At 42.8% G+C, this 276,681-nt stretch overlaps 2 protein-coding genes and 2 non-coding genes across 6 annotated transcripts; 3 read left to right on the plus strand and 1 right to left on the minus strand.

Annotated features, from left to right (window-relative positions):
* The first annotated feature begins 10,663 nt into the window (after positions 1-10,663).
* Positions 10,664-10,738, plus strand: Trnat-ugu (transfer RNA threonine (anticodon UGU)). The gene has a single exon. It is a non-coding gene; the product is annotated as a tRNA-Thr (tRNA).
* A 41,084-nt stretch (positions 10,739-51,822) lies between these two features.
* Positions 51,823-214,572, plus strand: LOC126473781 (solute carrier family 22 member 7-like). Its single transcript, XM_050101048.1, has 8 exons — positions 51,823-52,075; positions 64,806-65,036; positions 77,076-77,233; positions 110,688-110,856; positions 123,878-124,099; positions 151,693-151,907; positions 160,051-160,238; positions 210,851-214,572. The coding sequence occupies exons 1-8, from the start codon at positions 51,852-51,854 to the stop codon at positions 211,046-211,048; spliced, it is 1,605 nt and encodes a 534-aa protein (XP_049957005.1). The 5' UTR covers positions 51,823-51,851; the 3' UTR covers positions 211,049-214,572.
* Trnat-ugu (transfer RNA threonine (anticodon UGU)) lies at positions 70,490-70,566 on the minus strand. Its single transcript has one exon. It is a non-coding gene; the product is annotated as a tRNA-Thr (tRNA).
* Positions 214,573-217,877: 3,305 nt separating the features above from the next.
* Positions 217,878-218,929, plus strand: LOC126475153 (uncharacterized). Of its 3 annotated transcripts, XM_050102772.1 has the most exons (3): positions 217,878-218,276; positions 218,349-218,420; positions 218,493-218,929. In XM_050102772.1, exons 1-3 carry the CDS (start codon positions 218,157-218,159, stop codon positions 218,631-218,633), a joined length of 333 nt encoding a protein of 110 aa, XP_049958729.1. In that variant the 5' UTR covers positions 217,878-218,156; the 3' UTR covers positions 218,634-218,929. The 3 variants fall into 3 exon arrangements, with proteins under 3 accessions (XP_049958729.1, XP_049958728.1, XP_049958727.1); XM_050102771.1 differs by having other exon boundaries at positions 217,878-218,420; XM_050102770.1 differs by having other exon boundaries at positions 218,349-218,929.
* Positions 218,930-276,681: the final 57,752 nt, after the last annotated feature.

Here is a 276,681-nt window from a genome sequence, read left to right on the forward strand (position 1 = left end):
TGTAATTTTGAGTTCTTAGTCGCTGAAATAACATCACATGCTATCTCAACATCTGAAACTTTATTTAGTTACCTCCCCCCCTTTGTTTCAATTCACTTCTTTTCTCATCCAATGCAATATACGTCATCAAAATAATATGAGTAATAACAAGCAAATATTAATCGTGATAGAAGCCACGCCACAATGTTTTCAAAAGAAAACACTTAAAAGACTTTGACTATATGTTTCAACCATGGTGGGTTTACACATTTTACCTAAATGAGATATTGAGCAACAGCACAGAAAAGTACCTTCCTCAGGAGAACTGCTATCGTTAAGTGATAAGAACGTATTTACCTTAATTCAAGGCAAACTGTTTCCTCGAAGTTTTTTTCAGCATTGGTGTAGTCACTAGTATCCTCAAAGTTGAGCAACTAATCAGAACGATAAGGCGTGATAAGCGGCAGAAGTACTTTTGTACAGTTGTTAGTGCTGAGAAGTATTCACAGTTTACGATACAACGTGTAATAGCACTGACACGAGTAATACTGCAGCAATGCGGAACAGTGCTCACGATGGAAGTCCACCTGCGTTTCAGGTATGCGCAATTCGCTTCACTCATTTCTGATTTGTTATACAATGAGCGAAAAGTGAGAAACTCAGTATGTTATAGAATTGGTCGAATTCTGAAGTTTTAGCTTGATCATTGTCCTCTTTGGTCTCTTTCTTATCTCGTTCCATGTAAATGTATGTCTTTTGTAATGTAATATGTAAATTTGTGACGTTTTCGAAAGTTCTCGAGCGTTTCTCAAGACATAATTCATATTAAATCACTACTTCGATGGCCACTCTTGTATTTTGCAGAAACTGTTGTATTAGTTTACGAGTAATCGATCCTAAAAAACTCTGCTCTATAGTCCCAGACAGATACTACTCCAGTTATTGGTAAACCGAACGAGGTGGCGCTGTGGCAAGACACTGGAATCGTATTCAGTCTTCACGTATTCATCGAGATTCGGGCATTCGGCAATCAGCCCTAAATGGCTTAAAGCAAATTCCAGGATACTCCTTTGAAAAGGACAGGCCGATTTCCTCTCCCTCTCCTTCCGAGCTTCTGCTGACTCATCGTCCGCGTGACAATAAATATTAATCCTCGATCTTTCTTTTCTTTAAGTGCACTCCCATTTCATTGTGGGTGGCATACTACTTTATTGTCCACAAAGGGATCAAGTATGGAGCTGAAGACACCACTATACCCGTCCCCATTGCAATTAAAAACTGCTGCCTTAAACTGACATTGCCGGCCGCGGTGGTCTAGCGGTTCTGGCGCTGCAGTCCGGAAACGCGGGACTGCTACGGTCGCAGGTTCGAATCCTGCCTCGGGCATGGGTGTGTGTGATGTCCTTAGGTTAGTTAGGTTTAAGTAGTTCTAAGTTCTAGGGGACTTATGACCTAAGATGTTGAGTCCCATAGTGCTCAGAGCCATTTGAACCACCCTTAAACTGACATTGATCCTGTACCTATACCACGTATTCCTCTCAGTCGATTCTTTCTGATAAGCTGTTACGCAAACGTGCAAGTCTGTCACGTACCTTCACGAGGTCACCAAGCATGTGGGAGGAGGGGGTGTAATTATTACATGTACACATCATTTAACGTTTCAGCCATTATGTAAAAGTGCAGCGCCTCTACTTCCCTGTAATACGTAAGATGTTTCAGTATGGCCGATTTTGTAGTACACGGAAGCGGGAGCTAAATATAAATATTAGGTCTCAATATAAAGCGAAAGCTTCACATTCCTCCTAAATCGTATCACTAGATGAACAAATAGTGTAGCAAATATATCGAAAAGAGATCCATAGTCATGTAATAGAATAAGTGGTCGTGGAAGAAATTGCTGCTCGTTACTCGTCTCCCTCCCTTCCACTCCCTCCTCCCCCCCCCCCCAACAAATCAAACACACATTTACCAAGGACCACACATACGGTGCTTATTTATTCTATCTACAGCCCTCCATATCAGCCTTATATTCATGTTCTCTTCTGTTCTTTATGCTTGACTGCAATGTTTCGAGATGTATGCTGTAAGTACTCTGTATGTTATTTACCCCAGAATCTCTCCGAGTTCATCTTCTCTAGCTCAACACGCTTTCCTTGTATTTATGACTAATTTTACGCATCTCTGCATTTATACTAAAAAATTTAGAGCACCAATTGAATATTAGTGTTAACTGGAATCTGGAAGAGGGTTCCGCTGCGGTTAGTCATTTCCATCATTGATTATTTGGTTATTTATTAGGAGTTTTTAATTAACCTACAGTTTATTGGTCGCAAAACATTATTTCATTACCATTCTTTCCTACTTCTTAATATACTACCATACTACCACTGGCGAACTTCTATCAGGACAAGACTGTCACGGAGAGGATGGCATCTGCACTTCACACTAACTCTAAAAGCACTCTCAGAGACATTGTCAAATTCTTATTTTCCTGAGCCCATCATAAACTTCATATTATTTTAGACCATCAGTTTCAACCAGAAAAGAGCACGACATATGTTTGTAGTTCGTTGACGGATGATAGAAGTTGATTCCTTCTGGCCTAAGGTTTAATGACTGACTTGCAATCGGCCTTGGTCAGCATTTGATTTGGTTTACATGGATGATCCAAACAATCTCTTTCTATTTTGGCATCCTTACCCTTATTATTCGCTATTTGAAACCTGTAACTTGGTTTGGTTCCTTGTGTCTCCAATGAATCTTCCTTTGCCGATGCTGCTATAGGTCACCCGTGACTTTCAAACATGTTCAAATGTGTGTAAATTCTTATGGGACTTAACTGCTAAAGTTATCAGTCCCTAAGCTTACACACTACTTAAAGTATCCTGAGGACGAACACATACACCCATGCCCTAGGAAGAACTCGAACCTTCACCGGGATCAGCAGCACACCGTGACTTTCAGACACCATAATATATACTACTGAAATAGAGTAGCATATGAGGTCTATGCTGTGCTTTCCAGTATTCTCATATTACCTTTTCAAATTCTCTTCTTTACACCAAATTTGGAAATTTGTGCTAAGGTCTCATGGGACCACACTGCTGACGTCATCGGTCCCTAAGCCTACACATCACTTACTCTAACTTAAACTAACTTACGTTATGGACAACACACACACCCATGTCCGAAGGAGGACTCGAATCTCCGACGTCTTTACACCATCTTCTCGTTGTCTTATCTACATCAGAGAACAATTTACTTCATCATTTAAACAGTAGCAGGATACTAGGTCGTTTCACTGTGCTTAATTGCAGTTAAATCTATGAAATAATCCACTGGTGTTGACATGGTGCTTAGCCAATCTTATGACAAAAGCAGAGAGAGAATTTTAAGTACTTTCTTGGCATTGTAATTCTCTCCATATCAAGCTTTACTTACTCCGTATACATTCTGATCTATTGAATTAGCATTTCCAGTTTAATAAATGTAGTATATAATTTACATAGTCTGTGCAATAGAATGCACGGACAGTAGGTTAATGTACTGTTCTCCTGGCACGTACTATGCGCTACATTTCACGCCATTGAAACATCCTTCGGAAGTTCACAACTGGTTTATGGAGAGACGAATGCTTGGACCTGTGTCGTTTTTTATTTACTCGCTCCTTGTTGTCGGCATGTTCGCATGTATCCACAGGTAACCCACGTGATCTTCAGTGCCTCGAACGTCCAATGGCAGGGTTTCTACACCCATGCTAATGTCTTAGACCCAGTCACGCATATATGTAGAGGCGCAAGCATCGCACGGTTGCGTCTACACTCCATACGTAGAATGTACTCCTTGGTGATATAGCTGGTCTCTTCTTCTTGTAGTGACGCCCTTAATAGGCGAATGATTTACTGCTTGTTGCTCTTCTCCCTGCTGTTATGATCCGAAATAGTCTACGTCAGTTCCCGCTATCATGAAGTTGTTGCCATGGCCATGACCGTACCGAGGGCATGGCGAGTTAAGTCCACACGGCAAGGACGTAGGCACAGAGTGGCCCAAAAACTGACCGGAAAAGAACCGAGAAAGAAAGACAGTTTAAGAACTAACTGGAAGAAGCGCATGATTTCTTTTAATCCATGTGCCCACTCGCAAGTAAACCTTTTCCGCTAGCTTGCAGAGTCTTCATGCACAAGTTCTTGGACTTAGCAAAGATCCGTAGCAAGTCGACTTGCGCAAGTTTTGTCAACTTTCGAAAGTAGCTTTGGTAAGGTAGTGGAGACACTTTCTTGCACCTTGTAGCAAGCACTTGATGAACTTGCCAGTTTCTCGAAGTTTTTCTACAACTTACAGAAATTTTTCTCCAATTCACAGAAATTTTGCGTGTTCTAGAGGGGCGGGAGGGGAGGGGGGGGGGGGAGCAAACCGGATAATCTGCCCCAGGCGGCAATTTCAGGGGGCGCCCAATTCATTTTCTTGAAGCAAAAAATCTTGTTTCACAAAGCGCCTAGCATTCAACACATCTTGGTTTATCGATTATTCATGTGATTTTGAAACGCATCCTTGTTGGTTTTTGAACATTTTTGAATACATTCTAAGTTGACATCTGAATGAATCATAAGTTGATTGTTGAATGCATGCTTAGTGTACGTGATGTCTCTGCTAGGAGAATCCCCGTCGCTTCTATAAATAAAAACTTTCCCGGAGACAAAAGGGCACGAGGCTATGCGAGCTGTGTCGAATAAACCCGGACGGGTGATTTCCAATCGGTGTTCCTTTTTTTGTGGTTGATTGGGTGTGGGAATAATCAGCGTTGTTTTAGTTATTAGGGAAATCAGTAGATTCAGACTACCAGAGTGGAAATAAACGACTAATAGGAATAACACACCGCCAGGTGGCTTATGGAGTATGGATATAGATGTAGATGTAGAAAGGTTACATTTTCTCTTCTCGCTGTATCCAAGAAAATGAAATTTTGACAAAATTTTTGGAAGGTCGCTACATTACTAGGGACCGCTTGTGCAGTCCCCTGTCAACAGGCGCTTAGATTCCATTATCGGAATAGCGCGGAAAACGCTCGATAATTGAACCGGTGATTCTCACAGATTTAGTGATGATGACTGGAGAATAATTTTGACAATTGCAGGAGTAGTTACAGAATTAGAGATGACAAATTTTTTGTTGGAACGAGGAAGGAATAAACGACTAATAGGAATAACACACCGTCAGGTGGCTTGCGGAATATGGATGTAGATGTAGATGTAGAAAGGTTACATTTTCTCTTATCGCTGTATCCAAGAAAATGAAATTTTGACAAAATTTTTGGGAGGTCGCTACATTACTAGGGACCGCTTGTGCAGTCCCCTGTCAGCAGGCGCTTATATTCCATTATCGGAAAAGCGCGGAAAAATGGTTCAAATGGCTCTGAGCACTATGGGACTTAACATCTATGCTCATCAGTCCCGTAGAACTTAGAACTACTTAAACCTAACTAACCTAAGGACAGCACACAACACCCAGCCATCACGAGGCAGAGAAAATCCCTGACCCCGCCGGGAATCGAACCCGGGAACCCGGGCGTGGGAAGCGAGAACGCTACCGCACGACCACGAGATGCGGGCAGCGCAGAAAACGCTTGATAATTGAACCGGTGATTCTCACAGATTTAGTGATGTTGACTGGAGAATAATTTTGACAATTGCAGGAGTAGTTACAGAATTAGAGATAACAAAATTTTTTGTTGGAACGAGGAAGGAATAAACGACTAATAGGAATAACACACCGTCAGGTGGCTTGCGGAATATGGATGTAGATGAAGATGTAGAAAGGTTACATTTTCTCTTCTCGCTGTATCCAAGAAAATGAAATTTTGACAAAATTTTTGGAAGGTCGCTACATTACTAGGGACCGCTTGTGCAGTCCCCTGTCAGCAGGCGCTTAGATTCCATTATCGGAATAGCGCGGAAAACGCTCGATAATTGAACCGGTGATTCTCACAGATTTAGTGATGTTGACTGGAGAATAATTTTGACAATTGCAGGAGTAGTTACAGAATTAGAGATGACAAAATTTTTTGTTGGAACGAGGAAGGAATAAACGACTAATAGGAATAACACACCGTCAGGTGGCTTGCGGAATATGGATGGAGATGTAGATGTAGAAAGGTTACATTTTCTCTTCTCGCTGTATCCAAGAAAATGAAATTTTGACAAAATATTTGGAAGGTCGCTACATTACTAGGGACCGCTTGTGCAGTCCCCTGTCAGCAGGCGCTTGGATTCTATTATCGGAATAGCGCGGAAAACGCTCGATAATTGAACCGGTGATTCTCACAGATTTAGTGATGTTGACTGGAGAATAATTTTGACAATTGCAGGAGTAGTTACAGAATTAGAGATGACAAAATTTTTTGTTGGAACGAGGAAGGAATAAACGACTAATAGGAATAATACACCGTCAGGTGGCTTGCGGAATATGGATGTAGATGTAGATGTAGAAAGGTTACATTTTCTCTTCTCGCTGTATCCAAGAAAATAAAATTTTGACAAAATATTTGGAAGGTCGCTACATTACTAGGGACCGCTTGTGCAGTCCCCTGTCAGCAGGCGCTTAGATTCCATTATCGGAATAGCGCGGAAAACGCTCGATAATTGAACCGGTGATTCTCACAGATTTAGTGATGTTGACTGGAGAATAATTTTGACAATTGCAGGAGTAGTTACAGAATTAGAGATGACAAAATTTTTTGTTGGAACGAGGAAGGAATAAACGAGTAATAGGAATAACACACCGTCAGGTGGCTTGCGGAATATGGATGTAGATGTAGATGTAGAAAGGTTACATTTTCCCTTCTCGCTGTATCCAAGAAAGTGAAATTTTGACAAAATATTTGGAAGGTCGCTACATTACTAGGGACCGCTTGTGCAGTCCCCTGTCAGCAGGCGCTTAGATTCCATTATCGGAATAGCGCGGAAAACGCTCGATAATTGAACCGGTGGTTCTCACAGATTTAGTGATGTTGACTGGAGAATAATTTTGACAATTGCAGGAGTAGTTACAGAATTATAGATGACAAAATTTTTTGTTGGAACGAGGAAGGAGAAGAAACCGGGACATCACGCAAATTGTATGGACGAATATGACGATTCCAAATGTACGAGGGTCGTTTAATAAGTAATACTCCTCATTTTTTTCTCAGAATATATTTATTGTTAAGAGTCGGTATTTGGTGACAATATACACCAATCTTGCCCTTGTCCTATTTTGCTGCGTAGTCTCCATCACATTCTATGGCCGTACGCCAGCGTTGTGGAAGCGCAGGTATTCCCTGCTGGTAAAAGTTCTTGTCCCGTAGGCGTAGTCATGTTTTCAGTGCGTGACTGGCACTCTCGATCATTGCAGACGCACTACCAATGCTGACCGACTACTGTTGAGCCAATTCTGGACTTGTGTTGCGCCGATCGGCACGAATAATGGCATCCGCACGAGTCAGCATGGCTGGAGCAGTGGCTGTCACAGGACGTCGCGAGTGTGGCTGATCATGGAGCTCTGTTTTTGCATTTCCTGAAGCTGTAACTTTCTTTACCCATCGCTCAGCTGTACTCCTATCAACTGCAGCATCGCCATACAAGGCACACAAACGTTCATGGATCTTCACCACGGCGACAGAGCCATACCACGAATACGATAGGTTTTCGCCGCCAATAGTGCCACGGGCCGCCCAGAGTCAGTTTTCTTGTAACCGTACATTTCGTGACCACCGGTACGACCAATCACGTACAGTGCATCCATTCCTACCAAATCTTTCTGCAATATCGCAGAACAGACATCCAGTTTCTAGTAACCCCATTACACGACCTCTTTCAAACTCCGTGAGGTGCTGATAATAGCGTCTTTGGCGCCTTAAAGGCATTCTGCACTAACATCAACTCACCATGTGCAATCTTAACGGTGATTAACGATCATGACCATCAAAGAGTGTATTTATAGCAAACCTGATTTGCATGCTCATAGTGGCGCTACACGCGCCACTCTTACGGGACTGGCACAAAGCTTGGATAGACATCATCTATCAGATGTAGAAACGCGCCTACCAAGCTCCGTTTATGTCACAAAACTCCTTCTTACTGCTGTAATTTCTTCCGTCAGTGTAAATAAACAGCAGTTAATTATCACAAAACAATCGAACTCTTCAGAATTAGCCAAACGAAATATTTTATAGTGGGAGCACTGACGACTGCTAAATAAGGCAGTCAACCCCACGGCTCACCACATCACAAAGATCGCAGCACATTGGCTGACCAAAAATAAAACCGCCTTTCTTTTATCAAAATAATATTAAGTACGAAGCATTTCAAGCAATAAGTATTAATTGCCATTGGGCGTTGATCATTAACACAAATATAAGTCAAGAACTTGAGCCGATGAAACGAGTAACTACACACAGTACCTGTACAAATGGCATAAGCTCCAATGATGAATACTTATTACATCGAATATGCGAACATCTTTAGGCCCAATGATGAATACCTATTACAGAGAGCCCTTTCATGTAATTAAATATTACATAGAGCTCTCATTAAAGAACATGATGCTTCGCCCCTAAATGCCAATTGTAAGTGATCAAAATTTTACTATTCGAAATTTTATAACATTTAAGACAGATACAGCATAATAAGTCAGTGGCCAGCGGCTATGCAAAGAACTTTCACAGTGTGTATAGGTCCTTTAAGATTTACATGAAATTTGGGTAAGAATAGAAGATGCTCATTAGTGATTACTTTAAGCACAAAATATGATCTGTAGTGAATCGACAACTGAGAAGCATGAATTTTCAAACGGCCAGATGTTTCGCAGAGCGTCTCGCACACCCACTGCCACCCCTCTATGTCTGCTGGTCGCACAAGGCTTTCCGCTACCTTCCGCAGTCGCTCGTAACACGTAGCCTGCCTTGAGGTGGCGCCCCTTAACACAAAAGGGAAATTTACCAGCAAAACCCCGCCCCTCCGGAGAACGCTCCAGATGGCTTTTTGAAAAGTCGGCTGCTTGTGAAACAGGAAGACTCATCCGCCTAAAGTCAGCACAACCTCACAACTAGTGCCTTCAGTATAAAGCGCAACACCGGCAACCCTCATAACGAAACCATAATAACTGAGTACGGACTGTTTGTCTCAAGGGCCAGCCGTGACGTTTCATGGAACTCCCACCACGCCATTGCGAGCACTGGACTATTTAACATCAACGAAACTCCTATAATAAAGCAACTATTAAAAAAGTAAGACATAATCCCAACGATAATCAATGCCCTCTTTCCACGAAAACAGGCAAATTCCATTGTCTTTTACTTTTATGAGCAAAATCGGAATAGTTTTTACGTTCGATTGCTGGATACAATTTGCCACTCATTATTTTGTGACGTCTAACGATGTACCCCACCACCAACCACAAATGATCAGCAGACACAAGCCCACCATGTGTAAAATCAGGAAAAAACTTCGACTATTTTGCTGCGAAAATTGCCTATCACCGCAAAATGTCCTCATTATCTCGAAATCGTCATAGGAGTAAAGAAAAAGTGAGGATTTTAACTCCAAACAGAAAAAATCTATATTAAGCAATTTCTTTCAGTTTGTTGAACAAATTACACGACCAGAGGGCGTCTCACACATAGAGTGACTGTAAATAAACTGTCACACACGCGTATATTACAAACATTTCAGAAAATCTTTCACTCCATTGATTAAAATGTCGTAAAAAAACACATTCATTTTACATTCGAAAACAACAATCTATAATTCAGTAGAATGTAGGTGTTTTGTACACTATGACAGTTCCCATTCAACCAATTCCATGCTATATTATACTAGAATTTACGAATCAAATCGTGAGAGCCTGTCTCGTCCTGTGTAGGTGGGAGATTGAAATTTCTTTAAAAGATATCGACGCAACGAAAAGATAAAGGAACGCCTGTCAAGAATCATTCCGGGATGCCCTAGCCTTCTCCTCCACCCACCAGCTGACGCATCATTGATATCAATTTGATAGGCTAAGTAATTAAATTAATCATGAGAGTCAGTTTGAATGTCGAGTATTTTTTTTTTTTCAGTAGTCGGATTACACTCACCAAGTAGGTCTAATGGGAATCCGTGGATGGATGAAGATGTTCTTTTCGAGGGACACTGTTGAGAACTGACATTTGAAATTGACCGCAGAGGGAGCGTGCAAGGGATAAGTCCCTGCAGACGCACTCTTCTCTGTGCCCGCGGTGGCTAAGATGGGTAGAGTGTCTGCCATGTAATCAGGAGATCCCGGGTTCGACTACCGGTCGGGGCACACATTTTCAACATGTCCCCAATGAAGTACATCAACGCCTATTTGCAGCTAGGGTGTCCATTTAATTATCATTTCATTTCTGGCAAAGCTGCATGGTCATCCACGGTAACTGTTCTTTCGGGAACAGATACTGCCGTCATTTATAGTTAAAATATGGCTTCCCGGCCACTGACCTTCTTGTGCGGAAGCACACGCTATGCCTGAACTCGTACGGGACTTGGTAGATTAATCTGCCACGAGTAATGAGTATGATGGGCAAACATCTATTAGGCGCTCTACGAATGTAGTGGTGTGGATATGTTGGGAATGTGGATCTCACGGGGAGCGTGCAAGGGTAAGTCCCTGCAGACGCACTATCCTCTGTGCCCGCGGTGGCTCAGATGGATAGAGCGTCTGCCATGTAAGCAGGAGATCCCGGGTTCGAGTCCCGGTCGGGGCACACATTTTCAACATGTCCCCAATAAAGTACATCAAAGACTATTTGCAGCTAGGGTGTCCATTTAATTATCATTTCACGCAGAGGGATTCAACAGCCCACACCATATATTTCTCGTAAGAACTGAGCTATTAAAAACACGATCGTAATGACTATGTTACCGTCATCCTGCATAAAAAGCAATATTGAGTCTACAAGCACACACGCGAGTCGCTGATACTGTTACGCTTTTGGGTAGAAATGCCGCCTGTGATTTGGAATCAAGTCTATCCATTCGGCCACGTTCTTGCGTTGTGTCCTGTAGAGACGTCTTTTAATGATTACAGCCACTGGTGAATCATATTCATGCCACTCTCGTATCTCGAAATGAGTCACCGTTGTTGAACATATCTGCTAAGGATCCTACAGAGCAAAAACTCCAACGCTGTTTCTTAGAAAGTCCTTCTGCATCTTGGTTGTGATCGAGGTTACTTCCACAGACCGGTCTCAAGTTTCATCACCTGTACTGTGGGATGACCATGTCCAACAGACTACCAATCACATGAGAGGGTTCCTGTATTTTTCCTTGATAAGCAGTTTAATACATTGTTTTTTAGGCTGTAACATACCCAGACAGTGTACACAGCCATACGCTTTGGTTTTTCTACCATGACTTAGAGATCCATGTTAGCTGCTGCTAAATAGACATTAACACGTTTCGGTCCTCTCGCTCCCACAGAAAGCTGAACATCATGTGGCATAAACTGTACAGCTACCATGACGCAGGCTGACAGAAATAAAACACAGAGGTGATGGTTTACATTGACAAAAATGTAGAAGACATCGCTACATATGGAAACTGGAAGATATTGCGGTATTGTACAGCGCTTCCAACAGCTATTCGAAGGTGATGACATGTACAGTTAATCTCATCTGCCTCATCGACAGGGTAGCGGATGACTCGGTGGTCTATTTCGAAAAGCATTGTTCCTTTATTTTGCAGTCATGTACATGATTACTGTTCCGGTGTTGTCCATTGCCAGAAGGTGCTGTTCACAACACGTGTGTGGTACTAGAAATAAAAAAAATGTATTGTGACCTTCTTGGTAAAAAAAATAAAATAATATGGAGGGCATCGCAGCATATGGAAATAGGAGCAGTCTCTAGCATTGAGGAATGCTGAAAAAAAAACTGTTTGGAGTTGTGACCTCTACATTTAATCCTATGTTCCAAAGCGAAAGTAGCAGATGTCTGGTGTTCCACCGAGGTTCCCTCCATCCTAACTGAGTGGTGTCTATCAATCATTATGCTGTAATCATCAGCATACCCAATGGATGGTCGGATGGGTAAGACACTGTTGATATAAAGCACACGACAGTTGATAGGGAGATCAATTTTTCGCAGATGTCGGAGAGACCCATAACCACCACATTCAGCAACTCATGTAGAAACTGAGTGAGCTGAGTTAATGCTATAATACGATGTTTTGACCAATCGATGGAAATGGGTACATGTTGTCATAGCTCCGCTACCTGTGTATGATGTGTACGGTCAGCGCCAAAAAATGGTTCAAATGGCTCTGAGCACTATGGGACTTAACATCTATGGTCATCAGTCCCCTAGAACTACTTAAACCTAACTAACCCAAGGACAGTATAAAACACCCAGTCATCACGAGGCAGAGAAAATCCCTGACCCCGCCGGGAATCGAACCCGGGAACCCGGGCGCGGGAAGCGAGAACGCTACCGCATGACCACGAGCTGCGGATGGTCAGCGCCAAACGAAGCTCAAATTCAAATGGCTCTAAGCACTACGGAACTTAACATCAGAGGTCATCACTCCCCTAGACTTAGAACTAAGTAAACCTAACTAACCGAAGGACATCACACACATCCATGTCCAAGGCAGGATTCGAACCTACTACCGTAGCACCAAACGAAGCCTGCTCCTGCAACACGACATAGTATAAAAGATAGTACTAACAGTAACAGTGATGTTTCTTATCGGAAAATTTAGGAAGACTCGGCGTCATACAGGTACTGCAGTCCAAAGCTGATCTCTGTCCCTCAGGACCCATTCACATCTATCATCTTAACGTTTTATCATACTTATTTTCTACCATTTAACAGGGAAAAATTACGAATTATAAACGCTCCACTATCTTCATCTGATAGATTTTTACTGTGTCTCTCTCTTCTGATACATCGAAAACAAATAACGTCTACATGCCGAAATGTAGCACATGTGGCTATCCTATTAAATATTCAGGTATTGGTACATTGGAGCAGGCGGCCAATGATCGACGTCGTTTGTACAGACTGGCATAAAGTTTCATCGCCTTTATTGTATGAGAACCATTTCCCACAGATTATCCGTTGCAGGACAGGATCCCTATATCGTTGTTTGATATAATGCTTTTTCTGCTGTAACACTCTTTGTACACTACTATACATTTTGCTTTTTCCTCCACGATTTGGACGTCTGTATCACGTTCTAAACTGATATTAACATGTTGTGGTCCATGGCTCCCCCAGAAAACAAGACATCGCATGCTGTAAATAATTTTGTTGCTGCTGATCCCACGACACACTCACACACCGGGTGATTGAAATAAAAGACAGTCACAACATTAGCGAACTGGAAGAGTTTTGAGGCTTTGTGGAGCACCCTGGAATGATTCTTAATAGACGTTTCTTTTTTTTTTCGTTGCAAAGATATCTTTTAACGAAATTTCAATCTCCCACCTACACAGTGCGAGACATGTGAATCAATGGCGTGAAAACTTGTCTGAAATGTTTGTAGTATACACGTGCGTGACAGTTTACTTACAGACATTGTACGTGTGGAACGCCCACAGGTCGTGGAATTTGTTCAACGAGCTGAAAGAAATTTCTTAATATAGATTTTTTTCTGTTTGGAGTCGAAATTCTCGCTTTTTCTTTAATCCTATGACGATTTCGAGATAATGAGGACATTCTGCGGTGAACAGTAACTTTCGCAGCAAAATAGTCGACGACTTTTTCCTGATTTTCGACATGGTGGACATGTGTCTGCTGATCATTTGTGTTTATTGGTGGTGCACTTCATTGGATATCACAAAATCATGAGATGCATATTGTATCCTGCAGTCGAATGTAAAAACCATACCAATTTTGCTCATAAAACTAAAAGAAAATGACTTGGCCTATTGTCATGAAAATAGGACATTTAATATCGTTGGCATTGTGTTTTTCTTTTTTAATATGTGCTTTATTGTAGGAGTCTTGTTGATGTTAAAAAGTCCAGTGCTCGCAACGGAGTGGTGGGAGTTCCATAAAGCGTCACAGCTGGTCCTTTTGGCAAACAAACTCATTTATTGTGGTTTCCTTCTGAGGGTTGCCGGCGTTGCGCTTTGTACTGAAGGCACTATGGTTTGAGGCTGTGCTCGCTTTAGGCAGAAGAGGATTCCTGTTTCGCAAGTAGCCGACTTTTGGAAGAGCCATCTGAAGCATTCTCCGGAGGGGCGGAGTTTTGTTGGTAAAATTCCCTTTTGTGCACCTCAAGGCAGGCTGCTTGTCGCGAGTGACCAGGGAGGGTAGCGGAATGCCTGGTGCGGTCAGCGGCCATCCAGGGGCGGCAGTGAGGGCGCGAGACACTTGACAGGTCTGGCCACCTGAAGAAGCATGTGTCCTCCTCATAGGTGGATGCAGGGATGCCAGGGGGTAGGGGCATGCATGAGAAGAGGTGAGATGGCCTCGGTTTTCAGCACTTTGTGATAGTTCATTGAGGAGAATGCACATTCAACTACTGCCCCCTTTGCGCTCCTTTAGGATGATGATTTTCCCCAGTACATGTGATGCATTATGACCCATTCATTATGGGTGCTGGTTTTTTTTCACGATATTTTCGAAGTTTAATTAGAACTTCCAACTGTGATGTATTTTTTCCATCAGTTCTGATAGTGTGTTTTGGCTTCGTTAAGTTGGGCTGTAGGGTGGTTTTTGAGTAGGTGTCTGTAGCAAACTCTGACGTCAAACAATGATAGATACTGTATGCCTACAGGTAATAATACACTGTGTAAACTCCTCTCTGTCAAACATCAGCATCTTGTCAGTTGAACGTATTTCCCACCAAAAAGAATAAAGATCGTACCTTACATCCCTGTCTTTTTCCCACCAGACTGTAGGCGTAGGGTAAAAGTTGAGTGTGTCCGTCACTAGTTCCGAGTAGTATTGGGAAACACCACTTGTATGGTATTGTCAGTTTTTGAGCTGTATTGCGATTTTAGGCTATCCTTGTGTAGCCCCATGAATCTGGTTGTGTAATTAGGCCAATCTTTTTGATTTATTATGTAATTAAGACTGATCTATGTATCAGTTTCCCAACAAAAATAAATAAAGTACATTAACCTAAGATTCCTCTCCTGCATCTGGATAGTTTCCATTGGTTGGGGGATGCACTTTGGCTTTCCATGCAGTAGGATCAGGGTTCAAATCCCAGAGAGGGGCCCACCATTTTTAATTTTCAGTCAGTTCCAAGCGCCTCTGGCGGCATAATTGCGTTAGGGGTGCACTTTTGCTAGCCATCCAGGAGGACCAGGCCATGAGTCCCAGAAGCCATACCACCAATTTCAATTTCTTGCCAATTCTTGGGTCAGAGGTGGGATGGAACATCCGCACAGCACTGGGACAAAGAAATTCGCGCCAAAATTCGAAATTCTCGCCAAAATTCGATATTCCTACCAACAGGGAAGGCTGGGGTAGGGGGAGCGTGGGGAGGGGCTCATGTGCAGGCTGCAAAACACATGGCGTCATCAGGGGGTGGGGGTAGACATGGTCGGAAGTGGAGGTGGGCGTTTTCAGGAGGTGATTCATTGATCAACTAATTAATTTGTATATCAATTTGATATCGAAAGTGTCCTTGAAATCCCAATCCCTAGTACTGCAGTTCCCCTACCCACGCTCGCTTCCTGTATGCAATAATTTTGGTTTCCTCTAAAGTCGAGGAACTGATTGTTGAACTTCAGCTTCCAGGTACATTCAGCCCAATGGAACGCTCCAAGGTAAAACCAGATCTCCAGCTCTCCACACTACTGCCAGTTAGTCACCTCCACTTATGCTGGCTGCACGTGGCCTATTACACCACCACCTACTGTTCATGCAGCCTGTTGCGGGCTGGCATACTGCAGTTTCCCAACAACGGATGAGAGACAAAGACAAGGCAGGTACTACTGGTAACTGATCACCATGCCGGTCGCACATGCTTGGCAAAATCCCCCCCCCCCCCCTTCCTCTCGAAAGTTAGAATCGACAGTTGCGGGAACAGCAAGGTATGAGAGGATTCCACAGCATGCTGGTTCCCAGTGGCAGCCTTCAGTTGGCTGATATGAGCCCTGGTTTATTTACCAATGGAAGGATCCAGTCTTAGGAAGTTTGTCGGGGAAGTGATCTGGTCAATTTTGTTTGGTCTCACGATATGTGGCATCTTAGAATTCACCTCCCATCTCCTCTTGCTCTGGGACCAAACATTCTTCAATAGAGCAGATGCATACCCTTTTTGTACCAGGCAGCCTCTCTATGGTGCGCTAGCCTGATTACCTTAGAATCACTACCCTCAGGCAGAAGGTCATTAATCGACCACAGGTTGGAAAGTGGCAAGTCAATAGGGAATAAGGAAATAGGTTTAGAGGGAGAGGTCCATTGATTTTCATGCACAACCAAGCTGGAGGTAAAATTAAGCCACGAAATGTATTCATGCCACTTTGTCTGCGAGTTATGGTTAACGGCAATGCATCAGCTTTTGTACCCCATGAATTTAAAAGGATTTGCCTTAGCAGCACTATTTCTCATGTAATCACCACCACAATCTAGTGTCAGCCTTGATCATCTATCATTGGAAGTTGGAGACGAATTGTGGGACCATACAAAGTGGTCCAAATCACTTCACCAATGAGCTTCCTTATCTAGGACTTTTCCACTGGCAAATTAACCAGGGTTCAATCAGCCATGTGAAGGTTGCCACTAGGAATTAGGATGCTTGGAAATACTCTCATTCCTAGTTTCATGTGGGGAGGGGGGGGGACAGGTTGTGCCATGCATTCTCGACATACGTGACGATCAGTTATTGCTAGTACCTGCCCCATGTATGTCTCTGCTCCATTATTGGGAAACTGGGAAAGACCGTATTGTTTCTCTCATAGCAGGTATGGAAGGAACGCTTCATAAGCAAATACCCTGGCACCTCTTCCCCCTCTTTAAGGTGTTGTTTTACTTTCCATAATCGAGGATCAGCGTCCTGTTTTTCGGCCAACCCTCTGAACACACACAGAACCATTCCAGTGGCTGTCCATGCACAAGTCACTTCTCCCTCACATTGTGGGAGATCCACTGCCTCAGTTAATTGTCGAAACATCCGGCTGAGAGCGTCAGCCACACGATTCTCCATACCCATTATATGGTGAACGTTAAAAATGAAGACAGATATCTGCACAGCCCAATTGGCCATACTCCCCATCTTCTGTGGCCTAGGTAGCATCCACATTAAGGCCTGGCTATCGGTCTCCAAGCACAATGGCTTACGCTCAAGATAAGACTTGAATCGTTCCAATCCAGATGACACAGGCAGTCTCCTAGTTTGTATACCAAGCACTTGTTTTGCTCTGATGATAATGATCTGGAGACTTCCGCTCTCTCTCTTTCTCTCAGAGGAGGACAGCCATGAATCCTGAAATGGAACCATGTGTCTGCAAGACCAATTCTGCAGTGACATCTGGTACACTTGGGATAGGTAACACCTTTAATGCATCGAAAGGTGCCTGTCGAATATGACTATACTGAAAATGCTCATCCTCCACAGCTGGTTAAAGGATGCAGCCAGATGTGTAATGTTGGGAATGAAAAATTCACTTTCCTTTGAAATTAGCTATATCTTTTTTATCCTTAGGCCTGGGGAACAGATAAATAGTTAGATCATGGTCCACACTTGCACTTTCACCGAGCACAAGATGACCATGGATGAGATCTCTTTTTGGACCAAGTTGAGTTTAGAAGGTTTTGCGGTCACCTGTGTTTTTCCCAAGCACGGTGAAGGACTTGGCCTATAGGAATGAAGTGCTCTCTGAAAATTTTACTGTAAATAACCACATCACTAAGATAGTTGCAGACACACTTAAATTATGTCGTCCAACGCAGAACCTAGTTGGCGGTTCCCGAATGGTACTCTGCTATATTCAAAAAGGTGCAAAAAGCTGTAAGAGGCTTAGACTCCACCGTGAGAGGCACCTAGCGATAGGCTTGAGTCAGGTAAAGAACGGTAAAATATCGTGCACTGGGAAACCAAGTAAAACAATTACGCATACCGGGCAATGGTAGAGATTCCTAAATCACCTTTTTGTTCAGTGCCCATAGTCCACATCTGGCCAGTACCCCGCCCAACTGAGTACAGGATCCAGAAGATTCGTGATTGGTAGAGTGAGTCTGATTGTTGAATTACTCCATCTGCCCAAAGCCGACCAACAATTTTCCTTAATTTTCTTATCTTCAGTGGTGATAACAGTTGGGCAACTGATGAACTGGTACATGATCCGTAGGCAATATCTTATACTCGATTTGTTGGTGACCCTTAGCCTATCAGTGAGTGCTTCTGGATACTATCCAAAAACCTCCAGCAAAACACGTCCCTGCTCTTTACTAAAATGGGATATATCAAATCGTGACTACTCTGTTTCTGTAAAACATGTCCATTGCTTGTACCAGTTCCTGCAAAAAAAAATACTTCTCCCCTAACCTTATCTAAATCCCGCACATGATGACCTTTCCGACATAATTTCATAAGCACACAGTGTGCTCTAGAAAAATGCACCCCATTTGCATGCCAGTGCTCAATCTTTCACTAATTCTAGATTCAATAGGCCAAGAGAGCCTCTGAAGCCAAGATGCGGTCCCACCTTGCCCACTGCTGGTAATGGCCTCCCATTTACAGTGCGGCAGACTACATCCGATTTTATATATCAGGGAACTTACACAATGAGAAAATTTACTGTATCATTGACAATTCGTCAGTGACACATTATTACCAGAATCCAACAGTGGGCAAACCGATTCATGATTCATGGAAGCGCACACGAACAGTAATTCGGCCTGTGTGAGAGTCCCCTGACCTTATATTAATGTTTTATCAACATGTGCAGACCTGTACAATGACCTGTGCCCTCATGGCGTCAACTTTTAGCTCCCCACCCTTCTTTTTGCGGTACTAGGTAGTACCATAGCAAGTGCCCTAATTGGTTGCACCGGAAACACGCCTTTGGTGTATTAGCCTTGACATCAAGTTGGTTAAACCAGACAATTGATCTTTGCTTTCACGTTCTAGAAACAGATGGTGCCAAACAACGCTTCTCATCAATGAAGCAGACATTTTTGATGCTGGACACCAATATACACTAATGGCCATTAAAATTGCTACGCCACGAAGATGACGTGCTACAGACGCGAAATTTAACCGACGGGAAGAAGATGCTGTATTATGTGAATGATTAGCTTTTCGGAGCATTCACACAAGGTTTGCGCCTGTGGCGACACCAACAACATGCTGACATGAGGAAACTTTCCAACTGATTTCTCATTCAGAAACAGCAGTTGACCCGCGTTGCCTGGTGAAACGTTGTTGTGATGCCTCGTGTAAGGAGACGAAATGCGTACCATCAGATTTCCGACTTTGATAAAGGTCGGGTTGTAGCCTATCGCGATTGCGGTTTATCGTATGGCGACATTGCTGCTCGCGTTGGTCGAGATCCAGTGACTGTTTGCAGAATATGGAATCGGTGGGTTCTGGAGGGTAATACGGAACGCCGTGCTGGATACCAACGGCCTCGTATCACTTGCAATCGAGATAACAGGCATCTTATGCGCATGGATGTAACGGATCGTGCAGCCACGTCTCGATCCCTGAGTCAACAGATGGGGACGTCTGCAAGACAACAACCATCTGCACGATCAGTTCGACGACGTTTGCAGCAGTATGGACAACCAGCTCGGAGACCATGGCTGCGGTTACCCTTGCGCAGCATCATAGACAGGAGCGCCTGCGATGGTGTACTCAACGACGAATCTGGGTGCACGAATGGCAAAATGTCATTTTGTTGTATGAATCCAGGTTCTGCTTACAGCATCATGACGGTCGCATCCGTGTTTGGCGACATCGCGGTGAACGCACATTGGAAGCGTGTATTCGTCATCGCCATACTGGCGTATCACCCGGCTTGAAGGTATGGAGTGCCATCGCTTACACGTCTCGGTCACCTCTTGTTCGCATTGACGGCACGTTGAACAGTGGACGTTACATTTCAGATGTGTTACGACCCGAGGTTCTACCCTTCATTCGGTCCCTGCGAAACCCTACATTTCAGCAGGTTAATATACGACCGCATTTTGTAGATCCTGTACGGGCCTTTCTGGATACAGAAAATGTTCGACTGCTGCCCTGGCCAGCGCATTCTCCAGATCTCTCACCAACTGAAAACGTCTGTCAATGGTGGCCTAGCAACTGGCTCGTCACAATACGCCAGTCACTACTCTTGATGAACTGTGGCATCGTGTTGAAGCTGCATGGGCGGCTGTACCCGTACACGCCATCCAAGCTCTGTTTGAGTCAATGCCCGAGCGTATCAAGGCCGTTATTACGGTCAGAGGTAGTTGTTCTGGGTATTGATTTCTCGGGATCTATACACCCAAATTGCATGAAAATGTAATCACATGTCAGTTCTAGTATAATATATTTGTCTAACGAATACCCGTTTATCATCTGCATTTCTTCTTGGTGTAACAATTTTAATGGCCAGTAGTGTATCTAACTCGAAGAAGGTTTCAGGCTTACTATAAAATAAAATCCGTGACCAATCCTCCAGATGTATCCCTTCCAATACGTTATTAACAGCTTCTGATTCAGAAACATCAAGACACAAAGGCTCCTAGTAATGCAGGCATCTTCGGTATACTGCACGAAAATTTCGTGATGTCCATGAACCCAGCAAAATATTGACTCGCTAGGACATTGCGATACCGATTACTTCAGTCTTCCTGCAACAACGTCCGTCGGAATGCACTCAGTGTTTCACCCACACCAAGAGGTTCCGAAACAGTTATCTGTCCTCTGACTCGTGGGAAGCTTGAAAAATTAGTAAATCGGCAACGCACAAGATGGCCGCTTCGTCTTGCAAGGGCACAGTTAGCCATAGCACATTTGCTATTTGTTCATTTGTGTCAACAGATAGGCTCTTGATCCATTATACCTTCGACCAAAGAGAGTTGGATAATTTGTTGAATAGTTTCCACACTTCCATCTGGCCTCGTCCAGTGCACTCTGACATTTGCTACTGATGGGTCTGCCCAGGAACAAAGCCCTCCTCCCGACCCGGATTCCCTGCCAGTTGAACAAGTTACTATCGAGCTGCAACCGGACGACCTTATTGTGTTATTCCATTGTAACTTCCTGTTTAGGATCTACACTTATTAGGGAGAGGTCTTGCACTCGGTTACCTAAATGACTGAGTTGAAACTGGATTCAGAACACCCGAGAGTGATGGAGAAACTATCCTGCAACAGTTCAGTGCCAGCTTGTAGACCAGCAAGGAGGCTGCCACAAACTGAACAGACCTCACTTACCTCTCCCACGGTTTTAGGTGTAACGATAAGACCATGACCCAGTTTGCCCCGCAAGAACTGTCCCAGCTCCACAGTGCTGCCTTCTGTTCCCTCACCGCATATAGCCAGTTAATACCGTAGTTGCACTTTCGAAAGATTAGATATCCCCAAAATAGCTCTCTGATCCATGGCGTATAGTGAAACATCAAAGCGAAACAGACAACACACAGTAAAATTATTCTGTTGCACCAATACATAACTTCGGGACCCTGGCACTAAAAACATAAGCGTGCTGTCCTATGACGGAAGCAGTAGGAAGGTTGTTGGGAAATGGTAGGATGCTGGGTCAACAAATTTATACATAGTTGTTTTTAATCAAAAAACTATGCTTTACAATTAGTAAAATACAGTTTAATAGTGGGAACAGTTAGACCCAACGTTCACCACATCAGTTAATAAAATTTGTAAAGTGCACGGGTGCCGCGTGATAACGAAAACAAGCTCGCCCCCTCTATTAGTGGACCCATAGTAACATTAATTCCTTAACAAAATAATTTAAATTCCTAAGCAAGAATTATTACTTGCAATACGGTGTTGCTCGCTAACAAAATTGCAGGTCAAGAAGTTCAATTGATCAAAGTAATAACTAGATTTAGCAACTGCACAAATTCAGAATTTTTGGTAACTTTTTCGGAGGAAAGCTATCTTGTAAGTTGCATAAAATTGGTGAAAAACAGTCTATATCGGAATGGTTGTTTTATTTAAATGGTCGATTTCGGCCTAGTCTTAGGCCATCTTAAGAATATCCCTGTGAAGAATTGAAAGAGTGCCAGTTACATAAAGAAGTCAGTGACTGAAAATAAAGTAATTTATAACCATTAAAATCGAAAAGTCGTTTCCTGTCAGCTGCTGCTGATGATGTCCGGAACAGTCAGATCCCAATCGCTGAAACTGCTGCTGTTCGGTACGCAGCATTGCGTTACATAGATCTGGCGAGGGCGTGTTTGTGCTATATAGCACATCATTTGAAGATACAGTTTATCTAAAAGTGAATAAATACAAAAAAGTAGTACCTACGTGCCAGAATCAATCATTAAAAATAATGAGTAACTGTAATAAGATTATTTAAAAATTATTTATCTTACTTCTTAAAGTACTATCTGGCGGAAATTATTTCAAGCAGTACAGATCTTTTATCAACCGAGCAAATAAGAGCATCTAGGTATTACAGTCTGCACAGCGATAATACATAAAGCAGAATGATCACAAAGAAGACGATAGTCGCTACATTACAAAAGAGACTTGTAAATACATTTTCAAACGCCGATAAAATTTCTGCCTCCCGTGTCTCTGTTTTTTACGTCATTTTGATATAATTCACTTGTATTTTGCACTAAGTTTCTCCGGTAGATTTTAAATCAAGAACAGCACGTACAATGCGTGACTTTCAGGAAACATTCATGGAAAATTGTTTAGAACATTAAGGGTGATGCATCAGCTGAATAAAACTTATACCAGAAGCCACCTCTTGAAGCAGTTGTTCAGATTTTCTTAAGCGGAATTCAGAAGGAATCGGCTGCAGTAAATCATAAGGGAGTCTAATTATAAATATAAAAGTTCCCTGGCTGGTATCAGGTACAATTGAAATATAGAACACCAGCGTAAGGAAAACACTTTATGTCAAGCAGTTACAGACAAGCAAACAATGCCGGTGACCATACAGAAAGAATTAGTTAAGTCGCTCGACAAAACCGGCAAACAAACAAATCACAGTATAATTATTACACGGCAGGTAATAGTTCGGCAAATAGTAATAACAAGTAAGTCGGATTTACTATAATATGCTGGCTAACTATCTTACTAAAAGTGATACCTTTTCCGCAGATGTTCGAGAAATTTATGTTACCAAAAATTATCTGATGGAAGCCATAAGGCAAATTAAAGCATACAGTGAGACCACTTTACGGATTTGCCCTTGAATTCAACAAACAAAATACTAAATAAGGGTTGATCTGTCTTATAACACACACATATAAGCAGAATTCAAATGGTTCAAATGGCTTTGAGCACTAAGAAACTTAACATCTGAGGTCATCAGTCCCCTAGAACTCAGAACTACTTAAATCTAAGTAAGTCGTTCTAAGTTCTAGGGGACTGATGACCTTAGAAGTTAAGTCCCATAGTGCTCAGAGCCATTTTTTTTGTATAGGACTGACGATATACCATCAGACTTTCGGAAAAACATCATCCACACAATTCCGGAGGCAGCAAGAGCCGACAAGTACGAGAATTATCGCATAATCAGCTCATGCATCCAAGTTACTGTCATGAACAATATACAGAAAAATTGATAAGCAAATGAGAGTCTGTTAGATGGCGTCCAGTTCGGTTTTAGGGACGGTAAAGGTGCCAGAGAAGCAGTTGTGACATTGCGATTAATAATGGAAACAAGAGTGAAGAAATATCAAGACACGTTGATAGGATCTCTCGATCTGAAAAAAGCGTTCCACAGTGTCAAATGGTGCAAGGTATTCGAAATACTGAGAAAAATAGGGATAATCCACAGGGGAAGACGGCTAATACACAATCTGTGCAAGAAACAAGAGTGGATGATCGAGGACGCAGTACTTGGATTAAAAAGGGTGTAAGACAGGTATCTGGTCTTTCGCCACTACTGTTCAACCTACGCATCGAAGAGGCCATGACGGAAATAAAAGAAAGGCTCAAGAATAGAATTAAATTTTAAGGTGAGAGGATATCAGTAATAAGACTCGTTGACTACATTTCTATCCTCAGTGAAAGTGACGAAGAAATACTGGATATGTTGAAAGGAAAGAGCAGTCTAATGAGTACAGAATATGGAGTGAGAGTAAATCGAAGGAAAGCAAAAGTAATGAGAAGTAACAGAGATGAGAACAGAGCCGCGCGGGATTAGCCGAGCGGTCTAAGTCGCTGCAGTCATGGACTGTGCGGCTGGTCCCGGCGGAGGTCCTCCTCGGGCATGGGTGTGTGTGTTTGTCCTTAGGATAATTTAGGTTAAGTAGTGTGTAAGCTTAGGGACTGATGCCCTTGGCAGTTAAGTCCCATAAGATTTCGCACACATTTTACTTAAAAAAAAAAAAAAAACAGTGGGAAACTTAAATCATGGCTGGTAATCACGAAGTAGACGAACTTATGGAATTCTGCTGCCAAGGCAGTAAAGTAATCCATGACGGATGTAATAAGGAGGGCATAAAAAGCAGATCAGCACAGTCGAATATGGAATTCCTCGTCAAGAGAAGTCTACTAGTATCAAACATAGGCCTTGATTTGAGGAAGAAATTTTTGAGAATGTACGTTTGGAGCACAGCATTCTATGGTAGTGAAACATGGATTCTGGGAAAATCAGAACAGAATCGAAGCATTTGAAATACGGTGCTACATAATGATATTGAAAATAAGGTGGACTGACATGGCGTGCAATGAAGAAGTACCTCGCAGAATCGGCGAGGAAAGGAATATATGAAAAACACTGACAACTAAATGGGACACGGTAATAGGACATCTATTACGGCTTCAGGGTATAACTTCCATGGTACTGGAGGGAGCTGCAGAGGCTGGTAACAGTAGAGGAAGACAGAGATTTGAATGCATCCAGCAAGTGATTTAGGACGTAGATGGGAACGAACTACTTGTCTTAAGAAACAAAGTTACGCATTTCACGAAACGCAGCAGTGAAGCATGCTATAACTACGAGTTAACCAGTTATAAACAGAGTCAATTATGTCATACAAATGTTCATGCCAGTAAGTGACACTGGATAGAGGTACAAAGTGCAACGACCACATAGTTTCAGTTACGGATAAACCAATGGAAGACTGCGACTAATTGGTCGGATACTGCGGAACCCGGAGTTTGTTTACGAAAGAAAAATCAGACAAAACGCTTGCACAGCCTGCACTTGATTACCCGTGAAGTGTATGAGATCCATGGCAGGCCAGACTAACAGTGTAGATCTAGAATGTACAAAGAAGAGCCGTAACAGTCAGGGTTTTTAGACTGGAGACTGTTTGTCTGTGTAACAGATATGTAAAAAGCTTTTGTCTGGTAGACACTCGAAGAAAGGAGCAGTACATCTCTCGAGAAGAAGTTTAGAAAACTTGATGAACCATCTTTCAAGGGAGCAACAGTTGAAATTCTTCAGCTCCCTGTGCATCCATCCCTTAAGAACCGTGTTCATAAAGTCAGAAAATTAACATCACACACTAAGGTGTACAATCATTGATTCTTCTATTCTGTACAATTTCAACATCTTTTGAATGAACTGTGTCAGCCACAACTCAGCATGCTTCAGGATAAATTAGCGCTAACTGCACGTTTAATTTATCAGAAATTAGTAGGAAAACTGCCCCAACAGTTCAAAAGTTGCAACAGCAATAAAAGTCCTACACGATAATAGTTACGTGGTTGAGGTCTTTGGAACGAACAGCACTGAACACCTAATGCAATGGGCTGCAAGAGTACTGGAGAGCAACACTGAAAGGATGCAAAACGTGAAGTTCGCACACAGAATCAGTCACTCAACTTTCACCCGTGCTCCAACTTCATCCTAGCTATGGACGAACACTTCCTCTCACAAAATTTGCAAAATTCTAAAATATATTTCATAGGTAAGTGTCTCATGTGGAAGATTCAATACCTTTTTATGCGCTCTAAACACAACAATGTGTAACAGCAGCGAGAGACATGTTACGTTCACCTTTTTCCTGTATATAATAAACTTTCATCCATGGTGTCGAAAATCGACAAGGTTAGAAAACAGAATCAATACCTAGATATTTAATATTATATTATGTTCGAGGTGTGCTAGAAAACACTAACACTACTGTTTGTTAAACTTGCTTTTAGATTTTCCTATAACTTCGACTTTTTGCAGATAGGCAGTAGAAGTAGAGATAGCTACGTAATTAATGCATTTCTAGCATCAGTACCTGGCTGACACCAAAAGAAGAACCCGTTAGCAGGCGCTATATTAAAACGCAAATGGAAACGCAGATTAGAATTTCTCGTCCCGTCGGTAACGAGGTTGTTCAGCGAGTTTATAAGCTCAGACAGAAGTGCAGAAGGAAACAAGCCACTTACTTAGCAAAGGAACTTTTCTGTTGGTGCTAAGCCGATTCCATTTCTTCGTAAATATTTATACAGTTTATGGCAAGAAAATGTCTACGCGTTACAGATTTATTTTGTGACAGATGATGAGACCAGCTAACTAGGTACTGAAGAGAGAGAGAGAATGTGTGAGTGTTTGTGTGTGTGTGTGTGTGTGTGTGTGTGTGTGTGTGTGTGTGTGTGCATTTGTGATTTAGGGCGCCCAACAGAAAGGTTATGAACACCCTTGTTAAAATGTGTCTCATCTTCGATCACAACGACCTACCCAGTGATGAAGAATGTGAAAATTTGACACTCTGTCTGCGATAAAATACGTTAGTAAAATTCTAACTGAACTACGGGACAGTGGCTCAAACAATAACTCAGAAAAGTGTGACTGGTTAACCACTTACCAAAAAAGTAAGATGAGTCAATCACTCTGCTAAGTCATTAAAATCTTCTCCCTAAATAGGAATGAAATTAGACTATCCTGAAAATCTTAAAGGTCTTACTACATTCGCCTTATTGTCATATAAGATAGCTTTTCCTGGTAGCCGAGCACGGTAGCTCAGCGTATTGTAACATATCACGAAAAAAAAAAATAGCGTGTTCCGTCAGAGGATTAGCTGCCCTCTGTAATAAAGAAACTGAGTTAGTAGATCAACAACGAACTTAAAAGGGTTTCTTACGACGTCCCGATCAGATGCAACGAACAAAATGAATTTTTTTTTTATTATTATTTTTAAGAAAGCGGTCTAGGCGCCATGTCACGGTTCGCGCGGCTCCCCGCGTCGGAGGTTCGATCCCTCAGCCATGGGCGTGTGTGTTGTCCTTAGCGTAAATTAAAGTTGAATTAAGTAGTGTGTAAGCTTAGGGACCGATGACCTCAGCAGTTTGGTCCCATAAGACCTTACCACAAATTTCCATTTTTTTTTCAGATAAGATAGAGGACAGATCAGTTGCTAAACTAATTTCTGCTCACTTTTCTGCCTAGGAAATAAATTTAATTAGATTTTTCGTACATAAGACTGTGAGCTACAATCACACATTTGAGGTTCTTGCATCCTGAACCGGAAGCCTTGCATCACCGGTCTGAGAACTGTCCAAGGACGAGTAATAAGTATTTCATATCGTCTCAGTGACTGGAAGAAGGTATCCACAACCAAGCAGTTATTTCATCAACCGCAACTTACTGTCCATCGCTTTCAAGAGTTTTTCTTCCCACCAACACATGACCCTGCACCTCAGTAACGACGAATTAGGATATAGGGGAACAGCACATTAAGGCACTTGACTTAGAAAACACACTTTCTTGGCTGCTTCACCCGCTAATTAATTTCCCTGACTTCTCTTTTACCTCGTACACAGCAGGACGACACCTCCCTGACCAGCATTCACAAACAGATGATGAAATTCAGAATGTTCTGGATACATTTGCCTACTGAGTATATTCATTGAACAGATTTAAGGGACTTCCTTGCATGTCTGTACGAACACACACTGTCGATCCACAGCTGTACGAAACAGTTCTAAATTAATTCGCTGACTGCGACTTGCAAGACGTCAGCTGCTTTCTGTATAAATCTACTACTCAATAATGACATACGAAATTTTGTACCGGACTAGGATTCGAAGTCGAATATCGGGCTATCGTGAGCGGTCGCCTTAACCATTTCGGCTAGGCATCCACGCTCCATGGACCAACCCAAACTTCGATATGTCACACTGTATACATCCCTACACCACAGTCCACTAAATCCATCACCTAATATGACGGGCGTTCAGTAAGTAACGCAACACATTTTTTAAATTTTTTTCTGGAAGTAGGTTTGTCTTATTCAGGATTGTAGTCCACCATATTACCCCAATTGCGCCGGCCGGTGCGGCCGAGCGGTTCTAGGCGCTACAGTCTGGAACCGCGCGGCTGCTACGGTCACAGGTTCGAATCGTGCCTAGGGCATTGATGTGTGTGATGTCCTTAGGTTAGTTAGGTTTAAGTAGTTCGAAGTTCTAGAGGACTGATGACCACAGATTTTAAGTCCCGTAGTCCTCAGAGCCATTTGACACCATTTGAAAAAAATGGCTCTGAGCACTATGGGACTTAACTTCTGAGGCCATCAGTCGCCTAGAACTTATAACTACTTAAACCTAACTAACCTAAGGACATCACACACATCCATGCCCGAGGCAGGATTCGAACCTACGACCGTAGCGGTCTCGCGGTTCCAGACTGTATCGCCTAGAACCGCACGGAAACTCCGGCCGGCGACATTGAGTCATATGGAGGTTATTGTCGGTCTAGTAACACTGCGCGAATAGCCGAAGCTTTCAGTCGCCTTATTCCGGCTGTGGTTAGCAGACTTTCGGCGTGTGCTGTGCGCTGCGTTCTGATGCTGCTCCGCCCACATTAAGTCAAAGCGGCTGTTGCAGTAGCTAGCTGCGGTATTTGAGGCTCTTAAAGGATTCATATTAGAAGCAGAGGTGAGTCAGCCTAATACGAGAGACTGAAATATTTATTTGACCAGAGCGTTCAGATAACGAATTTGTTTGCCATTGAGACATGGGTAGAGAAAACTCTTGTTAGTAGGCTGTTTAGGTTTTTATGTTGGTAACGCCATGTAGCGCTCTATATGAAAATCACTGACTATGCTGTGTACAGCCTGTGGCTGGTTTGCATTGTTGGAATTTGCTATTGTAGTGTTTGGCAGTTGTCTGTTAACAGCGCATGGCGTTGCGCAGTTGGAGATAAGCCGCCATCTCTCTCCCCACATCCACCACTGCTGAAAAGAAATGTTCAGAGTGTAAGTAGGCTGTTTAAGGTTTTTATGTTGGTAACGCCATGTAGCGCTCTATATGAAAATCACTGACTGTGCTGTGTACAGTCTGTGGCTGGTTCGCATTGTTGGAATTTACTATTGTAGTGTTGGGCAGTTGGCTGTTAACAGCGCATGGCGTTGCGCAGTTGGAGGTAAGCCGCCATCTCTCCCCCCACATCCATTACTGCTGGCGGCTCACCTCCAACTGCGCAAAGCCACGCGCTGTTAACAGCCAACTTCCCAACACTACAATAGCAAATTCCAACAATGCAAACCAGCCACAGACTGTACACAGCACAGTCAGTGATTTTCATATAGAGCGCTACATGGCGTTACCAACATAAAAACCTTTAACAGCCTACTTACACTCTGAACATTTCTTTTGAAGCTGTATATATGTAGACTGAACAGATGAATGAAAATTTATACCAAAAGGGGGATTCGAAACCGGCTATTCTGCTTGTTGAACAGATGAGCTAACTATAAGCCACCCTGGCACAGTGGCTTTGAACAACAGCGTGGACTATATTGGCATGCCTCCCACGTCAGTCCAAAATCCTATTCACTCTTCGCCCACTTGGTATTCCCCAAAAATTCTAACAGACTGCAGAGGCCTTCAAACTGTATGAGAGTCTCAGCATCGAACTAAATGGGGAATCCTGCCTGAAACCCAGCCTTAGTAAAAATTTTCATTCATCACTTCAGACTTAAAAAGGTCTCTGACATAGGATGGTTTCATTTGATTAACGCACCTATGTCTGGTTTCAGGCAGGATTAATTTGGAAATTTGTGGTAAGGTCTTATGGGACCAAACTGCTGAGGTCATCGGTCCCTAAGCTTACGCACTTCTTAATAAAACTTTAACTTACGCTAAGGACAACACATACACACCCATGCCCGAGGGAGGGCTCGATCCTCCGACGGGGTGAGCCGCACGGCCCGTGACAAGGTGCCTCAAATCGCTCGGCTATCCAGCGCGGCTCAGACAGGATTCATCATTTCGCTTGACGCTGAGGTGCTACTCCAATACAGTTGGAGAGCCTCTGCAGTCTGTTAGAATTTATGGGGAATACCAAATGGGTGTGGAGTGAATGGGAATTTGGATTGACGATGGAAGCCTACTGGGATAGTCCGTGTTGCATAATGATTAGCGCATTTGCCTAGAAACGCTGGCACGGTAGCTCAGCGTGTTTGGCCAGAGGGTTAGCTGCTCTGCGTAACAAAACGTAAGTGAATGGATCAACGATGTCACGGGACGTCCGCCCCAAACAAACGCAACAAATAATAACAAACACAATGAGATAAAAAAAGTGAGCAAGAGATTTGATTTCGAATCCTGTCCTTTGTAAAAATTTTACTTCATCGCTTCAATCGCTGTATATACATCAAAGATGTTTAATACTTGTAAAATTCTCTGAAACCAGATGGTTTCGTTGGGTCTTTTGCAGATGTTATTGGTATCCACCTAACAATTACGAGTGGCATAGTGCACATAGTGCTTAAAACAAGCAACTGGGTGAGAACATTTTACAATACGTTACTGGAACATTTAAGTACACACATCAAGATGACAATATTATTGAAGTTCCTGTCACACGTGCAGCATTTGGAATTAGGCCTGGTTGTATATTTGACATACATTTTGAAGTCACTGCTGAGCATATCACTTCAGTGACAGCTCCTTATGGAGTAATAATAAGTCTTCTTCTTCTTCTTTTACTGACGCCTTTGTCCCTCAGTTTTCGCAGGGCCGGCGTGGTTACAACGGATTTGGCAAGGTTAATTTGAAGGGGTGGCCAGATGCCCTTTCTGCCGCCACCCCATACCTCCCGGGACAGAATCAGTGTACCCCAGCTGTCTCCATCTACTGTAAATCATGAAATAGTGAGAACGTGTTTAAAATGTCTCTGAGTCGTGGAACTGAGGTGGAACGTGGGGACCAGCCCCGTATTCACCTAGTGGGATGTGGAAGAGCGCCTAAGAAAAACATCCAGGCCGGACAGCGCACTGGCCTCGTCGGGGCTGGCGAGCCTACCCCAGTCCAGGAAGCAGCGCATTAGCGCTCTTGACTAATCTGGCAGGTATGGAGTGGTAATGAGTAATTTTGCAGAAAAGTGGTCTTCTGCTCACAAGGTCCCCGCCTTACTTCAATTAGGCAAATGTCAGTAGATTTACAGAAGCACATCCACTTCTACATCAATGTTTGTAGTTATCGTGCTGTCGCAATGTATGATGGGCAACCAAGAACTGCGCCTTTTGCGGCGGCACAAAGCACAAAGGCCATGTTCGCTCGGCATGTATGCAACACCGAATGGCGCAGCTGCCGGCCGTCGAAGCTGTGAGGCTGCCGACGTGTCAGCGCTGCCTTCAACCCACGCAGTGGCGACCGCCGGACAGACCACGTAAGTGTCACGCTCCTGACGCTACCTGGCATGACACTGCTCGGGACAATGAATTAACAGTCGGCGTTAGCGACTCAACATTGGAAACACAAATGAACAGACAAGAACAAGAAACTAACGTAATTGTTCAGACGAAGCAAATCCCAGAACCGATTACAGTTGAGGCAGTCCAACAAGAAACCATAAAAATTGAAGGCTCACAAGGGCTCTGAACAATTAGCATCCCTTTACGAGAAAAAGCAAAGCAAATCATCCACGCACTACACTGTCGGAAGAAAGCTGCAATACCAAGATATAATTAACGTAGAGTAACGAAATTTCGGGAATACATTTTCCTAGGTAACATATTTAAGCTATTAACATTTCAAGATCACAGGTGAATGTAAGAGCGAGGCAAAGAACCGCAAATGAGGAATTATGGTACTGTAATAATCGATGTAACTGCCAGAAAGTTGAATGCAAGCATGCGAATCTGTGTGAATTGTGTTGCACAGGTGCCGGATGTCAGTTTGTGAGATGGAGTTGCACGCCTTTTGCACTTCGTTAGTCGATATAGGGACAATTAATGCTGGTTATCGATTATCCTAGAGTTGTCTTCTGATGATGCGTCTTATGTGCTTGACTGAAGACAGATCTGGTGTCAAAGGCAACCAGTCGACACTCTGTTGGGTTGCAACAGCAGTATGTGGACGACCATTACCCTGTTGGAAAACACTCCCTGGAATGCTGCTCATGAACAGCAGCACAACAGGTCGAACCACCCAACTGAGGAACAAATTTGCGGTCAGTGTGCTTGGGATAACCAGTAGAGCTATCCTGCTGTCATATGAAATTGCACCCCAGACCATAACACCAGGTGTAGTTCCAATGTACACTATTGGCCATTAAAGTTGCTACACCACGAAGATGACGTGCTACAGACGCGAAATTTAACCAACAGGAAGAAGATGCTGTGATATGCAAACGATTAACTTTTCAGAGCATTCACACAAGGTTGGCGGGCGGTGACACAAACAGCAGTTGACCGGCGTTGCCTGGTGAGACGTTGTTGTGATGCCTCATGGAAGGAGGACAAATGCGTACCATCACGTTTGCGACTTTGATAAAGCTCGGATTGTAGCCTATCGCGATTGTGGTTTATCGTATCGCGACACTGCTGCTCGGGTTAGTCGAGATCCAATGACTGTTAGCAGGATATGGAATCGGTGGGTTCAGGAGGGTGATACGGAACGCCGTGCTGGATCCCAACGGCCTCGCATCACTAGCAGTCGAGATGACAGGCATCTTATCCGCATGACTGTAACGGATCGTGCAGCCACGTCTCGATCCCTGAGTCAACAGATGGGGACGTTTGCAATACAACAACCATCTGCGCGAACAGTTCGACGACGTTTGCCGCAGCATGGACTATCAGCTCGGAGACCATGGCTGCGATTACCCTTGACGCTGCATCACAGACAGGAGCGCCTACGATGGTGTACTCAATGACGAACCTGGGTGCACTAATGGCAAAACGTCATTTTTAAGGATGAATCCAGGTTCTGTTTACAGCATCATGATGGTCGCATCCGTGTTTGGTGACATCGTGGTGAACGCACATAGGAAGCGTGTATTCGTCATCGCCATATTGGCGTATCACTCGGTGTACCAGTATGGGGTGCCATTGCTTACACGTCTCGGTCACCTCTTGTTCCCATTGACGGCACTTTGAACAGTGGACGTTACATTTCAGATGTGTTACGACCCGTGGCTCTACCCTTCATTCAATCCCTGCGAAACCCTGCATTTCAGCAGGATAATTTACGACCGCATGTTGTAGGTCCTGCACAGGCCTTTCTGGATACAGATCTCTCACCAATTGAAAACGTCTGGTCAATGGTGGCCGAGCAACTGGCTCGTCACAATACGCCAGTCACTACTCTTGATGAACTGTGGTATCGTGTTGAAGCTGCATGGACAGCTGTACCTGTACACGCCATCCAAGCTCTGTTTGACTCAATGCCCAGGCGTTTCAAGGCCGTTATTACGGTCAGAGGTGGTTGTTCTGGGCACTTATTTCTCAGGTTCTGTGCACCCAAATTGCGTGAAAATGTAATCACATGTCAGTTCTAGTATAATATATTTGTCCAATGAATACCCGTTTATCAGCCGCGCGGAGTGGCCATGCAGTTAGAGACGTCATGTCACTGACTGTGCGGCCCCTCCCCCCGGAGGTTCGAGCCCTCCCTCGGGCATGGGTGTGTGTGTTGTTCTTAGCATAGGTTAGTTTAAGTTAGTTTAAGTAGTGTGTAAGTCTAGGGACCGATGACCTCTGCAGTTTGGTCCCTTAAGAACTCACACCCATTTGAACCCGTTTATCATCTGCATTTCTTCTTGGTGTAGCAATTTTAATGGCCAGTAGTGTATCTAGCATCGAGACAGGCTGGTTGCAGGCCTCCGCTAGCCTCTTTCTAACCAAAAAACGACCGTCGCTGGCACCGAGGCGGAACGAGCTTTCATCAGAAAACACAACAGACCTTCACCTTGCCCTCCAATGAGCCAAGCTTGCTACCACTGAAAATGAAAATTGCGGTGTTTTGGAGTCAGTGAAATGCACACTACAGTGTGTCTTGTTCGGAGCTGTCCTTGAAATAAATGATTCGTTACAGTTCGTTGAGTCGCTGTGCTATCAACTGCTGCTCAAATTCCTGCTGCACATTGAGACGGTAAGGAGCTATGTTGTAGGGGTAAGGTGCTAGTGCCCAAATGAAACAGTGTAGTGCACAATACGAATTTATCAAACAAATTACAGAGACCCGTGATTAAGCACTCTTGAATGATACACGACTTGCAGCCGATCAAAGCTGAATATAATTTAACTGTACTTATTACTCTAAGGTCATCAGGCAACCTTCATAGATCAATAGTAGCGGCTGCTTTAATCTTTACACGAAGACATACATTCAACTAAATTTAAACAGGATAAAATAATTTGTCAAATAAATGAAAGACCCATTAAGTGAAATTAAACCAACCTTAGAAAAATTAAAAGGATTTAGAAAATCCCACTTGACAGCTGTTCCGAAATTTACATTCGGCTTGTAGTCACAGAAACTGGTTACATGATAACCAGTAGGAAAGGACTTACTAGTTGAATGAACAATAAAATCAAAGTGTCTTAATGAAGAGTATGGAGACGCTCTGTTCTAGTAAGTTCTGGCAGCAATAGCTGCTTGAAGTCTAACAGCTCACAACAAGGACTTATACTCATTAGGTTTTTCATATAACTTAACCAAGACAAATGTTCGAAGAACCTGAAAACGCTTAAACTTTATAGTGATTGGCTCATGTGACAATTTGAAATTACAGTTCGGAACCCAAAATCATGACAAGCCCCTCAACTCTAATTGCTGAGTTAATGCCTCAATTTATTATTTTACACAAATACGTGTTTAACCGGTGGAAGGATCCAACAAAATATATGAAATGGGCATCCGAGGAAGCGCCAAGTCTCAACAGTAATTAATCTTGCGCTCTGAACACAACGAAACTCTTTGTTGATAAAGTAATTAAAACAGTGGATCAACAAATATACCTTTTGTCACACAGGCTAGCAGGCCATGGAACCAGTTTTTACGCTCTCCCGGATTCACGCCAGTTAGATAATCAAACATCGACCGCAAGGCAGTGGTCTATCCTAGTGCATCTCAAACAACTTTGCTGTAACTGAAGCATCCGAATCATCCGAATACAATGCTACACTTTGTAAAATGAGAAGGAACAATTTAACACCAAATTGTCTAACACCTAGAGCTTTGTATATCTTGAAGTTTTCCCGGCGTATTGATTGGTCCATCATATTTCGGGCTTGCAGCCGGTTCACGTTGACATCTTGGCACGATATTTCGGCTAACAAACATGCAGCCATCTTCAGGTGAGTACGAGACTAAAGATTACTGGTGCGCGTCGTTCTGTATATACCGAAAATTGGCGCGGCGGCGCCTGCGCAGTGGAGAAGGCTAATACCGCGCCCCCTATCTAATTTGGCGCGCTCTGCAGCAGAAGCGGGCCGCGCATGCGTAGTGGTGTACCTACATTTTCGCTATCTGTCGTAAAGCGCCTTCGCGCAGCTGAGGCGCGGTAGTCGAAAGTATAAAATCAATTTTCGTCAGCCGTCGCACTAGATGCAGACCAATGTCTCTGTGAAGCGATTAAAGAAATTACAGGATCCCATGCTTTATCCATCTGAAAGCCGCCGTCTCGATTAATAAGATCTTCTGCCAATCGTATCTCCACGGACTCCTTGATAATGGATTCCCAAAAAGATCTAGTTGTCGATAAAATTTTTGTTCCACAATAATCCATGGAGTGTCCCATCGAAATACAGTGTTCTGCTATGGGTGATTTGTTGGGCTCTAGTAGACGTCTGTGGCGCTCATGCTCCACGCATCTTTCCCGTACTGTGCGAGTAGTTTGGCCAATGTAGGATTTGCCACATTGACAAGGGATGTTATAAATACCCGCCTTCCTCATACCCAGATCGTCCTTCACAGAGCCAAGCAAAGCCGATATTTTCGTAAGTGGTCGGAAGATCACTTTAACACAATGCTTCTTTAAAATACTTCCTATTTTAGAGGAGAGGTTACCCACATACGGAAGGAACGCCCTGGACCTGACCACCTCTTTGTCTTCTTCTTCTTGTTTCTCTTTACATTTCTTCTTTGTTACACCTGTGCGGATTTGGCGTGTAGAATATCCATTCTCCCTGAAGACGGATTGCAAATGTTCTAATTCTTTAGGAAGGCTGTCCTTATCAGATACCACATGTGCCCGGTGCACCAGAGTACGCAGCAAACCCATGGTTTGTGCAGGGTGGTGGCAGCTTGTCGCCTGCAAATATAGATCTGTGTGTGTGGGCTTCCGGTAGACGGAGTGCCCCAAAGATTCATCGATTCCAGGGTAGCAAACCTTTTTATGGAGGACTTTGAAGAGAAGGCACTCGAGTCGGCTGAATTTCAACCGAAAGTCTTCTGGCGTTACGTGGATGACACATTTGTAGTTTGGCCCCATGGAGAAGAAAAACTGGCAGGATTCTTAAAACATCTGAATTCCATTCACAGAAATATTCAGTTTACCATGGAGGCCGAAAAAGATAGATGTCTGCCGTTTCTGGATGTCCTTGTCAATCGTAGAATCGATGGATCTTCTGCTGCAGAGCGCACCAAATTAGATAGGGGGCGCGGTATTAGCCTTCTCCACTGCGCAGGCGCCGCCGCGCCAATTTTCGGTATATATACACTCCTGGAAATGGAAAAAAGAACACATTGACACCGGTGTGTCAGACCCACCATACTTGCTCCGGACACTGCGAGAGGGCTGTACAAGCAATGATCACACGCACGGCACAGCGGACACACCAGGAACCGCGGTGTTGGCCGTCGAATGGCGCTAGCTGCGCAGCATTTGTGCACCGCCGCCGTCAGTGTCAGCCAGTTTGCCGTGGCATACGGAACTCCATCGCAGTCTTTAACACTGGTAGCATGCCGCGACATCGTGGACGTGAACCGTATGTGCAGTTGACGGACTTTGAGCGAGGGCGTATAGTGGGCATGCGGGAGGCCGGGTGGACGTACAGCCGAATTGCTCAACACGTGGGGCGTGATGTCTCCACAGTACATCGATGTTGTCGCCAGTGGTCGGCGGAAGGTGCACGTGCCCGTCGACCTGGGACCGGACCGCAGCGACGCACGGATGCACGCCAAGACCGTAGGATCCTACGCAGTGCCGTAGGGGACCGCACCGCCACTTCCCAGCAAATTAGGGACACTGTTGCTCCTGGGGTATCGGCGAGGACCATTCGCAACCGTCTGCATGAAGCTGGGCTACGGTCCCGCACACCGTTAGGCCGTCTTCCGCTCACGCCCCAACATCGTGCAGCCCGCCTCCAGTGGTGTCGCGGCAGGCGTGAATGGAGGGACGAATGGAGACGTGTCGTCTTCAGCGATGAGAGTCGCTTCTGCCTTGGTGCCAATGATGGTCGTATGCGTGTTTGGCGCCGTGCAGGTGAGCGCCACAATCAGGACTGCATACGACCGAGGCACACAGGGCCAACACCCGGCATCATGGTGTGGGGAGCGATCTCCTACACTGGCCGTACACCACTGGTGATCGTCGAGGGGACACTGAATAGTGCACGGTACATCCAAACCGTCATCGAACCCATCGTTCTACCATTCCTAGACCGGCAAGGAAACTTGCTGTTCCAACAGGACAATGCACGTCCGCATGTATCCCGTGCCACCCAACGTGCTCTAGAAGGTGTAAGTCAACTACCCTGGCCAGCAAGATCTCCGGATCTGTCCCCCATTGAGCATGTTTGGGACTGGATGAAGCGTCGTCTCACGCGGTCTGCACGTCCAGCACGAACGCTGGTCCAACTGAGGCGCCAGGTGGAAATGGCATGGCAAGCCGTTCCACAGGACTACATCCAGCATCTCTACGATCGACTCCATGGGAGAATAGCAGCCTGCATTGCTGCGAAAGGTGGATACACTGTACTAGTGCCGACATTGTGCATGCTCTGTTGCCTGTGTCTATGTGCCTGTGGTTCTGTCAGTGTGATCATGTGATGTATCTGACCCCAGGAATGTGTCAATAAAGTTTCCCCTTCCTGGGACAATGAATTCACGGTGTTCTTATTTCAATTTCCAGGAGTGTAGAACGACGCGCACCAGTAATCTTTTCCGCTGCCCAGTTACGGCGGTGGCATCGGTTCCTCTCCTCCCTTCAAGGCGACCTCATCCCCATTCCCCAGCACACCTGTCCCGAATCCAACTCCACTCCCGATGTTATCCTCTCCTCCCCAACCTCCTTGGCCACATAACGGTGGATGTCCTGGAGCCTATTGTTAGCGGATATCTCCCTGTCCTACTCACCGTTTCAGACTGTCGTCGCTCTCGTAATGACCCTCCCCCTAAGTATGTCCATGACTATTCCCGTGCCAACTGGAATGCCTACCGGGATACCCTCTCCACCCAGGTCGATAGCCACCCTTTCACCTACCACCACCCCAATGCCAATGATGTCACCCATGCCGCCTCCTTTCTCCAGCAGACCTTGTCTGAGGCCGTGGCGGCCCATGTCCCTACTGTCGCCATCCACCCCCACCGTCCTACCTTACCCCTACAGGCCGTCCTCCTCCTCTGTGAATCCCGCCGTCTCTCGTGCCTTCCTGCGCACACATGACCCGGACACACTACGACGCCACCAGCAACCACAGCGACATATTCGTAATTTGCTCGCGGCTAAGAAACGCTGGGACTGGCGACAGACATGCACCCGTTTAAATGCTACCCTACCTATCAACTCGTCCAAGTTCTGGTCAGCCTTCCGTCGCCTTACCGGAACTAAACCCTCCCCCTACTATCCTCTTCTCCATGATGATCACCCTTTCCCTGACACCCTTAGTAAGGCCAATCACTTTGCCTCCTACCTCTCCGATGTATTTTCCCTACCCGATGATCCCCAATTCGATTACTCCCTCTTCCCGGATATCCGCGATTGAACTGACACCTCTGTCCCTCCCCTCGCTCCTGGTTTCCAGTACTTGGGCAACATTGCACACACGTTACTCAATGCCCCTATCACTACACAGGATCTCATTGCTACACTCCGCACAAAACGCAACACCGCTCCTGATCACGATCGTGTCACCTACCATCACCTTCATGAAGCTCCTGTCTCTTTCCTCTCCATCCTGGCCAGGCTCTACAATGTAGTCCTGTCCACCAGTTACTACCCCGAACTGTGGAAAACCTCCCATATCCTCATGTTCCTTAAACCTGACAAACCGCCGTCCGCCGTCTCCTCCTACCGTCCCATCAGTCTTACCTCGGTCTTCAGCAAGGTCCTGGAGTCTATCCTCACCCGACGCATCAACCAGCATCTCCGCCAACACCGCCTCCTTCCCGTTACCCAGTGTGGCTTTCGGCCGTCCTTCTCTTCCGACGACCTTCTCCTTCACCTCACTCATCTCCTTTCTGACCAGCTTAATTCCCGTCACTCCGCAATCTTCCTCTCCCTGGACCTCGAACGTGCTTATGACCGTGTATGGCATTCCGATCTCCTCTTCAAGCTCCAAACCTTCGCCCTTCCCATTAACTACGTCCGTCTGATCAGCTCCTTTCTCTCCCGCCGTCCTTCCTATGTCACCATCCATAACACAGATTCCTACACCTTTTTCCCCTCCGCTGGTGTGCCCCAAGGCTCCGTCCTCTCCCCCCTTCTGTACCTTTTGTACACGGTAGACATGCCGCCGCTGTCACCCCACCGTCCACCTTCTCCAGTTTGCGATGACACCTCCTTCCTTGCCCTTGCCCCCACCCTTCAGCGCTCCCAACACCTTCTCCAATCCCATATTGAGCGGTTCACTGCTTGGTGCAACCAGTGGTTGCTCAAGGTCAATCCCTCCAAAATCCAGGCGATCATTGTAGGCAAAACCACCCCTTCCTTCCGCCTCCTTGATTTCTATCTCACCATCTATGGCCGTCCTATCGCCCTCACTCCCACCCTTAAGTACCTTGGCGTCACCCTCGACCGTTGCCTCTCCTGGACCCCCATCTCTGGACCATCCAAGCCAAGGCACGCTCCCGACTCAGTCTCCTCAAGCTCTTCTCCGGCCGTACGTGGGGTCTGGACCCCTCCACCATCCTCCACACCTATAAATCCCTCATCCGCCCTATCCTTTGTTATGCCCATCTGGCTTGGATCTCTGCCCCCCCCTACCTTTTACAAATCCCTCCAAATCCTTGAACGCCATGCTCTCTGCCTCGCCTATCGCATCCGTCTCCCCTCCCCCACGTGGATCCTGTACGATCTCATCCCCTTCCCCCACCTCCTCCTTTTCCTTGAAAGAATACGGATCCTGTACACCTCCCGTAAACTCAATCCTCCTCACCTGCTAATCTCCCCGATCCTCTCCCACCCCCACTTGCTGCCGCACCTGTACTCCCACGTCCCACCCGGTCTCCATCTCTCAACCCTCCTTACCCTCTCCCAAGGTGGCTTCCACCAGCTCCCCATCCCTGATGATGTCCTCCTCCCCTCCATCTACCCCTCCTATCAACTTTGACCCTGCCCCACCCCCCACTTCCGATGTCCTTTCCTTTAGGCACCCTCCCTCCCTTCTCTTTCCTTCTCTTCTCTTTCCTTTTCCCCCGTCTCCTCCCTCCACCCCTCTTCCCCCAGGATTCCCCTCCCCCTTCCTCCCTTCCCCTATATCCCCTGCCCGTGGCATCTCTGCTCTCCCCTCTCGCTCTCCCACTCCCCTTCCTCCTCCTCCTCTCTTGGCAGGTCCCCGGACTCGCACACGCACAGTGAACATTTGCACGCCGAAGGTCATCGCCATCAGTGTCTCGTGTGTGTGCCTTCGTTTGTGTTTAGTGTTTGTTCGCCGTCACACCACCACTGTTCACGTGTACCGTCGCCATCATCCATGTTTTGTGCGCTGTGTCAACTAGTGTCAGTGATGTTTTCTCGTCCAGCGTGAACGGCTCCATGTTTTTTGTTTTTTAGTGTCTACATTGTTTTGCCCGCCGTTTTGATTGTATTCTCTGTGCCCCCTCTATGTATTACTTACTGTAAACCTCAAGGCTGAAGAGCGGCGTACTCAGCTGCTGACAGCCCGCCTTGTGTAAGGTGATAAAAATCACAGTAAAGAGAAAAAAACAGTAATCTTTAGTCTCGTACTCACCTGAAGATGGCTGCATGTTTGTTAGCCGAAATATCGTGCCAAGATGTTAACGTGATCCGGCTGCAAGCCCGAAATATGATGGACCTAGGGCTTTGTTTCAAATACAGGAACTCTTTAACCTGTTACCTTGTCTGATCACGATCCATACAAAAACCTTTGACTGGCAGACATAATACAGGTCGTGAAATTCAATAGCGCGACCCATATAGAAACCATTACCAGGCACACTGTATGCCTACAGCAGAAATAGAGAACGTTAAATTTCAGTAGTACAACATACAAATCCGAACGCACACAGCGGAAAGTTATGTGTGAAATGTCACTGACATATCAGCCCACAAGGTTTTGAAGTAACATCACTACAAGCCAACAAGACCATTTTAAGCGTTAACTAATTTCTCCAGTTAACAGTAAATTTATGTATCTCAGTAGTTACAAAATACAAATCTGACTGCACACAGTAAAAGGAATCATGTGTAACTGCCACTGGCATAAATCAGCCCACACGTAAGGACAATTTTAAATGTTAACTAATCTCTCCAGTTTACAGGAAATTTATGTATCACAACAATTACAAAATACAAACCCCAATACACACAGTAAAAAAGAATTGTGTGAACTGGCACTGTTATGAATCAGCCCATACGGTAAAGCCAATTTTAAGCGCCAAGTAATCTCTCCAGATAACAAAAAAAATATGTATACAATAATTACAAAAAAAAAAAAAAAACAAATCCGACCGCTCACCGGATAAAAAAATGGTTCAAATGGCTCTGAGCACTATGGGACTTAACATCTATGGTCATCAGTCCCCTAGAACTTAGAACTATTTAAACCTAACTAACCTAAGGACATCACACAAAACCCGGTCATCACGAGGCAGAGAAAATCCCTGACCCCGCCGGGAATCGAACCCGGGAACCCGAGCGTGGGAAGCGAGAACGTTACCTCACGACCACGAGCTGCGGACGCAATACACTACAACGGGCATTCACACTGTCTCCAGATGTGAGCTCCACTGTGCTCACGCTGCACGGGACAGTACATCAGCATTTATGGCAGCTCACGGCCTTCTCAACTGGACAGATGCCCAGGTCAAAATCAGGAAACAGCATTCGATCGACTAATCGTCGGCACCTTGGCGGAAAACTTGCGTACAAGGCGTACAGATGCAGTTCGATGCGACAGAGCCATACTCCGAAAACAACGGACTTTCCTCTCGGTAGCCATGGTGGCGCAATTCGCGTCTGCCCCAAAAACTAAAAGGTTTCTTCCAGCAGCTATTTTTGCCTTTTGCTCATTGACAAGCAGGATTTGGGTTCGGTGTGTTAATACCATCGAATCGATTGTCATTCCTTTGCATTACATACTGTACATTTTGATAGGCAAATCTGCCCATTATCACCAAAGTATGTCAGGTGACATATCCTTCTACTTGTTACGATGTATAAAATCTCATGTAAAGTGCGAAACTGATATTCATTCAAGCTACCATCTTACATATCCTCCTCCTTCCATGTTCAATTTTGCGCTGGATCAATCGACAACTGAGAAATTGATTGAAGTCAGTTCAAAATTGTTCTCAACTGCTGAGTGTAGCAATTGTTGTATATTTATATTGACCCACTCTCCATTTTAATATGGCATAATGAAATAGTTTTTCTTTCAGCCTCTTTTTTGTTATCTTTCCACCGCAATTGATATAGCATATATTACTGATTTGAGCACTAAAGAAATGTTTTTCCAAAATTTTACGTGGTTTTCCTAGTTTTCTGATTTAATACCATTATTTAAGTACTATGAAGCCTTTTCTTTCTATTCTATGATTGTCTATATTTTAATATAAAATTTAAACAAGTTAGAGATTCTGAGTCTGATTTTTTTTTGACGTCAAGACTTACGTTAAATGATGATAGAGATGTCCTGAAGTTCAGGAACACTTCATTTAAAATTATCCTCCCCTTTTCAATACTTGTGTTTTATTCTCGTACTTAATTTTTTTATGCAATGTGGCTCACTGAAGTCGTCATTCTCATCTTCATGTGCCTCGATGTGTCTCCTCTGAGCATGAAATGGAAGTCGGCAGAGAGAAAGATTGCAGAAGGTTTGAGTGTATTGTGAATGCTTGATTGCCTTTGTTCCATTCTACATGTACCCATGACAAAATTATATTATAGATCTATAATTAGCAGCATAAAAACTTGTATTCTTCGTCAATCCTCGAATCTTTATGCCAATCCATCGTTAGTTAATCTGCCTCCTGTTTTATATACGAATAGTCATTTCCCATCTCTCGGTGTGTTCATTTGAAAGTGTTGCAATTTGCCATAAGGAATATCGGACATTCGTATTGCTGGAACAATTAAAATTCGATCCTTTGTAGTTAGGTAGATGCAATAATGGTCTTATATGGAATGGTATTTAGAAAGGTTTCTTCCTAATCTTCTGCACTGAATCTTCTTTTCTTGTTGCATATTGCTGTCTTCTCACTTGTGCCTTCGTTCTTCTCTGGACCGGGAATTGGGATTTAAGACCTGCTTAACCTCGTTGTTGTATAATCCATTCTTATGTTATTTTCTTTCAAATCGTTGTGTAGCCTATATTGTATCAGGTTGTTCATCTGGATAGATTGGACAGTCTTCCATCGTTCTCTTGCTTACTCCCATGGGTGTTCGGGGAATGTTTCGCAGTCACTGGCTTCCGTATGGTATGACGATAATTTCAGCCGTTCTGTATCTTGGGTTACAGATATGCACCTCTTCTTTTTCCGGTGAATTCAAATATTTGTTCGTCCTTTATGTAACATGTCTGCCTCCATTCCGGTTTGGTGGACGTCCCTCATATCTCCTTATGCTAAGGATCTAGCACTATAGCAAAACTGTTGTTCTGAAGATCGCATGTGACTTTCACATGAATAAAGATCACGTCATGGTACATGTTGACTGCATCCAGGATTCGTCGTAGATCCCCATACATTTTCCGAGAGGTGTTATCCTCTGAAACTTTTGCTTCCACCAAGACATTTCCTTTCGTCGTCTCGAAAGTTGACATACCAGGCACCCACACTCAATGGTCGTTCCTCTCATGCCAAACCGCTCTACTAGTTCTGCTGTCGATCTGACCGCAATGATGATGTATCGTGCTTGATGACGTCATGTATAATAGAACATTGTGCACACATTTGTCCATCTTACATCCCTAATTTACATGGTATTACTACCTATCTTTTCACAACTATTTCTCCCTTAAGATACATTACAAGCTTTACAAACACTAAACTACTAAGATACTTCACAGAACTTCCATATTTAAACTATACATAAAATTCTCCTTATTATACTCTTCATAACTTACCGCTTTTATCTCCATTCTATATGAACATTTTCTTTCCCCCATTTTTAAATTAGTATAAAGGTAGTGGTTTCCTCATCTTCACCACGATGGATAGTAAGAGGCAATTTGACGGTGATGAAGGTTAGTGTATTAGTAGGTCTGGTTTTTCTTTTAACTACAGGTACATCATATTATAAAAACTCCGCACCTTGACTCCGACTCCATCGTATTTTTCTCGGCAGTCTCTTCTTTTCGGCATAAGCTGTAACAGAACTTTAAAATACAATATATCTCTTTTTTTCTTTCCAAATCTGTCTCCGCTGTCCTACTGGTGGCGCGCGGCGTAACCGAGCGGTCTGAGGCATCTTACCACGGACCGCGCGGCTTCCCGCGTCGGAGGTTTCAGTCCTCCCTCGGGCATGGATATGTGTGACGTTCTTAGCGTAAGTTAGTTCAAGTTAAATTAAGTAGTGTGTAAGCTTAGGGACTGATGACCTCAGCGGTTTGGTCCCATAAGACCTTACCATAAATTTCCATTTTTGTCCTACTGAATTGTTCTAGAGCTTGTACTTTTCTTAATTACAATTACCTCTTTCTCCTTCTTCTAAACAGTAGACTTTCATGTTACTTTCTCCCCCTGTCTTACTCTTTCTTATTGAAATCATCCCTGTGTTCAACTCCCTTCCCTCCCTCTACATCCTTCCAAGAAATAACATGTTTCACACTTTCCTTAGTACTCTCTTAATTTTTATCTCCTATCATTCTTTTATATCTATTTCCCACACATCTCCGTTTAATATCAACTTGTGGTAACTTCCACAAATCATAAATGCTTCTCATTTCCCTCCACAATATCTCCTCAACTAAATGTGTCCACCGTCTGCGACGGAACAAGCCACAAATGAAAATTTCCTTCTTACCTAAGTCTTTACACACTCATTTTCTTGGCTTCCTTTCATCTACAAAAAATCAACTTCTTTCTATTTTACACCACATTTTAAGAGAGAATCTACTACTATTTCGTCAAATTATCCACATGGTAATCTTTTTGTTCCTCCTTTCTTTCTGCTTATCCTCCATAACATATTTCTTCTCCAGAAGAGTTACATTAGTTCTTACTTTATCGTTCTTCCTTCACAACTATCTTCTTGAAATATTGAGAAATTTAACTAATATATTTTAGTAAGTACAAATTAATTTTTTTTTATTTGTATGCATTTTCTTAGCTTCCCTACTCTTTGACTTCTAGATTTTGCTCATATTGGAATCTGGATATTTGATACATGTAATTTTTCTAATGGAGTTAATATTTACTGTTTTACCCTTTATACACCTTCAAGTGATTCACATAGTGCAAGCCCAAAGCCTTCAAATTGTTCAGTGCCAATTGTACTAGATGTTGATGTTGTACTCTGGGTACTGGTGGGAATTTAACTATTTTCCGGATGAGTCCCTGTCCTATGAACATTATCTGACTTGTGTATCAATATTGGTATTGCCAATGGTGCATTATCCTCTTGGTATACCATTCCTCTCTCGGTTTCGTATAAATTAACTACATCAAAAAAACTCAAATGGCTCTGAGCACTATGGGACTTAACATCTGAGGTCATCAGTCCCCTAGAATTTAGAACTATTTAAACCTAACTAACCTAAGGACATCACACACATCCATGCCCGAGGCAGGATTGGAACCTGCAACCGTAGCGGTCGCGCGGTTCCAGACTGTAGAGCCTAGAACCGCACGGCCACACCGGCCGGCTAAGTCTATTTACATATTTAATTATAAAAACAACTTCATTTGGCGACTGAATCTCTTGTGACTGGTATGCGTACCTCTCATCTCGACAATTCTGTTTCTTACCAGGGTTTGGTGGCCTCATCTCGACCCCCTGTACCGGTTCATCCCGCCTGTATTGTCCTGCTGAAGTCTGATTCTCCCAACCTTTCTGCGTTCTAGGCATTGTAGTTCCACCCGAATAATTTGGGTTTTGTAGTGGAAAACCTCTAAACCTTCTTGCTTCGTTTGCATGGTGATCATATGGCGAATTATTGTTACTACCATAATTTCTGGAATCAAAGCCATTATTGTAATTCCGCGGCTCATCAAAACCACAGTTATTGTTTGACCTCTATGAGTTGCCGAAACCATAGGCATTATTATCCCATGGACGATTACTATTCTTCCCAAAACGATTACCATCCCCAATGTCACTATTGCCATTGTAAGCATTATTAAAGCCAATCGTTTGCTATTATTCCCCCTACCATTGGTTCCTCTCAGTGCACGTTGTTTCTTCCCGTCATCTTCACTGAAGATGAATTTAGGTTCTCTTAACATCCCTTTAAATGCATATATATTATCTCCAGCTCTGCTAACCAACGATTGCTGATAACGCAAGGGTAACTTCATTGTGAACACATATATCAGTTCCCAATCACTGTATGGATTGTCTAAAGACTGATTCTTTTTCGTCATTTCTTCAAAAATCTAACTGGCTTCTTTTCTCCCGAATTTTCAAATGACGCCTTCTGTAACAGTTCATATTTAATCCTATTTTGGGTTTCCACGGACCAGTATCGCTCCAAGAATGCAGACTTAAATTGTTCATACGACTGACAGTTTGCATCGTTTCCGCTGTTGCGCCTTCCATATGACCACAAATGAAATCAAGTTTATGGCTAAGTGACCAGTGTTCTGGTAAACCGTTTTGGAACTGATGTATAAACCTGCGGGGGTGCAAGACGTTCCCGTTTTCTTTGTAATGTTGAAAATTTCTGACTGTCAAAATATGATCATTGTCAAATTTTTCTATTGCACCATATGGCGTTTGTGTTTTCGCAACATTTTCCGTTCCCTCCAATTGTGTCATGTTTTCCTTTATTCTTACTATCGCATTTGGATCCTGAGACGACATGTTTGAGTGCCATCTAGCATCGCATCTACGTAGGGAGGTGCAATTATCTAAACCATACCTTTCTTCGTGTATCGGACTGGAAGATATGTTTAAATTTCACGTTACTGGATCAGTGTTTTGTCTTTGTACTTGCTTCATATTGACCAGCGGTATATGAACTGTTGTACCGTAACTCGAAAATTGAGAATTTGGTATGTGTGGCGCAGTAAACTGCTCTGTTATCGCGTCGTTCTAACTGGCTTCTTTTCTCCCGAATTTTCAAATGACGCCTTCTGTAACAGTTCATATTTAATCCTATTTTGGGTTTCCACGGACCAGTATCGCTCCAAGAATGCAGACTTAAATTGTTCATACGACTGACAGTTTGCATCGTTTCCGCTGTTGCGCCTTCCATATGACCACAAAGGGTCGGCTGCCGGTCTGTTGATATGCGCGCAGTTACCGCTTCACGCATCTTTCTCTGCTGTGAACGCACATTACCTGCTTCGCTCACCTCTCTCAGCTGTACTTCTACCATTTGCTTATGTTTATGATCGGAAAATACTGCCTCAACATCTTGTGGACATACAGGTGGAATCTCATGACCTTTCTGGGTCTCCGCAACTGACACGAAAGACTGCATAACGGACTTGGTTACCTCTGGATTTTTTTCCACCACTATGTCATATGATACTGTCGATTCCGTCGCCTCACCATTTTTTCTGCATGGTTCTCAATACAATGCTTCAGTTCTGTACGTATCTTTCCATAATGCTGCTTATTTTTCGAGACGATGTTTACAATGCATCTATTGAATCTTTTTAACGCCGCTCGCGTGACACGTTTTCTGACATTGAGTTCTTCCTCGATTTGTTGCGCCTTACCAGACGCCTTACGTGCTAAATTATCAACTCTTTGGTTGATATTAGACACTGCATCCTGCACCTGGCCAATGTCAGTACTAATCTTTTTCTGATCGGCCATAAGCGATTGAATTAGTTCGCGCTAGTCTCTCGCATCTTTCCGGATTTTTAATAAACTGTTCATTAACTTTTTTGTGAACTTTTCCATTGGTTTCAAATTTGAGATCATTTATAGAAACATTTGTTTCTGTTTTTAGTCTTCTAACCCTGCATTTGTTTCTGTTTTTAAGTCTTCTAACTATGCGTTAGTTTGCTTGACAACTACAGTAAGTTGCTTCAACATTGCGAATACACTATCAGACTCCTCGCCATCGTCCTTTGCCACCATTTCGTGTAAACTTTGCCTTTCGCGTCTTTCGTGTGACTTCGCACCGACTTCTGTGCATAGTGCTAACGCACTTAAACACATTCTTTCCGTAGGAAACTATCCCGTTTGATTCAGAATTACAACATTTGGCTCAACGTACCGAAGTTGCACGTCCTCTGATTCTGTTTCTGAACCACTAGATCCGTCATCTGTTCGGTTTTATGCGGTCGCAACCTGAGATTCCAATCGCGAAATTGCCACCATTCCCTCTGCATTGTCACTTCGTTCGGTTTCGTGATTTGCATTCGATACGTTTTGTTGTACGTCATTTTCTATCCTATGAAGTTCAAGTTGCCCTGTATGCGATGATCTACGCCCGTCTAACTAACCTCTGCCTCTCACGATCTGCGCGATCCTGGGATCTAGTCAGCATGAAGTTGTATGACCTGACACGTATCCGAATTATCATAGAAAGCCTTTTATGCCATTAAGACACCATTAGCAACGCCGTTCACCGTTTGTGGAGTAGTCAAACCAACTCGACAAAGCCGTGAATAAATTCGCGCGCGCCAGAAAGGTCATGCTCAAACTACTTTTACTCAAAACACAAAAAAAAATTTTCCTTACTTGTATCACTTCTGTCTCTAAGCTGGTCGTAGATTGTGTTCCAAAAGTGAACAGCATAGAGTCAGAAGTGATGACTCTTTTTGCAGAACCTGACCATCATTTTGCACGTACAGTGCAAGCTGTTACTGATTTGTTTGACTGATGGGGCTGCTAAATGCTATACCACCTACTGCACTCCCTGACTTAAGCCCTCGTGAGTTCAACTCGATTTCTAAACTGAAGGAAACACTTCATGGCATTCGCTTCAGAACTGCTACGAATTCGTCGGGCAATAGACCGCGCCGCTCGAACTGTCGACACAACTGGCACTACTAAGAGTATCCTAGGACTTCCACATCGCTGGCAACGGGCTATACACAATACTGGCGACTACTTTGAACGTCAGTAAAATTTTGAAACACGTATTTATTTTGTACGAGCTGTAAATAAGTAGTTGCCACTATTAAAGTTACACCCCCGTATGTTCAAAGCATTTGCTTCCTCAGTTCTCCGACACATCTCAATTTCTTCTTACAACACCTGCAACATAACTTCTAGTGTATGTTACTGTAATATCAGTAGTTTGTTTTTCTTCTAATTACTAAGAACTCCACCAAATTAAAAAGTAATAGAGAGCTGCATGCCTTATACAATATGTCTACTTAAGTATTAAGACTTAAACTATTTGGAAAATATTTCAATCTTAAAATCAAGAACTCTCCAAAATTGTTCCACTACAAGTCCCTGCAAGATAAGTACATGATTAAATAGTATCATCTTCGCTTCTGTTGAAACAGTGTTGCCCACATATGTTTAACATTACAAAATCAGTACATGGCCTCGCTCTGTTAATTGCGTGTTTACTTCATTCCGGGATTTCTCGTTTCGTCTCCAGCTGAGCGAATAACTACTCGCAGCCGGCCGCGGTGGTCTCGCGGTTCTAGGCGCGCAGTCCGGAACCGTGCGACTGCTACGGTGGCAGGTTCGAATCCTGCCTCGGGCATGGATGTGTGTGATGTCCTTAGGTTAGTTATGTTTAAGTAGTTCTAAGTTCTAGGGGACTGATGACCACAGCTGTTAAGTCCCATAGTGCTCAGAGCCATTTGAACCATTTGAACCAACTACTCGCAGCTCAGAAACAATACTGGAGAGAAAAGTGATCATTACATGTACATAAACTTGCTCAGCTTAGAAGCGTAGCTTGATCGCAAATAGAAGTAAACGAAATATTGAAAAGTTACAAAAATGAAAAAGAACACAGTAATGTTGTCAAACCCAAATGAATAACACGTTACATCAGATGCATCGACAAAGGGTCCAAGCGAATAGAGCAGACTCAGAAGAATTGAACATTCTCAAGACCACGTCTAAGAAGGGGGTGAGAAAGTTGCAACAACGTCGTAAACGTGAGACATTGGAGATGGCGAACTGAGAGACGTGTCTGCTGGTACAGCGGTGATGACGACGGATACAGACATGGATCTCGAACTGCCTGCCTAGAGCCAAAGAGAAAGAGTACTCAAGACGTTCCGAGAAAGTGGGGTAATAATATGGGTAGCGAATTGTAACAACCGGCGAATGTGTCTGATCGTTCTATGCACTTGGTGCACCTAGAAAACCACTGTACGCCATGCAAATGAGCGACAGGCTACTTCAGACACCGAATACGCCAATAAAATTATTTGTGTGATCTCTAGTAGTTTCTACGTGATTTGACGGTGGAAACTGCGACAACAGTGGAATAATTAGGTGAGTTATTTGCCGGATCAAATGTGGGTCAATTCACCATCAGTAATAAGTGTTACCGGGAATTCAAGATGATTACCATACCATTTGTTGAGCAGTCTTGCGATTCTGCCGAAGTCAAAACACAAATAATTATATAACATGAAGTCAGAAAGCGAAATTAGCTTACAGATGATCCACTTGGGTGTTTTCGGAATCTTCGGAGAAGATCGAATCAAAGTGAAAGAATATTGCGTTAAATTTCACTTCTAATTCAAGAACGATGTAGTTGAAATATCCACTCCGAGTGGCATTTGTTTTAGTTCAATATTCTCAAAAAGTGTACACCTGATTTATAATTCTTTTCATATCATTACGCAGTATTCAACGAAATCAATTTAAAACTCACGTAATTCAAATTTTGTAATTCAATATCATCTTTATCATAAATGTATGGTGATGCAGGGCATTTTACTTCTTTTCACATTTTGATAAATACTTCTAGATGGTGTCAAGTAAAGTTAGTGTCACCGATATTACCTACCCACAATTTTTCAGTCAATAGGTAGGTTTGTTACTGAGATGTGCAGTTGAAAATACCTTCTTCGATTACAGGCTGTCCAGCAGACTGCCGAACACCATCAAGATCTAATGGTTGTACCAGCTTTTGAGGACATCCTGGACGCTATCGGCTCTAGAGGAAAATTCCAGAAGAGATTAAACATTGTTTTCAATTGCTTTGGTCCAATCATCAACTTACTGAGTGTCCACACGTACAATTTTGCTATGCAGACTCCCGACCACTGGTGTCACGTTCCAGGCAGAGAGCACACCAACTTTACACTTTATGAGTGGAAGAGCGTCACTATCCCCAAGTAAGACTCGTATTTAATGAATTACAAACTGACAGCATCCTGTCTTTGCTGTAGCTGAGACAATATTCTCTTTTAAAAATATCAGAGTTACATCAAATTTTGTCGATCTTTTTGAGAGAAATAATATGAAAAACTGTAAGCATTTCCTACACTAACATTGTGACATTAGGAAGAACAACTGGCAAATGTCAGTAAGACATCTGAATTGACTAAAGGGAAGCATCTGAGAATGTAACTTTCTCCGTAGGTCAAATAGAAGAGAACGAAAAATTTTTTTATTGTTTTCGTCCACACACTAATTTCACCTATGGTGAGTTGGTAAGAACTCACTTTGCTCTCAACAACCATTTCTCTCTCTCTCTCTTTCTCTCTCTCTCTCTCTCTCTCTCTCTCTCTCTCCCTCTCTCTGGCTCTCTTTTTCTCTACCTCTCTTTTGCGTATTCATTTGCGGTTTCTCCCTACCCTTCGCCCGATATTTTCGCACTATCAGGATGCATCACATCTTTCTCTTAATTTAGGGTTTGGATGAAATTTCCTTATAAGTTCTACTAACAGAAGAACAGCTAGGTACTTTCTCACTCCAACAATGAATTCTGATGCTTCAAATATGTTTCGAAATATTTCTACATTTCTTTGTATGGAAATTAACAAATCACATAAATTTCACAAACTGAAATACGTATCAGCAGTAGTATCATGAGATAAAAGCGAACACTGTCTAAACGTCTCCATAAGTCCATCTTTGTACAAGACGGTTGAGGGAGGTCGTCTGTTCAGTATAACATGTGAAATTAAAAACACCTTCAGCCTCCTATATTTTAAAAGTAATTTATTTATTCGACCAGTTTCGACGTTTCTCTACGCCATCTTGAAGATCCCTGTAGTAAAGACAACAACAACAATGACTGATCGCTGTTTTTGTCTTCGATCACTTGAGCTTAGGTACATTTCACGAGGTGAAGCATAATAGAAGATAGCCATGGATTTACTAAGAAAGAAAGTTAAATAGTGGAAATTGGTAAGGCTCTTACAATAAAACGTGATATACAAATCTCATATTGTGTCCTCTAATCTTAGCAACGAATCTACTGGACTGTCCCATTACCTGGTATGGTGTATCAACTACCTAAATGAAATGACAGGGCAAAGATAATGATTGAAATTTGAAGTGAAATACGTAGTATAAGTTACTATGAAAGACAGGAAGAGGGTAAAAATAAATTAACCGACAGAATAAGTAAAATATGTAAGGTAAAATGCTCTAGTAATTAATCGTGGAGCAAGAGAAACAATTAAAAGTACAGTACATGAAGGTGATTACGTAATTATGTGTTATGGATTAGCGATTAATTATGAAGCCAAATAAAAAAATAAAAAGCAAAATACATGTAGTTGATTACATAATCATGTATTATGGACTGGAAGGAAGGAAAAAAGATGTTGCGTCCCGTCGACAACAAAGTTATTACAGGCAGAGCAAAAGCTCAGATTAGGAAAGGATAGGGAAGGAAATAGGCTCTGCCCTTTCGAAGGAACAGTCCCGGCATTTGCCTCAAGCGATTTAGAGAAATCACGAAAAACCTAAATCTGGATGGCTGCATGGATATTCGAACCGTCGTCCTTCCGAAAGCAAGGCCAATGTGTTGAGCACTGCCACCTTGCTCGGTACTCTAAGGAATGAATAAAATCACACGTCCACGAAGAGATTAATAATTTCGAACACGAAGTAGCGATCACTGAACCCGTACTTCGTTTGCTAAGCGTACCGTATACCAGAAGAGTGAAAAACAACGTAATACAATACTTTTAAAACGGGGAAAGGAGCAAGACGCATAACTATCGCGAGGAACGAGCAGCTGAAGACAGATGGATGCTACGTTCGATACGGAGAGCTCCTCCCCCGCAAATGGGAAGTGCAACAAATCGGCCTTTGCGCTAGGGCAAGCGTCTAAGGTCTCGTTCTGCAGCTGTCACACGACAAAAAATGTGAGAGGTACAATACGTAGCCTAACTGCAAGTATTTAGTCGTTTCCTGTGTATTCTGCCGTATCAGGACAGGCCGCACAGTCACCGAGAGGGAGGGGAATACGACAACAAATAAGTTCAAGGGACAAAATTGAGTAACCAGTTACAGTAACTCACTGCTCGCTTCGGAGGGCAGTAGATGGTGCAGAACTGGCCCCAGCGGGCCATGTGAGTCTCCACCGATCACGTAAGTCATGATAGTGAAGTAATGTAAATATGGTCGTCGTTTTAGTGAAAGAAACGTAGTAAGATGGGACGCTACAGAGGTCTGACAGTATGGCAGAAAAAAAAGCTACTGTGCTTGATCCTTCCCTAGACATCATCGTGAAACAATTTTAAACGTTTGTTTTTTATCAGTTAGACTGTCCAATGTGTCTACACGAATTGGTGTGCCCCTCCCAGCTAAATAACATAGCATAACAACAGTGTAGTTGAAGATATCCTAAATGAAAGGGGCAGAAGATCAGTGTTACACCTTGTCTGTGACAACGGACATTTGGAATCGGGTGCCTCAAAAATAGCTATTTCTCACAGCTATACATGAAGTTTTGCGTCTTCAATGATCCAAACAACAAAGAAGCTGGATTTTGGTTGACTGTGGGCGTGTTGTGTGGTCCGACAAGTAGCGGTACTGCCTCCTTTCAAATGATGCAATGCGTCCAATGTACCAACGGCCCAAAAAGGCATTTAACCCACACTCTGTGGAAGGCGTAGTTGATGATAGAGACGATTCTGTGATGTTTCGGGTATGTTTCTCGTACTGTGACTCGAGCCCACTCATTTACATTTCCGTGAATACGAACCAAGAGGTTTATATGAACATTATTGCTGATCAAGCGTTGGCCTTTCTTCTAGGTCTTTATGATGAGTAACGAGTGGGCACTCGTGCCTTCCAAGATGACAACACCCATGTTCAGATGGCCGCATACATATGTTCCTGGTTTAACGAGCACAACGATTGCTCCGCTAAGTTAATCTTGATCCCGTAGAAAATGTCTGGGACTGTGTGGAGCAGCAGATGAGACGCAGCAGTGAATTTCCCGATAATTTAGTAGCTCTGTGGGACTCAGTGAGTGGTTTCAGCCAGATATGGTATCCCTGGAGAATCGTTCTTCTGTGCCTCTTCATCGTCGAGTTGAAGCCATGATCACTGCTAGAGGTGGTGTTTCAGGGAACTAACGTGATGTCTCGTGGCTACTTTTTTGTCCAATGTGCCTAGTATCTTTCCACTGGCGATAGATACAGTTATCATCGTTTTCAGTGTTATAGTACACGGTTCAGTCACATTAATGTGACCGACGCCTATGTTCGACGTCGAAGTACGTAATCGCTCACAGACGCCAGATGCCATCGCGAGCAGTGGAGGGTATGTAAAGCGAGTCCGAGGAACTCAGAAAATAGTGCAGTCATCGTCGTAATACGGAAACGGAGCGATTTGTCTGACGTCAAGGGCATGATCGTTACCTTCCGGGTCAACGGTGGAAGAATTTCCGAAATGGCTAAGTTTGTAAACTGTCTGCGTGCCGCCGAGATTTAAGTACATCCCGCATGGTAAAGAGGCGCGATCCAGTAGCGACTAAGAGGTAACTGTGGTGCACCATGGGCCATAGATGACAGGGAAGAAGGACAGCTGCAGAGATGAGTAGAGGCAAATAGACGTGCAACTGTAGAGCACCTGACTGTCCAGATGAACCAAGAGGTAGCCAATAGTGCCTTCCGTTCACCGAACACTGGTGCTCATGCACCCGCCGTGACTGCTGCTCATCAGTGATGAATGCTGGAATTTGAACGCTACTACCGCTACCGGCCCTCCAGTGAGTGGTGAGAGATGGCCTTCTCAGATCTCATGTTTTATGCTCCGCCAGACAGGTGGCCATTGTCGTGTACAGCGTGAAACGTCTCAAGGCAAATAAACACCTTCAACAACTGTTGGAAGGGTCCAGGCAGGAGGAGCGAGCGTTATGGTATGGGGAATGTTATCATCAGTCGGGAAGGCATAATGGATCAACACAAGTATGCATCTATTCTTGGGTTATTTCATCCCGGAATGTGCAGTTTGTTTATCCCCAGCATATGGCATCTGCCAGCAGGACAATGCAACGTGTCACACACTTGATAGTGTACGTGCCTTGTTCGAAGAGCACGATGGTAGGTTTCCGTACTCCCCTGGCCACCAAATTCTCCGAATTAAACTCAATCTAGAATCTGTGCCACCGCCTCGAATACATTATTTTTTATTTATATATAGAGTGATATTAGTGCAAAGCAAAGAACGAAATATAAAATGCAGACTCCGATTCAACGTTCAAACGAAATGGCATTACATCAATACAATTAAGAGAGGTGTTCGATAAATAATGCAACACATTTTTTTCTGAAAGCAGACTGATTTTATTCAGGATTCCAATACACCAAATTATTCCCCTCTCTTTTGTCTACAGTACCCTATTTTTGAACATAATCTCCATTCAATGAGACGGCCTTGCGCCACCTTGCTGGGAGGGCCTATATGCTCGCATGGTGCCACTCTACTGGTCGTCGCCGCAGCCAACGTCTTGCTGCATCAGTAACCTTCCCATCATCCACGTTATGCTTCCTGCAGACCACTGGGTCAAACAGATGGAAGTGCGAGACCCGGACAAACAGGAAGGTGGATGAGGAAGCGGAATCGAATTCAATTCGTTTGCCATTTTTGTGGCAAGGAACAAGCTGAAAACGTTTCTTCAGTTTCCTGCAGGTAGCACAAAACGCTTCAGCGTTGATCGCGACACCATGAAGGAGGGCATCAAACAGAACAACCGTTTCAGAGTCTCAAGAGTTCGTCGCCATGACTTTACCGGCTGAAGATGCGGCTTTGGACTTCTTTTCGGAGAAGGGATGGTGTACCGCCGCTCCATGAATTGGCGTCTCGTTTACGGTTCGAAGTGGTGACGTCATGTTTCATCACCTGTGAGGCTGTTCGAGGAAAAATTGTTACGATCAGCCTGGTAACGAGCATGCAGTTTCTCACAGATGGTCCTTCATAATGTAAGTTTTGATGTGGTCTCACTTTTTACAAAAGTTCCTCTTGCAGGTTCTTTGACACTGATTGGTAACATGTTTCCTGTTGATATCACTACTTTGTTCAGGCACGCTCTTTCCTCAACTTATTTTATGTTTGATCAAGAATATTTTGAACAGACTGACGGTGTCGCCATGGGTAGTCCCCTGTCTCCTTTGGTGGCCAACCTTTTTATGGAGGATTTTGAAGAGAGAGCGCTTGAATCAGCTGCCCTGAAGCCAACAGTTTTTTGGCGGTATGTGGATGACATTTTCATAGTGTGTGGCCTCATGGAGAAGATAAATTAATGGAGTTTCTACATCACCTCAACTCCATTCATAGCAACATCCTGTTCACCATGGAAATAGAGGAAGATGGTTGTTTGCCTTTCTTGGATGTCCTGGTTCGAAGGAAGAATGATGGTTCTCTAGGGCATTCGGTTTACCGGAAACCCACTCATACTGATTTGTACCTGCAAGCATCGAGTTGCCATCACCCATCGCAAACCATGAGTTTGTTTAAAACAATTGTTCATAGAGCTCATACTGTCTCAGATCTAGATAGTTTACCTCAAGAACTCGCCCATCTAAAGACTGTATTCAGCGGAAATGGGTATTCCATCCGGCAGATTAACAGGTCACTAACAGTTAAAACTAGGAAGCAGGAAGTGAATAAAGAAGAGAACATGCCGGAACAATCTTTAGCTTTTCTTCCTTTCGTTGGTAACACTTCGTTTAAAATAGCAAGAATCCTCCGAAAATTTCAGGTAAAAGTGGTTTTCCGCCCACCATCGAAGATTGCGGACCTTGTGGGATCAGTTAAGGACAATCTGTTACTACGAAAGGCCGGAATTTACAAGATACCGTGCCAATGTGGTATGGCTTACATAGGTCAAACCACACGCACCGTGAAAGAACGCTGCACTGAACATCAACGTTACACCCGCCTTTTGCAGCCAAGCAAGTCCGCTATTGCTGAACATTGTTTTTCTATTGGACATTCAATGGAGTTTGAGAAAACAATGATTTTGTCCACAGCAACGTCTTTCTGGGACTCCATTATTAAAGAATCCGTAGAAATACGACTGGCGGAAAATCTGTTAAACCGTGACAGCGGCTACCAGCTGGACAGTGCATGGAATCCCATCATCTCCACGATTTGCTCAAATCGAAGACGACAGATTGCGTCGACCGCCGTGGCAAACAGCAACGCAGATGGCGACTGAGTTCCGCTATTCCACCAGCGAGGGCGCTACCGGCGGTCAATGTAGTTCAACTATTAAGTTTTCGACGCATGCGCAGAATAGTTACAGTACGCTATATATTGCGGAACGGACGACGTTTTCGCCCATCTAGAGGGTTGGATCCCCTCCTTCGAAAGCGTCAGATTGCAAAGCCTGGGCTACTCTCAGGGTGGAATCTCCGTCTTCGAAGATTGTGTGTGTTTGTCTGTCTGTGTGTCTGTCTGCCCGCCGCTTGCTGCTGTCGCTGTTCGTCCGTCCGTCTGTCCATCGCCGTCGTCGTAACCACTGCCGCCGCCGCCGCCTGCTGTTCGTCCGTCTGTTCGCCGCCGACCATCGCCGACGCCGACGCCGCCTGCTGTTCGTCCGTCTGTTCGCCGCTGCCCATCGCCGACGCCGCCTGCTGCACGTCCGTCTGTCCGTCGGCGTTCGTCTGCAATGAGTACTCCCACCTCCACCGTCATCTACACCTCCCCCTCCCCCTCTCCCACAGTCACTTCCTGGAGTGCCGCCTCCTTCCACCTCCCCTTCCCTTCCCCCACTTAGCCATCCCCCTATCTCCTCCCCTGCTGTATACCCACACCTTTACACCCTTCCTCCAGCCTCCACACCCTCAACAGCTCCCACTACTACCCCCGCCCTCACGAACGCCTCTGTTGCCGCCTCTGCTGCCGCCCCGCAGGTGGTTGGCTTCCCCTCTCTCACCGACCCCGTCGCTTCGTCTTCTGCATCTCCCGCACGCATCACGTCGCGCCGAGCCACCATCGCCACCACTGAACCAGCTGCTTCTCCCGGTGCCTCCACTACGCCACTGGGATCTGCCACCCGCCACCTCCCTCTCCTCCCCGTCCCTCTCCCCTCCTCCCAGCCTCCAGTCTCCAAAAAACCCCAAAAGCGCGTCCTTACCGACTCTGCTCCCGCCACTTCCCACAAAAAATCAACACCACCTCCCCCTCCCCCTGCCGTCACCATGGACACCACCCCTCCTCCTGCCACCCCTACCTTGGCCCCCACCCTCCACACCTTTGTCCTGTCCACTCCCGATCCTAAGTTCCTCGACGCTCGTACCCTCACCAAGGAAATACGAAAGTACTTACCTGGTGCTCCCATCTCCCAACTCATTACCCGCAGGAACTCAGTCCTTATCAAGTCCCCGTCCCCATCCTTTCATGCAGACCTCCTGCGAATTCTCCCACAAGTTATGTTTGGCACCCACGCCTCTCTGACACCCTTCCTTTCCGCTTCCACTCCTCGTCAGCTCCAGCCTCCCCGTCGCCCCCCCCCCCCCACCTACACCGCTGTGATCACCAAGTTCAGCCCGGTGATCACAGAGGATGAAGTGTTGGTAGAACTGAACTCCCACCCGGACTTGGAAATCCGCTCTGCCCGCCGTATCCACAATGCCTCTGGCCCCACCTACCTCATGCGGGTATTCTCAGAGTCCGCCCCATCCATAGACCATCTCCTCACCCAGGGTGCCCTGATATACCACTGTTGCCACCCTGTTGAATCCTCCAAATCCCCTCCCCAATCCTACCATTGCCAGCGGTGCCTGATGTACAATGACCACCTGACTCCCAACTGCAAAAACCCCCCCACCTGTCCCCATTGCAAGGCCTCCCACTTTCTCAAGAACTGCCCCAACCTCGCTGCTCCTCCTTCCTGTAATACCTGCAATGGCCCCCATCCCACATACTCCCACAAGTGTAAAGCTAAACCCCCTCCAGCCACCCCTGAACTTACAGTCCCAGTTCGTCCCGTCGATCCTCCTGTCCATCCTAACAATTCCCTCCGTCCACCCCCCACGGCCGAGGACATCATCCGGTTCATTACCGTTGTACTCCAAAACATTCACCCTTTTCAGCGCCCGCACACCTTCCAACAAATATCCCTTGCTGCTCGCTCTGTTTTCCACCTGAACACCTTCGCCACTTACTCCCACAACCAAGCCCACTTCACCTTCACCCGCCTCGACACCCTAGTTTAAGTCTCTTCCCTTCCCTCTCTTCCCCCCCCTCCTTCCCGTCATGGCGCGGCACGAGTCTCGCATCCTCTTCCAGAACATTCGCTCCTTCCGCTCTAACAAATACCTCCTCATGCACACCCTCTCCCACCACCAGGTCGACACCTTCCTCTTGAACGAAACCTTTCTCCAGCCCCACCATTCTATCCGCACCTCCCCCTATATCCTCCACCGCACTGATGCTCCTGGTCCTCGTGCACAGGGTGGAGTCGCGATTGGCCACCTTAAGCATATCCCCGTCCGGCCACAACCTCTCCTCAATGACCCCACTGAACACCTTATCCTTAGCGTCTTCTTCCCCTCCCTCACCATTACCTGTGCCACCATCTATGTCCACTCCACTGCTCCTCTTCCTTATGACTTCATCTCACACATTGACCACACCTTCTCCACCTATGTGATTGCCACCGACCTCAACATCCATAGCCGCACTCCTGCTGCCCTTCGGCGGTGGCATCAGTTCCTCTCCACAATCCAGGGTGACCTTGTTCCCATTCCCCAGCACACCCGACCCGAAAGTAACACCACCCCCGATGTTGTCATTGCCTCCGCCAACCTCCTTGGGCGTATCACTGTCGCTGTCCTTGACCCCACAGGTAGCGATCACCTCCCTGTCCTTCTCACCATAACGTCTGCAAACCGCCCCCCTCCGGCTCCGCAACCTGCACCCCCTCCCAAGGTCGTCCATGACTATCGCCGTGCCAACTGGGATGCCTACCGGGACTCCATCTCCACCCAGGTCGAAAGCCACCCTCTTACCTATCGCCATCCTGACGACATCATCCGCGCCTCATCCTTCCTTCAGACGGTCATTACTGACGCCGTGGAGGCCCATGTTCCTACTAAAACCATCCACCCACACCGTCCCACTCTCCCTCCGCGGGCTGTCCTCCTCCTCCGTGAATTCCGCCGCCTCTATCGCTCCTTCCTGCGCACTCGTGACAGGGATACCCTCCAACGCCACAGGCAAATACAGCGACACGTACGGAACCTTATTACAGCAACGAAACGCCGGGACTGGCGCCAGACCTGCACATGACTCAATGCCACCCTCCCTATCAACTCCTCCAAGTACTGGTCCGCCTTCCATCGTCTTACTGGTTCCCTTTCCACTCCCCACTACCCCCTTCTCCATAACGATCGCCCCCTTCCAGACAACCTCAGTAAGGCCAACCACTTCGCTTCCCACCTTTCCGAGGTCTTCTCCATCCCCGATGATCCCCACTTTGATTATTCTCTTTTCCCCACCGTTATGGAACGTGCTGATACCTCAGTCGCTCCACTTGCTCCTAGTCTCCAGTACTTGGGGCAGTTGCCCCCCTCCGACGTCAACACTCCCATCACAGCACAAGACATTAAACTTCTCCTCCAGTCCAAACGCAACACGGCCCCTGGTCACGACTGTGTCACCTACTGTCACCTTCGAGAAAGCCCTATTCCTTCCTAACTGTCCTCGCCCATCTCTATAATGTCATCCTCTCTACTGGCTTCTACCCTGACCTGTGGAAGACCTCCCGCGTCCTCCTATTCCTCAAACCCAACAAACCCCCTTCTGCCGCCTCTTCCTATCGTCTCATCTGCCTCACCTCCGTCGTCAGTAAGGTCTTTGAATCCATCCTCTCCCACTGTATCCATCGGCACCTTGCTCAATACCACCTCCTCCCCCTTACCCAGTGTGGCTTCCGACCCTCCTTCTCTGCTGACAACCAACTCCTCAACCTTGTTCACCTTCTGTCCCTCCAGCTCAACTCCCGTCGCTCCGCCATTTTTGTTTCCCTTGACCTCCAAAATGCCTATGACCGTGTATGGCATCCCGGTCTCCTCTTTAAACTCCAAACCTACGCCCTGCCTATCAATTTTCTCCGTCTGGTCGCTTCCTTCCTCTCGCACCATCCTTCCTATGTCACCCTCCACAACACCAACTCCCGTATCTTTTATCCCACGGCTGGCGTCCCCCAGGGTTCTGTCCTCTCCCCTCTCCTTTATCTCTTGTATACAGCTGATATGCCCAAGCCAGCCCCACCAGTCCACCTTCTCCAATATGCTGATGACACTGCCTTCCTGGCTCTCTATCCTACCCTTCAACGGTCTCAACGTACCCTCCAAACCCACCTTAACCAGTTCACCACTTGGTGTAACCAGTGGTTCCTCCGTCTCAACCCCTCCAAAACCCAGGCAATCATCATAGGCCGCACCACTCGCTCCTTTCGCCTCCATGATTTCTACCTCACCCTTTATGGTCGTCCTATCCAACTCACCCCCACCCTGAAATACCTTGGCCTCACCCTTGACCGACACCTCACCTGGACCCCTCATCTCCTGACCATCCAGCAGAAAGCCCATTCCCGCCTCCGCCTGCTGAAACTCCTGTCCGGCCGGACATGGGGATTGCATCCTTCTACCATCCTCCACACCTACAAATCCCTCATCCGTCCTATCCTCTGTTATGCCAGCGTCGCCTGGATCTCCGCCCCCACCCGCTTTTACAAGGCCCTCCAAATCCTTGAACGCCATGCGCTCCGCCTTGCCTTCCGTATCCGCCTTCCTTCCCCCACACGGCTCCTATATGAACTGATCCCCTTCCCCCACCTCCTCTTGTTCCTCCAACATCTCCGCATCCTTTACACTGTTCGCAGGGTTGATCCCCCCCACCCTCTGGTTTCCTTCTTCCTCTCCACCCCCCGCCCGTTACCGCGCCTCTATCGCTGTATCCCTCCCTCTCTCCACCTCCACACCCTCCATCTCCTTCATCAGGGCAATTTCCAACTCCTCCCCCTCCCGGATGACGAACTTCACTGTGACATCTACCCTTCCTTCCAACTATAACCTGGCCTTGTTCCCCCCCCCCCCCTCCCCAGGGCCCCCTTCTCCTCTTTCCTCCTTCTCCCAGAGCGGATTTTCCTCCATCCCCCCTCCCCTGAGACCCTGCACCCCATACTTGCCTCTCTCCTTCCCACATCCCTCCCTACCTGGCCCACTTCCGTGCGCCCCCCATTCCCCTCCCCCATCTCTTCCCCTCCCTCCCTTCTTCAGGTCTCCCTCCTCTCCTAGAACGTGGCAGATCCTCTGTATTGATCATCATCAGTGTGCCACATCAGTGTTGTGTTTAGTGCTGTTTCTCGTGTGCGTCAAGAGGTGTGATTTTAATTGTGTACTGCCTTGAGGTTCGCCGTCAGTGTTACGTTATGTGCTATGCCATCCGTCAACACCTTTATGCTCCAGTCATACTGTGCCTTGTGTTCTTTTAATCGTCGCAGTGTGAGGCTTTTTGTGTGTGCTACTTTTAAACAGTTTTTTATCTCCATTTTACAGTCACCCCGTTTTTTTTGTCTATTGCCTTCCATGATGTTCTCCCTTTTTTATATCTATGTTCGCCTTCTTCTCTCCTTTGCTGTTTTTAAATGTCTTCTATTGTTTTGTTCTATGTCTCTCGGCTGAAGAGCAGCGCATATGCCGCTGCCAGCCCGCCCCGATGGGGAATTGAAATACAATAAAGAAAAAAAAAAAAAAAAAAACGTTTTCGCCAGTCTGCGACGGCTCACCTGCAGAAGACTGGCAGGTGCCCAGTTGAAATATCGTGCGAAGTATTGAACGACGACCGGCTGCAAGCCCGAAATTTGTTTGAACGGTCCTTCATTACTCTGTATGGTCTTCTGTTAGGCGGAGAGGACTCCAGGGAGCATATACCTCTGAGTACCCCAACTCGCGGACGAGTTTGTCAGCACTACCTACAGAGACGTCCTGTCGAGCAGCTAGGCGTTTCATTTTGATCCGTCGATCAGCTCGAATCAGACTGTCCGCACGTTCCAAGAGTCACACCTGTATGCGACCTGCCGGTACGCGGGAGTTCGGGCAGATTCGCGTGACCTTGTTGCCATGATGACAGACGCTTCGCCCAACGACTGACCGTGCTTTTATTCATTATAGGGTCTCCGTAGACCTTCTGCAAACGCCTCTAACTATCTGCAATGCTCTGGCTTTCCACGAAAAAAAAAACTCAATGACAGCTCCCTGCTTGGTGCTCACCTCCGTTACTGGCGCCATTTTGAAACATACGTACGGCCTTGCCACCTATCGGAACTTGATGAAACTAAAGGGGCTGAAGTGGTAATAAACCAATACGTCCACAACAAATTCTGCATTTTTTCAACCAACACTGGCAAAAAAAATATATTGCATTATTTATTGAAAGCCCCTAGTGCAAATAGCACTTACCTGCGATAAGGCAGACCACGTGTTCAGTTCTTTTTGTAGTGTGCATACCAAATTTCTCTAAATGTTTATGGATTTTACTCTAGAGTTGCTTCTCTTGTTTAATATCATAGTCCTCAACGCATTAATATTGTGCAGTACATCTGCGACGAGGAACGTCGCAGTCGCCAACATTACGTCTGTAACGCAGGGAACGAGGAACATTCAGCAAGTGCCGGATGTACAACGGGAGCGCCCTGGACGCTGCTCCTACGGTACCCTGCCAGCACGGCTGGGAGTACGACGACACGTGGTACTCTTTGACGGTGCCGTCACAGATGAACTGGGTCTGCGACGACAAGCACATCGTTAGTGACGTCATGTTCTACGCGCAGAACATCGGTGTGCTCCAGGGACTCCTGTTCGGCTACCTGGGTGACATGTAATAAAACAAATCTTTCTATTCTAACTACCTCTAGGACTTTCTTTCACTATGATAGACAGTTTTCCAACATCTCTCTATGAATGGTTACTGTTAGAAACAAATAATATCTGTCTTTCGCCGCAAGACTGGGAAGTTATGATACAATCATCAATACAGTGGGAGTGTTACGTCTGATTCAGGGGAGCGATAAATTTCCATTATTTCTATATGGACTATTTTTCCTTATTATACCTAACATTCTACCAAAACACTTCAGTGGTGTGTATGCGGTCGTTAAGATAAATTCGCCTTCTACATGGAGGAGCTAATGTATCACTCAGTTTTCATTATGTTATTTTGTGTGCTTAACATACATCAATGTGGCAACATCAGTGTGATTCATAGCACCGTATTAATGATCACCAAACATCCTCCTTTCGTAGTGCGTGATCTCGGAAGTTCTCCGTTGAGATCCACCAAACATCTTTTGTCCATCATCTTATCTCAGTTGTTCTCGGGTGAGATTATATGCCAGGAGAGGTGGTGGAAATTTATTTTGTGCAGCGCGCATAGTCCATTACTGCGTAAATATGTGTTCGAGATGCTCATTATTCATGGCATACCATGACCAGAATCTCTTTAACGCTACGTTACAGGGATCCGCTAAAATTCTTGCATTCAATCATTGAAGATTCCTAGATACATAACCAGCCCATACATTTTTAAGTCTTTCACACGATTAAGCTAAGAACAACCTAACAGTAAGTCCCAGTCGAAACTATTATCTTTGTTTCTTTTTACTTTATTTATGAGTGAAATATTTTACACACACAAACATAACAATTTGTTTATATGTTGATCAACAGCCTCCAAAAATGTTGTGTAAGCAAATATTATTCAAAGTATGCCGTACAATAGTATCCTTTATTCGTTGTGCGACTTACCAGTTTCGACGAAGAGTCATTTTTTAAGCACGTACAAAAGAATACATCAACTTCGACCAGTATTCCATTGAATACACACGTCGTCAAAAACCATTAAACATAACCAGAATTGTGTTTGAATTCAATAGAACCCATCTTACTTACTTATATGTACGTATTTTGCAATATGTCGTATCTGATATGACATACAATCGAAAAGTCATCCAGCGTATGAAACCATGTGTGCAATAATCTATCCTAATTACAGTCTAAAAGCGAAAACAGCGTCCTAGAATCGTATTAAAATGTCATATCATTCCTGAAAGAAAACAGTTTCACACGCAAACCGAGGCTGACATCAGTTGTGCTAATTCCTAGCAAAGATACATTCAAAGATAACACAGATCATTATACATAACGTACGTCTTTGTATATTACATGTTTTGCTGGCGTGCCAAAAAGTGTAAGTTAATCTTGTACATAATAACGGATGATATGACACATATACACTCCTGGAAATGGAAAAAAGAACACATTGACACCGGTGTGTCAGACCCACCATACTTGCTCCGGACACTGCGAGAGGGCTGTACAAGCAATGATCACACGCACGGCACAGCGGACACACCAGGAACCGCGGTGTTGGCCGTCGAATGGCGCTAGCTGCGCAGCATTTGTGCACCGCCGCCGTCAGTGTCAGCCAGTTTGCCGTGGCATACGGAGCTCCATCGCAGTCTTTAACACTGGTAGCATGCCGCGACAGCGTGGACGTGAACCGTATGTGCAGTTGACGGACTTTGAGCGAGGGCGTACAGTGGGCATGCGGGAGGCCGGGTGGACGTACCGCCGAATTGCTCAACACGTGGGGCGTGAGGTCTCCACAGTACATCGATGTTGTCGCCAGTGGTCGGCGGAAGGTGCACGTGCCCGTCGACCTGGGACCGGACCGCAGCGACGCACGGATGCACGCCAAGACCGTAGGATCCTACGCAGTGCCGTAGGGGACCGCACCGCCACTTCCCAGCAAATTAGGGACACTGTTGCTCCTGGGGTATCGGCGAGGACCATTCGCAACCGTCTCCATGAAGCTGGGCTACGGTCCCGCACACCGTTAGGCCGTCTTCCGCTCACGCCCCAACATCGTGGAGCCCGCCTCCAGTGGTGTCGCGACAGGCGTGAATGGAGGGACGAATGGAGACGTGTCGTCTTCAGCGATGAGAGTCGCTTCTGCCTTGGTGCCAATGATGGTCGTATGCGTGTTTGGCGCCGTGCAGGTGAGCGCCACAATCAGGACTGCATACGACCGAGGCACACAGGGCCAACACCCGGCATCATGGTGAGGGGAGCGATCTCCTACACTGGCCGTACACCACTGGTGATCGTCGAGGGGACACTGAATAGTGCACGGTACATCCAAACCGTCATCGAACCCATCGTTCTACCATTCCTAGACCGGCAAGGGAACTTGCTGTTCCAACAGGACAATGCACGTCCGCATGTATCCCGTGCCACCCAACGTGCTCTAGAAGGTGTAAGTCAACTACCCTGGCCAGCAAGATCTCCGGATCTGTCCCCCATTGAGCATGTTTGGGACTGGATGAAGCGTCGTCTCACGCGGTCTGCACGTCCAGCACGAACGCTGGTCCAACTGAAGCGCCAGGTGGAAATGGCATGGCAAGCCTTTCCACAGGACTACATCCAGCATCTCTACGATCGTCTCCATGGGAGAATAGCAGCCTACATTGCTGCGAAAGGTGGATATACACTGTACTAGTGCCGACATTGTGCATGCTCTGTTGCCTGTGTCTATGTGCCTGTGATTCTGTCAGTGTGATCATGTGATGTATGTGACCCCAGGAATGTGTCAATAAAGTCTCCCCTTCCTGGGACAATGAATTCACGGTGTTCTTATTTCAATTTCCAGGAGTGTATTATAACGTCACATTAGTTAATGAAATAAATAATGCATCGCAAATTGGTGTACACCTAAATACACTTTATGTGGCAGTACTTAAACATGTTGAAGGTAAGAATTCAAGTACGTATTTGTTAAGTGACTGTAAGTGCGAACTATTACAAGAATTACGTAGCATAACGATGATGTGTTGTGCATATGTTAGTTCTTGCCAAGATAGTGGCTGGAGAGGGGTGGCTACAGTCACATTGCTTATCTGAAATGCAATACATATACCACTGGTACAGAGATACATCAGCAGAGTCAAATAAGCTAAGCCGTGTGGGGTAGCAACTCGGTTTCAGGCGTCTTGTCACGGTCCACGCGGCTTCCCCCGTAGGAGGTTTGAGTCCTCCCCTCGGGCATGGGTGTGTGTGTCGTCCTTAGCGTAAGTTAGTTTAACTTAGATTAAGTAGTGTGTAAGTTTAGGGACCGATGACCTAGCAGTTTGGTCCCATAAGACCTTACCACAAATTTCCAAATAAGCTAAATGCATGCACTTATACTCATTTCTGTTATTTCTCAGTACAGTATAATTGTAAAAGGAGAACTGAAGCAGAAGTAACATACATCTCATTATTTACAGAGAGTGGCTCTGAGCACTATGGGACTTAACTGCTGTGGTCATCAGTCCCCTAGAACTTAGAACTACTTAAACCTAACTAACCTAAGGACATCACACACATCCATGCCCGAGGCAGGATTCGAACCTGCGACCGTAGCGGTCCCGCGGTTCCAGACTGAAGCGCCTAGAACCGCTCGGCCACACCGGCCGGCATTTACAGGGAGTGTCAGGGACATAACTAGGGAAGAAAATTTGGATATAATGACAAGTAAACATATCGTACACAGATTCACAAAATATGACAATGCAAGGCATTCAGTAATTTTACATTAAATAATGTTTACAAAACACATCTTTCCACTCATCGGTATACAATCCCAGCCGATATTGTTCTCACCACGACGTGTAAAAATGGACACCACAGGGACTGGGTGTTGTGTTGTCCTATTCATCATTATTTCATGCCCATCGACGAGCAGGTCGCCGAAGTGGCGTCAAATCGAAAGACCTGCACCAGGCGAACGGTCTACCCGACGGGGGGCCTTAGTCACACGACGTTTCATTTCAGTGGAAACCCGATGAAGCTTTGCATAGATGTGTTGAGTAGTGTCTCTTGTATGACCGTCGATCGCATCAGGACGCTCTTTTCAGTTGTGAAAGCACTGTGAGCGAGTAAAGGTGCCTAGAATGACGAGATTTCCCACCAACTAGGAGGGCCAACTGAGAGGCTTCGCCTTGATAAATGAAGCCCACCTAACACAACTGTCACGCACTTCCTTCTTCATGGTAATTCTCAGCTGCCCTCTGCAGGGGCAGTGAAGACGCTCCTGCAGCCTTTTTGATGGAAAGTGTTCGATCGCCAACAACACAGCCCTAATTGGCTCGTCTGAGATTCATCTCTGTTCACATGAAACGCTGGATATGGCGACAACACTTGGGTGCAGGCTACGCGCTATAGACCAGCGTGGAGAATTATCGGAAAGCACAGGTGGCTGCCTTCTATGACGATGGTGTTGGAAATTTCGTATAAAGCTCTTCAAATGGTTCAAATGGCTCTGAGCACTATGGGACTTAACATCTATGGTCATCAGTTCCCTAGAACTTAGAACTACTTAAACCTAACTAACCTAAAGACAGCACACAACACCCAGTCATCTATAACGCTCTGACAACTGTCTAACGGAGCGGCGACTATGTAGATAAGTGTCTGGAAAGTGTAGCTAACTCTTGCAAATAAAATGTTTCTGATTTTCGATGTGGTTTCCATCTAGCGACCGATCGGAACTTACTTTCTGGACAACCCTCGTATTACTAGACAGCACGGCACTGTGGCGTTCATGCATAAAACACGGCTTATTACTCTGAAATTGCGTAGAACTGCGAAAGCTTGTATTTATAGTAGATTTACAAGACGTTTTCGGAATCAGCATGGAAGAAATCACATTTTTTTAAGGGAATACCAAATAGTTTCTTGGGAGTTAAGCTGGCCAGTACACCGTCCTACATGTGAAGTGAGTTGATGCCTCGTTCGTGTCGTAACATGGAGCTGCTCGGGAGAACATTACATGCAGCAGCATGACACAAAAAACAAGCCGATAACATAACAAGTTTGAATTTATACATGCTAGGGACAAATGGCGTCAAAACGAAAGATGAAAAAGTAGGAACTACTGAAATTGTAAGAATAACGAATATTAGGAATGGCGTAGTATCAGGTTTACAGACGCCCGATTTCTTTTATTTTTATGCGTCTCAGCCCTTAAATGAAGCGAACACCGAACACCACGACATGCCAACTTGTCCTCATGACAAGATATATGATAGCTGAAGAAGTTGAGGAGCTGATAAAATAATGTGGAGCAGGATTGCAATTACAATAGAGTGTATATATGACGGTAGTATCTGTTCCCGAAAGAACAGTTACCGTGGATGACCATGCAGCTTTGCTAGAAATGAAATGATAATTAAATGGACACCCTAGCTGCAAACAGGCGTTGATGTACTTCATTGGGGACATGCTGAAAATGTGTGCCCCGACCGGGACTCGAACCCGGGATCTCCTGCTTACATGGCAGACGCTCTATCCATCTGAGCCACCGTGGGGACAGAGGACAGTGCGACTGCAGGGACTTATCCCTTGCACGTTCCCCGTGATTAATCTGCCACGAGTAACGAGTATGATGGGCAAACATCTATTAGGCGTACTACGAATGTAGTGGTGTGGACATGTTGGGAATGTGGATCTCACGGGGAGCGTGCAAGCGATAAGTCCCTGCAGTCGCACTATCCTCTGTGCCAACGGTGGCTCAGATGGATAGAGCGTCTGCCATGTAAGCAGGAGATCCCGGGTTCGAGTCCCGGTCGGGGCACACATTTTCAACATGTCCCCAATGAAGTACATCAACGCCTGTTTGCAGCTAGGGTGTCCATTTAATTATCATTTCACAATAGAGTGTTATGAAAGAGTGTTAAAATTATTCTTGAATGTCGATATGAGAGGAGGGAGGGGAGGAGGATGAACGAAAATGTCCTGCGTTTGGTTTCACTTGGTTGTATAGAACACTCTTCTCTAACAACCGAAGCAAAATCTGTATTTATACAGAGACTAGAGAAGCAAACGTTAGACTAATTTACGAGCAGACGTATATAGAAACGAGTATATGGAAAGCAGATACTCAACTGCAAAGCATACCGAGGTGTGGATATGGAAACCGGATACAACATAACGGTGATAAAATCGGCTCGAAATTCAAGATGATAAACAAAAAGGAACATACAATTAAATAGGATATTATCACATTTTGTAAGATTTCGGTGAAGTAGAAAATCTCTGAAACTGTTAACACTAGTATAACTGAACTCATTGTGGATGATTCGGAAAAGGTAAGTAAATAATTGTTTTGAAGAATAAATACCGAAGAAGTGACCATAAAAGGAACTCATGAAATATCTCAGCATTTTAGTGAAGGAATGAAACAGAAGAGACGAAATTACACTAACGGCCATTAAAGTTGCTACACCAAAAACAAATGCATATAATAACGGGTATCAATTGGACAAATATATTATACTAGAACATGTGATTACATTTTCACGCAATTTGGGTGCATAGATCCTGAGAAATCAGTGCCCAGAACAACCACCTCTGGCCGTAATAACGGCCTTGATACGCCTGGGCATGGAGTCAAACAGCGCTTGGATGGCGTGTACAGGTACAGCTGCCCATGCAGCTTCAACACGATACCACAGTTCATGAAGAGTAGTGACTGGCGAAATTGTGACGAGCCAGTTGCTCGACCACCATTGACCAGGCGTTTTCAATTGGTGAGAGATCTGGAGAATGTGCTGGCCAGGGCAGCAGTCGAACATTTTCTGTATTCAGAAGGGCCCGTACAGGACCTGCAACATGCGGTCGTGCATTATCCTGCTGAAATGCAGGGTTTCGCAGGGATCGAATGAAGGGTAGAGCCACGGGTCGTAACACATCTGAAATGTAACGTCCACTGTTTAAAGTGACGTCAATGCGAACAAGAGGTGACCGAGAAGTGTAACCAATGGCACCCCATACCGTCACGCCGGGTGATACGCCAGTATGGCGATGACGAATACACGCTTCCAATGTGCGTTCACCGCGATGTAGCCAAACACGGATGCGACCATCATAATGCTGTAAACAGAATCTGGATTCATCCGAAAAAATGGCGTTTAGCCATTCGTGCACCCAGGATCGTCGTTAAGTACACCATCGCAGCCGCTCCTGTCTGTGAAGCAGCGTCGAGAGTAACCGCAGTCACGGTCTCGTGATAGTCCATGCTGCTGTAAACGTCGTCGAACTGTTCGCGCAGATGGTTGTTGTCTTGCAAACGTCCCCATCTGTTGACTCGGGTATCGAGACGTGGCTGCACGATCCGTTGCAGCCATGCGGATAAGATGCCAGTCATCCCGACTGCTAGCGATACGAGGCCGTTGAGATCCAGTACGGCGTTCCGTGTTACCCTCCTGACCCATCGATTCCATATTCTGCTAACAGTCATTGCATCTCGACCAATGCGAGCAGCAATGTCGCGAGACGATAAACCGCAATCGCGATAGGCTACAATCCGACCTTTATCAAAGTCAGAAACGTGATGGTACGGATTTTTCCTCCTTACACGTGGCATCACGGCAACGTTTCACCAGGCAACGCCGGTCAACTGCTGTTTGTGTATGAGAAATAGCTTGGAAACTCTCCTCATGTCAGCACGTTGTATGTGTCGCCACCGGCGCCAAGCTTGTGTGAATGCCCTGAAAAGCTAATCATTTGCATATTACAGCATCTTCTTCCTGTCGGTTAAATTTCGCGTCTGTTGCACGTCATCTTTGTGGTGTAGCAATTTTAATGGTCAGTAGTGTATTACATGGAAGACTAATAATTGGTCTTAAAGGGTTATGTAAGGGAAGAAGAAAGCATTTTTTTTAGACAAATTCAGTATGTGAGCACTTGTGATACTAATAATCTTCATCTTGATTTAATTTTTCCAAGCAACAATTTTTACTCTGATTTCGGAAGAGTGTGGTAAAGATATTCTTTGAGATGAAAAAAGAGAAGAAATCCAAGTGTGTGAGTATTATAACATCTGGAAGGCGAGGTAATGGAACGACTATTACATATCAAACACACGAATGAGGTATCGTTCTGAAAATGTGAAACGTCCAGTGACCTGTGATAGTAAACTACTCTGATTGGAAAAGATCGGTAATTGATAGCCAAATCACAAAGGAATTAAATACAGAACTAGCACAAGATAATCTGCTTCATTAACTGCGTTGTCAGCACAAAATAGGAACAGAACAATGCAGTCTATATACTACCTTTTGAGATACCATGCACCAGTTCTAGTGCAGCATGTCGGATTGTTGAGTTCCGGACAGAGATAAAATGTAGGTGAAGGACTCAACTATTTACCTACAGCTTCTTATTAAAAAGCTGTACTCCACTCTAGTTAGCCGTCTCATTTCCTCATAGTATGCTTCACTGTCTTCTAAGACTTACTCACTTTAATAGAGGATAGTAATATCGTCAACATATCTAATCACTGAATCCTTTCACCCTTAATTTTAATGCTACTTCTAACTTTTCGCCGGCCGAAGTGGCCGTGCGGTTAAAGGCGCTGCAGTCTGGAACCGCAAGACCGCTACGGTCGCAGGTTCGAATCCTGCCTCGGGCATGGATGTTTGTGATGTCCTTAGGTTAATTAGGTTTAACTAGTTCTAAGTTCTAGGGGACTAATGACCTCAGCAGTTGAGTCCCATAGTGCTCAGAGCCATTTTTCTAACTTTTCTTTAATGTTCTTCATTACTATAGCGATGTAAGTATTGAAACCTAGAAGAATATTACTTGGTTTTCGTGTCTTATTCTCTGCCCTTAAATTCTTGTACCTACTACACAAACTGATTCCGTGATGATGTCACGAACTTTCACGTCAGGAAACGACTGAGCCCAAAGCCGTATGCGAAAAACGTTCTAATACTGCTGACAGTGGACGTCTTCTACTGCAGTCCCCCTGCTTTCGATATTTTGGGAGGATGTATTATGGGTCAAAACAAGAGAGAAAAGTCTTGTAAGTCTGAGCTCTAATGTGCAAACCTTAAGAGTTACGAGCGCTTGTTCGTCTTTGCTACTGTGAAACACATCTCTTTTACTGAACAAGTGTTCATAGCTCGTAAGATATGCATTTTAGAGTCCACGTTTACTGGACTTCTTTCCTATTTCGATCCACACTACTTTCTCCCAATAGCTTGCAGTAGAAGAGATCGACTATCAGAAGAATCAGAAGATATTCGCTTACAAACAATTTTCCCTAACAACTTTCGACTCAATCTTTTCCAAGCGAGGTGCCTTACTTCTAACTGGTACATTTACCCCTCCCCTCCCCTCCCCCCCCCCCACCATCACGCCTAAAAGTTTGGAGCACATCATGGGATCTATAACATCATCACGGAATTTATCTGTATATTCCTCGTGTTTCCCTATATTGTCTTGGAAGCACCATCACTGAAGACATGAGATGCTATCAGGAGGTGAAAACACGCACTGCTGGAGCGAAGGAGGCATTCAATAGAAAGAGGAGACTGTTATTTGGAAAACTAGATAAAGGTGTGAGGAAAATACTTTGTCTGGCGTGTGGCACTCTATCGGGCAGAAACGTGGAACTGAGACAAGAGTATGAAAAAAGTTAGAAGCATTTGAGACGTCTATGAGGAGGAGAATGTTGACGATAAGCTATAGAAAAGGAGTGAGTAACGGAAGAGCGTTGGAAAGGGATGATGAGAGGAGAAGACTGCTGCAGACTATAAGAGAAAGGAAAAAAGAGCTGGTTGGAACATCCGCTCAGAGAGAAATGCTTGTTAAGAGACGCTGTGGACGGTCTAGTTTGTGTAAGGAGATTGAGGGAATGGAAGAGATACAAGATGATTGACTACATCAACGGAAGTGGAATTTATGTGGACTTGAAGACGATGACAGACGACAGGAGAGCACAGACAGAGAAATGCTTGCTAACAGACGCTGTGGTAGTCTAGATAGTGTGAAGAGATTGAGAGGAAGGAAGACTGACCACACAAGGGAAGCGGAAATTACGTGGACTTGAAAAGGATCACAGAAGACAGGAGAGCACGGTGAGATACCATGTGAAAACCTGGCTAGGGGAGAACACTGATCACGATGATGATGCTTACCTACCAGGAACCTCATTGGGGACACGTATAAAAAAGGCTTGAGTCAGTACTGTCGGACTCCATCACTTTCATGGGTAATAACTACAACATTTCTGCATGTAGAAGACAGGTTGTTACGTTAACACTGTTCATAAATGTCGTGCCTTATGATCTGGATGACAAGAAGACAAAGTTCTTCTCTAAGAGTCAGAATAACATAAACATACATATTTACAGTGATTAAGTATCTTTTTGACAAACATAATTACGCTCATACTTATGCGTGCTACTCTGGCTAAAAAAAGGTCAAAACAATTACCTGCTCACAAGTCACAGATTTATACGGAACTCGCTGTCACGGAGAAGTGAGTTCCTTAGTAAAAGAGCGGATATTTAACTCAAGTGGTTAAAGGCGCTGCAGTCTGGAACCGCAAGACCGCTACGGTCGCAGGTTCGAATCCTGCCTCGGGCATGGATGTTTGTGATGTCCTTAGGTTAGTTAGGTTTAACTAGTTCTAAGTTCTAGGGGACTAATGACCTCAGCAGTTGAGTCCCATAGTGCTCAGAGCCATTTGAACCATTTCCCAGCAAAAGCTATCGTGAAACGCCCTTATAAGCTTTTGACGCTATGTGTAAGTGGTTGTAATGTTTTAACTTACATTTGCTGTACTGACAATGACCACACAGTGTTCGAAATCCGATTTGCAATAAATATTATTTGCCACTGACTGCCGTACTCTTTACTTGAAATGAGTACAGTCATTGGTTACATCTGTTTCATCATAGAATCAAATCGCATACTTAACTGTTCCAGTGCCTGCGGCTAAGCTCGGCTTGATACAGATGAGTCGTTTTTATTCATACGTTTACAGCTTTTAGCATAATTAATCATACAACAAAAAAAATGGTTCAAATGACTCTGAGCACTATGGGACTTAACTTCTGAGGTCATTGGTCCCCTAGAACTTAGAACTACTTAAACCTAACTAACCTAAGGACATCACACACATCCATGCCCGAGGCAGGATTCGAACCTGCGACCGTAGCGGTCACGAGGTTCCAGACTGTAGCGCCTAGAACCGCACGGCCACACCGGCCGGCAATCATACAACAGTTAGGAAATTGTAATCACAATATTTCTGAGACTTTCTCCTAATTCCCAGTTAGTTGTCGTCTTCGACTGGCAACAAAATTACGTTCTGAGCAAAAGCATGTCTGCGCCTTATATGAGATCACTACTTTAGATAAGCAACCGTGCAAGTAAACTTTAATACCTGTCGCAGTTCCCCGATCTCCTGTCAGAAAGTAACACCGGCAAATAGTCAGTTATCGGCACGGTCTTATTACTTGTTCCAACCTGCTCATTATATGATACACAGGATGGTTGTAATTAACGTGCAGTCAGAGGTCCTTCGAAACTTGGTAGATAATGTAACGCGTTAATGCGAAACCGATTTACGCAGGAAGACTCTGGAACAGTTTTTGCCAATAGGTGCAAATCTGACGCTGTTACTGCAAGAAAAACGTGTAGTAAACATCGCACATGTATTGGATTAGCATCGGGGTGTGGGCAGAAAAGGTCAGATAAATGAGAAATGCACAATGCTAATTTTACTGTAAATCGCTGCTTACGCAATTTGTTCAGTGTGAGCACCGGACACATCAACGAGATACTGTACAGCGTCATATTTGCACATGTGGCCAAACTTGGAACTAATTTTCTTCCAGCGTAAATCGAGTTCGCATTAATGCCTTGGCATATCGATCAATTTTCGCTGCCACACGACATCTTCAGCCGGAATTGGGCCTCCGTGAGTAACTGAACTTTAATTATAACCAGTCCGTATTTTACAGATGAGAAAATAAATCAGGAAATGTAATTTTCGAGGAGCAAGAAAGACATTACATTCTTGTTGCAGGTATGGACGTCGGCCACAGCAGTTTGCCTGCTTGGTGGGACACATCGTGAGCAGGGTAGCGCTTCTGTTCACCCCATCACAAATCGCGCTGTTTGTCATGGCGGAGTCGCTGGTGTCGGGTGCTGCAGGACTCATGATAGAATCGGCCATTTCTGTAGGTGAGTTGCGGAACAAGATATTTCAGCAGTACGTGCCCCTCGTCTAAAGAACCTTAGGACCAAGTTTTACTGAAAAAAAAAATCTTCGCTGTCTTCTTTGACTTTCTTCTCTCATGCTTCTTACGTTCATTTGTATGTAGATCTTTAATACACCTTGTATGAATCACCAACATTTCTACATCATATCTCACGTATTGATCTTTACACGGTGAGATAACTTTTGATTATTAATTTCAGCATTCTACTGTTACTCTTTCCTGTGACATCGTGTTTTCATTGGTTAGAATAATCTTCATTCCGTTCGTTAAAATGTTTGCCTCTTAATTGCTAGCTACTTTCGGTGTTTCTTTTCCATTCTGATATTAAATGACGACCCACACCCTGTTGAAAACCCTGCAGTTGGGATTCTTCTCTTGTTCTTTAATGTGGTACCAGTTTTTCTTGCATACAGTGAGACCCTAAAAGTACCTAAAAACATTCAGAGATTGGTCATGGCTTTTGATGAGTGGTTTAATGTACATTATATACCATAGTAATACAATCAATGCTTTGTGGCAGTACGACCCTCCATTACTAGATGAACAGGTCTAGTATGCAAGGATTGCTTTGTGGAGAGCGAGCCGGGTGGCCACGTGGACTACAGCGTGAGGCATTGTTTGGTTTTTCGCGCATTACGCGAAAACCATATAACTTAAGGTGAAGAGCGATGCGGCCGTGGATTGTGGTCAGTAATATGCATCTTCTGAGAGAGAGTTCTTCATTTTAAGTCACGAGATCCAAAAGTTATAGTAACTTGAAAATTGTTTAATATCACGAATACTGAAAAATTAATAAAAATAGTAAATAAGAGCTTACAGATGTGAGCGAGCGCTCATTAAAAACGTCTCGTCATAGCAGATCGAGTGCCGTAGTCATTCATAAATAATTGAGCTCGTAAAAAGCAATAAACAAAGTTTGATGGGAAATTGTTTATAAAATTCTATAGAAAATTCATGCCGTAAGGAACGGCACTATATAATATTTTGTGTGACATCACACGTATTTTAAACTAGTTAAGCCATACCATACATTTAACTCGCAATAGTTTTCATTGTTTGCAAATTATTATTAACATTTATCGCCTATAATTAATTAATTGTTATAGATATGAAGATTCTGAGCAGTGGATTGTGTAGATCGCTATATATTACGTCTAAAAACGGTGCTATATGCAGTTCTATGTTAAAACTTTGCAGCACAGATGTAAACAAACAAATCTGCGATAAGTGGCGAGATTTTCCAAAAAACTAAAACTTTATTTACGGGCGATAGAATAATCCTAGAAATTAATGTAACATAGTAAATAGGATGTACTTTTTAGCATAGTTCTGATGGTGTACTTATTTCTGTTGAGGGATTTATGTGTCAAAAATTGTAACCTTGACTGGTGAGATTGGTACCTGCATAGCCAAAGGGCTAGACATCCGAGCCAATATAAGCGAGCGGCCTTCTTGGCCTGGGGCTAGTCGTTCGGCAGCCGGTGAGCGTGTGGGTGGCGGAGTTGGCCGGTGGGTGGTGAGCGAGCCCTACTTGTGGGTGGCTCATGTGGTCGTTTGAGTTGTTTTGCGCAGACTTATTTTGACAAAGAGTATTGTGGAAGTGTGCAATCATATATTTGGCGAACTGGAAGTGCTACGATTATTTGTGTGAGTACGAATTACGTGGTATTCATCGGCGTAAGTGAACATGTGTCGATCTGTGATTTCGCGCCAAAACTGCTAGAACAAAGAGGACAGTGCGACTTGTGGTTCTGTTCGAGTTTATTGAGTAACTTGCGATTATAGCAGCCTACATTACTGCTACTGGGGGCTCGGAGTAAAATTATTATTAAAGTAAAACTGTAAACCGTCTCACCAGTACTAATTTCACTGTGTGAAAGAAAAGGGCGACGCCAATAAATAGTAATGATAAAAACTTAATTGAACTGTGTCATGAAATAGGATTTTGCTATAATAATCGCCAAATTTTTAGTTCCCTAGCATAAATTGTACTCGTGCCTGAGTGAATAATAATTCAAAAACTATAACTAATGCGCGCGTGTGGAACAGTGTACTAATGTAACATGTGTGGAAGTCATCCCCTGAGACTTACCTGAGAGCCAAAATTTGCACTAACATTTTTAACGAACATTTGTATATGCATATTCGTGTGAACTCTTCAGCCGCACGTATTTTCTGCCCCGTCGCAGTTTACAACTGCATTTCTACCTTCATTGCAAGGAGCATACCTGCAAACCAGCACAAGTACTTGTGTTAAGAAACGTGTAGTCAGTGGTACGTGCTGTAGACGAAACCGTTAAATGCCCACTTGACTCAAACTACAACTGTGCATTGTTAATTACTGTCTCCATTTCTGTCGCTTACAGCGATATTTACGTAAGCTATTAAGTATACTTCACCCGTCTTGACGATCAAAGTTTTAAGGCTATATTCTGTTTCTCTGGTGACCTGTTAAAGGTCAAAATAGACACACATTTTGTAATAATTTTGTTAATCTGTCAAAAAGCATGAAGGGTTCGACTCACAGCAGTTCATCAAAAAGGCATCCACCAGCATCTATACAGATTTGGTACAGGACGAAGTTGGGTCTCACTCAAACAATCCCGATGTGACGTGTTCTGAATATTTCTGAATATTTCAACAACACCTCCAAATACGAGATACTGAGCCACAAAATGATACCTTAATCCAGTCCAATCCAAAAACCGAGTGTCCTGAGTAACACGAAAACAAAGCGGAGCGCACTGTCATTGCGAAGTCGCCTTGGTAATATGAGTAATTACAGGTAGTTCACAGCTGCACGTGTAGGGCGCGCACGCACTGCATCCTGTCGTTGTTATACCTCGTGATGTGTGTTTGGCAACCAGGAATGTGTCTGTCTCTTGCAGCGCATCTTCAGTGAGATGTTTCACACTTGGTGACCTGCTAGCGGTATCAATAGGTGGATAGTATCTGACTCTCGCCCGTTCCACCGTCGTTTACATCATCATTTCGGTTTGTAGATCACATATTTAGTGGTTGCCTCCTTTTCTTTCGGATGCGTCCTGCAGCCGTGACGTAACTGCTGGAAGAAGAAACCACTGACGGATACGTGTCGTAGTCCCTGGGGATTTGGACCACCAGCTGCTGGTTCGACAGAGATATTGATGCCCCGGAAACGAATGCATGTTGTAACCTTCCCGCAGAATATGAGGAATAAAAATGCAAAATGTAGCCAAGCTTAAACTCCGCACACAAAAATTAATGAATGAAAATTTACCATAAACCAACAACAATATTAATTAAATAGCCAACCATGACCCAAATGGAACCTCTCAGCAGAAATAATAATATCTGGTAAATTTTATAAGGACAGCAGCGCTGACCTTCGGCCCTGTGAAATAATTAAACCTGATAAATTTATAAGGACAGCAGCGCTGACCTTCGGCCCTGTGAAATAATAATATCTGGTAAATTTTATAACGGCAGCAGCGCTGACCTTCGGCCCTGTATTCTGAATAACAAAAGCAAAAAATTCTTACCTTAATAAAAACTGCATCTACACTCCTGGAAATGGAAAAAAGAACACATTGACACCGGTGTGTCAGACCCACCATACTTGCTCCAGACACTGCGAGAGGGCTGTACAAGCAATGATCACACACACAGCACAGCGGACACACCAGGAACCGCGGTGCTGGCCGTCGAATGGCGCTAGCTGTGCAGCATTTGTGCACCGCCACCGTCAGTGTCAGCCAGTTTGCCGTGGCATACGGAGCTCCATCGCAGTCTTTAACACTGGTAGCATGCCGCGACAGCATGGACGTGAACCGTATGTGCAGTTGACGGACTTTGAGCGAGGGCGTATAGTGGGCATGCGGGAGGCCAGATGGAAGTACCGCCGAATTGCTCAACACGTGGGGCGTGAGGTCTCCACAGTACATCGATGTTGTCGCCAGTGGTCGGCGGAAGGGGCGCGTGCCCGTCGACCTGGGACCGGACCGCAGCGACGCACGGATGCACGCCAAGACCGTAGGATCCTACGCAGTGCCGTAGGGGACCGCACCGCCACTTCCCAGCAAATTACGGACACTGTTGCTCCTGGGGTATCGGCGAGGACCATTCGCAACCGTCTCCATGAAGCTGGGCTACGGTCCCGCACACCGTTAGGCCGTCTTCCGCTCACGCCCCAACATCGTGCAGCCCGCCTCCAGTGGTGTCGCGACAGGCGTGAATGGAGGGACGAATGGAGACGTGTCGTCTTCAGCGATGAGAGTCGCTTCTGCCTTGGTGCCAATGATGGTCATATGCGTGTTTGGCGCCGTGCAGGTGAGCGCCACAATCAGGACTGCATACGACTGAGGCACACAGGGCCAACACCCGGCATCATGGTGTGGGGAGCGATCTCCTACACTGGCCGTACACCACTGGTGATCGTCGAGGGGACACTGAATAGTGCACGGTACATCCAAACCGTCATCGAACCCATCGTTCTACCATTCCTAGACCGGCAAGGGAACTTGCTGTTCCAACAGGACAATGCACGTCCGCATGTATCCCGTGCCACCCGACGTGCTCTAGAAGGTGTAAGTCAACTACTCTGACCAGCAAGATCTCCGGATCTGTCCCCCATTCAGCATGTTTGGGACTGGATGAAGCGTCGTCTCATGCGGTCTGCACGTCCAGCACGAACGCTGGTCCAACTGAGGCGCCAGGTGGAAATGGCATGGCAAGCCGTTCCACAGGACTACATCCAGCATCTCTACGATCGTCTCCATGGGAGAATAGCAGCCTGCATTGCTGCGAAAGGTGGATATACACTGTACTAGTGCCGACATTGTGCATGCTCTGTTGCCTGTGTCTATGTGCCTGTGGTTCTGTCAGTGTGATCATGTGATGTATCTGACCCCAGGAATGTGTCAATAAAGTTTCCCCTTCCTGGGACAATGAATTCACGGTGTTCTTATTTCAATTTCCAGGAGTGTATATCTGCTCTTATCTATTGACACAGCTTCGTGCAATGCTGGCCTTTATTTAATTTTGATTCTTGGAGGAAATGCATAGGAAATATTCTCTAAATTGAAATGAATGTTTTTCTTTAAAAGAGTTACTTTATAAAAAAATTATTATTGTGGCATTTTTTGAACAAATGTATTACAATTAACATACTTTACTAGATGTGCGCAATGCTGCTTCATTACCTTCTATAACAATACTTATCGTCCCGAATCGTGACCAGAGTCGCGAGAAGAGCACACCGCCGACGCATGCCGACTTTTGCTCGGTACAACCGTCCACTCGCTACTACTGTCGACTGACTACTATCCCAGCCGACTCGCTACACACTAACTGTTCCTGTCGACTCGCTACATGCTACTGACAGAGTAGAACTGAACACTCGCGCAGTCAAGGGCAGACTAGCAACGATAAATAACTCTCTGGTCAGAGATTCCGTCATGCCTCGCCATCGCTGGTAATGAATACCTACGTGTTTCATAACCCTCCACTAGGGGGCAAAAATTTGGCAGCGATGGTGAGTCATTTGGACTTGCCATGAGCAACAAATTTTTGTTAACTAACTAACTTTACAATCACAGAATATACAGATATATAGGTGTAGAACATGAAGTAAACATAGTGCACACGCACTGATTACAGACATATCAGATAATGACAAGATATATATAATGAGTACAAAACATATTAACAAATGACATAAGTGCACATGCGCTGTAGTTTAGAACATATCAGCAAATCAAAAAATGCATAGATCATGAATACAAATCATGTTAGCAAAAATTATTTTCACTATGTTACAAGAATTAGGATAAGAAAGGGAAGGATTGCATCATGGTTGTAGCACTTTAGGTTGCACACAGCTGCACTGAAAGTCCGTATCTTTCTACAGAAGCACAACACCAAGTGAGACAATCTGAAGTTCTTTTCCCAGAAGTATTAATCAGCGTAGCCAAGACACTGAAATGTCGTAGTAATATTCCATGTTATCCTTTTGGTAGTACATTAGGTACACCAAACAGTGGGACCATAATAGCATCTCCATCGCTTACGGTAGTGGACAGCATGTTGTGTCAACACCACGCTCTTGCAAGGTACACCAACGTAGAATTAGTGCAAAAACCAAATATTGTGCTCCATGATCATGAGGATATACAGGACAAACGGATATTGCAGTAATTTCAGGTAATTAGGTCAGAAGGTGAAGGACATTAAGTCACATACTAGTCTTCATTGAGAATTACACTAATAGTTGGTGGCACTCATTGCCCAGTTATTGAACATTTCTGTACCATGTATGTAGTATTACAGAATATTGTTCATGAGTCGTTTTACAGAGAACATTGGCACTCATTGCCTAATTATAAACCATCAGAAGTCATCATGAAAAACAGGAGCTAATAAATGACATAGTATTACAGAATAATGTACATAAATCGTTTTACAGAGAACATTGGCACTCATTGCCTGATTACAAACCATCAGAAGTCATCATTGAAAACATGAGCTAATAAGTGGCATAGTATTACAGAATAATGTTCATAAATCGTTTTACAGAGAACATTGGCACTCATTGCCTAATTATAAACCATCAGAAGTCATCATTGAAAACAGGAGCTCATAAATGACATAGTATTACAGAGTAATGTACATAAATCGTTTTACAGAGAACATTGGCACTCATTGCCTAGTTATAAACCATCAGAAGTCATCATTGAAAACAGGAGCTAATAAGTGACATAGTATTACAGAATAATGTACATAAATCGTTTTACAGAGAACATTGGCACCCATTGCCTAATTACAAAGCATTTTATATATATATATATATATATATATATATATATATATATATATATATATATATATACGAGGCCTGTTCAGAAAGTAAGCTCCGATTGATTGCCAAATTGAAACCACAGTGAACATCAGAAATGTTTTACTTGTAACAATTAGCTACACCTTTCAGCTACTTCTCTACGTAGTCGCCGTTCTGACTTTGACTTTTGTCATAGCGTTGTACCAACTTTTCAATAGCCTCATCATAGAAGGCAGCCGCCAGTGCTTTCCGCCAATTCTCCACGCTGACCTACACCTCGTTGTCTGTGTCAAAATGTTGTCTTCAAAGACAGCGGTTCATGTGACCAGAGATGAAACTCAGGGGGAGACAATTGCGGACTGTATTGTGGGTAATCTAACATTTCCATTTGAAAACGATGCAGGAGCATCTTCATTGCCCCTGCAGAATGCGGCTGAGAATTGTCGTGAAGACGAAACAGCACGACAGTTATGTAATGTTAGCTGCATAGCTTCAGGCGAAATTTCTCACCAGGCCCTCGTACTTGGCGGCAGACACTATTTTCTAGACATCTTTACGCACTCACTGCGAGCTCAGAAATGAGAAGAGCGACGTGATGCTAACTGGGGTTATACTAGAGACACTACCCAACACATCTGTGCAAAGCTTTATCGGATTTTCATAGTCGTTTCCATTTCGCGACCGATCGGAGCTTACTTTCTGAACGCCCCTCGTATATATATATATATAAGCAAAGCATTGCGTTGGGTAATTACTGAAGAATGAAAATATTTGCATTTGAGTTGTTGCTGCAAATGAAGATGTGTAACGTCATTCGTCATGAGTCAGCTGTAGCAAGATTATGAAACAAGTAGAGTATATGTAATCACATTCATAAATGACATAGGTTTAATGAACAACTGCTTATAGCACATTAATTTCATAAATAATTTCTCCTGCAAAATACAAAAATGGATTATTAAACTGAAAGAAGAAACGCATTTTATGCTGAAAAGTAGTGGACTTCGAATTAACAGGTAGTGAAATGTGTATAAAAAAAATGTGTTCCCTAGCCGTCCTTTCCAAAACCTTCAGTCACTATACTATGCAATATAACACATACTGTCAAAACGAACTGCAACAAACACTAAAATAACTACATAGCATAAATACATAACTTCAACATTATCCTCATCTGTAAAGAAAAAAAAACTTCATTATCCATCACTTCATTATCTATATTATCATAACTCCATTATTATCATCACCTGTAAAGAAAAACTTCATTATCCATAGTAGCATATTCTTCATCATTATTCATCACCATTCATTATCATCTGCAAAAAAGTCACTTCATTATTCATTATACAACTATACCTTATTTCTAGCACATTTCATCACTAAAACTAAGATGTGTGGTTCTGTCTGACAGCCTGCATCAATCGCCTTGTATTCTGAAAGAAAAAATTACCCAAGACTGCTATTCTACGATGTGTATAGTATATTCTCGTTAATGCTTGTTTATCCTGATCCATTTACTCTTCATCACGAAGTATTGCATCCTCTTTCGTTCATTCCGAAGGTGAAATTCTCATTTCTGTTTAATTTATTTCTTTTACACATAATTTCTTTCTGAAAATGATGAACAAAGATTAATGTCTTGCATTTAAATCATATACTCATTAGATAAAAACTGGTTTATAGTAGCATAATTGAGCATACAGCATAGCATGACAGAAAACGTAATATGTCAAAAACATAGATAGTGTTCAGAGACAAAAATGTACCCAGTGTATCACAATGTAGCAGCAAAAAAAAAAAAAAAAAAAAAAAATTGTGAAAATAGTCACGATGTTGAGATATCATAAGGCAAAATTTCAAAGTCAACTGGTGTTTGCTATATCTTAACTATTTCATAGTGCTTACAAACAAAACAGGAAAACAATCATACATACATAAAAAATAGAAAATATGCACGGTCTGATGTGTAATGACAAGAAGAGCGACCTGCGAACTTTACCTTGCCGGGCACTTGTCAAGAAAAAATACGACAATCATCAGTAAGTATTCATGTGAATATAATTGCATAAGTGGTCATAAAAACTAGCAAATGGCATTACAGCATGTTAAATCATAAAGTATCTACATTCAATAAAAGGTTTGATATTCGATATGTGGTGGTTTCCTTTGGTTTTTCTGGTTCTCAAAGTTTCGACGTGTACAACATTGGGGTGAGGAATGCTGCGAATCCGATATGGACCTGCGTATAGAAGCTCAAATTTACTGCACCTACCTTTTATTTTATTGGATGAATAGTGTGTACGTACTAATATCTTCTGTCCAATGTGAAAGTCACGGCATGTACAAACCTGTTTTTGCTGTTTTCTCCGGTGCTCTGCGGCACGTTTGATGTTGTTCAGCGGAATGTCAATTATTTCATGGTGTCGTAGTCGACGAGATGTAGGAAATGTTACTAACTCTTTAATTTTGTTAGATGCTTCAACATTTTTCAGTATAACAGACGGAGATAGCATAGTAGATTCATTCGGTATGGAATTAATTACATCTTGGAATGAGAGTATGTGTGTGTCCCAATCAATATGTCTTTTATGTCAGTATGTTCTACACAGTTTACCAATTTCTTTCATTAATCGTTCACAATGGTTCGAAGAAGCATGGTACCTGGATATATAGATTGGAGAAATGTTTCTAGCTCCTAACATACGTGTCCATATAGCAGATCGAAACTGTGATCCATTGTCGGAAATTGCTTTCAACACATGCCCTAGATGAAATAGAAAATGTTTTACAAATGCTTTAAAAACAGTTTTAGCAGTAGCTTTGCGTAACGAAGTGAAGGTAACAAATTTTGAAGTGAGTTCAACAGCGACAAAGATGTAGCAAAAACCTCTATTAGTTCTGGGAATCGGACCAAAAATGTCTACAGCGGCCATATGTCTCAATTTAACAGGTACAATGGGATGTAATGGAGAAATATGTGAAGTTGTGTCTGACTTAGCTTTCTGGCAGATTTTACATGACGCTAAAACTCATCGAATACGTTTCTCCATGTTGGTAAAATAACAGTTCTGTCTCAGTATAAGAAAACATTTTCTGGCTCCGTAATGTGCGTAACTTAAATGAGTATACCAGATTAATTTGTTAACAAGTTCGTCAGGAATGCATAATAACCAATTGTTGCTGTCAGGATGAGAGCGGCGAAACAATGTCATTGCGTACAGTGTAATGGTTTCTAAGGGTAACATTATTCCTATCTTGCCAAAGGTGTTTAATCTCTTTCCACACGTTGTCTTTACTCTGCTCTTGTGCTATGTCTTGTAATGACGACGAAATGAAATTTTCAAATGCAACTTGTTGAATGTACATGACGCTGAAATTTGCTTTGCAGAAGTTGGTTGCGATGTCTTGCTGATTGTTGCTGAGAGAACGGGATAGTGCATCTGCTACAATATTTTGTGTGCCGGGAATGTGAACAATTGTAAAATTAAATTCCTGAAGATAATGTTTCCATCTGCTTATCCTGTAGTGTGTAAATTTACCGGAAAGTAAAAACTGTATAGCTCTATGATCTGTGTAAACGGTGGTATGTCTTCCACAAAGGAAATGCCGAAATCTCGTAAAAGCCCATACAACACATAATGTTTCAAGTTCAGTAACGGAATAATTTCGTTCAGCAGCTGACAGAATGCGACTCGCAAATGTGATGTCTTTAATTACTTTACAACCATCTTCTTCAATTTCCTGAAAAATATGTACGCCTAAAGCGGTGTTAGAACTGTCGGTGGCAATAGAAAAATTTCTGGTAAGATCTGGGTGCGATAAAAGTGGTGCATTCAACAAAGCATGTTTCAGGTTCATAAATTCAGAATGTGCTTGCTTATCCTAGGACCAAATAATGTTTTTACCTGTCAATTGACATAATCTAGGGGTGTCTAAAGCAGAGTAATGAATAAATTTACGAAAAAAGTTAATTAAAGCCAAAAAGCTGCGTAGTTGTTTCTTCGTCGTAGGAACAGTAATGTCACATAGAGCTTGAAGTTTTTCCGGGTCAGGCGTAATGCCCTCTGCCGAAATTACATGTCCAAGAAATTTTATAGAAGTTTTGCCAAAGTGCGATTTACTGAGATTAACTGTGAGTCCTTGTGCACGGAAAGTTTGCAACAGTCGTTCAAGAATCAGATTGTGTTCAGTCCAGTTAGCTTCTGCAATAAGAATGTCGTCTACGTACGTTGTGATTCTGTCTTTAAGTTCTGTCGGAATTATTGTATTCAATCCGCGAATAAAAGCTGCAGAAGAAATAGTTAAACCGAATGGTAATTTACAAAATTGATAACAGTCACCAAAACAGAGAAATGCTGTGTACTTTCTGCAGTTCGGATGGAGCTGAATTTGCCAAAATCACGATTTCAAATCTAATGTAGAATAAATAGCAGTACCGTGAAATTTCTGTAGAAGTTCTTCTAGTGTCTGTGGGCGGTCTGTTTCATTAATAATAATATCATTGATGTGACGCGAATCAAGTACAAGGCGAAGTGAACCATCCTTTTTCTTAACAATATGGAGCGGGTTTATGTACGGACTAACTGCCTGTTCAATAATTCCTTGGTCGAGCATAGCTTGCAACTCTTTCTTAACTTGTTCTCTATGGATACATGGAATGGGATAATGCTTGGCTTTAAATGTGTCGTGCTGTTTAACCTGAAATTCATACATAAAACCGGACATAGTACCAGGAAGGTTGTCAAAAACTGGAGCTTGCTGTAAAAGAATTTTGTGTAGTTGAGTGCGTTCGTCGTCTGTATTTGCACTGCTTTGTTTAACTTTATCAGAAATCATCTGTATTACGTCATAGTCAGCTTCGTCTGGAGTATTATAGTTATGAACGTGCGTATCTGTGAACAATGTGGAATTACAGTCTATGCTACGTGATACGGAAATGACCTCTGTGCGATTAATTGTTTGTTCTTCCGCAGATAAAGAATGCTGAAATTCTAAAGCCAATTGTACATTTTCATCCTTTAACATTAAATAGGAATTTTGAAAATCAATAACTACGTCGTGTTGTACCAGAAAATTCGTACCTAGAATAACGTCTGTTGTCAATAAGGGAACAATCCAAAAATTTGAGTGAAATGTGTGACCTGCATTACAAAATGATAAATGTGTCTGTAATTTTACATCTACTCCTTTACTCGATACTGCTCCTTTTACTTTCGTTTTGCCTAATGGTAGCGTAGGATAGGTATTGTCTTTGTTACACTCGTTGAAAGTTTCTTCATTTATTACTGACATAGGTGATCCGGAATCGATTACTGCTGAAAATTTCGATGAAACTGGTCCTTCTTGCAAAAGAGTGTCTCGTATATCGTCAAAAGTAATAACATTTTCGTGAACAACATTCTGCGTGTCAAAAGTAGTGCTTGCGTTGCTGGAAGATGCAACCTGTACTGTATCTAGTCAAATTCTATGTGACGTGTTATTATTTTCGGGAGGATGCTGTGGCATTTCGACTATTTGAACTGTTCTGTTATTTCTTCCAGACGTATTACGTTCTGGATGATACCTACTGTCTGGTTCATTCGTGAGAATATGTTGTTGCAGATCATTTTGCTGCTGGTAAGACCGACTGTTATTAAACGTATGTTGATAATTGTGCTCATTGTTTTTACGTCTGTCGTGATAGTCATTTCTATACAGTGCATTGCGATAGGAATTAAAATACTGTGTTTTCTGTACGTAATTATTTCCTTGCTGCCGTGCATTACTATTTGTTGGAGCTGAGACTATACGTGCACGCGGCAAAACATTAAAGCTTGGCTGACCTTGCACACTGCATTGTTGGTTAGGTATGCTAACCAGCTGGCTTTCATGCTGTTGCGGAGAAAAACCTCTATTGTTACCAAAATGTGTTTGCTGTTGCTGATAACTTTGACGATACTGATAATTAAAACTTTTCCTGTTATTAAAGTTCTGGTGGTTTTCGTTCCTAAAGCGTCTATTACCTTTGTTATTGAAATTGCATGGCTGATCGTAATTACTGTAAGTTTGTTGGTCTTGGTTATTATATGAAAATTTTTGTTTACAGATCTCTGAATGCTGAAATGTTTTCCTTCTGCTGACCCGTTAACAGTGACACTCTTAATGACTGTGGTAATTCAGAAATGCATAATTGTATAAGTGCAGATTCACTGTATGGTTCACTTAAGTACTGATTTTGTTGGACAATGTGCTCAAAAAATTGCGTGACACTGGGAAAATTTGAGTTCTCATAATTCGGTAAACTAATTAGTTGATCCTTAATTCCGCGCTGTGTTGTCTTCGACCAATACGCTGACAGAAAAGCATTCTGAAACTCTTCTACCGAATAGCATTGCCTCGCGATCGGTCTCATACGAGTTGCCGGTTCGCCTTCCAAAAAACTGCAAATAAATTCAAGTTTATGTGTTACGGGCCAAGTCGGTGGAAAAGCAAAGCTAAATTGTTGTATCCAATCCAGTGGATGAATCTGTATTCTGTCATTTTTAAATACTTTAAATTTTCTCACTGATAGAAAATGTTTGTAATCAAAATTATCGTCTCTGTATGATGGAACAGGTTCAGGATTGTATGGAAATCTGTTTGTCTGTGACTCACGTACTCTCTGTAGATTACCTAAATTATACTTGCTGTGTGAGTGTGAGAAATGTTCGGAATTCGCCGTATGCTGTGACGTGTTATTAACTGAAATATTTTTTATCTCTGTTACCTCTTGCTGTAAACTTGACAATTTTCTACATAATGTATTATTAGACAAATCTATCTCATTGATTGTCTGCTGTAGATTTTGGAATTCAGGTGTTTGGTTAAACGAAATCGGTGAAGTATCGTCTGATTTGCTGTCATTATTACTTTCGATAACATCAATACGACTGGCCAGTTCATCATATTTTTCAGTCAGTATTTTTACCTGATCACCGTTTTTAGTGTCAGCAGCATTAATTTGTTTTTGTATTTTACGTGTTGTTTCGTTCAGTTTTTTAACGTCGGCTTTGATGACATCGGAATCCTGTGTTAGTTCTAATTGTTCGAGTCTGTCGGTCACTGTTTGAAAATCTACTGTGTGTGTATCTGTTTTTGATTTAAGATCGGAAATTTCATCACGCAATTTGGTGTTCAACTGTTCGATGGTATTAATTTTGTCCGATACTGTAGCAATATTGTTGTCTACGTATGTTTTTGCTTTCGCAAACAATTTACGTTTGTCTTCCTGTCTCTGTGCAGTAATTGTTTCCATGACTTGTCGTTTTACTTTATCTGATCCTGTATAAATTTACGGAAACGCGTATCACTGTTTTGTTGGTGATGATTAAAACGTTCGTCAATTTGACTGTTCTGATGGTCGAATTTCGCGTCTATTTTTGTATCCAATGTGCGCGAAAGTTCTGCTGTCATCAATTTAAACTCGTCGCGTAACTGTGTTGCTTTTTCAGAGCATTGTTTACCGACTGCACTAATTTCGCCTCTAAGTGCTTCTGTTGTAGTTGTTTGCATATCCCTTAATTCTTGAGCAACAGATATAATTTCTTCACTACTTTTCCTAGCACAAGCCTCAATTTCCTCACGTAATTGTTCTTTAGTATCATGACATTGCGCGGCAACGGCTGTAATCTGTTCACTAAGCTGTCTGGCATTGTTGTCTAATTTTTCATTCAACTGTTTGGAAGTGTTGTCTAGTTTTTCATTAATTTGTTTGACATTTTCATTAGTTTCTTTCTGTTGTTTGAAATTTTCATTAAGTTGCAGCAATATTGCCATAATTTGATCCAAAGTAACATTACCTACTCTATTCTCTGTGCTGCGTGTTGGTGTATCTGCATTTGTCACGTTTTCTGTAACCATTTGGTAATTCTGTAATTTTTGAAAAGGTTTGCCAATCGGATGTGCACTGTTAGTCAGTACACCGGAATCAAATAAATCTGTCCCACTCTGATTACTCTGTTCATTTTCATTAGAAAAATTTATCTGTTTGTCACGTAAATCCTGCAAACCGGGTGTGTCAAGCTGGGCAGCGCTCATTGCAAAAGACCGCCCCGCATCATCAATTGTCATTAAATTAACAGAGGACACAATTGAACTCATCTGTTTATCACTAGGATCAAAATCAACATTAGTGGTCGGTATACAGTGATTGTCTGTAAATGGAGGATTGTCATCATTACACTGCGTGTCGCAAGTACTATCGGTCAAGTTGTTTAAGTCGGTTATTTCACTCATTATACATAGCGATGTACTGTTAACAGTTTTTCGCGGCATTTTTACACAAATCACAATTATTCACAAATGAAACAAAGACAATGCAAAATCCAGCAAATACAAATACAACAAAGAGCAACAAATTGCCGATGATCTGTGGAAGAAAGATTGACAAATTAGAAAAAGTGTTGCGCCAAATGCTAATTATTTTTAAGTAAATAAGAGCAGATATCTGACTACCTCTCAGAAGATTCCCAAAGAAATACGATCCTGGTCCGGATGTCGCCAAGTGTAACCTCCCCGCAGAATATGAGGAATAAAAATGCAAAATGTAGCCAATCTTAAACCCCGCACACAAAAATTAATGAATGAAAATTTACCATAAACCAACAACAATATTAATTAAATAGCCAACCATGACCCATATGGAACCTCTCAGCAGAAATAATAATACCTAGTAAATTTTATAAGGACAGCAGCGCTGACCTTCGGCCCTGTGAAATAATTAAACCTGATAAGTTTATAAGGACAGCAGCGCTGACCTTCGGCCCTGTGAAATAATAATATCTGGTAAATTTTATAACTGCAGCAGCACTGACCTTCGGCCCTGTATTCTGAATAACAAAAGCAAAAAATTCTTACCTCAATAAAAACTGCATCTATATCTGCTCTTATCTATCGACACAGCTTCGTGCAATGCTGGTCTATATTTAATTTAGATTCTTGGAGGAAATGCATAGGAAATATTCTCTAAATTGAGATGAATGTTTTTCTTTAAAAGAGTTACTTTATAAAAAAATTATTATTGTGGCATTTTTTGAACAAATGTATTACAATTAACATACTTTACTAGATGTGCGCAGTGCTGCTTCATTACCTTCTATAACATTACTTATCGTCCCGAATCGTGACCAGAGTCGCGAGAAGAGCACGCCGCCGACGCATGCCGACTTCTGCTCGGTACAACCGTCCACTCGCTACTACTGTCGACTGACTACTATCCCAGCCGACTCGCTACACACTAACTGTTCCTGTCGACTCGCTACATGCTACTGACAGAGTACAACTGAACACTCGTGCGGTCAAGCACAGACTAGCAACGATAAATAACTCTCTGGTCAGAGATTCTGTCATGCCTCGCCATCGCTGGTAATGAATACATACCTGTTTCAATGTAGAGAGCCTGCCGGATGCCGATAAGGTTCAAAAGTTGCACAAACGTGGTTTTTGGAGTCTTTCATAGACTCCCTACATCATGAGCTCTCCCTACATCATGAGCTATCATAGAAGAACGCTACAGAGAGAACTTGCAGAATTTGTGAATAAGTTTCCTGATCACGCTATCGTAATAGGGGGAGACCAATTTGTTAGCTATAGATTGAGGCAGTCACGCTATCAAAACTGGTACGAGAGGAAATGACGTTTTTTCCGAATGTCATGCCAGAAAATTACTTCTAGCAGACAGAGATCCTACTCGTAAGTCTCAAACGTTCTAGCAACCGGTAAGCCTCTTTATTAGATCGAATATCGCCAGTTTCCTCTTCTTTGTCATTTTCCGAGATGTATGTGGGAGGAAGTACTATGTTGTCGATTCTTTCCTGAAATTGATCTCTCCAAATTGTACAACACCTCGCTTGTAACGCCTACCATTGGAGTTTGTTCTGCATCTCGCTCTCAAGTCTATTAAACGATTCTGTAACGAAACGTGCCGCTCTTCCTCCGATGTTCCCCCTCTCCTATACCAGCCTGCGAAGGCTCCCAGACTGATGAACAGTTGAAGCATCCCCTTAGAAAAATTAAGAAAGACTGTGCTGGTAAACCTCTTACGTTATTTGATTTTCAAACAGCTGAGCTTTTCCGAACGTACTTAGACATTTCTCTCTTTACTTATTCTGATCATCACTAAACTGACACACAATTTATTTTTTAGCGCAACGCAATCTGACTTTCAATAATCCCTACAAAAGAATGGCCCTGACTAACAATGACCTATACCTTTCATGAATCACTTACCTCACAAAAATCATCGTTACTCGAACTACTGCAATGCAGCGAGCACCAATACTGCTAGCTAAATAAAGCATTCTAACTACTGAAAGCACTAACTACTGATAGGCATAGTTAGCAAATGAAAGATTTTGATGGAGAACGAACAATGTATTTACCTCAATAATGTTCAAAAGTCATCATATATATATATCAGTTCATGATATCCAGTATTACAAATTTACTTTTTCTAATGGACACAAGTTCAGATCTTCCGCTCTCAAAATTCTGCCATCTCTCTCCCCACATCCACCACTGCTGGCGGCTCATCTCCAACTGCGCAACGCTACGTGGCGTTATCAACATAAAAACCTAAACATCCTACTTACACAGTACTCAAGAATTGGTCGAACAAGCGCTTTGCAAGCCACTTCCTTTGTGGATGAGTTTACATTTTCTTAAGATTCTTGTACGAATCTCAGTTTGATATCTGCTTTGCCTAGTATTTTTCTTGTGTGATCTTTGCACTTACGGTCCCTCTGAATAGTTGCTCCTGGATATTTTACGGCAGTTGCTGTTTCCAGCAATTTGTCATCAACAGTTTAGTTGTATAGTATCAGATTTTATTTCTTATGTATGCGCAATACTTTACACTTATTTACATTCAGGGTCAACTGCCAGATCCTGCACCATTCATCAATCCTCTGTAAATAGATAGTCTCTTATGGCGTTGCTCCTTTCTCATAGACAATCGCATCGTCTGCAAACAGTCTTAACGAGCTTCCAACACTTTCCACGAGATCGTTTATGTACACTGGAAACAGTGACGCTTCTATCACACTTACTTTGAGTACTCTGGAAATTACATCTGTTAATTTTGTTTTGAACAGCGACGTGTTGAGTTCTGTCTGCAAAAAGTCTTGAACCTAGTCGCAAATCTGGTCCGATACTCGGTACGCGCGTGTTATTTTCACTAAACGGCAGTGGAAGACGGTGTCAAATGCCTTTCTGAAGTCAAGGAGTGCGTGATAACCTGAGCGCCGTTGTCTACAGCACTATGGATCTTATGCAAGACAGAGAAAGCTGAGTTTCGCGAGATCTCCGTTTGCAGAATCCATGTTGATTTTTATAGAAGAGAGTTTCGTTCTCCAAAAATGTCACAATTTCCTCGGTTACCGTAGAGGAGGGCTTCAGTAAACATAAGGCTCTGACAGCCTCAAAGAGCACCGCGTTACAAGGAATGTCAACAAAGATAGGGAAATATTTTTACTTTACAAGTATGAAAACGACCTGGTAGTGCTCGCCAAAAATCAGAGACAGCTGCAACACGTGATGAACAATTTGGTAGAAACTGGAAGAAAATACGGCATGGAAATCAACATCGAAAAATCAAAAGTGATGCGCTTATAAAAACGTGAGAAACACTTGAAGATAACTGTTGACATTCGGCAACTGGAAAATGTGAATCAGTTCAAGTACCTAGGAAGTTTTATCACAAAGGATGCCCACTGCACCAACGAAATCCGAGCAAGAATTGCCATGGCCAAAGCTGCTTTCAACAAGAAGAGGACTCTGCTGACCAGCAAGTTGAGTTTGGCATTGAGGAAAAAACTGATAAAGAGCTACATTTGGAACATTGCACTGTATGGAGCAGAGACATAGACCATGAGAAAGAAGGAGAAAAAATACTTAGAGAGCTTTGAAATGTGGTGTTGGAGGAGAATGGAAAAGATCAAGTGGACAGATCGCATAAAAAATGACGATATACTGCGAAAAGTAGGAGAGAGGAGAAGTATTCTGAGTACAATTCTTCAGACAAAGACCAACTGGATTGGACATGTACTTAGACACGAGGGACTCACATGTGATGTCATCGAATGGAAACGCAGAGGAAACGCAGGCCGAGGAAGACGAAGAATTCAACATCTGGACGATATGAAAGATGGAAGGAGATACAACAGACTGAAGGAACAAGCTGAAGACAGGGAACAGTGGAATCAGAAATTCTCCGTACGAAGACATGGACCTACCACTAGGCAGAATACTACTACATAATAATCATAAGGGAGACAGGATGCAAACTGCAGTAGAGTATCTGAGTAGTTAACACCAAATATTCCGTTCAGTGGACGAACTTGTGCAGCGGAAATGGATGGAATTCAAAACCATCTTTCAGTACGCCTGAAACAAGTAAGTGTCCTCACAAGGCTTTAAGGGGCAGGAGAGACCCACCGTGGTTCGATAGCCGTGTTAGGAAGTTGCTACGGAAGCAAATAAAACTTCATCCATTGACAAAAGCGTCAATAATTCTGGAACTAAAATATTTGCAGTCGATTTGACTCGATTTGACTAAGAACCCCAAGAGGTTTGGCCTTACATGAAATCAGTAAGCAGATAGAAATATCCTATTCGGCTGCTTAGTGACCGTGGTGACATGGAAACTAAAGATGGCAGAGAGAAGCTCGAAATATTGAGTTCGATAGTCAGAAACGGTTTTACCGCGACGGATTGTAATAACGATGTTGCAGTGTCTGTGTTGTTCCGATTTAAGCTGCAATGTTCCTTCTGACATGAATGCATATATTGTGCATCATTACGAGAAGAAATCCACCACCATAACAGAGCAAGGAAGCGCTGTAGCAAATACACGGCCCAGTCACATTAATATGACCACTACGATCGAAGTCAGCTTGCAATAAGCACTCACAAACGGCAGATGGTAACACTAGCATGGGTGGGTGTCTAAAGCTCATCGGGAGACGAGGAAAACGGCGCAGCTGTTATAATGCAGAAACGGACGTCCAAAAGGGCATGATCATTGGCTTTCGGGTCTATGGTGGAAGCATTTCCGAAACGGCTAAGTTTGTAAACTGTTCAAGTACACGGTACATGGATTAATGGCGCTATCCAAAAACCGGCGCCGAGGCAACCGTGGAGCACCACGGGCCCTAGATGACAGGTATGAAAGACGGATGAGGCCATGTGTTGGGTCGAACAGGCGTGCAGCTGTTGAACAACCACTCAGTGAAAGTTGCTGCATCTGGACCTCCACAGCAGGTGCCAGGTTCGTGCACCAGTGCTGACTGCTCTTCATCGGCGACCAAGGCTGAAATTTTCACAACGACGAAAATGGTTCAAATGGCTCTGGCACTATGGGACTAAACTTCTAAGGTCATCAGTCCAAAAATGGTTCAAATGGCTCTGAGCACTATGGGACTTAACATCTATGGTCATCAGTCCCCTAGAACTTAGAACTACTTAAACCTAACTAACCTAAGGACATCACACAACACCCAGTCATCACGAGGCAGGGAAAATCCCTGACACCACCGGGAATCGAACCCGGGCGCGGGAAGTGAGAACGCTACCGCACGACCACGAGCTGCGGTCATCAGTCCCCTGGAACTTAGAACTACTTAAAGCTAACCAACCTAAGGACATCACACACATCCATGCCCGAGGCAGGATTCGAACGTGCGACCGTATCGGTCGTGCGGTTCCAGACTGTAGCGCCTAGAACTGCTCGGCCACTCCGGCCGGCGCACGACGACGACAAGTGGCCATTTCAGATGAATCACTTTTCATGATCCATTGGACAGACGGCCGTTGACGTGTGTAAGTAGGCTGTTTAGGTTTTTTATTGGTAACGCCACCTCTGTATGAAAATCACTGGCTGTGCTGTGTGCAGTCTGTGGCTGCTCTGCATTGTTGTAATACTCGCCATTGTAGTGTTAGGCAGCTGGCTGTGAACAGCGCGTAGCATTGCGCATTTGGAGGTGAGCCGCCAGCAGTGGTGGATGTGGGGAGAGAGATGGCGGAGTTTTGTAATTTGTGATGAACTGCTATATATATTATGACTTTTGATGATATTAAGGTAAATACATTGTTTGTTCTCTATTAATATCTTTCATTAGCTAACTATCCCTATCAGTAGTTAGTGCCTTCGGTAGTTTAAATCTTTTATTTAGCTGGCAGTAGTGGCGCTCGCTGTATTGCAGTATCTTGAGTAGCGAAGATTTTTGTGAGGTAAGTGACTTGTGAAATGTATAGTTTAATGTTACTCAGGGCCATTCTTTTGCAGGGATTTTTGAAAGTCAGATTGCGTTGCGCTAAAAATATTGTATGTCAGTTTAAGGACAGTCATGTATAATTGTTCAAAGGGGACGTTTCACGTGTAAGGTGTGAAATGCCTGAAAGCTAAGGGTCAAATCCGGAGCAGGGAACGTTGTGAAGTGGGGAATGTTTTCGTAGTATTCATTGGTGGTCTTGTCATTCTGAAGGCATAATGGATAAAAATAACTATTATCTATGCTGGGGACCATCCCTTCACATAGTTTGTTTTTCTTCGACACGATGGCATTTACCAGTAGGACAATGCAACGTCTCACAAAGCTTGCAACGAGCGTACAAATTTCGAAGAGCACGAAGATGAGTTTACGCACCACTCTTGCCACCGAACTCTCCTGATTTAAGGCCAGTCGAGAACATGTGCGACCAGTTCTATCGGACTGTTCGCATCATAGATCCTCAACCGAGAAACCTGGCGAAGATGCGCACGGCACTGTAGTGGGCATGGCTCCACATCCCTGTCGGTGCCTTACAGGACATCATTGACTCTCTAACAGCACGTTCCGCAGCAGTCGAAGCTGCACAACAGGTGGATGTGATTGTGCAGTCTATGTATGAAAAGGCAGCGCATAGAAATACGGTTTCGATCGAGGCCTACGAAAAAGACGCCGCGTCGCGCTAAGTCACGAAGGTAGTCCTGCGCTCGCTCGCTCGCTCAAATCAGCTGACGAACTACGTTTCTACACGTGTTAACTCGTAACAAGGCGTGTCCGTACAAACGAAAACTGAACCATCTACTGGAATCCGCTATTATGGAATCTTACTGTTATTAGTCCTATAATGATGGGAAGTCCATGGGCCTACTTATAATCTGCTACAGCTGTACTGGAGTACAATAAAATAAAATCATGCTAAAATTGTTATCAGCTGCATAAGGCACCACTTCCAGCATGTAATAAGTACTGTTAGGCAGAAGAGACTAAATGCTATAAGCAAGCCGTTATACCATTTATATCGAGTATTGATCTCAAATTAAATTTTGCTCTAGTACTGTTAATCAGTAAGATTTCATAATAGCAGATTCCAGTGGAAGATGCAATTCTCGTTAGTACTTACACGCCCAGCTGCGTGTTGACAGGTTTAGAAACGCATTTTTTTCTGCTGAGTTGAGCGGACTACCTTCGTGACGTACGAGCCACGGCCTGTCTTTCTCGTGGGCCTCGGTTTCGATGGGTCTTGGTGCTCGGTTCTTGTTTGAGCTAGGAACTTGGTGTGAAATGTTTTTGGTTTAGCCCGAACCAGCGGCAATTTGTACAGCCAGTCAAACATGTTTCACTGTAGCTATGTTATTGTATGTAAAGCAACGTTTGAACGACGGCCCGGAACTGGCGCCCACGCAGATTGTGCGAATCGATTAATTCCTTCTGTAAAAGATTTAACTATCTGAAATTAATACTCAAATAATAGCACCATTTCTATGTCCACCGTTCGGATTTTACGCAAAAAACAGTCACTCTTAATTGACTCCGGACTAGAGTGCAATTGACAGTTCAAATATGGTCCACCGGTGTATCGGATTTTTGTCTAAGATAAGTCTTAAGCGTTGGAAAATATTTTGATTCATTTGGGTTTTACGTGCAAAAGCCCTTTTTTCGTGGAGATTTTTGAAGCGTCCTATTTCTTGTACGAATCGCTTCAGACTTTCCACAAAGGTATATAAATGGATAAAGTCAAAACAGGTTTTCTTGAGCCACTGTCGAAATGCGATGGTTTAAAGTCGAGCTAAGAGTAGCATGTGAAATTAGTGTACTGAACGCGTGCGAACAGTTAAAATGAATCAGATATATAAAAAAAATGGCCTAACGATACACCTGAAAACTCGCTCTCAAAAATCTAGCTTCATTCGGATTTTACATGCCAAAAAAACACGTTTTTCGCGAGTTCTTGTGCGAACCAGTTAAAATTTATAAAAAGGTAGACAAATGTATATAATTAATGGTCGTCTTGTTCTTTTGTGGAAGCTTTATGCGTTGCCGCGATATAGCGAACTAAATTTACACGTAAAATGCACGCAAAGTTCCGCTTACGCGTGTCGCACTTGTTGAGGCGGTTCAATTTGATACAATTGATAATAAAAAATACATTTTTACGGTAGCTATAAGAAGCATTTGCAAAAATCTTTCATCGTTCGGGTTTTACGTGAGACAAATCACATGTCTACAAACGAAACTGCGTTTCGTAGAAATGCTTGGCATTTTAAGCGCAGCATTTGGATATAACTAAAAAACTGGTTATTACAGTTGATTATGGTCTCGTTGTTTATATGTTAAAAATTTTATTCACCAGTCGCTTAAAATCAATGAAAAATCATTGGACATGCAAAACAATGAATGTGTCAAATCACAATTATGCCCAGCCCTGCACAGAATGACATGCTGTTTGATCAAGCATTTAGATCTTTATCGATGATCATGCAGAAATGTTCTAAAAATAATTTTCAGGAAAAATGCTGCCTTATTTTTAAGCAATAGAAAATGTTTTACTGCGTTTTCTTGAAAAACTACTATGCTATGTTTCAATTTTCGTGCGGAATTGAAAAGTTGATACTCGTATTTTGTCGCATACATTGTTTCGCAGATCTACGTTATTTCCCCCACATCGTAATCATACTTAATTCGGATTGCTTGTTGCAAAATATCGCGTCAAAATTATTCACATAGTGGCAGTTCTTAAGTTTCAATTTTTATTATTCCAGGCCTTAAATAAACAATGACAACAGTTTTAAGATAAGAGATGATAATAAGATTTATGCTTTTCAGTATTTTATTAATAGCTCCGCAAATCGTTCAGCATGGGATAAAATAAGCTTTTAAGTAAATATAATGAAATACTCTTACTATTTCGTTGCATGGCTGATCACTTGATTCTTGAGGGTTACTTTGTAACTACTTTTAAGAAGTACGGTAATGCTGCTGCTAAATTAGACGGAAGCCTTCTGCCGTCCAGAAGCCATATGACATATAATCTTTTTTAACAAGGAGAGATTTGCACAATTTTCTGAGTTTCAAAGCTGCTTCTTCACGTGAACCGCGTGTCCACGTCTTTTTTGTATAATCATTGCAAATTTTGATTCGTATCATAAGTTTATCTATGTCATACGGTCTTATCGTAAGTTTATTTACGTAATATAAACTATGTATAGAAATTATTGTCATAACTTCGCACAGTATTTAATTTTTTGTTCTATGTAGTATTTACGTTTGCCATTATTTTCTGCATTGCATGACGTACACTACTGGCCATTAAAATTGCTACACAAAGAAGAAATGCAGATGATAAACGGGTATTAATTGGACAAATATATTATACTAGAACTGACATGTGATTACATTTTCACGCAATTTGGGTGCATCGATCCTGAGAAATCAGTACCCAGAACAACCACCCCTGGCCGTAATAACGGCCTTGATACGCATGGGCATTGAGTCAAACAGAGCTTGGATGGCGTGTACAGGTACAGCTGCCCATGCAGCTTCAACACGATACCACAGTTCATCAAGAGTAGTGACTGTCGTATTGTGACGAGCCAGTTGCTCTGCCACCATTGACCAGACGTTTTCATTTGGTGAGAGATCTGGCGAATGTGCTGGTCAGGGCAGCAGTCGAACATTTTCTGTATCCAGAAAGGTCCATACAGGACCTTCAACATGCGGTTGTGCATTATCCTGCTGAAATGTAGGGTTTCGCAGGGATCGAATGAAAGGTAGAGCCGCGGTTCGTAACACATCGGAAATGTAACGTCCACCGTTCAAAGTGCCGTCAATGCGAACAAGAGGTGACCGAGACGTGTAACCGATGGCATCCCATACCATCACGCCGGGTGATACGCCAGTATGGCGATGACGAATACGCGCTTCCAATGTGCGTTCACCGCGATGTCGCCAAACACGGATGCGACCGTCATGATGCTGTAAGCAGAACCTGGATTCATACAACAAAATGACGTTTTGCCAGTCGTGCACCCAGGTTCGTCGTTGAGTACACCATAGCAGGCGCTCCTGTCTGTGATAACAGCGTCAAGGGTAACCGCAGCCATGGTCTCCGAGCTTATAGTCCACGCTGCTGCAAACCTCGTCGAACTGTTCGTCCAGATGGTTGTTGTCTTGCAAACGTCCCCATCTGTTGACTCAGGGATCGAGACGTGGCTGCACTATCCGTTACAGCCATTCGGATAAGATGCCTGTCATCTCGACTGCTAGTGATACGAGGCCGTGGGGATCCAGCACGACGTTCCGTATTACCCTCCTGAACCCACCGATTCCATATTCTGCTAAGAGTCATTGGATCTCGATCAACGCGAGCAGCAATGCCGCGATACGATAAACCGCAATCGCGATAGGCTACAATCCGACCTTTATCAAAGTTGGAAACGTGATGGTACGCATTTATCCTCCTTACACGAGGCATCATAACAACGTTTCACCAGGCAACGCCGGTCAACTGCTGTTTGTGTATGAGAAATTGGTTGGAAACTTTCCTCATGTCAGCACGTTGTATGTGTCGCCACCGGCGCCAACCTTGTGTGAATGCTCTGAAAAGCTAATCATTTGCATATCACTGCATCTTCTTCTTGTCGGTTAAATTTCGCGTCTGTAGCACGTCATCTTCGTGGTGTTGCAATTTTAATGGCATGGCATTTTTCAAATGACCTCGTATAAAATCTCTTGCGTATATGAATGAAATATGTGTAGATATAAATAAAAAGTTAAAACAACAATAATAAATCCAATAAACTTAGAAACAATGGAATAATATAAAATGGAACAAAAAACAATCAAAATAATCAAAATTAAACAATAAGGACAATATTTTTAAAAAATTAAACAAAAAACTTCCTGCAGGCATGTGACCTTGGTATGGTGACGAGGCTTGTGTGCCCCGAGAACACAGCAGGCTGTACTGGAAAGGTTCAACAATCTGGGCGGGTAGCCAGAGAGGAGCCATCCAGCGATGTCCAACGCACGCAGAATGGTTGAAAAGACACTAAAAAGAGCTCTACCGGATCATTCGTCGCCCGAGTCAACAAAAATCTACATCAGTTGGCAAGCAATGGCGTCTGATATCAAAATTATGGAAGAGTAAAAGTTGGTAACGTGAATGAAAAACGCTTCCATCATAGCACAAAAAAGGTGAACATGTTCTGGGCAGAGTTAGGGATGTAAGAGAAGGGAACTAGCTTTTCGACATATTTTGCAGCTTCAAAGACGTTTAAATCACTTTTTTACGAGTGAACCATACTTCCCCAGCACAGTGAGCTGTCTTAGCTGTTAGGTTTTGGCACGCCTGCATCTTGCAATTTATAAAGTCCCTATCTCTGTGCCTAACATCCGAAAGAACCATAGTGAACAATATACAGGGTGATTCTCACTAACGTTTCAAAAACCCCGAAGCGACGTAGATGACTCTCAAACAATGTTTCTTAATGTAAGACTCATACCGCCGAAAATATAGGGAGATATCGAAAAGTGGGCCACAAATGTAGAACATATGACGTCACCAGATGACGTAACTCGCTGCACGAGCAGCGATCTTACCCTCGGAGGTAGGGAGCAGTGCTACACACCGCTCCGATAGGCTGCTCTGTTTTCGAACACCTTTCGTAAATGTGATGTATTGTAAAGGTAGAAGTTACCAAATTATTGTTCTCCATGTAATCAAGCAAAAGGTGTTCTTACTTTGTGGTTCTTTCCTTTTGTCGCTCCTCTTTATTGGTCACAGACTTCATTTAGTAAAGAACAAGAAAATCGTTTACTGGTAGCGATGCAATTCGAAAACGTGCTCGTATTTTTTTAGTTGTGACGCATTATGGTAGATTTTTGCTGCAGTGTTCTTTACAATTAACCAGCGGAGGCCGCGAGGCAGGTAAATACCGTAATGAACATTACGTCAATGGAAACACATGACTGTCTAACGCAATGCAAAAGACTTGAACCGTGAGCCCTACTTACGCACGTACGCCCAGAGTCGCACCGACGTGAATACTTGATTTCGGTTGGAATGATCAGGTAAGAAAGACCGATAGATTCAGTCGCAGCATCTGGTGAAATCACACCTTCAACATTTGTCATCCACTTTTGGAGGAGTATTTACTGACATTTGCGGCCCCATTTGTTTTGCATTAAATGACTCGACTCAGTACAATCTACGTCGCTTCGGGGGCATACCGTTAATAAGAACTAGCCTGTATAATATACAGATTGCCACAAAAGAACAATGTCAACGTTTGGTATGTTGTGCAGGACGGCAAACTGATCAGTTTTCAAGGAGGAATCTCTATCCGGAAACGTACGGGTTTGGCGCTGGAATACGGCGAGGTCTGAGAACGAAATGTTGTGACAGTTTGTTCTGATTCGCTTTGGTGTCTGAATACGGAATGTATGCAACCTTGTAGCCATCTGTGTACTGCGGATATCCGGTATGAACCTAATAACATCCTTGCACAAGCACTACACTCCCCCACACAGCCCTCGTCCGCATCGTACTGCGGACGTTGCGTGGTCTGCCACTGCAGTAACATTGTTGACAGCATTGCGACATGTACCAATATACAGCTGCTGAAATAGACTACATACTGCTCACATACGCCAAAGAGGATTGCAGTGGGAAAGCTGTTGCTATATTGTATGCGGAACGTTTTCCACACAGACGTAATCCATATTGTTCCATTTCGGCTGCCAACGAGAGACGCCTTTGAGAAACCACAAAGCAGCACGAGGTATTTTCCACCTGAGGCTTGTCCATTGTAAAGCAGTAGTCCTTTGTGCTTCGTACTTGCGAATACTTTCCCGTGATACCACGTACTTACACGTTTGTGACTATTACAGCGCCATCTATCACAAAACGAAAAAAGTGATCCAACTAAAACATTCACATTTCTTTACGTACTACTCGAGCATGTAATAAAAAATGGGGGTTCCTATTTTAAAAAAACGTAGTTGATATCCGTTTGACCTATGGCAGCGCCATCTAGCGGGCCAACCATAGCGCCATTTGGTTTCCCCCTTCAAGCTAGACAAGATTCGTTCTTCGTAGTTTTTTCGTTTGACGCTTATTTAGTGAGGTATTTGGCCCGGTCACAATGAATGAACCACCCTCTATTGGTCAGTGTAAGGACCACGGAGGACCAGTGTACTGAGCGTAAGCCGCGCGAGGTAGCCGTGCGGTCTCGGGCGCCTTGCCACGGTTCCCCGCGCGGTTCTCCCCGTCGCAGGTTCGAGTCCTCTCTTTGGCATGGGTGTGTGTGTTGTCCTTAGCGTAAGTTACTTTAAGATTAAGTAGTCTGTAAGCCTAGGGACCGATGACCTCAGCAGTTTGGTCCCATAGAACTTACCACAAATTTCCAATTTACTGAGCGTAAGCGCCACACACAACAGTTGAGGAAATCTGCAAGTGCAGAGCATTGTCTTGGCACCAGTCATCCTATGGAATAAAACAACACGAATATTTTGAAATGAACTTTCCGCTATTGGGATGGTGTTATTACAGAAGTTGTTTAAACTAAATTAGCAAGTAACCTTATAAATAGAGATGGAGGTTTTGCTTGAATCCTGAGTGGAATCGGGCTCTTTCGCTGTCAAAAACAGAGGGACAGAATTAATGCTAACTCACTTGATGACTATTAGTTTTCACCATCCATAACTTTTGATGCCGGTCAGGTATAGTTATGTGGTGGCGCTATATCTTTCTGGAATCTCCCTGCAATCAGAACTGGAAATTCATTTGCATAGCGCTTACTTGCTGCAGTTTTGCTTTGAAAATGACAGGTTGTACACCTGTCGAAATATCGGCGCTTGTCGACGACGTCATCTGGCTGCATATCCGTAGGTTATCTGAACATTGTATACGCTCAGAGAAACTCAGTTCTAGATAACTATTTATTTCTAACTCACTTCAGGGAGACACATTCATCAAGATCTATTGCATGCATTCCAGGTATCGATTTTAAAAATTTTCGATTTGCTGTATAGCTAATTCGCCTTAGCACATCATTACTGCTTTTTTTATATTAAATGTTAAGCACATATTTTATTAGTATATGATTCGTAGCTCATAACTCGTTTTCAGGGGCCACTAAAGATGCTTTATGCACCGTCACACAACGGGTGCGATATGACTATTTTTCAGTTACAAAGAAAAGGCAAGCTACGTATGTCGCCGATTAGTTACACTGTGACAGTCCACTGCGTGGAGTAAACGGAAACTTTTTTTTTTTTTTTTTTTTTTTTTTTTTTGGCACTCGTTGAGGGTGGTCTTCCTCACAGTGAATAACTGCACCTATCGGTCACCAGCTCACGTCGTAGTTCTCGACCACCCGCGAGTATACATTCTGAATGCCCTATTTGGTATTGCAAACGGCAGCCACTTTCTTCGAGCAACGAAACGATTATTCAACAATTACCCTGCTTGTTTGCTGTCTGCCAATCTCCGTCTATCAAAACAGGTAGGTCTGAACCCCAAAGGCATGGCCATATACTATATCATTAATAGCCACCTGTCTTTAAATGAACTTAATGCAAATAGTCATAGGGGGCCCTTCAGCTCCGAACCACAGTAAAACGTGGAATTTTTCACAAATACGAATAGTTGCACAGACATGAAAGATACGATAAGTGAAAAAAGTGATAGTGACTGAGAACTGAATGTGGAAACTTTCGACGTACAGCCAAACACTCACTTACTTAGTTACACCAACAAAAATTTGTCCCAAAACATATTCCTTGACACCTCATAAATAGTTTGATCCGTCAGCGGACTGCTTTCGAACTAAGGGGCACCGGCTGTCATCACTCTGAAAACAGGTTGAGCATCTGAGACGAGTGGGTAAAAATTTGGGTGCAGATTCTTGACAGTTGTTTCAGATTTCCCCAAGCTACTTTTATGCTCTGCGCTAGTGTTACGGAAACAACGAGTCATAAATGAAATTCCTTCTGGGCCATTTCAATTACTTCTTCATGCGATTTTTTAAATTAGGCAAGCTGTAGTTTTGGTGATGTAATATTCTGCTCTAGAGATTTAATGATCTAATTATGTAACCATAAATTATACAGGGTGTGTCAAACCTTTTGAGTCAATCTGAAACAGATGATAATTATCAATAGCCGATCGTATTGAGATAGGGAGGCGGTGGGCGGAAATGTACGAGGGCAGTTCAATAAGTAATGCAACACATTTCTTTTCTCGACCAATTTTGGTTGAAAAAACCGGAAATTTCTTGTGAAATATTTTCAAACATTCCCGCTTCGTCTCGTATAGTTTCATTGACTTCCGACAGGTGGCAGCGCAGTACGGAGCTGTTAAAATGGCGTCTGTAACGGATGTGTGTTGCAAACAACGGGCAGTGATCGAGTTTCTTTTGGCAGAAAACCAGGGCATCTCAGATATTCATAGGCGCTTGCAGAATGTCTACGGTGATTTGGCAGTGGACAAAAGCACGGTGAGTTGTTGGGAAAAGCGTGTGTCATCATCGCCGCAAGGTCAAGCAAGACTGTCTGATCTCCCGCGTGCGGGCCGGCCGCGCACAGCTGTGACTCCTGCAATGGCGGAGCGTGCGAACACACTCGTTCGAGATGATCGACGGATCACCATCAAACAACTCAGTGCTCAACTTGACATCTCTGTTGGTAGTGCTGTCACGATTGTTCACCAGTTGGGATATTCAAAGGTTTGTTCCCGCTGGGTCCCTCGTTGTCTAACCGAACACCATAAAGAGCAAAGTAGAACCATCTGTGGGGAATCGCTTGCTCGTCATGTGGCTGAGGGAGACAATGTCTTGTCAAAGATTGTTACAGGCGATGAAACATGGATTCATCACTTCGAACCTGAAACAAAACGGCAATCAATGGAGTGGCGCCACGCCCACTCCCCTACCAAGAAAAAGTTTAAAGCCATACCTTCAGCCGGTTACAGTCTTCTGGGACGCTGAAGCGGTTATTCTGTTCGATGTCCTTCCCCATGGTCAAACGATCAACTGTGAAGTGTGTTGTGCTACTCTTCAGAAATTGAAGAAACAACTTCAGCGTGTTCGTAGGCACAAAAATCTGAACGAACTTCTCCTTCTTCATGACAACGCAAGACCTCACACAATTCTTCGCACCCGAGAGGAGCTCACAAAACTTCAGTGGACTGTTCTTCCTCATGCACCCTACAGCCCCGATCTCGCACCGTCGGATTTCCATATGTTTGGCCCAATGAAGGACGCAATCCGTGGGAGGCACTACGCGGATGAGGAAGAAGTTATTGATGCAGTACGACGTTGGCTCCGACATCGACCAGTGGAATGGTGCAGTGCAGGCAAACAGGCCCTCATTTCAAGATGGCGTAAGGCCGTAGCATTGAATGGAGATTACGTTGAAAAATAGTGCTGTGTAGCTAAAAGATTGGGGAATAACCTGGTGTATTTCAATGCTGAATAGAACAACCCCCATTTCAGAAAAAAAATGTGTTGCATTACTTATTGAACTGCCTTCGTATATTTATTGTGTTATGGACACACCCGGCGTACACTGCATAACAACAATGTGGCTCATAGTATTGCTCAAAGCAACCACTGCCAGTCTCAATGCATGGATTGTAATGGCGCATGTAGTTCTGCTGCACTCCCGCAAAGATCCCAGGTGTCGTCATACACTGGAACAGTCAGCGGACAATAAAGATTGTCCACACCTGACCACCAATCAGATATATTGCACACAACTCAGCCACAGTATATGTGTCAAGTGAGACTGCTTGCATCCCACCGCTGCATTGACCTATGACCCACACACACACACCACTATCTCTGGTGTCAGTTGTCCATTGCATCAGACAGCTTGTGATGTGTCCATGGTGTGGAGTGTTACTGTGCAGTGCATGACGTATGGTCAAAGATGGGACGTTGCACGTCACTAGAGTTGGTAGAGACAATTGCATTTATCGTATGGGGCGGCAGGATGTAGTGCCCTTAAAGTAGTACGAATGTGTAGAGAACGCTTTCCCAACAGGCACCATTGTAATTGGAAGAAGTTTATCTCCGTGGATATCGCCTTACGAGAGATGGGGTCATTCGCGCCACGGAGAGCCAGCCAAGGTTCCTGACAAAGACATGTCCGAACACAAGAGTTCCAGGAGATGTTGTTAGATCGTATGGCCTACCACCCAGCAACAGCACGCATCAACTTGCCTGTGAAATAGACTCTTCGAAGAATACAGTGTGAACTGTTGGAACAGGTATTTTACCCCTATCATAAAGAATACGTGCAACCAGTGGAATCAACGTATTTTGAGTCCCCAATTCACTTTTGACGATGGATTATCCACCGCCGTGTCGTAGTGCTGAACTTCTCATAGTTTGTATTGTTCACGCATGATGATTCATTCACCTGTGATGAAGTTTTCAATAGCTGCAACAGCCACATCTGGAGTGAGGACAACCCCCGTGGCATCCACGTAGATGACCACCAGTAACGATTATCTGTCAAAGTATGGGTGGACATTGTCAAAGATCACTTAACAGGACCGTATTAGTTGCGTCCTTGTTTGAGTGGTCCATGTCACCTGGTGTTCCTGTGAGATGTGCTGCCATAGTTTATGGTGACTGAACCCCTTCTTGTCTCGAAAGGGTGAGGTTTCAGTTCGACATTGCACCAGCCCAATTCGATGTTAATGAACACGAGCACCTAAACATCATATACCTTCATAGCTGGATTGCAGGGGGAGATGCTGTGCCATGGTCAGAACGATCGCCTTATCTCACACCTCTAGATATGTTCCTCTTGTGTTATGTCAAGACATTTGTGTATGAGACCCCATAAAAGCAGATGACGTCCTGCTTGCTGGGGTCTCAAGTGCCTTTCTGCTGGCACAACATACACCAGGAATCTTTGAGGGAGTGTAGCAGAATTTCACGGGTCGTTTCTATGCATGCATTGATTACTCGAGGTCGTCACTTTGAACAATTACTATGAGCTACATTGTTTACATACAGTGCATGCTGTGTATGTCCACAACACAACAAATATGCATTTCCAACCATTGGTTCGCTATCTCAATATAATCGGTTGTGGACCCACTACACATGTTTTAATTTGACCCAAAAGGTTTGAGACACCCTGTATGTGGACTCAGTGTCATATTTTGGTGATTATACATAGTGTTTAGCCTTTTAGGAATGTTTTTGTAAAGGGCAATATCGTACTGCATCATCGAAAATGACTTAAACTCGAAACATATGACACTGTAAATTCAGTGGTTAAATATGAAACGGATTTTGATATTTCAGGTCTGGAGCTGACGGATATCAGAAACCGATCCAGCATAAATTGCATGGCAAACGTTGCTCTGGCTGTCGGATTGGCTTTTGCCAGCTTGTCTGTTCAGATGTTTCCCAGCTGGAAGTATTCCATACTTTTTGCGGCACTGTGCTGCCTTGTGTTACTACTCTTCTACAGGTAAGATGGCCGGAGCATATGAAAGGATTACTAGTGGGTGATGATAATTCTTGTAAGCTTTATTATTATAAGTATGTTGAAAAATTAGGTAATGTTAAAAGTTCTTGTTGTGACAGAAGAATCAAGTGGTATACGTACAATATCGATGCTGTTTCCTATGCGCGTGTAATTCATGGCACTTACTCTTCCATAAACTTATTTTTCAATTTTTTTCACACGAGATACAGAGGAATATCTATTACACTACCTGATCGAAAGTATCTGGGCGCTGATAAGTAATGCGAAACTGACCACTAGATGTCCCGAGAGGCGGACCCGCGGGGTGTGTTGTGTTGCCATCAGACGAGTAGTAACAACAGAATGGGTCAGTTAGGAGAGCTCGTTGAGTTCGAACGAGGACTAGTCATTGAATGTCACCTGAGTAAAAAATCTATCATGGACATTTCAGTCGATCTAAAGTGTTGTTGTAAGAAGTCGCATGGTATCAGCCGAGTAATCACTCGTTCTAATGTGCTACCTGCAGGCTAGCTAACAGAATGACTGTGCGTAAGGAATTAAAAAAGATGGTGCTCAGTGGTTGAACAGGTCCTCGTAATTCTCATATTTTTATAGGCAGTGCAAAGTGGCGCTTGTGGTGCTATAAGCGGCGACGCCACTGGACAGTGGATGACGGAAAAAAGACTGATTGGAGTGATAAATAACGCCATATCCTGTGCCAACCCGTTGGAACTGTTTTGGTTTGTGAAATTTCCGAAAAAAGTTACCTGCCATCATGTGTAGTGCCAACAGCAAAGTACGAAGGAGATTGTGTTACAGTATGAGGTTGTTTTTCGTGGTTAGGCTGCGGTTCTCTAAATGCGTTTATGAAAAGGCTCAATGCGGAAGCTTATTAACATATTTTACACTATCGTTTACTGTATACAGTGTGGAAGAACAGTTGAGAGACGATAAGTGTTTGTATCAGCATGACAAAGCACCATGTTGTGAAACACTTTCTGTGGGGCAATGGTTTGTGGAGAGTAACATTTCTAAAATGGACTTCGCTGACGGCCGGAGTGGCCGTGCGGTTCTAGGCGCTACAGTCTGGAGCCAGGTGACCGCTACGGTTGCAGGTTCGAATCCTGCCTCGGGCATGGATGTGTGTGATGTCCTTAGGTTGGTTAGGTAATTAGTTCTAAGTTCTAGGCGACTGATGACCTCAGAAGTTAAGTCGCGTACTGCTCAGAGCCATTTTGACTTTGCTGCTCAGGCTCTAGACGTTAACCCACTGAGACATCTTTGGAATGAGTTAGGACGTCGACTTTATTCCAAACTGCAGCATCCAACATCAATAGCGTCTTTCGTTTCGGATCTTGAGGAAGAATGGGCTGTCGTTCCTCCTCATACATTCAGACACCTCTTTGAAAGTGTCTCCAGCAGAGTTAAAGCCATCGTAAATGCGAAGGGTGGATACACGCCATATTCATGTCCACTAATAGGTGTCCGGATACTTTTGAACAAGTAGTGTAGTGTAGTGTAGTCTTTTGTACTGATGGCGATAGCCAAGTGTTGTGGCGTGTCACTGAAATCGTTGAAGAGATATCACGATTCATGACCGCTCAAACGTCATCCACAAGTACGTGGTTCTCTACGGTGTCTCATATATAAGGACTGCGATCAGGAGACCTGGCCAGCCGAAGAAGCAGCCTTATAGCCGCGGAGTGTTCCTAAAACGTTTTTGACAATTGCAAGAGTTGCGCATTGTGCATTCGTCTTGGTGTAGGTGCAGATGTCATGCCAAACTCTGTTGGCAAATACACTTACCTACACGTCCAAACAGTAGGTTTATGCATCGCTCGCCGCTGAGAGACGACCACCGAGTTTTACGCCACGTAAACAACCATAAGTCGAGAACAATACCGCTTCCTAACAGAAAAGAGCTTTACTGACTAACATGGTTTGTCGGCTCTTGCGACTTGCACTGTATATGTACCCTGCCACCGGCCTGTTCAGAGGAACTTCTGGTGTGCATAGAGCTGCCCAATAATATTCACTGCGCCTCGTGACGACCGATGCGCAGAGGTGTGCTTGTGGACTATGGCTTGTGCGCCCTAGAGCGTGGAAATTCTTCTCGATGATAGGTGCTTTCATTTCTGGTTTTCTGCTAATCACTGGCCCGCCCATCCGCTGTTATAGTGTGCTACAGTCAATGAAAACCCTGCTGTCAACACGATATCCCCCAAAACGAGTTTCTCTGGGTATAGTAGCAAGAGGAAAAACTCCACTGCACACTCGACCTCAGATCTAGAGGATGACAATGCGGTAGGTATCCATGACACTGCCTCAGAGAGTTGCATTGGTACCGCACTTCTTTTCCGTCTTGCTTTTGACTGTCGCGTGGAGGATCTGTACAAGATGTCATGACTTCAAATCGCGTGGAAAACCAAATTATTCTTTTTTCTTTGGCAGCAGGAGCCCTGACCTTCACACACATCTGAAATCTCCAAAGAAATATATCATTAATGAAAATCATGCGTAGAATATCGAAAACAATTTTTTTGATCGTCCTTGAAGTTATATGAATAAACGTCATCTGGAAGCAGTTACTAAAGTCAACATTATCCCTGCAAGGTATTTTGTAAGATTAATCCACAAATACCTAGGGCTGGGAAATACAAAGTAATGTAATTTTAGTGAAACTCGAAAGTGTACATTTCCTCTTAGCTTAGCTGGCATCGTGAGGATATACTGAGTGAGGGCCACAGCTGCCAGCCACACCCCCACGCCCTCCACATAACGAGCAAAGGCTAAAACTTAAGTCTTTTCAAAGTTCCACAAATCAATAAATATCTGTCACACAGTGAGGATGTAGTATTGAATATCAAACACAGTTCAATTTTTCCCTTTCTCTAAACTTCACTTACACCTCACATTTCTCCAATTCTCCCCACACTGTTTCATTATATTTCTCCAATTTTTCTTGTATTTATGCATTTTATTGTAACTGTCTATGAACATATATTATGCTGTTTCATTAGTCATCTTCCGTATAGTAAGAGAAATTTATCATACCAGCGATATATAATTTAGTTTTTGTCTCTCCTGATATAATCTTTTACTCATATTTTATAAGTAAAACCCCTTCAAGTTATTCTTCAGTACTCTTATCTTGTATAACTTTAATTTTATTGTGATTGTTAATTTAATTTAATTTTTATACAGTCTTTTAGGTTGTTTTACCGTATGTACATCGTTTCTTCTGTTGAGTATTAGTCTTTGCAGATGTTATCCTACTCCATTTTACTTCACCTTCGAGCTTTCGGCGGTTAATGTTAATGTTTCTTGGTTTGTCCTATTTACAAAGAATGTTCGAAAATTCCAATTACAAAGTTGTAGGACTTGTAGAGGGAAGAAAATAGATATTTTGAAATGGAATCTTGTCCGGAAAAGTACCGTTTCAGGTTACAACCATTTGAAAACACGTTAGTAGCGCGACCGCTTTTAAAAGTAATTGATTTGGCGTGTTCCAGTACATCGCTTGTTTTAAATTCCCCTCATTAATAGCCATAGAAATTGCTGGTGTACTCATTGACAGGTTCCCTACAAAGTCATGCAGGAAGGCCTCCTCTGATTCGGATGTGCGGCGTCTCCTCGGAGCACTACAGTCAAGCCTGCTGACGGTGAAGGCAAACATTCTCGAAGCCGCTGCGTAATTATGGCGAAAAGGGAATGCGATGGAATCGGACGATGTGGAGAAGGACCTAAGTATGGCGACCAGCAGCTCTTCCATTACCGCGAGCTTCGCCGTTCAGAAGGATTGTGTCGGAGTATTCTGCAAACGTATACTCATCCTTGTTGCTCTAACACTCACTCACAGACACGTGAATGACACTACAACCACGTCAAAGAGGTGGGAAAGACGTCATGTAACATCAGCTGATCCTACGTAACCAACCGCCCCCCCCCCCCCTCTTACCATAACTACTCTGTTACATGCCTAACTAGCAAATATGTTTTAAAACGGCTATAGCAAGGAAACTGTACGTTTCCGAACATAGGTTCCCATTTAAAATATTATGTACTGTCACCCCTCTACAAGTCCTAGAAGTTTGTAAAGGGAATTTCCAAACACCTCGTATTTATTTACCGTTTAACTTTTCCAAAGACGTTACCACCGCACTGTTACAGATGACATTTACTATGTGTTTTCATGTGTCCCCCGATGTGTAACATCCTTTTCAACGATGTTCACCAGCATTTCATCCTCGTTGACGATGTTTGTCAGTTAAAATATAATGAAGGCATTGTACACCAAACATAACAGATTTATAAATCGGTACTTCTGTGGAAAAGCAGGGAATATATTGCAAGTCCCTGGCAAATTAAAATGTTCTCTGACCCAGAACATATCGCTAGTACCATTTATCAGCAGGGTACAGAAATATTTTAAAACTGGGCATGGTCTCGATCGCAAAAACATTTATTTCCATGGTAACCGGTTTCGGTCAGTCTTTTATCGTCTTCAGGTCCTCATACCATGATCGTAGGCGGTGGCGGTGAATAGAGCGGATGTTAACGAACATCGATTTCAGTAAGCATTTGACTTTCGTGGAGTTACAATGCCCTCTCCATTCATCGCCACCACCTACCATCACAGTATGAGGGTCTGAGGATAGTCAAAAACTGACCGAAACCGATTACAATCGAAATAAATGTTTTTGCGGTAGACGCTGTCTGTGTCCAGTTTTAAAGTACTTTTAGCCAGACCGCTATTTATTTACGAGATATGTTCTCAAAAGTTAGCATACAGAAAACGAACTATTCTGGTTGTCCAGTAAACACAAGTTCACACCAAGTCATGAAGTATGAAGTAACAGACAGATCTAATAAACGTTCCATGCACCAAATTCACTTCATATTACACGCATGATTCAGACGTAGTTTCTACTGGTTCTGATCAGCAGACTTTCGAAGACTCTGAAAATTCAATTGCTCACCTTTCTGAAAACTTCAACTAAAGAGCTTGGTTCAATTCTGTGAAGTTGCAAGACTTCATAATGGTCTGACTTAAAGGTGAACGCTTCAGAAAATTCATTGGGAAAAACAAAGACTAACTTAATTTACGAAGGATACGCTCGCAAAAATGCATAACACTTGAGACCAAAACTTTTAGAGTATTTAAATCACTAAATTATTTAGTGTGTCATAGAAAGACTTTATTTAAATTATTTTTGTACATTTTTTATTGAATTCATTATTCTATGGCGAAATCTTCTATCATCTTTGTGTTTTAATCTGTTGAACTTTGTTTGTTGCAAATAACTTATACTTAGTATTTTATGTCCATCCTCAGTAGAACTAAATTGCAACAGAATGAGATTTTCACTCTACAGCGGAATGTGCGCTGATATGAAACTTCTGGGCAGATTAAAACTGTGTGCCGGACAGAGACTCGAACTCGGGACCTTTACCTTTCGCAGGCAAGTGCTCTACCAACTGAGCTACCCAAGCACGACTCACGCCCCGTCCTCTGCCAGTACCTCGTTTCCTACCTTCCAAACTTCCCGAGTTCGAGTTCGAGTCTCGGTCCGACACACAGTTTTAATCTGCCAGGAAGTTTCATATCTTCGCACACTCCGCTGTAGAGTGAAAACCTCATTCTAGAAACATCCCCTAGACTGTGGCTAAGCCATGTCTCCGCAATATCCTTTCTTTCTGGAGTGCTAGTTCTGCAAGGTTCGCAGGAAAGCTTCTGTAAAGTTTGGAAGGTAGGAGACGAGGTACTAGCAGAAGTAAAGCTGTGAGGACGGGGCGTAAGTCGTACTTGGGTAGCTCAGTTGGTAGGGCACTTGCCCGCGAAAGGGTCCCGAGTTCGAGTCTCGGTCCGGCACACGGTTTTAATCTGCCAGGAATTTTCAAATTGTAACAGGTTTCACTGTTAGGTTTGAGTTTCTGTCAAGACTGTAGAGTTGATTGCCCCCGAAAATTGACAGTACAGTGATAGCTAAATCCACAGACACAGAACAAAAGCAGAATTCACCAAACATTCTGAGTAAAATCAAATAATGGAAAATCCAGGATGGAATAACAACAATATTATGAAAAGTATAGATTGCTACTCACAATATAGATAATATGTTGAGCTGAAGACAGACACAACAATAAGACTGCTGCACTCATGCTCATAAATTAAGGATGATTTCAGAATGTGGCGCCAACACAACGTGGCACTACACAAAACTGGCGCTAATAGCATACGCACATAGGGAACACACACGACATAGATCTGTAAGTCCACAGTATTGGTGATAAGTTGAGAAAACCGTCCCAAAACACATTTGCTACAAAATGCCACTGTTTCCTGCGCATGTACCCCGACATCAATATGGGATGTGATCACCATGCACACGTACACAGGCCGCACAACGGGTTGGCATACTCTGGATCAGGTGGTCGAGCAATTGCTGGGGTATAGCTTCCCATTCTTGCACCAGTGCCTGTCGGAGCTACTGAAGTGTCGTACGGGTTTGAAGATGTGCAGCGATACGTCGACCGAGAGCATCCCAAACGTGCTCGATGGGGTTTAGGTCTCGAGAACAGGCAGGCCACTCCATTCGCCTGATATCTTCTGTTTTAAGGTACTCCTCCACGATGGCAGCTCGGTGGAGTCGTGCGTTATCATCCATCAGGAGGAAGGTGGAACCCACTGCACCCCTGAAACGGCGGACATACTGGTGCAAAATGACGTCCCGATACACCTAGCCTGTTACTGTTCCTCTGTCAAAGACATGCACCAATCATAATCCCATCCCTCACCACCAAACCACGACCTCCATACAGTTCCCATTCAAGGACATTAAGGGGTTGGTATCTGGTTCCTGGTTCACGCCAGATGAAAACCTGGCTAGAATCACTTTTCAGACTATACCTGGACCCCTGTGAACATAACCTGGGACCACTGTTCCAATGACCATGTACTTTTTTCTTGACACCAGGCTTTATGGGTTCTCCTGTGACCAGGGGTCAGTGGAATGCACCTTGCAGGTCTCTGGGCGAATAAACCATGTCTGTTTAGTCGTCTGTAGACTGTGTGTCTGGAGACAACTGTTCCAGTGGCTGCGGTAAGGTCCAGAGCGAGGGTACCTGCAGTACTCCGTGGCCGTCTGTGGGCACTGATGGTGAGATATCGGTCTTCTTGTGGTGTTGTACACTGTGGACGTCCCGTACTGTAGCGCCTGGACGCGTTTCCTGTCTGCTGGAATCGTTGCCATAATCTTGAGATCACACTTTGTGGCACACAGAGGGCCTGTGCTACAATCGGCTGTGTTTGAGCAGCCTCCAATCTCCCTAGTATTCTACCTCTCATAACGTCATCAATATGAGTTCTTTCAACCATTTTCAAGACATAGTCACTATTAGCACGTCTGAAAACGTCTGCACAGTTACTCGCTGCACCATACTCTGACATGCACCAACACACTTCTTAGTATCTGGACTTCTTCCAGCACCACTGTGCGACGACCATAGGTCAAATGCACCGCATGGTCAAACCTCGAGGTGATTTAAACCCGCAAATCGCTCACCAGAGCGTTGTTTCATCATGTATCAGCATTATACTTAATTTATGAGCCTCAGTGTGTAAATGTGAGCTTTTGGCCAAAAGGCCTTTTTCTGACGTAGAAAACACACAGACATTCATGCAAGCACAACTCACACTTACTTGACCACTCTATCTGGCTACCAATTCCAGATTGCTACCAACAGCTTCTGATGAGAGGAGCAATCTGAGTGGTAGGGGGTGGGGGGAGGGGGTAAGGGGGAGGCTGGAGTGGGGATGGTGGTGGGTAGCAGGGTAGGAATTGGAGAGGGTGTAATGCTGCTTGTGGTGGCATGTGTGGACCGGGTAGGAAGAGAGTGGGGCTGCTATTTGCTGTTGGGAGGTTTGGGAGGGGTAGGAAGAGGAATAGGAAAGGAGAAAAGCAGAGGAGGAAAAAAAGAGAGAGAGACTAATGGGTGCTTTGGTGCAATAGAAGGCTGTGTAGTCCTGGAATTGGAGGAAGGAAAGGGATAGGTAGATAAAGGAAGTGGACTGGCCAGGGGGGGAGGGCGTTACAGGATTGCAGAATATATTGCAGTACAGTTCATAAAACTGGGATTGGAAAGAAGGATCCAGATCACACAGGCTTTGATGCAGTAATTCAAGTGAAGCACATTGTGCTACTTAGAATGTTCATTAAACAGATAGTCCAGCTGTCTCTCGGCCACAGTTTGTTGGTGACCATTCATGCCAACACAGCTTGTTGGCAATGCCAGTGTGGAATGCGGCGCAATGGTTGCAGTTAAGTTTATAGACACATGACTATTTTCTCAGGTAGCCCTGCCTTTGATGGGATGGATGATGCTTGTGACTGGATTGGAGTTGGTACCGGTGGGAGAACTTGTAGGACTGGTCTTTAATATAAGCCTATTACAGGGATATGAGCCATGAGGCAAGGGGTTGGGTGCAAGGGTGGAGTAAGCATAGGTTTGTTAGGTAGTGGAATACTACTGTGGGTGCGGTAGAGAAGATAGTAGGTAGGACATTCCTCGTTTCACAGCACAATGGGGGGTAGTCAAAATCTAGGTGGAGAGCATGATTCAGTTCCTCCAGTCCTGGGTGGTACTGAGTCAGGAATGTTGTGTCCCTTCGTGGCTGGACAGTGAGAATGTGGGAGGTAGTAGGTGACTGGAGAGACAAAGCAGGGGAGATTTCTTTCTGTACAAGGTTGGGAGAGCGAGAGCCCTAGTGATTCCCTTGCTGTATTGTCACTAAAGATGCAACAGCCATATGTGTCTAGGATGTATGGAAGGGACTTGGTATGAAATGGGTGGCAGCAGTCGAAGTGGAAGTATAGCTGCTGGTTGTTAGATTTGATATGGACAGAAATATTGATCTAACCATGTTTGAGGTGCAGGTAAACATATAGGAAGGTGACTTATAGGTTTGAGGAGCACCCGATAAAGCAAATAGGAGAGAGGGATTTGAGATTCTGAAGGAATGTGGATAGGGTGTCCTCAGCCTCAGTTCAGGTCACAAAGATATCATCAGTGAATGTTAACCAGGTGCAAGGTTCAGGATTCTGGGCGGTTATGAAGGTTTTCTGTAGATAGCCCATGAACAGGTTAGCAGAGGATAGTGGCATATAGGTGCCCATTGCTGTACCACAAATTTGGTTACAGATGATGCCTTCAAACGTGAAGAAATTCTAAGTGAGTATATAGTTGGCCATGGAGATCAGGAAGGGGGTTGTAAATGTGGAATCAGTCAGGCACTGGGTAAGGTAGTGTTCAGTATAGGCTAGGCCATGGATATTAGGCATTTTACTGTACAGGAAGGTGGCAACAATAGTGACGAGCAGGTACCATGTGGTAAAGGAACAGGAACTGTGGAGAGTTAACGGAGGAAATTTTTTATGTCTTTGATATAGGAGGGTAGGTTATGATTGGTTGAAAGTGTTGGTCAACATGAGCAGCGATTCTTTCAGTGGGGACGCTGTAACAGCCGCAATGGGGCATCCTGAGTGATATGGTTTATGAGCTTTAGCAAACATGTAGAAGGTAGGAGCATGGGGAGTGGTAGGGGTGAGGAGAGAGACGTTCTGGGATGAGTCTAAGGAGCTGAGGAGAGACTGGAGATGTTGTATTTATGTAATGAAGTCAATGTGCCATGGTTTGTTGGTGGATGAATATGAAAGATGGCGGAGTCCTTCTGCCAGGTAAACCCTGCAGTTCAAAAACACTGTGATGGAGAATCTGCCAGGTAGTCATGGGTGACAACCGACAACGTAGTTGTGATAACGTTATCGCAAATAACGTATTTTGTTTTGTAATCTGATAATAATTTTGGATAACTATGTCTGTACCGCTCACCGAAGACAAAACCAGAATATGCAACATTTTTCGTTTTTTGAATTCTGTGGGGTAAGAGTATGAATAAATTTTCTGAGTTACCAGCTCGCGATAGGGCAACATACAAGTGACCATGCGGAAAACACTCTAATTGTAAATCAGTTCCTAACACAGGTACTAAAGTATTCGAATGTCTGACCTTTAGCTTTCTTTATTGTTTTTGCAAATGAAACCTTGATTAGGAAGTGAAGTCGCCTAAAATGGATAGATAAATCGGTTGGGAACATTGGTGTATGTTGTACGAGAGCGACCTCTCCAGCTGTTGAACCAGTGAGGATAGTAGCTTCGAGACAAGTTCTCATCGGGTATCAATACAAATTTTAAGAGGCTTGATATTGAGTGGTGGTATTACAGGAACATAAACTTTAAGCTTCAAACTGTCTGGCGCGAAGCCAGCCGGATTCAATGGATTTAGAAATTATTGTGGATATTGAACTGTATCTTCCATGATAACTACAGTATCGATTGATTGGTATTCTTTATGTTGTCTTCTTATTTTTTCCAAATCTATCTGATGGTTGGTTTTAATAGACAACCTTGACAGTTTTGTTTCAAAGCAATGTACAGCCCATCTTTATTAGAGTATCATGTAAAACATTAAAATAAATCGGTCAAAAATATTTCGAAATTTTGGCTAACAATGTTTGTCCTTTATATTTTGGTACAGGATAAAGGTATTTGGTTTATTCTTTCCCAAATTGTGAAAAACTGTACCAAAGGATTTAATATTTAGGAAGAATATTACCATAGCTGCTAAAAAAGGAGCAATTCAGTGTAAGACTTTTTTTTAATTTATGCTTAAAACACAAGTGGGACTTCTGAGCTCCATGAGGGTATAATTATAGTATCGGATAGAATTATCATTTATTGCAATACTAATATTATTTTACATTTACCAAAACCACACGATACCATATTAAAAACGACAAAACAATCACGATGTCCTTTCAGGTCTGCAGGGTATGTAAACTCTTACTACTTTCCTTAAGAAATGAGGCGATTGCTGATTACTTGTGACTGATTTTTATGATATTCATATCTTTTGTGTTTGTCCTATGATACTCCTCTTAAGGTGTTCTGCAAATGCTGATTAGTTTCGTACGACATTTCAGTCCGCCGGTTTGTTCTTTACGCGTCGTGTCAAACATGCTCCAGTCACTTTGATGTAGATTTCATCACAACCCGTGCAATTATGCTGGTAGTTCTATACTGCTGGTATCTGTTGGAAGTTAGTTCTAGATTTGAGATTTCTTACTCTAGAGAATTATTCGTTTTTAGGCAAAATCTACACAGTTTCTTTTCTTTTGTTCCTGTTTCTTTGTATCTTTTATTAATGCTATTAGTTTTATACTAGCTGCCGCCTCTTAGTAATCAAATTTTTTGAGAGGAGTGTCATTGAGTCTGTATGAGACGTATCTGACGGCAGATTGTGATTCTGTAGGTAGCTTGGGGCTGCATTTTTTATGTGCTGTTGTTGGGGTTTTTTGTAGATCTCGTAGGTGTGTATATGATTTTTTTTTCTGTGGTTATACCCTGAAAGTTCAGTTTGGTTTCCTCTTCTTCTTCTACTGTAAACTTTATGTTTTTGGGTATAGTACTTGTGTAATTGTATTTTATACAGACGTTCATCTACCGTGCATATTAGATCATCCATGGACCTGTATTTTGTAGCTTTTATTTCGTAGGACATCTTCAAATGTTAGTTTTTCGTTATGATTCATGAGGATGTTGGCTAGTGTTCCTCGAATAGGTGAACACATATGTAAACCTCCTTCTTGTACGTAGTATACCTGACTGAATTCGGAATTCTTTTGATTGTGTTATTAACTGTATTTATTTTATAGTTTGATCTGCATGATTCTGAGGTGGTTGGCTGCGTGTTTTTAGGTTTTCTTCAGTTAGTTTAATGGTCCTATTACCGCGGATACAGCTGCACATGCTTTCTTCGTCAGTTGAAAAGTATGTTATTGTGCATGGTAATGTTATAGATCTTATTTGTTGTATTAGTTGAGTGGTATTTTTCCTATCATTTCCTATTAGTCTCGTAGTATTAGGGTGAGCAGTTGCTAGTGGGTACATGGGGGCTGCATTATATTTAGACATTTGCCCAGTGGGAATGTCTGCCATGGATTTTTGGCTGGCCTCTAATGTTAGGTGCCTTAGGGGCTTATTGCAGATGCCTCTGTTTATCACTGTCTGAAAAGATTTCGAACACATAAAAAAAGAGCTCCACAACATAGAACATGCAGTGTTATTGAGTGTGTTTTTAACATGCCTTTCCGATCTGTGTGTTGGGACGAATTGTAATGTTTATACGTTGTTTTTGGTGATAGAGTAAAATAAATTGATGTAATTAATTTTTCGTTCATTCGCTGTTACATGTATTCAGTGCTGTTACAAGTTGAAAATAACATACCACTCTCTCGCAGCACGCCGCTGGGAAGACAAAACTAAATAGTGTAGCCCATTAACATAAGTGTAGAATAGGAAAGCAATTAGTTTTCTGCATATGAGGGAGAAAAACTATTAATAATGCATTCTGAGATTGTGGGAGTATAGGACAACAATGCACTATCGTATGACGCTGTGGTTAGGGACACAGACGCATTCTGTGCAGTCCAACAAGTCTGAATGACGAAAATCGTGGTGGCCGAGCAACTCTTTGTGAAGAACTGCGAATCGCAAGAGAAAGACAGATACTGGTGCTCGAAGGGGACAAACAGTTACAGCCAGGCAATGACTTCGTCGGATGCAGGAACCATTTCGTAACTGTCATTTTTAGAATGACGATGTGGTGCTATTCGAGGTGCAACATTTCCTAGACAGCAAAAATGCAGTTATCCATGGCCAAGGTCTCCACCAGGTCATTCATCGTTGGGAAAAAATGTATCGTCTTAAAGGGTGGACACGTAGAGAAGAACCAAGTTCCGTTGTCAGAGCTTAATATTTTCGCGATGATGAATAGAACTTCATGACTACATCTTCTGCCCTAACTAGAATGAGAAATGCAGCGACAAAGCGTGAAGATTACTCTCAACATTCTTTCTGCTCTCTTTGTGGTGGACGACTTTGAGAGACCGTTGACCTTCCGCAGGTGGTTCCCCGAGTCGCCGCGCTGGCTGACGTGCAGAGGGCGCGAGGAGGAGGCGCTGAGCGTGCTGCGGCGAATCGCGGCCACCAACGGCGCCAGCTTGCCGGCTTTCACCCAGCAGGTGCTGCACAGCGTGGCCAAGACCAAGCGGGACCGCATGGGCTACCTAAGCATCTTCTCCAGCTGGAACCTCTTCAAGAACACACTTCTGCTCGTCGTTGCCAGGTGACCACGAGTTATGGGGAAACTAAAATGTTTTCGTAAATAGAAGAAAATGAAATCTATGATATTTATATCAATTGCTATACATTGACAAAGATGCCTTATGCTGTTGTGATCCTTCCTCAGCTCTTCAACTGAAGCGTATCGTAAGAAACGTCTTACAATCTACAGAGTAAAATCTCTGAAGGGATCAGATTGTCAGCATCCCTTTCTTTGTAACTGCCTCTTCCCTAAGCACAGGAAGACTGGATTTCTGCAATTCTGAACTACGCTGCTACAGTAGAGTCGGCGTAAGTTGATCCCCGACCGTTACAATGGGTTGGGAAAGACAGCTTCGCACCCCTGCCTCAACCAATCATGTAATGCACGTCTGTAAACGTCTACATGACAATACCTCAGCGTTGCCACAACTCTACAGACGGACGATGTTGCCTGCAGCCGTTCCGGGTTTGCAACTGAAAGCTGATAACTGAGCTACTGACTGTCAGGGATCTTCTTACGCTAAATGGACTCTAGTCCATCTTCTGCTGCCACACGTACACACTCTGAGAGGATATGAAAACAACTACTCCAGGACAATTAGTTACAATGATGGAACCAAGCAGCTTACAACTACTCTTGGATCTCTCACAACAAATGGAAGCATTTCATTATGTGTGGGAATATTGTTTCGATAGGACAGAAACCCTGGAAGATAGGATAGAAGACATATACTGACGAACCGAATCATGCTTAATACCGTACTGGTCCACCTGTGGAAAGCAGTACAACAGCGATTCCGCACGCCATGGATTCGACAAGCCTAGGCTGGTTTGTGAAGGCACGTATTCCACATATTTATGCACAAGTTTTGCAGCCCTAGTAAATTACTGGCAATTGGTTTGTCCACAGACATGTTCCATTCCCGTTCAGATCAGATGAATTTGATGCCCTAGACATTAACGTTCACTACCATTCTCATTAAACCTCTGTAACACGCTTCTGGCATTGTGACATGGCCAATTATCGTGTTGAAAGATGCCATCGCCATAGGGGACAACGTCGACCATGAAGGGGTGCTGGTTGACCTACCTCCACCGATCCGCCTCGCTTCTGTAGTGCAAGTTTTGAGTAGCTGTTAGCCTAAATGACGGCGTATCCCGCCGTGACCATTAACCTTATATAAGAAGGAATGTGAGCACCCATTGCAATCGTAATTGATGATGTTGTTGCTTCACCACTGGACCCTTATTTTATATTTTGCAAGCCCCTTATTTATTACGCAGCCTCTTATTTAAATTTATGCAAGGAATGGTGTGTTCCGGAAACTTTGTGTTTGCACCAGCATTGCACACTGTTGACAGATCTGCCACAAATCGTCTTCTATCCTGCCTTGTAGAGCGGACAAGCCTCTGTACTCCACATTCTGTGATTAAACGTCTACTCCTGGTTTCAGCATTCTTCAATCACTTTCCATAGATGCTCACCCCAGTACCACGTAAACAGTCGAATATGTTCGCCGCTTCCGTTATGTTGCTCCCAGTAGCCATATCACAACAATCCGCCCTTGATCGAAGTCTGATTTTTAGAGTGGGTTTCCCCACTTGCAGCCCCCTTCGCTGATAAAATCATTCCCATTTATCTCTGTTCCACTTTTCCTATCGCGTTACGTGCCTACAACGCCATTAGGTGGCATTCATTATCACTGCGAGCAGTGGCCATACAGTTGAATGTCAAGAAATGACAACTGCTTCGCCATTACAATAAAACAACCATAACAGGTTTGTGAAACAACCTGGACGAATTTTCACACGGACACCGTCTTCCAAATACATTTAGTGACTGACGAATTCTGGTTACTGTCTCCATAATCTCTAGTAAAAAGCCTTTCCAGGTACACTTGGCCATGTTGCCTTAGTGTTACTCATACCCGATAATTGATTCAATTACATACTTCCTCACTTGCAGAAATCAAAACTGCACAGAAGGTTGGACTCGGACAAAATCAGCCATGTAACCAACTTAGCTGCCAACTATATTGCCATGGAGAACATGTTGATTCTGGGTTGATCGAACTGGCTCAGTGTACGCCTAGAGATATTCACGTTCAGAGATATCGTTGATAAGTGAAAGGCTACAGTACCTACGACAAATAACTTTGCATCATAGAAAATAAACTCGATAAGAAGTACCAATCAAATTTACATAATTTTCTCCCTATACTACTATGGACACACTATTCGTAACAGTATTTTGTTTCTTAGAGGAGTTTTATTGTTTGTGTAGGACAGGGTGTACATAAAGTCTAGTAACATTTTGAATTATTTATTGCACAAGAACTAAACATTGTACAGATGTCATACATATTGCATTTTGAAGAGAAACTCTGAAAGGTTTTTTTACCAACATTCGATATGGGAACCATGAGTGACCCGGCAGACGTCAATACGGTAATCGAATTCTTGCCATACCCGTTCCAGCATGGTGTCGTCGACTGTGGCAGTCGCTTCCCGTATTCTCTCCCGGAGCTCTGCTACATCACGTGGTAGAGGCGGTACATACACCAGATCTTTAAAGTGTCCCCACAGAAAAAAGTCACACGGAGTGAGATCTGATGATTGGGGAGGCCATTTCATGAAACAGCCGTTCCCTTCTGTAGCATGACCAATCCATCGATGTGGCGGCTTCGTGTTTAAGTACCCACGAACTCCACAATGAAAATGGGATGGAGCCACATCCTGCTGAAAGATGAACGGAGAGTCCGATTGCATTTGATGCATCAGCCATTGCTGCAACATGTCCAAGTAGAAATATCCAGTGACAGTGCTCTCGGCGAAGAAGAATGGCCCGTACAGTTTTAGACGTGACAAGGCACTAAAAACATTTACCTTTGAGAAATCAGGCTCAAATTCAATGCATTAGAGTAGATGCTTTGTACCCCAGAGTCGACAATTATGCCTGTTTACTTTCCCATTAGCGTGAAAAGCGGCTTCGTCGCTAAAAATTGAGCGATCAACAATGCCATTGCCATCCTCATTCACTTGCAACTGCGAACAAAACTCAGAATTCTTGTCTTTGTCGTCGTCATTGAGCTTCTGCACTAGCTACAATTTGAATCGTTTCATAGACAACTGCTGTCGCAGGACTTTCCATACTGTCGTTAGAACCATTTCAAGTTCACAGGATGGAAGAAGCACCGATTTCTTTGGACTCGTTATGAATTTCTCTCGTACGCGCTCCACTTTCATTTCACTCACACTGGGACGTCCGCTTCTCTTTGACGGGAACAGGCAACCCGTCGTAACGAATTTGTTGTGCGAGTGGTAAATGGCCTTCCTTGTTGGTGGATTTTTACCGTACTTGGTTCTAAATATCCGTTGAACAGCTGCAGCACACTTGTTTTTCTCGAACTCCAACACACACAAAACTCGCTCTGCACCTGAACTCGCCATGTTTGCGACTAGCGCTGACTATGGGCAAATTATCAAACTACGCTGTGGCGGTATACATGAAAAAAATTTTCAGGGTTTCTCTTCAAAATAACGTATGTGCCATACCTGTTCAACGTTTCGTTCTTGTGCAATAAGTAACTGAAAGTGTTTCCTAACTTTCTGTATACCCTGTACTTTGTTTTGTTCGAGATGAGTTCTGTTGTCTTCTAGGAAGTGATTTACTCAGTTTTCGAGAAGTGTTTGTTTACTGTGTACTGAGAATATTAATCGTTTTTGAAAAAGCATTGTTGTTTTTTTAACAAAGAATCTTAACATTTTTCCAAGTATAGTGCTATTATTTCTCAAAGAAGAGATTTATGTTTTCCACATGATTATTGTCATAGTGTCTTGAAGAAGTTATTCATCATTACTAATTTAATTCTTCTGTTTCAAGAAGATGTTTGATAGCAGAATGTATAGTTTAAACAAGAAAAACGTGCCTATGTTAGTACATGATGTAACACACATGAGCTAGACGAAATAATATATATATATATATATATATATATATATATATATATATATATATATATATATATATATATGTGTGTGTGTGTGTGTGTGTGTGTGTGTGTGTGTGTGTGTGTGTGTGCATGTGTGTGTGTGTGTGTGTGTGTGTGTGTGTGTGTGTGTGTGTGTTTGTGTGTGCGTGACAGAGACAGATAGAGAGAAAGAGAGAGAGAGATAGAGACTGAACCGTTAAAATTGTACTTAAATTCAGTTTCTACTTTGTCTGACGACAAATTGCGTACAATTTCATCACGTTTCTTACGTATCAGTTATAAAAAAAGTGATATTTTATGAATAGTTTGTCTTATTATTGTTTGTTTCATTTATGAATATTGTTTACATACGCTATGTGCGGGAAAAACTTTTATACTGAGCTACGAAAGGCGCTGTTCCGCGCCGAAGTCGGCCGCTATACCTGCCGTCTGTATGCTCTTGGCGCACTACTTTGACTGTGAAGCAGAGCATAACTTTTGCTTTCATAACGGTTTTCCGTAAATGTCAGCCAGTGGAGTGTTTAAACTGTTCTTACTTGGAAAAATAACAATATTAACTTCATTTTTCCTCATTTGAACTCTGTGCTCTCTAATTGATTGAACTAGCAATTGACTGCTGATTCCAAAGTAAATGGTGGATGTAGGGGCTCGATCGTAAAATTCTCCCGCTATTACCAAAGCATTGCTTTCTGTGACTCACCTCATTAAATCCCCAGAAATAAATTTTATGACTATGTTCTTATGGTCGATAACCTCTGAGGGAGCTAATTTGCTTTATTGATTTTGATATTTTCTCTGAATTAATAATCAATTCTGTTAACCTTTCCGCTGCTGTGGGCGAGTAATAAACCTTCCGGCTACGCCGTTCCCCAGCTGTTGTGGACACGTATGAGCGCCACTTGTATTTTCCTACAGTGCTACGGACGTCTTAATGCGTCCTGAGCCGTCGACCTCTCACTACTACGGACGAGGTACTGCCATATCTCGGTGAATCGAAAAGTTTCATGTATTTATCATACAACATACGTGCTTCATTGCGTGCAATAATTTGCAGATCGTCTCGTAACAATGTCTTGAATCGTTTATGAGATACGATGGTTTTTATGACCACATGATCCGCAATGCGCACGGATGTGAATGGGCTCTTCGAGCGCCATCGTCTTACGGGTATAAAACCCAATAACTCGAGAACAGAACGGGATATTCTTTTGCTCCCAATTTTAAATGAAACTTAGATGGCTTATCTACATTTCATTTACTGCAATGTACGAGGTAAAATCAACAATACACAGAATTTACGCAATCCGTTTTTACCTCTGAAAAATCCTTAAAATTTCGCTGAATGTTTTACTTCGTCTGATGCAGCACAGTAACTTTGGCATACAACGAAAAGAAATTCAATCCTTTGGGAGGAAAAGATATCAAACTGATGTGAAAAAATCAAATTTCTTCGCCCAATACTTTTCCTAAAAACGGACGATAAATATTTCAAAGCAGCCACCAAGTCCGAATGGATGGAACGCAGCCGACCGTCCATCGCATATAAAACCCAGTAGATCGTCGACGAAATGAGATATCGTTCTGCACTCAATTTTAAATAAAATTTCGATAATTCACCTACATTTTATTCCATGCACTGTATGAGCTAAAATCAACCGTTCGCAAAGTTTACGCAATTAGTTTTTACCTCTGAGAACTCTTTAAAATTTCGTACAGTGTTTTTTTTAGTTTGATGAAGTGCAGTAGTGTGCTGGTAACGAAAAGAAATTGAGTTCTTTAGCGAGTGAAGATTTCAAACTGTAAGACGCGCAAAATCAATTTTTTTGCAGAACACCATCTCTGTGCACAGGTACCAACATTTGGCGAGCAGTGTAGCCATAACAAAAGCCGCCGCAGCATGGAATACAAACATCACGTCTGTAGCAGCGAAATTCAAGATGGAAGCAAGCAATACTGTTTCTAACGCCACGTTTAGGTAGCCATCTTTAAAATTTATACATAAGTAACTATTGAAAATTATTAACTGGATTGAGCTTCCTTTCAGTAACATTTACGCCAGCAAATAGAAGAACAAAGGCGAGCAATATATAAAGCTTAGCTTTTAATCAGTTTAAGTTTCAGAAAATTCAAATACGATTATTTATATCTTTATGTTAAACCAAGTTGCTATTTGCAATATATGATGTAGGATTAAGGGTAGAACACTGTCAGTATGTTAAATTAAAGTCAAATCACCGTTAAGAACGAACTGTAACATGCAAGTTATTTGCAGATTCAGACTTGCGCTAATTTGTCTGCTACTCCTACACATGTCTACAAAACAAATTGAAAGTCTTGCCTTGTCGTGATTGCGTTGTCAATATTGTGATGAACAATGATCTCACACAGCTTCTTTACCGAGCGAGGTGGCGCAGTGGTTATCACACTGGACTCGCATTCGGGAGGACGACGGTTCAATCCCGGGTCCGGCCATCCTGATTTAGGTTTTCCGTGATTTCCCTAAATCGCTTCAGGCAAATGCCGGGATGGTTCCTTAGAAAGGGCACGGCCGATTTCCTTCCCCATCCTTCCCTAATCCGAGCTTGTGCTCCGTCTCTAATGACCGCGTTGTCGACGGGACGTTAAACAGTAATCTCCTCCTCCTCCACAGCTTCTTTATATCTCTGACAAATTTCTAATGCTGACCAACAAGATGCTTTCCATAGCCATTGTTCCAGTGGCAGTCATGGTTTTCAAAACTTCAGAGCACCACAGATCCAGAAATTCTTGCATCTGCGACTTGAGAATTTGAGATTTGACTTAATATCATGCATATAAATGCCACATCACTTTGAGAATATTTCGACGTTCTGTTTAGCACAATATAACTTTACATTTGCGGCCAATAGCAAAACATCCATACACTTCAAAGCCTAGCTGTGTTACCTTTCCTGTTACTGTTGAACACATCACCATACAGCACACCAAGCCAATTGTCCAACAAAACGCTTGACGTTCGCGGAAATATACTTATTTACTTTTAATTTAATTGTTATTTATACTCTTGGAATAACGTAGTAAATTACACTTATAGATGTAACTCTTACCCCTTGCTGATTTTTCAAGCTACTACATATGTAAAAGAAATCTCCATTTCCAGCGTAAGCATTTCGAGATACAGTAATAAATCGACAGTTGTGTCAAAAACAGCTTTGCAAAATTTATTATTTAACGGGTTTGGGTGTAGCTGTTCTTTATATGCGCCCTACATACTCTTGAGCTATCTCCAAAAGGATAATTGCAAGATAATGTATACTCCCAACACTATACTTCTGTGTGTAAGTGAGAGTATCAGCTGTCTTATAAACTAAACAAGATAACAAAAAACAACATTCAATAAACATTTACAGTGTACAAGTAACCTAACAAGCTTCCTGTTAGTCGATTTTTATCTGAAATATTTGCTAGCATTTGCACTCTTCATAGAAGTATGTAAACTCAATGTATATAACTATCCAGATCGTTTACTTATTTTACATACTCTGCATATTTCTGTCATTCATTTCAGGTGTTACACTTTTTAAATTGGTATAATTCCTTTCGCTTGTAAATTAAAAATTCTTCACGTATTTCTACATTTTTTCGTCCTTATTTCCTACAGACAAATACATAAATTTATCAGTTCTATTTGCAAAAATTATTCAAAATTTACGACTTGTCTGGGTAATATTTTTGACTAGTACAATGCACCCTAGAGCCTTCTTCGTTCCTACATATTTCTTTCACTTTTTTCAAATTTTGCATTTTATGACGAGTCCTTTTCTGACAATTTTAAACATTATTAATTATATAGCAACACATTTGTGCAGTAAATCTGTCAAAAAATACATTTTTTGTAATCACAATGTTATATTTCGTACTTGGCTTACAGCATATCTGAAACGTACAAGACATGGTTTAGATACTTGACAAATACAATAATTTTATACATACACTGAAACATAACGAACTATAAAAATATTGTATCATATTTACTACATTAATACTACATGTTAATTTAGATTTCATTCAGACTATTCTTTTCAGTCTGGTTACTATTATTCACAATTCTTGATTCATATTTTCTTAGATCTGTGATATTCTTTACTCCTAATGGTAAACTCTGCCTAATGTGCATTGGCATTGAGACTGTTTACAGGTTATCGCACATGTTTATACACAATTCTTGTGGTTATCTCGTTTGATTTTCCATGTGCCTAAACAAAACTAAGTCACCAATTTTAAATTTGATATTCTTTAACGTTTCATTATGTTTGTGAACCCTAGCTACTGCTCCCTTACTCGCCTTGCGTTTACAGAGCTTTTTCTTTTCATCAACGGTACTTTCTTAACATGGAGGCAACCCGATCAACTCTTCAACAAAACTTCTGGATTTTATTTCTAGCAGAAGATCTTCATGAGAGAATATCGTGATGTCATGATTCAAAGATTCATATTTTTTTCTCAAATTCTGATACATATTTGTTCCAGTATCTGTTGTTACCACGGCAATATATATGACACTGTCTATATGAATAAAAAATTCTCGGTTTTCCAGCCGGGTCAATTCGAATAAAATCCTCGAGCTTTCGATGGCCATCTCCGCCATCGTCGTCAGGAGTTCACTGATTGCTGGGACTGCTTTTTTCTTTTTCTTTTTTTTTAATTGTTATTTCATTCCCCTGAATGAATGGTGTCCATACAAACATTAAATTTACTGTCGAGATGGAGCAGCACGGCAAGCTACCGTTCTTGGATGTTTTGGTTTAGAGGAAGGCAGGAGGCCAGCTTGGTGATTCAGTGTGCCAGACACCAACACACGCTGATCGGTACTTGAACGCCAATAGTTTCCACCACCCTGTACACAAAAAAGCTGTCCTGAACACGTTGGTTCATAGAGCCAAGACGGTCTACAGTCTGAATTGCAGAACTTAAAACGTGTTTTCGGGGAAAATGGATACAGCAAAAGAGACATCGCAAACGCTTCCAAGGGCCGCCGACGAAGGACACCTAATGAAACTGCATAAGAGGCCAAACGGACTGTATTCCTGCCATACTGTGGAGCAACTAGCAGTAAGTTAGGACGTCTGCTGCAAGAACGTGGGCTAAGACCAGTGTTCCAGCCCACCCCCCAGATACGGGATATGTTGCGACCTGTTAAAGATGACATTACTCTTCGAGTGTCCGGTGTTTATGGTGTACCCTGTGAATGTGGCAGTATGTATATTGGACAAACAATTCACACGGTTGCGGATTGTTGTACTGAGCACAAGTGCCATATAAAACGAAGGGAGCTTGACAAGTCGGCCATAGCGGAGCACTGCCTAGAAAACGGACATAAAATACAGTTCCAAAATACAAAAGTGTTTGCTCATGCCTCTACATATTGGGACTCCGTTATAAAGGAAGCGTCCGAGATTCGTTTAAACAACAACAATTTCAACGGAGACCAGGGATACACACTCAGCAGGACACGGGAAAGGCGTTGGACCTCGAAAGAAAGCAAAGACAGATGTGCGACGCGGGAGCGGCAGTTTCAAACCTGGCACCTGCCCCTGGCGCCACCTGACGTACCGGTGCTGCCACGGGCAATAGCTGCGCTAGCTGCCTGGGTGGGCTTACGCGCGCGCGCCACGTTGAATCGATCTGAATGGCTGCTGATGACGTCATCATGCGACAAACCGTAGCAGCCCCGGCAGTCAGTGAATTCCTGACGACGATGGCGGAGTTGGTCATCGAAAGCTCGAGGATTTTGTTCGAATTGACGCGGCTAGAAAGCCGAGAACGTTTTATTCATGTGTGCCGTCGCGAAAGACTCCAAGGACACACTGTCTATCTGTTTCAAGCATATGCCTTCCTGTCAGATTGTTGGCTAGGTAATAGGCAGACATATGGACTAATGGTATCCGATTTTCACACATCCCTTATCTCCATAATTTTGAGCAAAATCGGGATGCAGTGTCGGATGTTATTCTTTGAGGTTTCCTCATATTTACAAAATACTACTTAGTCATATTGTTATAAACTACTTTGGCTGCAAAGCTACAATTTGGTAAATTTCGAGAACAGGTCCACTACTCCTAAAATATGGGCAAAATTGCTAACTATATTTGATAAGGATTGAATAAATCAGAATCAACTATTTTCATCACATCAATTGATCTGATAGTCTGCATCGGTTCTCTGCTAGTAGCGCTGTTAACTTTGGCTTTTTGGCATAATTTATTTCTCTGCTATTCTCCTTACCAAACTGTCAAATTTTATATATTCTCATGACTTTTCAGCGCACTTTCTGTCACAACAGTGACCTTAGGCCAGATGTAAATGATCAATGACTTCTCCTATGCACTGGGAAGTACAACACGTTCTCCAAAGTTCAGAATTTTTTTCCTTCCTCACATTTAACACACTTTTACATATTTTATAAAAAATCCTTATTTTATAATCACCAGCGGCATCAATCTTGTCTGCATTTTATATCACCTCGAGTTCTTACAGATATCACTAATAGCCGGCCGGAGTGGCCGAGCGGTTCTGGGCGCTACGGTCTGGAACCGCGCCATCGCTGCGGTCGCAGGTTAGAATCCTGCCTCGGGCATGGATGTGTGTGATGTCCTTAGGTTAGTTAGGTTTAAGTAGTTATGAGTTCTAGGGGACTGATGACCTCAGAAGTTAAGTCCCATAGTTCTCAGAGCCATATCCCTAACATTAACCTTCCCTTCCAATGCTGTGAAACAATTAGATCTGAATATGTCTTCATCTTTCTCTTTTCTCTTCATATTGTCATCCTTTTCAGATAGTCTATATAAGGCATCAGGTACACAATTCTCTATTCCTTTTACGTATCTTATTCCCACATAAAACTGCTGGAGAAATACTTCCCATCTAGACAGGCTGTTACGTAATAGTCGGAAGTCCTTTATGAACGTCTGTCCTCTGTGCTCACAATTTACAATAGCTTTGTGACCCCACAAACGATATTTGAATTTTCTACATCCACAGACTCTAGCCAATGTCTCTTTTTTGGATTTCATATAGTTTTTTTCGAATTTACTCAGAATATAAGTAGCAAAACCAATATTGGATCGAAGTGATTTGATTTTGTCCTGTTTTCCTTGGAAAATTTGAACCTTCAAAGTCCAAAATTGTAATGACCCATTCACATCTGGACGATGCAATTAAGTACTTTTCAATAGAATCTCTTTCAGCTTATTGAAAGCTAAATCACTGTCCTCGAACAAACAACATTGTCTGAATTTGGGTAGTTGAAAGCCTGTTCCTCAATGTATTTTCGATAAAATGAACATATACCTACTTTCAACTATTCTCCTGTCTTGGGTACCATACAATTCATTATAGCTTGCTCTTTCTTTAGATCACGTACAGTAGTTCCTGTAGTTATTATATCTGTTAAGAACCTAATTTCTTTCTTCAATGTCATCCTTCCTATCGTCAGGTATTAATTAATCATGTAGAATGTACAAAATATTATGCTTTTCCTGTATTTCTACCAAGAAATGATGAAAGCATCAGTTAACAGAATAATAATAAACCAGGATTATTCGAAGTGCTTGCCATTTATAAAGCTACAAAATATCACCTCAGACATATGTATGAATTCCCACTGCTAAATAAAAGACTATGAGGTAAGTATATCTCCAGAGGTTGTGGATTGGATTATTTATGTTATTAATGGGGGCTCGAATTAATGCCAGTTAAGATAAACAGTAAATAGTTGTCAGTATTATTTCTGTGAAGTGTCATTTTACATTACTGTTGGACAGTAATGCAGCCATCACTGCTGATTTCACAGAATACATACAGAGATGTTCCAAAGCGAGGGAAAAAGAAACGATAACGTCCTAGGCAATCAAAACTAAACGAGATATAGAGTTAAGGTATCGATGTTCAGGAATGACGAACGTAGCAGAAAAACGCGTTAAATGTCCTCTACAAAGTTTGATAAATATAGTGGAAATCGGAGGGTACCTCAAGAAAGAAATGAAAGATGACATTTTAAAGGTAGTGAGTACCTCGATAGAATGTTTCAGTCTAATAAAATTGGACATGAGCCTGGAAGAAGCTAAAAATAAAGACAGTGTGATCTTGAAAAGTGAAGTTAACAATCCCCAGATAGTGGGAGGCGACCATAGCGTTGTGGGACAAGTGGCGCCATTTATTGAACTAATACGAGAAACGGAGAGAGGCAACCATCACATACAGATACCTATCACGACTATCTGTGTAACTACGGCAACCAGTCCCTTGACCACGACACAACATTAGAGGCAAACATTACAGCAAAAGTTACGAAAAATATAAGCCTCATGATGGAGGATTTCAAAAATAGTGAAACGATTTTGATAAAGGAAGAAATTGAAAGTATAAGACAAAAAGACCCACAGCAAAGACCCAACACTACGGACAGGGAAACAGAAAATGTGCTTCAGACGAATGAAGACCAAACACCCACAACACGAGATATGAGCCAAGATCAAGAAACGGAAACGAATGTAATCGAAGAACACTGGATTAAAGTTACCAGTAGAACAGAGAGGAGACCAGCTAAGTAACATGGAACATAGGACTTGGAATATTAACAGGGCTGGATCGCAAGACGCAGATCTACAAGCTGCAGATAAGACGGCCTGGCTCTATGTAGGAGGTTCGAAGCTGAGACAACAGTAGATTCAATTAAACAATTTCTAAGTAAGAACGGAATCAAAGAAAACGTGAAATGTGAAGAACTGGCAAAGAACAATAACACGAACTCCCTCAAAGTAGGCATTCCCCTTTCACAATTGCCGGCCGCGGTGGCCGTGCGGTTCTAGGCGCTTCAGTCCGGAAGCGCGAGACTGCTACTGTCGCAGATTCGAATCCTGCCTCGGGCATGGATGTGTGTGATGTCCTTAGGTTAGTTAGGTTTAAGTAGTTCTAAGTTCTAGGGGACTGATGATCTCAGATGTTAAGTCCCATAGTGCTCAGTGCCATTTGAACCCTTTCACAATTTACAGTTGGTGAATAAAGCTGAATTCTGGCTAGCAGTAATCACGGTCCGACGCTTTCGCTTTCGAGTTTTTCTAGAGAAAATGGAGGGTTGCCTCTTCCACAAGACACAACACCACCCAAAAAAACGCAAAGAAATAGGATTATTAGAAATTTTGAAGATCCTCCTATGGAATTACGTGGTCCAAAAAGTGCAATAAATATCGCTCCAAGAGACTTTCTAAAGGAATATGACATACACTATGTGATCAAAGGTATCCAGACACCTGGCTGAAAATGACTTACAAGTTCGTGGCGCCCACCTTCGGTAATGCTGGAATTCAATATGATTTTGGCCTACCGCTAGCCTTGACGACAGCTTCCACTCTCGCAGGCATACGTTCAATCAGGTGCTGGAAGGTTTCTTGGGGAATGGCAGCCCATTCTTCGCAGAGTGCTGCACTGAGCAGAGGTATCGATGTCGGTCGGTGAGGCCTGGCACGACGTCGGCGTTCAAAAACTCCCCAAAGGTGTTCTATAGGATTCAGGTCAGGATTTTGTGCAGACTAGTGCATTAAAGGGATGTTATTGTCGTGTAACCACTACGCCACATTCCGTGCATTTATGAACATGTGCTCGATCGTGTTGAAAGATGCCGTCGCCATCCCCGAATTGCTATTCAACAGCGGGAAGCAAGAAAGTGCTTAAAAAATAAATTTAAGCCTGTGCTGTGATAGTGACAAGCAAAAAAACATCGATTGCAAGCCCCCTTCATGAAAAACACGACCACACCATAACACCACCTCCTCCGAATTTTACTGCTGACACTTCACACGCTGGCAGGCGACGTTCACCGGGAATTCGCCATACCTACACCCTACCATCGGATCGCCACATTGTGTACCGTGATTCTCACACCACACAACGTTTTTCCACTGTTCAATCGTCTAATGTTTACGCTACTTGCACCAAGCGAGGCGTCGTTTGGCATTTACCGGCGTGATGTGCGGCTCATGAGCAGCCCCTCGACCATGAAATCCGAGTTTTCTCACCTCCCGCATAACTGACATAGTGCTTGCAGTGGATCCTGATCCAGTTTGGAATTCCTGTGTAATGGTCTGGATAAATGTCTGCCTATTATACATTACGATCCTTCTGAACTGTCGGCGGTCTCTGTCAGTCAACAGACGAGTCCGCCCTGTACCCTTATGTGCTGTACGCGTCCCTTCACGTTTCCACTTCACTATCACATCAGAAACAGTGGACCTAGGGTTTATTAGCGGAGCGTCCCATTCTGCTCCCTCACGATGTATAATGACTACTGGGTCGCTGATAGGGAGTACCTGGCAGTAGGGGACAGCACAATGCACCTAATATGAAAAACGTATGTTTCTGGCGGCGTCATACTTTTAATCGCATAGTGTAGCAAACGTAACAGAAACATTTCCAACCGAAAACTGCCACGTGGAATTTCACCGCACCCATCTCCAAGCAAAACAGATGAGAAGCGAAGACCCCTGGGAGGAATAAATGTATTCGTAAAACTGGAATTAACGCTAATAACTAAAACTACCAAACAGGAAGATACACTCCAGACAGAAACGTTACACATTACAATAATATCTGCAAACTTCCAACCGAACAACATAGTCATTGATATAAGAGGTGAAATAGGAATAGGCCAGTGATAACGCAGACAAAACATGATAAACCACTCATTATTGCCGGTGACTTGAACTGCAGAATGGATATGAAAAAAATAGTAAAAAAGTTGCAGGAAGAAGATATACAGTGTGTCCAAAAAGACTTTCGCTGATTACATAAATTGATAACTCAGGCTAGAAGTAAGATACAAATATGAAACTTGTGTCGAATTGTTTACAACTACCAAAGTTTTTTTTCTGTTTTAGGTTCGCAGTACGTAAGTAGTGGATGAGGTGCAGTGCCCAAGAAGCCCTGTTAACCAATCAGGAGAAGGCACAGTGTGTCCTGTGGTACCATGAGTCACGGTCGCCAACCACAGTGCAGAGACACTTCCAGACAACATGTGGAAGGAATGTCAAGAGCATTAAGGCTTGGTACGAAGAGTTCAAGAACACAGGATAGGTTGCTGACCTTCCGAGGTCTAGTCGACCAAGAACCTCAGCAGACAGAGTGGAAGCTGTAAGGCAGTCTTTTCTGCGAAGTCCGAAGAAATCGTTGCGCAGAGCCTCACGTGAATTACAGTTGCCAAAAAGTTCTCTCCATGAGATTTTACACAAACGTTTATTGTTTCGTGCATACAAAGTGCAAATCGTTCAGGCCTTGTTGCCTAATGACAGCACACGTCGAAATGACTTGCGGTCGCAGTGCTATAGGTATTGAGGACGATTATGGTTCTCTCAGATGAATTGCCTTTTCCGACTAAGCGACCTTTTTTGTCAGTGGAGTAGTGAATCGCCATAATGTGCGCATTTGGGGTTCACAACCCCCTGGCGAGGTCATGGAGTGCACCAGAGCAGTCCAAATGTGAATGTTTGGTGCGCGCTAATTGCACAATCGAATTATCGGGCCATTCTTCTTCGCTGAGGCTACCGTCACATCTGCAGTTTATCTGGACATGTTTCAACTGTATGCTGTTCCTCAGCTGCTTCCGTATCACCCTAGTGTCTTGTTTCAGCAAGACGGTGCACCGCCTCATTGGGGTTTGGACGCCTGTGCCTATCTCGATATGACCTTTCCTGGGCGATGGATTGGTCGTGATAGGCCAACGGTTTGGCCTCCACGCTCTCCTGACATAACCCCATTAGACTTATTTTTATGGGATTATGTCAAGGACGAGGTCTATCGAACACGTGTACCAGATCTTGAAACCCTGCGGCAACGGATAACCACAGTCGTTGAATCGATCCCTCCAGTGATGTTGGCTAATGTGGGGACGGAAATTGAATATCGCCTAGATGTGCTACGTGCTACCAAGGGTGCCCATGTGGAAGTTTACTGATGTGTGAAAAAACTTTGATAGTTTGTAAACAATTAGACACCAGTTTCATAATTTATCTTACTTCTAGCCGGAGTTATCAATTTATGTAATCAGGGAAAGACTTTTCGGACACCCTGTATTTCCCACAACGGCAAAAGCACAATTGACATTGAATTCATAAGGTGACCAACCACGGAAATAAATACCACTCTGGACTGAAAACCACAGACCAATTCGGAAATGAACTTGTTCTGGAAATAAAAATCCAATGAAAATGGCGAAAAACACAAGAAAAAGAGGAACAGGTATTTTCGAGAACAATAGACATCAGGAAATTGAAAGCAAAGTCAGATGATATAAAACAAATTGAAGTGCTAATAGACAATTCACAACCAGAGGAAGCAACAGTAGCGATAGAAGAACTAGTAAGGCAAGCCTCCAATCTCAGGTGCAAAAGGACGAAAACTCGCTGCGCAGAGAACCCTACGCTCCTCAGGACTTACGTTGAAAAACGAAATATCTATAACAAAACTCTAAAAGAAAAGAAGAAAGAATTCTGGGAAGAGAAGGAAAGTAACTAGGGGAAGAAGCCACAAGAGGCCTATATATTACACTGCGCCCCAGAATACGAGCCGAAACATACTACATCGATATGAAAAAAGTGGGAAAATCATTTCGACAAAATAATGAACAAGGTAGGATTAAAAGGCAGAGAGAGGGCAGACAGGAGACAATTCACAAACAATTACGGAATGGGTCCCACTGGCTACAGAAGAGCTTATGTGTGCCATTAACAGTACCAAGTGGGCCGGCCGGAGTGGCCGAGCGGTTCTAGGCGCTACAGTCTGGAACCGCGCGACCGCTACGGTCACAGGTTCGAATCCTGCCTCGAGCATGTATGTGTGTGATGTCCTTAGGTTAGTTAGGTTTAAGTAGTTCTAAGTTCTAGGGGACTGATGATCTTAGTAGTTAAGTCCCATAGTGCTCAGAGCCAACAGTACCAAGAACAAAATATCTGCAGGAACTGACAGTCTCTACAGCAAATAATGCCAAAATACTAACGCCAGTATAGACAAAACTCTAAAGTAAGTGCATAGAAACAGCTTCCCTTCAAAAACCATTCAATAACGAAAGTGTTATATCAAGGGAAAGGAGACCCCAAGGACGCTAGCAAATACAGGGCGATTTTTTCCACCGAGTACAAACTCTCGGGACTGATCGATGAAGGTATACGGAATAAAAAAGGTCTAATGTACTTACGTCCGGAAATGCGTGGTTTCCATGCTAGAGACCATTTATTCTGTTAAAAATGCCGCGGTATAATAGGCACTGTACCATGCAGCCAGAGTTACAGCATGTGTTGAAAATGTTTTCCATATGCCTCAATTGTTGTTACCATACCATGGGGGTTCTGCATACTATCCCACAGTTGACTGTTATGAAAGATGAAGATACTACTCCACGAAAAGGTGACCTCATCTGTGAATGCAATGGATGACACAAATCCTGGAATTGTGGCTGCCTTGTGAAGAAAACAGTGACAAAACTGCTACCGACCCGATAAATCTGTAGCTAGTAAGCCCTGCGCTCGATGTAAGTGATAATGGTAGTAACAGTTGTCATGGAGAATGTTTCACAAGGTCGTCTGGCTTACTCTGAACTGGCGGGCCAACTGCCTGGTACTGACACGGCGGTCGCATTCCGCTGTGTTAATCACATTTTCCTCCAAGTCTGGTGTCCGAACATTTCGGGCACGTCCTTCATGGTTTCCTGCTTGCTGAAACGACCCAGTCTCAGACAAATGACGAAACACTGTTGCAAACACTGAATGCTGCGGTTTCTGTGGTTGTTGTCGGCGTGTATAGGTCTCCTAATACAACCTTGCTCCCCGTTACCTTTTGCCATTCCCCTTTCCGTAAGTAAACACCATGTCAACAAGCTCCCGATTAGAATGCGAAATCATTGCGATAACACTTTATCACAACCATTACAAGGTGAGTCAGAAAGAGGCGTAAATCGGACACAGTACCAATTACTATGGCAGGAGGGGGCTCTAGGGCATGACGTATGAGGAACAGTACCACACTGTAGGAGTAAATTATGCATACTGTAATTCTGGCTACCTGGTACAGCGAGTATTAGACCGCTGTCTCTGTAACAAAGTATGACTGAATAAATGCTCTCTAGCATGGAAACCAAGCATTTCCGGACATAAGTTTGTTAGACTGGTTTTGTTCCTTATCCTCTCATCGATCAATCCCTAGAGTTTGTACACGGTGGAACAAATCGCCCTCTGCAGACGCATAACACGAGAAGACTTATCTTTCAAGGTATTCAGAAAAATAATAACGGAAATAATAAAAGAAACAATCGGCGAACACCTCCCCGAATACAAATGGCATTCAAGAAAGGAAGATCAATTCAAACCGGAACAGAACTCCAGAACTCCTGCTAAGAGCATATGGGAAGCTCTTGAAGACAGAGAGGATTTTTTGTAGTATTCATAGACTTCAAAAAAGCCCTTTACTTTACAATAAAAAAGTTAGTGACAAAAAACGAGAGAAAATCTTAAATGAAATAAACGTATGGCCATGAATCATAAGCGCGATACAGCGATGGAAAGAAATAAGGATCTCACACAGCCTCTCTCTATCAGAGCCGTTATTCCAATCAAACAGGTTACTTCAGGGAGACCCACTGGGTCTTTTGTTATTTATCGTTGCAGCGGAAGAAATTTTAGAATACCTCCCTCCAATGGAAGGCGTTATCTCAAACGAATTTGCAGACTATATTGTAATAGGCTTCATACCAGAGAGAAAATTGAAACTCGCACCAGACTTCAAGTACTTAGGGATCACGATACAAGCTAGTGCAAAATGTTTCACAAAACATGTAAAAGAGAAAGCAGCGCAAACAATAATGGCTATCAGTGAAATAGATCACATTAGATCCCTCTGCCAACAAACAACAATGGCACTATTCAGAGCCAAAATCTCCCCAATACTGACATACAACATAGAAATCATCGGACCACATCTCACAGTGAAAAACCTAACGACACTATAAGCAGTAAAGGTGACCTATACGAAGAAAGCAATTGGTGTCTCCAAAACAACACGATTCAGACTTGTATACCTGTTGGCAACGGAATCCTTCCTCATTGAAGACCTGCGAACAAACCCGATGCTACTCAACACCAGCGCTTCGGAAAGTCTATTAAAAACATGGAAGGAAGTAAGGGAAGACGTACCTCCAGAATTTTACAGCACAGGCGCCATGATTGAGAAAACGTGGGCTAAGGAAAACTTCGAGATGAGATATGTGATTACCAGAATGGCAGTTCGTGGTTTCCACCACCTTATTTGCAACGAGCCGTCATATCATGAGCCAAACTGCAATGTGTAAATGTCAATTATGTCATAGAATATGCAGATGTTACCATATAGAACTCTGTACCAAAAGGAAACGGTCGATGAGTGACTATACAAACCACAATACGTAAAATTTCTAGTTTCATGTTTTATTATAATGGTACTCTGAACTTGTATTGCTATTTACCTGCAATAAACTTATTATTATTAGAATTAAGGTGTCCATGTCCTTTTTGTGATACTGAAATGCGTAGCTCATGTATTATGGAACATACTCACGTGTTCCTTTTTTGTTATCTAAACCATGTGTTCTTTAAAAAAAGGCACTTGTCTCCTAGAAACAATTACAATAATTGTTTTGGGAACACATAAATCTGCTCTTTGACTTATAATCATACTCTTCTAGGAAAGACAGTACAGCTCGTCATTAAAAGACAATAAACAAAAAAGCCTTTAAAATAATTATCTGGTTATCAGAATATAATAAGGCTTCGATAAACAAATACTTTCTGAAAACGGAGCTAATCCCTTCTTAGAAGATAGTTAAATTCATTTTGAACAACAATGAAATGCTATGAAAATACTGAAAGTCATTTTGATAATTATAAAGTGTAAAGTGTTGCCGCTATTACGTGTTGCTGCACTGCTGGGAAAAAGTTTTGGAAATTCAATTGGTTCCAACTGTCAAATTTATCTTGTATGCTGCATTACTGGTGGTGAAGATAGTCTCGCCAACCTATAAACTCTGACTTTGAACGAAAGTAACTAATGTCCAGTGAACAGGTAGGAAGGTTATTTTTTGATGCCAGGTAGAAAGACCAGCATGGAGTGAACGTATTTTCCACAGAAGCCGTCCTGGTGGTACCCCAATTTTCTCCGAGTCCAACCCAGTATCTGGTTCTGATTTCTGCAAGTGAAGATGTTGGTCATGGAGGCTGTTACTTGACATGAGTCGCAATAAGGCAAGTCAGCCAAGAGCAATCGGAAAGGCTTTCCTTTAATTGTGGAGTTGCTAGTTAGTGTGTACCAGTCGCTACGCGCATTGGACGGAAGTGTTCCATAGCGAATATTCTTCCAGATTGTTTCCTAAACTTGTGATGGTTGTTCTATTGTGGTGCAGGAGCAGTTTTCAGTGCCTGCAGTAGTATCTCCAGGGTTTCATGCCATAAATAAGTCCTTTAGAAACAATATTCCCAGCGTGTTGGTTCAAATGGCTCTGAGCACTATGGGACTTAACTTCTGAGGTGATCAGTCCCCTAGAACTTAGAACTACTTAAACCTAACTAACCTAAGGACATCACACACATCCATACCCGAGGCAGGATTCGAACCTGCGACCGTAGCGGTCGCACGGTTCCAGACTGTAGCGCCTAGAACCGCTCCCCAGCGTGTTCCCCTTTAATTGTTGTGACATGTCCAAGTGTGCCTGTTGGCGGATTAGTTCCGAATCCTGTCTCGGGCATGGACGTGTGGTGTCTTTAGGTTAGTTAGGTTTAAATAGTTCTAGGTTCTAGGGGACTGATGACCTCATAAGTTAAGTCCCATATTCCTCAGAGCCATTTGAACCATTTTTTTTATTAGTTCCGACATTGTAAGTAATTGTTCTGGAATGGATAATGTCTCCGTTCTGAGTGCGTATGCATGATGCAGGTAAATGGACTGCCTATTTTGTTTATGACTGCCAAGATCTAAACTTCCACTGTTCGAGCGAGAGGCAGTTACAATGAAGGGTACTTTGAAAATGTGGTCCCCACATATATTTCAGCCCCAAGATGCTAGTAAGCTTACGATATGCTCCAGTTGAGAATGAATCATATGCAAGTAATGTAGTTTTGGCAATTCACAGCAATTGGCGTGAAGTCTATAGATGAGATACAAAAAAATGCAAAGACCTGTATCACATATTTTATTGTTTTTAAAGATTTCCTTGTGTTTGAAGATTTAAAACTTCTATAATAGCCTTTTACATGTACGAGGGTCGTTCATTAAGTAATGTCCCACACTTTTTTTAAAAAAAAAGCCATTAACATACATTCACAAACGTCCTTCTTGGTGTTTCACGTTTCATGTTTGTTCTGTGCGCCGGCGAAGGTTCGAACCGTTGTGACAGGTGGCAGAACCGTAGTACAGCGTCAAAATGGCGTCTGCATACGACTCACGTTACAAACAACATGCTATTATTGAATTCTTGTGAGCAGAAAAAGAAACCGTGGTAAATATCCATAAACGTTTATGTGCAGTGTACGGCGATGTTGCAGTTGATAGGAGTACAGTGGGGCGAATGATAAAAAAAGTCACAGCCTCAGGAAATGTAGAAACAGACCTCCATGATCAGCCCGCTCGGGACGTCCTGTCACAGCCACTGCTCCAGACATGCTGAAGCGTGCGGATGCCATTATTCGTGCCGGCCGACGCATCATAACTCGACAATTGGCTCTACAGTTGTCGATCAGCATTGGAAGTGAGTCTGCAATGATCGAGGCTCTCGGATATTCAAAGAGGTGCTCACGATGGGTTCCACGAATGCTCACAGCGAACCACAAGATTCAAAGAAAAGTCGTTTCATATGAATTTTTGGAGCGTTTTGAGACCGATGGAGAGTCCTTTCTCTCACGGATCGCTAGGGAGGACGAAATCTGGGTGCTCCACTTTGCACCGTAAACGAAAAGACTCCAGTGGAGTGAGTCCTCACCCAAAACAAAAGAAGAAATTAAAGACAACCCCCTCGGCCGGAAAAGTCATGGTGACAGTCCTCTGGGATTGTGATGGCGTCATTCTCGTGGATGTGATGCTAAGAGGGTCAACCATCAATTCAGAGGCGTACGTGAATTAATAAACTCAAGAACCGTTTCCGACGTTTCCGATCGGACAAGAATCCAGCAGAAATCTTGTTCCATCGCAATAATGCACGTCCACACCTAAGTCTGAGAACCCGCGAACACATCACCAAATTGTATTGGACATCATTGCCTCATCCACCCTACAGTCCAGACCTGGCTCCCTCGGACTTCCATCTCTTTGGCCCGCTTAAAAATTCTCTACGGGGAACACACTTTGAAGATGATGAGTGTGTCAGTCATGCACTGAAAACATGGCTACGCCCACACGGCAAGAGCTTTTACCTGCATGGAATACATGCTCTTCCACAACGTTGGCGTACGACCATAGAACGTGACGGAGACTACATAGAAAAATAGGATATGGACAATACATGTTGATGTATATTTTCACCAAATTCTGACTCTTAACAATAAATATGTGTTGAGCAAAAAAATTTGGGGCATTACTTATTGAACGTTCCTCGTAATTACATCGACGAGGTGACTTCAGATAATATTTTACTCATTATTACAGCAGGCTAAGTAATTTTTATTGAATGTTACAGTACACAATGACACAGATACATGACACTGTATAGTAAATCTCTGTTTAGAACGATCGGAACAGTCTACCAGTCGTTCAATTCTCCAATGATAAAATCCGTTCCTTGATCACGGACGCCGGCCAATGTAGTCGACCGGTTCTAGGCGCTTTAGTCCGGAACCACGCTGCTGCTACTGTCGCAGGTTCGAATCCTGCTTCGTGCATGGATGTTTGTGATGTCCTTAGGTTAGGTAGGTTTAAGTAGTTCTAGGTCTAGGGGCTGATGACTTCAGACGTTAAGTCCCATAGTGCTTAGAGCCATTTCAACCATTTGATCACGGAGCCATTTGAGAACACATCTGTGAACGTCCTCATCATTGGCAAAGCTCTTTCCCCCAGATGTTCTTTCAGCTTATCAAAAAGATGGAAATCACATGGTGCAAGATCTGGACTGTACGGCGAATCAGCTTCACCCACTTCCGTGCAGCCCTGGTCAACATCCTGATAGCATTTCAATATGGATGGAAGCGACTGGACCATATACTAACAGAATCGCACTGTGAATCTGTGCAATTTAGGTGTTCTGTCGGCAAGAATCGTACTCTCCAGCGTACTTCAACTCTGGAGTACGTTTCCAGTTGCCGCACCTTTTGAATCGTACTTCCGTAATACAGCAGAACAGTCACTGCAACAAACCTGGAACAGACGAGACTCTCTTCTGACAGTGTGCCACTCTTATAGAGTAATAGTCTTAGTGAGATACGACGTGTGTAACTTACTTTCTGAAGTCCCTACATATTGCATGTAGAAGATTCTGGTGGAAATAAAAAATTGTAATACTAACTCGAGTCCTCGCACTGTGAGATTCATCTGCATATCTCCAATTTGTTCTTGATTTCTCCTCCTACCCCCTTACCTAAGACTTTACCTGCCTCATCAGGCTAATTTACATACAATCCTACCTCACTTCAACAGTTTCTCTAACTTCCGTTTAGTCACTTGTTACCCTCAATATACTGTGACATTTATTCTCACCTCCCACACAGCTCCAGAATTTACAGCCTTTGTTTCAATTAGTCTCGCCTTACAGAAACGACCTTCACTACACTAGACTCATTAGCAGATTATTGCCTTTCTCTTTTGTTGTATTGGTTCAGTGCTTCATAAATTTGATTCAGAATCTTCACTGTAAAATCTTTTACGATTATCTAAGAGTTTAAAAATTCCTTTTACGAATTCTTTTTCCTTTCTCAGTATTTTGTTTATGGTGCTGAGTGTTTTTATTTATTTTCAAATATTCCCAGTGTCAAGTTTACAATTTATAGACCTCATTATGATTTTAAAAAGTTAATTTGTATATCAGTTTTGGAATCTAAAGTTTGCAAATATTTAATGCGACGTTACAGCAATAACATGTTTTCTAGTTGCTTGGTTTTGTAGCGTGCTGTATCTTTGGTTATCATACGCTCGCCACTATTTATTAAATCATCAAAATTTCTTTACGTCACTGTCCATTTTTACCTGATGCAATCGTTTCCTTCTATACAAATTCTTTCATCTCTCAAATGTGATTTGTAATTCTGTCTTCTATTCCATGCTGAATGCTAATTCCATCTGGTTTCCCTTCTCTGCTGTCTAGTATTCTTCCACTTCCTTCTCTGTAATGATTCAAAAACGTATCGGTCCCTTTAAAGAATGTTCGATCTTTCACTTTGTTTTTATTTTCTAAATGTCTGTGCAACTCTGACATTGGAAATTAACTAGAAAGCTAAGTTGAAAGTTTTTTTTTTTTTCTGGATAGTTTCGCTAAGAAATGTCGAACAATCGCTAATGAAAGTCCTGTCGGTATGATTACCATGTATAGCAGTTTAGTGAAAAGGCGTCATTTGCTTCAGTTGCAACTCACTAATTAATAATCGCTCTTTTTATTCTTTTCGCACATTGTTTACGCTTAACTTCTGTGAAATGCTGGTACATTAATAACCAGCCAGACCGCAAGAATGTTGCACGTTAGCATGCAAACCTATGCGCATTGTGCTGTGCAGATGCCGGATGTGAGTTTGTGCGTAGAGTTACATGCCTGTTACACTTGGTCGGCCAATATAGGGATTGGTTGTGGATGACGTTGGAGTTATCGTTCGAGGATGTCCCATATGCTTTCGATTTGAGAGAGACGTGATGATCGAGCAGGCCAAGGCAACAGGTAGACACTGTGTAGAGCATGTTGAGTTACAAATAGATACGTGGGCGATTGTTGCCCTGTTGGAAAGCACCCCCTGGGATGCTGCTCATGAATGGCAGCACAACAGATTCAGCCAGTAGATTGAATTTCAAATCAGCAGTCCGGTTGCGTGGATAATCAAGAGAGTGCTCCTGCTGGCATACGAAATCGCAACTTAGACTATAAACCCAGGAGAAGGTCAGTCTGTCTATCACGATGACAGATTGGTTTCAGGGCCTCAATTGGCCTCCTATTCAAACACGGCCATCACTGTCACCGACATAGAAGCACCTTTCATTAGGAAACACAAACACTGAGCTCTCTTTTCACACCAATGAAGTCGCAAATGGCGGTGGTTTGGAGGTAGTGGAATGCACGCCACGGCGAGACTGTCTCGGAACTGTCTTCATAGTAAGCGATTTGTAACAGTTCGTTGTGTCATTGTGGTGCCAACTGCTGCTCAAATCGCTGCTGCAATTGCAGTATGATGCAACAGCCATATGCGGAACACGATGGCTCTTCCTGGTGGTAATGCCACGTGGCTGTCAGTAGCTCTGTCTTCTTGCGATCGTACAGCCCCGTGACCACTGCTGCCAGCAATCATCTACAGTGGCTGTAGATCCTGCCCAGTCTTTCTGCAATATCGCACAAAAAACAACATCCACATTCTCGTAGCCCTATTACACGACCCCGTTCAAACTCAGTGAGGTATTGATAATGGTATCTTTGTCGCCTTAAAGGCATTCGTGATTACCATCAACTCACCACATCCAATCTTAAAGGTAACTGGCACTCACGGCCATTGCAGTGTACCGGGTGTTCAAAAAGTCAGTATAAATTTGAAAACTGAATAAATCACGGAATAATGTAGATAGAGAGGTACAAACTGACACACATGCTTGAAATGACATGGGGTTTTATTAGAACCAAAAAAATACAAAAGTTCAAAAAATATCCGACAGATATCTGATCAGAATAGCAATAATTAGCATAACAAAGTAAGACAAAGCAAAGATGATGTTCTTTACAGGAAATGCTCAATATGTCGACCATCATTCCTCAACAATAGCTGTAGTCGAGGAATAATGTTGTGAACAGCACTGTAAAGCATGTCCGGAGTTATGGTGAGGCATTGGCGTCGGATGTTGTCTTTCAGCATCCCTAGAGATGTCGGTCGATCACGATACACTTGCGACTTTAGGTAACCACAAAGCCAATAATTGCACGAACTGAGGTCTGAATACCTGGGAGGCCAAGCATGACGAAAGTGGCGGCTGAGCACACGATCATCACCAAACGACGCGCGCAAGAGATCTAGCAACTTGGGGTGGAGCGAAATCCTGCATAAACGTACATTCCAGTAAGTTTTTACCAGCCAGGCTGGGGATGATGCGATTCTGTAACATATCGGGGTACCTCTCACTCGTCACGGTAGCAGTTACAAAACCAGAATCACGAATTTCCTCGAAGAAACAAGGCCAGATAACGGTAGATGTGGTAAATCCAACCCATACCGTGACTTTCTCGCCGTGCAATGGAGTTTCCACGACAGTTCTAGGATTTTCGGTAGCCCAAATTCTGCAGCTGTGGGCGTTGACAGACCCCGGAGCGTGAAATGAGCTTCGTCGGTCCACAACACGTTACTCAACCAATCGTCTCCGCCATCTTTTGAAACGCCCACACCGCAAATGCTCTCCGCTTCATTAAATCGCCAGGTAACAGTTCATGATGTCGATGAATTTTGTACGGATAGCATCGGAGGGTACGCCTAAGTGTCAACCAAACAGTAGTGTATGGAATGCTGGTGCGACGTGCGACTGCACGAGCGCTGATTTCCCCGTGCATAGACGAACCCGCTACAGTCTCCATTTCTTACTGAACTGTCTCGGCAGCATTACACCTTGTGCTCGGTCGGCCACTAAAGGGGTCTATCGTCTAAACGTCTAAACAACCCGTGGCTTCGAACTTCGAAATGTTTCTCGTCACAGCTGCATTTGTCAAAGGACCTTTACCCGTTCGAATCCCCTTCCTATGGTGATAGGATCGTAACGCTGAACTAGCACATTCCCCATTCTGATAATACAGCTTCACTGAAAGCACCTTTTCAGGTAACATCAACATGCTTCGACGGTTGGCGCATCTGATTCTCTCTCTCATTACAGCTCCTTTTATACACGATTGTCATGCGCAGTCACTGACGTTTTGCTGTCCAGCGCCATCTGTCGGACATTTTGTGAACTTTTTTTTTTTTTTGTTCTAATAAAACCCTATGTCATTCCAAGCATGTGTGTCAGCTTTTACCTCTCTATCTGCATTATTCCATGGTTTATTAAGTTTTCAAATTTATACTGACTTTTTGATCACCCGGTATATTTAAGGCAAACCTCATTTGCATCCTCATATTGGCGCTGCTGGGACCACTCCTATGCGACTGGTGCAAAGTTGGAATAGACATCATCTTGCACGTGTAAAAACAAGCCTACCAACTTGAGTTTATGTCGCACAACCCCTTCTTGGTGTTGCTATTTTTTCCGTCAGCGCAGAAAATCCGTCATTAGTGAAAATCTGAAAAGCTGTCTCGATTAATTATATACTACGTTTCTCCGTTACTTGTATACATAGTCCTCTATAGGAATTAAATACTGTTTTCTTTATATCGTTCATAGACGTATGAGAATACGAAACTGCGCTGTGTGTCTACAGGTGCATAGCATGGGTGACGATGTTTTCGCTGGTGCTGAGCGTGGGCACCATCAGCGTGAACCCGCTGGTGACGGTGTCTGCGCAGTGCGGCGCGCAGGTGGCGTCGTTGCTGCTGGTGCACTACTGCGGCACCCGCTTCGGCCGCCGCTGGTCCGGCGTCGGCTGCCTGGCGCTGGTCGGCCTCCTAGGAGTACTCGGCGTTGTGCTGCTCACAGGTAAAGAGCCGCGGGGGCGCCCAAGGCACACCCGCTCTCGTCTGTTGCAGCTGCCTCAGTTGCTATACACTGGAAACCTCACACGTTCCACACTCAAATGCACCCTTCAGTATTGGGACTTTATGTTATTGTGGTCTTCAGTCCTGAGACTGGTTTGATACAGCTCCCCATTCTACTCTATCCTGTGCAAGCCTTGTCATCTCCCAGTACCTACTGCAACCTACATCCTTCTGAATCTGCTTAGTGTATTCATCTCTTGGTCTCCCTCTACGATTTTTACCCTCCACGCTGCCCTCCAATAGTAAATTGGTGATCCTTGATGACTCAGAACATGTCCTACCAACCGATCCCTTCTTCTAGTCAAGTTGAGCCACAAACTCCTCTTCTCCCCAATTCTATTCAATACGTCCTCATTAGTTATGTGATCTACCCATCTAATCTTCAGCATTCTTCTGTGACACCACATTTCGAAAGCTTCTATTCTCTTCTTGTCTAAACTATTTATCGTCCACGTTTCACTTCCATACATGGCTACACTCCATACTAATACTTTCAGAAACGATTTCCTGACACTTAAATCTATACTCAATGTTAACAAATTTCTCTTCTTCAGAAACGCTTTCCTTGCCATTGCCAGTCTACATTTTATATCATCTCTACTTCGACCATCATCAGTTATTTTGCTCCCCAAATAGCAAAACCCCTTTACTACTTCAAGTGTGTCATTTTCTATCTGATTCCCTCAGCATCACACGACTTAATTCGACTATATTCCATTATCCTCGTTTTGCTTTTGTTGATGTTCATCTTATATCCTCCTTTCAAGACAGTATCCATTCCGTTCAACTGCTCTTCCAAGTCATTTCCTGTCTCTGGCAGAATTACAATATCATCGGCCAACCTCAAAGTTTTTATTTCTTCTGGGTGGATTTTCATTCCTACTCCAAATTTTTCTTTTGTTTCCTTCACTACTTGCTCAATATACAGATTGTATAACATCGGGGATAGGCTACAACCCTGTCTCACTCCATTCCCAACCACTGCTTCCCTTTCATGTCCCTCGACTCTTATAACTGCCATCTGTTTTCTGTACAAATTGTAAATAGTCTTTCGTTCCCCGTATTTGACCCCTGCCATCTTCAGAATTTGAAGGAGAGTATTCCAGTCAACATTGTCAAAAGCTTTCTCTAATTCTACAAATGCTAGAAACGTAGGTTTGCCTTTCCTTAATCTAGCTTCTAAGATAAGTTGTAGGGTCACTATTGCCTCACTTGTTCCGCTATTTCTACGGAAACCAAACTCATCTTCCCCAAGGTTGGCTTCTACTGGTTTTTCCATTCGTCTGTAAAGAATTCGCGTTAGTATTTTGCAGTTGTGACTGATTAAACTGATAGTTCGGTAATTTTCACATCTGTCAACACCTGCTTTCTTTGGGATTGGAATTATTATATTCTTCTTGAAGTCTGAGGGTATTTCGTCTGTCTCACACATCTTGCTAACCAGATGGTACAATTTTGTCAGGACTGGCTCTCCCAAGGCTGTCAGTAGTTCTAATGGAATGTTGTCTACTCCCGGGGCCTTGTTTCGACTCAGGTCTTTCAGTGCTCTGTCAACTCTTCACGCAGTATCATATCTCCCATTTCATCTTCATCTACATCCTCTTCCACTTCCATTGGGACTAACAATACTTTATCAGTCGAGTTACAGCATTGGCAACTCTGCACTTTAACCGTTGATCCAAATGAAAAAGAACAGAAGTCGTAAAAATTCTTCATCAACAGCACAAATATTTGTCTTTATTGTTACCCATAGCCACAGACACGTGGTCTCAAAGACCCGTAGGAACGTGCAGACAAGCACAATTTGTATCCGAAGAAGCGCACCTCCTTCAGGTTCTCAGTAGCTGTGGAATGCCCTTATTGTTGGAACGTACGCCGTTCTGTTAGTTTTAAATTCAGACCACGCTAAATTCTCGAGCCAGTCTCGCAGACCATATATCTGTGATTATGTACCTTTCTCTGTTCTAGCAAATTCTTGTTTCTTTTTATATAGGACGGACATTATTGTCATTGATGATACGATATTTTCTGAAATAATCGGGCAATACTTAGAGGACGATAACAACAACTGTGATGCAAACAAGGACATTGGTAGTGATTTTCACACTGCTATAAATGATTGGATATTTAATTTTTTATATTATTCGTATGTATATGAGTTTTTTAAACGTGTTAGCCATTAGCAGAGAGCACTTTAATACACTACTGGCCATTAAATCTGCTACACCAAGAAGAAATGCAGATGATAAACGGGTATTCATTGGACAAATATATTATACTAGAACTGAAATGTGGTTACATTTTCATGCAATTTAGATGCATAGATCCTGAGAAATCAGTACCCAGAGCAACCACATCTGGCCGTAATAACGGCCTTGATATGCCTGGGCATTGAGTCAAACAGAGCTTGAATGGCGTGTACAGGTACAGCTGCCCATGCAGCTTCAACACGATGCCACAGTTCATCAAGAGTAGTGATTGGCGTATTGTGACGAGCCAGTTGCTCGGCCACCATTGACCAGACGTTTTCAGTTGGTGAGAGATCCGGAGAATGTGCTGGCCAGGGCAGCAGATGAACATTTTCTGTATCTAGAAAGGCCCGTACAGGACCTGCAACATACGGTCGTGCATTATCCTGCTGAAATGTAGGGTTTCGCAGGGATCGAATGAAGGGTAGAGCCACGGGTCGTAACACATCTGAAACGTAACGTCCACTGTTCAAAGCGCCGTCAATGCGAACAAGAGGTGACCGAGACGTGTAACCAATGACACCCCATACAATTACGCCGGGTGATACGCCAGTATGGCGATGACGAATACACGCTTCCTATGTGCGTTCACCACGATGTCGCCAAATACGGATGCGACCATCATGATGCTGTAAACGGAACCTGTATTCATCCGAAAAAATGACGTTTTGCCATTCCTGCACCCAGGTTCGTCGTTGAGTACACCATCGCAGGCGCTCCTGTCTGTGATGCAGCGTCAAGGGTAACAGCAGCCATGGTCTCCGAGCTGATAGTCCATGCTGCTGTAAACGTCGTCGAACTGTTCGTGCAGATGGTTGTTGTCTTGCAAACGTCCCCATCTGTTGACTTAGGGATCGAGACGTGGCTGCACGATCCGTTACTGCCATCCGGATAAGATGCCTGTCATCTCGACTGCTAGTGATACGAGGCCGTTGGGATCCAGCATGGCGTTCCGTATTACCCTCCTGAACCCACTGATTCCATATTCTGCCAACAGTCATTGGATCTCGACCAACGCGAGCAGCAATGTCGCAACACGATAAACTGCAATCGCTAAAGGCTGAAATCCGACCTTTATCAACGTCGGAAACGTGATGGTGCGCATTTCTCCTCATTACACGAGGCATCACAATAACGTTTAACCACGCAACGCCGGTCAACTGCTGTTTGTGTATGAGAAATCAGTTGGAAAAATTCCTCATGTCAGCACGTTGTAGGTGTCGCCTCCGGCACGAACCATGTGTGAATGCTCCTAAAAGCTAATCATTTGCATATCACAGCATCTTCTTCCTGTCGGTTAAATTTCGCGTCTGTAGCACGTCTTCCTCCTGGTGTAGCAATTTTAATGGCCAGTAGTGGACTTAATAAATATTCAAGTTTAAGTATAAAAATGATTTTATAAGTATGTTTTAAATATTTTCTTTTGATTTTGATAAATATTTTTCAATTACAAACAATTCTTATTTTATCATATAGCTTCCTGTGTTGCTATTTTTAAAAAAAATTAAAAAATGTAATTTTTTTGTGCTGGAATATAGATCTTGAACTGTAGGGTCTATGAGACCACATGTCTGTGGTTGCGTTACTGAAGACGATACCTGTCATTAGACGATAACCATAGCATTTCCGCCACCTTCGTACACTGATTGTATTAGCTTGTTATCGTATTACGATATACAGTGACAGTAAGTAATTTTGGCTGAGGAAGACTTTTTTAGCCGCCGTGAACCCGTTTGTGCCCAAGTGTTTCAAGCTACACTATGTGATCAAAACTATCCGAACACCTAGCTGAAAATGACTTACAAGTTTGTGGCATCCTCCATCGGTAATGCTGGAACTCAGTATAGTGTTGGCCTAACCTTAGCCTTGATGACAGCTTCCAATCTCGCAGGCATACGTTCAATCAGGTGCTGGAAGGTTTCTTGGGGAATAGCAGCCCATTATTCGCAGAGTGCTGCACTGAGCAAAGGTATCGATGTTGATCGGTGAGACCTGGCACGACGTCGGCGTTCAAAAACATCCCAAAGGTGTTCTATAGGATTCAGGTCAGGATTTTGTGCAGACTAGTGCATTAAAGGGATGTTATTGTCGTGTAACGACTCCTCCACATTCTGTGCATTATGAACAGGTGCTCGATCGTGTTGAAAGATGCCATCGCCATCCCCGAATTGCTATTCAACAGTGGGAAGCAAGAAAGTGCTTAAAACATAAATTTAGGCCTGTGCTGTGATAGTGACACGCAAAAAAACATCGGTTGCAAGAAAAAGACGACCACACCATAACATCCCCGCCTCCGAATTTCACTTTTGGCACTACACACGCTGGCAGATGACGTTCACCGGGCATTCGCCATACCCACACCCTGCCATCGGATCGCCACATTGTGTACCGTGATTCATCACTCCTCACAACGTTTTTCCACTGTTCAATCGTCCAATGTTTACGCTGCTTACACCAAGCGAGGAGTCGTGTGGCTTTCACCGGCGTGATGTGTAGCTTATGAGCAGCTGCTCGACCATGAAACCCAAATTTTCTCACCTTCCGCGTAACTGTCGTAGTACTTGCAGTGGATCCTGATGCAGTTTGGGATTACTGTGTGATTGTCTGGATATGTATCTGCCTATTACATATTACGACCCTGTTCAACTATCGGCGGTCTATATCAGTCAACAGACGAGGTCGGCCTGTACGCTTTTGTGTTGTATTTATCCCTTCAGGTTTCGCTTCACTATGATATCGGAAACAGTGGTCCTAGGGATGTTTAGGAGCGTGGAAATCTCGCTTACAGACTTATGACACAACTGACACTCAATCACCTGACCATGTTCGAAGTCCGTGAGTTTCGCAGAACGCCCCATTGTGCCCTCTGACGATGTCTAATGACTACTGAGGTCGCTGATATGGAGTACCTGGCAGTAGGTGGCAGTACAATGCACCTAATATGAAAAATGTTTGTGTTTGGCGGTGTCCGGATACTTTTGATCACATAGTGTATGTGGTAAATTAACAATCTGTGGTGAATGATGGGCGTCACATTGAGGTAATAGCAGCTGAATAAAAAACACTACAGTTTCATTTATTTCAGCAAGAACTTAATGAAATGTATGAACTGTAATTTATGGACCAGAAACTGGCGTTCGGCTGAGGGCTAGGATTAGTATTCCTAAGTGTCGTCAGGCCCTGATTGCACTAGTGGAATTCCAGGAAAGCTACCGGATTCGGTTCGTTATGCCAGCTAGTCACACACACTACGTGACAGACTAGCTGCTTGTAATTAATGTATAGGTACTCACAGAGGTCCGATGTGGACAATAATCATTGCATGGCAGTGAAGCTGGTCGTTTTTGGAGCATCACCTGCGACCAGTTTTATGAAAGAAGCGGCGACACTTTCCGCGCTACCCACTCATCATTTTGCACGACAATGCGCGGGCGCATAAAGCGCAAACTGTGGCTGCTCTGTTCGGTCGATAGGACTGGGAAGTACTGTACCATCCACCATACTCCCCGCACTTAAGTCCTTGTGACTTCTATTTGATTCCGAAGACGAAGGAACGACTTCGTGGCATTCACTTCAGAACTGTTGCAGAGATTCGATACGCAGTAGACCGCTCCATTCGCACCATCAACAGAACAGGCTCTGCTAAAGGTATGCTACGCCTTCCACTTCGCTGGCAACGAGTTCTACACAACGCTAGTGACTACTTTGAAGGACAGTAACAGTTGCAAACATGTAACTCTTTTCTATCGGTTGTGAATAAATAGTTTCCACTATTTAAGCTCCAACACTCGTATTAACGATCGGAATGTGATGGTTACGAAATGCAATGTTGCTGCGGAACTTTATGAGTATGGTTTATTACTGCTCTTTCTTAATACACTCCAACAGTGAAACTTTCTGCAGTGAAATGATACTGAACTATCGAAATGTAAAGCTTTAAACGTAATGTGGAATGATCCCTAGCAACCGTGAATGAAAACTTAGTAGCTGCAATTCGGTCACACAAAAATGATTCCTATTTTATTGCTATAATACGTGAAATTCATACACTAAAACCAGTATTGCACAGCTTACTGTCTTCTTACCTGTTTTGTGAAATTTTATTACTTTAAACTGAAAAAGGTAATTTGCTACCTGTTCCTTGAATTTAATAATTAATGATTCAAACATGAGAATTCACATCGGTCTCTGGATAACATCTTACTCAACAACCCGCTCTCCAGCAATCAAGACTTATAAGTTAACTGTTGTATTGGACCATTACGTGCAGTTACTGATCCTACTTTGAAATTATACAGAATAAGCTAAATGTTCTTTGCTTCCTAAATACACCAAACAATGGTTCGTCATGACTGAAATTAATCTTTACCTGCGCAACAAATATCTGTTCTGTTTTGTGATAGCATCACTAATAAACACTACACGTGGACCTGGAAAGAATCATGCTTTTGTGCACTGCGCTGCTAAGAAAAGCCCATTAAATGAATCACGCTGAAATTCAATACTGATAAAATAGATAACGGTGCAGTGAAATTCTTGTAACAATGGTCAAGCTAAGTAAGTTTCTAATCATCACGTCTGGGATAAAATAAACCAGAACCTATTTCATGCTAACTATTATATTTTAACAAAGAAAACATGGATGGTTAAAGAGTTTACGACGATCACTTGGATACAAGCATGAATAGAAAAAGCCGTTTCGTGTATTTCTTACATTTTGTTAAGAGGAGAATAGCTAAGTCCCTTGATCCAGTCAGTTTAAATAATGACACAACAGTTTTCTGAACACAATTGTGGTAGTTGTTAGATAGCTACCAATACAAAGATTGACCAATCATGAATTCAGCACCCACTTGAAAAAGCTCGACACGAACAATCTGCCCCATAGCATGCAACATGAATATTAGCGATCGTCGCAAATGCAGAAGTTTTTATGCATGTTATCTTGCTCAGCGTCCCGAAAACCAGCCTCCTCACATTTTAATCGCTAACAGTAAAAATAACGAGCTCGGCCGATAGGAAACAAGTGATGACATCTGCACGTAACATTAACTCTGGTTACCAAAGAGATTTACTCTGTCTATATTTTCAGTTCAAAAAGTATGCATTAGAAAGGGTGGCTATACGTCCCTATATGTCCGCCATGTTTGAGGCAAACTGAAATGCCTTGTTTTCTGAGGAGCTGTCAGCTAGTATCCCACACTGACGGATCCTGACGCACATTGATTTTCGACAGGCTCTCGTTATTTAAACTGCAGAAGTGTTTTCAAAAGGCAAGCAGATAAAATTTTCTAAGGGGTTTGGCGTACTATCTGATACCTTTTATCCCATAAAAAAATGGCAGTTCTGTTTGTCTCTAGCATAGCGACCGTACAGATATTTCATTAAATTTAAATTCATTGTTTCATGTACAAAACTCCCTCTGGCAGAGATCACGAAACTACAGCCACCTCTCATCATACACGCACCTACTATACGATGTGCATCAGCTTAAAAGGGCACTACATCTTAAAATTACACAACTTCCTTCAGGTCAGAATATGGAGAAAATGTAATTCTGGAGTTTTTAACCGTTTCAATCCCTTACAGTATCCATAAGCCGCATTCATAATGCCAACTCGGCCGATGTTATGTGACCACCCCAATGTTCACGGTAATGCTTTGTTCTCGATAACGTCAAATCTAAATGACTTAGCTCAGTTGTCCATTAATTAGAGTATTCATTAGCAGCCACAGAGTAAACTACATTTAGATTTTTTGGTTCTTGTGTTGTTTCAATTACGTTTCTAACAAAGTTATTTTATCCAAGCAACCCATGTGTTTCTACTTTGGCAGCTGATGTACCAAGCGTCGCCATGGTGGCGGTAGTGATGGCTATGCAGTTCTTCTCGACTGCCGCTGGAAGTGTCACCACCCTGCAGAGCATCGAGGTGCACCCCACGTGTCTGCGCCAGATCACCGCCAGTGTCGAATACGCAGTCGCTGGCATTTGCTTGTCACTTGTTCCATACATCGTCTTCCAGGTAGGTTGTATCAGTGTGCAAGCCTATTACGCTGAATTCTTTAAAAATTTAAATGAGATCTAGAAAGCAATTTCGAGAAAGTGCTGAACCATCCAGTCACTGGTGACGAAATTTTGAAGGTTTGCTGCATCACAATGTATATCCTAGTTTCCCAAATAAATTTTGAAATGGGATTGACAAAGAAAAGATGTTCACTGTACCGTGAAAAGCATACGATGGTGTCGAAAATTTTGCAAGGTTGCGTTTATTTTACCACGAAAAATAGAAGCAAGTGATAGTAAAGTAGAAACAATGTAAAGAATACAGAACGTAAACAACTGCGACATGCATGCCTTCCTAAGAGATAGTCTCCATTGCTTCCAAGCTATTTGTGTGAGTGTAGACCAGATATGGCTCAGATTCAAAGATACAGTATCGATAGCAATAGACACATTCATACCGCACAAGTTAATAAGAGACGGGACTGATCCGCCATGGTACACAAAACACGTCAGAACACTGTTGCAGAAGGTACGAATAGGTACGAAAAAAGCATGCCAAATTCAGAAAAACGCAAAATCCCGAAGACTGGCTAAGTTTCACGGAAGCTTGAAATTTAGTGCGGACGTCAATGCGAGATGCTTTTAATAGTTTCCACAATGAAACATTGTCTCAAAATATGGCAGAAAAACCAAAGACATTCTGGTCGTATGTAAAGTACACTAGTAGCAAAAAATAGTCAATACCGTCACTGCGCGATAGCGATGGAAATGTTACCAATGATTGTGACACTAAAGCGGAGTTACTGAATACAGTTTTCCGTAATTCATTCACGAAAGAAGATGAAGTAAATATTCCAGAATACGAAACCAGAACAGTTGTTAGCACGAGTGACATAAAAGTAGATTGTTGCGAAACCATTCAAATCACTTAAGATAGGCTAGTCTTCCGGTCCAGATGGTATACCAGTCAGGTTCCTTTCAGAGTATGCAGACACAATAGCGCCTTTCTTAGCAATCATATTCAACCGCTCGCTTGACGAAAGGTCTGTTCCTAAAGACTGGATAGTAGCACAGGTCACACCAATATTCAAGAAAGGAAATAGGAGAAACCCATTGAATTACAGACCCATATCAATGACCTCAATTTGCAGTAGGATTTTGGAGCATATACTGTACTGGAACATTATGAATAGCCTTGAAGAAAGTGACGTATTGATACATAACCGACACGGGTTCAGAAAATATCGTTCTTGTGCAAGACAGCTAGCTCTTTATTCCCGTGAAGTAATGAATGCTGTCGACAAGGGATCTCAGATCGATTGCATATTCCTAGATTTCCAGAAGGCTTTTGATACCGCTCCTCACAAGCTACTATTAATAAAATGACTGGATTCGTGATTTCCTCTCAGAGAGGTCACAGTTCGTAGCGATAGACGGTAAATTATCGAGTAGAACAGAAGTGATATCTGGCGTTCTGCAAGGTAGTGTCATAGGCCCTCTGCTGTTTCCGATTTACATAAATGATCTAGGTGATAATCCGAGCAGCCTCCTTGGATTGTTTGCAGATGATGCTGTAATTTATCGTCTAGTAAAATCAACAGACGATCAATTCCAATTACAAAATGACCTATAGAGGATTTCTGTATGGTGCGAAAAGTGGCAATTGGCACTAAACAAAGAAATCCGATAAATTTTGAGTATACGATAAATGGCACAAATCTAAGGCTTGTCAATTCCACTAAATACCTAGGAATTACAATTACGAGCAACTTAAATTGGAAAGACCACATAGATAATATTGTGGGGAAGACGAAACAAAGACTGCGCTTTGTTGTCAGAACACTTAGAAGATGCGACAAACCCACGAAAGAGACAGCCTACATTACACTTGTCCGTCCTCTGCTGGAATCTTGCTGCGCGGTGTGGGATCTTTAACAGGTGAGAATGACGGAGGACATCGAAAAAGTGCAAAGAAGGGCATCCCGTTTCGTGTTAACGCGCAATAGGGGTGAGAGTGTCACTGATACGATACGTGAGTTGGGATAGCAGTCATTGAAACAAAGGCGGTGTTCTTTGCGGCGAGATCATTTTACGAAATTTCAATCAACAACTTTCTCTTCCGAATGCGAAAATATTTTGTTAACACCCACCTACGTAGGGAGAAATGACCATCATAATAAAATAAGAGAAATCAGAGTAGAACGGAAAGATTTAGATGTTCCTTTTACCTACGCGCCATTCGAGAGCGGAATGGCAGAGAAGGAGCATAAAAATGGTTCGATGAACCCTCTGCCAGGCACTTAGTGTGAATTGTAGAGTAACCATGTAGATGTAGATGAACGGTAGACAGAAACATTCTTCGTTTCTTCGAACGTAACGGATTGACACACGCATTCTGACAACTAGTTAATGTGCTCAGTATGGGGTGTAACCACATCTAGCAGCAATACAGGTCTAACAACTGCTGTGAACCAATCTCATGTTGAGGCAATAACGCCACGCCCATTCTTCCTGCAGCAGGTCTCCGAGAACGAAAGCCACTCTACTGAGCCTTCTGCATTCCGTTTACCTCGATACAACACGTCCAGTGGACGCTGCCAGGTCAGATGTCATTTGCCGTGCAGTAATAAGTCGGTGCCGTCGCGCCCTTACAGCCAAATAACGGTTCTCTCTTTCTGATGCCACACGTGGTCGGTCCTGTCCTGGTCTTCTGGGTGAAGCTCAGATCTCTATGAACTGTCGCCACATCCGAGAAACAACACAACGATTCACGTTAAGTCATCGAGCCACCTCAGTTTGCGATCGCCCTGCTTCCCTTCTTCCTGTGGCCCCTCCACCACAGAGGGTCTGTTAGGCGTCCTCTCTGTGCCATACTTCACCGTGTATGACTGTATAAACAGCGATTGTGGATGTGGGACTACCCGGCAAACACTACCCCGTTTCTTGGGTGCCCTGATGTCATCATCGGCGTGGTTGTCCGTTGATCCGGAATGCCATATTCCGTCAAGAACACGATCGTACGAACATCTGTTGACAGTTTGTACGATCATATTCGTATGTTAAATTAGAGACTGGACAGGGAAATAGCGGTTAACTGCTTTAATTTTGGACACCAGTGTAGTAAGCATGGGGATGTCACCCGAGAGAACGTTTGGGATACGTACAGTGACCATTGGCACTTCCCGTGTGAAGAGTGTCGTTCATGTTTTAAGTCTTGCTGTTTAGTGAAAGTAATAATGAAGAGAATGTGTGAGACCTACTGTTTACATTATTGAGAGCAGTACCGGCTCATAGTCTGCTCCTCTCAAACAGCAGCTTACAGACCACTGAGCTCAGCGCCACCTGCAAGGGTGCTCACCATCAACATTGTCTTACACCTGTCTCCATGAGAAATTAACTACAGGTCCTAGATTCATCTAAGGATACCGATATACTTACTGTGTGCAACTATCTCTCCTCCATTGCCGAACAAATTGTGAGAGAGCAAGCTTGATACTTGCGCCTGAGAACCGCGACGTCAGTGGGTTTACACAGGTTAACGTGCTACCACAGCGGTCCCTAAGCACGACAGAACCAGCGACAGTGCTGAGTGACGCAAAGCGCTGTTGTATGTAGCCATACTAACAGGAGCAGCGCCGTTTGGCTTTTAGCCGAACGGTGTTGCTAGCAAACTTTGAGTTTGTTAATGTAAAGGCCAGAACCATCGTCGGCCGCTGTGACCGATCGGTTCTAGGTGCTTCAATCCGGAACCGCGCTGCTGCTACGGTCGCAGGTTCGAATCCTGCCTCGGACATAGATGTGTGTGATGTCCTTAGGTTAGTTAGGTTCAAGTAGTTCTAAGTCTTGCGGACTGATGTCCTCAGATCCATAGTGCTCCCATAGTGCTCAGAGCCATTTGAACCAGAAACATCCCTACCTACCTAGCAGGGTCCCATAGTGCTCAGAGCCATTTGAACCAGAAACATCCCTACCTACCTAGCAGGAGAAAGGGAGGAAGCTGAATGTGGTTATCCGCAGGCGCCGTAGAAGGGCAGAGCCACTCGCCAGGCTGCATTAAGCCTTTAAAGCGCCTGTGGATTGGTGGGGCGGCTATAGGAAAGGAGAAATGCGACGCCACAATCCTTGTCTTTCCTAACAGCTTGGGAATTGTTGGCCGACCTGTAAACCCTCTATCTTCCCTCTGTCTTGTATTAGGACACAACACTCCCGCGGTTCCACAACTTCTCGTTTGAGACTCTGTGTCCATGGTCTCTTCAGCGCTCTCTTCCAACAACACGTCTCGAAAGCGTGCTATCATACCGTTTCGCCTTCCTTAGCGTCGATGTTTCTAACGCATAGCCCGCATCTCGTGGTCGTGCGGTAGCGTTCTCGCTTCCCACGCTCGGGTTCCCGGGTTCGATTCCCGGCGGGGTCAGGGATTTTCTCTGTCTCGTGATGGCTGGGTGTTGTGTGCTGTCCTTAGGTTAGTTAGGTTTAAGTAGTTCTAAGTTCTAGGGGACTAATGACCATAGATGTTAAGTCCCATAGTGCTCAGAGCCATTTGAACCATTCTAACGCATACATTATTGTACTCCAAAGATAGCCTTTTAAAAAGTGCTTCAATAGTATTCAGGTATAGGCCGTATGATGTCAGTAACGTTCCCAAATTAGTGCTTCTTTCCTATGGGCTATTCTGTGTTTAACATCTGTAGTATTTCTATCATCCAACGTACGTGAAGGTCGTCTTTTGTTACAAATTTTTACGCTCACGGCAGACAGCTGCCTTTCGATTCCCATCTCTGGCGTACTTTATGATTTATGTTTTCCTCTTGTTGATCTTCATCTCGTGCTTCTGTATTCACACTCATCTGGTAAACTGTTTTCTGCAGCTCGTCTTCATTTCTGCCCAATAATGCAGTGTTTTCTACAAATCGGATGATTTTGAAATATTTTCCATTAATTCTTTCCCATTGCTGCTGGTTTGTGAGAATTACTTCATTAAAGTTTTTTGCAAACATTAAATAATATTGGAAATAAGCCACATATCTCCCTGACACTTTTTGATATCGTAGCCTGTGGTCCATCTTTCCCTATGACAGAATTCTGATTCTTGCAGTGCTACAGAATTAGTCTCGTTCTTGTAGTCTAATCCTGTATTCTTGAGCTGTTTATTGCTGTTAATGCTCTCGAGCGTTTGGTGTGTTCAGTCTCAAACATTTCTCTATAATTAATCGGTAAGTGAATACAGCCTCTCTTGTTCGATGATTCCTTCGAAATTAGGAAACTTTCTCCTCCATGTGACGATCTATAATCCTCGTTAATATTTTTTGGACATGTGATACGAGGCTATTGTTCTGTACTTGCTTTTCACTGGTATTCATATCGTAAGCATCTGCTCGAAATCGGCAGGGGTGAATTTCTTCATGTATGTGCGAGGTTTTTTCCATGTGGAACAGCATGTCTTTAGTTTTTTCTCCGAAGGATTACAGTAGCTCTCCATGGAGGTTGTCAGCTGATGGAGCATTATGAACGTTCGTTCCCTGTGGAAGTCTTCCTCCAGTATTAGTGGTTCAAGTTCATCTTTATCAAACTTTTTCACGTTTTGCAGAGAGTTTTAATCCAAATACAACCTATCACATTGGTCTGGTATATACATCATCCATACATGATGTATTGTTTCTCCATCTGATACTACTCTGTCCTCTCTTTCTTATTTCTTCTTTTGAATTGTTTCCGAATTTTTTAGCATGCTTGCTCTATGTTAAGATTTCACTGAATTTTCGTATATTCTCTTACATTTATTTTCAACTATCTTCGCGTTTTTTCTTCATCTTTCCAGTAATGCTAGCAATATGAACATCCCCTCCACAAGAATTCAAACAAATTTAGGTAATTATTGTTAAATTTTATTAACAACACACTTTTCAGGTAGGTAGTCACGTATAAGTAGAGCTGAGAGCTTGAAAATAGCTTTTAGCAGAATCTTATATAAATTTCGTTTATTGTCGTTAAAATTTATTAAAAACGTACTTTTTAAAGGTGTACAGATTTACAAGAAGGATCCTGAACACGAAATGATGAACATGACATTTGTCGTGGAAAGTCACATTCAATATTAAGACTTAGATTTTTGGTTGAAATTTTACTGAAAATTTTAAAACAATTATGAAATTTGGTGTAAAAAATCGTTAAAAATAATAATTACTTTTTTAAAAAGAATAAATATAAAGTACATGACAAGATTATAATATTTTCAGAAGATGGGCATAAAGTATCCCCCATCATAGTTTTGTGAGGGTTAATCGAATTTTTTACTGCCTATATATCCATATTTATCTTGTGTTATTTCTTAATTCCACCTTTCATTTATAATGGTATCTTTCATTACCTATGATTTGTACAACGCCCTTCCCTTCATTTCGAATCATCCTTTCGCGTCTGGTACACTTCTTCATTAAACAATGTCCATATTTCCTGTATGCCAGTTTTCCGCCATATTTTTGATTGTGTTCAAAGTATGTGTGTTGTTCTTCAGTTTAATTAAATTCCATCTCCTTGTGATGATGTGCATCTGTTTCACTCCGAGATGTAATCGGCTCTCCATCACATACTATTTTATGATCCGAATCTTTATCAGCTTCAGGGTACCTTTTATCATTTTTTGTTTTGTTCTTGTACCTGTTTCTCATTAATATGTAATCTAGTTGGCAGTAGTCACTGACACGTGGTACAGTACAAATGTGGTTTCTCCTTTTCGGCTACTTTACGGATGGGACCATGAAATTCTACCAGTTCAGATGCTCGTTTATTCTTGACTTCGAGTCCTTATTTGCGTGCAGCGTCTAGTGTCATTTTCTGTATGTATCTTCTCCTACCACTGCGTTCAACCTTCCTAAAACTGTGATGTTGTCTGTTTCTTCAGTTTTCATCCAGACTTCTTTGATCTGTTCATAAGCTTATTCCGCCTGATAATACGTATGGGAGTGAGGCACCATATCTCTTAGCTCTGCCTTAATTTCCAACGTGATTTCTTGTTTACTGCATCGTCACACCCATATTACGATTCAGGTTACTGTATTTTTCATTATAAAATCAACTCCTTGACTGTCGCTGCAAGATGGCGGGCCCTCTGGCCTCTTCATATACTTATTCAGGGCCACCAACCCAGACTACCTTGCGTTTCTAACACTGAATTTGCATATATGAAAATTAACATTATCTCACTACTGTATTACACTAACATGCGAAGTAGGTATTCAGATGCTATGTATCGGCATGAACATGATCGGGAGTAGGTTGCATGAGTATTAGAGTTCTGTTCATTTCATGTAGGAGACGAGTGGGAACTTTTGGGCCGTGAGGAGGTAAGCCGCCACTCACGATAGCAGTGAATGGTCAGCAGGGACCAGTGTCAGAGGGTGAAGGGGGAGGGGGGAAGGGGTTAGCATGCAGTACTGGGATTTTCGGGCAAAGTCCCGACTCCCGACCAGAGGCTCGCGGCTTTCTCTTTTGATGGATCTCAGGGGCCACAGCGGCGGACACTCGTTATTTTTAAAACGGCTGTGGGCAGTCTTCTCTTGAAGACCTCATGTTCAGGGCAAGAATTCGCCAGCGTGGTGTCATGGCTGTGCAGTTGCTTGGGACGTTTTGGAGAAATGGTCACCGAGCCCCACTGGATAGTAGTGGGACGAGGTTGGTAACGCCCCACTCTCCATTGTTGCCAAATTTATTCAAGATGGCAGCACTGCCGTCATCCAAGAAGGCGGCATGTAGACTTGGCAACAGTGCATGACGTCATCCAAGATGGCGGCTTTTGGCGGGAAAATAGGTCAATTGCACTATGTCCTCTAACCTAACCCTCCAGAAGAAATTGGCGCGAAATTCAAATTCCAACAGGATAATACCTGCAAAACCGTACTTGTCTTTATTATTATTGATTATTATTCATTATCATTTATGGTCATTTTTTATTATGTATTATTATTCATTATCATTTATTATTCTTATTTATTATTATTATTGGCATACCTCTACTAGAAAATTGCGCCAAATTCAAATTCCAACACGATAATATGTCGAAAACTGTACTTCTATTTAGTATTACTATCATTTACTATCATTTATTATTTATTCAAGATGTCCCATTTTGGTGGGAAGAAAGCCATTTGTGTTACATCCACAAAAAATCTCTCACAAGTTCAAATTCCAAAACCATAACCGATCACACATACGAAATAGTCTACATCCTACGAACTTTGACTGTCACTTATCTTTTTTCACTCTTAACCTATCAAAATCACGTCAAAAAATAAACTGCACTTGTACTAAAGTAATTCGCAACCTCTGATTTTGTAAGGAAAATGGACTGAAATCTTTATTTCAAGCAGTACACTCATCGCTTGTTGTCCAACAGACTTAGTATACATCTTAGAGATCGTAGTCCAGTCGCCACGAGGCCCCCAGTCCAACTGAATTAGTTCATATGGTCGCTGCCGACCTGCGCCGGCACGCGCGCCACCGGCAAGCGAGTGGTCGCCTCACGTGACGGCCGTTGGCTGCAATCCTCGCACACCACCGGCCTAGCGGCCACTCACATCACAGCTTACTGGCGCCGACTCACTTCGTAGGCCCGCGCTGGTCCACCGATGTAAACATATTTTCGTGGACAGTGGAGTCTGCCCCCACTGACAAGTTGGCGCCAAAGCTGTTCGCTGGACAAGTTCAAACCTGTCGATGCCGAGCGTTCGCTATCCACCATGTGTCTTTGTGCGACCAAGAACGCCTTGCCACACTTCAGGGCGCCAAGGTTTGCTCGAGAGCGGAATCCGCCATGGCTGTACAACAGCACGTTTGGTCGCTACGAGACCCCTCGCTAAGTTTATTGACTCTCTCTCTGTAGTACACGCGCCGCGCTGCCGCCCCGCAGACGTCCGACCACTTACGTCACACACCCTCGATCGGCCTCTCCATACACGTGACAGATATAGTCTTCTGTAAATATGCTGACACCCACATCGCGCATCTAACCTATACAGAGACATACAGAAAGCAGAGCAAACGCTCTCCGAATGTTGAAGTGACTTGATACAGTCGAGTGCAGTGCTATATTACACGTCCTGGTCAATGCATTTGGGCTAGGTGGTGGCATCTGCACTACATTTACAATCAATTTTGGAACACTGAACGAGATTTTATTTCATGATCGCATATATAGATCTGACCTCAAATCGATGGAATTGCGAAAAGTAAACAGGGAATAGGTATATATCGACCGAATATAGAACCTAATGCGGTGAACTTTAGGAAGTAATTTGCTATCTTCTGGTTCGCACCAAACAATTTGTATATTGGACCAAGTATGCTGCAACAGGAGGAATCCTGGAAAACGTGGACATCGAAACGAAGGCAATAAGGGAGGGGGTCATCTTTTTTTCCCATTGTGGCTGCATTATAGTGTATGTCTATTGAGGTACCAGTGATTACAGATGCATCAGTCACGTGACATAGCCTGCGTTCTACTCGTATACAGCTACGCGTTGCGTATGTATTTTAAAGCACTGTCTACTTGCGATCATTAACGGTAAACCTGTTGGTCATCAGAGGACTTCCTTCTCATGTGGGAGGAAACTTGACATACTTGTCTAAAAGAGCTTTCATTTATGCAATCGCCCCTGTCGCATCTTGGGTGTAAAATCGAGACTTCAGGGTCATAACTAACTTAGCGGTAAGAGCTTGTGATGTGCTGCAATGCCTCTGTAGACATTTCCCGACTGATGCGCTGTTTTGCAGAGTTAGTGACGGAATGACTTGTAATTTTCACATTTCGGACGCTGCTGCTTTGCGTTTATCTGTTTCCTTGTAGGATGTAGCCCCCGCTAGTAACTATAATTTTATGTAGGCCTTATGCAGGCATCATGTAATTTCTGGACCGTGATCGGATGTGAACAGTGGACACTATACGTCTTCGAAAAGCTAAATTGCGCTCGTATGATGCGCAGCAAATGTTTTACCATTCGATAAGATAGTTCAGCGTTGAGAAACTATGAAGAAGGATGTATGTCTGATAGGGGGAAAACGTTTTCGATCTAACATTATAGCCAGTTTTTAAGTGCAGAACGTCGCAGTCTTAGACATGTGTATGTTTATGCTCTCTATCTTACCAATACCTACCAAGTACAGATCCTAGACTCTAGAACAGTAATTTAGACTTGATAGCTTCGTTGATTTAGGTAAAAATATATCGAACTCAATTCGTCTCGAACTGAATCGCGTATAAAAATAAGTCTTTTCTTATTATTCTTAACTGAATGCTATTACATTACGGCACTTTGAAATCTGTTACTATACATGGAAAAGGACTGCTAAGCTCCTCGACATGGTAACATCTCGAGAAATCTCGCGCAGTTGGATGGGTTGGGGCTTGGAGAGCTATATTAATTCACGAGAAGTGGGAAGTGGAGTGTAGCGCTCTTCTTCTGATCGTTTGGAGATTAATTCTATAACGATGCTGCAGGGTGTGTTGGTCAATGACTGTGTGAGGTTGGTCTTTTACTCTAAGACGGGAAGAATACTCTATGACTCCCATACACTGAGAGATAGATCGTAAATTAAACACTATGCTCGAAGTGTTACAAAAATGTAGAGTTTTGTCTTATGTACTTTGACCATGTTTCTGTTCGAGAATTAACAATTAATGGACGAACTGCACAGTAACCTACCCACATTCGCAATCATAACCGCAAAGTGATGTAAAAGGGTGGTTTAGCTGTGATACTGAAATTGAGAGCTATGCTGTCACATCAATGGCCGGTACTGAACTTGGTGTAAAATTCTTCGCACTATCAAGTCTGTTGCTTAATATTACAGTACATCGAAGGTATCTTTTCCATCACATCCGCGCATCGGTTACTATATAATGACTGAGTGAGATAGCCTGTTGGAGTTGGGGAGGGGGAGAAGTTTTGTGGGTGGGAGGCAACTTCTGGGGGTTGCTAGCAGCTAAACAGCGATCGCGTATATGAGTGCAAAATTACCAATAACTCGAAATGGAAGGCCGAGCCATCATCTGTTCCGTCACGGTGACATATGAACTTAAATATAGAGGTCATGAAAGACTTTCGCACCGTAGTTTGTAAACCCTCCACAGCGCTTCCAAACTCTTCTACTTCCCTTATGTTGTAAGTTTGTTTTATTTAAAAATAATTCAGACTTGTGCTATCCGTGGCAAGAATATGATTTACATAGAGTGATGTCTAGTTTTCTATGAGAGGTCGTGGATCAGAGCGTCTTAATGCCAGTTTAGAATATGACATTGAGATCGAAGTCGTCGCAGAAAAAAAGAAATCTTTGGCAGTGTACAAAGCGCGTTAGAAAACAGTATTTCGAACAAGTAAACAGGGCCACAGTGGGCGTTTCTTACGATTTACAGTATAGTACGTTGGATACGATCATTCTCTTAGAGTAGAGGTAATCTTTAAACTACCCTCTGTAGTGTATCAATAAGTGTGTATTTAATAGGTTTGGCCGACCCAGGGAGCAGTAGCAGCATCAGTTTGAGGGGTAAATTCAGAGAGGGGCGAGTATGACGTTAGGGCTGCATGCTGCGCTATTCTGGGAAGCATTGCGAAATCTCTCTCTCTCTCTCTCTCTCTCTCTTCCTCTCTGTCTCTCTCTCTCTCTCTCCGCACCGGACCCCCCAACGCAGCTTTGCGTCAACGCGCGTCTATGTGAGTTCTATATCGGATTAAGTAATTTGAGCTTCTATAGTTGTTAATTTTTGTCTGCTGGGGAGGAGAGGAGGGGTAGAGAATAACGATCACAGGATGTTGGGCTTATAGATTTGAATGGATGTGTATCTGTAGTACTTGTATGTAGTATGTTGTTTGGGGACGCACTACAATGCGCGCATTTCCACCGAATGGTCAAAACACGGTCCTGTTGCAGTAACCTACTTCGCTCTGTTTCTAGACGGGATGCAGAAGGTGATGGATCTGTCTTTGTCCGACTTCTTCTCAGTCCCGACTTAAAATGGTATGATCACATGTGCAAGAAGTATAGGGACTCAATGACATGTTGGATTTTTACTGTAGCCGATAGGTTCGAGAAAGGTGACCCATTTCGAGATATGATTCACGTGTCGCTGTGATCTTTCCCAATGAGTCATCGTCTTTAACTGAGTGAATATAAAACGGAACATCTGACATGGTATCGTGACAGAAAACGTTACACATTCTGGAGAAATATCTAGCTGCATGAGGGAGTTGCAAATACCGGTCACATACTGCGCTCCTTAGCCGAATGACTTTCAAAATTCATCGGGCGGGTGTGAGATATGTCCGCATTTGAGAATCAGGTTTATAAAGTATATCTGTTTGTGTAAAGGAAATGTCTATTTGCTGTTTTAGGGGGTGTGTGGATTTGACTTTGGGTACTGTGATAGCGAAGGGAAGAGTATGTCTAGTGCTAAGAAGGGTAAAGATATTTCGAGAGCCACAACGTTCAACAGAGAGTATTTCCAATACTTAGCTCATTGCCGAAATTCTGTTCAGTTGAGACCTAGATCGTAAGATTTAATTGTAAGTATAATGATAGAAGAAATATGTGAGGCGTTTTCTAGAATGTGTTCGCGCATGCAAAGTCTGTGGTGGTATTGATTGGCGTGCCCACGTTAATGGTAGTGGCCTTCCGAATGCAGAGGCCTGTTGGAGTCTAGGAATGTATGATAGTTAACTTTACAATGTTCTAGACGACCGAATAGCGAGCTAAGTATGTCCTGGTCTACTTTCGTGATCAAGTGTAACTGCGAGAAAATAGCGCGTTTGCGGTGGAGCGTTATTCCCTCCCATGTAAATTGTTCGGTCGACAGCTTCTGCACATTTGATGCCTTTATTTAGTTGAGGGAAAATGGATTGTGGTGTGTTGGACACACGTTTGCCTGTTCTCTAGACGTGGGGACGACCATAGACGGGATGTAGAGAATGTTGATCATCTCGGATCTGTTAGATGACCGACTTCGGTATTCGAGAGTGCGAATATCAGTTTACTCTACTTGTTTCTAGTCAGTCAATGGTTTGCAGCACGCTGCACATCGCTAAAGTTTGGTGTTTGTGGAGAAGTAATTTACATTGTATATGTTGTGCATTTTGCTACTTTAGCGATCGAGAGGCTAGTACGGTGTTCTTGATATCGAGAAGTACAGCAAAAATTGACCGTACTCAGTGATATATACCCTGGTTGGAGATCGGTTTCACAGTCCAATATTCTTGCGAGTATCGTTTGTATTTCAAGACCTGTACACAACTTCGCGAAGTTTAGTTGTCTGTGAAAGATGGTGATCAATGTAAAATAGTTTATTAACACTGAATGTAGTGTCTGTAGAAAGAAAGAACAGGTTGGCGGTGTATAGATTGAGAGAACTGTTTGTGCAATTTAGCAATCTTTGCAAAATAACGAGAGAGAGTCCCAGAAAGGTGGGGTGGATTGTGCTTCGATAGCGACGGCGTTAGTAATTCGTTGGTAAATTCGATAAGAGCTAATGAGAATGCTCGATTGATTGTGAAGTGATATAGGAGAGGTGAGAACATTTGCTTATATTGCGAGCAGGAAGGTTATCACGTTATGTCAGGGAGGAAGACTGGAGTAGGCGATATTCTGGTAAACAGGTTTTGTTATGGGAGGAATTTCCGTGCATACAAGCTGAGGCATGAGGAAAGCAAGAGTTAACTATTTCTGGCTCAGTATACAGCGCCCGAGAGATAGCCTTGGCTATTATTTTTTGCAAAGAGGTGTGACGTAAGAACAAGATTGGGAAGGTTGTTAGATGAGTATGTAATTATGCGCGTGCACTTGGCGGTGTTGCATCGGTCATGCTGGGGAGGGGGGCGGGGGCGGGTACGTGCGGTTGAGCGCATGTGTCATCACCAACACGCCTTACATTCAACAGCAGAGACAAGCAGCGTCTGGAGATGCCTCAAATATGACACTAGCGTGAACGCGCTTTGGTGTGCTATGACAGTATAACAGTGACTGTATAGAGGAATGCAACTTTCACCGGTGTTCGGTGGCTTCGGCTAGCGGGTGCGGTGGAGCGCGCGTCCCTGGCCGGTGGCACCAGGAGCTGTGTCTAGGTGAACACGTATTCGGATAGGGATTTCACGGGCGTGGAGTATGATCGCGGCTGTCGTCACCTCATGTTTGCGGAAGCTGAGGAGGGCTGCAGGCATGAGACTTCGCGCGGAGAGGGTGTGGTGGTGGGTGTTTGTGCGCGTCTGTTGCGTTATTTTGTGAGCGGCCCTGTAGATTGTGCCATGCGTTATTTGGACAGTTTACGAGTACTGAGCGTATTTGCAGATATGTGTACTGCATTATTTAGGAGCAGTTTGCTATTGTGTACTGAAATTAGGAGTTAGCGTGTCTGCAGACTGCGTATTGTGACGCCAAGAACATTAGGTTGGATGTTTTGTATCAGTGTGATGGATATTTCCGATCGCTAAAGAAAATGTTTGAAACTAAATAGAGTGAACTCGTGCTTTACACCCCCCAGCAGCCGAGAGCAGGCTGAGTCGGCTTCCCTCACGATCTTGATTTACGTCACGAAGCAGACAACAGCATCGTAGACCTTGTGGAGAACACACTGTTTACCGCCATCATGGATAACTGTACTTCCGTCATCAGCTGGTGTCACTGTGGCGTCCTCTGACGGCGAGAAATGTACTAAGACAGTTGGGGTCTGGATCTCTTGGTGAACACACTTAGATTATGGTACTTGCGTCACTACAGCATCCTCTAGTGGCATCGATATGAACTAAGTCAGTTGGGCTATGGACTGAGTGGCGAATACACTTGGTAGTGACGTTGCCTCTAATTGTTTAAATAAAGGCTGGTGTATGATATCGACAGTTGGCGATTAGCAAGCAGAGTCTTTTACATGGATTATTATTTTGACAATTTAGGAGTTGTTTGGCTATATGGACGTAAGTGGTGTGCATTGTTTATGAGTGGTTCGCCTGTCTGTAGGCTGTGCAATGTGTTATTTTTCACGGTTTACAATTAGGAAGAGTGTGTGTAGAGCTTTATACATGAAATATGCAGGAGCGGTTTGCAGGTCTGTATGCTGTGGGGCATGTCAGAGCATGTGTTCTGTGAAACATATACTCCATCCCTAAATAAATTGCTCCCAAACAAATAAAGTACACACCTTCCTCCCTCCATCAGCCTAGTGCGGGCTGAGTCCTTTTACCACCCGCCCCATAAGAAGTGGTGGTGGTGGAACGCTTTGTTCGCAGCAGTTTTCTTACGTTGATAGCAAAAAGGCAAGTGAGCTTTGTTTACCTGCAGATTTTACACTTGGCGCCTGATACTAGGAGGAAGTGGCGGTCGGGTGGCTGAGGTTAGTACAAGTGCCGTTTCTTTAGTCGCAATTTTCTTAGGTTGGTAGTAAAAGCGCAAGTGACCTTTCTTTACTGACAGAATTCAGGAAGAGATGGCGGTCTGGTCCTTGAAAAGTAGTTGAAAGTAGGTAGTTGAACACCTCTGCATACATATATAAAATTGTAAATTGAATTATTTACTATGATTAAATTTGAAATGGAATTAAGTACTTAGGTAACTGATAGGTTAGATACGCGAGGTGGGTGTTAACATAGAAGACTATGTCCGTCGCATGTATGGAGAGACCGATCGAGGGTGTGTGACGTAAGCGGTCAGACTTCCATGGGGCGGCGCCGCGGCGAGTGTCCAGTTAGAATGCGCGCCCTCGCGAGAGAGAGAGAGAGTCAATTAACTTAGCAAGGGGTCTCGTGGCAACCAAACATGCTGTCGTACAGTCATGGCTTATTTCTACCCTCGAGCAAAGTTTGGCATCAAAAGTGGACCATGGTGTTCTCGGTCGCACAAAGACACATGGTGGATGGCGAACGGCCGGCATCGACAGGTTTGAACTTGTCCAGCAAACAGATTTGGCCTCAACTTGTCGGTGGGGGCAGACTCCAATGTCTACGAAAATATGTTTACATCGCTGGACCAGATCGGGCCTGCGAAGTGAGTCGGCGCCAGTAAGCTGTGATGTGAGTGGCTGCTAGACTGATGGTGTGCGAGGATTACAGCCAATGGCCGTCACCACTCGCTTGCCGGTGGCGCGGGGGCCGGTGCGGGTCGGCGACGACCACATGAACTAATTCTGTTGGACTGGGGGCCTCGTGACGACTGGACTGCGATCTCTAAGATGTGTACTAAGTCTATTGGACAACAAGTGATGACTGTACTGCTTGAAATAAAGACTTCAGTCCATTTTCCTTGCAATATCAAAGGATGTCAATTACGTTAGTACAAGTGCAGTTTATTTTTTGACGCGATTTTGATAGGTTAAGAGTGAAAAAAGATAAGTGACAGTCAAAGTTCGTAGGATGTGGACTATTTCGTATGTGTGATCGATTATGGTGTTGGAATTTGAACTTGTGAGAGATTTTTTGTTATGGATGTAACACAAATGGTTTTCTTCCCACCGAAATCAGACATCTTGAATAAATAATAAATGATAGTAAATTATGACAATAATAAATAGAAATACAGTTTTCGAGACATTATCATGTTGGAATTTGAATTTGGTGCAATTTTCTAGTGGTGATAGGCCAATAATAATAATAAATAATGATAATAAATGATAATTAATAATAATGAATAATAATAATGACAAGTACGGTTTTTGCAGCCATTATCGTGTTGAAATTTGAATTGGCGCAGATTTTTTCCGGAGGATTAGGCTAGTGGAGGTAGCCCAATTGGCTTTCTTCCCGCCAAAATCCGCCATCGTGAAGGACGTTACGGCGGCGCTCTCTGGTGGCAGGGGTATGAAGTAACACAGTTAGACTCTGGACCTCCTAGTGAACACATATGCATTGTATAAATAATAATAATAACAAATGATAATGATGATAATGAGTGATAATAAATGATAATAAATGATAATGAATAATAATAAATAATATTAAATGATAATAAAATATAACGAATAGTAATGAAGACAAGTACAGTTTTGCAGGCATTATCCTGTTGAAATATGAATTTTGCACCAATTTCTGCTGGAGGGTTAGGTTAGTGGACATAGCCCAATTGACCTAATTTCCTGCCAAAATTCAAACTGCCCACCATTTTTCGTGGAGGCTTAGGTTAGTGGACATAGCCCAATTGACCTATTTTCCCGCCAAAAGCCGCCGTCATGGATGACGTCATGCGCTGTTGCCAAGTCTACATGCCGCCATCTTGGATGACGTCAGCGCCGCCATCTTGAATAAATCTGGCAATAATGGAGAGTGGTCCTGTACGAACCTTGTCCCACTAATCGGGATAACTGACAGAACGGCGTATTAACCCAGTTATCATATTCAGTTAGCGTCCATCGCCAGAAACCTTCCCATGCAAAGTCCTGCTCGACTGTTATATCGGCACACGTTTGCAGTCACAGTCGGGAAAGAACGGTATTGGCACCTAGTTTGATGGAGTACGGTAGTGGGAGTCTAGATGAGTGTGTTGTATGCCATAACTGCCGAAAGCTTTGTTTGCTAGCGACGATTGGCCGAGTTCTGGCACAAGCATTACGGCGGTTCTGTTGCCGCGGGGCGGAAGAGAATTTGGGGATTTGGTTCCAGGCCGCCGCAGGTAGTCGGTCGCGTACTTTGCCATTCTTGCTGCAGAGTAATTTCATTCGCAGTTTCACTTGTTCGACCTTCCTGACAGACACTTCGTGTTTTTCGCGCTCGCGTTTTGATCGGTCTCCATCGTGCCGACCTCGAGCCACCGGCATCAGCACGCCGCCTAGCACTGAACTTTCGGGAATATTATGTAGCTCCGGTCTGTAGGGTTTCAGTTGATTTTTCAGCCACCCAAAATTCGAAGTGAGGTTTCTCAGCGGTGGCATCTGTAGAACCACTTTGCCTTCTTAGGTGACATAGTGGTACTCCATTCGATTACCTACTTGTTTATCATTATTATACATTTCAGCTGTTCTCTTTGCACCCTCTGCTCGTAGTAGAGAAGCTCACTAGATTCGATCCAGTGTCGTTTGTACTAGGTTCTTGCCAAGACTTCTATCAAATGAGGACGATTGCCATATTTGATTTACGTTAATATGTATGATTGTCCTTTCCGCAAATCCATGATCAATTTTGTGTTCCATTAAAAGAAAATAAATGTAACTGTAAATTTATAGCATGGCATTAATGTGTTAAACAGTCATTCCCATCATTGTTTTTGGAGGGGAACATTGATCAGTTAATATAATGAACAAATTATATGAGAGGATAGTCACCCTACATAGGATATACATCAGAACCATTACAAGATTGCGTTACACACCTTCTGCAAATTCAGTATAGACCCACTTGGATGTGATTTGCATATCATCGTGCTGAACAGTTAAGGGTCCTACGATAGTAAACACGTGTCTCGTTTCCTTCGTATACATTTCTCGAATAAAGGACTATCCTTCGCTAAAGGAATTTCCATTGCTTCGCCATTTGATTTCACACATTACTGGCACATCCACTGACAATCTGTCCATTTCTTATCTTACGTTTTCAAGTTACTCATCTTCCTCAGTGATCTTACTTTCCACGCTAACGTTGTGCACATATTTCCTTTCTATGGAACTAGGCAGCTTCCTGTTGTCTCCTTCCAATGATCTGAATGGGGAGCTATTTCGGAATCTTTAACAAGAGACAGCTTCTTCATTGCTAGTATTCCACGTCATGAGAGATTCGTGTTGATTTCTTTTCGCTGCAGCTCGTGGTCTAGTGTTTAGCGTTGCTGTAGTTAGATCATGGTGGCCCAGGTTCGATTCCTGGCTGGATCGGGGATTTTCTCTACTCGAGGCTGCGTGTCTGTGTAGTCCTCATAATTTCATCTCATCATTGATGCGCAAGTCCCCGAAGTGACATCTTCAACAGAAAGATTTGCGCTAGGCTGCAGAACTGCCACAAACGGTGGCTCCCGGTCGGTAACGCCGTACAATCATTTTATTTCACTTGTGGATCTTTGATGGAATGGTTGTTCGTTACCTTCTCCATTCTATGCTGTTGACTGACTGGTCCATCTACCTTAGGGGCAGTTTCCTACCACAAGGGCAAGAGGGTGCCTTGCTCTTAAGCAAAATTCATTATTGTGACACTTTCATGCAAAGTAAGCTAAAACGAACATTTGTATGATTGTGGTGATTCCTGTACATCTACAGTACTAAATCAGTTTAAATGCAAAGATGCGCTTTAAGAGGTGTGTTTGTACTAAATATTCATGAGTGAATATAACCGCCATTTAAATTATCAGTCAATTTCTGTTAGTAAATATGAATAATGAAATGCATTTACTCAATAACAATAAATACGTCATCACTGTTATTTTCACAAACACAATTTTTATAATGTTTATTTCTTCGATAAGCAGTCACCAAAATCAGTCTTGTGGTTTGTTCTCCAATACATGCAGCATTATTCCAAACAGATCACTCAGCACACTTGTACCACCTATTCGTCTTTACCTATTCCTTCAAAGGTGTAGCGTAACTCATTGCGCTCTTTAATACGTGAACTGACTGATTTCAGTGCACCAGTAAACTGAATATCATGATCATCATCACAAATGCTAGGAACATCAGATACTTCCAGTGATTCTCGTGTTTCATCCTGGCTTCAGATCTTTTTTTCCCCCCGCTCATCAGTAAAGTACACACGTACAGCGTTTGTATTGTTCTTCAAATCAGTCTGTGGTTTCTTTTTACTCGTTACTTTCATCTTCATTTCAGCTTCCTTTTCAATTGGGTTCACACCTGCTCTCTTTCGGCGCAACCTCAGTGTGCTTCACGTACTAACACGATTACATTCTGTGAACTAAACTGTTATGGTTAGAATCCAAATGTATTATATGGTACAGTGAATTGCAGGTTTTAATAAAATAATCAGATTTAAGAACATGATTTGTAACTGTAAGCTGTTTTCTGTCTGCTGAAAATACACGAAACTAGACTGTATAATCTGTATCAGACTCACACAAACCACAGATTGACTGGCGCTTGACTTACTGTTCCTGTTCGTTGCTTACAGGAATGAGAGAACGGCAGCCTTAGTCGGGAGTTATCGCGTTTATGACGAACTTCAAATATGGAATGTGTACGCTTAGTCACTGTGCACTATTATCCTAGCTCTCCCTTACTTAAGGCAGGTATTTGGTACGTGAATAGTCCAGTGTTTGGTCGGCCTCAGAAATGGAGTTTGCCATTAGTTGCGCATCCGCAATATGGCCTCAATGAAATCGTCTTGACTCACCTACAATTGTCTGTGATGTCAGCTGCCACTAAAAGCCTGATGACATCCCAGTCAAGTGAATTCCGAACCATTCTCTTTGTTATGTATGTAGAGGAAAGTGCTCTCTTGCCCACACAGCACCCATTTATAATCTCTGATAAATGCAAGTTATCGATACAGTCGCCCAAGAACGCTGGAAACATTCAGAGAAAAATATTTAACGTATAGTTTTTTAAAGACACTGGACGTTTATAACTCACACGTCATTTGGTTGGAGGTTCCCCATTCCACTTATCCATAAAACGTGTTATGATATGCAGTGTCTGACATAAAACTAATAAAAATGAAGCATCCGAAAGACATGGTCGGATGTCAATGTAATTTCATTCACGCACAATTCATCAGCGGATATGTAATTGATTATAATTACAGTTCTCGATTACTCGATAAATAGTACAATTCTCAAGGCTGTCAATTCAACTAAGTACCTGGGTGTTAAAATTACGAACAACTTCAGTTGGAAAGACCACATAGATAATATTGTGGGTAAGGCGAGCCAAAGGTTGCGTTTCATCGGCAGGACACTTAGAAGATGCAACAAGTCCACTAAAGAGACAACTTACACTACAGTCGTTCGTCCTCTGTTAGAATATTGCTGCGCGGTGTGGGAGCCTTACCAGGTGGGATTGACGGAGGACATCGAAGGGGTGCAAAAAAGGGCAGCTCGTTTTGTATTATCACGTAATAGGGGAGAGAGTGTGGCAGATATGATACGCGAGTTGGGATGGAAGTCATTAAAGCAAAGACGTTTTTCGTCGCGGCGATATCTATTTACGAAATTTCAGTCAGCAACTTTCTCTTCCAAATGCGAAAATATTTTGTTGAGCCCAACTTACATAGGTATGAATAATCATCAAAATAAAATAAGAGAAACCAGAGCTCGAACAGAAAGGTTTAGGTGTTCGTTTTTCCCGCGCGCTTTTCGGGAGTGGAATGGTAGAGAGGTAGTATGATTGTGGTTCGATGAACCCTCTGCCAAGCACTTAAATGTGAATTGCAGAGTAGTCATGTAGATGTAGATGTAGATGTAGATGATAGGTAAAGCGGCCACCAGAGTTCATTAGAGATGTTCGTGTCCACTATTGTCACGGGTCCAGGCCATACAAGGGGCGGGAACAGCGGTAGATGTAGGGTGACCACTTAAAAGAACGCAAATATGGCACGTACTCGTATGAGATAGCGTTGTCAACACCGCTAAGAGTTTGAGAGAGGCCTCGTTGGGGATCTCTATTAAGCTGGCTGGCCGAATCGTGCTGTATCAAGATTTTTGGGGCGTTTTGTCTGCGCTAGTGTGCTTCTCCTGTCGTCTTTGCATCGTCCGTCATGGGTCACTTTGCTTCGAACGTAGCAGAATTGCTTAACGTCGTCTGCTTCGTGATCATAAATTTGATGTTAAGTTTCTCATTGTTATAATTCCTGCTACTTCTCATTATTTTTGTCTTTTCCCGGTTTATTCTCAATTCATATCCTGTACTCATTAGGCTGTTCGTTCCTGAATGCTTCTTCACTTATAACCGTGTCATCAGCGAATCTTATCATTGATAACCTTCCACCTTGAATCCCGTTCTTGAACGTTTCTTTTACTTCCGTCATTGTTTCTTCGGTGTAGAGACTGAATAGTAGGGTTGAAAAATTGCATCCCTGTCCTACTCTCTCTTTAACCAGAGCACTTCCTTTTTGGCCTATCAATCTTATTGTACATAGTGTGTAGCACCCGTCTTCCCTGTTGCTTACTCCTATTTTTCTTAGAGTTATGAACACCTTTCATCTTTTCACACTGTCGAACCCTTTTTGTAGCTCGACATATCGTATGATCGTGTCTTGATTTTTCTTCAGTCTTCCTTTCACTATAAAGCGTATAGTAAGAACTGCGTCTCACGTGCTTTTACGTTTCCTAAAGCCAAACTGATCGCCATTTAACAGATCCTCAACGTTCTTCTCCATTCTTCTGTATTTTATTCATGTCAGCAGCTTGGATGCATGAGATATTATCCTAAATGTACAATAGATCTCGCATCTATCTGGCTTGCTATTTTCGGAATTGCGGATGACATTTTTCCGAAAGTCTGATGGTACGTCACCAGTCTCATAGAGTCTACACACCAACTTGAATAGTCGTCTCGTTGTCATTTGCCCCAATGATTTTAGAAATTCTGATGAAAATTTATCGACCCCTTCTGCTTTGATCCTTCTCAATACTTCCAGAGCTCTTTCAAATACTGATTATAACTGACTCTAACACTAGATTAACTATGTCTTTCTTATCAAGTTCCTTCTTCTGTCAAGTCATAAGACAAATCTTCCCCTTTACAGAGGCCTGCAGGATACTCTTTCCACTCATCCGCTCTTTCCTCTGCGTTTAACAGTGGAATTCCCGTTGCACTCTTCATTTTAGAACCCTTGCTTTTAATTGCACCGAAAGTTGTTATGTCTGTTCTGTAAGCTGAGTCAGTGCATCCGACGATAATTTCTCTTTCGATTTCTTCACAATTTTTCTTGAATTCCTTCCACTCATTATTTATTTCATTCCTGAGTGATTTATATTGCTGTTTCCGGTCTTGCCCTGAGCATTCTTGTAATTCTTTCTCTTGTCGATCAATTTAAATATTCCTTCTGTTACCCAAAGTACTGCGGAGCTACCTTCATTCTACCTACGACTTTCCAATATCTGTGACAGTCATTTTCAGTGATGTCCATTACTCTTCAGCTCATCAACCTATTGTGATACTCCTTATCGCAGTATCCAGATTCTTGACGAACTTCAAACGCGACTCTCCATTGCTCAGTACTTCCGTATCCCTCTTCTTTCCACACCGATTCTTCTGTATGTTTCTCTTCAGTGTATTCTCTATCATTACTAAATTGTTATCTGATTCTCTATCTGCTTCTGGCTGCACATTGCAATCCAGTACCTAATTTCGAGATGTCTGTCTCACCATGATGTAATCCAGGTGGAATTTTCATGTGCCTCCAGACTCTGTACAAGTAAATCTGCTCCTCTTGAGGTTCTTGAACAGATTATTTGCTATTATCATTTGAAATTTTCTGCAGAACTCAGTTAGTCTTCCTCTTCCCTCATTTCTACTGACAATACCATATTCTCCTGTAACTTTGTCTTCTATTCGCACAACCACGTTCAAATTTCCATATGTATTAGATTTCCTAATCCCTTTTTTATACTGAATTATCCGTTCTGTATTGTCACACACTTTATTTCTTCTCCTGTATGCGATGTCGTCGTGGCTACCTGCAATATCGTTTTTGTTGGTTTGCTGTTGAATCCAACGAGAACAATCCTATCACCGAACTGTTCAAAGTAGCTCACTCCATGCCTTACTCCCCTATTTGTAATGAATCCTACACTCATTATACCATTTTCTTATGCCGTTGACCTTGCCCAATATTCGTTTGTCCAGAAATCCTGGTTTCTACTTAACTTCACTGACTCCCACTGTATCTACATTATCCTCTTTATTTTCGCTTTTCAGATTTTCTAGCTTCCCTACTACGTTCAAACTTCTGATACTCCATGCTCCAGCTCGTAAAATGTTATCTCATTGTTGGCTGTTCCACCTTTCTTCATGCTAATCTCCACCTTGGCAGTCCCCACCCGAGCAGGCCGCGGTGGCCGAGCGGTTCTAGGCGCTTCAGTCTGGAACCACGCGGCTGCTGCGGTCGCAGGTTCGAATCCTGCCTCGGGCTTGGATGTGTGTGATGTCCTTAGTTTAGTTAGGTTTAAGTAGTTCTAAGTCTATGGGACTGATGACCTCAGATGTTAAGTCCCAAAGTGCTTAGAGCCATTTGAACCATTTGAGTCCCCACCCAAAGATCCGAAAGGAGCAATATTGCAATTTTGTCATGTGATGACATGGTTGGAGAACATGGGAGTTATTTGAAGACAAATATTGATGGTGTTGAGACAGCAACCAGCCATAAATTTGTTTTAAGTTCTTTTACTCAAAAGGTACCGTTACCGGTTTCGAATCATTACAATTCATCGTCAGACGGCTTTCATGCTTTCAATAGAACATGTGGTGTGTTTTTTATTGATTAGTTGTCCTAAAATATAAATAATAATTATAAGCACGCCACAGATATGGTTGCGTTACAGATTTGCATTGGAATGTGACTTGCGTGAAATGTCGGTCTGTAGTATTTGTTTTCATAGTTTTCGTCCAACTAACTACGAACATCATCCACAGGAGTTCGCAGCTCTTCAACAGGTAATCTGCTTTTCATGGGTCCCGACACTGTTGGTATACGCCTGTAGGTGGAAGGTTGGTAGAGGCCGTATCTGTGGGAATCTACACTTGAGACGCGCCTATAATAGCAATATTACGAGTGCCACTGACTTGGACTTTCTCCACGCCACGAGTCTGTAATGATATTCTTTATGGTACTGCCATATATTCCCAAACAGTTACTCCATTCTGTTCGGTCAGAATTTGGTCCAGCGAGGCGCAAATTGTCTAGTCCAGGGACCTTCAGGTTGATCAGGTATTCCCTAAGAAAAATTTCAAGGGGGACGTAAGGTAGGCGATGTTTAACTCCCCCTGGTCGTTGCATGTGCAGCTGACAAAAATTACCTGGTAGGCTACCAGGAAAAACAAATACGAGCCTGATAAAAATGGTCTAGGGTTTCCAACGGCGTCAATTGCTTAAAACTACACGAGCGTTCAGCCAAGCACTCCTTGGCCATTGTCAAGTGTATGACCGCCAGTGAGTTGCTGGTGCGCCCTTATATACGCTAGCCGCCGGCTGTGACGTCACAGGTGCCCGTGACATTGCCATATATGGGCATGTTTTGAGTCGGCGTTCAATGTGCCCTCTTCAACCGCGCGATCGCTGGATCCCACGCAGCGCTGAGCTGCAAGCCACCTTCTCTATTCATGGTGTTTGCGGTAATTTTTATTTCAATAGCTTCCTGTATTTCACTGTCCCAGAAGCCGTTAGTGCGTGCCACGACAGAGGTATCGTCAAATTTTATGTGGTGACCGTTTTCTAAAGCATGCTCAGCTAAAGCAGATTTCTCTGGATAGCATAGGCGATAATACCTCTCATGTTCTTTCCTTCGTTGTTCCACAGTGCGCACTGTTTGTCCGATGTACTTCTGGCCACACTTACAAGGTATTTCGTAGACTCCAGGTGTTCTGAGACCTACTGCGTCTTTAAATGGTCTCAGTAATTGACGGATTCGTTGGAGGATTCGTTGGAGGCCTTAAGATTGATTTGATCTTGTGTCTTTTCAACAGGCGGCTTATCTTGCGCGACACAGAGCCACAGAATGGCAGCAAAGCAAGTTGCTTTTCCTGCTCTTCGTCGGTGATCTTATTCTGATATTTCCCAGATATCACTTCTTTCTCTCGATGGGCGCTGTAAGCCGTTATTCCTGAAAACCTTGGATAGGTGGCTCAATTCATGGGGCAGGTAATCGTCGTCTGATATTACTCTTGCACGATGCAACAATGTTTGTAATACTGTTCACTTCTGTGCTGGATGATGATGGCTGGTGGCGTGCAGGTGCAGGTCTGTGTGGGTGGGTTTTCTGTAGACGCCGTGGCCAAGGCACCCATTTCGTTTACGATGGACAAGGACGTCGAGGAAGTGCAATGCATTATCTTTTTCCACCTCCATGGTGAACTGGATATTACTGTTGATGCCATTGAGATGTTCCAAAAACTCGTCTAGTTCTCGCGTCCGTGTGGCCAAATGACAAACGTGTCGTCCACGTATCGAAAGAAACACTTCGGCTTTAATGGCGCAGTATCTATGGCAATATCCTCAAAATTCTCCATGAAGAGGTTTGCAACAGATGGAGCCAACGGGCTACTCATTGCTACGCCGTCAGTCTGATAGCAATACTGGCCTTTGTACATGAAATAGGAGGACGTAAGAATGTGCCTAAATACTTCGACCACTTCGCTTACAAAGTACTGGGAAATTTGCTCCAAAGCGTCTTTGATAGGCACATTCATAAACAACAAAACTGACCATAATATCGTCCTCACTAAGGCGTAGACGGTTGATTCTGCTGATAAATCCTGCTGAGTTTTTTACATAATGTTCGCAGTGTCCCACACGTGGAGCGAGGAGCTTGGCCAAGTACTTCGCCAGCTTGTATATTGGAGAGCCTATTGTGGGCACAATAAGGCGAAATGGCGTCCCGTCCTTGTGTATCTTCGGTAAACCATAAGCAGTAGGTGGTTTAGGTGCCTGTGGGAGAAGATTCTTAACCATACTGTCTTCCACTGAAGATCGCTTAAGAAGTTCTGATGTTTTTCTTACTATTCTTGATCAGAACTTAGAAAACGGTCACCACATAAAATTTGACGTTGCCTTTGTCGTGGCTCGCACTAACAGCTTGTGAGACACTTTAATAAAGAAAGCTATTGAAATAAAAATTACCGCGGACATCGTGAATAGAGACGGTGGCTTGCACATCAGCGCTGCGTGGGATCCAGCGATCGCGCGGTTGAAGAGGGCACTCAAACCATGCCCAATATATGGCAATGTCACGGTCACCAGCCCACTGGCAGTCACACACTTGACAATGGCCAAGGAGTGCTTGGCCGAAAGCTCGTGTAGTTTTAAGCAATTGATGCGGTTGGAAAACCCAAGAACGTTTTATTCAATGTTATCACCGTGAGACTCTACTTTCGTACAAATACGAGCCTATACTTGCGATCAGATTTATTTATAATCACTTCCCGAGGACACTGATATGCAGGTTTCTCCATGCAGGACAGGTTGAACTCGCAAGATCTTGACACCATATGTATCGCCTTTGTATGGCATACTGTGATTCGTTCGGCCCAACACTGTAACAAATCCGAGGTGGAAAGTAAAGCGCAATGTTTTCTGTACGGCGCGACTAGTGGCATTCGATGCACCTTCAGTTGTATTAACTTCTTCGAATGCTCCCATGCTATTGGATAGGAATAGATTACATAACACTCGAAACAGCGCTCTGTACATGAAATGGAAAATATATTACCTATATATATTCTCATATAATAACAATTGCTCAGTTGATACTATTGTAGCTCTTTTCAAAATCTGAGTTATGCTTCTATCTAACGCACGTTCTTCAGCAAATACAATATCATAGCCTCCAGACACTGTAATAACAAGGATAATCCCAATCCTGATACTCATCATATGCACACAAAGTTCCTTTGCCTTTGTTTACACCATAACAGCAGCGGCTGGCAAAAGTACCCCCAATACCAACTTCTCAACATGTCTCTCCTTTCGACACCAAACCTGCCTGCGACACCATAACCTTCCTTCAACTACATTATCAGATACACAGACTCCATGAACCACATACTAACATGGGATTGCCTCTTACGAAATCCTACAACATACAATACTGTGTTCCCTCAGGAGCTCCTTTCTCAAATTCTCAAAGTAGAGACTCTCTGGTGCTTCTTTTCCCATACATTATGTTACAAGTCCGTACTGGACGAAAACCTACTTCTACACAAACTGCTGTTACTACATCTGGTGCTAACCTCACAAAATAATCTACATATTTCACAACATAACATCAATACAGCAAATTAATAAAATATGCGAAGTTTGACCTATCAAGACTGTACATACTGTAATGGGCCACCTCGTGATCTTAGAGCTTACATCTGGGGTACCCGTAGGGGTATTTCGTTCACTCTGCCAGCTCCTACCTTTGTCCTCTATCATCTCCCTCTCTCCTTCCAAGAAAACCTCGGGAAAATGACGCAGGGCTTCAGGGGCAACTTCAATTAGTCAGACTCATCGCATGTGCGCCGTAGTGATACGAGTTCGATGCTATTACTATATACTGGCTGCAGAAGTCCCTGGTATCACATACTGAACTTCCTCTTTCCTTTCAGGCCATAGGGGTTGGTTAGTATTACCCATAGCCCAAAATATTACTTGACAGCTTGGCTTTCTCTTTTGCGCGCCTTCTAGGACTTCTAGGGCTTTTTATTAGCTTTCTGAACCTAATGTCATATTCCCATCACTCTTTTAGCAAAATTAGGTACACTTTACACATCGTTCCCATTGGGTGGCTTACACAGTTCTGGAGGGAAAGGCATCTTGTATCCATAAGCCGCCTCATACGGTGGTAATCCTGTACTTTGGAGTACCTTTGAGTTATAGGCTACCACCACAAATGACAGTAGAGCGTCCCAGTCACTATGGTGACTATTCACGTAATAACGCAAACCTTTTCCCTGTGGCTCTGTCCTCCAGTTTGCATGTGGATGTAGTGCACCACTTCCGAATCCATGAAAGTTTACGCAACTATATCATCAGTTTGGGCAATACATTAGTATCCTGATCAACTATCAAGGTTTCAGGTGTCCCAAACTTCAAGCACAGAGTTTAAGAATTGGCTGAGCTACTGTCTCCTTTTACTGATTTGGCACAGCTATTATAGATTAATAATGCGAAGACTGATCAATTACTGTCAAAATGTGCTAAATCCTTGACCGTTTCTATGTCAAAGGGTCCAAGGATATCGATGCTAAATCATTTCGAATGGTCTACATCTACATCTACATCCATACTCCGCAAGCCACCTGACGGTGTGTGGCGGAGGGTACCCTGAGTACCTCTATCGGTTCTCCCTTCTATTCCAGTCTCGTATTGTTCGTGGAAAGAAGGATTGTCGGTATGCTTCTGTGTGGGCTCTAATCTCTCTGATTTTATCCTCATTGTCTCTTCGAGAGATATACGTAGGAGGGAGCAATATACTGCCTGACTCTTCGGTGAAGGTATGTTCTCGAAACTTTAACAAAAGCTCATACCGATCTACTGAGCGTCTATCCTGCAGAGTCTTCCACTGGAGTTTATCTATCATCTCCGTAACGCTTTCGCGATTACTAAATGATCCTGTAACGAAGCGCGCTGTTCTCCGTTGGATCTTCTCTATCTGTTCTATCAATCCTATCTGGTACGGATCCCACACTGCTGAGCAGTATTCAAGCAGTGAGCGAACAAGCGTACTGTAACCTACTTCCTTTGTTTTCGGATTGCATTTCCTTAGGATTCTTCCAATGAATCTCAGTCTGGAATCTGCTTTACCGACGATCAACTTTATATGATCATTCCATTTTAAATCACTCCTAATGCGTACTCCCACATAATTTATGGAATTAACTGCTTCCAGTTGCTGACCTGCTATTTTGTAGCTAAATGATAAGGGATCTATCTTTCTATGTATTCGCAGCACATTACACTTGCCTACATTGAGATTCAATTGCCATTCCCTGCACTATGCGTCAATTCGCTGCAGATCCTCCTGCATTTCAGTACAATTTTCCATTGTTACAACCTCTCGATACACCACAGCATCATCTGCAAAAAGCCTCAGTGAACTTTCGATGACATCCACATGGTCATTTATGTATATTGTGAATAGCAACGGTCTTATGACACTCCCCTGCGGCTCACCTGAAATCACTCTCACTTCGGAAGACTTCTCTCCATTGAGAATGACATGCTGCGTTCTGTTATCTAGGAACTCTTCAATCCAATCACACAATTGGTCTGATAGTCCATATGCTCTTACTTTGTTCATTAAACGACTGTGGGGAACTGTATCGAACGCCTTGCGAAAGTCAAGAAACACGGCATCTATCTGTGAACCCGTGTCTATGGCCCTCTGAGTCTCGTGGACGAATAGCGCGAGCTGGGTTTCACACGACCGTCTTTTTCGAAACCCATGCTGATTCCTACAGAGTAGATTTCTAGTCTCCAGAAAAGTCATTATACTCGAACATAATACGTGTTCCAAAATTCTACAACTGATCGAGGTTAGAGATATAGGTCTATAGTTCTGCACATCTGTTCGACGTCCCTTCTTGAAAACGGGGATGACCTGTGCCCTTTTCCAATCCTTTGGAACGCTACGCTCTTCTAGAGACCTACGGTACACCGCTGCAAGAAGGGGGGCAAGTTCATTCGCGTACTCTGTGTAAAATCGAACTGGTATCCCATCAGGTCCAGCGGCCTTTCCTCTTTTGAGCGATTTTAAATGTTTCTCTATCCCTCTGTCGTCTATTTCTATATCTACCATTTTGTCATCTGTACGACAATCTAGAGAAGGAACTACAGTGCAGTCTTCCTCTGTAAAACGGCTTTGGAAAAATACTTTAGTATTTCGGCCTTTAGTCCGTCATGCTCTGTTTCAGTACCATTTTTGGTCACAGAGTGTCTGGACATTTTCTTTTGATCCACCTACTGCTTTGACACAAGACCAAAATTTCTTAGGATTTTCTGTCAAGTCAGTGCACTGAACTTTACTTTCGAATTCATTGAACGCCTCTCGCATAGCCCTCCTCACACTACATTTCGCTTCGCGTAATTTTTGTTTGTCTGCAAGGCTTTGGCTATGTTTATGTTTGCTGTGAAGTTCCCTTTGCTTACGCAGCAGTTTTCTAACTCGGTTGTTGTACCACAGTGGCTCTTTTCCATCTCTTACGATTTTGCTTGGCACATACTCATCTAACGCATATTGTACGATGGTTTTGAACTTTGTCCACTGATCCTCAACTTGTACTTGAGACAAAACTTTTGTGTTGAGCCGTCAGTTACTCTGTAATCTGCTTTTTGTCACTTTTGCTAAACAGAAAAATTTTCCTGCCTTTTTTAATATTTCTATTTACGGGTGAAATCATCGATGCCGTAACCGCTTTATGATCGCTGATTCCCTGTTCTGCGTTAACTGTTTCAAATAGTTCGGGTCTGTTTGTCACCAGAAGATCTAATATGTTATCGCCAGGAGTCGGTTCTCCGTTTAACTGGTCTGCTTGGTCTCCGATAATCTGTGCAAATGAAATTCGCTGATCTAGAAACTCAGCTGTTTGCGCACAGGATACACAGTCATTCAAATTTTGCTGCACATTCTGCTTGCATGTTTTCAACCAATAGTGCTCTGAAAAGCTGTAAGTGGCTGTTTGTAAGTAGGCTGTTTAGGTTTTTATGTTGGTAACGCCACGTAGCGCTCTGTATGAAAATCACTGACTGTGCTGTGTGCAGTCTGTGGCTGGTTTGCATTGTTAGAATATTCGCTATTGTAGTGCTGGGCAGTTGGATGTGAACAGCACGTAGCGTTCCGCAGTTGGAGGTGAGCCGCCAGCAGTAGTGGATGTGGGAGAGAGATGGCAGAGTTTTGAGAGCGGACGATCTGGACGTGTGTCCGTCAGAAAAACGAAATTTTTAAGGCCGGATGTCATGAACTGATATATATATTATGACTTTTGAACACTATTAAGGTAAATATATTGTTTATTCTCCATCAAAATCTTTCATTTGCTAACTATGCCTATCAGTAGTTAGTGCCTTCAGTAGTTAGAATCTTTTATTTAGCTGGCAGTATTGGCGCACGCTGTATTGCAGTAGTTTGAGTAACGAAGATTTTTGTGAGGAAAGTGATTCATGAAAGGTATAGGTTATTGTTAGTCAGGGCCAGTCTTTTGTAGGGATTATTGAAAGTCAGAATGCGTTGCCCTAAAAAAATATTGTTTGTCAGTTTACTGTTGATCAGAATACGTAAAGAGAGAAATGTCTGAGTACGTTCAGTTTTGCTCAGCTGTTTGAAACTCAAAAATCGTAAGAGGTTTACCAGCACTGTCATGTCAAGTGAGGTGGCGCAGTGGCTAGCACACTGGACTCGCACTCGGGAGGGCGACGGTTCAATCCCGCGTCCGGCCATCCTGATTTAGGTTTTCCGTGGTTTCCCTAAATCGCTACAGGCAAATGCAGGCATGGTTCCTTTGAAAGGGCACGGCGACTTCCATCCCCGTCCTTCCCTAATCCGCTGAGACCGATGACCTCGCTGTCTGGTCTCATCCCCCAAAGAACCCAACCCCAAGCACTGTCATTCTTAATTTTCTGAAGGGGACGTTACAATACATTTTTCAGTAGATCTATGCTCTCCATACCTACATAAGATAGTATTGTGGTCCTGTGTCAACAGCTCACCCCATAAACCTGCTGGCGTATCTATACGCCATCTGCATTTTGTGTGTTTGCACAGAAGACAACTGAGCTTGCGTCATAAAGTGCTGACAATCTCAGACAGTGGCCTGACCCTTTCGTTACTAGTCTGTAGGAATACCAATAAATTTCACCGGAATTCTTTATGACTCAGTCCATTGACACTACCACGCATTTATACAAAGCTGTTTATGACTTAAAGATCAGACTCACCTAAGCCTATATGTGTCAAGCAGTTAGCTGGATCTTCAAGGCTTATCAGTTGTTTTAATGCAGTATGATCCACTACAGCTTTGAAGTGTCTGTTTCAATGGAAATATGTCATATCAGAAGTAAGGCTAATCATCTCCTTTTCTATGGATGAGTAATTCTTTGCGGGGTTATTTTATTACCTAGAAGCATAGGCTATAAGATTCTCTGCCCCAACTGTTTCCTGACTTAATACTCACCCTAAGCCGTGGTTGCTTGCATCACAAGATAACATTAATTGTTTCTGATAATCTGTAAAATCTTTATTGCTTTCTTTACCAGATAAGTAAAACATCTCACTACTTCCGCATATTTCGGCTCTAACATCCAATCAGCCAAACCTAAAAAGAAATGTAGCTCTTTTTTTCATAGTAGGAATATAAGTGCCCGCATAGCTTGCATGAGTTGGAGGTCCGTTCACACACCATTCTAGATACTAACATGAACCAAATAGCGAATTGCCTTCAATACTTTATGACAGTTTTGCAGACTAAGTGTCAGGTACAGGCATACGAAGTGGGGCCTGGTCAAGCAGGTCGAGGATGGGTGTCAAAAGGGAGCGTCGAAATAAAAGAGTGAAACACACATAATCATCTATTCAATATATTATGTCAGTATTTAATGCAGATGGGTTCGTATGGGACAAGAGTAGAGCACAACTGCCCGTATAGGTGGTTAAATGAAATAAAGGAAGCTGGAAGCATTAGAGGAAGCGTGTCAAATTGGTTTGGCTGGTGGCCGGCGCTGAAGAAGACAGCCACAGGCGGATAGACATCTTACTCTTTTGAAAATGTTAGTGACAAGTGAGACACAGGCAGATGGCAGGAAGTCGTCTGCTCTATCTGAAGGCTGGAAACCAATAATGAGACTCTTCTGTGCTCTGAGTCCAAGGACACAAGCAGCAACAACCATGTGACTCTATTCTGTTTACAATATATTTTTATATAAATATTTTGAAAAACTTGATAATAATAATGTAGGAATTCGGTATCAAACTAGTTAACGTCTACACAGAAAATAAGCAGCAGTTGTAAATGAACTCAGAGTCATTGGTAAAATAAGATCAAAACACAGTGATGCATTTTTAATCTTAAACAAAACTTACACATTACTTACATTTATAAAACTCCTATCTGCTAAATATTGTGGTTCTTGCTAAGAGAACGCAATTCCTCTAAAAGAACGCAGGATCACAGGGGACTAACCATCCTCGAAAGTAAGACACTTAGTATGTACCTATATTGACACCATCAGTGTTCATTGCTTAAGGACATGACTTGTATCCTAGATTTACATAAACAAAGTTCTCATACGAAGATTCCTGGAAAATCAACAACTGTAAAGATAAGAGTAGCCTGTTATCCATAATATAGGCAATGGAATCAGTATACAAAATCAAAAGGAAACGTTTCTGACAGCGGAGTCATGGCGTTATTGTTTCAGGAACGCAGAGAGAAACAAGTATCGGTGGAAATATGTGACAGAAAAATCTGCAATACTGGAAGTGGCCAAGCGGTTCTAGGCGCTACAGTCTGGAACCACGCGACCGCTACGGTTCGAATCTTGCCTCGGGCATGGATGTGTGTGATGTCCTTAGGATAGTTAGGTTTAAGTAATTCTAAGTTCTAGGGGACTGATGACCTCAGAAGTTAAGTGCCTTAGTGCTCAGAGCCATTTGAACTATTGGAAGGATTTAGCCTCAACTACTCTTCTTTGACAGAAGAGGAAAAACGGAATAACATCAATGGCAGACCAAGAGGTACAATAAACAGGGCAGGCTTGCAATTACCTGGGAAGTGTTGGGTAGAAATCATCCATCGACCCAAACATTATGACGCAGAGCGACAGAGCAGACGATTATAGTTCCACCTCTCCAGCTGCGCGAAGAAACCATACCACCATAAAATGTTCTTGAGCAAGCCAGAATGGTTGCAGGAAAGAGGAGTGAGAAACCAAAGCTCAGCATGCATTAATATTGAAATTAATGAGCTATGAACCATAAATGTTTGAATTCCCCACTAAGGGAGGTAGGCTTCCTCATAAGTTTACAAGAAAACTCAGTGTTAATAATTCACTATAATCAGTACCGCCTTCCCTCATGTATTTTTCAAAGAAGTTGGATTTTGTTAAATGTTCTCGTTTATCAGCCAAAGGAATTTCATGTGCATTTCAAAGTATTATGGCCAGCACTTCACACTGCTGAGCCTGAAGCTAGCGTTCATTTTTCTTTAGCTAAATTATATTGCAAGTTAAGTTTGGATTATTCAGAAACATCTGACAACTGAAGTTACATTACTCTCAATTGATTCACAAAGAATGATGTCTGAACAGCAAGTATTATCTAACTTCACTAATCCAAAATAAATGCAAACCATCAGATTACATATAGCTCTGTTAACAAACCTTGCAAGCATTACAACAGTGAAACATCTAACTAGATTTTTTATCAAAACAGTGTACGTGCATTCTGGGGTTACTCAACAATTACAAATTATCAGACAACTTTGCTTGCATCAAGACTTCTGCTTCCAGGTTCAACAATATTGACATACCTACATTAATCTAACACTTGGTGGCTTCACGCAGCACATCAAAAAAACTGCCCACTCCATAGTTTTTCCCTCACAGACAGCTACCTACAACTGTGCACCAAGCGCTCTCTTACTCCAACCCTCTCACAGCAGAAGTAGTATCTCTGGGTCTGCGGTCTTATACAGTCAGTTATATAAAGCATACATCGTTTATAAAGTCATATTCGGGTGCCACATACAAATGTGCCCCAGTAGACTCCTTTCATTCTTGGGTCCAAGATCTGACTGGAAACAGAAGAGAGAAGCACTCATGTTTAGCGAGTTGTGCTAAGTATATCCGAAAGACTGTCTTGAGCAGCTAACTTGGCAGCTCACTCGCAATGGAAATATCTTAGGCGTTGCATCTTCAAATAGGCCGATCTTATCGACAATGTCAGTATAGATACGGGATTAGCGATCATGATCTCATAATAGCAACTATAGTTATGGAAGAATGCTATAGGAGTGATTCAGCTACATAGAACAGATAAACAGTTTTTAGCATCTCACTTAGAGAGTGAATTGGCGTCACATAGCACCAATAAGATGGACGTAGAGGGATTATGGCAAAGTTCAAGCAGATTTAAATCATGGTCTGGAGAGTTCAGTGCCTAGTAAAGAGTGCCTATAAAGGAAGGGAAAGACCCACAATGGTTTAATAATGAAACTCGGAAGGTGCTGATGAAGCAGAAGAGAATGTGCAAATGACGAGAAGGAAATGCTAGTATCGCCCGCCTGTGAAAAGATCTATCTTAGCAAAAGATCTGGCAGAAAACCCGAGAAATTTCTAGTCCTATTGTCCTATGTAAACTGTTAAGTGGGTCTAAGGTTTACATTAAGTCCCTTGTTGACCGGATTGGTGTGTCAGTTGAAGAGAGCAAAACTAAAGCCGTAATTCTAATTTCGCGTTCAAAAAGTCGTTCAGCAGGAGAATCGTACAAACATATCGTCATCTGACCATCGGACGGACTCCCGTATGGATGACATAGTAATAAACATCCCTGGCATAGAGAAACAACTAAAAGGTTCGAAAGCAGGTAAATCACCACGTCTGCATACAACCTCAATTCAAAGAGTACTCTACGGCATTGACTCCTTACCTACTAGCTTGCTGTTATAGTGAATTTCTGGCCCAGCACAACGTACCAAGCGATTGGAAAAAAGTGCAGATGACTCCTGTATATAAGAAGGGTACAAGAAAGAACCCGCAAAGTGACTGACCAAAATCCCTAACTTTGGTTTGCTGCAGAATCCTTGAACATATTATCAGTTCTAATATAATAAATTTTCGCAGGACTGAGTACCTTATGTTCACGAATCAGCATGGGTTTAGAAAGCATTGCTCGTGCGACACTCAGTGTGCCCTTTTCTCAGATAGTATACTATGAACAATGGATGAAGAGCAACAGGCAGATTCCATACTCCTAGATTTCCGGAAAGTATTTAACACAGTGCCGCTTTGCAAAAAATGATTCAAATGGCTCTGAGCACTATGGGACTTAACTTCTGAGGTCATCAGTTCCCTAGAACTTAGAACTACTTAAGCCTAACTAACCTAAGAACATCACACACATCCATGCCCGAGGCAGGATTCGAACCTGCGACCGTAGCGGTCGCGCGGTTCCAGACTGTAGCGCCTAGAACCGCTCGGCCACTCTGGCCGGCGCCGCTTTGCAGGCTGTTAGCGAAGGTACGAGTATATGGAATAAGGTTAGAGATATGTCAATGGCTCGAAGATTTCTTAAGTAATAGGACACAGTATGTCATCGACGGCGACTGCTCATCAGACATAACGGTATCGTCCGGAGTGCCAATGGAAAGTGTGAGAGGACCGCTGTTGTTCTCTGTATACATAAATGATTGGCGGACGGGGCGGCCAGCAATATGCGGGTGTTTTCTGATGATGCTATGATGTACGGCAGGGTCTCGAAGTTAAGTGACTGCGGGAAGACCCAAGACGACTGAGACAAAATTTCCAGTTGGTGTGATGAATGGCAGCTAGCTCTAAACGTAGGAAGATCCTGCTTGACACAGTCACATCGTTTCAATATCTGGGTGTAGTCTGTAGTGTTGCAAAGCAATATGAATTGGAACGAACATGTGAGCATTGTGGTAAGGAAGGGAAAAGGTCAACTTCAATTTAATGGGAGAAATTCTGGGAAGTGTGGTTCACCTGTAAAGAAGATCGCATATAGGACGCTGGTGAACACTTTTCCTGAATAATGTTCGAGTGTTTGGGATCCATACCAGGTCGGACTAAAGGTGTACATCGAAGCAATTCAGAGGCGGGCTGCTAGATTCGTCACGTAAGCATTATGGAGATGCGTCGAAAACCCAAATGGAAATCCCCAGAGGGAAGGTGATGTTCGTTCCGAGGAACACTATTGCGAAAATTTAGGGAACCGACATCTTAAGTTGACGGCCAAATGATTCTACTACTCTCAAAATATACTGCACGTGAGGACCACGAAGATAAGAAATGAGAAATTAGTCCTCATACGGACGAATATAGATAGTCGTTTTTCCCTCGCTCTATTTCCGAGTGGCACAAGAAAGGAAATGAATAGTAATGGTACAGGGTACCATCCATCTCACTCCATACAGTAGCTTGCTGAGTATCTATTTAGATGTAGACGTTGATACAATAAGACTATCTCCCTTTCTACCCAACGACATACAAATAATGAGAAGGAAAACAAGCACGAAAATGAACTCTCAATAACCCTTAATTATCTAGAAAAAAGACAATCATCTTAAAAAATAATCTAAGAATTTGCTCACATTGTTAATTATTGAGGTGGTCTCAGTGCATAAGACATCCTGTGTGCACCTTGATTGTTACTGGCTGGTCCTTCTTTTACTCTTCTAGACTCAGCATAATATAGTGAAGATGATGATGTAACTTGCGGTAAAGCATCTGCAGCTCACCCTAGGTGAATCATAGGAGTTCTCGTCAGTATTTGTAACACTGATGAATGGCGTGGTTTCCGTAACTTGGTATGATCTCTGGTATCGGATTATAAATTTCTTCAGATGTGGACGAATTCGTTACCAAAAACAATTGGCAAGAGCACCATTGTCGAAGAGAAATTTAGTGATGATAGTGTAGGTGGTGCGACATCAAAGTAATGAGACTGATTTTCTTTGCAAGATGTGGCAACCCTGCAGTCGTGCACAGGCACAATATCTTTGACCTTGGTCTATAAGCTGCTTCTAGTCCAAGTGGCACATCGAAGCAACTGCTCAATCGTGAGTTGTGCTGTAATAAGTTAAGAAGTGTTTGTGTCTCTCCTCACGGAAATAGAACCGCATAATATTGCGCAATGGTATGCCATTTCTTTTTGCGTTAAATTGGGTGAAAACGCGATGACAACTTATGGTAAGCTTCAGAAGGCTTTGGAGAGGAGGTTATGTCAAGAGCTCAAGTTTTTCGTTGGCATAAAATGTTTGGTGAAGGCAAAACGAATGTCGAAGATGAAGACCGCAGTGGACGACCATCAAGCTTACGGACGGATGTCAACTTGGCCAGGGTTCGTGAACTCGTATGATCTGATCGAAGATTATCCGTGAAAATGATTGAAGAACTCAACATCAATGGAGAAATGGTTTGTCTGATAATAACTGAAGATCTTGGTATGAGAAACATTTGTGCAAAAATGTTCCCCAAAAATCTCACACCACAACACCGAGAAACATGGAAGAATGTGGCAGCCGATCTGTTTGAGCAATCGTATATCAATCCAGAATTGTTGAGCCGAGTTATCACTGATGATGAAAGTTGGTTTTTTCAGTACGATCCAGAGACAAAACGCCAAAGTTCGCAATGACGCTCAAAGGAGTCACCCAGACCTAAAAAAGCTCGCATGTCAAAAGTCAAAAGTGAAATGCATGCTTGTGTTCTTTGATTCCAAAGGAATTGTTGACAAAGAGTGGGTGCCTCCTGGACAAACAGTTAACCAATGTTACTACAAAGAAATTTTTGAAAGACTTCGTAAAAGAGTTCTTTGTGTCCGTGCCAACATTGCTGATAATTGGATTCTGCACGACGATAATGCGCCATCCCATGCTGCTCTGTCAGTACAGCAATTTTTAACCTCAAAACAAATTTCAGTACTTCCACAGCCACATTATTCACCAGATATCGCTCTGTGCGACTTTTTCTATTTCCAAGAGTCAAAACGGCGGTCCACAAACACTATTTTCAAACAAGATGTCCAAAAAGCTGTTACGAGGGTCTTGGAGGATATTACAGAAGATTAGTTCCGGAAATGTTACCATCAGTGTCAGAAGCGCTGGAAAAAGTGTGTGCAATCAGAAGGGAACTTCTTTGAAGGAGGCAATACTAAACTTGACTGAAACGGTAAGCAACATTTTTTTCACATCAGTCTCATTACTTTACTTTATTGTCACACCTCCTATTGCAAAACTCGACATCGTCAGTATTTCCCATATTTCTCACTTTCTGTCACTCTTGCCTTTCTGTTACGTATTCTAATTTCATAACATGAAAATTGGTATTTAACAGTAATTAATAAATTTCATCCCCCATGATTGATTGGTTGATTGATTTTAACAGGAGAGCTAAAACAGCTTAGGTCTAACACGACACTGTTCGCACCGAAACTAGTTTTATTGTGCGGTATCGCTCCCTGTATATCTAGTAAAGCCAACCAATGCGCTTAAATAGTGCAAGGAGTCCCTCTACCAGTTTTGTGTTAGACACAATTTCTTCAGGTCTAGTTGTCCCGAAGATTCTGTATTTTTTAACCTCCAATTCCATGCATTCAAAGATTAGGTGTGATGCAGTTTCTTCACCCTCATCACAGATCCTACGTTTAGGGTCCTCTTCCATTATACCCATTGTGTGTAGGTGTTTTTTGAAGTTCCCATGGCCAGACATCAGTCCATTCATGAGTCTCATCTCTTTCCTGTTCGATCCCAGGATTACAGAGCTTCTTTTAAAACATGGCTTGGGCATCATTACCTTACCATGTTTTTGTTTATGGACCTTGGTGCTGTTTCCTAAGCCAGTTCCGTAGTTCTAATTTGATCATAGCTTTGGTGATCGTCAAGACAGGTTCCGGTCCAATAAATGGAGTTGTTGCTCCCATCTTAGCCACTCTATCGGCTCGTTCATTGCCACAGATCCCTAAGGGGCCAGGGACCCACACTAGGTACACCCTATTGCTTCCCCCTAGCTCCACCAGAGCCCTGTGGCAATCTGCAACAATCTTAGATCTTGTTGCAGGAGCTGCCAATGATTTCAGGGCTGCCTGGTTGTCTGAATAGGTGTAGATGCTACAGTCATTGTAGCACCTACTCATATTCTCCTCCACACATGCCCTGATTGCAGTAATTTCGGCTTGGAATACAGAGGCCAGTTTCCCTAGAGAGATGCTGCTCTCCAGTCTTGGCTGAACCCCGTACAACCCTGCCCCAATGCCTTGATCTGTTTTCGACTCATCGGTGAACCAAACGATGTCCCCCAAACGGTGTCGAACTGTTTTCTTCCACTGCTCCCTAATTCCAATTATTATGTTGTAAGGTTTGTCGAAGGAGGGGCCCCTCTACGCCCACACCAACGTGGTGACCAAACCAAAAGTTCTACTGTCACCTCCATATAACATGTTAGTTTTTGAATCAGGAGTCACAGGATGCGGGCTGTGATGTTATCTATGCGTCTGGGTAAAATTACTCATTAACGTGGTCCATCAGGAGATAGAAAGTGGACGAAAGCGATCGAAGGATAGCGGTTGTAAGGGCAGAGGAAAAAAAGTGCCAAGGCAAGCGCCAAGGGAAAAAAACCTCTGCGACAGTAGGACGGGTAGTAAGGGTAGTAGCGGCTTGCTATTTGCGCCAGTGCATGCAAGGTGTGGTTATGTTAGTGCGTGGTATCGTGCATTGTTACCTTTGTCGTTGCTGGAGCTCGTTGCGGGGCTTGCTGCAGCTGCTGCGTCCCTGCAACAGTTCAAGGTCATTGTACATTAGTGGGTGATCGGTCATAGATCGGTTCACAGACAGTGTAGGGGGTGTGTGTGGTTTTTCGGTTGGTCGAACATCTGGGGTTACCAGTAGTAGCTGTGTTGCAGGGGCTCGCCAGTACTGTCGTGTTAGCGTGCTATGGATCATAGATGTTTAGTTCCTAGCCAGTAGTGTCTTTGGTCTGTTATGCTTCCATCTATGGTTGTGGTCGTAGTTACCCAGAGAAAGGATAAACGGGTTGAGCGAGTGTCTCGTGTTATTTTACAGTCGTGTGGAGAGTTTTTGGATTACCTGCAAGATGGTATCTAGCCGGTATTCCCGGTGAAGGTCTGCGATGCGTGTGTAGCGCGGAGCGTTGCTTATGAGTTTGAGTACTTTGTTCTGTATGAGCTGCAGATCACGCAGGCGAGTGGGCGTAGCGTATCCCCAGACAGGGGCTGCGTACGTCATCAGGGGTCGAATAAGTGTCATGTACATGGACCTAGACACCCTCCTATTCAGTGTGCTACGCCTGTTAAGCATAGGGTAGAGTTGTTTGAGCCTCGCGTTTGCTTTGTTGGTCACGTGTTGAATGTGGTCCCCCCAGAGTAGTTTCCTGTCCAGCCAGACAACGAAGTATTTGACCTTCTCGCGGAAACGTATTGGGCGTGTGTGCAGTGTTATTGGGTTGCAGTGCTGATGTTTGCGCAGTTGCTTCGGTCTTCTAGTGAACAGAATGGCCTCGCACTTGTCGACGTTTACTCTAACACGCCATTTCACCCGCCAAGGCTCCGCCGTCCTGAGTGCAATCTGTGGTCGTGAATTAATGTTAGACGGTTTCCAATCCTGCGCAAGGATGGCGGTGTTATCCGCGTAGATTGCCACCGTCGTCTTATGTGTAGCTGGGAGGTCGTTAATGTACAGGTTAAACAGTAAGGGCCCTGGGATGCTTCCTTGGGGTACTCCCGCCTGGATACCATGTCGTGTCGATTGTTTGCCCTGCACGTCGGTGTTGAAACTACTGTCCGTGAGATATGAGTGTATGAGACGTACGAGTCCGTCGGGGAACCCTGCGTCGCTGAGTTTGCGTATTAGGCCGCTGTGCCATAGACGATCGAAAGCCTTTTAGATGTTCAGGAACACCGCCCCAGTCGTTTTGTTGGTGAGTCGTTTTAATATTACCTTCTCAACGATCTCGCTGAGCGCGCTCAGCAGACTGATGGGTCGGTAATTTTGTGGGAGGGAGTGGTCTTTCCCCGGCTTCCTGAACATCAGGACCTCGGCCGTCTTCCAAAAGGCGGGGAAGCGTTGGTGCTTGAGTATGGCATTCGTGATGTGTGTTAGGTAGTCTACAGCTTTGTCCGTGAACTCCTGGAGGACACAGTTTTGAATGCCATCGAGACCAGGAGCTTTAATAGCGGTGGTATGCATGATGGCCCATTTGACTTCGGTTGTACTAGCTTGTCGGATGATGTTGCGCGCTGGTTGAGCCAGGATGCGTGTGACCTCCTGGTCGGTAGCAAGTGTCAACGCTGGGTCTGAGGGATCCAGGTTCGGTGTGAATGACGCTGCGAGTGTGAGGGCCATCAGTTCCGCTTTTTCTTCCGCAGAATATGCTGGTCCGTCGGGTCCTTGTAACGTGGGGGTGAACAGTTTCTCCCTGGTGAAGTGTCGGGCCAGCTGCCACACGCCAGGTCGCGTGGTGTCCAGCCCTTCGAGTTTCTGGTCCCACTGGAGGCTTGTCGAAGCAGTTGGGAGTTATTATATAGTCGATGGGCATTTTCCCAGCCATACCTATATTTACCTCACAATGTTAGTGTGTGATTCTGGATCTCCGAATGAGACCCAGTTTTGGCAAGTTTTAAGTCTGTATGCCCCAGCTGCTGCCTCCATCTTAACCCAAAGGTGGAGGCATATCCAGCATGGCTTCCATTCCAGCGGTTGGTGTGCTGCTAATTCCACCCGTTATGACTAAGCAGGCCAATCTCTGCACCTTAGCAAGCGCTTTAGCAGCAACCCGCTGTTCTATTTTCTTCCACCATACTACGGCCCCATAGGAGATCCTAGATCTAACCACTGTGGTGTATATCCAGCGCATACCCCTGGGGCTTAGGCCCCAGTTTTTGCCACAAGCCCTCCTAGTACTCACTAAAGTGCTTTTTGCCTTGGAGCAGATTCTCTTAATAGGAGGGGTCCATGTTAGCTTCTCATCCAAGGTTACCCCTAGATATTTCACTATACCCTTCACAGGTAGAGTTTCACTGAAGAGCTTTAGATTCCGACTTGCATGCTGAATACCTCTCTTCGTAAATGGCACCACAACAGTCTTCTTAGGATTAACTCTCAGATCCTGTTTAATGCATCATTTTTGCATAATGTCCAACCCTCCTTGTGCCATATTCCTCACTGTGTCAGTGAATTTGCCAAGTATTACTATGACAAGATCATCTGCATGTCCTTGGCAGACCCATTGTCTGGAATTTAGTTCGTCAATGAGTCCGTTCACCACTACATTCCACAATAGAGGAGACAAAGCTCCTCCTTTTTGGCAGCCTCTAGTGGTCTTAGTTACCATCTTTTCATTCATCATGCTAGCCTCTACCTTCCTTCCACTATGCATGGCTCTGGTCCACCTACATATAGCGGTCCCCAGGTCATGCACCTCTGATGCCCTTACCATGGAATCGAAGGTCGTGTTACTAAAGGCCCCCTCGATATCGAGGAAGTTGCAGAGGGCTATTTCTTGGAAGTGAAGTGCTTTTTCCACCTTTCCGACGAGTTGGTGGAGAGCTGTCTCACATGATTTACCTGGTTGGTATGCGTGTTGGTTCAGGTGTAGAGTGACCCTACTTAGCCTCCTCTCCCCAACGTATACATTAACCAGTTTTTCCAATGTTTTGAGAATGAAGGAGGACAGACTGATTGGTCTCGTATTCTTCGCCTTGGTATGATCAGCTCTCCCTGGCTTTGGAATGAAGACAACCTTCACTGCCCTCCAAACATTGGGAATGATTCCTACCGCTAAGCTAACCCTAAATAGCCTGCATAGGATTCGCATAAGCTATCCTCCTACCTGTTGCAGGAGAGCTGGAAAAATTCCATATGGGTCAGGTGACTTGAACGGCTGGAATGTTCCCATCACCCACTGGATTTTGTTGAAGTTCACACACTCCATGGCCGATTCCCAGTCCTCTCTTCGAGTGTCTGAGAACCGTTGTCTCTCTGTGGTCACATATTGGTCTGTGTTATCCGGCAGAGCATATTGAGGAAAGCGAGTTTTGAGGAGCCATTTCAGAGTCTCATGTGCTGTCTTGGTATATTCCCCATCCTCCTTCCTCAACGTACTTCCTGGATTAGTTGGTACTCTAATGAGAATCTTGTTAAGTCTGGATTGTGCAGCCATGCCTTCCACTTCCTCACAGAATGCCTTCCAGGATGCCTCCTTTGCTTGTCTCATTGCAAGATTGTAACTGACAAGGGCCTCACAATATTTAGCCCATTGTCCTTTACATCTCGCAATATTAAACAATCTCCGTACCTGGTTTCTTTTGCGTTTCCAGTTTGTTATTCCACCAAGGAACACTCCTATTTGTACACTTCCTGATGATTGTGCAGTTGTCCTGATATGAGGTCACTATGGTAGACGTAACAGCCTCTGCTACTTCCTCAGATTCTACTGGCTTCCTTATTGTGGTTTTAATTTCCGATAAGCCTAAGTAAAGGTCCCTCCTATATGTCTCCCAGTCTGTTTTCCTGGGATTTCTGTAAGTCATGGTCTGTCTGATTCCCACTTCAACCTTGAATTTAATGTACATGAGGTCCGATGACGATGACTCCAACACCACGTGCCATTGTTTGACATAGCTACCCAAGGTCATGGAACCAAATGTTACGTCAATTACTTCTTCCCTTCTGCAATTCCTGAATGTAGGTCCATTGCCCCTATTCAGGACCTCTAAGTTGTTAGCTAAGAGGAATTCAAGAAGGTAGTCACCTCTACTGTTGGTGTCCTTACTGCCCCACACTAGGTTGTGGACATTGGCGTCGCACCCTACCAGCAGTTGGTCACCTTGCTGATGACAAGTCTCTACCAGTCACCTCACCTCCAAGGGATGGGGAGAACTGTCTTCGTAAGGAAGGTATGCTGAGGCCTAGATAATTTCCCCCGTGATACCTTCCTCACATTGCTGCATTTTGATGGTCACTAAGTCCCTAGAGCAGAAATCCATCATTGGCATGAAAGAAATACCATTTCTAACATAGATGCATGTTTTGGAGTTTCTTAGATTCCTAGCATAGATCAGCTTACCTCCAGTGCCTCCGAGGCCTGATACACTCCCTTTGTAAAAAGAGGTTTCATGTATCAGGGCCACGTCCACTTCCTGTCTCCCCAGGCAGCAGCTCAGGACAGCAGAGGCCCCTTTACTGTGTTGCAGATTAATCTGCATCACCTCCAGGCTCCGTCTTACTGCTATCTTTGAGGTCTTTGAGAACCCTCATGGTAACCTGCGAGAAACCTAAAAACAGTTTCAGGTCCTGCTCCCGCATCGCCTTGAGGGACCTCTCACCAACTTCCACTACCAGGGTTCGTCCTTCCAGAGAAACCTTCTGGTTAATCACTCCCCAGTCTTCTGTCGGGACTTTTGGGTTCTGGGCCCCTATTTTTCCGAACAGAGTCTTGGGAGAGACTTCCTTAAGGATCTAGAGTACCCATAATGATATCTTTGCGGTCTAAAGAAGCTCTGCTGCCATCTTGACCAGCAGCTTCGCATCTTCCCATGGGGATATCACGGGCACCTTGTTCTTGAGTCATTCTACTTTGTGCACCCCCTCACAGACAAAAATGAGTGCACCATGATCTAAATAGACCCTCCTGAAGTTGGGACCTGGGCCATCGTCCCGCCCCCCCCTAAATCTTTTCGAAGAGGGCCATCTGTACCAGTTCCTCCTGCTGCGAGGTAATACCCACCAGCGGATAACCTTCCTGTATAACTGCCATCCTAAAAACCGAGACTGCAGTACTGTTGGTCTGTTTCCTTATTTCTTGCCTTGGTTTTTTCTTGACTCGCTTTTCCAGCGAGGAGGGAGTCTTTGACTCCTCCTTTATCGGCTTACTACCTGTCTCTGCCGTTGTGTGCGTCTGCGTGTCCCCTCCAACCTTCCTTTTCCCCCTGCTCCCTGAATAGCTTCCTCCGTTGGGCCCCAGACAAGCCTTTGATCTTAATCTGGTCTAGCTTCTTGGTTACAGTTCCCACTTCCGGCTCAGATCTAGACCCTCATTCAGTAGTGGGAATGCCTTCTATCGGTTCAGTCCCTGATGTCTGGGTATCTGAGGTCTCAATTTGCCCCCCAGTTTCTTTTTCTGTAGTCATGTCCATGTTGGTCCTACGAGATTTGGGGATATAAAAGGTCCACGCCACGAATACCCCATGCGTTGTAAGGCTAATTACTCAGGGAGGTCGCCCAGTATCCTTGAGGCTCCATTTGCGCCACATCTTCCTATATGCCACGTACCCCTCAGCACGAATCGCATCACACCTTGGGTTGGGTCAGGGAATAGAGTAGGACTAGGAGTGGATAGGGAAGATGGGATGATGTGGGACACTCTTAGTCTGATCCATCAACTGGGGCCTTTCCAGCAGTAGGTCATCTGCCTTCGGCATAACCCTCAGCTTCCTGCGGATACGCAAGCCTCTCCAATCGCACGGACATTGCTTCATCAAGGTGGTGTCTCGCAGAGAGGTCTCCACCCATGACCCATGGAACTTGCTGTTGGTGGGGAGGCTTTCGTGTCTCACGAATATAGCTGTACCGTAGATGCAACCGCAATGGAAGGGCATCTGTTGAGAGGCCACACAAACGTATGGTTCCTGAAGAGGGCAGCAGCCTTTTCAGTACTTGTAGGAGCAACAGTTTGGATAATTGACTCATCTGGCCTTGTAACACTAACCAAAACAGCCTTGCTGTGCTGGTACTGCGAGTGGCTGAAAGCAAGGGGAAACTACAGCCAAAATTTTTCCAGAGGGCATGCAGCTTTACTGTATAGTTAAATGATGATGGCGTCCTCTTGAGTAAAATATTCTGGAGGCAAAATAGTCCCCCATTCGGATCTCTGGGTGGGGACCACACAGGAGGACGTCGTTATCAGGAGAAAGAAAACTGTCGTTCTATGGATCGGTGTGTGGATTGTCAGATCCCTTAATCGCTCAAGTAGGTTAGCAAATTTAGAAAGGGAAATGAATAGGTTAAAGTTGGATATAGTGGGAATTAGTGAAGTTCGGTGGCAAGAGGAAGAAGACTTCCGATCAGATGAATACAGGGTCATAAATAAAAAATCTAATAGGGGTAATGCAGGAGTAGGCTTAATAATGAATAAAATAAATAGGAATGCGGGTAAGCTACTACAAACAGCATAGTGAACGCATTATTGTAGCCAAGGCAGATACGAAGCCCATGCCTACCACAGTAGTACAAGTTTATATGCCAACTAGCCACGCAGATGAAGAAGAGACTGATGAAATGTATAATGATATAAAAGAAATTATTCAGATAGTGAAGAGAGAAATGGTTCAAATAGTTCTGAGCACTATGCGACTTAACTTCTGAGGTCATCAATCGCCTAGAACTTAGAACTAATTAAACCTAACTAATCTAAGGACATCACATACATCCATGCCCGAGGCAGGATTCGAACCTGCGACCGTAGCGGTCGCTAGGCTCCAGACTGTAGCGCCTAGAACCGCACGGCCACTCCGGCCGGCAGTGAAGAGAGATGAAAATTTAAGAGTCATGGGTGACTGGAATTCGGTAGTAGGAAAAGGAAGAGACGGAAACGTAGTAGGCGAATATGGAATGGGGGTAAGGAATGGAAGAGGAAGCCGTCTGGTAGAATTTTACTCAGAGTGTAACTTAATCATAGCTAACACTTGGTTCAAGAATCATGCTAGAAAGTTGTATACATGGAAGAGGCCTGGAGATATTACAAGGTTTCAGATAGATTATGTAATGGTAAGACAGAGATTCAGAAACCAGCTTTTAAACTGTAAGACATTTCCAGGGGCAGATGTGGACTCTGACCACAATTTATTGGTCATGAACTGCAGATTAAAACTGAAGAAACTGCAAAAAAGTGGGAAATTAAGGAGATGGGACCTGGATAAACTGACAGAATCAGAGGTTGTAGGGAGTTTCAGAGAGAGCTTAGGCAACGATTGACGAGAATTGGGGCAAGATATACAATAGAACATGAATGGGTAGCTTTAAGAGATGAAACAGTGAAGGCAGCAGAGGATTAAGTAGGTCAAAAGACGAGGGCTAGTAGAAATCATTGGGTAACATAAGATATTTTGAATTTAATTGATGAAACGACAAAATATAAAATCCAGTAAATGAAACAGACAAAAAGGAATACAAATGTCTCAAAAGTGAGATCCACAAGAAGTGCAAAATGGCTCAGCAGGGATGGCTGGAGGACAAATGTAAGGATGTAGGGGCTTATCTCACTAGGGGTAAGGTAGATACTGCCTACAGGAAAATTAAAGAGACCTTTGGAGAAAAGAAAGCTACTTGTATGAATATCAAGAGCTCCTATGGAAACCCAGTTCTAAGCAAAGAAGGGAAAGCAGAAAGGTGGAAGGAGTATATAGAGGGCCTATACAAGGGCGATGTACTTGAGGACAATATTATGGAAATGGAAGAGAATGTAGATGCAGATGAAATGGGAGATATGACACTGCGTGAAGTGTTTGACAGAGCACTGAAAGACCTGAGTTGAAACAAGGCCCTGGGAGTAGACAACATTCTATTAGAACTACTGATAGCCTTGGGAGAGCCAGCCCTGACAAAACTCTTCCATCTGGTGAGCTAGATGTTTGAGACAGTGGAAATACCCTCAGATTTCAAGAAGAGTACAATAATTCCTATCCCAAAGAAAGCAGGTGTTGACAGATGTGAAAATTACCAAACTATCAGTTTAATAAGTCATGGCTGCAAAATACTAACACGAATTCCTTACAGACAAATGGAAAAACTGGTAAAAGCCTTCCTGGGGGAAGATCAGTTTGGATTTCTTTAAAATGTTGGAACATGTGAGGCAATACTGACCCTACGACCCATCTTAGAGGATAGATTAAGGAAAGGCAAGTCTACGTTTCTAGCATTTGTAGACTTAGGGAAAGCTTTTGACAATGTTGACTGGAATACTCTCTTTCAAATTCTGAAGATGAGGGGTCAAATACGGGGAACGAAAGACTATTTACAATTTGTACAGAAACCAGATGGTAGTTATAAGAGTCGATGGGCATGAAAGGGAAGCAGTGGTTGGGAAGGGAGTGAGACAGGGTTGTAACCTATCCCCGATGTTATTCAGTCTGATATTGATATTGAGCAAGCAGTAAAGGAAACAAAAGAAAAATTTGGAGTAGGAATTAAAATCCACCCAGAAGAAATAAAAACTTTAAGGTTCGCCAATGATATTGTAATTCTGTCAGAGACAGCAAAGGACCTGGAAGAGCAGTTGAATGGAATGGACAGTGTCTTGAAAGGAAGATATAAGATGAACATCAACAAAAGCAAAACGAGGATAATGGAATGTAGTCGAATTAAATCGGGTGATGCCGAGGGAATTAGATTAGGAAATGAGACACAAAGTAGTAAAGGATTTTTGCTATTTGGAGAGCAAAATAACTGATGATGGTCGAAGTAAAGAGGATATAAAATGTAGACTGACAATGGCAAGGAAAGCGTTTCTGAAGATGAGAGATTTGTTAACGTCGAGTGTAGATTTAAGTGTCAGGATATCGTTTCTGAAAGTATTTCTATGGAGTGTAGCCATGTATGGAAGTGAAACATGGACGATAAATAGTCTGGACAAGAAGAGAATAGAAGCTTTCGAAATGTGGTGTCACAGAAGAATGCTGAAGATTAGATGGTTAGATCACATTACTGATGAGGAGGTATTGAATATAATTGGGGAGAAGAGAAATTCGTGGCACAACTTGACTAGAAGAAGGGATCGGTTGGTAGGACATGTTCTGAGGCATCAAGGATCACCAATTTAGTATTGGAGGGTAGCGTGGAGGGTAAAAATAGTAGAGAAAGACCAAGAGATGAATACACTAAGCAGATTTAAAAGGATGTGGGTTGCAGTAGGTACTGGGAGATGAAGAAGCTTGCACAGGATAGAGTAGCATGGAGAGCTGCATCAAACCAGTCTCTGGACTGATGACCACAACAACAACAACAACAATAAATTTCTTAAATTTTCTGGTAGTTATTGGAAACATGGATAAGTAACCATCAAGAACACTTCAGTATACAACTTACAAGTAACAATATTGTTGACAGGTCTGATGCAACAGTTAAGTAGTTTAAAACTACCAGGTACGAATAATAACCTAAACGGTAATATTGTTCTAATATTTCGGTTGTCTTATTTTCTCACACTCCTCTCCAAATTTTGTTCTTCTTTATTCATTTCCGTTCTTTTACTCTGACATCTTCTTGTGTCTCAGTTCATTCTGCTTCTGTTACAGGGAGGCTCCGTGGACCGTAGGGTCCCATTCGCCATTTTGTCGGCGATGAACCTGCTGGGAGCATTCTCAGTGTCCTTCTTGCCGGAAACTGCGCTGGAGAAGTTGCCAGAGTCGCTGCAGGACGCTGCCCTCTTTGGGAGAGGCCGCCCCTACTGGAGTGGGAGACTTACGCCCTCGCCTACATACGTTCAAGAATAATAGGTTACCTCGAGTTCGGCACAATCTCCCTTTTTATCTTGCATACTCGGAAATGAGGAACAGTTTGTCTACTCAAACACGGAAAACAGCTTTAGCGATCATGCTCAGACTGGCTGGTCGCACATGATCAACGACTTTAAACAAGGACGACTCTTGTGTGGGAGATAACGAGGCTGCCCGGTACATCACAATATTTGTGACATGGGAGATACGTACTTTAGAAAAAACTTAGAAAATCTCAATATTTATGTTCGGTACTAGTTGCTTTCCCTCAACGTCACAAAAAAAGAAAGAAATGCTCCTGTTTCAAAGTAGCCACAGCCTACGTATGAACTAACTAGATTACCACGCACACAGTGCTTTGTCATCACATAATAAGAGCATTCGATGGCTCTGAACGTCCATGTCACAGGCCCAACGAGCTGGTTCAGATGTGCCTTCAACAAAAGATAGCTCTCGTATCTGTTGCTAAGGTATATGGAAACTGCCTTACCACTTGTGCCCAAATTTGTCTTCCGCTCTGATATTTGTCAACTCACAGCTGCCCCTCTGGTGAGGAGGAACCATCCAATTTGTGCACAACTGAAAGTTCAGATATCTCAAGTTTCTTAGTGGATGCCAGTGGAACCAAAGCTCTTCAGGTACCACAACGTGACTGAAGTCGTGGTCAAACTGCCTGAAACCTCTCGATTAGCATTTCTAGCTGCTTCCGAACAGTGGCCAGTTCCGCTTGTAATTGTGGGAAAGAAGTATAGTCACTATCCGTCTCCCGCAACGTAGAAATCTGAGAAGGGTTTTAAGTCGAGTCATGATACAATCATTTAAATGAAGACCGAACTAAGTCTCCTAAAATTGATTAAACTACGGCAGTTCGATGCTAATCTACTGAATTTACGAACTAAAGAGAATAAAAAGAAGAAAATAGGAACGAATCCAGGCGTATTTTAGACAGCAATAACATTTTACTCGCATAAATTACAGACACTGAGCACGTTTACACGGAACAGATACACACAGTATGGGAAAAGTTAAAGTCTTACGCAAGTCTGTTAAAAATAATCTAAAAGTGATGTATTTATCAATTATTCCTGATTGTACACCCGATGTCAGACATATAGAGCAAATTACCGTGATCACTAAAATTGTTTATATTGTCAGATAAACTGTTGGACCCTCCGTGGATACGTCGTAATTAATCAGCTGCAGGAAATGTTACTTGAAAATTTACGTAGACAAGATATGATCATCGGAACAACATGACACCGAAGGAAAGTATTCATAATAAATTTGGGAATTGTTTATGTAAACCCCTGTGAATTTTATGTTTCTTCCACGTTGAATCATGAGAAGAATTGGTCCGCTTCCTAGTGTGTGGAAGTGATCTCTTTCTTATTTTGTGTTGTTCAGTATCTCAGTATCCTCCATCAGATTATTCACGGCACCACGATAGCCTCTAGAGTCATGTACAACCACCAATAGTAAAACCTTTAAGTAATAGTCTTTGACTAAATGTAACAATTTTCATACTTCTCCTAGAAAAAGTTTTTCAGATGTGTATTAGATCACAAAAGAAATGTTCTTCGAAATTCGTGTCCTATGATAACAAGGGCAGTAGCCCATGGACTGCTTACAAAAAACTCCTCTTTCAAGTTTGTCGTCGCCATTTGACATTTTACAAAGTCAACATGACCAGTCAAACTAGAGTTTAACGTCACATGCATGACGACATCTTCAGAGGGGGATAGAGGAAGAATGAAGTAGCAAATCTTTCGATCCCCTTCAAAGGAACCATCCTGGTATTCGCCTTAAAAGAATTACGGTAATCGTGGAAAACTTTAGTCTACCTTAGTCTGGTCAATGAGTCAGGTTGCTCGATATGTAATAGATCAATGTCTCCATTCTAATTGTAATAAATGAACTGGAAAATACCGAATAATATTTCAAGCAATAGTTGAGCGATTTGGAGTTTTAGAAATTTTATTGTAGGTGCAGGACAGTTAGTTAAGGAAATTGAGATTTCAGCCAAAACTTACTTGGAGGTAAAGAAATTCGTTCAATTACGAATCAACATAGGAAATCTCTACTGACTCCAAACAAAAATTTAGAGCAAACATATAATACTCTATACTGGACATTGAGGAAATATTCAAGTACTATCATTTAATGGTAAACGTGGTAGGTGTCTTTAAGGATCCAATAAAGAAAAGACCCAGGTAAATAATGGACCCTTGTTACTGCTGGGAAAAGCTTTAAGGCAGCCGAAGGTGAGAGGAATTTTTTTCCTATTCCCTTGAAGGACATAGTTGTTGCTGGACTTCGCGCAGAACTGTCATAAGTAACCAATATCATAATAGAAACCAACACTTGAAATGTGGGTTGTGCTATCTGACACAACAAGTGGAAAAATGGGTGTCCTTATCTGATTATAGTCCTCCACATTTTTAAAGATATCTCTATAACTTACAAGAGAACGTTTTTGAAATTATGGGTAGTTAAAAAATACCTCCAAAAGTCAGTAAGGCTGCTGGGCACAATCGTCAGTATTAGCAGACAATAACACAATCTGGGAGCAAAGCTCTGAAGTCCCTTTGAAAGATTTTCCCAGCGAGAAAAATACCACTGATCTCTTAATAAGAGTGAGATCAGAATTTAACGAGTTCTGATTGACTCAAAGTGTTCCTGTCACGTTAGAAGATCATTTTCAACACATCGTTCAAAAATACCCCATAAATATTATAAGTGCTGAATATGTATATTAAAAGAATTTTCATAGTGTTTCTTAACACTATCCGTTTATTTTTACTTATTTCTCGGATTCTGTTTAGTCCCAGTTATTAATCGTGGTTTCCCAAAATTTAGTTACTGTATAATCCTTTTCTTGGTAGCATAAATGGATTCAATTATGACTGGATTCTATTACACATACGAAGAGACAAACAAAATCATTAGGGTTCATTTTTTTGTGTAGGTCATATTATCCTGAAACATTAAAAAATGACTTCAGTCCCCCAGGTCAAAGGAAGATTTTAATGGCTTCCTTAGGTTGTAAGGCAACTGGATATTCTATCCAAAAAATATCCCATCCGCAATCCCTATGTCCCATTTCTGGCTGAGAGTTGGCTGAAAAGAACAGAATTCTCCAATGAGCCAAATCTAAAACAGTCTACAGTGATACATAGACAAAAAAACTGAATTCAAATTAGTGACATACATGCTACAAACTCAGTACAATACTACCTACAAACATATGTAACTACTTATCGTGGTAATCGGGATTGGTAGTTTTGTTAAATTCTATAGTTACAGTGATTAATCAAAAAAATAAATACTGAATCTGCAATATTATTCACACTGTTAAATATTTGGGCTAGCGTGGGACTCTGAAATAACCCAATACTACGATAACATACTTACGGACATGGGCTATTCCGAAGCAAGCACGAAATAATATTTAATACACAGCTCGCGACTCACCGCCTTCTATTATGGAGAGAAAATATCCGTGCTTTTACGCAAACTGTAATGATTAATGTGATTCTTAGGGGCTACTGGTCATTTATGTAGCAACTTTCCCGAAGAAAATGAGATATTTTTTATGCTTATTAAACGGAATAATTTTCTGTATTTACTGTTTGTTACCTGCAACGCAAAAACTGAGAAGAATCTCATCTGCCGTTAAACGGGCAATCTTAAACACACTGAACTCATTCAGTATGAAAACATTAATGAATGGAATTTGTCGTTACTTTACTAGCTTTGAAACTATTAAAAGATCAAAACAGAGAAATCTCCCGCATTTATATTTAATATTACAGACTGAATTTCTAACTAAAAATTATCGTCAGCGTAATGCCCGAAAAAAATACTGCTAGGGAAAGAGCTTTCCGCAACACGAAGTTCTGAAATAGAGTTATTAATTACAATTAATGGTGGCTATTATGGTAGGTGCTCACAACTTCAATAACTAACACTTTCTAATAACAATTGGACATATATTCTGATAACTTACATTAAATATCCGACTTGCTAAAATGGCGGACATCCACTGGAGGAAAACAAGCTAGAAGAAAAGAAAATCTAATCCAAAAAAACATTATCTCTGTTCTTCTTCATCACGTTACACAGATAATATGTACAAAAAGGCTATTTGTTAAACGCATCGCTGTTTGCGAACATTACAGATAATAAACAACACTTCTTAATATTTGATATTCATCGCACACACGGACGTAGACTTTCATATTTTTTAACACACAAAAAACTCTTTTAATTTTTCTCGAAATGTCAATTTATGTGACGTTCCATCACATACTGGAACGTATTTCAGCATATGTTATAAGATTTCTCCCTCTCCAATGAAACAAATCACATCCTGACAACATAAATGAAACTGACTTTTTCGCCTGCTGCCCCCAGAGCAATTTAAAATAGGGATAATTCCAATCCTGACACGTCCATATCTTCTACTCTCCTCACTCCCAGCTCCCAGTATCTGCACTCCATACAACAAACAGAATTAAACACTTCAGCCATATGATACGATATACTATGGTATACAATTCAATATTGCAGAGAAACACAACGCAGTCCCTGGTCACAACACCAACCCAGACCAACAGCTTTGTCCCTTTTTCTTCCTATAAATCCTTTGGATCACTGATTTTAACCCTGGGTTGTCAGATAACTCAAAACTAGTTATGATTCTATATCAGAACTCACGTTCTAGTATTCCTCTTGCTATCGACCCGATAGCCTTACTATATTCTTCAGTAAGGCCCCTGAATAAGTCAGCTACTAACGCTTTGACATACACCTCAGATCATACCCACTTCATTCCTCTTTCTAAATTTTTGATGTACGTAAGTACTCCCTTTTCCTATGTCTAAGACATTACAAATTTTTTGTTCATGCATGAGCTCTGTAGCTCAAAAGCCACTCTAACTGTAAAGTTTTTGCATCCAAAACAGCGCTAAGCGCCACTGTTACCGCAGAAATTTGCGTCCATTCCAATCAATATTATTTGAAGGTGACTATTAAAGGTTGCTCTTACCCATGTCGATTTGATAGACTACGAACTTCCATAAAAATCATTTTTTAATAAAATAACATGAGTGGTGATAAGATGTGCTATGCTGGCATCAGTTTTCGTAATTAATATATTATATGAAATATAATTAGTCTAATGTTAACATTACTTTCATAAACGCGAGAACGGTTTCGATTCCCGGCGGGGTCAGGGATTTTCTCTGCTTCGTGATGGCTGGGTGTTGTGTGATGTCCTTAGGTTAGTTAAGTTTAAGTAGTTCTAAGTTCTAGGGGACTGATGCCCATAGATGTTAAGTCCCATAGTGCTCAGAACCATAAACGCGAGAACAATTCCCACTAGGTCCATGCTTGTCAGCAGTTACCCCTACCCAGATTTTTGATGGCAGTGTCTGAGCAGTCAGTCATTAGAGTAAAAATATTCCCTATTGTTAGCAACGGTTACTGATTTTGCTATTATGCTGCTTTTCGGGAATATTATTCCTCCGCAAGACTGACAAGCGTACAGGACTAAAGAAATAAAGAAAACAATGTATTAAAATTTTTGTGAACCTCCTCTTCAAACTCCACTGGTACACTCTTCCAACCAATTAAATTCGACTAACTGAGTGTTTCTTAACTAGCCTTCCATATTCTGCAACTACGAAAATTAACCACTCATCATTCTTTCACCCAAATTGTTATACATAACTGTCGGCCCAAATCTCTCCCCTCCTACCTACCTATTACAAGACTCTAACAATATCATCTTTCCTGGACCTCATTCACTCACCCCAACCCGGCACTCCCAATGACCTCTCGAATTTCATCTCGACAATTTCACTACCAGTGCATGGGGGCTTAATTAAATACAATGCAAATAATTTTAATTTTAATAGCTGACTGTCCGATTACGAAGTCTCGTAACCGGTTGGCCCTGACTAGTATTAGTGCGCAATCTGACTGCATAGAATAACAACAAAGAATGAAATGAAATTTCCGTTACCACAATTAATTAATTAAGTTCCCAGAAACTATAAAAGCTACGAAACAACAAATCACAAGTGTAACTGTTCTGTGTGTGGAAGAGTGATTCAACCTAGACATCTGGCACGGTTCTTCCTCACTTCGACAAGATGCTTTAAACGCCATTCACTGAAGTAATTAAAAAAAACAGAAATACTATAATTGCACGTAGAAACCAGAATTACACTCTAATACATGAACACAAGCCAGATGCTTTGTTGACTGAACCTGTGACCAAGAGACATTGTTAGTTAGGAAATTTAAAAAAAAAAAATGTTTTTTTACCTTCATATATATTGACTAAAAATACACTCTGATCATTACAACATCTCCATTCGAACAACATCTGCCGTCTAGCCCATCAAAACAACTGCACACGACATGGCCTCAAATAATACAGCTATCAACATCCTCTCAGCAAGGCACTAAACACCACAACTTCTGAACAAGCACTGCCAGTGGAGGCGGCGGAATAAAACTCTTTGGCGCGATCTCTGGCGCTGTGACTCAGTGTAGCCACCTTTCATATGCCCTTCCTCCACAGGGTAGAATTTGATGGTATCTTTGCCAGTATTTTTTGAAAATACCACCAAATTCGTCAAAAAAAATACAGACAAAAATAAAAGATAATATTAATAATTAAATATCACATAACTAGATAAATTTTGGCTTTGCACTGACCCTTCAATAACCTAATATATAAAATACAGTAAGGAATACAAATGCTTTCATACATGTGATTTTACATAATAGTTTACTCAAGTATCATTCAATCAATGGCACCAGCAATGACGAATATGTGCAGGTAGGAGTCTCATAACATTTCATAAACAGTAAATACACAAAAAATCAGTTTATACAAATATTCACATAAAATCCTTTCAATAGTTCAATAAACAGGTAGCACTTCTCAGAGTAGTTGACAGTTCCAACAGTAGCACCCAGCAATGGTCAACAGGTGCAAATAGCAGTCTCATAATATTTCATCAGCAGTATTTAAACAGCTCCATCAGTGGCACCCAGCAATGTTGAGCAGGTGCAAACACCAACAAGTGACATTATGTCAGTAGAAGAAGTTCCATTAGTGGCACCCAGCAATGTTGAGCAGGTGCAGACACCAACAAGTGACATTATTTCAGTAGAAGCAGTTCCATCAGTGGCACCCAGCAATGTTGAGCAGGTGCAAACACCAACAAGTGACATTATGTCAGTAGAAGCAGTTCTATCAGTGGCACCCAGCAATGTTGAGCAGGTGCAGACAGCAACAAGTGACATTATGTCAGTAGAAGCAATTCCATCAGTGGCACCCAGCAATGTTGAACAGGTGCAGACAGCAACAAGAGATATCATTTCAGTAGAAGCAGTACCATCAGTGGCACCTAGCAATGTTGAACAGGTGCAGACAGCAACAAGTGACATCATTTCAGTAGAAGCAGTTCCATTAGTGACACCCAGTAATGTTGACAGGTGCAGACAGCAACAAGTGACATCTCATCACTGGTTGAGCATTTCCAACAGTGGCACCCAGCAATGTTGAGCAGGTGCAGACAGCAACAAGTAACATCATTTCAGTAGAAGCAGTTCCATTAGTGACACCCAGTAATGTTGACAGGTGCAGACAGCAACAAGTAACATCTCATCATTGGTTGAGCAGTTCCAACAGTGGCATCCAGTAATGTTGACAGGTGCAGGTAACAGTCCATAATATTCACTATCACTAATCAGACAGTTAAATTAGAGTTCATTAGCACAAATTAAACATTTCCAAGTGGCACCCACCAATGTTAATACGTGTAAGTACGAAAAAACGTTTGAATGCACACACAATTGCTTTACAAAATTATCATCAATGCTCTTACACTAAACATAAAAACACACAAATGATATCAGATAATTGTCATATTAAATATTACAAATACACAAATATCAGTAAACTTATAATATTTATGGGTGTCAGTGCAAGCCACAACAAACAAGTAAAATAATATTTAGGAGATAGGGCGGTACCAATTATTTGGGATTAGGAAAGGAAAACACACAAAACACACTCACTCACCTTTCATCCACAATAAGTACTACTGTGTAATTGATTAGTGTTAACTGTGTAAATGCAATTCTGTGAAAGATTTGATGTTCGACATGTGTATCAAGTAGTAGTGGCAGCAATGTACAACAGTCAATAATAGTTAGTCAACGTCATAGTCATCATGTCAAGACCAATGTTTGCCAAGCCAAATCAAAATGTACGGTTTCTGAACAACTGTCAGTGTGCCAAGATATGCAAATACTTCCTCTCTCCAAAAAAAGTATGTACTGCTTATTGATTTAACAAAGTGTGTGTAGACAATCTTCCTTCCACTTGAGTGTTCTAGTCTGCTATCTCCATCCTCCTTGTTCCATATAAACCAACAAAAAAATATGCTCCTCACTTACTTTACCTCTTATCCACCAAAACTCCAATAATCATCAGCATCACATAATCTTAATACTTGAATAATACCTCTTACGTCGATACATATAAACCTTATAATCAATATCATTTACCTTACCTCTTGTCCACCAAAACTCCAATAATAATCAACTTCACACTATCTCAATACCTCAATAATAACTCTTCAATAAGTCGACACATATAAACCTTATCGCCAATATCACTTCACCTCCATAACAACTCTTTCCTCTAGTCAGTCTCCTCGAACAAGTACAGATAAAATCCTAGTGCAAACTTCAATTCATCATCCCATACAATCCGAAGACGCAATGTCCACACACAACCTCTGTGTAATCCATCTGACCCAAATCTTCTACTCATTACGGTTTGTAAAATACATTTTGGTTACCTTATCCATCATTAAATAAAAGAAATGCATACATGACCTTTACCAGCCTTTAGTTTGAATAACTTTCAGTAAGTAAGTACGAGTACGGAGTATGAATGATTATGTAAGACTTTCAATGAATAAATCGCAATATTTCACAGTGTGTACACCACTTCAAAAATCATGGCAAAACAGAAGCAAACATGTGGAGTATTTCTTGTATCAAGTGTCACTTGCTATTTCAATTGTTCACGAAGAATGCAGTGTAATAACTGTCAATGGTCTAAACCCAGTGTTGGTATGTCATGTCGTTAGCTTCCTTCCTATTAGCATTAATTTACACAGCTTCCATAAAACCTCCAGCTCATGTGACTTCAATGAAGTTTCTTGTACTAATGTCGTTCGTAGAATTATAGCAGTTCATTTTCTTATCTTAAAATATAAGGCACTGAGCGTAAGCAAAACATGCAATAGCGAGTAAATATACCAGTAGAGTTCAGAATGTCAACAAATGGATGCAGCACAATCCCTACAACGAGGCTCTGGCAAGCAAACAATCTATAATTAATACCATAGGGTGACCTAAACTCTATGCTCGTACACAGTATATCAGCATATCTATATACCAAATTAAAGAGTAATTATGACAACAAACAGAAATGTGTAAATATGCAATCCATACGCAAGCAGCAATTATGTATCTTACATAATAAACAGGTCATTAGCATCATATCAGCATAAGCAAATAAATGTTCATACGTAATCTTAATAAGTAAACATGAAGGCGCAAACAGATAAATCACAAAGTATAACTTACATACATAACCATATCAGCACAACTAATCAGGTGACAATTATAATTTAAATAAATAAGCACAGCTGGCACATAATAAAAAAAATATGACATCAGTGAAAAAGCATAGCAGTCAAGCGATGCATAATATACACAAGTAACAACTCTGTTCATTAATCAATCATCGTCAATATCAGTTAACACGAAGTATGAATCACGTAATCGCGAGCAGCAAATTACGTCTAAAGTACGTACCTAAGTGGAAATATGTTAACTGAAAAATAAACTCAATTAATAGTTACCTTTTTAGTTTATTAGCTTCTTCTTCGAAATTACATTCTTCCTGAAAATTTCTCGATAGCAAGTCCTCTTAACGTCGGACACACACAGAATTTACCTGAAGTTCTTAAATATTTTATACAACCGTATCCTGAAAAATACTGAACGTTAACATAATTTATCAAGTCTCTATAGCTTTATACTGAATTTATTCGAAGAAATTAGACTATATTTGTTTACGGCTGTCAGTGCATTCGCACTGAGCGCTCGATCAGCTGTAGGTACGCGTGACGTTGGAAGTAATTGTTTGCGGTCAACGACTGCCTTGTGCGGCGCGCAGACTTGACTGTTGCTTTGAGTATGTGCCGCCGCCAGAACACGGCGCGGTATCCTTTTACTCTCCGTGTGTTTACGTATAACTGTTAGTTTCTCAAAAGTATGTCATTCCACAAAAAATTTAACGTTCGATATATGATGTATTCCCTTAGAGCGCTGAGATTTAAGAGTTTCTACTTCGACAGTGTTATCATGAATGATTTTGCGAACCCTATATGGACCGTTATAAAGCAGAAAAAATTTACGTCACAACCCTTTTCCTTTCTGAGACAAACGATGAGACTTAATTAACACCTTTTGACCAACTGACAAGGTTTTTAAACGACCAGGACGTTTAGCTGATTTCTCTCTTCTAGCAGCCGCAGATGCAATATTTTGTAGAGCCAGGTTGACAACTTCAGAATGCCGCAGTTTCCGCGAAGGCAGAAAAGGAACGATTTCAGAAATGCGATTTGTCGGTGCTTTATTTTTTAATATCAATATAGGCGGTAAAGAAGTTGAATCATTAGGGAGTTCATTCAGAATGTTTTGAAAAATATGAAGATACTGATCCCACATTCTGTGATTCTGATGGCAATAAAGTCGACACAATTTATTGATTTCCTTCAGCCATCCCTCTGAAGCGTTAGATTGAGGGTGAAAAGTGAAATGAAAATTGGTTTAATCTTACGACGCCGTGGAGTACGAAGCCAAATTTTAGAGCGAAACTGTGATCCATTATCTGATATAACCTTATCAACATGACCCACTTCTTTAAGAAAATGTTTGATGAAAGCATTAGATACTGAACAAGCTGTTGCTTTGCGTAAAGGTGTAAAACACACATATTTTGATGTCAATTCCACTGCTATCAAAATGTACGCAAAACCATTAGTAGAACGAACCACTGGACCGAACAAATCGACTGCAGACATCTCCTTTAATTTCGCTGGAATGATAGGAAACAACGGTGCTCTGTGAGAAATAGTTGGCGGCTTAGCCTTTTGACATAATTTGCATTTGGCAAGAACAGATCGGCAATAGTTTTCTGCACTACAACGCCGTTATCTTCTCTCTCTTGAAATAAGTTTGCACCTAAGCCTTTTTATGATGAGTCCGTCGCCAAACAAAAATCTTTAGATAAATCCGGATGTGAAAGAAGTGGAGCAGCAACTAAAGCATCACGAAGTTGTTCAAATTCTGATTGAGCTTCCTCATCCCAACACCAATTAGAATTCTTTCCAGATAGTTCACATAAACGAGGTGTGGCCAAATTGTCCAATCTAACAAAGCGTCTAAGAAAATTACAGACACCAAGGAAACTACGAACATCACGTTTTGTAGTAGGAACAGCATAATTACAAATAGCGTCTAGTTTCTCTGGATCAGGAAGAATACCTTCTGTAGAAATAATATGACCAAGAAATTTCACCCGAGAACGACCAAATTCAGATTTTTCCGAGTTCACTGTAATGCCAACTCTTGCAAAAATACGTAATAATGAATCCAAAATTTTGTTGTGCTCACTCCAAGAACGTTTAGCAATAAGAATGTCATCAACATATGAAGTAATATTGTCACGAAGATAAACAGGTAAAATTTCGTTTAAACTACGAATGAATGCTGCAGAAGATACAGTAAGTCCAAACGGTAATTTCCGAAATCACTTTTGGGTAAAATAGTCATATCCAGTTATTCTTTACCAACTCTCTAGATAGATTGATAGTTGAAGAGTTGTTCTGATAGATACAAATAATAGTAAAAGAGTAGGCAGCGGTGCAGAAAACTAAAAGGGAAATAGCACCACTACAGCTCAGGGCCCTGTGCACGCTACGGCACATATTCACTTAGCGTAGCGAATCTCCTGAGGACATAAATAGCCGCACATAAATTCCAGTTTGTGACTTAGTGGCCAATTTGGTGAAAGTGCGTACATAAATTGATCTAACCATGAACATTGATGTATGTCATTCTTAAAATTGCGAAAGATCTTAAATTTCCGAACAGTTAAAAAGTGTTTATAGTCAAAGTTTTTGCCTCGTGGCGACAAAGACCTACCGCGTCTGTCCCAGTCCGAATGTCGATTATTGTCAAGTGCGCGCGCCTGGCGCTCTCTTCTTGCATCTCGTAAATGAAATAAATTATTTTCTTCAAAGCCCTCTGCTATCTGTGATTCTAAATTTCTTCTGCTGCCTTTTCCTACGATTTCGCCTTCGATTTGTTTGACTTGCTTTCGTAATGCCTCAAGTTCCCTTTTAACGCGTTCATTAAATTTTCCCTGATTTTCAACATGTTTATTTATGTTCTGGTACTCTTCTGGCAATGGAGCTGTATCATCTGAATCTCTGTCCCAATGTAAACTAAGATTTGTCAATTTATCTGAAATCTCCTCAACTCTTTCCGATAAGTCACCTATTTTTTCTTTCTGTTTATTTACGTCTTCCGTAAGTGTCGCGACTCGGGTTTCAGTATTGACACATTTAGTAGTTAACTGTTCATATTGTTGTCTTAGGTTATTTATTCTGTCGTTTGGTACGGATTCCTCGATTCTCTCAAATATTTCTTCCTTATCGTGTGCACGTTGTAAATTTAACTCTGAAAATTTTTGTACTATCACGCGATCTCTTTCCTCCTGTTCTCTATCCTGTTCCTTCGGTCTAATTTCTATTGCAATTAATCTATTATTGTGATAATTCAAAATCGGTTGTAGTTCTTCTCTAATTTCTTTCTTTAATTCATCTTTCATGTTTTTGAAACATGTCCCTATTCGTGAGTCTAACCGTGTTTCCATTGTTCCCATCTCAGTTCTAATTGTTCCTATTTGTGATCCCACTGTTTTTAATTCAGATCTTAACTGTGTTTCCATTGTTTCCATCTTTGTTTTAATTGTTCCTATTTGTGAGTCTAGCCGTGTTGCCACTGTTTTTAATTCAGATCCTAACTGTGATCCCAGTGAGTCTAACCATGTTTCCATTGTTCCCATATCAGTTTCTAACCGTGTTGCTGATGTTCCCATACCTGTTTTAATTGTTCCTATTTGTCAGTCTAACCGTGATCCCAAATTTAATATTGCAATCATCAACTGCTCCATGTTAACTTGTTCGAAATTCTTTTCGCCCCTATCATTTCCCGCAAAATCAACTTTTTCCGTCACAGCTGTAAAGCTATCTGTGTTCGACACTATTCCAGAATCTTCTGTCGTTAATCTCGTATTCTGAAAATTTTTTGATTGTGAAAAATTTTGAACAGGTTCCGTACTATTTTTCCGACTTATTAAATTGTTTTCTACTTCATTAATCATCATACTGTTCTCCTGTGTTGGCGAGTTCGCCATGTTACCAATTTCGTCATTCTCCCTATTCATCATTTTTGCCTTTTTCATCGATCGTGTAATCATTTACAATACATAAAAAAACTCGTCAATATACGAAAATTACACACAATATGACACTTTATCACCAACAATACCATTCACACGAAATGCTTCCCTCAAACACGATTAACGAACAACTGAAATCTTCGTAATTGCACAAAATTGTCAAACGCGTATACGAGACATCAAAAATTAATTCTGCAAAAATACCATTAGAAGAAAGACAAGACAACTACAAATGTTCATTAGGAAATCTACACGTGCAATACAGACTACAATTACTAAACTACAAATTATTTCAACAATACTACTGTCTGCTACTTTACTATCAGAAGATTTCCAAAGGACGATCCGAAGCAGCGGTCGCCACGTGCATAGGGGCTTAATTAAATACAATGCAAATAATTTTAATTTTAGTAGCTGACTGTCCGATTACGAAGTCTCGTAACCGGTTGGCCCTGACTAGTATTAGTACGCAATCTGACTGCATAGAAAAACAACAACGATTGAAAGGAAATTTCTGTTACCACAATTAATTAAGTAAGTCCCCAGCAACTATAAAAGCTACGAAACAACAAATCACAAGTGTAACTGTTCTGTGTGTGGAAGTGTGATTCAACGTAGACATCTGGCACGGTTCTTCCTCACTTCGACAAGATGCTTTAAACGCCATTCACTGAAGTAATTAAAAAAAACAGAAATACTATAATTGCACGTAGAAACCAGAATTACACTCTAATACATGAACACAAGCCAGATGCTTTGTTAACTGAACCTGTGACCAAGAGACATTGTTAGTTAGGAAATTTAAAAAAATAAAAAAAAATGTTTTTTTACCTTCGTATATATTGACTAAAAATACACTCGGATCATTACAACATCTCCATTCGAATAACATCTGCTATCTAGCCCATCAAAACAACTGCACACGACATGACCTCAAATAATACAGCTATCAACATCCTCTCAGCAAAGCACTAACCACCACAACTTCTGAACAAGCACTGCCAGTGGAGGCGGCGGAATAAAACTCTTTGGCGCGATCTCTGGCGCTGTGACTCAGTGTAGCTACCTTTCACCAGTTTCAGTGGTACTTTTACATCAACCTACTAAAGACCATCAAGGTAATACTGGTGATAAATGCATTACAATTGCAGGTAATTGGTATTAAAGATAATAACGAAAGGAAAATCAACACAAACATCCATTGTCTCAAAGACCATTATCTTGCAGTCCACAGCCATCACACTCCACCCAATTGGATAACGCTCTTACGACTAAAACTATACAAAACAAGATGAAATCCTACTCAGCAAAAGAAAGACCACAGTACAGTAAAATTACTAAGAAACAGAGTATGAGGACCGTATCTCTTGACCTTCTACATCTACTTCTACATGGATGCTCTGCAAATCATATTTAAGTGCCTGGCACGGTAAGTAGTAGGACTCGCCTGTTCCGACACCTATCTCTTCCTCAGCCTTCCAAGGCTTTTTTGGCCTACCACAGTATACTTTCTGGATTTGTAAGGTAGTCTGCCAAGGTAGTCTGTCAAGTGGTTTACTCCACTTTCTTTTGTTGTCTTCAATTTCGTTTATTACATTAAATATGTTCAATCCCTTCTTAAACTCGCTGTTTTTTCGTCTGGCTACTCTGGTACAGTCTTTCAAAGCTCCAAGAAAATTCATTTCGCCTGCAGGATCTTAATTTCTTACTGTCTGTGAAGAACCTATGTATCACATCACTAGAGTAACGTGAGGATGGCCGTTACCTTACAACTTTACAAAACTTTATCGAGTTATTTTTCACGTTTTTTTCGTCTTGTTTTTAAATTACCTGTTTCTTGTTCCTTGCTACTTTCTTGTCTATATCGTTGTCGTGTGATATCACATCCCATATAATTAAAGTGGCTGACATGCTCTATAACAGTTATTTATCAATATCATTGTCTTATAGGGCCCTGTCATGCGAAAGTCATGGTTTTAGTTTTATTTGTGCGTATAAGCAGAAATGTATTTTCTGGACTAACAATGACCTTGGAGGTGGTCATTTAATCATCATTTTAATACCCATGACATAACTCCCTACCCTCCTTCTCAAAGACGTCATCAAGTCACGTCTCCTCCTCCCATCTTCTTTCCCCTCCTCCAGCCAATCAAAAATCCAAGATGGTGGAAATAGCACATCTGTGCTAGGTGATAAATTAAAAACCCTCTCCTCATTTGCAGCCAATCACAGCCTAGAATTTTAGGGCTAATTAAAGGGAACAGTCAATCGAAATCCAAGATGACGGAACTAGTTCAATTGTGCTTTATATCCCACGACCCCTTCCCCACTTTCCAACCAGTTCAGTGAAGTATTAAAATGCTGTAGAAAATGGTGTCAAATTATATAATTTCTATGAAATTGCGTATTGTGTAACCACATGTACTGGATAATGTAATTCCTCCCTTCGTTATGCTCCCATCACAACCTAGTATTTCAGCCACTGTAAAAATCAAAGCGCCAATCACAGTGTACCCCATCTCGGCTATGCTAAAGAAAATACGCGATTTGTTTGTTCAAAAATTACGTTTGCAGTATTTCCACATGCAAAATATCTTAACTGCATAAATGATGCCACAAATATTGTCAACGATGTTTTCATTATTGACTATAAAAAGTTGTTTATGGGCCGGCTCATCAGTCTCGCTTGTGTTTTCTTTATTTTTATTTCGGTTTCCCAGAAGGGGGCGGGCTGACAACAGATAAAAACCGCCCTTCAGCTAAAGGTTATATGTGTTTAAAATATGATTAAAATATAAAAAACGATGTCAATAACCGATTACTTTGTAAAAAACACACTGATGGACGATATTTACTATTTTCATATAAAAACGAATGACAATAGGCGAAGTTTTTGTAAAAAACACATAAATGGAATATATAGATGGTTTTTGAAATACGTTTGACGATTTTATATTGCAGTCAAACCATAGACACTGATGAAAGTGAATGATCCAGTTGTGTAACGGTGATGTTAGTATTACATGAAAATATTCATCATGATTAGGGTGCAGTGATGAGAATGAGTAGGTGGCCTACAGAAATGCAGGTAATCAGTAAATGTCAGCAAGGTGTATGAAAGAGGCAGGAGAAAATGGAAGGATGATGTGAGGTGGAGCGTTATAATTAGGGTTGGAAAGAGGGGTGCCTCTTGGCACTGATTTCGTTGTTGGAGAATGGAAGTTTGTTATAATTCCGGTAGGAGAGGAAGATAAGGCACGAAGGTGCATGGAAGATGGAATACGGATGTAGTGGCTCAGCAGTGTATCCGGTTTGGTTATTAGTGGGTGGAAAATTGGATGCTAGGACTGTGTTTTGCGATTAATGTGTCAGATCCGAAGGTGTTCTAGGAATAAAATTAGGTGTGGAAGATGAATAAGTTGGTATAAGATGCGACGTGGGGAGGGTAAACAGATGCTGAAGGTGAGTTGGAGCGCATGGCTTTCTAGGATTTCAAGGGCCTTGTAGAATTTAGGGGAAGCAGAGATTCAGGTAACTTTAGCGTAGGAGTGGATGTGGCAGATGAGGGCTTTATAGTTGAGGATAATGGCTGAAGGTTGTAAACCCCAGGTGCAATCTGTTAGTAGTTTTAGCAGCTTTAATCAGATTCGGACTTTATTCTGGACGGCAAGGAGATGTGCATGCCGTGTTAGTTTTCTGTCGAGAGTTGCTCCTGAATATTTTACTCTATTGGTCAGAGAAATAGGTTGGTTGTAGACGGAGATAGAACGCCGGGTGATGCGACCGGTGATGGCGGCTTGGCTTTCTGTGGATTTACCTGAAGTTTCCACACATTACACCACTCGACCAGGAGATTCAGGTGGCGTTGGAGGAAGGCATGTGGGAGTTGAAGGGTGTGATGAGTGGCTAGGGAGGCGACGTCGTCAGCATAGTGCAGGTAGGTTGGAGGTAGAAGTTTCGGAATTTCTACAATGTACAGTATGTAAAGGAAGTGTAAAAGGGTAAGGCATTGAGGAATACCCACAGCGTGGTGAAATATGCTGTAGGAGGCGTGGTTAATTGCAACATATGTAGAGTGGTTGTAAAGAAAGAATGCTATAAGGCTGACATAGCCCTTTGGTTTGTAGCTTGAAGAACAATCAAGAGTGCCATACTTGGTCAAAGACGTTTTGAGTGTCATGGGAAACAAATATAGCGAACTTCCGTTTATTCAGAGATGGGAGTTTAGGTGGGTAAGGTAAAGAAGTTGGTCGTTGATGGAACAGTTGGGACGAAATATACGCTGGGTGTTGGGAATGGGAAAGCGGGTTGCAAGTTGTTGATGTAATCATTGGGTAAGAGTGGTTCCAAAGGTTTTGCTGAAAACTGATGTGAGGCTGATAGATCAATAGGATGAGGTCCGTGAGGGTGGTTTATCAGGCTTCAGGAAGACTAGAACTTCAGACATTTTCCGCGAATTTGGGTAATAACAGATGAGCGTGGCATTGTAACTGATGGTAAGGATTTCGTGTTAGGTTCTGGGACATTTTTTGGGGTAGCATGGGTAATTTTGTCACGTCTGGGTGCAGTGTTTCGCTTTTTAGTGAGCATTTATGTAATGTCTTCAGCTTTTACTGTCTTGTTTAGTCCTGTTCCTGTGATAGGTGTGTAAGTACTGGAAGTTTTGTGAGAGACGTGGTGCGTCCATACACCGGGGGTGGGGAGGGGGGGTGGGGGGGGGGGGGGGAAGGGGGGTCCATTGAGCAGCCAAAATTGTGACCATGTGGGATGGTGAATGTGTCTTCCAGGTAGAATACAAAGTGGTTCGCTATGGAGAAATTGTCCAGAAGCCGTTCGTAGTTAGTAGGATTGGGTGATTTCCGGAGAATCAACGAAATGCTTTTCAATATTTCACAGAGTTTATAGGTGCTTTGCTTAACTTAGTGCATGTCATGTGCCAGTCGCGACATAGCTTCGCTTGCAAGTAACTGTGAACATCTCGGCTGGAGTTGTCGGTGGTGTGTAAGGAAAATGGTTCAAATGGCTTTGAGCACTATGGGACTTAACTTCTGAGGTCATCAGTCCCTAGAACTTAGAACTACTTGAACCTAACTAACCTAAAAACATCACACACATCCATGCCCGAGGCAGGATTTGAAGCTGCGACCGTAGCGGTCGCGCGGTTCCAGACTGAAGCGCCTAGAACCGCTCAGCCACCTAGGCCGGCGGTGTGTAAGACATCCCTGCTATGAGAGCAAAGGAATTCTCTGTATGCACGATGAGATTCTTGGAGCAGCGCAAATGGATGTGGAGCGACAGTAGGACGATCATACCAAAAAATTCGGAGAGGAATATGATTGGAAATTGTACCACGACGTGTTGTAGGAAGTCAGTCCCATTTTGGATGTCATCATGATTTTGAAGGTTGAAATCGTAGCTTTCGATTAAGATATAGGTTTTGGGTTTGGTACATACTATAAGTTCTGGAGATGGACAGGTAGTTGATCATTCTCAGTTCGATCTAGGACTTCTACTGTGGTGAACCTCAACAGGTTAGGGCAGACAATAATGGCATCCCTCTCAGGATGGGTATGGACAAGTGTAGGATATCATGGCCATCAGGACTTTCTCAGCTGGTGTGCAGTAGTGAAGGTTAAGTTTGGCTGCAATTATATACAGGTTGGTCCATTGATCGTGACTGGGTCAAATATCTCACGAAATAGGTTTCAAACGAAAAAAACTACAAAGAACGAAACTTGTCTAGCTTTAAGGGGGAAACCAGATGGCGCTATGGTTGGCCCGCTAAATGGCGCTGCCATAGGTCAAACGGATATCAACTGCGTTTTTTTTAAATAGGAACCCCCATTTTTATGACATATTCGTGTAGTACGTAAAGTAATATGAATGTTTTAGTTGTACCGCTTTTTTCGGTTTGTCATAGATGGCGCTGTAGCTAAGCATAAGGTTATTATACACTAAGCTTACCGTTTAGTGGAATTACAGGCAACTATTTGTAAAAATGAATGAAATTCTGCAATGAATAAAAAATGTGTGTCTAACGAGGCAATAGTGATTCCCTCTCGCCACCCCCACCTACCCCTCTCTTGCTCATTTCCACGCAAGTGTGGTCGGTTTGAAGGCTTGTAAGCCTTTGTTAGAGTCTGCACGATATATGTTTGTATAAACATCAGAATATTCTTAGAAATGGATTTATATCTAGAATACTCCTATTCCTGCAGTACGTGGTACCGGCCCTAAACGTGACTCTCCCACCCTGCTACTGAGCGTCGGTGTGGCACGTGCACTGGAAGCTGTCCGCCTCCGCACTTGTCTTTTCTATGGCGATCGTCAGGTGTTACAAAAATGCTGCAGTCGTCAGTGAAGAGAACCTGTTCAAGGCTACGTTTCAGATGTTTCCTTACTTAACATCTTAGTGCACTAGCATGCTGAGGGTTTTATGCTACTGTTCTCTATGGATGCATAGAGGACAAACAGATATTGTGGAAAATATTGTATGGTGTCTGATAAACAGGACGAGACTTCGCTAGTAGCAGTGGAGACTAGAGTTCCAATTGCCGTGATTGAAGATGACCTCTTAATAAATGCATATAGTCTAAAGAAATTAATATTATCACTCGACCTGACTGTCCTCCGGAGTAATTCATAGCAGACACGCATACCTAACAATGGAAATTCTGTTGACACCTAAACTGATGTACTGTTGATTATGGTGCCCTAACAATGTAACGTTGTCACAGAGCATAATAACGAGACGATGAAACAGCAGTTGTCTCGGAATTCTCGACGTAAACTTACCTTCCGTTATCTGAAAACAATTTACTGATCCTAAGAAATGTTTGTTATTTCAGAAAACGGCTCTCAACAGAGAAACAGAGAAACAAGAAATCGATCGAATTAAAGTGCGAGGATATTTCTGTAATTACCTCTGCATAAAGCATTAGTGCAAAGCCCTTTGAATATTCAGTGTTACCATCTTGCTAAAGTTGTTTAATAACGTTTAGACAATTGATTAAAGGAGCAAAATAGCACTAAAGACATGAAATTTTGTTTTTACCTTCAGTGGTATTATTTGAGCCCAAAAATCGCAGGGATGCTACACCACAATACGAGGTTAATGGTACGAAAAAGAAAAAAAAAAAAAAAACAAGACGCACCACTTTGTGGCGAATGACATATCGGCTTTCTATAACCAATCACGAATCAAACTATATGCGAAAAGAACGGAATCTGCCCCACACTGATAGTAACTGGGACTCTCACCCTGCTACTAATTCGATAACACAGTCTAAAGAACCACACTGTTTCAGTGTAACTGGTCAAATCGCAAGGGTTAGGAACACATCCGCTAGTACACAGCAGTATGCTGGACGGGAATGCAGAGCCAAATTTTTACATATTCATTAAAAACCAGTGCAGTTATTTTTCCCACGGAACTCAAGGGTAACGTAATTAATATAATGGAAAAGCTGGAGATATTTCGTGCGTTAAGAAAATCTTCAAACTAAACATGAAATTCTGAAACTTAGTGAAGGCATAAAAATATTTGGGCTAACGTTAACTAATAAATCCTTCATTCACCTTCTTCCCCTTACCTCCTCTTCCTTCATGCTTCTACTAGTGCTATTCTCCCTTTTATGTGATTTTTAAACTCTTCCTCCCTCCCCCGATGCCACCCCCCCCCCCCCCAGGCACATTCATAATATTTTCTCTAGTTCTTTTTGTTCATAGGTTCTAGGTTGATACAGCGTTTTTAATCCATGACTATCGCTTCTTGCGAAACTTGCTAAATTTTAATGAACGGTTTGGGATCGGACTGTACAAGTGGCCTGACCACTTAATCTAAGTATTCAGTTTTCCGGACTTTTTTATCACTGTCGTACGGTCTTTGTGTAATATTGTTTACTAACTCTTTCTTCTTTTTATTCACTTTTGCACCTGGTGGTGTAATTTAAATTACGAAACCGGTTCTGCCTTTAATAAAGGATTTGCAGCAGCTGTATCAGTTTTTATTCGACCTTACCCTGTATCGCAGAATAGGCTCGTAGAGAGGCGATGTAAGTGCTTGTCATAAACACCTCATTAATCGAAACCCATTGCTGCTTTGTGCTTTTATGCATGGCACCCTACCTTTCTCTGACTGTATATTAACGCAGCTGCACTCAAAAAAAGCTCAAACGGAAAATCCTGGAGCAGAACACCTAGTTTTCCGTCCAAACCGGTAAGCCACGTGTGGCGACCACGCCCTTGCTAGACACTGGCTGAAGACATTCTCGCCTCAAAGATCTCAGGCAGATCCATTCGAATAGCCAAAGCAGCCGTTAATATGCGGAAGTCTATCTATGTGTCCCAGACTTAACAGCAAAGATCGCTCGGAGACAAAGCTACGTAAAAATATAATATATCGAAGATGGCTGATTGTAATGGATACCTTCCAAGGCTGTGACACGTATTTACCAGTTTTCTCCAAAAAGGTAGTGCACAGTTGTGTTTCATTTTCCTCAGGGTATCTAGGGCCGTAATTTGTGGGTTGCGCTCAGCGGCAGGTGTTTGTGACTGCGGGTGATAATTATTAGGTACATGTTCAATGTTTTGTGCCATTATGTACCGGTCGAATGCTCATATGACTTCTCCGTGAACAGGGAACAGTAAACTGCAACCAGAAAAGGGTGAATGATAAATGGTGAACGGTTCACTATTTACCAGTCGCTGTGTAGCATTCACCATTTGCTGTTTACCGTTAACCGTTCATCATTTACTATTAACTGTTCACTGTTAGCTGTCCACCATTTACCATTGGCCGTTACCTGCTAATCATTTACCGTGGACCATTTTCCGTTTGCTGTTTAACATCTACCATTTATTATTTACTGTTTGTCGTTCACCGTTTACCGCCTCCATTCACCGTTTACCTTTCTTCATTTACCGTTACGTGTTGACAATTACCTGTTTGTTGTTTACTGTTCATCTTTTGCTGTTCATATCCATTCTCCATTAACCATTATTCTCTAGATTGGCCATACCTGTCTCCAATGACTGTGATTCTCGATTGGCTGTCATTTTACAGTGACCGTCATTCTTTCCACGTAATAATATGCAGGCTACTGGTGGCCAGATGTTTCTACATCTCCCTAATCTACTCAACTGCCCCGTCTTTGAATTTAATAACACACGTCTGCACGTCACATCAAAAAAGTTTCGTACAATGTTTGTATCTTCATCATCATTCTCTCTTTCATATACATATCACAGTAAATTAGCTCTCTCTGTTGTGCTTATTTTAAGGAGGCAACAACATTACAATTTATTACAGATGGGATACAGCTTTCCACTATGCAACAGTAGTAGATAACAAAGTTCCAGACTACAAGGTGAAGTTAACAGCCTAGCGTAGGGTCACAAAAATGTTTGACTTTGATATCAAACGAGATTTTTACTTGGGAATATCACTGGCAATTCTTGTTGTATGTAATATTTTCAGTATTTGATATAAATGAATGAAATACTGTAAATAAGCGAGCTGTGTATATTTCAATATACAGACAATTTAGGTGCAGAAACATTTAATTTATAAAGGTTCACTGTATTTGCAAAGTGTGGTAGGAATACAGAACTTTCAGCGAGTTTTAGACGTGAGAGTAATATTGGTAATTTTCGGTGATTTTTAAGCTTTAAGTTAGATTTGTAGTAGTGCTCATATGTAGATTTTTGCTACCAATTTTCATCTATTCAGATGCATTTAATGTGTGATAGAAACATCGAATTATTGTCACCTACTACCCTATAATTTACTTAAGTAGTGCCAGTAACTTGACTGTGAGATTTTAACAACTTATACAGACAATTTAGATGCCAAAATATATTAATCTAAAGGATCATAGGGCACGAAAGGTGTGGTAAAGCAACCGAAGTTGCTTAGTAGCTAGTTTCGCAATAAAAAAAGAAATAGAAGATACTCATAGCATATGCAGAAGAATATGGAAACAGAGCAGCTGAGCCGAATTTCGGCCCTCCACCAACAGAAAAAAACCATTCGCGATTGGCAAGCTAGTAAAGAAGAGCTGAAAAAATGAGGAAGACTAAATGTGGAAAGAGAGAACTGAAAGCAAAACGGCCAAAACTAGAAGGTGACGTATTGACATGATTTCAAGGACATGGCGTAAATGGCACTGGAATTAACACAAAAACGATTCAAATACTGAATTTTGAAGACTACAAGACGCTACGCACTGAAAGACGCAACTTAATTTTCAGCAATGTTTGTAACAAATGACATTTTTAAATTTTTTGTTATTAGATTGCAAAGCCAGACTAAAAAATTTATTAGTTTATAAAACCGAACTGACCTTTAAAATCCTTGAAAATCGTCATCCAAACTTTCTTCTCTTTTACTTCTTCTTCCTCTTCGCCTTCATCGTTGTCCTCTTCATATATAAGATGGTCTTCACTGCCATCGAGTGTGTTACTTCTGTCGCACCTGTTGAAATAGTTGACAATAATGTCTCCTCTCACTCTGAATTACGACTGACACACTTGTTTGATTGCAGGCAGGTTTAAAGATACCTTTGGCTTGAATTGCTGTTGGGTTTCATTCGTCATCCATTTGTTCCATTCCTCTCTCATATGCACTTTAATTGGTGTATTTACCGAGATATCAAGAGGCTGCAGTTGTGACGTAAGTCCTTTCAGAATAAGAGCAGGCTCTGTATTGCCCTGTCTCAGTTTCTCTTTCACAGACTTTCTCATATGACTACTAAACCGATGTAGCACAAGAAGAGAACTCTTCTTCAATAAAGCACCTTTTTTCTCTCCAACTCTCTGTTAATCCATAATTTCATGTCAAACCCGGCCATCCAACGTTTGTCAAGTACGTGAACAACAACAGCTGTCGGTATTTCAGGACGTTATGAAAATGATCACTAGATTAATTTTAGTACCGTCAGCACAGCATGAAAGGAGAACAATGCAGTTTTCATGAGTACTTGTTTTCACAGTTACAGTTTAAGCACCTTTCATGGCAACAGTTCTGTTCCTCGGCACATCAAATGCCAGAGAAGTTTCGTCCATATTCGCTTTTTGGCTTAGTTCCACATTGGTTTTCTTCCAATCTTGAAAAATAAAGCGATGTAAAGATGATATTTTCTCTTCATACTCTTTCAACATTTTCTGAGATTTTAGGATTTAGTTCTCAAGCTAGGTTCTGACGCTTCATAAACCTGTAGCATCAACCAACTCCCCCCATAAAGCCTGTTAAGTTCTACTGTAGGGTTAGCTTACTAAGCTTACTAGCGTCTATCTGAATCATTATCGTATTTATTCCACTATGATTAGACTGTGTCCTTGAACCCTTTTCAATGCACCATCTTATAGTTTTGGCCATTTTGCATTCAGTTCTCTATTTGAACAATTAGTCCTCGTCATTTTTTCTGTTCTTCTCTGCTAGCCCGCCAATCGTGAATGGTTTTTTCTGTTGGTGGAGGGTCGAAATTCCGCTCAGCTGCTTTGTTTCCATGTTCTTCTGCATATGCTATTACTTACAATTTATAGCTCGCATCACATGAATACCTTTAATTTTTTTCGATTACGAAACTAGCTACTAACAAATATATTATACTGTTACAGACAGCACAAATCACTTACAGTTCAAGTTCACTGACACCGTAGATGCAATGACACATTATAGGCTAGACAGTTTTCTGGGTTTGAGATAGAGGAGCTTGAGAGAGACAGAGTAAGCAAGCTTCTGAATCCCTGGAACTCATGTTAATCACATCGGTGCACTGCTGCTGCTATTTGAGTCCATTGCATGATGGAGATACGTTTTCCGAAGCAACGAATATATGACCATTTTGTGACTGGCGGACATTTTAAATCCAACAACGGATAGTTTTATATTAGTTTCAAGACGCATCTGAAATTTGAAGGCAATTTTTAGAACAAAAATGTGCGTCTTATAGTCCGTAAAATACATTACACGCTCGTTAGCTAGCGCTACAAGGGAACTTAATTGATTTTAATGGTAGAGTTGGTTCATGAAGGGCCATGTACTTAGCATGTGGACTAAAACCAAAATACCTCACAAAATGCCGCAAGAGTATGAAGAGAAAATATTATCTTTTCATCGCTTTATTTTTCAAGATCGAAAGAAAACCAGTGCGGAACTAAGCCAAATAGCGAATAGGGACTGTAATCTCCCCACGGAAAATTACCCTCTACCACGCAATAATTAATAATGGTCAACCAAATCATCCACATGTATTTACGTTTGAAAAGTATCTGATCAGATTTTCTAGTAATATATGCGCCGACAGCTCGTCGACGCCAAGGTATTTTTCTAGCACGTTTATTCTTTGGAACAACAGAGTTACAGAAATGTATGCTCCATGGTTATTATAGTGGGAAAAAGGAACAGCTTCGGAAGTATCGGTTGGAAGATTATCGGATTGCTAAAAGAGATTTATTTACTCGTCTTCGCGCTAAAGCGAGCTAGGAAGTTTGTGCCGCTAGCGTGATATATAAAGAGAAAGAAAACCCTGTAAAAGAAAATTACATGAGACTTGGAACCAACAGAAAACGGAACATGTACGAAAATGGATTCAATATACAATTTTCCTCAGAAATAAGGTTTGTGACCATTTTATTCTAGAGTGAATGACGGAAGAGTTCTCTGTCTGAATCATTGATGATTGTCTGGGCCCTGTAATTAATTGGAAAGTTTCAGCTGTGACGAAGAGAGCCTGCAATCTCTGAGTTTTTTGAAATCGTCCAAAAAGGCTTCGTCCACATCTGAAATTTTAGATCTGTCGTAAACTGAACGAATTGTTCAAACGATCGATTTTCCCAACTGAATGCAGCGCTTAATAATAATAACAAATGTAAAGATCTTTTCTAGCAAGCCAGCCGCTGAATATTAAGACGAAGGGCTCCACCAGAGATTCTACTAGGCTGATTTCACGTAAATAATATAGTTAAACTGTACACAGATAAAGGACAGAGAGAGAGAGAGAGAGCGAATGAAATTCGAGAAATTACTCAGAATCCTCCATTAGCATAATTTTTTGTCTGTCTTTTCACGGATCAGCCTAATAAGAAAACACGAAGCCCTGACTTTATTGTACCGATTTATGTGTGAGGGTGAAAGAGCGATAAAGGCGACAGATACACTTCTGTACAGACAAAACATTACACCAAGTTAGCGGCAAGCTGCATTCATATAGACTTTCATCATTTACAGAGTAGAATTCATTATAGGACGAAACTTCTCTGACATTTGATGTGCCGAGAAATAAAACTATTGCCATGAAAGGTGCGAAAACTGTAACTATATAAAAAAAGTGGACATGAAAAAATGCAGTACACTCTTGTCTTTTCGTGTTGTGCTGACGGTACTAAACTTAACCTACTGACCATTTTCATGCGTAAAAGAAGGCCAAACCTTCTTAAATAGTGCCCGGTGTTGTTATTAACGTACGAGCATGATAGGGGTTGGATTGATAAGTGTGGTATGAAATTATGGATCAACAGACTGTGGGAGAGAAGAAAATGTGCTTTACTGAAGAAGAGTTCTCTTCTTGTGCTACATCAGTTTAGTAGTCATTTGAAAATTCTTGTGAAAGAGAAACTGAGGCAGGGCAATACAGAGTTTGCTCTTATTCTGAGAGGACTTACTTCACAATTGCAGCGTCTTGACGTCTCGATACATAGACCATTTAAAGTGTATATGAGGAAGGAATTGGAGGGCAGTATGGAGGGTAAAAATCGAAGAGGGAGAAAAAAATGTTTCAAATGGCTCTGAGCACTATGGGACTTAACTTCTGAGGTCATCAGTCCCCTAGAACTTAGAACTACTTAAACCTAACTAACCTAAGGACATCACAAACATCCAAGCCCGAGGCAGGATTCGAACCTGTGACCGTAGCGGTCGCGCGGTTCCAGACTATAGCACTTAGAACCGCTCGGCCACCCCGGCCGGCTGTAGAAGGAGACCAAGAGATGAATACACTAAGCAGACTCAGAAGGATGTAGGCTGCAGTACGTACTGGGATATGAAGAAGCTTACACAGGGTAGAGTAGCAAGAAGAGCTGCATCAAACCAGTCTCAGGACTGAAGACCACAACAACAACAACAACAACATGAGAGGGGAATGGGAGAAATGGTCGATGAATGAAACCCAACATTAATTCACGCTGGAAGTAACTTTAAAACGACATACAATCAAACAAGTATGACAGTGGATAGAACAGTCGTAGTCTAGAGTGAGAGAAGAATTTATGGTTAAATCTTTCGATAAGTGCGGCATAAGTAACGCTCTCGGTGGCAGTGAAGACCATATTATATATGGAGAAAACAACAATGACGACGAAGAAGAAGAAGAAAAAGAAGGAGAAGAAAATTCAGATGGCGATATTCAAGGATTTTAAAGCCCAGTTCGGTTTCATAAACTAAGAATAATTTTTTTAGTCTGGCTTTTCGTTCTAATAATATAAATGTCAAAAATGTTATTTTGTGAAAAAATTGCTTAATAATTAATTAAGGCGCGTCTTATAGTGTGCAGTGTCTTACAGTTCGAAAAAATACGGTATACAGTAGACCACTTTCTCCTTGTTTCATACATGGCTTCAAATAGAGCATGTCTTTACTATGCTACAAGTGAAAGCATGAAGTTTTCGTCGACATCACTCAACATTCAGAGAAGTAATTACTAAATTGCTTTGGAAGTGCCGCTTAGCAAAGAGTCAAACTGGGGACCTGAGGACAGTCTTAGTTCTGTTATATGCTGTTAAAGCGCTTTTTACATCATACATTTTCAGTGGAGGCTTATCACATGCCACTAGACTAATAGTGGGTCTAATTTATACTGTACACCAACTATCCAGAACATGCAGGTTCTAACACACATTCGTTCAGTTTTAATTACGCCATTCAAACGTTTGTGATTAATATTTTACAAAATCACTATATCAGCAACTTACACCAAATGTTTGAAATAACCTTGTTTGCATAATCACACTATAAACTGTCGCAACTTTGAAACACTCCTAGGACAAGACAAATGGTTTTGTTTTTATCCATGACGGTTTAATGTAGTGTTCCTGTATTGCGAGTGTCTACTGCATATACCAGCTATTTTAGGTGGTTCCACACATAATAATCGAAAGTACTGACGTTGGTGAAAAACGCAGGCCATAATGCTAGTCCTCGTCGACGTATCCACGTGTAATCATAGATATCACCCATCACACATTTAACAGCGTGACTTGATTTGTTTCGATATTAACTCTAAAAGAATTTTAAGTACCGTTTGGTGACTATAGTTCCTTAATTTAATCTTGGAACATTGATCTTAACCCTTCGCTTGTGTGTTTGTGTGTGTGTGTGTGTGTGTGTGTGTGTGTGTGTGTGTGTGTAGTTCGCCCTCAGACGTAATAAATGTGTTTCCCAAACACCCTATAGATGGCATGAAAGCATAAGTTTATTCCCCGCTTGTCCATTTTCGATGATTACTTAGCAATGGCATTTTTTATTCTTATTTTGCACTTCTAGTTCCATAGAAACAAATTGAGGAAAAAATCTCCAAGGTCATGTCAGACGTGACAGTACATGAATTTACAACATAAAGTAATAACAGATAAAATAAAATGTTCATGATCCAGAAAAAGACAAGCCATGAGTTCATGTAAAAGTAATCAACAATATAACTCAGGAATAAGCTCAATTTTTCAATGATCTCTTTGACAGAATGGAAGGAACGACCCATGAGGAAACTCTTCAGTTTCGATTTGAAAGCGCGTGCTAAGATCTTTGAATTTTTGTGGTAGCTTGTTGAAAACGGTTTTTCAGCAGTATACTGCACACCTTACCGCGTAAGGGTTAAGGAAGTGCCATCCAAATGCAGACTCGATTTCTGCCTAGTATAAACTACGTGAAAGCTGCTGATTCTTGGGTATAAGTGATACTGTTAACAAGAGACGACACTTAAGAATATATATGTTGAGAGGCCAATGTCAGAATACCCAGACTAATGAACAAGAGTCGACAAGACGTTCGCGGAACTATTGCCCGAACTGCCCGTTTCTGGGCCAAATATATCCTTTGAGAATGGGAAGGATTACCCCAAAATACAATATCATACGTCATAAGCGAATGAAAATAAGCAAAGTAGACTACTTTTCGTGTCAAACTATCACTTACTTCAGGTACCGTTCGAATAGTAAAAATGGCAGCATTAAGAAGAAGATTGTGAACGTGAGCATTCCACGAGAGATTAGTATCTATCTGAACACCTAAAAATTTAATTGTTCACTTTCATTAATCATATGGCCATTCGGTCACATAAAAACGTCGGGTTTTGTTGGATTATGAGTTAGAACCTATAAAAACTGAGTCTTAGCATGATTTAACGTTAGTTTATTTTCTAAGAGCCTTGACTTATGTCATGAAATACACTGTTTGAAACAGTGCCAATGTTGTACACTATATCTTTTACTACCAAACTAGTTTATCAGCAAAGAGAAATACTTTACAATCAGCTGTAGTACTGGAGGGCAAATCATTTATATAAACAAGGAACAGGAGTGACCCCAGCACTGATCGCTACCCACCTCCCCACTCCCCCTCCACATTTCACTGTGCCCAACTCAGACCCCACATCACAGCCATTCTCAACACTGTAAATAATGATCTTTTGCTGTCTGTTGTTAATGTAAGGGGTTGAACCAACTGTGAGGTACTCCCCGTTGAGACGTGGTACTTAGGGAAAGGCAGAATTCAGTGTGGACGGGGTGTTACTTAGTTACCGTTGGTGGCTGAGGGTATATATTTTTTTTTAAATCACGTACACTTTGTTGGGAGCCAATTGCAAATGAGGTTGACAGTAAGGAACAATTATCAAATTTGACTATTAAGACACAGTGTCTAACAAAAAATTCTAAAGCAAGTTGCCCTCACGGCTACAGCAATAATACGAGGGCAGTACAATAAGTAATGCAACACTTTTTTTTCTCGGCCAATTTTGGTTGAAAAAACCGGAAATTTCTTGTGGAATATTTTCAAACATTCCCGCTTCGTCTCGTATAGTTTCATTGACTTCCGACAGGTGGCAGCGCTGTACGGAGCTGTTAAAATGGCGTCTGTAACGGATGTGCGTTGCAAACAACGGGCAGTGATCGAGTTTCTTTTGGCGGAAAACCAGGGCATCTCAGATATTCATAGGCGCTTGCAGAATGTCTACGGTGATCTGGCAGTGGACAAAAGCACAGTGAGTCGTTGGGCAAAGCGTGTGTCATCATCGCCGCAAGGTCAAGCAAGACTGTCTGATCTCCCGCGTGCGGGTCGGCTGTGCACAGCTGTGACTCCTGCAATGGCGGAGCGTGCGAACACAATCGTTCGAGATGATCGACGGATCACCATCAAACAACTCATTGCTGAACTTGACATCTCTGTTGGTAGTGCTGTCACAATTGTTCACCAGTTGGGATATTCAAAGGTTTGTTCCCGCTGGGTCCCTCGTTGTCTAACCGAACACCATAAAGAGCAAAGGAGAACCATCTGTGCGGAATTGCTTGCTCGTCATGTGGCTGAAGGTGACAATTTCTTGTCAAAGATTGTTACAGGCGATGAAACATGGGTTCATCACTTCGAACCTGAAACAAAGCGGCAATCAATGGAGTGGCGCCACACCCACTCCCCTACCAAGAAAAAGTTTAAAGCCATACCCTCAGCCGGTAAAGTCATGGTTACAGTCTTCTGGGACGCTGAAGGGGTTATTCTGTTCGATGTCCTTCCCCATGGTCAAACGATCAACTCTGAAGTGTATTGTGCTACTCTTCAGAAATTGAAGAAACGACTTCAGCGTGTTCGTAGGCATAAAAATCTGAACGAACTTCTCCTTCTTCATGACAACGCAAGACCTCACACAAGTCTTCGCACCTGAGAGGAGCTCACAAAAGTTCAGTGGACTGTTCTTCCTCATGCACCCTACAGCCCCGATCTCGCACCGTCGGATTTCCATATGTTTGGCCCAATGAAGGACGCAATCCGTGGGAGGCACTGCGCGGATGATGAAGAAGTTATTGATGCAGTACGACGTTGGCTCCGACATCGACCAGTGGAATGGTACCGTGCAGGCATACAGGCCCTCATTTCAAGGTGGCGTAAGGCCGTAGCATTGAATGGAGATTACGTTGAAAAATAGTGTTGTGTAGCTAAAAGATTGGGGAACAACCTGGTGTATTTCAATGCTGAATAAAACAACCCCTGTTTCAGAAAAAAAATGTGTTGCATTACTTATTGAACTGCCCTCGTAATTCAAAAAAACAATTTAACGGCTGAAGGCCTGGATAGAAAATTTTTAAAAACAGTTAAACTTCTCCAAGAGATACTAAAATATTTTTTTCTTTTAAAAAATCATCAGAACCTGATCAAACCAAGAGAGAAGTGGGCCTCAGACAGTGCTCAAAAGGATTGGCCTGGGAAAGTCGCTCAACTTTGTAACCGATGAGACGTATTCACTTAACTGGATGGCAACTCAAACTCGTGACAGTTTAAACGCAGATCAATACTCTCGCAAAATCTACCTAACGTCTGGTAACCAACACAACAATGGAATAACCCAGGCAAGGCGGAACCGGTGGGCAGCACTGCGTCTTTAGAATCCGGTGTTTAGAACATCCAGAAGCAGAAGGAACCACTACGACCAAGGTAATCCAAAAGAGCAAAATATCTGAAGCAAAATCAAGGAGGCTGTCTAGCTACATGCCTTACCGGACAACAGCGGCAAGGCGAGGAAAGGTACACTGCCACAAAGTACGTTAACCTCCAGGGCAGGTAACTGGGGCGTTAGCTGCCACTAGGCAGAAAAATACCGCTGTTTGAACGTCTTCAACAAACACAAGGAATTCAATGATTAATAACAAGAAGCCAACTCCAAACACTCCACTCGGTGCTCTTCATCTCAGTGACCCTGCAGGCAGCAACGCGTGAACAAACAGCGTGATCACAAAATACTGGCGGTTTCACTACTGGGTTAATGTTGACTCAACTCAAACGGTCCTGGGTCCGCTGGACAACGAGGTTGTGGCCCTCGCAACTAAAGCCGCTCGATCCGGCAGTGCCTACGTGCCGCCAGCGCTCCTGGCATGTCCGCCTGCTGCCGGACCTCACCGCTGCTCCGTGCCAACCGAACTCACGAAACACCTGAACCAGAAAACACTTGACATCCTACCACGGCGTTTTTCGGTTAGTGCGTGTCTAACTTCCACGTCTTGTGGGGGGGGGGGGGGGGGGGAAGCCGCCTATACTGTCGCAAGCCAGCACCCAGCATTATGCTAGCAGTAATGATGCAACTTCCTGAAACCATCTGAAGATGAACCTGAAAAGGTTCGAAAATCGGTTCATGGAAGAAAACGTAATTATTCAAAAAAGTGACTGGTTGCAGTTCGGTAAAACTTATTTACATTCAAGTCCATTTGACTGTAACATAAAAAGCTTTAAGCTCACTGTCCAAGTATTCCAAATTTTCAGAAACTTGGCTGCCAGTCCTTCTTTGAACAGAACACCGAGTCCAGAGCGGAGCAAATCATTTGCGCATCGTGCCTGTCTAACTTCCACGCATTGGGGGAAGTCTCAAGACAACACGCCGTGGACTAACTATAACCTTTTTGTCCATTGGATCAAGCTGCGCCGGCCGGAATGGCCGTGCGGTTCTAGGCGCTACAGTCTGGAGCTGCGAGACCGCTACGGTCGCAGGTTCGAATCCTGCCTCGGGCATTGATGTGTATGATGTCCTTAGGTTAGTTAGGTTTAAGTAGTTCTAAGTTCTAGGGGTCTGGTGACCTCAGAAGTTGAGTCCCATCGTGCTCAGAGCCATTTGAACCATTTGATCAAGCTGCAACGTATTACAAAAAGGAAATCTGTGATACGTAAAAATCTATGAAGAACTCTACAAATCGTTCTCATATATATAGTAACGATTTTCAAAGGTTTTCAAATTAAAATAGAAGAATCTCTAAAACGTTGTCAAATTAAGTATTACAAAATTAAATATGCTGTAAATCACACGCAAACGGACAACATTTGGAGGAGTGGGATAAAATTTCGAACCACCGTTTTAGTAAAATCGGTTGCATCTGATTACAGAATACAATTTACTTCTTACACTCACTTATTGAAGGTGATCTGAATACCTCTTTCACCTTGCTCCTAAACGATTCTAGCAATATTTCGCTTGAACCACTCAAACATGGATTAATAAATTATACTGTATCGCAATCCACAAATGGAGTGACCGCTGAATAACTGAAGACCTCACACGATTCGCAGTACTTCATGTGGTACAAAATATAAAAATCACGAGGAAACACACAGTTTGATCAGAACACGTATGACATAATGAAACGCGCATGCGCAAAACAATCAGCCTGAAAACCGTTAGGTATAATTGTGAACTAGCTGCTGGAACAAATTTAGAGCAAAAGAGATCCTACAGACCAATGAATGAAAGTACATTTTAAAAGGCAGTGGTGGTGCAGAAATAGCGAGCTTTTACAACGAAGAACAACAATATACCAGTGTCAACAATATATTTCTCATTCATCAAATGTTGTTGTAACGTAATAATAAGATTCTCATTCCCGATGTTTAGGGCGGGGTAATTGAATATCATGTATATAATAGGGATGTGGGACTATAAACCCATCAGTTTCCCTGCACATGCGATGGTGTATGGGGCATGGGTAGTGGTGATCATCTTGATCATGTAATTAATATTCTTATAGACGTGCACATTTCTGCTTACAACGTTTGCGGGCCTAGAACAAAATTGAAATACATGTAGCACTTTTTGACCTACACTGCTAACAAATGATTTCGTGTATGCCTCATCCAAGGTCTGCCGACAAAGCGAAAAATACAAATCAGGGAAAACTGGCACAAACAGGACAACATAACACAGCATTTGGTATCGGTAAACAACGTGCGCCAGGTCTGGAACGGAGGCTGCAATAGAGCATTAGAAAATTTTCAATGCAGCTTCGTAACCTCTCTCTGTCTCTCTCTCTCTCTCTCTCTCTCTCTCTCTCTCTCTCTCTCTTTCTCTCTCTCTCTCTCACACACACACACACACACACACACACACACACACACACACACACACACACACAAGAACGTAAAAGCTAAATATCGTTCATTGCTGACTGCTGTAAAGGACCTGTACTAGAAAAACAAAAGTAAATGACTTGTGAATATTCAGCGAGTTCTAACAACATCTCGCAGACGCAGTACTATGTTGTGTGTACTGCTGCTTATTTCGTCTTGCCTGGTGGTCTGGTGCTAAACCGATTTAATGAAATCCAAGAGGTCGTTCCATCGAAATCACAGCTGGACATTGGATCTTTCACTCTGCGTTTTAAAGGTTAACTCAAGTCACCTCACAACGATGTTAGGAGTCGTCAGAAACGACTTGTGGCTCGGATTCCATGTTAAACTTGATGATTCCTTTCCGCAATGGGGTAAATGGGGGAGGGGGTGAGGACGTTAGCGACATGCAGGTGGCTGAAGTGGCATCCAGTGGAAAGACTTGCACCAGGCCAGTGAGCCACGTGAAGTTATTACTATCCTTATTCCAATCACAACTCAGATAGCCGTAAACGCCCTCAATTTATTTATCTAGCGAAGTCATTGTTATCGTCAGGACGATAAAGCTATCTTCAACTTCTCAAAAGAAATTAAAAAAACTAAAGGCACCTGATTACATCATGTATCCTTTTATTGATTCGATAGTTCTTGTTACCATAAGAGCTTAAAAGTCACATGTAAGGAAACAGTCTCAAATGTATTTGCCGACTGATCGCAGTGGAGACTATGTACAAACCGTTCACTTAAGGCGCCAATAAAACTGGCGACCTCTCAGAATTCTAACTCTGGCCACGTCCACGTTTTGGCAATATTGTACAATGCATAAGTTTCTGGAGGGAGTGTTGTCTTCCACACGAACTGTTGCATGCTGCATGTGCTTGTGGTCTAGTGCTAAACGACACTTCACTGCAGACACAAAGTCGCGAGCCCGAGTCCATTCCTTCCTTTTTTAACGCATTTCTTTTGTGTGTTAAAAGTATCAGTCCGAGGAAGTTTCAAAGACAATTTACTTCACTTTTTAATCTATCAGTAATAGCAAAAATTTTCAAAAAAAAATTCCGCAAAAGAGACTCCGGCTACATCAAGATCAGAACAATTTAGCTCGACCCTTTCCTTGCCATGCAGTAGCCACTGGCCACCCAGCTCCTGATGCCAGCAACAGCTACCGCTCTGTGATAGCGATATGGTGAACTTTGGGAACGTCTCTGCCGTTACATTGGCAAGCACAAAATTGTTTATTATCGTAGTTTGTTTCCACGCAAAATAAACCGAGGGAACACCGTGAAATAACACAATGGTACAGCCATTCGTCATGCAGCATATGACGTGAAAAATATTGAAGTGTGTATACTACCATTATACTTAAAATTTCCCTAGTTTAAAGTTCTAAACTTTACTTTGTTAAGTGTATTTCTTGATGTATCTTCTCCCACTGTCATATTACCCTACTTAAGTGGTAGTTCGAAATTGTACTTGAGTATGTCGCACGATTTCATGTAGATGCAGATTATATTTAGATTAAAAGTGTTACTAATACGTGAAGTTTTTGATAGGGTCCTATTAAAATACTTTTTCCTCATTAAAATTGACTCCTATTGTCAGGTTATACTGATAAACGGTACTTCATTAGCTTTAGAACAATGGATGTTTCGTGAATATTTTTTAGTTAATTAAATGTAATAGAGATACATACCAACAAATATTATCTCTCAACAGTCTGACAACGCTTTTGGTTGTTTTCAATACCACGCCCGGAGAAATCTACTGATCGTGAATTAAATATGTGAAGCCCAGTTTGAAGAGAATTAAGCGAATTCATGTCTGGAATGGAATTTCCATGACGGTGGTTAGAGAAGAAATGAAAAGGAAAAAATATAGTAATGGTGTCTCTGGGACACATGCTGCCAAATTTCTAGAAAAAGGATCCCCAAACGATCTGGTTTGCCTACATCTACATCTCCATCTACATCTACATTTATACTCCGCAATCCACCCAACGGTGTGTGGCGGAGGACAGTTTACGTGCCACTGTCATTACCTCCCTTTCCTGTTCCAGTCGCGTATGGTTCGCGGGAAGAACGACTGTCTGAAAGCCTCCGTGCGCGTTCGAATCTCTCTAATTTTACATTCGTGATCTCCTCGGGAGGTATAAGTAGGGGGAAGCAATATATTCGATACCTCATCCAGAAACGCACCCTCTCGAAACCTGGCGAGCAAGCTACACCGCGATGCAGAGCGCCTCTCTTGCAGAGTCTGCCACTTGAGTTTATTAAACATTTCCGTAACGCTATCACGGTTACCAAATAACCCTGTGACGAAACGCGCCGCTCTTCTTTGGATCTTCTCTATCTCCTCCGTCAGACCGATCTGGTACGGATCCCACACTGATGAGCAATACTCAAGTATAGGTCGAACGAGTGTTTAGTAAGCCACCTCCTTTGTTGATGGACTACATTTTCTAAGCACTCTCCCAATGAATCTCAACCTGGTACCCGCCTTACCAACAATTAATTTTGTATGATCATTCCACTTCAAATCGTTCCGCACGCATACTCCCAGATATTTTACAAAGTAACTGCTACCAGTGTTTGTTCCGCTATCATATAATCATACAATAAAGGATCCTTCTTTCTATGTATTCGCAATACATTACATTTGTCTATGTTAAGGGTCAGTTGCCACTCCCTGCACCAAGTGCCTATCCGCTGCAGATCTTCCAGCATTTCGCTACAATTTTCTAATGCTGCAACTTCTCTGTATACTACAGCATCATCCGCGAAAAGCCGCATGGAACTTCCGACACTATCTACTAGGCCTACAGCCAAGGGAAGCGCTGCAGTGGAGGGTTGACGTCATCAGTAGCAGAGGGATTCTTCTCGCTAGTACTGGGTAGTAGAGGGTGCTCTTGTCACAGTGTGTCCTGCCAACTTGGTAGAAAAAATATACCCTAATCACCTTTGATCTTTGCCTACATGAAGAGCCAAACGAATGACGCTATCAATGGCGGAGGGTGCTTCTTACCAATGTTACATGGCAACAGTGTAATGACAGGCCCAGTACCACATTGATCTCTTTTGTTTTGAAGTGAATACGGTAGATAACATTCATCCGTAATGGTGCTGGGCAAGGCATCTCGTATTGTTAAGCATTCAGGAGGTACAAGCTCTTGCAATGTTTTGAATGACTGCTTTTGGATTCCATTTTTATAATTGTTCTAGGTATTGAATCATATTTAATAATGCCTTTAAATGAATTTAAATATTTTCATGAAAATATTTAGATTTTTATTTACTTAACCACTATCTTGTGCACATAGCTGCTTTCTCGAATACTATTTGTCACGTAACCATAGATCTTTCGTGTGCAAACTCATAAACAATGCAAGTCTCCTCCTAACCATATTCTATAAGAATCTGAGTATACAGCCTTAAGTTTACCACTTTTTCAAACGACCTCTGTTAATTCCACAAATTTTAACTTCTGCAGACGCCTTTTCTGTTGGGAAATGTCGCGATCACGACGTTCAGCTACAATGTAACCCTTTATAGTGAAAACCGTATGCAGCTTATACCGAATTATACACTGAACAGTCGGTGTATTAAAATTATTTAATACACATCCTTGGTAATCATCAACGCAAAGATCCTTCCCTGGTGAGTGCTTAACACCTCTTGCTCTATGCATTACACGTTGTGTTTCAGTTTTGTATTGTGAATGCGTAACTGTCAGTCTTTACAGGTTCCAGCTAGCTGATATGTGTTAGTGAGACAAAAAACGCACGCACGCACGCGCACACACACACACACACACACACACACACACACACACACACACACACGCACACACTAAGGCCGCCTGCCATTTAGATAACATATGTGTACACCTGCGTGCTAACTGCCAGAGACTTTCATCTTCTATGGCGTAGTGTAGTATAGGCAGCAGAATTCGGCCTGTGTGTTCAAAATTCGAATACGATCTCTCACTAACTCTTCTCAAGATCTAAACGGTGCTGTTCACTATGTTAAATACCAGTTAAAAATTATGCGAGTGGTTTCCAAATCTCTCAAATATGCAAATCGTACCTGTTGTGGCTGTCTGTCAACAGACTGAATGTTTCTCTCGTTTTGTAATTGGGTCTTTCACTTCATTTTGCCATATCTGAAGGAGGTTGAATACTCGGTCTTTGGGGTTCAAACAGACATAATAGATACAGATTACAAGGAAAACATTGAAGTATGTACATCAATAAATTGTGCAACAGTATACAGGGTGGTCCATTGATAGTGACTGGGCTAAACAACTCAGGAAATTAGCATCAAACAAAAAAATACTAAGAACAAATGTGTTCGAGCGTGACGGGCCAAAACAGATGACACTATGGATGGCCCATTATATAGCGCTACCATAGGTCAAATTGATAAAAAAACTGCAGTTTTTTAAAATGTGTACCCCCATTTTATTACATATTCCTATAATACGTAAATAAATATCAATGTTTGATTTGATACATTTGTTTCACTTTGTGATGGATGGCGCTGTAATATTCCAAAGCCTATAATATGCCTCGCCCATTTAGATGAACAGTTGGTAACAGGGTGGTTTTTCAAATCAAAACACAAAAAGTAGCTCCGTTTGGACTTTGTTTACTGTTGTTCCAATGTGACACATTTACTTCTGTGACCTTATTAGAAATTATGGGATCGGATGCTGTTACTGCGTGAACAACCGTAATAACCTCATTAATGTAATATATGATCTAAATGATGTCCTTCAACTTCAATGCATTTGGCAATACGCGTAACGAAATTCCTATCAACAGCGAGTAGACCGCTTTAAGTAATTGTCATACATGCATTGACAATGCGCTGATACATGTTTTCGGGCTTTGTCGGTGGATCACGATAGTAAATATCTTTCAATTTTCCCCAAAGGCAGAAGTCCGGAGATGTAAGGTCCGGTGAGCGTGCAGGCCGTGGTATGGTGCTTCTGCGACCAATCCACCTGTCATTAGATATTCTATTTAATACTCTTCATCTGCACGCATGCTATGTGCCGGACATCCACCTTGTTGAAAGCACATGGCCATTCTGTCATGAAGTGAAACATCTTGTCGTAGAATCGGTAAAACATTAATTACGAAATGTACATACATTGAACCATTTAGATTGGCATGGATAAAATAAGGGCCAATTAGGTGTCCTCCCGTAATTCCACACCATATATTAACCCGCCAGAGTCGATGATGTTCCACTTGCCGCAACCACCGTGGATTTTAAGTTGCCCAATAAGTGCATATTATGCCTGTTTACGTTACACCCTTGGAAAAAAAAAAAAAAAAAAAAAAAAACTGTTACCTCCTCGTAATTTATTTTGAGCCCAGTGGCAAAGATTGACACGACGTTCAAAATCATCAATTCCTGGTGAATAGAGATATGTAGAGATATGGTAAGGGTGATATATATGATGATGTAGAATTCTCAAAACCGACGTTTTGAAATTCCCGATTCCCGCTCAATTTGTCTGCTACTTATGTGCGGATTAGCCCTAACTGCAGCTATTATTTGGGCATCTTCGTTTGTTGAAGTTCATGGTTGCGTCTTCTTCTTGGGCTGAACACTTCCGGTTACTTTACATACATTAACTACCCAAAGAAAGGTCCGGACACTTGGATACTTTCTGTCAGGATAACGATTAACATACATACCACAAGCTTGTTGGGCATTTTGAACACAATAGCCATAAATAAACACCATATCTACTTTTCTATGACTGTTCAACATCCCATTTTAACAAGATCATGTCTGTCCTGTAATTATTATGACTGTACAAGCCTACTATCATACCTAATTTAAGTAATGAATTGCGCACAGTGTTATCCGGTGTGTTGCTACATTTGTGAGAATATTACAGCGCCATCCATCACAATGCGAAACAAATGTTCCAAACCAGACATTCCTATTTAGTCACGTACTACATGAACGTTCAATAAAAAACGGGGACCTATTTGTTAAAAAATGCAGTTTCTACCAATTTGACCTACGTCAGCGCCATCTAGTGTGCCATCCATAGCGCCGTCACGATGTTTGATCCCCATGTGTCCCTGACACCCTTTCTCTCCTCTTCCACTCCCCATCAGCCCCAGCTTCCCTGTCGCCCCCCCCCCCAACTACATTGCCGTGATCACCAAGATCAGCCTGGTGATCACAGAGGATGCGGTGTCAGCCGACCTGAACTCACACCCCAACAAGAAATCCACTCTGCCTGCCGTATCCACAATGCCTCCAGTCTCACTTATCTAATGTGGGTCTTTTCGGAGTCTGGCTCCTCCACAGACCACCTCCTCACCCAGTGTGCACTGATTTTCCACCGCTGCCACCCTGTTGAATCCTCCAAATCCCCTCCCCAATCCTACTACTGCCAGCGCTGCCTCATGCATAATGTTCCACTTGTTGTAACCACCGCGTTTGACCCCCATGTGTCTCTGACACCCTTTCTCTCCTCTTCCACTCCCCATCAGCCCCAGCTTCCCTGTCGCTATCCCCCCCCCCCCAACTACATTGCCGTGATCACCAAGATTGCTGCAAGAACCCCCCCCCCCCCGCCTGTTCCCATAGCATGGCCTCCCATTTTCTCAAAAACTGCCACAACCCCACCTTCCTGTGACACCTGCAATGGCCCCCTTCCCACCTACTCCCACAAGTGTAAAGCTATACCCCCTCCTGTCACCCCCAAGCTTACTGCCTCTGTCTGTCCCATCAATCCCCTCGCCCACCCCAACAATTCCCTCCATCCACCCCCCACAGCTGATGACATCATCCGTTTCCTCACCATAATCCTCTAAAATATTAATCCTTTCTCATGCCCCCACATCCTCCAACAGATCTCCCTCACTGCCTGCTCCATCTTTCATCTCAACACCTTCGTAACTTACGCCCACAACCAAGCCCACTTCACCTTCACCTGCCTTGACACCCTAGTTTAAGCCTCTGCCCTCCCCTCACTTCATCCCTCCTCTCTTCCCATTAAGGCACAGCATGAGTGTTGCACCCTCTTCCAGAACATCTGCTCCTTCCACACCAACAAATACCTACTCATGAACACCCCCTCCGAACACTGGGAACACACCTTCCTCCGGAATGAAACCTTTCTCCAGCCACACCATACTATCTGCACCTCTATCTCCTCCACCAAACTGACGCTCCTGGACCCGAGTGCAGGGTGGAGTCGCCATCAGCCACCTTAAGCACATCCCTGTTCAGCCACAACCCCTCCCTCAAGGCCCCCCCCCAAGCACCTTATCCTCAGTTTATTCTTCCCTTCCATGACCGCCACTTGCGCCACCATGTATGTCTGCTCCACTGTTCCTATTCCCTACGACTTCATCTCCCACATGGACCTCACCTTCTCCACCTATGTGATTGCTGCTCACATCAATATCCATAGCCACTCCCCTGCCGCCCTTAAGTGGTGGCATCAGTTCCTCCTTACAATCCAAGGTTATATTGTTGCCCTTCCCCAGCACACCCATCCCAAAAGCAACACCACCCCTAATGTTGTCATTGCCTTTGCCAACTTCCTTGAGTGTATTACTGTCAACATCCTTGAATCTACAGGTAGTGACCACTTCCCTATCCTTCTCACCAGAATGTCTGCCCACCACCCACCTCTGGTTCCCTGCCCTCCACCCCCTCCCATGATAGTCCATGACTACCATCGCGCCAACTGGGATACCTACCGGGAATCCATCGCCACCCAGGTCGAAAGCCACCCTCTTACCTACCACCATCCTGACGTCATCGTCCACGCCTCATGCTTCCTTCAGAAAGCCATTACCGATGCAATGGAGGCCTTTGTTCTCACTAAAACCATCCACTCCCATCGTCCCACTCTCCCTAATGGTCAGCCTTCCATCGCCTTACTGGTTCCCATTCTGCACCCCATTACCCCTTTTCTGTAACCCCCCTTCCCAACAACCTCAGTGAGGCCAACCACTTCGCTTCCCACCTTTCCGAAGTCTTCTCTGTCCCTCATGATCCCCATTTTGATTATTCCCTTTTCCCCACCATCATGGAACACGCAGATATCTCTGTCGCTCCACTTGCTCCCAGGCTCCAGTGTTTGGGGCAGTTGCCCCCCTCTAGCATAAACACTCCCATCACAGCACACAATATTAAACTTATCCTCCAGTCAAAATGCAGCATGGCCCCTGGTCACAACTGTGTCACCTACCGCCACCTCAGATAATGCCCCTTCTCCTTCCTGACTTTCTTTGCCAATTTATACAGTGTCATTCTCTCTGCCAGCTTCTGTCTCAACCTGTGGAAGACTTCCTGCGCCCTCTTATTCCTCAAACCCAACAAATCCCCTTCCATCGCCTCTTCCTACTGTCCCATCTGCCTCACCTCCGTCGTCAGTAAGGTCTTCAAATCCATCCTCTACCATCATATCCATCGCTACCATAATCAACACCATCTCCTCCCTCTTACCCAGTATGGCTTCTGACCCTTCTTCCCCACTGAATACCAACTCCTTAACCTTGTCCACCTTCTCTCCCTCCAACTTAGCTCCCACCGCTCTGCCATTTTTGTTTCCCTCGATCTCCAAAATGACTATGACCGCGTCTGGCATCCCAGTCTCCTCTTTCAACTCCAAGCCTACGTCCTGCCTATAAGTTTTGTCTGTCTGGTCGCTTCCTTCCTCTCACGCCGTCCTTCCTTTGTTATCCTCCAAGACACCAACTCCCATATCATTTATCACACTGCCAGCATCCCTCAGGGCTCTGTTCTCTTCCCTCTATCTTCGGTGCACTGCGGATATGCTCAAGCAACCCTCACATGCTGGTGACACCGCCTTTGTGGCGAGATTTGAACCCACAAACTGTTGCCTGTTAGGACTCTACCTTGAGCATTATGCTACGCAAACAGTCTCAATAACATTCGTCTTTGAAGCTGTAGCGCAACATATGACATTCCGAAATTTTTCCGTCGATTTCTCGCAAATGGTAGCCCACCAAGATGAAAGTTTGCAGAGGGTGGTGCCTGGGTCCTTAACCTACATCACTATACACATTGTTTCAAAAAATTGATACCACCACTGGGAAGGCCTCCTTGTTAGGTCTTCCAATGCTCTGTCAAATTCTTCTCGGATCATATCTCCCAACCCATCTTCATCTACGTCTCCTACCCTTTCTATAATGTTGCCCTCAATTTTCTATATTCTACACTCCTGGAAATTGAAATAAGAACACCGTGAATTCATTGTCCCAGGAAGGGGAAACTTTATTGACACATTCCTGGGGACAGATACATCACATTATCACACTGACAGAACCACAGGCACATAGACACAGGCAACAGAGCACGCACAATGTCGGCACTAGTACAGTGTATATCCACCTTTCGCAGCAATGCAGGCTGCTATTCTCCCATGGAGACGATCGTAGAGATGCTGGATGTAGTCCTGTGGAACGGCTTGCCATGCCATTTCCACCTGGCGCCTCAGTTGGACCAGTGTTCGTGCTGGACGTGCAGACCGCGTGAGACGACGCTTCATCCAGTCCCAAACATGCTCAATGGGGGACAGATCCGGAGATCTTGCTGGCCAGGGTAGTTGACTTACACCTTCTAGAGCACGTTGGGTGGCACGGGATATATACGGACGTGCATTGTCCTGTTGGAACAGCAAGTTCCCTTGCCGGTCTAGGAATGGTAGAACGATGGGTTCGATGACGGTTTGGATGTACCGTGCACTATTCAGTGTCCCCTCGACGATCACCAGTGGTGTACGGCCAGTGTAGGAGATCGCTCCCCACACCATGATGCCGGGTGTTGGCCCTGTGTGCCTCGGTCGTATGCAGTCCTGATTGTGGCGCTCACCTGCACGGCGCCTAACACGCATACGACCATCATTGGCTCCAAGGCAAAAGCGACTCTCATCGCTGAAGACGACACGTCTCCATTCGTCCCTCCATTCACGCCTGTCGCGACACCACTGGAGGCGGGCTGCACGATGTTGGGGCGTGAGCGGAAGACGGCCTAACGGTGTGCGGGACCGTAGCCCAGCTTCATGGAGACGGTTGCGAATGGTCCTCGCCGATACCCCAGGAGCAACAGTGTCCCTAATTTGCTGGGAAGTGGCGGTGCGGTCCCCTACGGCACTGCGTAGGATCCTACGGTCTTGGCGTGCATCCGTGCGTCGCTGCGGTCCGGTCCCAGGTCGACGGGCACGTGCACCTTCCGCCGACCACTGGCGACAACATCGATGTACTGTGGAGAACTCACGCCCCACGTGTTGAGCAATTCGGCGGTACGTCCACCCGGCCTCCCGCATGCCCACTATACGCCCTCGCTCAAAGTCCGTCAACTGCACATACGGTTCACATCCACGCTGTCGCGGCATGCTACCAGTGTTAAAGACTGCGATGGAGCTCCGTATGCCACGGCAAACTGGCTGACACCGACGGCGGCGGTGCACAAATGCTGCGCAGCAAGCGCCATTCGACGGCCAACAACGCGGTTCCTGATGTGTCCGCTGTGCCGTGCGTGTGATCATTGCTTGTACAGCAAGTATGGTGGGTCTGACACACCGGTGTCAATGTGTTCTTTTTTCCAGTTCCAGGAGTGTATAATATGTGATGTTTTTGTAAAAGACAGCTCTGTCCATCCAGAAGATCAGTTCTGATCTGTACGTTGGTGTTCATAATAAGAGTGTTCAGTTGCAATATCGGTGGTTATTAGCTGCTATATTATCATGAACTAAATTGTATCAGTACTTCCACAGATTCAAATGTTCAAATGTGTGTGAATTCCTAAGGGACCAAACCGCTTAGGTCATCGATCCCTAGACTTACTTACTACTTAAACTAACTTATGCTAAGAACAGCACACACACCCTTACCTGAGGGAGTACTCGAACCTCCGGCGGGAGGGGCCGTGCAGTCCGTGACATGGCGCCTCAAACCGCGTGGCCACTGTGTTGAGCCATAGGTTCAATGAGGTCTTTATTTCCTGTGCTGTGAGAAAAAATTTCATCCCAAATAGGCACTCGTGGATTGTTATGTTCATATGAAAACAAGATATTCATAATGGGTTAAGCAGAAGTTCAATACCTGATTTAAGTTGCAACATTTAATCTCTCCAATCATTTTTCGAAATTATTCATTACTCTATTTCGTTAAAAGTACTCTCTCTCATCCTATGATCTTCTCTGTAATCTTGAACACTCTCAGGCAAGTTACCAATGCTAAACGTCAAGGAAACAAGGTGTCAGATAATCCGGAAAACAGATTAAATCGTGAACGTGTGGGGTTTCAAATGGCATATTCCAGTTGCCACACACTTACTCAATTAGGGAAACCGTTTGTACGTAGGCGTGCTGGAAGGTAATGCCTCTGAATTTTTTATATGAAAAGTCAAAACTTTTTAAGTGGAACAAACGATACTAACATTACACATCTTCATTCTTCATGTCTACTTATTTATTTCTCAACGTATTCATCCTGGCGACGAACACGTTTCTCCCAACGAATTGTCAGTTTGTTGATGCCGCCACTGTGGAATGTGGACATTTTTGACGGAGCCACAGCCTCATCTTTGCTTGCACCGCTTCATCATTATCACAGTTGAAGTTTCAAAGCAATCCTTCATGTTTATGAAACAGACGGAAATGGGGTGGGGTCAAGTCGGGACAGTATGGAAGATGTCGATGACAGTGAAACCCTTGACCTCGGATTGCTGCAGATATCGCAGCGCTCGTATATGGTCTGGCATTGTTATTCTGAAGGAGAGGGTGGTCCATATGTGAAAGAACTCTTCGAATTCTAAACTCAATTACAGCATGCTGTTTCTCACTCAACGACAAAGTTACGTTGCAGACCGTCATGTTCCACACTACAATTCGGAGCCCTCTAGCGGCAGAGTGCTGCAAATATGTAGACATGGAAAAGAAACATGTGGTGCGTTAATAAAGTTTGTTATAAGTGAAATCTTTAATAGTTTACCCACAAAAATTCTGTGGCATTACTTTTCAACACGCCCTCGTATAAAGCAAAACGTTAATGAATAGCAACTGTCACTGACCTGGATCGGTAGGAAGCGAGAATGTGTTTCCTTTGTCCACAGGAGATATGCTACCTCATGTCTCCAAATTCACAATAAGACGTCGAATTAAATACAATAGTTCTTTTAATATGCCTGTGGTGTGCGTACTGTAAGACCTTCAGTACACACACCATCCTTTTACCGACCTCCCGACTCAGCAGCATTAGTGGCAGAACAACTGAGAGAAAATTTGGAATACATTTCACATAAATTTTCTCAGCATGTTATAGTCTTAGGTGGAGATTTCAATTTACCAGATATAGACTGGGACACTCGGATGTTTAGGACGGGTGGTAGGGACAGAGCATCGAGTGACAATATACTAGACTGGGACACTCGGATGTTTAGGACGGGTGGTAGGGACAGAGCATCGAGTGACAATATACTGAGTGCACTATCCGAAAATTACCTCGAGCAATTAAACAGAGAACCGACTCTTGGAGATAACATCTTGGACCTACTGATAGCAAACAGACCCGAACTTTTAGACTCTGTAAATGCAGAACAGGGAATCAGTGATCATAAGGCCGTTGCAGCATCCCTGAATATGGAAGTTAATAGGAATATAAAAAAAGGGAGGAAAGTTTATCTGTTTAGCAAGAGTAATAGAAGGCAGATTCCAGACTACCTAACAGATTAAAACGAAAATTTCTGTTCCGACACTGACAATGTTGAGTGTTTATGGAAAAAGTTTAAGGCAATTGTAAAATGCGTTTTAGACAGGTACGTACCGAGTAAAACTGTGAGGGACGGGAAAAACCCACCGTGGTTCAACAACAAAGTTAGGAAACTACTGCGAAAGCTAAGAGAGCTTCACTCCAAGTTTAAACGCAGCCAAAACCTCTCAGACAAACAGAAGCTAAACGATGTCAAAGTTAGCGTAAGGAGGGCTATGCGTGAAGCGTTCAGTGAATTCGAAAGTAAAATTCTATGTATCGACTTGACAGACAATCTTAAATTAGTAAGTGGCTCGAAACAGCATATCCAGACACTCCGGGATGATGGTGGCATTGAAACAAAGGATGATACGCGTAAAGCTGAAACACCTTTTTCCAAAGCTGTTTCACAGAGGAAGACCGCACTGCAGTTCCTTCTCTAAGTCCTCGCACAAACGAAAAAATGGCTGACACCGAAATAAGTGTCCAAGGAATAAAAAAGCAACTGAAATCACTCAACAGAGGATAGTCCACTGGACCTGACGGGATACCAATTCGATTCTACACAGAGTACGCGAAAGAACTTGCTCCCTTTCTAACAGCCGTATGCCTCAAGTCTATAGAGGAACGTAAGGTTCCAAATGATTGGAAAAGAGCACAGGTAGTCTCAGTCTTCAAGAAGGGTCGTCGAGCAGATGCGCAAAACTATAGACCTATATCTCTGACGTCGATCTGTTGTAGAATATTAGAACAAGTTTTTTGCTCGCGTATCATGTCGTTTTTGGAAACCCTGAAACTACTCTGTAGGAATCAACATGGATTCCGGAAACAGCGATCGTGTGAGACCCAACTCGCTTTATTTGTTCATGAGACCCAGAAAATATTAGATACAGGCTCCCAGGTAGATGCTATTTTCCTTGACTTCCGGAAGGCGTTCGATACAGTTCCGCACTGTCGCCTGATAAACAAAGTAAGAGCCTACGGAATATCAGACCAGCTGCGTGGCTGGATTGAAGAGTTTTTAGCAAATAGAACACAATATGTTGTTATCAATGGAGAGACGTCTACAGACATTAAGGTAACCTCTGGCGTGCCACAGGGGAGTGTTATGGGACCATTGCTTTTCACAATATATATAAATGACCTAGTAGATAGTGTCGGAAGCTCCATGCGGCTTTTCGCGGATGATGCTGTAGTATACAGAGAAGTTGCAGCATTAGAAAATTGTAGCGAAATGCAGGAAGATCTGCAGTACTTAACATAGACAAATGTAATGTGTTGCGAATACATAGAAAGAAGGATCCTTTATTGTATGATTATATGATAGCGGAACAAACACTGGTAGCAGTTACTTTGTAAAATATCTGGGAGTATGCGTGCGGAACGATTTGAAGTGGAATGATCATATAAAATTAATTGTTGGTAAGGCGGGTACCAGGTTGAGATTCATTGGGAGAGTCCTTAGAAAATGTAGTCCATCAACAAAGGAGGTGGTTTACAAAACACTCGTTCTACCTATACTTGAGTATTGCTCATCAGTGTAGGATCCGTACCACATCGGGTTGACGGAGGAGATAGAGAAGATCCAAAGAAGAGCGGCGCGTTTCGTCACAGGGTTATTTGGTAACCGTGATAGCGTTACGGAGATGTTTAGCAAACTCAAGTGGCAGACTCTGCAAGAGAGGCGCTCTGCATCGCGGTGTAGCTTGCTCGCCAGGTTTCGAGAGGGTGCGTTTCTAGATGAGGTACCGAATATATTGCTTCCCCCTACTTATACCTCCCGAGGAGATCACGAATGTAAAATTAGAGAGATTCGAACGCGCACGGAGGCTTTCAGACAGTCGTTCTTCCCGCGATCCATACGCGACTGGAACAGAAAAGGGAGGTAATGACAGTGGCACGTAAAGTGCCCTCCGCCACACACCGTTGGGTGGCTTGCAGAGTATAAATGTAGATGTAAATGTAGATTATTTGACTTGTCGCTCTAACGAAGTTGGCGAGTGTCAGCAATGTGTCTCGTGGTCTTATCGTGGCGTGTTTATCTTCTGCCATTAGGTCAGATGATAGAAATGCCACTTGCACGCTTAGAGTAGCAGATTGACGGGGACCAACTTGATTAATTTTCACAAACATTTATTAAAATAATAACAAGCATAAAAATTACTTAACTTGGTTCTGGATGCTATTTACAATTGACAATCTGAAGTTTCTTTGGTATTGGTACGTTAATCTTATTTTCACATATATCTCTGATACTTGACAAAAGTGTCTATACATTTATCTTCATGGCTATGTACAGGAATATGGTTATCTTATTTGGCGCAGACTGAAACTTGACTATAGACTGGCAGAGACAAATATAGAACTCGTACAGACTGTTGCAGACAAATGCAGACTGACTAATCGGAGGTCTGTACACTCGTTATAGTACCTCGCGTGTTCATGTATCACTGCGCAAGTGTGATCCGCGAGGAGAAAAGGTTCTATGTTAGCAGCAATCTCATTGGCTGCATTACATATTAATACACGGATCGCCGGAAGCAGAATTTGGTCCGTCTCTATGGCAGTGCCATCTCGTAGTGTGGAGACGGACGAGTACTGCGCCTGTGGTGTTGTGCTTAGCGGGGCGCGCTCTAGTGGGATAGTTGTGTACGCGCTGACTACGCTGAACTATGTACACAACAATACCACAACAAATTAACTGTAATATAAGTGCAAACGAAAGTAGCAGTTTTCAGAGTGAGAAAGCAATATTATCTAATCCAGCAGCGAATTCCGAAAGGCGGGGATGGTCAGATCGACGGCAGTGACAAGAGTGCCTTTTGACGCTACCGGTCAAAAAACGAACCGTTTCCTCCCACTTTTCATAATGTCACACTGTACTGGCCACTAGCGCACATTCGGTGAATATCAGCCAGCGAAAATTTTTGCTAAAAGTCTAACTTTCTGAAGGTTCCAGCTAAAGAGGTGAATACATCGCTGACCTGATCTTGGCACACGTGGGAGGACTGTTTACATCGGTGGCACCAGCTCATCAGCACTAACTTGGCTAAATATCGCAGTCTCATGTGCTTAATTACAATACTGAATTAACAGAGCAAATACATCTAAATAAATTCCAGTATAATATAGTGAGAAATCCCCTACAATGTAAACTCTAAAGAGAATTTACCGAACACCCTTTGATAAGTTTATTTTTAAGATGCGAATATTTTTTTTTTAAGCAAGAAAGAGTAGTTATGTGAGACTATCGGCACTCTCGAGTTCAAGTACACTGCCTAACAAAACTGTGAAGTACCCACAAAACACGTTTGATGGTCAATGTAACTGCATAAACATAAACACCATCTTAATTATATATGTAGTGTCTGTTCTTTCGGACATTCCCACACACCATACATAAGTAATTAATTAAGGCCATGACGGCCAATGAGCCCTACAGCGCAGGAGAACATCAATCTCAAACTCTTCAGGCATCGGCGAGATGCAGCGGTTAATGATGCTAATGAGCAGGGGCACTGTATCAGTACACTGTGGTCTAAGTAGAGAAATTGGATCTGACGGCGGAGGGGGGAGGGGTGGGTTGAGCTAGGGTTGTCCATGACGTTGTGGCGACCACTGTGTCCGATGAGTAGTGGTCAGGGCATCTGCCTAGTAGGCAGGAGATGAAGGGTTCAAATCCCGGTCCATCACAGATTTTCAATTTGACTCATTGATATAAATCAATGGTACGTGCTGTCGGCGGGTATGTAAATGCTTACAGTTGTAGCTCTCTGGGATAGGCACAATAGTCACCAGAGGGTGTTAGTGTTGTCAATCTTCAGTGTCATTACCAGGTCTGGTAGGGAATAGAAGGGACGTGAGTAGCGTCAGATGTTGAGTGATGTCTGTGAAGGACAAGGAGTTGCCAAGTACTATAAGCTCCTGAAAGAGTTTAATGGACCCCCACCATTTGTAACACGCCCGGCGGGTACAAATGGTGGGGGTCCATTAAACTGGTTCTCGCTTAAAACGTGCGCCCTGTCCACACCATGTACCTGATACTCCCGCGGCGGTCGTATTGTTCTGCTCCACACTGCCGTAGGCTTGTCTGAAATTAAGTACATAAATATGCAAGCGGGTTTAGGGAGGCACTCGACACTAAACACAACACTGTCCTACGACTGGTATGAATAATTATATTCTGAGACGATAAGAAAATCGCAGGCTGCACTAATTACACTCTAAGTCATAAGTGTTGATGCCAATTAACATTCTTGATGATTATCTGTCCACAATATCACTTGAACGAGCGTACGCGTAACCGACAAGACCCGGGTGATTGTTGATGATGCAGAAGCCGTACGATAGAACGAAAGTTCTCAAACTCGTGACGTATACACAGGTATCGGGTAGCAGTTCTTGACACTTATAAGAACGTAACACTGTTCATAAAGTTAAATTACATTTCACCGTTCTCACTTGTATGAGCGTGCGAGTAACCGTCACGGCGAGGCTGATTGTTGATGATGCAAAAATACGATGACCGAACGCACGTTCTTACGCTAGCTACAAGACACTGGCGCTTGATTACTCTCCTTTGTGGTAAACTGTTTTACTGATACCCATTTGTTTCATTCTAGCAGGCTGAATACGGCGCGGATAATTGATGTTATACGGAACGACACGCAAACGGGCGGATAATCAAATATGTTATCGGCGGCACTGCTCCTTTTTAATTACTTCTTTTCACTGAATCCACTTTCATGTCTCATTACTTCAGAATAATAGCACTTGCAGCCACACTTTAACTTCCATAATAATGCCTTTCCCATGCAGAGTTGCCCACAACACAACATAGTAGCTCCGTGTCCCGTGCTCGACTCTGCAAATGCAGCCGCTCGCAGAGATACTCCGCAACCAAGCCACCGCTATGACAATACGCTTACAACATACAGATTGATATGAAAAACATACAGAGTGATATGAAAAACATACAGAGAGATATGAAATACAGAGGTATATGAAAAAAACGTAAATAAGTTACAAACTACGGCGTGCAAACACTTTATTCAACATGTAAACGTTAATACAGATATTCGAATTTACGTTATGACATGTTCGATATGCATGCCATCCTCGACAATGATGTGGCGCAGACGAATAGCGAAATTCTGCATGACCTACTGAAGTTTCAAAACATCGATGCTGTCGAAGACCTTCTGAATAGCTGTTTTCAGCTTAGCAATGCCTTTGGGGTTTTTGCTGTACATGTTGTACATAGGACCACAAAAAGGATTCGCATACGTTCAGATCCGGAGAATATGGCGGCCAATCGAGGCTCATGCCCGTGGGCTCTGAGCACCCCAGAGCGAGAATGCGCTCCCCAAAGTGCTTCTCCAGGACATCTAACTATCTTCTGCTTCGATGGAGTCGAGCTCCATCTTGCATGAACCACATCTTGTCGAAATCAGAGTCACTTTGGATAATGGGGATGAAATCATCTTCCAAATTTTCACGTGCCATCAAGGAATATCAAGCCGATTTTTTCGTGACTGGACACTGCAAACCACACAGTCACCCTTGAGGGTGAAGACACTTCTCTATCGCGAAATGCGGATTCTGTCCGCCAAAGGCGCCAATTTTGCTTACTGACGAACCCATCCAACTGAAGCTGGGTTTCGTCACTGAACCAAACCACATTCACATCAAAGTTCTGTTCGTCAATTCTGAGGACAATAGTGTTGGCGAAACACAGCCGCTGTTCCATGGCCCTGGGGCTTAATGGCTGATGGTTTGAATTTTGTATGGGAAGAGATGCAGGTCTTCAACAACAATTTGTCACACTGTATCAGGTTTGATTCCCACCTGTTGTGCAGCTAGTCTGATCGATTTCCTGGGGCTGGTTTGAAACACAGCGACTGTGTTCTCGATGTTCTCAGGCGTTTTCACCCTTTTTGGACGTCCGACATTGCCAACACTCTCATCACTAACACTAACCATTCTCTCAACTTGCGAATGAAAATCTTGATTGTTGGCATACTTGTACCGGTTGTCTTCACCTTGAACTGGGTCACAAACATCCTTTGAGCCGTGGTTTGGCTGATACTGCTCGCATAGTGAAACCTCCCCTTAGAAAAATTAATGAATTGCTGTGCTGATAAACCTCTTACGTTATTTGATTTTCAAACAGGTAAGCAGAACTGAACGTACACAGACATTTCTCTCTTTACTTATTCTGATCAACACCAAACTGACACACAATATTTTTAGCGCAACGCAATCTGACTTAACAATAATCCCTACAAAAGAATGGCCCTGACAAACAATAACTTACATCTTTCATGAATCACTTACCACAGAAAAATCTTCGTTACTCGAACTCATTCGCTCTCAAAACTCTGCCATCTCTCTCCCCACATCCACCATTGCTGGCGGCTAACCTCCAACTGCGCAACGCTACGCGCTGTTCACATCCAACTTCCCAACACTACAATAGCGACTATTCTAACAATGCCAGCCAGCCACAGACTGCACACAGCACAGTCAGCGATTTTCATACAGAGCGCTACCAACATAAAAACCTAAACAGCCTACTTACAATAGTAAGCCTTCACAAGCGCTACACGCTCGGGCACGCTGTACCATGACGTCTTCAGGTGCGAATGGCAGACAAGACGCGTGTGTGTGCTAATTCCCATCATGCCCCACGGCCAACCATGCAGTTTGAACGTCCTAACTCAAACCTTTCAGAGGTTAACGACGATTTTATTTCATATAGCTCAGTAATTGTCACCTTTTACCTTGGAAGTTTATTTTCCCTGCTTGTTGTGTCTCTAAGGTGAACTTTATGTTTTCTGTAATGTATCTATCTCTGCATGCAGTTGTTGTTTTGTGTGCGTTGATACAGAATCCATCCCGTAAATTTTCTCTCATGTCTTTTTTCAGTAACAGTGGGGTCGTGTAGTCGGTCATACATGACATGTGACTTTTCTTATATCTACGACGTATTTGACGCTATTGTATTTAGGCTACAATATTTTATATATACGATCAGTACTCCAGGTGATCTCGCGCTGAGACTTTCATATACAGAGCTTTGACAAAAATATGGAAATGTCGCAAGAAATGCAAGCTTGAAAATATATGCATATGCTAGCCAAGCCTGCATGTTGACCACGAACGTCGCTTGTGCAATATCCTCGGTACGTTGTAAAGTATCAGTCGTGCTCAGAACAGTTTTCTGTGTAGTTGTGAGTGCTTTATGTCGGAGCTAAGTGTAGTTCAAATGGCTCTGAGCACTATGGGACTTAACTTCTGAGGTCATCAGTCCCCTAGAACTTAGAACTGCTTAAACCTAACTAACCTAAAGACATCAAACACATCCATTCCAGAGGCAGGATTCGAACCTGCGACCGTAGCGGTCGCGCGATTCCAGACCGTAGCGCCTAGAACCGCTCGGCCACCCCGGCCAGTTAAGCGTAGTCGAACGTGAGAATATTGTTGCTGGTCGTTTGGTGGGTATATTCGAAAGCGAGGTAGCCGAACTGTTTAATTTTTCAAGAGGCACCTGCGACGCACCTGATTTTAAGATGCAACACTGTCCTTATTACCCACTTGAGCGACTTGATGTAAGTGCATACATCATACGTAAATGAACAGTTAAAGTTTTTTAATGCGTGTGCTAAAAATGTATTTTTCTTTTTGTCGGGTTCATGTCGAACGAGCAAATACTTGGCAAGGTGATCCAAAGGCGATCTACCGACACAGTGGTCAGCAGTGCAGTGCACTGAGCATATGGCGACGAGGGCCCGTGATGGAGAGAACAGTTGGAGGTGTCTTTTTTGACACTGTACCACACAAGCGGCTTGTAGTGAAATCGCGTGCTTATGGAATATCGTCTCAGGTTTGTGACTGGATTTGTGATTTCCTGTCAGAGAGGTCACAGTTCGTAGCAATTGACGAAAAGTCATCGAGTAAAACAGAAGTGATTTCTGGCGTTCCCCAAGGCAGTGTTATAGGCCCTTCGCTGTTCCTTATCTACGAGGGCAGTTCAATAAGTAATGCAACAGATTTTTTTCTGCAACAGGGGTTGTTTTATTTAGCATTGAAATACACCAGGTTATTCCCCAATCTTTTAGCTACACAACACTATTTTTCAACGTAATCTCCATTCAATGCTACGGCCTTACGCCATCTTGAAATGAGGGCCTGTATGCCTGCACGGTACCATTCCACTAGTCGATGTCGGATCCAACGTCGTACTGCATCAATAACTTCATCATCCGCGTAGTGCCTCCCACGGATTGCGTCCTTCATTGGGCCAAACATATGGAAATCCGACGGTGCGAGATCGGGGCTGTACGGTGCATGAGGAAGAACAGTCCACTGAAGTTTTGTGAGCTCCTCTCGGGTGCGAAGACTTGTGTGAGGTCTTGCGTTGTCATGAAGAAGGAGAAGTTCGTTCAGATTTTTGTGCCTACGAACACGCTGAAGTCGTTTCTTCAATTTCTGAAGAGTAGCACAATACACTTCAGAGTTGATCGTCTGACCATGGGGAAGGACATCGAACAGAATAACCCCTTCAGCGTCCCAGAAGACTGTAACCATGACTTTACAGGCTGAGGGTATGGCTTTAAACTTTTTCTTGGTAGGGGAGTGGGTGTGGCGCCACTCCATTGATTGCCGTTTTGTTTCAGGTTCGAAGTGATGAACCCATGTTTCATCGCCTGTAACAATCTTTGACAAGAAATTGTCACCCTCAGCCACATGACGAGCAGGCAATTCCGCACAGATGGTTCTCCTTTGCTCTTTATGGTGTTCGGTTAGACAACGAGGGACCCAGCGGGAACAAAACTTTGAATATTCCAACTGGTGAACAATTGTGACAGCACTACCAACAGAGATGTCAAGTTGAGCACTGAGTTGTTTGATGGTGATCCGTCGATCATCTCGAACGAGTGTGTTCGCACGCTCCGCCATTGCAGGAGTCACAGCTGTGCACGGCCGGCCCGCACGCGGGAGATCAGACAGTCTTGCTTGACCTTGCGGCGATGATGACACACGCTTTGCCCAACGACTCACCGTGCTTTTGTCCACTGCCAGATCACCGTAGACATTCTGCAAGCGCCTATGAATATCTGAGATGCCCTGGTTTTCCGCCAAAAGAAACTCGATCACTGCCCGTTGTTTGCAACGCACATCCGTTACAGACGCCATTTTAACAGCTCCGTACAGCGCTGCCACCTGTCGGAAGTCAATGAAACTATACGAGACGAAGCGGGAATGTTTGAAAATATTCCACAAGAAATTTCCGGTTTTTTCAACCAAAATTGGCCGAGAAAAAAAATGTGTTGCATTACTTATTGAACTGCCCTCGTATATAAATGATATGGGAGACAATCTCAGCAGCCGTCTTAGGCTGTTTGCAGATGACGCTGTCGTTTGTCGACTAATAAAGTCATCAAAAGAGCAAAACAAATTGCAAAACGTTTTAAAAAAGATATCTGAAAGGTGTGAAAATTGGCAGTTAACCCTAAATAACGAAAAGAGTGAGGTCATCCACATGAGTGCTAAAAGGAATTCGTTAAACTTCGGTTACATGATAAATCAGTCTAATCTAAAAGCCGTAAATTCAATTACGTACCTAGGTATTACAATTACGAATAACTTAAATTGGAAAGAACACACAGAAAATGTTGTGGGGAAGACTAACAAAAGACTGCGTTTTATTGGCAGGACACTTGGAAAATGTAACAGATCTACTAAGGAGACTGCCTACACTACGCTTGTCCGTCCCCTTTTAGCATACTGCTGCGGGGTGTGGGATCCTTACCAGATATGACTGATGGAGAACATCGAAAAAGTTCAAAGAAGGGCAGAACCTTTTGTATTATCGCGAAATATGGGAGAGAGAGTCACAAAAAAGGATTTGGGCTGGACATCATTAAAATAAAAGCGTTTTTCCTTTTGACGGAATCTTCTTACGAAATTCCAATCACCAACTTTCTCCTCAGAATGCGAAAATATTTTGTTGACACCGACCTACATAAGGAGAAACGATCACCACGATATGTTGTTGTTGTGGTCTCCAGTCCAGAGACTGGTTTGGTGCAGCTCCCAATGCTACTCTATCCTGAGCAAGCTTCTTCATCTCCCAGTACCTACTGCAACATAACATCCTTCTGAATCTGTTTAGTGTATTGATCTCTTGGTCTCCCTCCACAATTTTTACCCTCCGTGCTGCCCTCCAATACTAAATTGGTGCCGGTCGCGGTGGTCTAGCGGTTCTACGCGCAGTCCGGAACTGCGTGACTGCTACGGTCGCAGGTTCGAATCCTGCCTCGGGCATGGATGTGTGTGATGTCCTTAGGTTAGTTAGGTTTAAGTAGTTCTAAGTTCTAGGGGACTGAGGACCACAGATGTTAAGTCCCATACTGCTCTGAGCCATTTGAACCATTTTTGAACTAAATTGGTGTTCCCTTGATGCCTCAGAACATGTCCTGCCAACCCATCCCTTCTTCTAGTCAAGTTGTGCCACAAACTCCTCTTTTCCCCAATTCTACTCAGTACATCTTCGTTAGTTATGTTATCTACCCATCTAATCTTCAGCATCCTTCTGTAGCACCACATTTCGAAAGCTTCCATTCTCTTTTTGTCTAAACTATTTATCGTCCACGTTTCACTTCCATACATGGCTACACTCCATACAAATACTTTCAGAAAAGACTTCCTGACACTTAAAACTATACTCGATGTTAACAAATTTCTCTTCTTCAGAAACACTCTCCTTGCCATTGCCAGTCTACATTTTATATCCTCTCTACTTCGACCATCATCAGTTACTTTGCTCCCCAAATAGCAAAACTCCTTTACTACTTTAAGTGTCTCATTTCTATATCTAATTCCCTCAGCATCACACGACTTATTTCGACTATATTCCATTAACCACGTTTTACTTTTGTTGATGTTCATCTTATATCCTCCTTTCAAGACACTATCCATTAAGTTCAACTGCTCTTCCAAGTCATTTCCTGTCTCAGGCAGAATTACAATATCATCGGCCAATCTCAAAGTTTTTATTTCTTCTGAGTGGATTTTCATTCCTACTCCAAATTTTTCTTTTGTTTCCTTTACTGCTTGCTCAATATACAGATTGAATAACATCGGGGACAGGCTACAACCTTGTCTCACTCCCTTCCCAACCACTGCTTCCCTTTCATGCCCCTCGACTCTTATAACTGCCATCTGGTTTCTGTACAAATTGTAAATAGCCTTTCACTCCATGTATTTTACCCCTGCCGCCTTCAGAAATTGAAAGAGAGTATTCCAGTCAACATTGTCAAAAGCTTTCTCTAAGTCTACAAAAGCTAGAAACGTAGGTTTGCCTTTCCTTAATCTATTTTCTATGATAAGTCGTAGGGTCAGTATTGCCTCACGTGTTCCAACATTTCTACGGAATCCAAACTGATCTTCCCAGAGGTCGGCTTCAACCAGTTTTTCCATTCGTCTTTAAAGAATTCTTGTTAGTATTTTGCATCCGTGGCTTATTAAACTGATAGTTCGGTAATTTTCACATCTGGTCAACACCTGCTTTCTTTGGGATTGGAATTATTATATTCTGCCTGATGTCTGAGGGTATTTCGCCTGTCTCGTACATCTTGCTCACCAGATGGTAGAGTTTTGTCAGGACTGGCTCTCCCAAGGCTGTCAGTAATTCTAATGGAATGTTGTCTACTCCCCTGGCCTTGTTTCGACTTAAGTCTCTCAGAGCCCTGTCAAACTCTTCATGCAGTATCATATCTCCCATTTCATTTTCATCTACATCCTCTTCCATTCCCATAATACTGTCCTCAAGAACATCGCCCTTGTATAAACCCTCTATATACTCCCTCCATCTTTCTGCTTTCCCTTCTTTGCTTAGAACTGGGTTTCCATCTGAGCTCTTGATGATCATGCAAGTGGTTCTCGTTTCTCCAAAGGTCTCTTTAATTTTCCTGTAGGCAGTATCTATCTTACCCCTAGTGATATACACCTCTACATCTTTACATTTGTCCTCTGGCCATCTCTGCTTAGTCACGATAAAATAAGGGAAATCACAGCTCGTACGGAAAGATATAGGTGTTCCTTCTTTCCGTTCTTTCCGCACGGTATACGCGATTGGAATAATGGCTCTGAGCACTATGGGACTTAATATCTGTGGTCATTAGTCCCCTATTACTTAGAACTACTTTAACCTAACTAACCTAAGGACGTCACACACATCCATGCCCGAGGCAGGATTCGAACCTGTGACCGTAGCGGTGGCGCGGTTCCAGACTGAAGCGCCTAGAACCGCTCGGCCACACCAGCCGGCGATTGGAATAGTAGAGAACTGTGAAGGTGGTTCGATGAACCCTCTGCCAGGCACTTAAATGTGATTTGCAGAATATAGATGTAGATGTAGATATAGAATAACAAAATGTTCAGAATGGATTGTTAAAGAAATTATGTATTCATCTTGTATCATTTAAGACTCGAAAGAATTATAGGCATTGGATGCAAGTTGGCACTGATTGAAATCAATGGGAAAAGTTGAAAATTTGTAAAAGACCGGGATTCGAACTCGGGTCTCTTGCATACTAAGCACGTGGTCTGACAACTAAGGCATCTTTTCTCTATCTCATTTTGTTCATCATGGCTCGTTGCATTTGTTCGGGGGCGGACATCCCATGACATCCATTCAGGTTCATCGTTGATCCGTTCACTCAGTTTTGTATTGCAGAGGGCAGTTAATCCTCTGACCGAACACGCTGAGCTACCATGCCTGCCGGCATCCAGACACAGTGGTCATGGCAGCTACGGGGACTACCCTAGCACGACTCCCGTCAAACCCAAATTCTCACTCGCGGTATTTCGCCGATTCACGTAAGAGTTCGAGCCTAGTGTGCATTGGCATTGCAGAGATCGTAGGCAGTCTCGCCGGAAGTATACAAGATGTTACAAAAAGGTACGGCCAAACTTTCAGGAAACATTCCTCACACACAAATACAGAAAAAATTTTATGGGGACATGTGTCCGGAAACGCTTAATTTCCATGTTAGAGCTCATTTTAGTTTCGTCATTCCAACGTGATCAAATTGTAAATTTTCACAATCAACATGAGTGGGCTGACGAGAAGCCGCACGCAATTATGCAATCACGTCATCAACACAGATTTTCTGTGAACGTTTGGGCAGGCATTGTTGGTGATGTCTTGATTGGGCACCATGTTCTACCACCTACGCTCAATGGAGCACGTTATCATGATTTCATACGGGATACTCTACCTGTGCTGCTAGAACATGTGCCTTTACAAGTACGACACAACATGTGGTTCACGCACGATGGAGCTCCTGCACATTTCAGTCGAAGTGTTCATACGCTTCTCAACAACACATTCGGTGACCGATGTATTGGTAGAGGCGGACCAATTCCATGGCCTCCACGCTCTCCTGACCTCAACCCTCTTGACTTTCATTTATGGGGGCAGCTCTTGTCTACGCAACCCCGGTACCAAATGTAGAGACTCTTCGTGCTCGTATTGTGGACGGCTGTGATAGAATACGCCATTCTCCAGGGCTGCATCAGCGCATCGGGGATTCCACGCAACGGAGGGTGGATGCATGTATCCTCGCTAACGGAGGACATTTTGAACATTTCCTGTAACAAAGTGTTTGAAGTCACGCTGGTACGTTCTGTTGCTGTGTGTTTCCATTCCATGATTAATGTGATTTGAAGAGAAGTAATAAAATGAGCTCTAACATGGAAACCAAGCGTTTCCGGACACATGTCCACATAACATATTTTCTTTCTTTGTGTGTGAGGAATGTTTCCTGGAAGTTTGGCCGTACCTTTTTGTAACACCCTGTATATAGGGTCCATTGATCGTGACCTGCCAAATATCTCACGAAATAAGCGTCAAACGAAAAAACTACAAAGAGCGAAACTTGTCTAGCTTGAAGGGGGAAACCAGATGGCGTTATGGTTGGCCCGATAAATGGCGCTGCCGTAGGTCAAACTGATATCAACTGCGTTTTTTTTAAATAAGAACCCCCATTTTTATTCGTGTAGTACGTAAAGAAATATGGATGTTTTAGTTGGACCACTGTTTTCGCTTTGTGATAGATGGTGCTGCAATAGTCACAAACATGTGGCTTACAATTTTAGACGAACAGTTGGTAACAGGTAGGTTTTATAAATTAAAATACAGAACGTAGGTACGTTTGAACATTTTATTTCGGTTGCTCCAATGTGATACATGTACCTTTGTGAACTTATCATTTCTGAGAACGCATGCTCTTACAGCGTGACCACCTGTAAATACCACATTAATGCAATAAATGCTCAAAATGATGTCCATCAACCTCAATGTATTTGGCAAAACGTGTAACGACATTCCTCTCAACAGCGAATAGTTCGTCTTCCGTAATGTTCGCACATTCATTGACAATGCGCTGACGCATGTTGTCAGGCGTTGTCGGTGGATCACAATAGCAAATATCCTTCAACTTTCCCCACAGAAAGAAATCCGGGGACGTCAGATCCGGTGAACGTGCGGGCCATGGTGTGGTGCTTCGACGACCAATCTACCTGTTATGAAATATGCTATTCATTACCGCTTCAACCGCACGCAAGCTATGTGCCGCACATCCATCACGTTGGAAGTACATCGCCATTCTGTCATGCAGTGAAACATCTTGTAGTAACATCTGGTAGAACATTACGTAGGAAATCAGCATACATTGCAACATTTAGATTACATTAACCCGCCAAGGTCGCTGATGTTCCACTTGTCGCAGCCATCGTGGATTTTCCGTTGCCCAATAGTGTATATTATGCCGGTTTACGTTACCGCTGTTGGTGAATGACGCTTCGTCGCCAAATAGAACGCGTACAAAAAATCTGTCATCGTCCCGTAATTTCTCTTGTGCCCAGTGGCAGAACTGTACACGACGTTCAAAGTCGTCGCCATGCAATTCCTGGTGCATAGAAATGTGGTACGGGTGCAATCGATGTTGATGTAGCATTCACAACACCGACGTTTTTGAGATTCCCGATTTTCGTGCAATTTGTCTGCTGCTGATGTGCGGATTAGGATTAGCCGCGACTGCAGGTAAAACACCTACTTGGGCATCATCATTTGTTGCAGGTCGTGGTTGACGTTTCACATGTGGCTGAACACTTCCTGTTTCCTTAAATAACGTAACTATCCGGCGAACGGTCCGGACACTTGGTTGAAGTCATACAGGATACCGAGCAGCATACATGGCACACGCCCGTTTGGCATTTTGATCACAATAGCCATACATCAATACGATATCGACCTTTTCCGCAATTGGTAAACGGGCCATTTTAACATGAGTAATGTATCACGAAGCAAAGACCGTCCGCACTGGCGGAATGTTACGTGATACCATGTACTTACACGTTTGTGACTATTACAGCACCATCTATCACAAAGCGAAACAAGTGGTCCAACTAAAACATTCATATGTCTTTACGTACTACACGAGTATGCAATAAAAAATGGGGGTTCCTATTTTTGAAAAACGCAGTTGATATCCGTTTGACCTATGGCAGCGCAATCTAGAGGGCCAACCATAGCGCCATCTGGTGTCCCTCTTCAAGCTAGACAAGTTTCGTTCTTTGTAGTTTTTTTCGTTTCATCTTATTTCATGAGATATTTGGCCCGGTTACTATCAGTGGACCACCCTGTATATGTGGCGGCTGTTCTTTCCGACATGATCTATGAGCATCTGCCAGTACCCACGAGACCTGGGTTCGAATTTCAGTCCGGCAAAAGTTTTCAACTTTCATCACTGTTTTCAATCAATGTCCGGTCGCAACCAATGTCTGTAATTCCTTTGTGTCCCAAATCATATAGCTGCTGGATCAATCTATTCGTATATCAGTCTTGAAAATGTATTTAGCATATAATGGTGTATGTAACACCTATCAACTTATGATTTTAAAAAAGTGTTTCTCAGTTCATACGCTCCAAGTTCATCTTTTGATTAGCACAGTACCTCTACAACGGCAAGGAATGGAATGTTTGGTTCAAATGGCTCTGAGCACTATGGGACTTAACATCTTAGGTCATCAGTGCCCTAGAACTTAGAACTACTTAAACCTAAATAACCTAAAGACATCACACACATTCATGCCTGAGGCAGGATTCGAACCTGCGACCGTAGCAGTCCAGCGGCTCCGGACTGCAGCGCCCAGAACCGCACGGCTACCGCGGCCGGCTAAAGGAATGTTTGTTCAGTTTACTGAACACTAATATGATACAAGACTATTAGCGAGTGATCTTAAAAGGTTTTTCTTTATTTATGAACTTACGGCAGTCCGTTTTACTCCTTTAAGGCACCATGCATGTAAGGAATAAGACTGACAGCCTAAGGCAGTTAAAATTGTTCCCTCATTCAGATGATAAAATAATATAGTTGAGTGTACTGATCTTTGGAATGTGACTAACGACTTTACTTCAAACAAATGCAAGCTTTAGACTCAATACTGACATTTTACATAGTGACAATTTATTCAAAAGTAATAGCCGGGATCCAGTGTGAAAACAATAATTCAGTTAATTATTCAAATTAGAACATGAAACAAGTTGTACACAACCCAGTTAGTTTCCGAACATTAATAGTACACTAACTCTGCAACGAAACGTAGCGTCTTTGGATGGCTACTAATGACTGATTTAATGCTCACAACGAAACGTAGCGTCTTTGGATGGCTACTAATGACTGATTTAATGCTCAAAGGTGCTCTGAAGCCAATTAACTAGCAAGCACTGAGATGAATATCAAATATTACATTTACAGTGAAACTTACAAATTCTAGAAGAAAATTTGTGCATTATCGAATGTTGAGGTTCAAAAATGGTTCAAATGGCTCTGAGCACTATGGGACTCAACTGCTGAGGTCATTAGTCCCCTAGAACTTAGAACTAGTTAAACCTAACTAACCTAAGGACATCACCCACATCCATGCCCGAGGCAGGATTCGAACCTGCGACCGTAGCGGTCTCGCGGTTCCAGACTGCAGCGCCAGAACCGCGCGGCCACTTCGGCCGGCCCCAATGTTGAGGTGACGAGTCATTGTTTTTAAGGAAAAGCTCAGAATTCTACCGCTTCTACGGAGTCTCTGATTACCTTCCTGACGCAATTCATTATTTTGAATGCAGATTAACAGCCCTGCTTGATATGTGACGAATTATTTAACCGATTAGCAGTCAACACGGGCGTAGGAATATTACAGAAAATTCATACCTTTCAGTGAACGTACGACATTTAGCGACGTCACACTACTGCTTGAAGAGAGCCTTTCTATGTGTTATTAGCAAGAAGGTGAAACCAAATAACAGAAGATTTCGCACAATACTATCTACGTGGGTGGGAACTTTAATAGTGGCAACTATTTATTTACAGCTCGTGCAAAATAGATACGTGTTTCAAAATTTTACTGACCTTCAAAGTAGTCACCAGCATTATGTATAACCTGTTGCCAGCAATGTGGAAGTCGTGGGATACTCTTAGCAGTGCCAGTTTTGTTGACAGTTCGAGCGGCGAGGTCTATTTTCCGACGAATTTGTAGCAGTTCTGAAGCCAATGCCGTGAAGTGTTTCCTTCAGTTTAGAAATCGAGTTGAACTCACGAGGGCTTTAGTCAGGGAGTTGCAGTAGGTGGTATAGTATTTAGCAGCTCCATCAGTCAAACAAATCAGTAACAGCCAGCACTGTACGTACTTGAGCATTGTCCTGCAAAATGATGATTAGGTCCAGAAGAAAGTGTCATCACTTCTGTTTCTAAGCTGTTCGTAGGTTGTGTTCCGAAAATTAACAGCATAGAGACAGAAGTGATGACACTTTCTGCAGGACCTGACCATCATATTGCAGGACATTGCTCAAGCACGTACAGTGCAGCTGTTACTGATTTGTTTGACTGATGGGGCTGTTAAATGCTATACCACCTACTGCACACCCCTGACTTAAGCCCTCGTAAGTTCAACTCGATTTCTAAACTGAAGGAAACACTTCACGGCATTCGCTTCAGAACTGCTACAAATTCGTCGGGCAACAGACCCCGCCTTTCTAACTGTCAACACAACTG

The sequence above is a fragment of the Schistocerca serialis genome, chromosome 4, assembly GCF_023864345.2.
Source record: "Schistocerca serialis cubense isolate TAMUIC-IGC-003099 chromosome 4, iqSchSeri2.2, whole genome shotgun sequence".
Classification (NCBI taxonomy): domain Eukaryota; kingdom Metazoa; phylum Arthropoda; class Insecta; order Orthoptera; family Acrididae; genus Schistocerca; species Schistocerca serialis.

Coding starts and splice junctions, on each gene's coding strand:
- LOC126473781 (XM_050101048.1), top strand. CDS start 51,852: ATGGTTGTACCAGCTTTTGAGGACATCCTGGACGCTATCGGCTCTAGA. Junction 124,100..151,692: donor CTTCTGCTCGTCGTTGCCAG/GTGACCACGAGT, acceptor GTGTGTCTACAG/GTGCATAGCATGGGTGACGA. Junction 151,908..160,050: donor CGGCGTTGTGCTGCTCACAG/GTAAAGAGCCGC, acceptor CTACTTTGGCAG/CTGATGTACCAAGCGTCGCC.
- LOC126475153 (XM_050102771.1), top strand. CDS start 218,157: ATGTCAGTAGAAGAAGTTCCATTAGTGGCACCCAGCAATGTTGAGCAG. Junction 218,421..218,492: donor CACCCAGCAATGTTGAACAG/GTGCAGACAGCA, acceptor AATGTTGAACAG/GTGCAGACAGCAACAAGTGA.